The 288,358-nt window shown below is 33.4% G+C and overlaps 6 protein-coding genes and 1 long non-coding RNA gene across 10 annotated transcripts; 3 read left to right on the top strand and 4 right to left on the bottom strand.

The window, feature by feature from the left end:
* Window positions 1-41,594: 41,594 nt before the first annotated feature.
* Window positions 41,595-46,276, bottom strand: LOC114340342 (telomere length regulation protein TEL2 homolog). Its single transcript, XM_028291083.2, is given in 2 exon segments — window positions 41,595-45,680; window positions 45,682-46,276. Coding segments are annotated over 2 exon segments (648 nt in total). The 5' UTR covers window positions 46,185-46,276; the 3' UTR covers window positions 41,595-45,535.
* A 431-nt stretch (window positions 46,277-46,707) lies between these two features.
* LOC114340339 (telomere length regulation protein TEL2 homolog) lies at window positions 46,708-111,707 on the bottom strand. Of its 2 annotated transcripts, XM_028291079.2 has the most exons (6): window positions 111,528-111,707; window positions 111,211-111,412; window positions 102,332-102,605; window positions 54,565-54,915; window positions 51,360-51,863; window positions 46,708-49,527 (listed from the first exon to the last, which is right to left on the bottom strand). In XM_028291079.2, the coding sequence occupies exons 1-6, from the start codon at window positions 111,578-111,580 to the stop codon at window positions 46,775-46,777; spliced, it is 4,137 nt and encodes a 1,378-aa protein (XP_028146880.1). In that variant the 5' UTR covers window positions 111,581-111,707; the 3' UTR covers window positions 46,708-46,774. The 2 variants fall into 2 exon arrangements, with proteins under 2 accessions (XP_028146880.1, XP_028146881.1); XM_028291080.2 differs by lacking the exons at window positions 102,332-102,605; window positions 111,211-111,412; window positions 111,528-111,707 and adding an exon at window positions 64,549-64,689.
* LOC126880075 (uncharacterized) lies at window positions 72,357-77,169 on the top strand. The gene is made up of 6 exons (XM_050643738.1): window positions 72,357-73,323; window positions 73,430-73,764; window positions 73,824-74,042; window positions 74,142-74,401; window positions 74,810-75,091; window positions 76,869-77,169. The coding sequence occupies exons 2-6, from the start codon at window positions 73,436-73,438 to the stop codon at window positions 77,156-77,158; spliced, it is 1,380 nt and encodes a 459-aa protein (XP_050499695.1). The 5' UTR covers window positions 72,357-73,323; window positions 73,430-73,435; the 3' UTR covers window positions 77,159-77,169.
* LOC114340340 (uncharacterized) lies at window positions 77,227-85,425 on the bottom strand. The gene is made up of 2 exons (XM_028291081.2): window positions 81,659-85,425; window positions 77,227-81,599 (listed from the first exon to the last, which is right to left on the bottom strand). Exons 1-2 carry the CDS (start codon window positions 81,909-81,911, stop codon window positions 80,395-80,397), a joined length of 1,458 nt encoding a protein of 485 aa, XP_028146882.2. The 5' UTR covers window positions 81,912-85,425; the 3' UTR covers window positions 77,227-80,394.
* Window positions 111,708-134,419: 22,712 nt separating the features above from the next.
* Window positions 134,420-156,998, bottom strand: LOC114340344 (E3 ubiquitin-protein ligase Hakai). The gene is made up of 3 exons (XM_028291084.2): window positions 156,611-156,998; window positions 156,370-156,557; window positions 134,420-135,978 (listed from the first exon to the last, which is right to left on the bottom strand). Exons 1-3 carry the CDS (start codon window positions 156,819-156,821, stop codon window positions 135,274-135,276), a joined length of 1,104 nt encoding a protein of 367 aa, XP_028146885.1. The 5' UTR covers window positions 156,822-156,998; the 3' UTR covers window positions 134,420-135,273.
* Window positions 156,999-157,196: 198 nt separating this feature from the next.
* LOC126880077 (protein aurora borealis) lies at window positions 157,197-258,690 on the top strand. Of its 2 annotated transcripts, none has more exons than XM_050643741.1 (5): window positions 157,197-157,591; window positions 187,458-187,747; window positions 206,326-206,622; window positions 250,701-250,832; window positions 256,996-258,690. In XM_050643741.1, the coding sequence occupies exons 1-5, from the start codon at window positions 157,398-157,400 to the stop codon at window positions 257,388-257,390; spliced, it is 1,308 nt and encodes a 435-aa protein (XP_050499698.1). In that variant the 5' UTR covers window positions 157,197-157,397; the 3' UTR covers window positions 257,391-258,690. The 2 variants fall into 2 exon arrangements, with proteins under 2 accessions (XP_050499698.1, XP_050499699.1); XM_050643742.1 differs by lacking the exon at window positions 157,197-157,591 and adding an exon at window positions 169,206-169,701.
* On the top strand, window positions 161,717-169,185 carry LOC126880081 (uncharacterized). 2 transcript variants are annotated; one of them, XR_007696396.1, is made up of 3 exons: window positions 163,787-166,210; window positions 166,309-166,577; window positions 166,924-169,185. It is a non-coding gene; the product is annotated as an uncharacterized LOC126880081 (long non-coding RNA). The 2 variants fall into 2 exon arrangements; XR_007696397.1 differs by having other exon boundaries at window positions 161,717-166,577.
* Window positions 258,691-288,358: the final 29,668 nt, after the last annotated feature.

Here is a 288,358-nt window from a genome sequence, read left to right as displayed (position 1 = left end):
TTTTGGACCAGCACTTTTTAATTTGCGAATGGATACCTCAGTCTATTATTAGGGTGGCCATACGTCCCGGCTTGGCCGGGACAGTCCCGGTTTTGACCGCTTTTGAGGGCGTCCCGTCGGTTTCAGAAAATTCCCTAAAATGTCCCGGTTTCACGCAAAAATAAAAACATGTATATTTTTACTAACAAAGATAATAATTTATTAATAGTTTCATCGCAATTCATAAAAGCTTAAAAAAACTAGTACAGTTTTAAAAAGTGCATGAAAATGTATCGTGTATGTGCTACTTAATGCGTGTTTTGTTGCATCGGCTGTACTTCGCGATGAACGAGAAGCTTTTCTTGTTGACTGTACACTGTACCGTCAGGTGCGCCTACCGACATGCACATTCGACAGAAGTGCAGAATTCTCTCCCTAAAGGTCTAGTCGCCAGTGCGTGCATGAGTTTAGTGCCAGTTGTATTGTGTCTCTCTTCCTGTGAATACGGTCGCATGGCTGCTCAGTTTTAGCGTACTTGTGAAAGTGTCATCATTAATATTAATTGGTGTTTGTGTTGCGAATAATGTCACTCTCAAAAAAACAAAAACGGTTATGTGTTTTCAATGAAGATTTGGAGAGAGAATTTAAGTGTATTAAAACTGACATTTCTACCGCTGACAGATCAAAAGTACTATGCAAAACCTGTGGTGTCCATTTTTCTGTCGCTCATGGAGGAAGAAATGATATTACCCAACATACAAAAACGAAAAAACATAAAGATGCTGAGAAAGCTGTCAGCTCTTCTTCTAATTTACAGAATTTCATCTTAAAAAAGGACACCGATGATAAAATCTCTGCACAAGAAGGCATGTTCGCCTACCATGCAGTTGTTCATGGACACAGCTTTAGGACAAATGACTGTCTTTCCAAACTCATTAAAAAGGTTTATGAGCCAAAATATTCATCTGGAAAGACAAAAAGTGAGGCAATCGTATGTAATGTCTTGGCTCCATTATCCATTAACGAAGTGGACGAAGAATTGAGTACGTGTGGGTCTATTTCTCTCAGCATAGACGCATCAAACAAAAAGGCAGAAAAATGTTTTCCTGTACTTGTTCGTTATTTTTTGCCGTTATCCGGAGTCCACGTTAAAATGATTTCATTTTCTTCGCTTCCAAACGAACAATCTGATACCCAGAGCAAAATGCTTGAGGAACTAATAAAAAACAAAAACCTTAAGGAAAAATTAGTAGCTATGTGTGCTGACAACACTAATACAAATTTTGGTGGGGCCGCTAGAAAAGGGAAAAATAATTTGTGGCGACATCTTCAACATAGTTTAGGGAAAGAAATAATCGGAGTAGGATGTGGTGCCCACATAGTCCACAACTGCATTCAAACATCCGTAGATTGTCTGCCGTTTGATATTGAATGTTTCGCAGTTAAAGTATATAAATACTTCCACATTTATACTGTCAGAACTGAAGAACTGAAAGAATTTTGTGATTTCGCCAGGGTGGAATATTCAAAGTTATTAGAGCACGGAAACACTCGTTTTCTGTCTCTTGGCCCAGCTATTACACGGATTCTGAAGATATTTGAAGGCCTGAAGTCCTACTTTCTTTCTCAGGATAAATGCCCTTACTTTCTAAGCCAACTTTTTGAAAATCCATGTTTTAAGCCATGGCTGATGTTTGCGACATCCCAGATTTCAACTTTTGAAGACACAGTTTTGAAGATAGAGAAAGACAATATCTCCGCTACTGAAGTTGCTTGGCGCATAAACTCGCTCAAAAGTGTGTTGAAATCTAGAGCGGAAGAGGGATTTATTCCTACTAATGTAAAAACACTTATATTAAACTTACAGGAAGAAGGAGAACTAAATGTCCAGGACTTTACAGAAACAGTGAAAAAGTTTTACAAAACTTATTTGACTATTTAGAAAAATGGGAACTGAGCTTCGGAGGCGTACATAACTTGCAGTGGATTTTGCTACAAACAGTTCCGTCATGGAGTGATATCCAGACCAGCCTACCTAATTTTAATGTCACACAGATCAAGAAAATATCTGAGGATGAAGAAGAAGAAACCAGACTCTTTGACCAGTGGCAGTGTGTAAAGGAGATTGTGTCTGAAAACTTAACGGAATGGAACAGAGTGGACAAAACTAAAGTAAAAACTCCTGTTGAAGAGCGATGGAAGCAAATATTCGCAAGGCTTTATAGTAAGGATATTGCATACGATACTATTTTGAAAGTGGTCGAATTTGCTATGTGTTTGCCAGGAACTAGTGCTCCCGTAGAAAGAGTATTTTCCATCATGAACAACTTGTGGTCAAATGAGAAATCACGACTTCATATAACAACAATGAGTTCAATGTTGATGGTTCGAGTGAACTTTAAATACACCTGCGAATAATTTTACGAGATGCTCTTGAAAAACAAAGACGCATTGAGAAAAATAAGTAGTTCCCAAAAATAATTTTGGTATAAAAAAGAAAAAGAATCTGATGAACAGGCAGGACCCTCAAACTAAAAATAAGTTTAAAGTGGAAGTGGGCCATTTTTTGTTAGTATAAGAAGAAACACGAATTTGCTATGATTTATAAGTTTTTAACCTTGTAGGTAATAAATAAGAAGAAACATAATGTTAGTTTTGTTTCACAAACCAACCCATTTCCATGGATTAACTTCACCGGGGGACCTGCATGAGAAACGCCATTACATCCCATGAAATATTAACAGCAACTCTCAGACATCTTACAACAGAACGAAGCCTCAAGGATTTGAATTTCACAACCATAATACCCAAACGAGCGTTGTGCCAAGCAGTCCTGAAACTTGTGATGCAGTCTACTTGGTTTTAAATGAGAACTACTTAAAAGTTAGTATATAATTAGTGTTAAATATTTCCTTTGAAGATGTATTTGTTTATTGCTGCAGATAAAATAAAGATTACCATGATGATAGTCAACATTCGTCACGGATAGGCACATCAAGAAGAAAACATTTGAAAAAACATCGTTTTTGTATATGTACACACAACTTATAATATTAAAACAAAAATATGGCCATAATATATCGACAATGATTAATGATTTAATGCCAACTTATGTTGTCTCTTGCCCCACTGTGCGGCGCTGGGATTTGAACCCCCGACCTACCTCCATGAGAGTCAGACATCCTACCGTCGTAGCTACACCAACCCTTACAATATCAAGTAAATAAAGAAAATACTCTAGTTAGATTTGGTTTTTTACAAAAAAAAAAGATATAATTATCTTTTAGCAGATGTTCTCTATACTCTATATTACTAGTACAGTCATTGAAGCTTTTTAGCTCAGAAATTTTTTACTATAAACCGATTTACATGAAATTTTGGAATTAGGCTTTCCTACCCTTAACTTTAAAAGTGATATTGACCCGAACTCCGTTTTCACCCTGGGGGTGGTTGACACCCCTTTTCGGTGGTGGATTTTTTTTTTTTCAAAATAACCTCAGATATCGATAGAAGACCGAATTTTAAGTAAAAACTGTTGTATAAAGTTTTTTCAAAAACCCCATAGTTTTCAAGATATTGGCAATTGAAAATTCGGAAATTTCTCACGATTTTCAACAGTTTTTTGCAAATATCTCCAAAAATATGCATTTTAACGATAATATTATAATGAACCTGTAGCAGGTAAAAAAATGAATAAGTTGGATTTTTAAAGAGTGTTCTAAGTGCAATATTAAGCGAGATATTGAAGATCAAAGCCGTTTTTTATTTTGTGTGAAATTTAATCGATGATGCCATCTAGCCGAGAACGAATAAGTTTTATGCATGCTAATGAGAAAGGATTTAGAAAGTCTAGAATAAACTTTAATATAAAGAGTATGATGGATTTTAGCAGTTTCGCTACTTTGAAACACATATTTTTTGAAAAAATCACGATTTTTAGAAAAAAAAATTTCGAATTTAAAAAAACACCTTTTTTCATAATATCTCAAAAATAGTGAAAGATACGTAAAAAAGTGTAATAATAAAAAAATAGGTTTTCTTTTTGACAAAATTTTTTTTTTGTTTGTTTTTCCTATCACACAAAAATTGACGAAGATATGATTGGTTAAAGAGCGCGCGGTAGCGCAACCACAGTCTCTCTCGAGCCCTTTGACCCTTCACCGTTTCAAAATAAAAGGTTTTTCACTACATATTATAATAAAAAAAGTTGTAGGAATGATGTTGATTCTAGACGGAATACGATTAATTTTAATTTTGGTTTAAAATGCACTTACGAAATCCACTGATTTAAAAAAAAACATTAGATGTTTCTCGTTATTTCATTACAGCTCACTCATTTTACGTACAAAAGACTTTTAACAGTGCTCATTTTACAGCTTATCTTAGGCACTATGAAATCCTTTCTCATTAGCATGCATAAAACTTATTCGCTCTCCGCTAGATGGCATTGAATACATCGATTAAATTTCACACAAAATAAAAAACGGCTTTGATCTTCAATATCTCGCTTAATATTGCACTTAGAACACTCGTTAAAAATCCAAGTTATTCATTTTTTTACCTGCTACAAGTTCATTATAATATTATCGTTAAAATGCAGATTTTTGGAGATATTGGCAAAACACTGTTGAAAATCGTGAGAAAATTCCGAATTTTCAATTTCCAATAACTTAAAAGTATTGGGGTTTTGAAAAAACTTTATACAACATTTTTTGCTTAAAATTAGGTCTTCTATCGATATCTGAGGTTATTTTGAAAAAAAAATTCCACCACCGAAAAGGGGTGGCAACCATCCCCAGGGTGAAAATGGAGTTTGAGTCAATATCACTTTTGAAGTTAAGAGTAAGACAAGCCTAATTCCAAAATCTCATGTAAATCGGTTTATAGTAAAAAATTTCGGAGGTAAAAACCTATTTTACGCTTCAATGACTGCACTATACGTCTGTACGTTCAGGAAATCATTGATTTTTTTTTTCAGTTTCCAGAAAATTCATTTGGCATCGCATCTGGCTTTGAAAAGAGATGGCAGTTTCTCCACTGCTTGGGCGCAATGGATGGAAAACATATTCAGACTCTTCCTTCCAGGACCTGGCTTACACCTATAACGGAATAGTGGACGCGTCTCACTGTTCCATCTGCTCTTTTATCTCACTGTTCCATAAAAATTCGTTAATAAAAGACGTTTGAAAAAACTAATAAAATATATACAAAAATCGTTTGTTTTAATTAATTTTAATAACTTACCTTGTTTAAAAAAACTTCAATTTCCGTGAAAACATCAGCCGCGTAAATGGGTTGTTCTTATAAAATAGGAAGAATGTAGGTCACAACTACTTTTTGTTCTTATAAAAATTTCTTTTTCTTCCAATTTTTTTATCGGTAGACTTACCCTGTTTTAAAACCGTTATAATCCATATATTTTTTATAAGCTTCATTTTTTGCGTTTTTATCTTGTCCACGGAGCGTGAGTTTTCACGTTCGTCACATCTGTAGTGAATAATATTGAAAGTCTGTTTTTAAACAACATATTAGAAATAACAAAACGAATTGTAGATAAACGATTTGTTTTTATGTTCTATTATCTGTCCTAGATGTAAAATTAATTTAGTTGTTTCAGCTATTAATTTATATAGGTTTAAAGCTTGTCACGAAATATTTGTCATGTCCGTGGACCTTCTTAATAAATCTAAAAATTCGCGCACATATTAAATCACCACAAATGTTTACCAGATCGCGAGACAAGTATAAAACCAAACAAATTGTTAAACGCATCAGTGAAGTTATTTCAACAGGCATTTTGCGTATAAAGAGTGATTTGTTTGGTGAAATCTGCTTCGTTAAGACCTTTTGTCACATATGTGGACCCTTAAAAAAGTAAGTGTAATTTTAGATTTAGAACCACACTAACTAAAATATACAGGGTGTCCCAAAAGTAGTGGAACGGTCGAATATTTCGCGAACTAAACATCAGATCGAAAAACTGAAAAATACGTGTTCAATCATTTTCAAAAATCTATCCAATGACATCAAACACCAACCCCCACTACACCCCCTGGAGGTGGGGTGGAGGGTAACTTTAAAATCTCAAATGGAAACCCCTAGTTTTTCTTACAGATTTAGATTCGTTACGTAAAAGTAAGCAACTTTTATTCAAGACATTTTTTCGAACTGTGGATAGATGGCGCTATAATTGAGAAAAACGATTTATCCTGATACCATAGGTAAATTATAGAAACGGTCTAATATCTCGAGAAATACACTTCCAAATGAGAAACCAAAAAAACGTTTTTAATACTTTTCGAAAACCTATCGAATAACACTAAACATGACCCTCCAACCCACCCCCTGGAGGTGGGGTGGGGGGTAACTTTAAAATCTTAAATAGCAACCCCCACTTTTTATTACAGATTCGAATTCGTCATGAAAAACTAAGCAACACTTATTCAAAACATTTTTTAGAATTGTTGATAGATGGCGCTTTAATTGGAAAAATACGATTTATTAGCGCCATCTATCAGCAATTTTAAAAAATGTTTCGAATAAATGTAGCTTAATTTCTTATGACGAATTCGAATCTGCAATAAAAAGTGGGGGTTGCTATTTAAGATTTTAGATTTTCCACCCACCCCGTCTCCAGGGGGTGGGTTGGAGGGTCATTTTTGGTGTTTATCGATAGGTTTTCGAAAAATATTAAAAACCTGTTTTTTGGTTTCTCATTTGGAAGTGTATTTCTCGAGATATTAGACCGTTTCTATAATTTACCTATGGTATCAGGATAAATGGTTTTTCCTAATTATAGCGCCATCTATCCACAGTTCGAAAAAATGTCTTGGATAAAAGTTGCTTACTTTTACGTAAAGAATCCAAATCTGCAAGAAAAACTAGGGGTTTCCATTTGAGATTGTAAAGTTACCCCCCACCCCACCTCCAGGGGGTGTAGTGGGGGTTGGTGTTTGGTGTCATTGGATAGATTTTTAAAAATGATGGAACACGTATTTTTCAGTTTTTCGATGCGATGTTTAGTTCGCGAAATATTCGACCGTTCCACTACTTTTGGGACACCCTATATATTATATTCCACAGTCCAAATATTTTCTAATCTCAAAAATGTGATGTGTAGATTGTTAGTAACGTGTTTTTCGTCATCGTCTATGGATTCTTGTTTTCCACGGACGTGCTTTATTTTACAAGTAACATTATATTTGACTAAAACAAAATAAAAAAGGAAAATGAAAAAGACACTTTATGTTTCCTTTCGATTCAGAGGCGATGCACAATATTCAGACATCTGTTTCTGTCTTATGACTTCCTCAGTGGAGATGCGTGCACACCTCTGAAGCAAAACGAAACCAAACTGTCTATTTATGTGGAATAAATGTGGATAAATTATAAAAGTCAGAGATTAAGGATGTACCAGAAAGAAGTTCCAACGGGAAAAGTTTTCAGATTGAAATAATCATTTACTATTTTAATCAACCGTGTGATGGACGACCGAAGTTGTCGTTAACGTAAAGTTATCCTGTAGTTATGTTATAATCTTCGAATTGGTGTGATGTATCATATTTAACTTAACTATTTGCGTTATTTCTTGACAGTTCTTGAAATATCGGATATATCAACTGTCACTTTATAACGCGACGTTAAACCTCAAGTTATGAGATAACTCTGCAGTTATGTAAGGTTAGGTTCATCTTTTGACTTGTTTTTAGACAGAAATCAAGTGAATTTAGAAGCTAATAATTTAATAATTAAGAATAGAAGGGTAATACAATTTTAAAAATTATACAAAAATCAAATCGAGAGATATAAGTTGAAATTTTATTTTAAGTACCTACTGAGCTTTCTATCCAAAGTTGCCAGATGATATTTTATAAATCCCCCACTTAGAAACTGAAATTCCCTCAAATTGAAGTTCAAATACCCCAAATTTAAATTTTTGCCGCATTTTAATAAATCAGTAGTCAAATGAAGAGAACAGTAAACCAAAATTATATTACTTATCAACGAGGGCCCTGGAAATAATTCATAGTTCCTATCGTCTTCGATTATATGGGAGTATAATATACAGTTCTATGTACATTCGCAAATTTAATTTACCATGACCCCTTAAAATCCTCCATAATTTTCCTCCCCAAAAAATCCCATACAATTTCTGCTTAGAAAAATTTGAATAGACGCTTTCAAATTACCCCAAAATTCCTCAAATGTTTTTTCTAATATAACGTTGATGAAATAACTATCTCATAACTCTGACCAATACATCACACCGAATTTTACCTAAATAGTTATGGGCATCGTTATTCCTGAGAGTTATCTTAACTTTAACTCAAACGTTAAAGTTAACTTCGGTCATCCATCACACGGCTGAATAGTGAATTTTGTACCTGGGACTTTTCGCTTTGCTCCAAAAAAGAAAAGTTTTAACTTAGTTTATTGCTAACTTAATATAAAATTAAATAATGCACATTATAATATAAAATATTTTATGTAGGTACCCTACGTACCTAGATATCAGAAATAAAAATACTTTGTCAAATCCGTGGTCACATCATGTCCGTGGACTATACAAATTATTATTTTGAATTTACGGGAAAAATACTATTTAGGTAGCTTGGCCTCTAGCATTTCTTTAACATTTGGCTATATCTCAATCCAGTTACGAAAAAAAAAAACATATATAAGAGCATACAGTAGTGCGTCACCAATATAACTTCGGGATATAGTATCATACCTTTTTTCGTAAGGTCTGCGAAACTTTGGAAACAGTGCTTCGGGATTGTTTGATATAACTTGATTGTGACATTAACTCATAGGCGCTCTAAATGGAAGTAATAGAAAACAATTTTGTTATTAGTAAATAAATGTTTATAAAAATAAACCAAAATGGGTGAAAATTCTATGTTAACATAGGTATTTGCACGAAATAATAATAATAAATAATCATTTCGTTGTGAAGCTAAACATGAGCCGTCTTATTTTATTTAGTTCATAGAGCGCTAAAGGCACTCTAACTTTATATACTCGCATTAGAATTCGAAATATTTTTACGTAAAATATACTTACCTACTTACATATAACTAAAACTCACAATTAACAATAATCTATTTTTCAAATAGGCCAACAACTTACTTCTATTACACAAAAATACAATGCGTCCATAAAGTAACGCATAAATTCATTATTTCGTAAATCGGCAACTTTAAGGAAAAATCCCGAAACAGGTCGATTTTTATTTTTAAATTACGATTTTTTGGCATATATATCATACTAGTGACGTCATCCATCTGGGCGTGATGACGTAATCGATGATTTTTTAAAATGAGAATAGGGGTCATGTGATAGCTCATTTGAAAGAGTATTTAATTCTCTATTTACTAATATAAACATTAATATAATTATTTATACAGGGTGTCCAAAAAATGTATTTTTTTTAAATTAAATTAATTGGCACAAAAATATGAATGTATGTAATTTGTTTAATTCTAAATACATTTTACTGCTGTCAGAAACCATAAAAATGTTTTATTTAAAAAATAAACATTTATTTTCGCTTAAACGTAATGTTCAAATTTCCAAGAGGGTGGCAACTATAACATTGAATTTAAGCGAAAAGCAATATTTATTTGTCAAATAAACATGTTGTTTTCATGCTGTTTTCTGACAACAGTAAAACGAATTTTGAATTAAATAAGTTACATACATTCTTCTTTTTGTCTCAATTAATTTAATTAAATTTTTTTTTAACACCCTGTATAAATAATTATTTTAATGTTTATATTATTGAATAGAGAATTGAATACCCTTTCAAATGAGCTATGACATGACCACTATTCTAATTTAAAAAAATCATCGATTACGTCATCAAACCCAGATGGATGACGTCACTAGTATGATATATATGCCAAAAAATTGTAATTTAAAAACAAAAATCGACCTTTTTCGGGATTTTTCCTTAAAGTCACCGGTTTACGAAATAATAAATTTATGCGTTACTTTATGGACGCACTGTATAATAAATTAACTATAAATAAACACTACATACTTTCATTTGAAATAACAATAACGAATTCTTAAAATAATACACTACTACACGAACAGATATCGATAAAGATAACACAACAGATAAGAGAAAATCTGACGCAGGTTTGTCAAAATGACAGTGACAATTTCTCTATGTTGCCTAATTAGTTATTCGTTATATGTTCGATTTCTTGTTAAAAATAAACAATTTTACTAGGTCCAAAATGACACAAAATCTAGGCATGGAATAAAAAAGTTTATTTGAAGAAAGTGTATTTTTTGTTCTGCTTAATGGCGGTACAGGCTCGTTTTTTTAATATTGTATTTAATTACGGAGTAATTTCCACATACTAATATATTTCTCAAATTGGGCTCTGTACCGCCATTCTTTATTATATTACGAATATGTGTGCCAAATATCTCGAAAAAATATTCAAAATTACAGCCGCAATCTTGGACCGCGTTTGTTGCTACTTGTTGATCGCTACTGTAGCCTCTTAATGAATCTTAATTATTTTAAGATTTAGTCGTAAAATCTGCCAATTTATTAAGAATGACCCAGATAAGGTATACCTACTTACTACGACGCATTTATCGAATGACCAGCGACATAAAGAAATAAAATAATAAACATTTCTTGTTGAATCTCATCCGTTTTTTGTTTGCTTCACTTCAAGGTGGTTCTAGGCATGTTCCTTTAGTTCTACCGGATAATACCGAACGTAGTAAAGCTCTACCGAGTTTGTCTCAGTGTTCCGACCGTCTCAGTGTATCTACCCCCCCCCCCCTATTTTATTTAAATGCAGGAAAGTTGTTGTAGATCAATAAAAACTATTTATTTTCACAACAGTTTATTTTCCAAAGATCTACAATAAATAAATGAGCAGAATATATCGAAAAGTAACGTACGTTCACATTTAATTCTACACTATTATGACATTCAGTTACTGTTATACCTATAAGGCACATCGGCTTAAACAATTTCTATCTGCTGAATAAGACCAACAAATGAAAGAAAAAAAACTTGTTTAAAATAGTTTATTCTTTGTAAGAAAAATTTGAACAAATCATCAAATATTGCTCTTACTCTGTACTTAAAAAAACTTATGGTACGGAAGCATCTAGAACGGTTTTACATCAATTGGAATATATCGAATAAAATAAAAGGCATATCGACTCCCTTACCAAAACGTACATGTATTAGCTTTATGGTATATTCTAAGATGTAACGAGTCACTTATTCGTAGGTTTTAGTAAACTATAAAACAATATTTGTATTTCCTGCAGAGCAGTTTCCCTTCCACTAACTTCAAAGCCCTTAGTGACAAGCATACGACTAGATAAGCCATTATACTCTATTCATTAAACCAAATCCTATTGACAGTCTATTTGACTAAACGCATCGCCTTTGGGCTCTTTTCACATCAACATGACAGTCGTGTATACGCTATGAGCTCGTAGGTAGAGGGGATAATTAAAAATTCGCGAACGCCAGTAGTAATAAGTCTGTAAGCTTTTACTGGAAATTTGACATAAATGTCAACTTGATTAATTTAAAACATTGAAAATAAAAACATTAATAGGAAATAATATTAGTTGGTCAAAGCTGTGGTGTATATTTTTACCTTAAATATACTTACGTTTTAAATACTGAATTTAAGTTTTTTTTATATTTCGTAATATGTAATTATAAATTAATCTAAGCGCCATCTACACGATAATTGTGAAAGTATCCGAAGTAAGAAATTAATATTTCATTAATAGAACGTTAAAATGATTAGCAAAATGATTAAAAAATCGATTACAATTTAATTACTTTTTTGCGTTGTAAATATTAACCTATAACAATTAAATAATAAATTTAAAAATTACCGGTAAAAGTTGCATTAGTAATCCGCTAGGAGCGACACCAGCGAAGCTCAGAGCGTATACGATATCGTCTACGACAACGGCAGAAATTTGGCTCATTTCATACCAACACGACATTCATCCGTGAAGTGTCATTTGACAAGATATTGTTGTCGTATTTTCTTTTTATAGTAAGAAGTAATGTGGATCGCAGTGATTTGCTACTTTGGGTAGTGCTGAATAGAAGATTAAAAAGAAGGCAGAGAAGAAATAGGTTGCATTGGGTGCATCCGATAAAATTTATGTACTTTTTGATGATTTAAATCAAGATATTCCTATTTTTTACCTATTTAAAAAAAATGTTATTCTGACATATACAGTAGGGTGCATCGAAAAAGGCGAAAAAAAGCTTTTTTTGCGATGGAAAAGTAAACGAAAATGTAATAGCTCACAAAAGTTGCCTAACACACCATTTAGTATTTTAGTAAAATTGCGTTGAAATAAAAAAATATTTTCTGCCCCCCACGGCAACTAAAAATTAGAAAAAATACATTAATAGGCGAATTTCTTTTGTAAGGGAAATGTAATACCTTGTAGAACTTGAATAAATAAATTCGATTTAAATTGGAAAATATTTTCTAGTTTCACAATTCAATTAAAAAATTTACTAAGAAAAGTATACTAAAACATTTTTATAACAAAATAGCCTAACTTATCCGTCTCCCTGACGCCACCCAAGTTTTTTATACTAAAATGAATATAAAGCAAAGTACAAAATTAGGTATATAAATATTACAAAAAATATGGTAAAAGCATTCTATTCGAAGATGTCTTCCGATTTAGCATTAAAGTGAGGCATAGTTTTTCTGGAATCAATTCGAGTTTTTATAAATCCATCCCTCGAATACGCTCCACAAACTGCTAGAGAAGCTTGACACATGCTTCTACAAATTGTTTGTGGCAGTGATATTTCTCAATCTCAATGTTAAATGGGTCTAAGTTAGGATTCTTAATAAAATCTCGCAGATTTTCACTCGAAACTCTAGAGAATATAGGTGGTTCTGTAAGGTGATATTCTTGTTAGTTAATTAACTCAAAGTAGTCGTTTGAATAAAAATTTTTATAGGAGAAAGTTTGAAGACCCTCACGTTTTTTGATTTGGTCAGTGGCAAACTTCTATTGATGTCCAAGGGGTAGATCAATTGAATGTCGCAGACATACAAACCACTGAAGCGGTTTTTTAAGATGTCTATTAACAGCCGTATTACATCACCCAAAGGCTTTGGCCACACGGGCGATTTTTTACGGCCCCCATTGGTTTGACTACCTCCTCCACCAATTTTAGATGAAATGATTTCAATGAATGGTCTGGCCATTTTAGATGAAATTATTTCAGAATGAAATAATTTCATCTAAAATTGGTGGAGGAGGTCGTCAAACCAATGGACGCTGTAAAAAATTACGCAAAGCGTTAACGCAAGTATTTACGACTGTTTCTTCACATGCAATAGCTGGATTTGATACTTTCTGATATACCAGACAGCGGTAATATCCGAAATATTTGCACCCTGGCTCATGCACAAGTGTTATGCGTTCTTCCACGATCGATTGGCCATACAACTTTGTACTGTTTTTTACTTGAGCTAAAGTTTTGTCTTTGCGTCGGTAACTTTCTTCTTTTACCGTTGTTTTCTCTGATTATATTTGTTTTTGTTTTCCCTATCAATTGAGCTTATCACCATTTTTCTGGGACCTCTTTGATTTAATAGAAATTCGCGATCATCCAGAGGCACTTTTTGAGATTTGCTACAAAGACAATTAATCAGTGTGTCACATTTGCATGCTGCAAGATCGAAACGTGTAGTTTTACTTTTGTTCTTAAAACATTGAATTTTATTTTTGTGAAATTCACTGTTTTGCCTGTTCTTAAATGGTTTCATATATTTGTCATGATAGGCTTTTAAAAGCTGAATAATTCTTGTACGTTAAGTTATTGGAATTAAAGCCTTTTTCCATATTTCCTCCCAATTTACAATTTAATTGCAACCTGTTCGGCAATACCAGAAAACTCTGGCTCCTTGCTGAGTTTTTTATACTCTTGCAACCACAAAACTTCATCGCTTGTTTGTATTTCGGTAAAACATTTTCAGGTATATTTGGTGGTTGCCCAAAAATGGGGCGGTCCACAGCACATCTTGTTTTATTCCCCATGGTCCTGGTTTATCTACTTTAAAAATCTTTAATTTAAACAACAATAATAACAAAGTAAGGCATCGCACCAAACATAAGTGAAAATTACACACACGGACTCACGAAGCGGGACATTTCAAAGGGGTTGGGGAGACTGAAAAAACAAATAAAACTTTAAATATCGTTTAAATTTGTAATTGACAACATTTTAAGTTTTCTTTAATTATTGATCTTAGATCGAGTTTATAGCACATATTTTATTCCAAATATAAATTGAAATTTCCATAAAAATCAGATATTTAAAAAAATTGAAGGTCGTTGGGGGGCAGAAAAATACTAATATGCTGAAAAATAACAGTAGCAACTTTTTCACGCTATTAGATATAACATTTCCAACTTTTATTTTTTCGATGCACCCTAATATCCAGACTAAAAAGGTTATTAAAATTTCAATGTCGATATCACCCATTCAAATTCAAATCACTTGTGTACGCCGAACTAATAAAATAGTCGTCTACACAACCTGCCGGATTGATGTTAACAGCTCCACACCTCGCCTTGCCTACCATCTATCCGATGTCATTCGAACGACACGACAGTCGGATGAATGCAATGGGAAGTGTCGTCTTCCCTACGCGGTCTCACGGCATACTACGTCCGACTACGTCGTACTAATGTGAACAGCTCCGTATACTCTTCGCCCCTGATGTCGTTTAACGACATCGAATACACAACAGTCGTGTTGATGTGAAAAGAGCCTTATTAATTCATTTTTGTTACGTTTAGCCCAGTAAATGAACGTGAAATACGGTGATACCGTGTAATTTTCAGTGTCTCTGCCGAATTGCATGAAAATTTGGATTTAGGTTCTACTTACCCTCCACTTCAAAGTTGGACTTGTGCCGTTGGCTGCTTTTACTTGTGGGGTGAAAGTCGCCCTTCTCGGTGCGCCCTTAGAATTGACTAGTTCTAATCAACCTTTGTTCTATAGAGTTTTTTCACTAAGTCAATACTTCAACAAAAAACCACGTTTTCAGGCGGTTTTTCGCAAATAACTCAAAAAATAAGTATTTTATTAAAAAATTATTCTCAGCAAAAATGTAGCTTATAAAAAACGAAAAAGAATGGTGTATTCATGACAACTATAATAGACTCAGTAAAAACAAAGTTGTAACTTATGAAGAATTGTTCGTATTCGTCAAATTTCAAATCGAATAAAGTGTTACCTCTTTCTCCACACGGATATACTTCTTCGTTTTCAAGTACTCTACCTATAAGGAAAAGAAAACTTTGTAATATACCTTTATCAGACCATAGAGTTATATATTAGCATAGACAGAGTGTCATTCAGAGCGAAGTGACGACACCATCTTTTTTATTTGGATTAGTGCTGTTTCACTCTTACGCATAGTAAAGCTGCTACAGTTGTCCTCCTCTTCCGTGCCTATATTCACACTGAATGTCATCATAGATTTTCGATACAATGTGCTAGAAAGAGATGCAGCAAACCAGTCCATGAGATCTTGTCGTCAGGAAGCGCGGAAGGTAGGCTCCCTCTATGTAAATATATACCTCTATGTATCAGACGAGTCAGAGGAATGGGAAGCAAGTGGACGATCTTCAGATGATATCAACATGAGTCCAGGGATTATCGGAAAATGAAACTTTATTCCACTGCAGGTTGAAATCCGGAAATGGTTGCTTCAAACCATAAAGTTGACATTACAAGCTCTGCAGTTGGTAATTTAAGCTAAAGTTCCGAAGTAAGCACTCCAGAACACAAAGGTGGTGTTAAAAGGAATGAAATTCAATCATCACTGGAGTAACTCCATACGATACATCTCCACTACCTCAGACAATGAGTTCGTGAGACAAGATATTCGCAAGGATTAACTTTTTCACCTTCACACCAAATCATCTTTTGACGAAAAAAAAAAAACAAAAACACCAAAGTTAACTTCACAAGCAACTAGGAAAGCTGTAAGCAGAAACGTATTTAACAAAAGAAAATAAGAGATTTGATGATAATGACGTCGACGCCACCTGTATGTTTTGCTCTGAATTATTCAGTAAATGACAGGCGAAGGAGGATTGGATTAACTGCAATAAATGGTTCTTTATCGTGTGCGGATGTAACTGGAAAGCAGAAATTGTACATTTGCGATTTTTGTAAAAAGAAATGTTTTCACCTACTTTTGAAAAAATGTGAAAAAATTTGAATTATCCACGTCCGTCTGTCCGTAAACACAACTCCTTCGTCATTATACCAGGTAGTATGGTATAATGAGGTACAAATGAGGTGTCGAATGAAAGCTTATCATCCAAGGGTGGTACGAAAGATGAGAAATTTGACCTACTATGACTTCCGGTTTTAGAAACGCAACCGGAAATAGTTTTAAAGTAACTGGAATAGTATGTATAAGCAATGTATTATTCGACAGGCCTTAGCAAGACGAGAACAAATCATGACTGGTTCCGATCTCATGACTGTCTGTCCGTCCGTCCGCGAATATAATTCCACCGTTATTAATACAGATAGATTGGCAAATGAGGTGTGGAATGAAAGCTTATTATTAAATAAAGATGAGAAATTTGACCTCGGACTTCTAGTTTTAGAGGTGCAACCGAAATTACCGTTTTAAAGTCACCGACATAGTATCCGGTTAAAAAGGTCTAACCGGAAGTATTACAGTCGCAGAAATAGTGCACGTGACATATCAATCGAAACGTATTGAAAAGTCGAACTTGAATCTTTAGTTCCGATTTTGAAGTCAAATTATGATGGAAAGTTTAGTAAAAACGACTCAAAATTAGTGAAATCATATATCAATACCGACTTCCGGTTCTACTTTCGGTCACTTTGTGTGAAAACCTGGGACTTACGAAGTCCGATTACTTCTTTTATTAATTTATCTGTACAAAACGAGTATAGGCGTCATTTTATCTTATTGATGGGGTCATATAGATCTCTTATTTTTTGATTAAATTGTATTTAATTATTTAGTTTTTTGATACGGCCGATGAAACCGTAGTATTGCGGAAACGGAAGACCAACTAAAAATATTGACATTAACCTTCCCAAAACCAAAATCATGGTGTTCCACAAGAACCACCAAATTACACCCAACATGCAAATAAATGGTATCACACTTCAGGAGTTCCCAAAGCTTCATATTCCTGGACAGAGAGCTGAATAGTCAGCTAGACCACTCAAAAGAAATTAGAAGATGCCTTGAAATAGCAAGGTCTGGTTTGCTCTGCGTAAAATGCTCTGTACGCCTAAGTATCAGTCACAATAAGATTGAGAACACTAAAGTGTTATGTGTGGTCTCTATCACTATATGACTGTGAGACCTGGACATTAAAACAGTATGACGTCAACAAACTGAACTCATTCGAAATGTGGATGTACCGCCGAAGGCTAAGAGTAAGCTGGATAAGCAGAACTACGAATGAAGAAGTTCTGGAAATAATGAACACACGTCTTCATCTGGTCAATACAATCAACATTTGAAAGACGTCATATCTAGGACACATAATGCGCCGTAGGGAATATGAGCCGCTCCAGGTAATATTAGAAGGCAAAATCGAAGGTAAAAGGGGTATAGGAAGATAGAAAAAATCCTGGCTCCGAAACATCAGAGATTGGACCCACATAACAGGGAATGACTTAATTCATCAAGCCCAGAAGAGAGAGAAATTTGCCATATTAATCGCCAACCTCAATGGAGGAGGATTTCGTTTTTTGTTTTTAGTTTTAAAAAATGTTACAGGTACCATTTTGCCACACTCTCCCCTATATATGTTCTTGCCCAATTTTAAGGCTGTAGTCATATTTGTGACCTTGGCACAGAGACAGCTCTAGCCCATGTAGCGCCCGTGTGCAGTCGATGACATGGCGCCACTTGGTAGACGCGCAGTCAAAATGGAATAGTCGAATAGGTACCTACCTAGTACTAGTACATAGGCTATTAGAGGGTATTAGGTACGCTTGTAATGTAAACAAAGATCCAGATGCAAATAGCCCAATATTAAATGATGTCAGGAGCCAATAGGTATTCACGGCGTCAGAACAACCTACCCAAATCCAAATTGCCACCCGGCCGTTGGACGGACAGCCGGGCGGGCGGCAATCTATAAATCGCGCTTAAGTCATCATCATCATCTTGGTGCTACAGCCCTTAGAGGGCCTCGACCTTCTCAGGCTTTCTACGCCATTCTGTTCTGTCCCTTGCTTGCATTTTCCAGTTGCCGATTCCGATCTTCTCGGCATCTTGTGTTACCCCGTCCACCACCTCAGCTTTGGTCTTTGGTGATCGGGCTTAAGTGCCAATGTAATTTTTCATTAATCGTTTTAAAGCATATTTTATGTTGAAACAAAGTAAAGGACCCGCTCTTTGGCGCTCGGCGCCCGTGTGCACCGCACACCCTGCACAATAGGTAAAGCCGCCTCTTGACAACTAGTTGTTACTTGGTAAAAAAATCCGACATAAACACTTTTGTCGTTTCATTATGTCCAAATATGAACACAAACATATTAATAGAATGAGTTTACGCAGTTTTTTGTATTAAAAGTTTATTTGTACCTTTTAGTAGGGAAAGACGAATAATCTTTGAAATATAAACGAGTGACTAATAGAAATAAATATAGATACGTCAAAAAAATATAATCGATCAATTAAATCTAAAATTAATAACAATGTTAAAAATATTTAACTGTTTAAAATATATCCCAGCACCCAGCAATGAGCATTATTTAAAACTTTATACAAAATAATACAAAACATATGTGCAAAAATTATTTTAAAAACTTACTAACACAAAGCAAGATGAATTGGCTAATTAATCTCAGTGCAAGGAAAATTCAGGATGTCCCATACAAAACATAAACCGAATCAATCCAAATGACTTGAAAATTTTGCAATTTTCGTTTTTTTACTATTTTAAATAAAAGTACATAACTTCAAGAATACTCTCTGAAAATTTCAGATTTATTGGAGAAAAATTACCGGAAATAGAGCGTGTTGAATATCCCTAGCTTCGATTCGCTTCGCAGCAGCTTCACATCAGCGCGCTTGAGCGTAGGCGTAGTGACAAACGTTCAACAGCTGTTCCCCTTCTCTTTTGTAAATTACTACGCGATTCAAAAACATATTCCAGTATGCATCACTTGACGATTTGACAGAGCAAAAAGAAATTGAAAATAAAAGTTGTCAAAACTTTGAACGCGTTTTTCCCAAAACTGCACCAAAGGCGGTTGACATTGTAACTCAAAAACTATTTGGCCAATCCACTTGGAATTTTAGACATTTCCTGAGGTAACGCTGTCGAGATATTTTTTGTTTTGTGCTTATGTTTTTGTTTCACAATAATAAATATGTTGATTTTCGCCGTTTTTTTACGAACAATTTCGTTATTTTGACTTCTGAGTGATACCAAAAACACAAAAATCGTTAAAACTAAAAAACTCGACGTTACCTCAAAAAACTCATAAGCTAACAAAATCTTTTTATTTTTTATTTTACATGATCCAATGACGAGTTCCAATGTCCACCACAAAATTCACAATTCACATTCTACCATAGTTTAAAAAAAAAATCACAAAAATGTGCTTAAAATGTTGAAACCCCCATACAACCAATGCAAGGGTTCAGGCCATACCCCTCCCCTTAAATTAACGTAAGTTAATTTATTTGGCGTATTAAAACTTTATAAAAATCTCTTTTTCTCTTTTCTCCACCAGCACTCCACCTGACATAATGAATAGTGGAGTCACTGAAGGTGGATATGAGCTATTACCTCCGATTTCGTTGAACCACCATCGATTTGCATGAAAATTGCTGAGTGGTTAGAGGATATCCCAAGGAACAAAGGTGACATAGTGCCAACTTGCGCTTTTACCCTGGGGGTGGATGCCACCCTTTCTCGGGGTGAAAATTATTTTATTAAAAATAACCCCATAATTCGATAGATGGACAAATTTTAAGCAAAATTTGTTATATAAAGTTATTAAAATAAATCAAAACTTTTTTGAGTTATTAAAGATCAAAAATTTTAATTTTTCTTGAGAAAAATGCATTTTTTAACCAATTTTTCATCAATAACTCAAAAAGTGTAAGTTTTTACAAAAAAGTTATTATTATCAAAATTGAAGCCAATAAAAAATGAAATAAACCCCTTACTACAAAAACCTTTTTATGTTAACTAAAAGAGAGTTATAGGTAATTGAATGTATATTTTTTTCACCGAGTAAAAATTTCCAAGTATTCAAGCTGAAATAACGGGAAATTGATGCATTTTATAACATAAACTTATTAAAAATTTGTCAAAGTACTTAAAAATATCTATTAAATGAGCCCCGAACATGTTGATAGCATTAAAATTTATGCTCCAAAATTTTTTCAAAATTTATCTTTTAAAAATTTTTCCAAAAAATGTTATTGTTTTTTTTTAATAACTCCGTTCGTCTTTACGATATCAGGTTCACCTAAAAACTGTTTTAAAGTTAATTCTAAGTGCTATTTAAGCACGTTGAACCTAATCTTTTAAACCCCTTACTTTTTTAATAATAAAAGGTTAAATGACCCCGGTTGCATGGTTCCCACAGCAAAATTTACGATTTAAACGTTTCTATCTCGGTTATTTTTTACCCTATAGAAATAGTAAAACAGGTAAAATATTTTTGTCATAGAAAAAACTAAAATTTGGTTATATATAATTTTTTACGTATATTGAGTATTTTTGGAGTTATTATCAAAAGAATATGAGAATTACAATAATTTTAAAAATTATGATTTTTTTAAATTAATCTTTTTTTCAAAAATATGCATTCTAAACCGGTCAAAATTATCGAATACATTACTTATGCTAATATAAAGAAGTTCTTGTAAGGATTACTATAAATTTTAATTTTTGTGGAAATGGCGTATGTTTTATTTTTCACTTTATCCTAAAAAAATCGAAACGGTTCTTTTATTTTCATTATAACTTCCTTAATTTTGACGCTATTGCCTTGTTCTGAAGCTCATTTGATAGGTATTCCGAAGTACTTTGGTAAATATTTAGCAGGAATATTTTATACATTGCAACGTTTTCCCGATATTTAAGCTTGAATACTTAGATTTGAGTACTCGTCCAAAAAAATACACATTCAATTGCCAATAACTCACTTTGAACTAACATTAGTTTAGTTCTTTATGTGAGGAATGTATTCAATTTTTTATTATCTTCAATTTCAGTAATAATAACTTTTTTGTAAAAGCTTATAGTTTTTGATTTATACGTGAAAAACCGATTTAAAGCATGCATTTTTTACGAAAAAATAAAATCTTTGGTCTTTAATAACTCAAAAAGTGTTGATTTATTTTAATAACTTTATGTAACAAATTTTGCTTATAATTTGTCCCTGTATCGACTTATGGTATTATTTTTAATACAATAATTTTCACCCCCGAGAAGGGGTGGCATCCACCCCCAGGGTAAAAGCGCAAGTTGGCATCATGTCACCTTTGTTCCTTGAGGTATCCTCTAATTACTCACCAATTTTCATAAAAATCGATGGAGGTTCCACGAAATCGGAGGTTAAAACCTTCAGTGACTGCACTAGAAGCAGATATTCGATTCGCTAATTTGAGACACAACTGTCTACACTGCAATCACAATAAAAATGCTTCTTACATCTCCAAACAATTCATCATTTATAAAAATGTTCAATATTACAGAAATACTATATTATTTAAGCCCGGTCTTTTCACCTATCTCGTGCATACCTAGTATCAAATCTGTCAGATAAACTTCCCGATAACTAGTTATCCGGAGGTGAAAAGACCGGGCCTTAGATGAATATTTTAATATAAAAAATCATATTAAAACACGATTTTGACACCTTATTTCATTCACTCACACATGTTTAAGCTGCCAATTACCTAATAGATGGAAAATCTCAACTATTTATATGAACTGCATTTAAATCTGTTCCTTACATTTTTCAGATATGACACTCTCCTTCTTCCTAGACTCCTTGCTCCTTATCTTTCTCTGTATTATCAATCTTAATATTTCATATCGCTGTCCCCTCATTGCGTGTCCCAGATATTGTAGCTTTATTATTTTTATTGCGTTTATTATTTCGCATTCTTTGCCCATTTCTCACAGTACTTCCGTGTTCGTTTTCTTCTGTGTCCATCCTATTCTAAGTTTCCTTGTGTAACACATTTTAAATGACTGTAGCTTATTTATGTGTTCTTGTTTCCGTGTCCAGCTTTTAAGTCCGTATTGTAGCATCGAAACCACGTAACACCTCAGAGTTCTTACTTTCAGTTCTAATCTAAGGTCTTTATTGCAGATAATTGTTTTCATTTTTATAAACACATCTCTTGGTATTTCTATTCTGGCCTTTATTTCTGTTGTTTGATCATTATTTTACAACTTAAACCTTCTGCGAATAAATGTTATTTTTTTTCTTTTGCCTCCATTAAATATTAAATAATCCTTAAATATTTCCTATGAAACAAGTTAAAGAGTAAAGGTGAGAGTATACAGCCTTGTCTCACTACTCTTTTTATATTTATTTCATCCGATAGTTCCGAATTTTTAATACATAATACATATAATGATAAAAGTACTCTCAATAATTTGTGTAAATCATAAGAATTGAATTTAATAAAATCAAAAATTATCTTCTTCTCGAGTTCGTAAATACAAATAAACACCATGTGCACTTATTTATGACGTCATTAAACTGACGTTCGTCAATAATTGTTTTGATATTACTGTATACTGTTTATTCGTCTAAAATCCTTCAAACTCTTATTCATATCCTGTTAGATATCCTTTCATCTACATTACATAAAAAATTCTATTAAAAACACCATTCACTGTAACATTCTAATACACTTACCGGAAAATCTAAAAGAATATATCTCAAAATTGGTTTTTCCTAAATATATATTCTATATAACTGTTTGTTTTCATTTCATCTATTACCTAATATTTACAATCAGTACAATCGATTAGTACTACTTCCTTATCGTTTTTGGGACATCCTGTATCTTTGGATTCCATGCAAGGTTTATAAAAAGGTAACATAGCCAAACTGAATAGAAATAATCAAATAAATACGCTCTAGCAACCTAGTTGATATATTTGTAGACATTTTAATTTTTCCGAAGTTTCCCAGTACCTTATTTATAAACCTTTTAGATTTTACCTATACAGTACTGCATACAGCTAAACCCACACAAAATTTAATTTATATCTTTCAGCTACCTATAAAGTGTGTGTAATACTTTTAAAAAGAAAAACAAAGTGATCAATTTAAAAAATCCTTTTCGAATTCTGAAAAAAAACTGTATCAAGCAACGTAACAAATCAGTAATATTATTTGTAGCAATGCCATCGATGTGTAAGGCCTACAAGTTTCCACTTGTACCCGTAAAAACGTTCGGAAGTCAAAGAAGTGAATATAGAGTAACCGCCACGTTAGTAGACACACGGGCACACTGAGTTAATACCGTTCTGGATCCTTCACTTGTTGCACTATTTACTTTTATGCCAAGAAGTTAACAGTTTGATCCTACATAGAACAACTCCCTTGGCGCAAAAGAAGAAGTATTAAGTTAAAGGGTATTCGAGACGTCATTGAATAACCTAAAAATGTCTAGTGACGTTCAGAAAGCCAGAAAAAATATATAAACACATATAGAGTTGACAGGTGACATTGTTATTGTTGTCATGTGTTAAAGTTGTAATAGTTATTTTCCTAACAAGTGCAGAAAGTCATACTTTTCCGCACGCGATTGCAGTTTGCCGAACGACGCGAAGCGGAGTTCGGCAAGCAGTCGAGTGCGGAAAAGAGACTTTCTGCAAGAGTTAGGAACAATATTTTTTCTACGGGTCTTTAAAAAATGACCAAATCTTAATCAATTAATTTAATTAATGTGAAAATACATACACAAATTAATTCTTTGACAAGGTTTTCAAAACCAAACTTTCAGCATAATTGGTTAGCATGACGACGATCTTGGTTTCCATGACGACGATTCAAAACCACTGTTATTGTCTACTGATTTGACTTTCGAATATTATGTCAAAATAATTTTATTTCATCGAATTGTCGCGTTAATTTCATTAAAACATGAACACAATAAGATACATTTGAAATAAATTAGTAAATAATATCTAAATATTAGTTTATTGCATGTATTATAATTATTTTAAGGCCATATTAAAATATCTAAATTCAGTGCGGAAAAGTAAAACTTTCTAAACTAAAACGCGTGCGTGAAAGTAGACATTTTTGCACGCTCGTAGAAAAAAGTTATAAAATACATGACATTCATGACATGACGGTAGCATGACATGACAGACATGAAAGTCAGATGTGGGAAGGGGCCGGATTAGCCTAGTAATTGCATAGGTACTCGTGTGTCTACTAGAGTGGCGCTTATTGTATACAATTTAAAATAATATTGAACGCTATGCTTTCATATGAGACAGGCACGAAAGAGTGCTACAGTACGACAATTTCGTCGAGTTTTGCAACATTCGCAAGAAAGATTCAAAAGCACTCTGTAATTATAACTAAAAGTATCACACACATATCGATGGAATAACGTTAAATGCACAGCAACACAATATAGCTAATAATGTCGACGAAATGCGGATGATACCCTGAAATTTTATCGCCTTATTCGTTACAACTCACTTTAGGATTAATGTTTATTTAGAGACTGTTTCAAGTAAAACTGCAGTCTTAAATTTGATGCTTTCGAAAATTGGAATGTAATGTATTGCAATAAAATTTATCTTGTCTTTAACGATTTGTTTTTTAAATTTCAAATCAGTGGGTGTTGAAGAATAAACAACACAGTAATTATAGCAAAAAGGTATTATGCGTTGCGATTGAGAACCAGATTTAATACTTTGTCACTGTTACAAATTGTTGTAACAAATTCACATTTTGACGGAAAATATGATGTGAAATGTGAAATGCCATATCTGTTACAATCCGACAAGAGAGAGCTGGCGGGTGACCTTGCGCGAAAATACACAACGAGAAATACACAATACGAGAAGGCCACCCGCCAGCTCTCGCTTGTCGCATTGTGCATCTGATAAAATTTCACATCAGGTACACCTCATATTTCATCTAAAATATGTTTTACATCAAATTTAAACGTAGAACGTAAAATTTTATGTCAAATGTGACGTGAAAAATATGATTTTACGTGAAATTTGACTTGAACCTAGCATCATCGACTCTTCGGCCCTTTCTGTTATCACCAAAATGCCATTGTTAACCGTGAAACCGTACTAAACCTTTTTTAAATTGTAGTTAATTGAGCAAAATTCTTTTTAAATTGCAGTTTTCTGTATTTAGGTTCATTTGCAACAGAGACAGAGTAGCAGTTTGCGAAATAGCGGTGCGCCTTTACGTACAACCATATAAAAACGGGGGGAAGTTTGATTGCTATAGTTAGCTCAAAATAATTGGTTTATATGCCTTAATGACATCACTAACTTGCTCTATACTTGTGACTGTCAACTACCCATTGTAACAAAGTATTCGATAAAAAAAGAGGAAGAGTAAATGTCACTAGAGTCGTTAAATATTACAAGAGTAGGTGCCTATAGCGTTTACTTCTACGAAATTTAAATATATAACTCCTTGTGATATAGTAAATTTGTAGAACACTTTTGGTCTGAGCATTATCTACATGGTCCCATATCGATATGAGCCTTTATTCAAATAAATAAAATACATTGCTAACTTTAAAGGCTTTATAAATTTCTATCTTGTTCTATTTTCTTATGAAAAGAGAACACATGACAAAAACAACCATGAACAATTGGTCAATAGCCATGGTTTCAACAGCCATCAATAGCCGCAAATCCTTTAATGCAGACTCCAAATCTTTCATCATTTTTTCTGTATCAGTTGCAGTTTTTGCTAGACTGTTTTGCGATAAATCATCCGTCATGAGTGAGGATTGTCCATGTAGTTCCTCTATAACCATTTGGATTTCTGTATTTATAAATCTCTTACCTAAATAGTATGTATCATTCCATCGTTCGTGTTTTAGGCAAAGTCTTACATTATTGATCGAAGGACAGACGGACATTTTTGTTCATATATAGAAACGACAACATGGTCTAATGTTTACGTAAAGACATCTGATTTTGGTAAATGGTCTACTATTTTGAAATTTGACGGGTTGACATGGAACACATCAACGACCCCCCATTCTTGAACCTTTCACGTACTATGCAAGAAGTGTATCAAGAGGAAAAATTTTTTTCTTCTTCAGATGCAAATCCAGTAATGGATGTTAGCGATCACATTTTCCATTAACTCTCTGTTTCTTGCAATGTGTATCAGATATTGTATGTCGTTAATCCCTGTCCATTGCCTTATGTTTCGGAGCCATGACATTTTCTTGCGTCATATTTCTCTCTTGCCTTCAATTTTAGCCTCGATTATAAGTTGAAGGAACTGGTATTTTTCGTTTCGCATGTGACCCAGATACGCCGTTTTCCTTTTCTTGATGTTTTCGAAAAGTTGGCGTTCTTGGTTGATTCTTTTAAGGACATCTACATTTGTGACTTTCGCCGTCCATGGTATCTTTAGGATACGGCGATAAAGCCACATTTTGAAGGCTTCTAATCTGTTTATATCCCTAATTTGGGATCCTGTTTATATCCCTATAAAAAATTTTTACAAGATTAAAATTTCCATAATTTTTTAGGGGTCTTTAGAAAAAACAAAAATGTCAAAATCGTAAAATAGTTGTACTATTTTTAAGTAAATGGTTTACTATTATCTGATTTGAAATTATTTTGTGCACCAATCTGCCTACTGATTCAAACGATAAAGAATATAAATTATGTCGAAGCCAATCGATATATGTCAACAATAAAAAATAGCTTACTTATTGCACTTGTTTTTTCTTTGGTTTTTATTTCTTTCCATTGATTATAGGTAGTGCCACTTATGATGATGCTGTCGTCTTACAACTGGCCACTTACTGTAATGGTACATGGTTTTCGTGGTTTATAGACCACCATGGTGTGGAATTAGTTCTTTGATGTTTTGTCTGTCACTGGCAACGGACGTAACCTCCCGTCAGTTGTATCGCTTACAGTGAGCTACACGGGGAGAGAGTATATCTATCGCAGTTGCTTATGAAACGTCAGGGAAAATTAATACAGACCAAAACTTAGAAACTAATGTATCTACCATTAAAAACACCGACCTGACTTACACCTCTTCACCATTAATTTGTCAAAAGTTATGTCAGCCACAGATAACCTGCATGCAGTTGAGTACATGGTTCTCTACCCGTGCGTCATTAATACATGGGGAGATAAAACACATACTTTTTATCTAGCATCATTGTTTTCCACGCATGAAACTAAAGACAAACCAGCTACCGCCTGTTATTAAGTAAAGACATGTTATTTTTATGAACGCTCTAGACCCAGTACATCGAAAAGAGATAGGTACAAAAAAGACGTATTGGAGACGTCTTCAGATTTTAGGTGTAATTTATGGCGTTTCTTTTTTGTTTACTTGTGGCTGTCAGTTTGTTGGATTTTTTGATGTTTTTTGTCCTGTTTTTGCATTTAGAAGTTATTTCTATTATACAAACAGTTGTTTATACAATTAATTTTATATAATAGCTTGAAATTTTTATAGTAAGTGTATTTTATTTTGCTATTAATTTACATACAAAGTTAACCTCATTCACACAGTTAAAGAATGGTTTCGTTTAGGTTTTCGCAAAAGTGAAAGAAATGACAAAAGAAAATATATTTGTTATAAATTGTTTATTTATTTATTAATCACTAATGATATTTAAAGAATTTATTAAGCTACTTCAAATGTAGCTGTAAATCTTCACCAAAATTTTAAAACAAAGCTAACAATTTACATTATATTTATTTAATAACGTCAAATTATATATAATATAATCCGTGATCGGAGCAATAGCCACTCTCTGTCGCTTGCTGTTGCGTGGAGTAAATTTCCGACTTATTTCGTATACTTTAAATGATGACGCACGGGTAAAGAACCATGGACTCAATTGTAACATATTCCTAGGAACGGTTAAGAATGTAAATCCTTAAGAAACTTGAAATGACTATCTTTAATCGCTTATTCACAATGTTAAATAAAAAGTTGTCAATTTTCTGCTGATTTACACAACGTTTTTGCTTTTCCATAACTGCTACCCTTGTGGATATTTATAACTTTCAATTCATAAAATATATTGATAGTAATATTCCGAAAGCATCAAACCTAAAACCAACTACAATAACTTTTGATATCTTTATTTTATTCTTTTAAAGAATAGATATATTTAGTGGTAAACCTCAACTACCGTATTTATTTTAAATCTATGAAAATATTTCTGATTTTTGTTTGTGTTTATGTTTGTATATTGCCGTCTGAGATCATTGTATGGGTTTGCCAATATTCAAAACCTCAGTTATGAAGTGTCAATCATTTGAACGCAGCGAAGAATTGATTATTCTGTTGGGGTTGGTTGAAACCCTGCACGTTGTTAAAGTTCAATTGCGTACCGAAGCCCGGGGATACCACCCCCGCGTTCATTGGCCGAGGTTGGTTTATTGGAGAGGTTTGGTTGCTGGCCAATTGGTTCATACTTGGAGAAGGACCTGCAAAGAACAGTTCAGTTTTTATCCTAATACAACAATTACGTGCAAAAATTAAAAAAAAATACTTTATCGCACAGATAGTGCAGCCGATATGTGAAACAATTGTGCATTTAATGATAGAAGTATATAATTTGGACCACATATAAAGGTTCAAATTTAGATATGAGGCCATCTCAGATTTTGTCTTTTACAAAAATGGCGGGGATTCAAAATGGCGACTATATGTGAGTAATAGCACGATAACTTTTGAACGAGACTTCAGATTTTAACCCAATTTGGTATATCGGTTATTTTTTTGATGTATAAGATCGAGGTCTTGAACTGGAAGAATCGGTTTACCGTAAGTTGTGTTTTTCCTAGTTTTTATGTAAAAATATGTTGTTTTTTTTTCAATTCTTTCACCCTGTATGTATTAATTTTTCAAAAAGTTAATAGCGCCATTGAAAAGAGCTTAAAAATATTTTTTAGGAAATATTTTTAACTTTTTAGTTATGTTAATTGCCATTTAATAAATGCCAAACGTATCTTCACATGTACCTATGTATATGCGGCATATTCGTGCAAATATAAGAATTATTGTGCATTTAATGGTAGAAGCATATAATTAGGACCACATATACTACACATATAAAGGTTCAAATTTAAAAATTCACAAGGAAAAAGTTTTCCTGTACTTGGCTGTATACCATGTAATACAAAAAAACAGTAAAATCCTGTATAAAAGGTATATTTAAAAAACCCTCAAAAGGGCCACATCAATCACATAACTAGTTTTCGACTGGTTTACCAGTCATTATCAGTGCTTACGTGCAATGTACATGCTAACCACCAAGATAGTATTATACAAAAATATGTGGGTCAAAGCCCAGAAATAATAGTCCGTCAAGGAAACATTGGTGTGAAATGTTACCTTAAGCCTGGATGTTTAAAATATTTTCTAATTTGCCCTAGGTAACATCTGAGATGTAAATATGACTTGTTCACATGTTGGAAGTGAGACGGCAAGTAGTTTGTGAGACGAGGGTTTTTTAAATATACCTTTTATACAGGATTTTACTGTTTTTTTGTTCAAATTTAGATACGAGACCATCTCAGTTTTTGTTCCTTTTACAAAAATGGCGGGCATTCAAAATGGCGACTATACATATGTGACTAACAGCACGATAACTTTTGAACGAGATGTCAGATTTCAACCAAATTTGGTATATAGGTCCTTCTTTTGATAAATAATATCGAGGTCTTGAACCGGAAGAATCGGTTTACCAGAATTTGTGTTTTTACTGTTTTTTTTATGTAAAACTATGTTGTTTCTTTTTCAATTCTTTCACCCTGTATATATAATTTTTTCAAAAAGGTAATACCGCCATTGAAAAGAGTGTAAAAATATTTTTTAGGAAATATTTTGAACTTTTCAGTTGTGTTGATTAGCATTTAATAAATGCATAACGTATGTTCACATGTACCTATGGGCGGCAGATTCATTTTGAATGCCCGCCATTTTTGTAAAAAGTGAATCTGAGATGGCCTCATATCTAAATTTGAATCTTTGTATGTGTAGTATGCGTGGTCCAAATTATATGCTTCTACCATTAAATGCACAATAATTCTTATATTATTATTTGCACGAATCTGCCGCACATAGGTACCTACATGTGAAGATACGTTATGCATTTATTAAATGGTAATAAGAGTTCAAAATATTTCCTAAAAAATATTTTTACGCTCCTTTCAACGACGCACAGTGGTTCCAAATGCTGAAAACGTGGTCATGATGCGAAGAAGAAAGTCCCTATCTAGGGATTTCCATGTTTACAGTTGTTTTCTCTTACTATCGTAAAGTCGTAATACGCAGGTATAAAGATCAGACTAGATGTATTTTGGTTCACAGCTCAGGAACTGTGAACCATGTCCGAGGTTATTTTGGCCGGCAGAGAAAGTCTAAAAGAACGCGTATATTGAAAACGCTGTAAAATGTTTTGGGGTTTATCAATTTTATCGCTATACAGCAGATTCTTCTTTTTTAAGTATGCAGTAATGTAAGATGTAAGTTAACTTAAGTTTTAGTAACAATAAATGCCTTAAATCTGTTACTACATAAATAGTGAAAATATACTTAACCAAAATTTTGTAAAGGTACATTCAAAAAGTACAAAATTCTGCATAATTCTGCGAGTAATGTTTATTAGTCTTAAAACATATTGTAAGAAGATACAGAATCATTTTGGTTTAGCTGCCTATAACTGCCTATGCATTGCTGGCAGTTGTTTGAATAAAAAAGTGGAAAATGACGCATATTACATGATTCTGGCGATTGTGGAGTATGTATGGGCGGTTGTACATAAGTAATAGGTTCTGAATATTGTACTTCATAATCAAAATGTATTGGTAATCAGCAATTTAAAAAAATCCTTATAATATAAATTTTTAAACACATATGCATTTAAAATAAAATTTTCAAAATTCTTTCGGCTATATTGGATCCGCCATTTTGTTTTAATAAAAAGTAATGTTAGATTTGTAATCAACGACCTTAAATTACCAAATTTGACAAAAAAATTTGCGTTTTGATTGATACTTTCAATTTCTTTCCACCATGTTGGATCCGCCATTTTGTTTTTCATAAAAAATAATGTCAGATTAGTAATCAGCGATGTCAAAAACCCCTAAGAACGAAAGTAATTCCAAAATGTATAAACAATATACGCTTTTAAAGGTTCATGACCACGTTTTCGGCATTTGGAACCACTGTGCGACGGGATTACCTTTTTGAAAAATTAATATATACAGGGTGAAAGAATTGAAAAAATAAACAACATATTTTTACAAAAAAAATCAGGAAAACACAACTTCTGTTAAACCGATTCTTCCGGTTCAAGATCTCGATCTTATACATCAAAAAAAGAACCCATGTATTACCAAATTTGGTTGAAGTCGGACTTTTCCTTCAAAAGTTATTGTGCTATTAGTTTAGTCACATATGTATACTCGCCATTACCATCGCCATTTTGAATGCCCGCCTTTTTTTGTAAAAGGCAAAATCTGAGATGGCCTCATATCTAAATTTGAAGCTTTTTATGTGTCGTATATGTGGTCAAAATTATTTGCTTCTACCATTAAATGCACAATAATTCTTATAATATTTGCACGAATCTGCCGCACATAGGTATATGTGAAGATATGTTATGCTTTTATTACATGGTAACTAACATAACTAAAAAGTTCAAAATATTCCCTAAAAAATATTTTTACGCTCTTTTCAATGCCGGTATTACCTTTTTAAAAATTAATATATACAGGGTGAAAGAATTGAAAAAAAAACAACATATTTTTACATAAAAAATCAAGAAAAACACAACTTCTGGTAAACCGATTCTTCCGGTTCAAGACCTCGATCTTATACATAAAAAAAAAAGAACCCATATATACCAGCCTTGGTTGAAGTCGGACTTTTCGTTTAAAAGTGATCGTGCTATTAGTCACATGTATCATCACATCACCATTTTGAATGCTCGCCATTTTTGTAAAAGGTAAAATCTGAGATGGCCTCATATCTAATTTTGAACCTTTATATGTGTAGTATATGTGGTCCAAATTATATGCTTCTATCATTAAGTGCACAATTCTTATAATATTTGTACGAATCTGCCGCACTAAGAACTGAAACCAAATTATTTCGTTCATTTTACCTTTTGCGCATTTGATGGTATTTGTTAGCTTACTTAAAGGCAAAATTCTATACGTTGCACCTACATATACTATTGATCAGATGTCTCTTGCCACACACAAATAGTACTGAGTAGCTTTAATACTCTTCATTGTTATTACCCTGTGTGTACCATTTATTTTATAAAGAAACTAATTATCTTTTATTTGGTTTATTCTAGTTTTCACCTAATTATCATCATTACAACCCATAGTGGGTCTTCTAGGGCCTGTTCTAGGATCAGCTTCCATTCCTTCCTATCCTTCGCCTTGGTTTTCCAATTTAGTACTCTTAACACTCAGTTGTCTTTCACTTGCTTTAAATCGGGCTATGGAGCTGCCTCTTTTCCTCACTCCAGTCGGTCTTTATAAATGTGTTATAACTAATTACTATTCTAACTAATCTTGTCAAGTTTCATTAGCTCAATTTTCAATGTAAATAAAAAGGGATAAATTATGAATTAATATTATGAACCCACAAACTGGATTCACTCCAAAGTAAGATAAACCTAGGCACTGATCATTTATAACTCACCTAACAAAACTTGGTCTAAAACCCGACTCACGGGACCAGAGACGAATAACTAATAAAACTGAATCTGAAAATGAGGAATCTCAACAGAGGAAGAAATCCAGCAGAGGAAGAAGTCATCAAAGCAATACAAAAATTGAAAGAAAACAAAGCTCCTGGATCAAATGGCATACCTTCTGAACTTTTAAAACATGGCGCAAAAAATCTGACCTGTAATATAAGTGAATCGCTTATTTCAGTAACAACCTAAGTCACATTTGGACAGTTTACAGGAGACCAAAAAAACGTTTTTGTAAGTCCGGGACTAAGGAGGTTTCAGAAATATATGAATATTTTAAATCGTTATAAAATCAACTATGGTTACGGGACTTAGATGTACTCTGTATTAAATTTTGCGTAACCCACAGAAATACATAAAATATGTTAGTGTCATCATCAACCCGTACTCGTCCACTGCTGGACATAGGTCTCCCTCAGCTCTTTCCATCTTTCTCTGTTTTGTGCGGCTTGCATCCAGTTGCCGACAATACACTTCAGATCGTCAGCCCATCTGGTTGGTGGTCGTCCTCTGCTCCGTAGTGCTTCTTCTCGTGGCCTCCACTCGACAATACGTTTTGTCCATCGGTTGTCTGACAATCTGGCGACGTGTCCTGCCCAATTCCACTTGAACGACGCGATTCTTTCAACGGCGTCCGTTGTTTTTGTTCTACGACGTATTTCTTCGTTTGGGATTCGGTTCCTCAGGGAGACACCCAACATCTGGCGCTCCATAGCCCTCTGAGTTATGCGAATCTTGTTCACTACCTTTTTTGTGAGTGTTAATGTTTCCGCTCCATAAGTGAGTACAGGCAATACACACTGGTCAAAGATTTTCCTTTTCAGGCATATGGGTAAGTCCGATTTAAATACATAGCTCAGTTTGCCAAACGCTGTCCAGGCTAATCCTATGCGACGTGGGAGCTCGCACGTCTGGTTATCTCTTCCCAACCGAATTTCATGTCCCAAGTACTTATAAGATTCAGTCTGCTCAATATCCATGCCATCAACAACAATATTACGATTTAGCACCAGATTAGTCATTATTTGCGTCTTGTTGATATTAATCTTTAGTCCGACCTCTAAGGAAGCGTGATATAACTTGTTCAACATTATTATTGCATCATCATATATATTGATACCATATTCGTTCGGAACTGCCTTCTTAAAAGTGTGTTCTAAAAGGGTTGTGAACAGCTTTGGTGAGATGGTGTCTTCTTGCCGTACTCGCTGCATACCTAATTTATTAGTTTGTTGATCAGAGAGTCTTACGCTAGCCGTTGCATTGTGGTAGATATATTTTATCATGTTAGTGTAGCGATGGTCTATTCGGCATTCTGTCAATGCTTTTAACATTTTCTGCTGGTTTATGGTATCGAACGCTTTCTCGCAGTCCACGAATATCAGTGCCAATGGTTTGTTGTATTCGGCCGACTTCTATCAAGTTTTTCCTTGAGAAGGGGCTTTTCCTTGGTAAATGCATTCGGTGAAAAGTTTGGCCAAAACCTGTATAATTTTATTTCCACCTTATTTGATTGCCTCGATCACTACTCCGTCATCGCCAGAGGATTTACTTTTTTTTTCATTTCTGAAAGTGTCTTTTTAACTTCGTATGGTGTTACTTCTGGCATTAATTCTGATCCCTGGTTTGTGATTTTGGGCAGTTGTGTATGGGCATGTTAGTGTAATAAACTCAAAATCGCCAAAATGTGACTTAGGTTGTTTCTGAAATAAGCGATTCAAGTAGACTGGTAGACTGATTTGAAAGCAGTGAACTACCAGACGACTGGAACGTAAGTATAATTGTACCTATTCACAAGAAAGGAGACTAAACAGTTTGTGATAACTACAGAGGCACTGCCCTGCTAAACGCGACCTACAAAATAGTGGTCGCGTTTAGCAGGGCTAAACACTGTGGGTTTCGCAAAGAAAAGTCTACTATCCATCAATGTTCCTTCAATCCTTCCATCAATACTACCCAAGTTCCTTCTAAGACAAGCTTTGGAAAAAACATGAATATGGAATTGATACATTTGTTTGTTGATTTTAGATGTACGTATGACAGTGAAGACAGAAACGCACTAGACAAAGCCATGGTAGAATTTAATATCCCAATACATTTAGTGAGGTTGGTGAATCCGGAATAACAAGAGGGGCCATTATTAATATGAATGTACAAATAATAGCGTATGCATACGACATTGACATCATAGCAAGAAGAAAGGCGCACCTGGTTCAATCGTTCACGGCATTGAAAGTAGCAAAAGAATGGGGCTACACGTTAACACTAATAACTAAGAATATGAAGGCCACAAATAATAATCAAGTAGCAAAACCCGAAGATGTGACGGTTGGTACATATATACTTTCGGAGGAGTAAGAGAGTTCATATATTATCTAGGCTCATAAATTAACCAAAGTAATACAGTAACTGGAGACATTAACAGACATATCTAGCAAATAGAGCATAGGGAACATCCATAAACTACGTAGTAGAAAAGGGGGAGGGGGACTTTGCTTATTACGACGGTATCCGACACGGGGAGGAGGCAATGAGTACACATCCGACGTCGTTTTGATATATTTAAATTTGTACATATAGGTACCCTGTTTTAGAATTAAAAATAATTATATTAGATACTTTTATCGCATACTTTTAATTTCGTTTGTATCAATACCAGCCAATGATATTACTATTAGCACTTTTGTACAGAACAACAAACAATATAACATTGTTCTTTGTGTTTAAACAAACGCTTCTGTACAGAACAACGTCTGGAAGCAATAAATATTAAACTGTTAGTTCATTTATTTACCGAACACTCTATGTAGGGCAGTCAATGAGGGTATGTGGCTCCGAATTCTATCCTACTATATCGATTTAAAAGAAACAAAGTCTATCCTATGCCGATGTATGCTTTTGTCTTGGGGGCGGTTCCCACCCCTTCTCGGGGTGGAAAATTTTTTGCTTAAATAACTGTGGAAGTTGCTAGAGAACCTAATACTAAGCAAAAACTGTTCTATATTTTTTTTTCGAAAACTAAATACTTTTTGAGTTATTCCTGGTTGAAAATTGGCCATTTTCATTGAAACATAACACCTTTTCAAAAGGTTTTTTGCGTATACCTTAAAAACTATGCATCTAACTAAAAAAACTATATAAAACACTTTTGTAGCTTATAAAATAACAAAGAGATTCTTTCCTTTATGAATCTTCTAGTTATAACACAAAAAGAGATATGGTAAGTGAAAAAAACTTGTTTTCTTGGTGCATGCTCAAATCAGTGTATTTAACTTGAAATAACACAGAAACGGTCTATTTTAGGTGTATAATGCTACCAATAACTTTTGTTGTGCTTGAAAAGACCTTTAAAATAAGCAATATTAAATGTCGATTACATTCAAACTATGCGAGATAAACTGTAAAAAATTTGATGACTAACGTATTTTAAGGAAAAAATGAGAAGTATATTTAACCCCTCATTCACAAGAATTTAAATGCATCGTTTTCCTTCTACAATACATTTTACTATAGTGTTCTTTTTATGTTCAAAAAGTTAGGCGGGTTTAAAATGAATGGTTTTTGAAAAAAATAAGATCAAATTATTGAGCGTATTTTTAAATTTTCTTAAAAATCTTCCTTTTTCTCCATGTAACTCGAAAATGATTAGAGATGCGAAAAAAGATGCCATACAAAAATGAAGGTTTCTTCTAGATAAACATTTTGATTTTATTTTTTATAACAGTATCTCTTATCATTTTCAAGTTACATGGAGAAAAAGAAGATTTTTAAGAAAATTTAAATATGCGCTCTATAATTTGATCTTATTTTTTTTTCAAAAACCATTCATTTTAAACTCTCAACTTTTTGAACATAAAAATGACACTGTAGTAAAATGTATTGTAGAAGGAAAACGATGCATTTAAATTCTTGTGGGTGAGGGGTTAAATATACTTCTCAATTTTTTTTCTTAAAATTCGTTAGTCATCAATTTTTTGCAGCATATCTCGTTTAGTTTGAATGTAATCGACATCTGTTATTTCAAGTTGAATACACTGCTTTGATCATGCACCAAAAAAAAAACAAACTCTTTTTACCTACCATATCTCTTTTTGTGTTATAACTCGAAGATTGAAGAAGGAACGAATCTCTTTGTTTTTTTTATGAGCTACAAAAATGTTTTATATAATATGTTTTAGTTTTCATATATATATGTTTTTAGTTAGATGCATTGTTTTTAAGGTATTCGCAAAAAACCGTTTGAAAAGGTGTTATATTTCAATGAAAATGGCCAATTTTCAACCACGAACAACTCAAAAAGTATTGAGTTTCCGAAAACAAATTATAGAACAGTTTTTGCTTAGAATTGGGTTCTCTAGCAACTTCCGTAGTTGTTTAACCAAAAAATTTTCCACCCCCGAGAAGGGGTGGGAACCGCCCCCAAGAAAAAAGCACACATCGGCATAGGGTAGACTGAATAAGGAGACATTTTCAGGCTATTCCTAAAATTTCATTAAAATCCATGCAGTAGGATAGAATTCGGAGGTATTAACCTGTTCTTGTTCTTATTGACTGCCCTAATGTGAAAAAATTCTAAAGAACGAATAGAAATAAAATATTGTGTTCTATTTAGTTAGTGCATTGTATTTATACTTAATAAAAGAAATGTCATCGAAATCAAAACAAAATAAGTATCAAGATATGATGCAGTTAATAAAGCATACGGACTCCGATAAAAGTGGTGTATTTTGTCAAAATGGAGCTAATTAATTGTGCAGTGAAATTCGTAAATACAGTTTGAGAGTTAACTTTAAAAAATCCAGAAATAACATTAAAATAAAAAAACACTAAAGGGTGGTCACGAGTTGCAATGCGACGTCGACATGGGGGTCGACTGTAAATGATGCTTTACGACGGAAGGCGGTATTAAAAAGTCCAAAATTTTTATGACGTAGTTTATGGACGTTCCCGTACTATGGATTAAAGAAACTTTTAACATCAAACATAGTCAAAAAAGAAATAAAAATATTGATATACAAAACTCTAATCAAGCCCGTCCTCATTTACGCGTCAGAAACGTGGACGATAACAAAAAGTGATGAAGAACGGTTAGGCTGTTTTGAACGTAAAATCGCCAGATATGTTTATAAAGGCGTACAGGAAAACGGATTATGGCGTAGACGCTGTAAATTTGAGCTTTACTGCCTTTATAGTATTGGTAGATATATCAAAATAAACCGGCTGCGGTGGCTAGGCCACTTAGAGAGAATGAACGAGACGGAGCCGTCGAAACACATTTATAACCAAAAAATGGAAGGGGTGAGGAGAAGAGGCACGCCCAGAGCACGATTTAGGAACAATATGCGTATCGAGCGGGAGTCTCCACAGAAACGGCACTGTACCATCTTGTACAGAGGATGGAGTATGTTCTAGAAAACCAAGAGGTGATGTTGGGTGCATTTCTCGATATTGAGGGAGCATTTGATAACACCTCCTACGAAGCGATCACAAAGACGATCCGTCTAAAAGGAATATACGAAACAAGCTGCAGATGGATAGACTGCATGCTGAGGAGCCGTGTGATATATGCTACGTTGCTAGGGGATACAGTGTCAGCTCAGGTAGCCAGAGGCTGCTCACAGGGGGGGAGTCTTATCTCCTCTATTGTGGAATCTGGTCATGGATGGCCTGATAGCTAGACTCGACAACGGTAGGCATCACGTTCTGGGCTATGCGGATGACCTAGTCATCTTAGCCCACGGAAAATTTAATGGTACAGTCAGATATCGAATGCAACAGGCTCTGACCGTAGAGAATGGACTTCAAATGTAGGGCTTAACATCAGTCCTCTAAAGTCCAAAATCATGAAATTTACTAAAAGAAGGAATTCAGAGGAACTGGGTCCTCTAAGTCTAAATGGTGTACATTTAAATCTGGTGAGAGAAGTAAAGTATCTCGGGATAATATTAGACTCAAGACTTATTTGGAATCAGCAGATAGAAAGAATAACGAAGAGAGCGGTAACTACGTTAATGGTAGCCAGACGTACTCATGGAAAAATGTGGGGTTTGAGACCAGACATGGTATATTGGACTTATAACATGGTGGTAAAACCCACAATCACATATGCATCAGTGGTATGGTGGCCAAAAGTGCAGCAAAAATGTGCCATCATCAAATTAAGCAAGGTGCAAAGACTTGCTTGTCTCGGGATCACGGGGACTGTGAGAGGCACACCTACGGCAGCTATGGAGGCACTACTGGATCTCCCTCCTTTACATATAACAATATGATGGGAAGGCGAGAATGGGATATTATAGACTGCGAGAAAACCTGTGCAACGTACCAGTTAAATCAGGACAGTAGATTAACGAATGAAACTAATGATGCCAAATGGATGATGATTTCTGACCATATGGCATCAAGATACAAGCCTGAAGTACCTTTTCAAGTGGACATTTGCCCACGAGACAAATGGGACAGAGGAAACTCTCGACCCAGACTGTAGGGTTGCACCTGGTATACGGACGGGTCTAAAACTGCAGACGGTTCGGGCGCTGGAATATTCTGTAGTAGTGGAAATTTCAACATTTCTATTCCACTGGGAGAATATACCTCCGTATTTCAGGCAGAGGTTTTTGCAATCTTGCAGTGTGCAAGAGGGCATTCGAACCTGAGGGCATTCGAACTGTAGCGGGTTAACATATGCACAGATAGCCAAGCAGCTATTGGGGCTCTTATAAGCCCTAAGGTGAACTCTAGGCTGGTGTGGGAATGTCGACAAGAACTTGATAGACTGGCACAACATAACAGTGTTGTACATACTAGTATGGGTTCCAGGTCATCGATGCATATACGGCAATGAAAGAGCTGATGCACTTGCCAAGAGAGCATCAGCTACAAAATACCTAGGTCCAGAGCCGGCCGTGGGAGTGCCAAAAAGCACCGTCCGTGAACGAAAAAAAGCCTGGATCCGAAGCCAAAACAACTCACACTGGGAGAGTGTACCCGGTCAAACACATGGCAAGATGTATATCGGATGGACATGTGCTAGTAGGGCTGAGTTAATGCTGAAAACAAGCAGGAATCAGCTCAGAGTCATAACAGGTTTCCTCACTGGACATGCGCCAGTTAAGGGTCACCTGCATACAATGGGGCTATTTCATGGAGACTTACGCTGCAGACTCTGTAACAGAGAACCTGAAACAGTCAACCATATTTTGCATGACTGAGAGGCATTGGATCGGAGGCGGCAAACACTTTTCGGAGACATCGAAGTGACTCAAAATTTATATGGCACCCATCCACTAGACTTGTACAAGCTGGTACAGGGTTCCAGAATTCTGGAATGGGTTTCATAAACGAATGGAAGATATACAATAAGCATGTGGCTACAGTACAACCGGTTCACAACAGACGGCTTCCAAGAAAAAAAAACAAAAAACGGTTTAGGGACAAGGTGGAAGACGACTTACGAGTATTAAGAGTACGAAATTGGAAAACCAAGGCGAAGGATAGGAAGGAATAAAAGCTGATTCTGGAACAGACCAAGACCCACCATGAACCTGAAAATGAATGCCTCCAATTTTTTTACAGTAGATGTGTATTACATATTATATTTACCTGTTTTTGGTTTATTGGTTAGTAAATTGTCCAAGTCTATGTTGATATTACCGGAATTTTTCCACGTGCTACCGACTGGTAAATTTTTATTTATTGTCGGTTTGTCTGTATTGTTATTATTGGTTGTGGAAGACATTGGTTGGAGTGGTTGAATTGAAGTAGGAGTTAGCACAGAACCTGTAAAAATATAATTAATAAGCTACCAACTTTTTTTTATTTAGATACGACTATACAAATATTACCATCACTTTTATGATTTAAATATTATGTTTATATTCTTATTGTTCTTAATACATTAAGAACAATAAGAGCCAAAATAAAAATCAATTATAGAGTGGTGTATACAAACTGACATGTGATGACTGTCCAAAAACTTGTATCGGTCAAATTGGCAGAACCTTTGACAAACCCTTAGCAGAACACAAGAGGGCTTTTAATAATAGAAAAACAGATTCTACGTACGCACCTCACCTTCTAGATTCTAGATCATAATCATTCTTTAAATGAAGAGTTTCAAGTAGTAGACACAGTAAAATACATCACTCGAAAAATGCACTTTGCCGAAAAAGCTGTAGTGACATTAACTTAATAAATTTTGTATTGAAAACAAAAGTTTTCGGTCTTTTATTGTTAGGTAAAATGAAGAATTTCCATCAAGTAACAGTCGAATTCATTTAACTATTTATCTTTTGTTGCCATCTGTTTTCTTCGTTTCTTTTTTGCCAGACATTAATTTTTCTTTTAGAAACCCGCCTACCATTTTGACAAGGTGCCTTATTTTTTTTTATTTTTTTTTATTTTAGTTACAATTCTTCCTTGGTGCCTCTTCGTTAGTTCATTATTTGTTGGCTGTGATCTTGATGCTCTGTAACATCGAAATGTCACAAAAATAGTTTCAGAATCATATTAAATTTGTCATTATTTTATCTTTGAAGTATAAATATCGATTTATAATGTCTTTATTATTGTAAAGAAAAAATAAACTAATAAAAAAATGTTTATTGTCTACAAATACAAAAAAGTCATGAGAAACTTAACAAACTACTAGAACATCTACAAATACAAGTAAACTTATTTTTAAATCCTAATATCTAGTAAGAAACAATAAAATTACTATTTTCGTTTGTTAAAATTACATACAGGAAACTTTTTAGATTCTTAGAAATCTTGTAATAGATCATTATCATAATCATAACAGAGCATAACAATTTTATGATTGATTTTTGTTTATTTAGTTTGTCAATTGCTACCAGGATAAGGTCGTGAAACGACAAATGAAGCAAATTGCACTACAAGAAAAAGCGTACATCTTCAAAATCGTCGGAAAAAATCGAAACAGTTACAAAGATGAAAGTGAAGGCACTGAAAAAAATCGACAGGAACAAAATATGTTCACAGATGACGTAGGCTCCAGGGGAAGTTAATTAAGTATCAATGATTTAACAAGTAATAAATATAACACAACCGAAATCTTCTTCCATCAAGTGAGTTACAAATGAGGAAGAAAATAGGGCAGTTTGCTAAGTAAAAAAATGATCTAACTAAATCTTGAAGCATAACCTATTATTCAGATTAGGATCATTCTGACTCTAACCTTTTCCAAAATTTTAACAAATTTGTGTCTGAAAATGTTTTTGGTTACAGGAAGGGAGATAATTTGAACAGCTTTTAAAACTTTACCGCACTAAAAGAATTCTCTTATTATAGAAAAGGCATACTGAACTAAAGTGAGGCTACATTGAAAAACAAATTCATAATTTGTACGAAAAACAGATTTTTCTGTTTTATGGTAAGAGTTTTTCGTCTAGGTTAGGTATTGTTAGGCTAACTTAAATTCACAGAATACAAAGACTACGAAAAAAAATAAGTAAGTAATAAACAAACAAACATGAAAAATACGAAGAAATTGAGACACAATAGTCACAAGTACGATAGTTACAATGTATGTAGGAAAGTTAAAGAACTCAAAGGTGGACTAAGACGGAGACAAAAAGGAAATCTAATTGATTCTGACGGAAACGTCATCTTGGACAAACAGAGTAAAGTAACGTGGAAAGAATACCTAGAGAAATTGTTTGAAGCCAAAGAGATAACGCCTTTGAGCTAAAAGAAGAGGTAAATGATGGACCAAAAATAGCAAGAAGATTATTCTGAAAAAAGACAGCTAAAGGATGGTAAAGCAGCAGGTCTCGATAATATACAAGAAGAACTACTTAAATTAATGGACAACGAGTCAATATCAATAACCACAAAGATACTCAACACCATATACAACTCTGGAGAAATACCAACGGAATGGTTGAAGTTTGAGTTTATTGCAATTTCAAAAAAAATTAAAAACCAAAAAATGCGAAGAATACCTACGATAAGCCTTATTAAATATCTCCTAAAATTGTTATTTTATTATTCGAAATTATGTGAAATGAATCCAGATATGCCCTCCTACAAACTATCCTGCAAGGAAAAATATTTGTAGAGAGAAGTCCAGGAAGAGGAACAAATAGTTAAAGAATCTCAAAACCCGGTTAAACACAACTGTGCAGTCTTTTCGCGCAGTTCCATATAATAAGATAAAAATTGTCATGATAATCGCCAACATTCGTCACGATAAGGTGCATCAAGAAGAAGATAAAAAAAATGAACGGAAAGTTTTGAAAATAACGAATTAAATAAAGACCGTGGCGTTAATGGCTTGTAGCTAACCGATATAAACTGCTCGTCAAAAGTTAGGGATATACAGCGTGTCTACTTAAGTTGGAAACATATGGAAAACTTTTTTGTTATGCATTTTACGAAAAAAAAGTTATTCTTTATAAAAAGTTCTGCATGCTCCAAAACCTAAGATTCAATCATCAGATATCAAATTTTCTCAATATTGTACGAGGTATGTCAAAAAATATAAACTTCGTTCAAGAGTAAAGTACCTTTATTTCTCCCAATATCGAAAATTCTTATTATGAAAAGTTGTTTGGAAATATAAACTAAGATCAAATATGCAATTACATGGTTCTAATTTGTAAAAAAATATTTTCCAAATTTTTCTCAAATTTATTGATACTAACTTCGTTGTTATTTATTACACATACGATAACTCTTTTATTATTACTTTTACGAAAAAAAGGTATTATTTATAAAAAGCTCTGTATGTCCTAAGGCCGAAGATGCAACCATCAGATATCACATTTTATTAATTTTATACGAGGTATGTCAAAAAATATGAATTTCACTCAAGAGTAAAGTACCTTTATTTTTCACAATATTGAAAACGGTTATTAAAAAAGTTGTTTAGAATTAAAAACTATGTTTCGATATGCAATAACATCCTTCTAATTGAAATATTGTGAAATATAAAGGTACTATAATCTTGAGCGAATTTCATATTTTTTGACACACCTCGTATAAAATTAATAAAAGTTGATATATCATGATTGTGTCTTAGATTTTGGACCCTTCAAAGCTTTTTATGAAGTATAACTTTTTTTCATAAAATGAATAATAAACGAGTTATCATATTTGTAATAATTAAAAACGATGTTGGGTATCCATAACTTTGAGAAATTTTTTTTTTCCAATTAGAAGCATGTAATTGCATATTTGATCTTAGTTTTTAATTCCAAACAACTTTTTATCCTAAGAGTTTTCGATATTGAGAGAAATAAAGGTACTTTATCCTTGACCGAAATTCATATTTTTTGACATACCTCGTATAATATTGAGAAAATTTGATATCTGATGATTGAATCGTAGGTTTTCGGGCATGCAAAACTTTTTATAAAGAATAACTTTTTTTCGTAAAATTAATAATAAAAAAGTTTCCCATATGTTTCCAACTTAAGTAGACACGCTGTAGAAAATTCTGCTGAATTTTTATAGATTTTTTCGTGAACAGATTAATGGATTCCGCTAATTTTTTTATTATTTTAGACTTTTCTTTAGTATTTACACAGTTATGCAAAAGTTTACTCAAACTTTTTTTTATACTTATACCGGGTGGAAGAAAAGAAATGTTTTTCTTATGTTAAGTTTGAGACGCCCTGTAGGGAGGACGAGGTACAAATGGGAGTATAATATATCGAAATCGTATTGTAGTCTTATGTTTTGTGAACATTTTGTTTTTTGAATGTACCTGATATCTTTAGAAATAAAAAAAGGCGATTTTGTAATTTAACATGTGTTTTAACCGAAACAAAAGTTTGAGACACCTTGTAGGGAGAAAAAGGCACAAAGGTGAGTATACTTCGATATTTTGTTGTATTCTCATATTTTGTGAATATTTTATTTTTTTTTTAATTTCTCTGATATTTTTAATAACAAAGAAACTAGACGATATTACTCTTTAATATGTGTTTTAACTGACGACATGCGTCACATTACACATGTGAAACATAGAAAAACATATTAAAGAGTAATACCGTCTAGTTTCTTTGTTATTAAAGATATCAGAGCAATTAAAAAATAAAATATGCAAAAAATATGAGACAACATAATATCGGGGTATACTCACCTTTGTGCCTTTTTTCTCCCTACAAGGTGTCTCAAACTTTTGTTTCGGTTAAAACACATGTTAAATTACAAAACCGACTATTTTTTTGTTTCTAAAGATATCAGGGACATTCAAACAACAGCATGTTCACAAAACATAAGACTACAATATTATTCTGATTTATACTCACATTTGTACCTCGTTCTCCCTACAGAGTGTCTCAAACTTAACACAAGAAAAACATATTTTTTTCTTCCACCCGGTATAAGTACAAAAAATAAGTTTGAGTAAACCTTTGCACAACTGTGTAAATACTAAAGAAAAGGCTAAAATAAAAAAAAATAGCGGAATCCGTCTGTTCGCGAAAAAATCAACTATGAAAATCAGCAGAATTTTCTATATCCCTAACTTTTGACGAGCAGTTTAATATACAACAAACATACTAAACGGTCTCCTCGTTATCTGTGTCCACTTTAAGAACTCCTTCTATAAGAACGATCGTACAAGCTGCCAAATTCCGACATTCCGAATTGGGTTCCCCCTTAGCAATATTAGGACTTAACAGATCTGACAACCACAGACGAATCAAACAACTCGTTGATGAAATCTCTAACTAAAATACTCTGAGGAACGTTCATAACAGCAGAAGCGATGAGGCTCAAAACGGCCATGCGCACTTTGACCTCCTTATGGAACCTCAAAAACCAAGAAAAGTGAAAGATCTCTTTGGCCATACGAGGGGCTACGGGGCAATTTCGAGAAGCACACATTACTACAGCTAACGTTTCTATGAAGTGTATCAAAAACACAAAATCGCTGTCGGTTTGGGAATCTTGCGACATCTTGTTTTGTGTATAGCCGTATAAAAGAGGAAAGAAAAAATAGCCAGCTGCTTCAGTAAACTTATTTACCTGTTCCTTTTTGATAATTTTGCGCTTACTAAAGTATCTCGTTTTACTTTCTAATCGTTTCCTTATAATTTCTTTAACATTTTCTACGTCTTGCTTAATTTTTGATTTCTTTTTGGCTGGTTCTTCCTGAATTTTGATTTGTGACAGATTCCTCGCGGCTTGCCTCAAAACGTTCAACATGAACACTCTTCGAGAAATCGAGTACGTCCCTACTGCTTGCACAAATATTCAGCATAATATGAGGGGTAGACTGTTGTTATGGTGACAATACTTTGAAAGATTAATTCATCAAAATTCTCTAAATAGAATTTCGGTTCTAGAGATATTAATATTTCCAAAATTTCCAGACCTATACTGGTACTCAGGTAATTGAGTAGAAACTAGTTTTTCACATGCCTGCAGGCTCAAGTTAAAAGCTTCACCGTCTTCAGTCTCTAACAAACCTTCTCTCAGATCACTTAAATGTGTAGGATGGTTCTTTTTGTTAACCTTAACATCGTTCGACAAATCGTAGGGCTCTAAATCATCGTCAGAGTCCAATTGAAATTCTGTACTGTCGATAATCTTAATCCTAATGTCAGTTTTATATTTAGATATAGTAATTTCGTTTTTAGGCTCCAGATAAGGTAACAATTGTCATGATGATACGATTCGTCATAGATACGCGCATCACGAAGATTAAAAATGAACTGAAAGTTTTGAAAATCACGAATTAAATAAGAACCGTGGCGTGAATGGCTTGCATCTAACTGATTTATACAACAAACATACTAAACGGTCTCCTCGTTATCTGTGTCAACTTTAAGAACTCCTTCTATAAGAACGATCGTACAAGCTGCCAAATTCCGACATTCCGAATTCGGTTCCCCTTTAGCAACATTAGGACCTAACAGATCTGACAACCACAGACGGATTTCAAACAACTCGTTGATGAAATCTCTAACTAAAATACTCTGAGGAACGTTCATAACAGCAGAAGCGATGAGGCTCAAAACGGCCATACGCACTTTGACCTCCTTATGGAACCTCAAAAACCAAGAAAAGTGAAAGATCTCTTTGGCCATACGAGGGGCTACGGGGCAATTTCGAGAAGCACACATTACTACAGCTAAGGTTTCTATGAAGTATATCAAAAACACAAAATCGCTGTCGGTTTGGGAATCTTGCGACAACATCTTGTTTTGTGTATAGCCGTATAAAAGAGGAAAGAAAAAATACCCAGCTGCTTCAGTAAACTTATTTACCTGTTCCTTTTTGATAATTTTGTGCTTACTAAAGTATCTCGTTTTACTTTCTAATCGTTTCCTTATAATTTCTTCAGCATTCTCTACATCTTGCTTCATTTTGGATTTCTTTTTGGGTGGTTCTTCCTGAATTTTGATTTCTGACAGATTCCTCGCGGCTTGTCTCAACACATTCAACATGAACACTCTTCTAGAAATCGAATACGTCCCTACTTCTGCGTGAACCTGCTTGCACAAATATTCAGCATAATATGAAGGGTAGACTGTCGTTATGGTGACACTACTTTGAAAGACTAATTCATCAAAATTCTCTAAATAGAATTTCGGTTCTAGAGATATTAATATTTCCAAAATTTCCAGACCTATACTGGCATCATCATCAGGTAATTGAGCAGAAACTAGTTTTTCACATTCCTGCAGGCTCAAGGTGAAAGCTTCACCGTCTTCAGTCTCTAGTAAACCTTCTCTCAGATCCCTCAGGTATGCAGGAGGGTTCTTTTTGTTAACTTTAACATCGTTCGACAAATCGTAGGGCTCTAAGTCATCATCAGAGTCTAATTGAAAATCTGTACTGTCGATAATCTTAATCCTACTGTCAGTTTTATATTTAGATATAGTAATTTCGTTTTTAGGCTCTTCTAGTTTTGATTTATTTCGAAATCTTCGTTCTGGAGGGATATATTCTATTTCTTTATCTTCTTTATTTGATAATTGTTCTAGAAGATCATTCACAGTCTTTTCGAATTCGTTTTTTGTCTTAAAGTAACGTTGGATATCAGTGTCCCAAATGGATTGCAAATTGTTGACAATATTCTTGCTCTCTTCACTTAAACTATCATAATCGAACTTCAGCTCAGCTTCGGGATCAGTCTTGCTTTCTTTGGTTAAGAAATTTAGAGCAATCTCGCCTATTTTCATGCCGCAGGATCTGACAACTTCCACGTTAGATTCTAAGTGGATAGGTATCCCAGAAAACACCTTTTCCTTTATTTTGGACATTTCGTGCTCACTCAAACCTATATTTTGAATCGAATTTAGAAGATACACTATAAACTGAGCTATGAACACCTGTTGTTCAATACTAGTACGATTAACAGCTGACTTGTCCGCCCAAACTGTTATTAGGTCCAGTAATAGTTTTACTACAAGAAAATGATCACTGCTACTGATATATACAGTTAAATTTACAATCAAATTTTTGTATTCTTTCTGAAAATGAGTGAGCAGTGGTATTTTTGTACACAAAACAAATTTCCACGTTTCATTTTTGATTAAATCTTTACTAAGAATGTTCTTAATTAAATATTTTTCTGGATCTATATTTAGGAACAGCATTTTAGATAAAATGTATACAGCAGAACGATTTAGATTTTTAAAAATATTGTTCACTACGCGATGGTAAATGTGCGTTTTAGACGACTGTTTATTTGTTAATATCGCTATTACTTCTATAAATAACTTAATTCCGTCAGAGGTACAATTCTCATTAAAATCGATCACTACTTTACTCAAAAAGGTCGACATATTGTCAAAATTAATATTTTTTTCGGTTTGGGGTTCCCTGGTGATCATTTCTGAAATAAACTCCAAATTTTTCAAAAACGTCCATAGCAAGTAGTTGATATAGTTTTTAATAACAAAAAATCTGGGAGTGCGTCCCTCTAACGTGTTGGAAACTCTATTGGGCAGTGAAATCACAAGATTAACAAAATTTTTCCAGTTATCAAAATTCTCCTCTTTCCTGAAATTTTCTAAATCGAGTATTAAAGAATGCCGGAAAATAAAATCGAAAAAACCTTCAGAATCCAAAATTACCAACAGCAATTTAACAACAGCCTCCTTTTCCTTGATGGCTAATGATCTGGCAAATATTTTAAAGTTAAGATTAAAAAATCGATGGTCTTCAACTGACAACAAAGTTTTTATAGGCTCGTACAGCTTTCCGTCTCTAAATGGAAAATTTCTATCAAAGTAATTGATAAAGGCTTCCAAAAAGGCCACGTATGGAGCTTCAACACTTTCACTAAAAGCATCTGCGTCCACCTCTAACAATCTTTGCACCGTCAAAGGTCCAGGCAGTAGTTTGTGAATCTCTTCGATTTCTTGTAATACGCCATCTACTTGATCCTGGGTTGCCAATCTGGGATTTTCTTTTGAATTTGCAACAAAGCTGGATAGTCTGTGCACGAGTTCCTTTTCTATTTTGGTTTTTCTTGGTCTCTGAGAGCTAGCAATCAACTGTTTTTTGAACACTCCTTCGGTTTTCTTTTGCTCCGAATCTGCAACGGGAAATCTCAATGAGTTTCCCAAATATTAACCCGGAAAATTTTGTACAATATAAGAAAGAAAATGTCTTATTTAACGTAATTTGGTATAACATTTATATAATTGCAGTAGGCGCACAACTATTATTTATAAAGTGATGAGCGCGCTAATAACCGGCAAAATAATGCAAAAGATGGAAAACGTATAATATATTGTGAAGTAAAAAGAGATGAAATTAGTAAAGGTGGAAATTATCGATATAACAGTGACAGTAGAATTTTATAAAATACTCCTGTCACAGACGTCTAAAGGTGGGAAACTATGTAATGTAATGTAATGTTAATTCTGTGGCTTGGTACTAAAAGGGCAAATATCAATATTTTACTTTTTTGTACAGCTTTATTTAAAATTTAATATTGACAAAACAAAACGCAAAAAAATGACATTTGCCATTTTAACACCAAGTCACATAATGTGTTTTGTTTTGTCAATATTAAATTTTAAATAAAGCTGTACAAAAAAGTAAAATATTGATATTGGCCCTTTTAGCGCAAAGCCACAGAGTTTATACGTTTATATCGATAATTTCCACATCTACTAGTTTCATCTCTCTTTATTTCACAATGTATTATGTTTTCCATCTTTTGCATTATTTTGCCGGATATTAGCGCGCTCATCACTATATAACTATATCCACATAACTTATATTATACAAGGTGAGTCATGAGGAACTCTACATACTCCTTCCTCATAATATGGAGTTCGTATTGCATAATACGATATTACTCCTTCCTCATATTTTTATTCGTATTGTTTAATAATATTCAGGGCGAGTTATGAATTTTGACTGAAAATTCTATTCGTCATAACTTTTGAACGTTACGTTCGATGTGTCTCATATTTTAGTCAAACGGTATACTACCACCGCCTAATCAAGTGATTTATTCAAACTGGAAAAAGATCAGGTTCGGTTTTAAAAAAATTAGTTCGTTTTGTTCATAGAAAAATTTCACCCCATATATGATTTCTGAAAACTCATATTTGGGAGTTATGGTAACTGCAATACATTTTATTTTAATAGAATGTTGTCTAATTTGTACATTTTTTAGTGAATTGGTCAAAGTAAACCAGAGAAAGAAGTATTTTCGAAATTTTACGGTTGAACGGTAACACTGATAGTAGAAAAAATAGAAAGGACCTGAAGTATGATAAATTGATCTATAAAATCTAATAATGGTACATAGTGAGTTAGTGTAAGATTGGTAGTTTTTAGAAATTGAATAAGAATTAATATAGATTAATATTGGAAGATAAATTGAATAATTTGTTTGTATTTTTAAACTTTGGGAAATTTTTAAATGTTATGTATTATTTAGAATATTACAGTAAATATTACTCAGATGGTTAGTGTCGGTCTTATAATTTATAGGTTCGAAAGTTTTGTTAATGTGTACCATCTCAAGGAACAGTCGTTTTTTATAATGTTAATTTGTTCTATGATTTTTACACTGTTAAAATCAAATTTATGTCTTGTATTTAAGTGGTGTTAATGATTAGGATTTATAATTAGACTTTTTGCTGTGTACTTTCACTTGCAAATTAATACTTGGAGTTATACTTTCGCAGAGCAATAAAAAATACGTGTGTATCTTATTACAACTTTTAATAAACTATATTTTCGTCACAAAAAGTGTGACGAAATATTGAGATATAAAAAATAGAGTTTCATTTCCTAAAACCGAATTGCCGATATTCAAAACTAAAATTTAACACAGTACGGTCGAAAACATTTGTACAAAAATAATAAAACGATGGGTCTTTATTTAAATACATAAAAGTCTCTCACCTGCGCTCATAAAGTCGTTAGTGTTGTTTGCTAGCAATCCATAATTATTGTTACTCTGAACATTAATTGGAGTAGGTTCCATACTGAGAGATCCAAAGTCTAAATCGCCTAATAAATCACTATTGCTTTGTGGAGTGGACATCGGAGCTGGAGTTGGAGGCAAATTCGAAACGGGCGCAAAGGTACTAGCACCGAAATTGGAAGGAGGTCCTGCTAACAAATTTTGGGGAGGAGAGTTACCGAGGAGTAAATTAGAATTATTTAATGCGGGAGTTGAGTCCGGAGTGGTTCCCAGCAAATTTGGTATAGCAGAGTATTGTGATGCGTTTTGGCTTGGTGGTTTAGAGAAGGCGGAGCTGAAATCGGCGAAATTATCTTCTTTTTGGGGAGAATCCGTAGATCCTCCAAAAGCAGTCTCAAAATCTCCGAATTCAGACGATACCTTGACGTCGTTTGGTGGTTCGTTAGCTCTGGGGTCAAAGTCATCGTTTAGCAAGTTACTTCCTGCAAAAATACAAATACATATTTAAGATTAAAGTAAATAAATAAACTCAGTCCAGAAATTGAAATCGGGAGAGGTGTTAGGCAGGGATGTATTATGTCTCCATTACTATTATTTAATGTATCTAGTGAAGCCATGTTTGAGGAAGCATTACTACCTCAAAACGAAGGAATTATAACGGAAGATCTATTAACAACAAAAGATGTAGATGACACCGTGATTATGGCAAGCTCTGCTGAACAACTCAAATTACTACTAATCAAAACAAACAAGAATATGGACTAAAAATGAATACAAAAAAGACCAAATACATGATAATAACTAAGAAAACAAATATATAAACAAACATACATTTGGGAAATGTACCGTATAGAAATGGTTGATAAAGACAAATACCTAGGAACCTGGATTTCAGAAAATAAAGATCAAACACCAGAAATAAGGACCAGGTTAGAAATAGCGTTTGTAAAAATGAAAACAATTATCTGCAACAAAGACCTTAGATTAGAACTGAGAGTAAGAACTTGGAGATGCTACATGTTCTCGATACTGCAATTTGGACTTGAAAGCTGGGCTGGACATTGAAGCAAGAACACATAAATAAGCTACAGTCATTAGAAATGTGGGGTTACATAAGGATGCTCAGTATAGTATGGACACAGAAGAAAACGAACACAGAAGTATTGCGAGAAATGGGCAAAAAATACGAAATATTAAACACAATAAAAATAAGAATTGACTTTGAGCAGGCCTTTGATCGAGTAAAACATACTGAAATGATTGTCATTCCGCAGCAGGTGGGTATTGATAATAAAGACTTACGCATTATTAAAAATCTTTACTGGCACCAACGTGCAAACATCAATATTGGCCGGGACACTTCTGAAGAACTTCAAATACGAAGAGGAATAAGGCAGGGCTGCATTTTGTCCCCACTAATAGGTCTGGATCCCGCGTATGAAAAAAAAGTTGATTAATAGCAAACTGAAAATTTGTTAATAGCTTAAGGGTGTCTAGTCGGATAAACTTTGATATATGGGAACACTGGAACAGAGGCAGTTTTAATTGTGGAACAGGTTAAAAATTTGGAACGGCCAGACCACGAAAACGGCACATTTATTTTGTCCGACAGAACAGACTTAAACTCTCCGAACAGAGATTAAACTCTCATGAAAAAATCAGACTGTTATTTATCACCTGTCATAATTCCTGTCATTTGACATATTCTACATGTTCCACTCATTAAAACGTCCATTTGGTGATAAATAGCAGTCTGATTTTTGCATGAAAGTTTAATCTCTGTTCGGAGAGTTTAAGTCTGTTCTGTCGGACAAAATACATGTGCCGTTTTCGTGGTCTGACCGTTCCAAATTTTTAACCTGTCCACAATTAAAACTTCCCCTGTTCCAATGTTCCCATATATCAAAGTTTGTCCGACTAGACACCCTTAAGCTATTAACAAATTTTCAGCTTGCTATTAATCAACTTTTTTTTCATACGCGGAATCCAGACCTATAATATTTAACATCTATTCTGAGTTTGTTTTCAATGAAGCAGTGGATAATGTTCAATGAGGTGTCAAAATAAATGCCGTCAATATTAATAATTGGAGATACGCGGATGACACGGTGTTAATTCCAAGCAATTATGAAGAACTTCAACATCTGATTAATAGGATTACCACAACGTGTGATGAATATGGACTCAAGCTTAATACCGCAAAGACCAAGGTGATGGTTGTCAGTAAGACGCCAATACAACCGGAAGTGGTAACTGCTTATGGTGAACAACTGGAGAGAACTAACAGTATCACCTACCTTGGTTGTAAGCTAAGTGAGAACTAGAACATAAGCAAAGAAATTAGAATATGTATTGTGAAGGTTAGACCTGCATTCTTTAAGATAAAGAAACTCTTATGTGGAAACAATATTACTTTGAATCTGAAAATTAGATTAGTGAGATGTTATGTGTTCTTTTTGTACGGTGTCGAAGGTTGGACTTCAACGGATACACTTCTCAAGAAACTGGAAGCCTTTGAAATCTGGGTGTATCGGAGAATCCTACGAATAAGTTGGGTGGATAGAGTTCGTAACGATGTTGTTTTGAGTCGGATGGGAAAAGTCACGGAAGTCGTCAGAACAGTTAAAAATCAAAAACTTGAATATTTTGACCATATCATGCGACACTCAGAGAGATATAATATACTCCGTTTAAAAATATAAGACAAGGTAGACGGAAGAAGCGGGCCAGGTCGAAGAAGAATGCCATGGCTTAAAAACCTGAGAGAATGGTTTAACAGATCCTCTGCATCTCTTTTCCGAGCTGCCGTTAACAGAATTAGTATAGCCAATTTGATAGCCAACGCTCGATAATCGAGTACGGCACATGAAGAAGAAAAATAAGAAAGTTACAATATCTGGGACATGTAAGTAATGAGGGGACAGCGATATGAAATGCTAAGACTGATAATACAGGATAAGATAAGAGGAAAGAGAGTGTCATGGTTGAAGAATTTAAGAGACTGGTTTAAACGCAGTTCTATAGAACTCTTCAGAGCAGCGGTAGATAGAGTAAAGATAGTAATGATGATATCCAACCTTCGGTTGGGAGACGGCACTTAAAGAAGAAGATACCTTTTATAAAGGATTTTACTTAATTTTTTATATAAAGTACGTCTTTGAAGATTTAAAAACATAATTTTACCTGTTGGAGGTAGAGGACTCTGACTCGCATCTCTTCCGAAGTTAGCTGCAGCACCCAGATCGACCTTCTTTATCTGTTTGATCGTTTTCTTAGGTGAATTGTTCAAAGAAGTGTTAATATTAATATTGACGCGTTTGTCGACGTGCACCGGACTTTGTGATAGCTCCGTATCTTGATATTTTTTAATACTATTATTGTAACTATTATTTTTAGACTCCGAATCGCTGTCTTCTTTCTCGACATCGTAGTCTTCTTCGTACGATTTATCCCTGTAGCGGTTAGTTGAGTTGGACGTGTCGTCCCAATCTTCTGATTCTCTTGTGTAGGGTCGTTCGTCCCAGGTATCACGGCCTGCAAAAAAAGAAAGAAATTTAATACAATTTAGAAATGTTTTACATATAATATTTAACTCTAGATTACTTTAGAAAAAGTTAAAAAGGGAAGAGATGTGAAATAGTATGACGCAGAATTTAAAAAGCTGCTGAAGAGAACAAGCAAACTAAACTTAAACAACAACAAAGAAAGTTTGGAGTGCGCAAAAAAGTATGCATAGAATGCACCGCAGAGCTCAACTTTCGGCATTGCAATTTGTTTAATGCTTATTAAAATAATAAACGATTTTTTAAATTTCCCTTCATATTTTTTTATTAGGTCATTGTCAAATAAAAATATGTCAAAAATTTAAGTGATGGAGGTACTGCCGTAATTTTGTCAAATATATTTTTACAAAAACACATCAGGTAGTATTTTTCGCATAGTTTTGATCATAGCCTATTAAACGCTAAACCAGTGCTTCCCAAACTGTGCGCCGCGGCGCCCTGGGGCGCCGTGGCTCGACTACAGGGGCGCCGCGAAAGTTCTCTTCCAATATTAGACATAATCACATAATTACCTTCAAGTATTAATCATTAAACTAAAGTTGTTATGACAACTTTTTAACTTTTAAAATATACCTATATAAAAATGTTTCCCATGATAAACGAGTTCAGTTATTAGTAATTTTATTTGATGCCGACAATATATCCTCGATATTTTAAATTCCACGAAACAATTCTCTTACTACTTCGGACCGACAGGCAAATCACTGCCGGTCGGCAAATACAATCGTCTCTTTGCACGTGCACATTTTAAAACTATGAATTTTTACTTATCTAAATTTTAGTTAGTTGAATTTGTAGTTTCATAATGTTCGCATCGTTTCATTTATCAGTGTGAATATAAACAGGGTTGTTTCACCTACTTGTGTACAAAAGTTGCTGTAAAAATGGAAAAGTTTTTGAATTGAAATAAACAAGGTGGTTCTAAAAATAAAGTGGATGCACCACAAACTAGTGGTAGAGTCGTGAAGAAACGAAAATACCGTAAATATGGTGACAGCTATTTGGATTTTGGCTTTACATCAACAAACGTCAAAAATGAAGAAAGACCACAATGTGTATTGTACCTGAAACTTTTGGCTCCAGAATGCATGCTTCCAAGTAAGTTAAAACGCCACTTGGAAGCCAATCATCCAAACTTTGCTGACAAACCTCGTAGCTTTTTTACCAGGAAGTTAAATGATTTGAAGCAACAAAAAGGTAACTTTTCCAAGCATTTGTCGATACCTAAAAATGCTTTGCTGGCATCATACAAGGTTGCGTATAAAGTTGCAAAGTGTAAAAAGCCCCACACAATCGCAAAACAATTAACTCTACCGGCTGCTGTAGATTTGGTAAACATTATGATCGGAGAATCTGCGGGAAAACTTCTTTCAGCGGTGCCTTTATCTAACAACACCATCAGTCGCAGAATTCAGCGTATGGCGGAGGATCTTAATGATCAAATAATTGAAAAAATAAAAGAAAGTGAATTTGCGTTACAGTTGGATGAGGCAACAGATTCTAGTAAAGATGCACACTTGATTTGTTACATAAGGTTCTTGGATGATAATACCATTGTGGAGGATCTTCTGTTTTGTAAAAAAATCACTGCAAGTACAAAGCCACAAGACTTGTTCGAGATCCTGAATACATTTGTGGTTGAAAACAATTTGGAGTGGACAAAGTGCGTTGGTGTTTGCACTGATGGTGGTCGTTCAATGTCTGGCCGTTATGGAGGATTACAGGCGCTTGTTCGAAACAAAGCTCCGGATTCAGTATGGACCCATTGCATCATTCATAGAGAAGCGCTTGCATCAAAGAATCTGAGTCCTTCACTAAATTTGGTCTTAGAACGTGTGGTAAATGTGGTAAATTATATAAAAACTAGGCCGGTGAAAGCAAGGTTTTTCAAAAAAATGTGTGAGGATATGGGTGCAGAACACACGTCTCTGTTATACTACTGCCACTCACGATGGCTCTCTCGTGGTAATATTTTGTCTCGTACGTTCCAATTACGGCAAGAAATGTACATTTTGCTTGAAGAAGAAAAACACCAGTATGCCAAGTACTTTGTAGAAACGGATTTTTTGATTCAACTAGCATACTTATGTGATATCTTTAAAAAGTTAAATGCGTTGAATCTCTCCCTGCAAGGCCGCAACACGCACATTTTAAAATTGGCGGAGAAGATTTCAGCTTTCAGAAAAAAATTAGAAGTATGGAAGAGAAAAATTAATGATAATAATATCAATGATTGTTGTCCCTTGTTGCAGGAGTTTATTATCTCCAATGAAGTTAATATCTCTTGCAATATTAAATCTATTTTTGCGGATCACTTATCAGAGCTTATCAAATGGTTCGAAAAATACTTTCAAGCTGATAATATCGACCAGTTAGCATGGATTCAAGATCCATTTAGAGCGGAAGCTCCTTCTGAATTTACTTCTTTAGAAGAAGAAAATCCCATTGATTTGGCTTGCGACAATACGTTGAAGACAAAGTTTGGCTGCACGGAACTAACTGATTTTTGGATATCAGTAAAAGATGAATATCCGCTGCTGAGTGGTAAAGCTCTGCGCATCTTAATTCCATTTGCAACATCCTATTTGTGCGAAGCTGGGTTTTCGGCGGTCGCTGTAATAAAAAGTAAATACCGTGCGAAAATTAACGTGGAACAAGAAATGAGGGTAGCTGTGTCCAGTTTGATTCCGAGATTTGAAAAGTTGTGTAATGAACAAGAACAAGCTCATTTATCTCATTAATTACTGTAATTATTTTTTCAATAAATTGTTTGTGAATTTAAAGTATGTTTCATTATTATTAAATTAACCTAACCATATCAACTGCAACAGAAACCGTATTAACTACAGTTAAAATTAGACGTTAAATCAATATTTTGACTCAGGACGCCGCGGAAAAATTCTAGTTTATTAAGTGCGCCGCGAACTAAAAAGCTTTGGGAACCACTGCGCTAAACGTTGGTACTTTTCAGGACAAAAAATAAATAGTGGTCAAAAAAACGAGACGTCTCTGAGGCGGATACTTAACGGTTAATAAACGAAAAAAATGGCCAAACAAGGCTCTTCAATGACAATGATTAGGCCGGAACCCTTCTGCGGCGTTGAAAAGCAACAAGAACGGCTACAAAAAAAAAGAATGTGTGTGTACTTTGTACGCACGTAAGAAGTTATACTTCTATTATATGATTTCAACGAAATAAATATACTTTCAACAGGTTATTTGTATTTAAAGATTAAACTAATTTTTACTTACTACTTTCCAAAATTTTTACTAAAACAATACTAAAAATAAAAAAATAGTTAGATAACACACGGAATTGAACCAGGGACCTCTCGATCTCCGGTCGAACGCGCTACCACCGAGCTAAACTTCCTTTGCTTTGACAGCTTACAAGATTTCTCATACATATTGACAAATTTAATAAAAATACTTTAAAATTTAAAGTAAATATACAATATACTTACTATTATTATAAAATATTTTATTCCCGAGGAAGACAAATCCAAAGACAAAAATTATAATAATACATTTACTAAAAACACTAATATATTCTTTTAATGACTTATTTGCGCTGATACATACATAATTTGAAAGATTAGCAACGAACTACATACTGTCTGTCTGCGCATGCGCCGGGCAAGTATAAAATTTCACCCTCGATCGTAAAGAAGTATAACTTCAAAAAGTGGGTAGCTCACAAATCTCTGAAATGGTGGAGCAATTCACCAGTACAAAGACAGGCGAAACAGTAGTTCATTATAGAACATTTAAACAAAATTTAGGCACAGTACACCTAATAAGCAGAAACAGGAAAACAGTCACAGCTATAGTAGGTCCGCTAACAGGAGACTGTAAGCTGAATAAGCAGTTGAAGCTGATGGGAATGGCAGATGATGATCTATGCAGATTCTGTCACCTAGAGGAAGAAACAACAGAGCACATTTTATTTCAAAGACAAGTGACAACCTGTCAAATGTGCGGTTCTTTAAAAGAGCCAGGCTAGAGAGTGTAATCTACGATTCTTCTTCTTTGTCTATTTACGTGCCATCTCCGCTACGAAGGTTGGCAATCATCAATGCTATTCTAACTTTTGACACTATAGTCCGAAAGAGTTCAGTTGAGGTGCATTCAAACCACTCTCTGAGGTTTCTCAGCCAGGACATTCTTCTTCTACCTATGCTGCGCCTTCCTTCAATCTTTTCCTGCATTATTAATTTTAGGAATTCATATCTGTCACCACGTGTTATATGAACAGATATTGTAGTTTTCTTATTTTGATGGAATCCAGTATCTCCCTGCTGTTCTCTATTATTCTCTATTCTTTGGTTATTCTGTCTGTACATAAGATTCTCAGCATTCTTCGACATGTCCACATTTCAAATGCTTCCAATCTAGGATTAGATTAGAGTCGCCAGGGGGTCGCCGACTGAAAGAAACAGTTGAGGATCTTACACACAAAAAAACAATTTTAGTTGGAAGGATGTGCTTATTTATTTTTCAAAAGTTTATCAAATTGTGGTGCTATTTTTGAAACGTTAATAATCAAATCATTTTCTAATTGCAGTATATTTCTCTGTTTAGTTTTAATGTTTACCATTGGAGAAAATGCCAGTTCACACAAGTATACAGTAGCGAATTGTGTTTTCTTTTCATCTAAATACGTCGAAACTTTGCGAATAAAATTATTTTAAGCATGCCATCAGCACCTAAATCTAGAAAACATCCTTTCATTTTTGTGGTGACACCAGCCAGATCTATCGATTTGTCCAAAAAAGGTTTTAACATCCATCTACGCACATTATCAACTTTTGAGTGCAAGTCTGGAAAGTATGTCAAAAGTTGCTCTTGTAAATTATGCAAGCTCTGTATCATGCAGGGAATGTGAGCCGATACTGCAAAACTTTGGTCTGTTGCATTATCTTCAACAATCTTCTGAACACATGGAAAAGCCTCAAATATTTTGTTTTGCAGGGAAGTTGACCACAATCAAAATTTTTCGTGAAAAGCTTTTACTTTATCTTCAGCTGTTAAAATATTACCTTCTCTTCCTTGAAGGTTCTTATTCAAATTGTTAAGGCGACTAAAAAGATCTGCCAAAATGCTAATTTCAAGGGCCAATAGGGTCAGAAAAACGATAAGCATATTTAGATTTTGCACAGTGTAAAAACAATAACAATTCAGCTCTCAGTTCCAGAACTCTTGTCAATACCTTTCCTTTGGATAGCCACCTGACCTCTGTGTAATAAAGAAGATTTTGATGAAGCGAGCCCATATCTTCACAAACGATTCTGAATAGCCGGGTTTGCAAAGCTTTACCTTTGAGAGAATTCACAATTTTTATTACGTCCTTGCGCACGTCATTTAAATCGGAAGGTACTAACTTAGCAGCTAGAGCCTGTCGATAAAAAAACAGTATGTCCTGGATATGTTTGGCATTATCGATCTTATTTTGCAATGAGTTCTCTATTTTTGCCAGTAATAGCTTTAGCGCCATCGCTACAAATAGCGATACATTTTTTCAAATGAATATTGTAGTCACAAGTGTTTTCCAAAAACATATCGTACAAACACTCAGTATACTTGTATGCCAAAAATGTGCAATAACTACGTCTTAAAACCCACCAAATTGCATTTGCATATCTCAACCGGTTTTAAAGCAATAAATAAATCGTCAGTTTGTCAGAAAAATTTCAACACCCCCTATCTCGGAAACTACGCATTTGCGGACATAAGTTTATAAAGCAATCTAAAAACACCTTGTATTGATAAAAACATGTCTAGTTGTTAAAGCACCTAACTTTTTTATTATCCAACATAAGCGAATCAATCAAAAAACAAAATGTTGAGAAAGCAGGAGGCTATAGTTTGGTTTTAATTTCAGTATTCTACAAATGCTAGAATATTCCACAGGGTGATGCAAACTTTAAGAAAAAAACAGTTTGATGCGTACACCCGGTATAAAATAAAAATTTACCTGTTTAGCAACAATATTATTATAACGATATTGTCAAGGAATAAGGCTATAACATATTAAAAAAATCACTTAAATCGGACAACAGGTTTAGGAGATATAAGACATCAAAAATGACCCATTTTTAAGGTGGCCGGTTAATTTTGGCCCAGAGTGTACCAGGTAACATAGAAATCGGAACACTCATTATAAATTATTTTATTTTAATAAAATTTGGTGAGGAAAAACACTAAACGATAAGAATTTAAGCCATATCGTTTTTTTATTAATTTTTTTTTCTTCTAAATTTGCTAACCACAAAAATTTAGAACTTTTAAATTTAGTACCTCTTAAAATTTAGGGGTGTGCGGTTCTTTACACACATTATTAATAATTGATTTAACCCTGTAAGTTGTTTTAATCATAACAAAACTTTGATCGACTGTTTATGTTGCTACATACAATAGTTTGTTATTAAAGAATCTTTTACTACTAGACCGATAACTTTTAATTAAGATTCCCTCGTAAAGATATTGTATTTATGGAAAGACAAGTGCATATTTGTATACTAAATAAGTTTTAATCGACCATCCCTAACATAAACATGTCTTTGGTATTTTTGGTATTTCCTTGGACACGTTCATTTAGTGATTACTTTATTGATTACAGTCGGTGCTTAATATATCATAGGAAAAAAATTAAGGTTGATAAAGATTACTTATCGCAAACTAAAAATAACACGTTTCTAAAATATTTTTCTATTCCTCACGCCTGACTATATTTTTTAAGTGAGAGCACGCGATATCATAGAAAAACTATGAATATCAATCAAAAATTTAATGAATAGCATTATTTTTTGCTTGGACGTGAAAAACTACAATAATAACCAGAATGCACACCGAAAACAAAGATTCACTGCAAGAAAATATTAATTTTTTACGAAATCACACAAGTAATTTATTATTTTAACACGTTGAGTGCCAGCATAACACAAACAAAATGATCTCATACGCACTTATACTTTTTTTTTCATAAATAAATCTAAAAATATACTTAGCCGCAAAATATTTGCATCACCAAAAATTATGATTATTTTGCTAGTGAACGGATTAAGAATCATTCCAGATTTAGCCATACGGCTCACACTCCCTCTAAGGGGAAAATTGACTCATCCCAGATACCTACGGTATCAAAAGGATTGAGCTCTGGTGGGACTCTTTCCGTGTTATCGAGCCCTAGGTGACTTGGTATGCAGGTGTATCTCCCAAAAATTTTCGTACACATCTGGCCGTTGCGAGTAGTACTGCTTTCTGCATGGTCTTATAAAGATGTTCAATAAGACTCAGCTTTTTTATGCTTTCGAGGAGGGTCTTCGGAATGACTCAAGTAGTAGACATAATAATTGGTATCGTCTGGGTACTTTGTACTCTCCATTGTCTCCGTATTTGAATTTCCAGATCTCTGTACTTGGCGATCTTTTCAGTAAATTTAGTACGTAGATTATTGTTGTTAGGAATCGCCACATCAATGAGGGTTGTTTGTCTCGTTAATTTATTGACTAATACGAGATCTGGTCTATTATGCGCCACTGTTTGGTCTGTGAGCACAGTGCGGTCCCAGTATAGCTTGGAGTTGCCATCCTCAAGCATACTCTCAGGGACGTATTGATAATATGGGAGATGGTCGGTTTGGAGAAGTCCCAGCTTGGTAGCTATCTCCTAATGAAGGATTTTTCCCACTGCGTCATGCCGTTCCTTGTACTCAGTTGCAGCAAATGCCTGTCAGCCCCCTGTAAGATGTTGGATGGTTTCTTGGGCTTGACATCCATATCGGCATCTGTCGTTTTGAACATGAGGGTCTTTGATGATATATTTCAGGTAATTGCTGGTTGGTATAACCCTATCCTGAATGGCCAGTAATGAAGAATCATTATTATTATTTTACTATTTTGTACTGTATTATCGTTGATATTAATTTATCAATCAACGGTATTATTACATAGGAAATAATTTATTAAACACAACATTAAAATTAACAACCAAAGTGACAACAAACTGAATGAAATTGTAACATTAGCAGAAGAACATTAAGATTTTAGGTTGGGAAGATCATGTACTACAGAAATATATATAGGAAAATAACTTAAAATAATCTGCTAAGCAGACGACGCAATACTAATCTCTCAAAGTGAAGATGATTTACAACGTATGCTGCACCAATTTAGTATAACCGTTAGAAAATTTTTAACATGTTAATTTCCCAAAAAACAGGAGTTCCAGATAATAGAACAAGACATTGAATTTAAATATCTAGGTATCACGCTATCTAGCTATGGAAAGCTCGAAAGAAAAGTGGAAAATTAAGTGAATAAAGCAAACAGAGCCGCAGGTTGCCTGAATGAAACAATATGAAGAAATAAAAATATCGGAAAAGAAGTGAAAGGTAAAATTTACAAAACAGTTATGAGACCAATAATAACATACGCGGCAGAAATACAGAAAGCGCCAGAAGAATGCTAGAAACAGCAGAGATGAAAACCCTTCGAAAAATCGATGATAAGACCCTATGGGATAGAGCTAGAAGTGCAGATATCCGACGGAGATGCAAGGTGGACTATATTGATAACTGGATAGAAAAAAACAGGATAGTAGAATGGAACGACTACATAAGCCGAATGACAACAAATAGAGTAGTAAGGACGGCGAGAGATGGTTCCCCTACAGGAAGACGTTTAGTGGGAGACCACGAAAACGATGAAATGACAACTTACTAAAGGCACATTGGGCAACAGACTGAGTCATTTTTACACAAAAAGAAGAAGAATAAGAAGAAGAATATTAATTTAGGTGACAACGAATCTTCATTCAGAACACCCATAGTAATTAAGCTTAATTGGGAATAAAGGTTACCTATTTTTGATAAAAACTATGTTCATACTATATATAATCAATAATATAGTGTAAATATCATAGTTGCATTATTACAATGACAAATAAAATTGAAGTTTTCAATATGTATATGGGTTTTACAGCTTGTTGATTTCTACGGCTTCAAAAATATTGTCCCTACTAACTGTCAATGTTCGGAAGTGCATAAGTATGCCACGAAAAAATTGTTTTAAATGAAAAATTTTTATATCATACTTATGAATAAACAACAACCTCTTGTTATGTTCGGTATATACAAAAAGATGATACATTGTATTATTTAGAAAATTTCATTTTGTCTCTTACCTTCTAGTGCATTCTAGCAAGGAGAGAAAGAAGTAGTAGGATACGTTAATATTTAAACTAAGCGACCGTCTTTGTTGCTTTTAGTGCGATATCACTCTTTCTTTAATCATTCCACAAACAAAATGAATTGCGCCAAATAGTAAAACTATATGTTTTTATATAAAATAGGGAGTTAGTTTGATATATTCGTTCAGTATTTATTATAAGAAATCTAAAAAAAAGTATTGCTAGAAGAGGAAACTTCTTTTTTTAATATATAGCACGTCACCAACTAATCGGGACTAAAACAACGCTCAACCAGCACGTCACCAACTAATCTGGACTAAAACAACTCTCAACCACACAACATTTCTTAAAATTCAAAGACTAAAATATATAACATTAACTATTTTCAGAATATCAGTCACAACAATAGACTTACCACTCTTGTACTGTGCGTATGCAGAATGATAAAAAAACATTTTCACAAATTTGACGTAAAATACTCCATCCGTTACACTTTTATTTTTTAAATGATTGTAAAACTGTTATCCAACCGAAGCAAACAGAATTATCTTACGAGATAAAACGTAGGTATATAAAAACGTGTCACTTGTAGGTATATAAAAATGGTTAGAATGTTGTTTTCACCCATTTTGAAAAAATGTGAAAGCCTTGAATTATCCAAGTCCGTTTGTCCCAGAGACTTTGTAAACACAACTACTCCGGCATTAGACCAGATAGAATGACAAACGAAATACCGAATGAAAGCTTATAACCCAAGGATGGTATTAAAGGTGAGAAATTTGACCTAGGACTTCCGGTTTCAAGTTACAACCGGAAGTACTGTTTTAAAGTCTCCAAAATAGTACACGCGATATATTATTTGACGCGCCTTATCAAGACAATAATAAATATATACTTCCGGTTTCATGCCTGTCTGTCCGTCTGTCCGCGAATATAACTCATCCGTTATTAAAACAGATAGAATGATAAATGAGGGGTCGAATGAAAGCTTTAATCTCACACTTCCGGTTCTAGAGTTGTAACCGGAAGTACTGTTTTAAAGTCGTTGAAATAGTACAAGCAATATATGATTCTACGCGCCTTAGCAAGACGAAAACAAATGAAGAGTACAGGGGAAAAACAAGGAATGTCACTTTTTCATGAATTTTGGCTTTTCTCGCCATGTGGTAGCAACAACTGAGTACTATCGACTAGACTAGACTATGGATTCAGAACAATAACCAGAAATATCAGTCTATAGTATTTTTACTACAAAAACGTTATTACGTAGGTCAAAATTTTTGACGTAAGAGAACTGTCAAAACATTAGAATGTGACTTTTCGTTATTGTCATGTTTATAAAAATATGGCAATAATGAAAAGTCACATTCTAATGTTTTGACAGTTCTCTTACGTCAAAAATTTTGACCTACGTAATAACGTTTTTGTAGTAAAAATACTATATATAATTTTTTTAAGAATTTGTATCCAGGCGAAGGACCAGGATTGTCCGCACGCCACTGGACAAAAATAAGGAATGTTAGCAGTTTTTTGGTGCATTATTAAATTAATAACTTAATATAGATTAATATTATATTAAGATTATAGACCAATACTTGTTAGACTTCTGCTAAGAATCTCCTAAGTAGTTTTTAGATATCATAGGAATTAAACCTTTATTGGTGTTTATCTCAATATGTATAAAATGTGACATTCCTTGTTTTTCCGGTGTACTCTTCAAATATATACTTCCGGTTTTTGTATCACTTCCGGTTAAAAATGTATCACCGGAAGTGCCACATTATAGTCGCAGAAACAGTACATGTGATGACATCAATCATCGCGTATTGAAAAGTCGAGCTCAAATATTTAGTTCCGGTTTTGATAACATTTCTGGTTAAAAAGTTATGACAGAAGTTTTGGAAAAATGACTCAAAACTAGTGAAATTGTATATCAATCGACGAAAAGTTACGAAGAGTTCTAAAGGCGCGTTTTCACGGTACACTCTGGATGATCATCCCGGATGAATCATTAAAAGTGATTGCGACGATGAAAGTAATTATCGTTTACATGGATCACCAAGACTGAATTAGTCTGTTCACTTACAAATGGCGCCGACTGAAGTTGTACGTGCTGGAATTGGCATAATAAGTGAATGTCTTTTAAATGAACTTAGACATGTACTTGAAAAACAGAAGATTAGAAAAAAACGACGTTGGTGGGTAAGGCCGTAAATAAATCGACGCTACAAAATGGGGGGCGTCAACGTGTTTGTTAAAGGAATGGTCTACAGAAGATCAAGACATGTTAAAAAACATCTAAAACGTACAAACAACAACTACGCACTTTAAACGCGACAATAAACATCCACGTGGACTTGCTGCCGCCCTTTACTAGTCACTGCCAATGAATCACAGCAATAAAAGCATGTTTACATGGTTCACTTTGGATGAATCATCCGCGACGCATCCTCTAAAGTGAACAAAAGTAGAACTCGGTTCAACTTCGTTCAATATTCATTTTCAATGATCATTTTCGATGATTAATAGTTTACACGATTCATTTATTTTTCACTTTGGATGATTCATCCGGGATGATCATCCAAAGTGTACCGTGAAAACGCGCCTTTACAGGTCTACTTCCGGTCACTTTGGGTGAAAACATATGACTTACGAAATCCAATTGCTTGTTTTATTTAGGGATTAAAAAACAAAATTTAAAAAGCTGACTTTAACACCAAGGAAGATATATTACAAAGTAGTGATGTAACGAATATTCGTACTCGCATTCGCGAATATTCGCATATTTTTGAATATTCGCATTCGTATTCGCAAAATTTGTGCGAATGTTTTGCGAATATGAATATTAGAAAAAAAATGGATATAATATTAGGTTAATAAAATCAAAATATATTCACTTCTCATCATTTTTTATTAAGGAAAGGTAACTTAACTTCGTATACAAAATATGTAACTTAACTTAACTTCGTATGTAATCACAATCTAAGCCTTTACTTGGTGGTTTATTATTTGGTCTTTTTTATTAAGCGTTAAGATTCCTTAAGAATCAGATGTATTTACACTAGATGTCAATTAACTTCTCATTATACATTTAGAAAACATTACAAAAATAGAAACAAATTTATAAAAACTGAATATTCGCATTCGTATTCGCGAATGTTCAAAAAATGACATTCGTTACATCACTATTACAAAGCATTCATCCAAATTTTAGAAAAATAAAGTCGGTACATATTATACTCAATTGTGTAAATCTGTAAGAAAAAGATTATTATTACAACAAAACGGGGGCATTTTAAATATGTATTTATTATAATTTTCATATTTTTGAAAAATTAATTCTAGTTATTACGTCGGTTATTATTGTTATTTATAGGTTAATATTTGTTATATACAGTGTGTCCACGGTTGGGGTGCCCAAGAGAAGAAACTTTTTTATTTTCAATTTTAGCGAAAAATGTCATTCTTGATAAAAAGTTTTGCTTGTTCTAAAACCCCATAAAACGAAATAAAATTCAAGTTTTTCAAATCCTGCTTAATTTTGTAGCCAATTTTATGCAAATCCCTATAAATTTTTGCACTAAGTTCGAAATCGTAACAATAATCTAGTGTTGCCAAGCCACAATTTAGATTAGTAACTGTCAACTTGGATAAACAATTTGCGAATTGTCATTTTTCTGACAATGTTAAGCGTTCAATAAAAAATTTCATTATTAAAATTATTGGATTAACACTAAATATTTAATTAATAAATAATTGGATGATTCGAGGAGAACGACAAAGTCTGGCTTCATAATCCAGAAAAGCGAAAGGGTTGTTCTCCCAAGTTATTATTGTTACAATTTCGAACTTAAAACTTTAATTTTATTTCATTTTATGGGGTTTTAGAACAAGCAAAACTTTTTATCAAGAATGATATTTTTCGCTAAAATTGAAAATAAAAAAGTTTTTCCTCTTGGGCACCCCATCCGTGGACACACTGTATTTGTAAAATGAATTATGGTTAAGTTTATTTTTTGTTGTTGATAATTTGTTATTCCCATTTTTAATTTTATTAATCTTATTTGTGGTAAATAAAATAATATAATGTTACAATATGTTACTGTGTTTTGTTTCTGTGAAAAAGGGTATTTAACTTTATGTAAAATAAAAAATGTATTTGCACAGTAACACCAATAACTAAAAATACAAAAAATCCACGAGGAAAAAGTTTTCCTGTAGTTGGCTGTATACCATATACATATTACAAAAAACGACTAAAATCCTTTATAAAAGGTATTTTTGTTGAATTTGATGAACAAATACCTTTTATAAAGGATTTTAGTCGTTTATTTAGAATTATAAATTTTTATTTTAGAATTAAAAATTTAAATCGAAAAGTCAAAATATAGTGTGACCCATATAAAAAAAACATAATTTGGTATTATATTTCCTTAATGAGAACCCCTAAAATTTTTTTGTGCGACACTGAAACCTCCCATAGAAAAATATTTATTAAAACTTCCAATAAAACCTGTCGTTTGCGAGATTTTTCAGTAATCGCCGTGTATCTCGCTAATGTGAGGAGCTATTGATGATTTGTGCATGTTTGTTACGTTGATTTTGAAACAGCATTTGACAAAGTAAGACATGATTCCAAATTCTAAAGACAAAACGCATAGATAAAAGGGACTTGCGAATAATAACAAATCTTTCCTGGAATCAAAGAGCACAAATTGTAATAGATAACGAACATAGTCCAGAAATTGAAATCAGGAGAGGAGTTAGGCAGGGATGTATTATGTCTCCATCTTCATTACTATTTGTGAAGCCATTTTTGAAGAAGCATTACTATCTCAAAGTGAAGGAATAATAAAATTACTGCAAGATCTATTTACAACATAAGATATGCAGATGACACCGTGATTCTGCTGAACAGCTCCAATTACTACTAAACAAAATAAACAGTTTTTGTGAAAAAATATGGACTAAAAAAGACCAAATACATACATCATAATAACTATAAGAATACAACTATACAAACAAGCAATTATTTGGGAAATGTGCTGATAGAAAGGGTCGATAAATACAAATATGTACCTAATCTTTGTTTCACGTTAAGAATAGAACGTTACGCTTACGGATATCGTGTTGCCAAACCTTTCGCGCACGGGTGGATACTCGACTGCCGATATACAATTCATTCTAGTCAGTACGGCGTGGCATCGGCGCGCTTCTATCGTCCATAAGAAATACATGGGGCTACATCCGCAATGTTCTGTTCTTAACGTTGAAACGCTCTATAGGAACCAGAATTTCAGACAATAATAATGAAACAACAGAAATAAGGGCCAGGATAGAAATAGGAAGAAATGCGTTTGTAAAAATGAAAACGATTCTCTGCAACAAAGACCTTAGATTAGAACTGAGAGGAAGAGCTCTGAGATGCTAAGTGTTTTCGATACGGCAATATTGAAGCAAGAGCAGATAAATAAGCTACAGTCATTTGAAATGTGGTGTTACAGGAGGATGCTTAGAATAGAACGGACACAGAAGAAAACGAACACGAAAGTATTGAGAGAAATGGGTAAAACATACGAAATAATAAACACAATAAAAATAAGAAAGGGAGTATAGGAAGAAGGAGAGTATCATGGTTGAAGAATTTAAGGGGTTGGTTTAAATCCAGTTCGATATACAGAGAGCACGTAAAGGTTGGAATAAATTCATTTTCTCGAGAATGGACCATTTTGGAAAAAAATCCCGAAAGAGGTCAATTTTTATTTTTAAATTACGACTTTTTGTCATATATATCATACTAGTGACGTCACCCATCTGGGCGTGATGACGTCATCGATTATTTTTTTAAATGGGAATAGGGGTCGTGTGATAGCTCATTTGAAAGGTAATTTAATTCTCTATGCAGCAATATAAACGTTTACATAATTATTTATATAGAGTGTCCAAAAGAAATTGTCTTGAATTAAATTTATTGACATAAAAAGAAGGATGAATGTAATTTATTTAGTTCAAAATACATTTTACTGTTCTCAGAAAACAGAAAAAATGTTTATTTGGAAAATAATCATTCCTTTTCGCTTAAATCAAATGTTCAAACTGTTAAGAGGAAGGTGGGTGGCGGCTTTAATATTGAGTTTATGCAAAAAACAATATTTATTTGTCAAATAAACATTATTTCCTGTTTTTTCTGATAGCAGTAAAATGTATTTTAAGTTAAATATATTACACAAATTCTTCTTTTTGTCAATAAATTTAACTCAAAAAAATTTTTTTTGGACACTCTGTATAAATCATTAGTTAATGTTTATATTACTGAATAGAGAATTGAATTACCTTGCAAATAAGCTATCACACGACCCCTATTCTCATTTAAAAAAATTATAGATGACGTTATCACGTACAGATGGGTGACGTCACTAGTATGATACATATGTCAAAAAGTCGCAATTTGAAAATAAAAATTGACCTGTTTTGGTATTTTTTACCAAAATCGTCCATTCTCGAGAAAATGAATTTATTCCAACCTTTACGTGCTCACTGTATAGAACTCTTCACAGCAGCGGCAGGTAAAATAAAGATCGTGATGATGATATCCAACCTACGATTGGGAGACGGCACTTAAATAAGAAGGTTGATAATTTGATTAAGCAATAGTTACTTTAAGGAAAAAGGAAGTCATGCCATCTTAACTGCTTTTTTACTATCTCCTTTTCTATTTGAGACACTCTGTATATATATTTACTTTTGTAGAAAACGCTAATTTAATCGCAAACGTTGTTTCAATGACACTAAATTAGTGTAATAAATGTAAATAAGCGAAGTGAAACCGCTGTGGCGTCATGGTCGTTGTTTTATGTTGTTAAATTTATGTAACACATGTTTAACAGATTACTTAATCAGTGTAATGTGTCTGTCAAGAACGCGATGAACCGTTTTAGGAGTAAAACAGATGTGTATTAGTATTTGTTGTTAATTAATTCTAATAAAAGTTAGTGTTATCACTCTTTTTTAGTAGGCTTTAGCTTTAGAGTGATAACCACAATATAAAACATTATTTGGGTATATCAAATGTAACTTTTCAATGCCATGACTAGATAAAAACATTTCTATCTACATAACAGAATTTGGAAACGCAGGAAATACTATCAAAACCTTTTAAAAGGAACGGCGTCAGATTTTGTTCAATATATATGAGGGAGATAAAATCAGAATTGGCCTTTATTCATAACTTGTTATTGAATTATAAATACTGTAGGTACTGTATTAAATTAATAATGTAGTACTCTTAGATTTCTCCACACTTTTATGAAATTTGGTCCGCCGTATTGGATTCGCTATTTTGAGTTTTTCAACTTTGGCATCAAATTCGTAATCAGTGTAAAAAACTTTACATTACCTAAACTTACGTGCATAGAAATCGGCCCACTTAAAAATTTGGTGTCTCATATTTCCTAAACCTGTTGGCCGATTTAAGTGCTTTTTTGAACATGTTAGGTATAGCCTTATTCTTTAACAATACCACTGTAATAATATTGTTACTAAAGAGGTAAATTTTCATTGTATACCGGGTGTACCAATCAAACTGTGTTTTTTTCTCAGAGTTCGCATCACCCTGTGGAATATTCTAGCATTTATAAAATACTGAAATTAAAACCCAACTATAGCCTCAGGTTTTCTTAACACTCTGTTTTTTTTATTCATTCGTTTATGTTAAATAATAAAAAAGTTAGGTACTTTAACAACTACACACATGTTCTTCATCAATACACGGTGTTTCTAAATAAGTGCGACAAACTTTAAGGGATAATTCTGCATGAAAAAATAATGACAGTTGGCTTTATAAACGTATGTCCGCAAATGTTTCGTTTCCGAGATACGGGATGTTGAATTTTTCCTTACAAACTAACGATTTATTTTATTGCTTTAAAACCGGTTGAGATATGCCAATGAAATTTGGTGGGTTTTAAGACGTAGTTATTGCACATTTTTTGACATACAATTAAGAATTTAATATTCACTATTAGCGCGCATACGTGTAATAATACCGATCATATTAAAAAATTCTTAATTTTATATCAAAAAATCCGCAATAACTATCTCTTAAAACCTACCAAATTTCATTTGCATATCTCAACTGGTTTTAAAGCAATAAATAACTCGTCAGTTTGTAAGAAAAAATTCAACATCCCGTATCTCGGAAACGAAACATTTGCGGATATAAAGGTTTCTAAAGCCAACTGTCATTATTTTTTCATGCAGAATTACCCCTTAAAGATTGTCGCACTTATTTAAAAACACCGTGTATTGATGAAGAACATGTCTAGTTGTTAAAGTACCTAACTTTTTTATTACCCAACATAAACGAATGAATCAAAAAACATAATGTTAAGAAAACCTGAGGCTATAGTTGATTGGTACACCCGTTTGATTGGTACACCCGGTATACAATGAAAATTTACCTGTTTAGCAACAATATTATTCCAGTGGTATTTTTAAAGAATCAGGCTATAACATGTTTAAAAAATCACTTAAATCAGCCAACAGGCTTAGGAAATATATTGAGACATCAAAAATGACCGAATTTTTAAGTGGGCCGATTTCTATGCACGTTAGTTTATTTATGTCCAATTAATCCGAAATATATGAAATTTGGTCCGTCATATTGGATCGGCCATTTTGAATTTTTAAATTTTGACATCGAATTCGTAATCAGCAAGGATAAAAGCCTTATAGTACACATGCATGTCCAAATTAATATGTATTTAGACTTTTGGAGATGTTTTCGGCAATAGGCAACTGAAAATAAGATTGCAGCGCCAAAGTGAGCAATTCTAGAACTATAAATATTGACATGGTCGTTGGTGTTTTGCATGAGTTTTGTATTTATTGAATGTTAAAATAATTTTTAATAGTAATAATTCATTAGTAATAAGTTTAATACGTTAATAAGTTTTATAATAAGTTTAATAGTAATAAGTTTTTAATAGTAATAAGTTTAATAGTGATAAGTTTTCAATAATAATAAGTTTTAAAACCTAGTAGATATCCTTTGTTATATTAAATTTATTTTGTAATATTAGGACTTTTATCGTGAACGGCTGTAATTATTGTTTATTTATTTTATATCTTAGAAAGACAATACGTATATTTTTTTTCTCAATTCAGTGTAACCCTGTTCAAACAATTTGAGGTAAGGCTAGACTATAATAAAAATTTCGAATTATTGGTGCATGTTATAATTATTATGTTAATGATTAAATAAGCATTATTATACTACAAGATTCTAATATTTTTAGATCAAAATGGCAAGACTAAGGTTAGTTGAATATTTGGAGTATCTTGGGGGCACAAATACTTCTAGAAGTGTCTGTGAAGGCGAAGAAGTATTAAATGCTGGTCATGTAATTTTATGTGGAAAATCGAATTCTTCCACTTCCGATAAAATTCTGATATACGCTTTGTGTCTTCAAACTAGTGCACTTACTTCAGATCCACATAAAATTCGAGGAGAACTACTTCAATGTAATTCAGAGAAAGGCACCATCAAAATCAAGAGCATGTTTTGTTCCTGCAAAGCTGGAGCTAGTGGTAGATGTAAGCACATATCTGCTGTTTTGCTCAACTGTACAAGGTATATCATTTTACTATTATGTGCTATTAATTTTTTAATATACTCTTTTTTTGTTTTAGGGTAAATCTTGAAGAATTGGAAGTAATTTCCCAAACTGATGTGAAATGTGTTTGGTCAACACAGAAACATGTGACACAAGAAAAATACAAACCTGTTCCCATAAAAGATATGCCATGTTTCAAAAATAAAATTGAACAGTGTCACTTAGAATTGGATACCAATAAATTGCATAATTTTTTCACGGGCCAGTTACCTCAATCTGCACTTTCTAAACATAAGTAAGTTAATAGTATGTAATACCTACTTAGAATATTTTATACTATAATACCAGACGTTTTATGTGTGTAAAATTAAAACAAACTATTTCTTTTTTCAAGTATCGGAAGAAGAGAAGTTGCTGACATAATTGTGGACAAAAAAGTAGGATCTGACATAAATAATTATTATATCCAAGCAATTTTGGACAATGCTTGTCAGTCTATAGCAATGTTAGAAGCTTCCATCATTTCAATATGTAATGAAAATGATTGTTGTAAAGTGTTGTTTTCAAAACTTTTTAATATGACTTCTGATACCATCATCAATATAAATCAACAATCCAAAGAGTGGCATGAACAGAGAAAATACCGAGTAACAGGTAAAGTTGTATATCGATGCCTCGGAAGCCAATTGGTTTAAGTCAATAAATGTTTAGAATAGGATAATAATATGTTTATGAAAGTAGTTGCAGAAAATTAGCGAGTCATTAAAAATAAATAAACTGTCTTTATTATATAATAAAAGGTTGTTTCAAGCATCAGTCTCAAACGGTTTGAAACCATCAGCGAATACTGCGAATTGACTGTTTGCTAGAACAAACCTATAATAACTTATATTCATAAATACACACGAGGAAATTATAATATAATAATGTGTTACATCTCATAAGTCATTTTTAAGGAGAATGTGACTTACACTGTTCGACTTCTGAAGCATCCATATAATGTGTTATATACCGTACTTCTAATGCGTTATTGTACTTTTTGTATTAATATATTTTTTATAGGTTCCCGAATATATGAATTATATACATATTCGAAATCTGAGTGGGACAACAAAGCCACAAGATACTTTTATAGTAAAGGCTTCAGTAATAAGTTTACCAAACATGGTGTGAAATACGAAGGTGATGCTAAAGATGCCTTTGTTTCTCAAACATCCCTCCAAGTTGTGGATTGTGGAATGATTGTTTCACATTCTAATCCTTGGCTTGGCTATTCTCCAGATGGTGTGATCTTTGAGAACAACAGACCTGTTGCCCTACTTGAAGTGAAATGTTTATATCAAGGTAATGCTCATAAAAAATTATTATGAAATAAAGCATAAATATGGTGTTTTTTTCTTCTTGTGCTCCACAAATAGGCTATTGCACAGTTTATATGATGGAAAGTGAGATATTAGTAAAAGTGTTTTTTTTTATCTCTGTTGAATACACTCAGGTAATTGAGTCACCTAATTTTAAAATATATTATATGTGTGTGTGTTATCGATTTTCCTGACTGTTATCCATTAGCTGAACTTAGGTAACTATTTGGAGAGTATGGTAACAACAGAAGATGGAATGGAAGCTTAAGAATAATTTCGAAACTATAGAGGCATATCGCTTATTAGCACAGCTATAAAATTTTATCAATTATCTTGCTAAAGAGGCTCACTCCATATTCCGAAGATACTTTAGGCAACTACCAATGAGGCTTTCATGCTGGAAGCTCAAGGTACAGTAGGAAAAATGAAAGAATACCCATGAACGAACATATAAAACACGCTGTATTTTCCTATCACTGTGTCACACAAAAAATTGGCTAGCGCAAGTACATGTAATAATTATTGTTACATGCACTTGCTCTGGACAATTTTCTTTGTGACACAGTGACAGGAAAATATAGTGTGTTTTATATGTTCGTTCATGGGTATTCTTTCATTTTTCCGACTGTATATACTACATATACTATAAGAATAGCCCATTGAATTATTTGAAAATAGTACCTCGTGGTCCCAGTTATTTGATAGGAAGTGATAAAATAAAAAAATTGAATTTTTAGTCAAATGTATTTAGAAACTATACAATATATAATACAATGTATGACATACTTGTTAAAAAAATTATGCGGGAACCTCACTAAAACAATCTACAAAAACGTGGCTGATTTTCTCAATATAAGGCTTTATATACAAAAAACTAGTTTAATAACATTGGTCTGTAGTGTACATATATGAAAATATGGCTGGCAGGGAATGTGTTAAGTATTATAGGTACATTTCTCATACCATATTCATACAAACTTAACCTTCTAGGATGTTAGCCAGATCACTACACCTGTTATATGAGCCATTAAAAACCAGAGTGGTCTAAGTCAAGAATTTCATTTTACATTTATGTCAAGAATTTTATTCTGTTTAACAGTAATCTATTTTGCTAAAAAATTTGAAAAATATTAGTGCATCCACCCACTCACAGACGAAGCTACTGTAATATATCGATGTCTCAGAAGCCAATCTGTGCAAGTTAATAAATGTTAAAAATGAGATACTAAAACATTTGTGATAGTAGTTTCAGAAAAATAAGGAGTCATTAAAAATAAATACACAATCTCCATTTTTTATCATAATAAAACAAGGAAATTGTAATTATATTATATAATAATAATACAAACTGTAATATTTAATATGTGTTATATCTCATGAGTAATTTTTATGCAGAATATGACTTACACCATTTGACTTCTGAAGCATCCATATGTCAATATTATATATTAATCTCTCTCTTCAATCCTGACCCCCCGGAGGGAGTGTAGTGGTTGACGTGATGTCGTGTATTGTCCGTCTCCAAAGATCTCTGTCTCTGGTCATTTCTTTTAACTCATGCATATATTAATATATTATATAAAAATAATATACCGAGAGAGCACAGAAAATAAAATTAGCTTGGTCCACTCTGGTGTTCAACGGCTCATATAGAACCATACATCTACTTTGTAAGAAACTATTTTCATAAAAAATACCACTTTTAAAAATGTGGAATAATGTTCTTCAATTATAGAAATTTTAATAGCTATATTTTACAGGGGCTACTAAGAACATCAAGGAAGTGCTGTCTACAACAAAATTTATAGAGAAAATAGGTAACACATATGTTTTAAAAAGAAATCATAAATATTATGGACAAGTTCAACTAGGTATGGCATTACTGAACGTTCCTACCTGTTACTTTGGTTTATATGCTTCTTTTGATAAAAGTATGGAAATATTTAAAATAGAATTTAATTATACTTTCTCAAAACAAATGCTCACAGTGGTAAAGAAAATTTTTTTTGAAAATATGTTACATGTTGTTTGTAAATCTAATAAACTATAGTTAGGCTGAAAGATTTTTTTATTACCATTCCACATTACCCTTTAAATTTATACAGTTGCAACAAAGGATATCAAATATTTTATTTTTAGGAAAACAATAAAGTCACATATCCACAATTGTTTGTTAATTAATAATCAAACTGGATTTATACAAGCTCTTATTGAATAATTCAAATATATTTGTATAAAAATGATAATATTCAAAGGCAAATGTTTACCATCATTCCCTACTTAAAACTAAAACGCTACCTACTTATCCCATTTATTTACAACTTGACAAATAAATAATGAAAGGCAATGAAACTCATTTATCAGGATGTACTTCATTTGCTTTCATCAGTATAACATCAAGGAGAAACAAGAAAATAAAATGAAGAATGACTTAAAATAATACTGATACTAATATACAGTTCGTACAATATTGATATCGTTATGTGTTATTATCTACGTCAGAGATCTAAGTTGACATTGTTGCCCAATTACAAAAAATTCTTGAATTCATTTAAAATCAAATATATCACATAATTTATAATAAATGTAATAAAACAAATACTTAAAAGAATAAAAACAAATCTGAAGTGTCAATACCGCAACTGTCTAATAAAGAATGTTACCAATTTATGCCAAATCCACCACACATACCAGTTGAAGGGAGAAAGAACGTACTAGGTGGTTATAAGAGGTTTACACCATTCAATACCTACATCTGAAATAAAAGCTGAACTTGAAAAACAAGACCATAAAATAAAAAATGTTACAAATACTATGCACATCACATAGTAAGGAACCAGTTTCATAAAACTTCATTGACCTATAGCCTTACACCAAAAACACTCCTGCAAGATGCGCATTATGCAATGGTGAACACCTGGTAAATTATAAAGGAAGTACTGTCTATGGTGATTTAATTAAAATAAAATGCAAAAATAATGGAAATTAAATAGCTAATCAAAATCCAGCTGCTCCTGAATAGCTAATCAACACCTAGCAAGTCTAGGTTCCAGACCAACAATAAAATTTACAACATAATCCTTTTTCTTAGGCGTAAGCCCTAAACAACCAGACGAAAGACAAATGGTATTGAGTAACTTTCAGAGAAGCAACAATTTTTCTAGGATTTAAGAACTAAATTTTTCCAAAGATTTCTGAATTTAAGAACTAAATCAGAATATCATGATTCTAACCATGCTTACAACAGTAATAAATAAGTTGGCTAAATAATGGCATCCTCATTAAGAATTGCTGTATGGAATGCCAACGGATTAAAAAATCACTATCTAATTTTTACTGCAGACCTCCCACAAACCGACAATATTGCAACAGCTACATTTGCAGATGATACAGCAATAATAACCTCGGACATGGACCCGCTGAGAACATCTGAGAAGCTGCAATATCACCTGGATATCCTTTCTAGATTTGGATGAGAAACTGACATGTAAGACACAAAAAAGCAAAAAGAAGCCAACTTAATCTGAAAAGTAAAAATATATACTGGATACTCAATAGAAAGTCCAAACTATCACTTGAAAACAAACTGACCATCTACAAATATATACAAAAGCCAATTTGGACATATGGGATTGAGCTCTGGGGATGTACAAAGCCATCAAATATCAAAATATTAGTCATTTCAGTAAAAGACACTTCGTATGATATCTGGAGCACCTTAGTATGTAACAATTCTAATCATACATAGCGATCTAAAAACCCCATTAATAAAAGATGAAATCGTCGGCTTACTGCCAAAACCAACCAACTCCATTTTAAAAGTTTTGGGAAATCTACCTTTTAAACTTTAATTTGAAATTGAAAATCGACTGAATTTAAAAAAATTATTTAATAACTGAAAAATATTTTTGTCGTACCTTTCAATTATTAAATCATTATTTAAATTCAGATGATTTTTCATTTCAAATTAAAGTTTAAAGGTAGGTTTCTCAAAACTTTTAAAAATGGAGTTGGTTGGTTTTGGCAGTAAGCCGATGAAATATCATCTAGACTGAATAAATATAAAGAACAAACATCAGATCATGACAATTTGTTCATAAGAAACTTACTTGAGTAACTGTATGGAGAGCAATTGCTAAATGGTACCAGGTACATACATACTACAAACTATATTTACTTATTACTCTAAATGTTACAATGTTAGTGTGGAGCAGATTGTAAATTTGAAATTAAATAAAAAAAATTTATGCCAAAATGTTACCTTTGTTCGATTGCAGTTAGAGTATACTCCTAACAAGTATGCTTTATAAAAACACTTTATATTCCACTTATACAAATTAAATGAAACAAGTTAGGGTATGTTTCTTTAAATTTACATTAAAAGAAATCTTCCAATATTATTTCTACACATATATAATAAAATATGTCTAGTGGCTTTAATTCCAGTGTACTCGGCTAAACAATTCTAAATAGAAACAGACCTATTATTTAAACATTTCGTGTTGGTCTTATGTGACGTCACATGCTATGACATGGAGGAAGTGAACAGTATATTGTACGGAGTGTATGCTGATTTTTTTCATTACTATTAATTACAAATGTTATATTTACTAAATACAATTTCTCACTAAATTGTTAGTACATTAAAAAAGATTTTTAATTTATTTTTGATTAATGTACTAAGCTAACAGTAAAGAACTACACATTAAGTTGAAAATAAGGGCAAAACCAGAAAAACCACGCTGCAGTGCTACGCTGTGGATCCACAAAAGTAGTTTCCGATGATTTACCGTGGGTTCTTAGGTATATTGGAGAGTACACCCCAGACGAGCGACTGTGGCCAGCTACAGTCGCTCGTCTGGGGTGTAACATCCACTCTACATATAAGAACCCACAGTAAACCATCGGAAACTACTTTTGTGGATCCACAGCATAACACTGCAGCATGGTCCGTCTGGTTTTGCCCTAAAAGGAACAGTGTCCAGTGATGGATTATAAAAAAATTATGTCACAAAAGAATATTTTCATTTGATTTTACCAATATCACAAAACTTGAAAGTACTCTAGTTCAACAGTAAAACTTTAGGAAGTTATTTTTATTTAAACAAAAATTAAGTTTTTGATCTAAACACTGAAATACCTAACCTAACTACTTAAATATTTAACAAAAAACATAATAATAGTTATTTAATATCTACATACTAATAACTTGACGTTATTTGCTCAAATATGTAAAAATTTAATGCAAATAAAAATTATTCTATTCTATTCTAAAAAAAACATAACTTAATTCGTTAAATATCTACGGTCTGCTAATATTGAACTTGACAAATTTGTTATAGCACAGGCAATTGTAAAAATATCTTTAATGTTTTTTACTAGAGACCACTGTAGCTTACATCCTAAAATTTTAAAAATCTTAATACGTTGTTTAACACGTTCAATGTGTACTCGAGCAGCTGCTATTTTAGCATTTAGTAATGCCTCATCTGTACTAAACTGTTTTTTATTTTTTAAAAATGGTGGTCTGATTAATTCTATTTTGAATTGGTTACAAATATCATCTATTAAAAAGCCTTTATCGACCATAACAGCATCTTTTGAACTATCCAACTTTAAAATTATGTTGCTTTGTTCGAAAATAGTTTTATCAGAGGCTCTTCCACCATATGGTTCACTAACATATGTAATTAAACCTCCTGGGGAAATACCTGTCATAAATTTAACAGTGTTATTAGATTTATACTGAGAATAGAATCTAATTCGACAGCAAAGGCATTTTGGCTTTTGTATGAAAATTTCTGTACAATCTAATACCACTCTAACATTCTGAAAACTTTCAAAACATTCAGGCATGTTTTTCTGTATTTCAGTAGTATCTGTAAACCTTATTACTGAACTCAAGACTTTACTTAAAATGGGTAACATATCGTTAAAGTATTTGTTACACAATTCTTGTGAAATGCCAAATAAAAGCGATATTGTTACATAAGTTAGATCACACTTCAATTTTGTGAAAACTAAAAAGATACGTTGTTTAATACTTAAACGATGTGACCTCTGATCACTGTAAACTGAACATACTGCTTCCACTATTGTATCTAATAATTTGAAACTATTGAGGCCAGTAAAACTATTCAGAGCACTATCTGTTGTTATTAGATCACAGACAGTAGACACTTTAGGTGTATCCACTTGGACTTGAAAATCTTTAAATGACTTGGGTCCCTTATAATTGGGCTGACTCTGAAGAAGCTGTAATAGGCCATGTGCTGCTTCAATTTCATTTTCAGAGGTTTCTGCAGCAGGATTTATTTCTTCACAAACACATTCTACACCAGGATTTTCTTTATTGGAATTTCTTTGGTTTAATCGTTCTGTCCTGCTACTAGAACATTCAGCTTCTTCCTTTATTGCAGTTGATCCAATAGGAAGCCTTTTGGATGGCACGGCCGTCTTTTTTAAAAATCTTCTTTGTTTTGAACTAGAATCTGTAAAGGATTTATGTCTATAAACATAACCTAAAATGAAATGTGTAATTCGTACTTACCCCTATAAAAATAATCATCATCGGTAAAATGCAGTGAACATACTTTCATGTTTTTTGTTATGGGTTTACCAATTTTCAGCTTTAATTTCCAAGCTTCCTGTCTCTTCATTAACACTTTACTTCCCAATTTTCCTTCTATCCGCACAGGATATTTGTCCCCGGTTTGGGGGAAAGCGTGGAAAGTAACATCAGTGTTTTTCTTTTCCCAGGAGGAACATTGAGGAACGGAACAATACCGATTTGAACGACTCATAATTCTTATACTTTTAATACGTAAATATTTGTATACAAATACACAAACTCAAAGCAAAATGGACTAACAATGTCAATATTTCTAGTTACTCCTATGCTCACTAGGTAGCGTACCGCTTATTTTGATTTGCCTATTGGTCCTACTGTGCAACGTAGTGCTCACCAGCATTATGATTGAAATGTTCAGCATTATGAAAAAATTGTGAGCCAAAATGCTTCATTTCCTCAATCGACTATTGGGGCCGACCGACCGGCTCTGTCCCGTCATACAGCTGACCGACTATAATAACTTTTATTTATATTTAATTTAGAATGTGTGTACTTATTTTCAGCCTTAGTAAATGAATTTAATTACCTTCGTAGGAAAGCAACTTTGATACCCTCTCAGTAACCCGTGTTCTACGTTTCGCTTGACCGACCGCAGTATGTTTCTCTACACACTCACAGTAATCAACTGTGAAAAATCTAGCTTTAGCAAATTCAAAGAGATTTTTCAGCGATGCCTCTCCGTCTATAACAACTACAGGAACGAGACAAAGCCGGCCAAATGTGAGAGTTGTTTAGGTTTAGATAACTAAAAAATAGCAAACTGACGAGAAAAGAAAGCACAAGAAGATCCTATGAAAGTAATGAAAAACTTCATAGAACTGATGATTGTTACCGAAACATGAAACTACGAACCTGGGACGATTGAACCAAAAGACCAGAGAAGGACCTGTATAAACAACGTAGAACAGACGACAAATTTCACGGAAGTAGTCAACCGAAAAGAGTTGCGGAGGATGATAGAACCTGTCTAAACAAAAAAAATAGGAGACAGTAAAAAGGAAGATTTACTCACAGCATGTCTAAACCGATAAGAAGACAAACCAAAACCTCAACCCACTAGAATTGTAAATAAATCCAACAGAATGACAAACTAGAACAAAAAAGAGAGAAGGCAAAAGTCGCATAGGCTTTCTGAAAGATAGACCACCAAGTTTGTAAGAGAAATTCAGAGAATTCTGAAAAGTTATTCGCTGAAGACGGATCAATTTCAGTCTCTCGACGCCTTAAGCAGATATTAATTGCATATCTAACACATATTTTGGTTCTCTCGTTTGGAATGGAAAAATTGGAAAAGATTTATTACAAAGAATGTTTCTTCTTCTTTTCTAAACTCCTTTTACTTGCTAGGGTGTCAAATCTTTTGTTGTGTAGTGGTAAAATTTTATATTTTCATTTGTGCAACTCTTTCTTGGCCGTCTTTTCTTTCGTTTCTTTACTCTTTCAGTTTCTAATATTCCTTTTTGCCATGTTTTGTCTCCCATCCTCTGTATGTGTCTAATCTAAACCATTCCAATTGTTTTCTGGTTATTTGACTCATTATAGATTCTTGGTCTGATTGTTTTCTTATTTGATCATTTGTGATTCTGTCTTTATTCTTGTGTGTTATTGAATGTTAAAAAAAGAAATTAATCTGTTTTCGACAATACATATTCATTTTTATTGCCGGTTTCGAAACTTTTTCGACATCATGATATCATTACGTCTTAAAAAATTGAAATACTAGGAGGCATTGACATTTCTGAAGTTTACTTTAAAAGATTCTCATAAATGTCCACACAGCAACAACAGTGGTGGGAGCACGCAAAATAGAATTCTATTTTAGTGACGTCACGTTGCCTTGCAACCGTCGATTCTCCCATTATGAAATTCTATTTTGTGACGTCAACAAAATAGAATTCTATTTTACGTGCTCTGGGCTCTGAACCCATTGATAACATAACATAGATAATAAACGTAAAACAAAGGAATACAATAAATATAATGTTATACAGACGACGCAGTTATAATAGCGGAGAATTTAGATGAATTAAATATGAAAATATCGCAACAAAAATGTTAGTATTAGAAGAGCCAATAAGGTGCCAACTTGAGATAGTATGTAACCACATGGAGGAGCAGGTAATGAAATTTAAATATCGTGAATTTAAGTTATGAAGTGGTAACAATAATGAGGAAGCAGTGCGGAAATAAGAGAGTACTATGCTTGAACTACACAAAATATAAAAACCAACACCTGAAAATAGAAACAAAAACACACATATAGAAACTCATAATTCAGCCTTTCACGACGTCTGTACAACGCGAAAACAAGACCTGAAACTAATAATATAGATGCTATGAAAAATAGATAAGCTGGAAGCAGAAAATCCTAAGAATAAAATGAAAAACAATGAGTAACAGAACAACACCATGGAGTATACCTATATAGGCTGTAAGCAAGATGAAAAAAAACTGAAATAGAGACATTAACAAAATGGTAGAAAACAGATTAGGTAAAATAGCCCTGGACAAATCACCAACCGGAACAAAAGCATTTATTTATGACGAAAATAGATGAGTGTTCATCTATTTCTAGATAGTACCCTAAATGAAATGGTAATATCTCAACAGAAAAGAGACAACACTGAAAGAAAACAGACCATACATAAAAACAGAAAAACAGTTCCCATATAAAATATAAACAAACTTGACAAATCCTGTATATTTAACTATGGGTTGACGCAAATACTTTGTATTTCCTAAAAGATGTATGCTGTACTATTTATCTCTATTTATTAATACAGGAAACTATGTCTAAGAAGATGATGTTATTATTACGAGAAAACAGGATAGGCGTGACATTATAATTTAAAACTGATAACAAACGTATATAATAAATTAAGATTAATCAGAAAATTAGTTTTAGAAGTAAAATCGTAAACTTTAACGATAATTGCAGTCAAAACTACTTTTGTTATCGCCTTATGTTGTAAATGTTATGTTGTAAACCGCATTTAGTATAAACATTGTTTAATGATCATAAATATTTCTACGAATTTAAAGAAACAGTTAGAACGCATGTTTCCTATACCACATTTTGATACTCAATATTTGGGAAAAACACACAGGAAAAAATTATGCCATAAAAAAGGGATTTATGGTTTTCCGAAAATATTCTTCTTCATTCCAGGAATTTCTTTTTGTGACGCCACTGATGAAAGTGACGCTTTAAGAAGTGATTGTGGGAAATAAAACTTCTGTTATAGTCCATTCACTCACGGTAAAATATTGCAAAACCTCAAAATTTTAAACAACCACTTGGATTGAAATGATGTTTGGCATACCCATAGCTAACACGTCAAAGAAAAAAAGTGATATTGTGCCGATGTGCGCTTTTGCCCTGGGGATGAATTCTAAGCAACTTTTGTTGTATAGAGTTTTTTCACTAAGTCATTACTTCTCGAGTTATTTGCGAGTGGAGTGAATATGTTTATTTTTCAACAAAAAACCACATTTGTGGACGGTTTTTCACAAATAACTCAAAAGGTAAGTATTTTATCCAAAAATAATATGGCTTATAAAAAAGTGAAAAAACGGTGTATATATGAAGCCTGTAGACCTAGTACAAGCAGAGTTGTAGCCAATTAAAAGTAGGTTCTTATTCGTCAAATTCCAAATTGAATATTGCAACGTGAAATAACCACAAAATGGAGCACTTTTCAGGGAAAACTAATTACACAACTTTATTAAAGTATTAAAAAAACTTTATTTTTGTGTTTTAAAAAAGATTCTAACATTTTAAAAGTAAGAAGACGATGTTAAAGAAAAATTATATGAAGACCTAGAAGCTGCATACCATTCATGCCCAAAGAATGACATCAAAATTATTTATGGTGATCTCAACGCAAAGATAGAAAAAGAGCCACAATACCTACCAACGATAGGTAAGCACAGCCTCCATGAAGTATCCAATGACAATGGCATCAGACTAATAAATCTAGCAACTTCCCTTAACATGGGCATTGCCAGCACATGCTTCCAGCGAAAAAATATTCATAAGGGAACGTGGAGATCTCCAGATGGGGTTACAATAAACATGATCGATCATGTTATTATTGACTCTAGACATCACTCAGATGTAATAAACGTATGCAGCAGACGAGGGGCAAATGCAGACTCAGATCACTACCTAGTGGAAAGTAGAATAAGAGCCAGAATCTCAAACATTAAAAAAGAAAAGGGATCCAAAATTGAAAAATATGAAATAAAAAACTTGGCAGACAACAGCAAAAGGGCCAAATACAAAGAATATATAAAAGGAAGGCTAGAAAACAGACAAAAGCACGAGGATATAAACAGAGAATGGGAAGCATATAAAAACATCATATAAGACGCTGCCAAAGAGACCTTGGGTCTACAAAAAAAGGTCAAACCAACTGAAGGGAAGTGGTTTGATGAAGAGTGTCGTAACATAACAGAGAGAAAAATAATGCATATCAACGACTACAACAACGACATAGAACAAGACAGACAGAGGAGGAATATAGAATGCTAAGGAGGGAAGAGAAAAAAATACACGGCAGAAAGAAAAGAGAACATATAGAAAAAGAACTCCAAGAAATTGAAGAATTAAATAAACCAACAGAAACCAGAAAATTCTACCAAAAACTTAACAAAAGCAGAAAAGAATTTAAACCAAGAACAATGATGTACAGAGACAAAGAAGGAGATATTATAGTAACTCAACAGAGTGAAATACTGCAAAGATGGACTGAATTCTTCAAAGAGAAGTTTGGACAAAACGGAGATCCACTATACGATGGAATTATACTGGATCAAACGGATACCAGAGAAACAACCCCCCCCCCCCCCCTTCAGTAGCTGAAATACAAGAAGCAGTTACCAGACTGAAAAACAACAAGCCACCTGGATTGGACAACATTGGCGCAGAATTAATAAAAGAAGGCGGAGACTCCCTATTGAATGCGATACACGAACTTATAGTGAACATATGGAATAATAAACAACTGCCACAAGACTGGAATACCGGAGTAATCATTCCACTACATAAAAAGGGAGATCAGCTTCAATGTAACAACTACCGGGCAATAACGCTACTGACTGTGGCATATAAAATACTGTCAAATATTGGGTATGAGCGATTGAGACCATATGCGGAACAAATAGTTGGGGAATATCAATGTGGTTTCTGCAGGCAGAAGTCCACAATAGATCAGATCTTCGTTTTGAGACAAATCTTGGAAAAGACTAGTGAATTTAATATAGAAACACATCATCTCTTCATTTTCTAAACGAGAAAAACCAAATGCAAAATATACAAAACCCTGATAAAACCGGTCCTTATATATGGATCAGAGACATGGACACTGACGAAAAGCGATGAGAACTTATTAGGTACGTTTAAACGAAAAATCCTTAGACACATATATAAGGGGGTGAAAGAAAATGACGTATGGCGCAGAAGATATAATTTTGAACTATACGCAGCATACAACGAACCCGACGTCATAACATCCATAAAGATCGGATGTCTGCGCTGGATGGGCCATGTTGAACGAATGTTGGAGACCGAAACACCAAAACACATAATGAAGCAAACACCGGTAGGGAGAAGGTCAAAGGGAAGACCCAAACTTAGATACATGGAACAAGTGGAACAAGATCTGAAAACACTTGAGATTACCCACTGGAAGAACAAAGCAAGGAACAGAACAGAATGGCGGAAAATCCTAGAACAAACCAGGACCCAAAAAGGGTTGTCGAGCTATTGATGATGATGAGTTTATGCTTAAAATAATATTGGTCCCTTTTATTTTTTGGTAAAAATATATCATAAAAATCACCCCCTAATTAGCATCCCAAATGAAGTTAATGACGACCTGACATTGCATTAAAAATAATTAAGCTGACAAAGAAAATACATACAATATTGTAATATTTACTTGAAGATAAAGGCTGGCGTATGCCTGTTTGATTAAATTTATCCCAAGATGTAGATTATCTCCTGTACTGTATAAGTTTATCTCCATTCTTTTCAGAATGTTTGTTCTTAATTAGGTAAATCAAATTAAATGAAAAAACATCACCCTTGTAAAGTTGTCTGCAATCAATAAAATGCATCCCCAAGTAATGGATAGGGGACAGGGGAACTGGTCGGATAAGTGGGAAATAAAATAGCACCCATGAAATATAACAGACAAACAAGATTTGGCAACCCTGGCCTTTTGAGTCTCTGGAAGTAAGCTAACGAGGTTTTTATTCAACTAAGTTCATAGTACCAATAATGAAGATAGCGAAGGAATTTTATATAGGAAGTATCTAGGTGAGTGTTATCAAAAAATTGTTGATGATGGACAGAAATGACTGGTGAAATAGAATGGGGATGGTCGAGGCTCAACTAGGACTGTAGCACCACTGATAATGAGGGTGGTATCCTTTCATGCAGTATAAAATTGTCTTTATTTTATTTATTTATTTTAACCCCATTAAAAGTGTAATTATAAAGTAAATAATAATAATAACTAGCATCAACACAAAAAAGTAGTACACATAAGAAGATACAATGCAATAATACAAACAATCACAATATACCTAAAATATAAGATGTAACAAATATACCTAACATATAACACTAAATTTAACAGACGTATTAACAATAATGAAACAGACATTTTTGCAACAATGAACATCATAAAGCCAGAGATCTCTTCAGTTGATCCAATGAAATATTGAAAACATCGACATTACTAATATTCAATAATCCCATATACCTATCGACTGGGCTATGAAAACCATAGGATGTTCTGTGGTAAGAGACACTGAATGTTTTATGATAGCAAAGGGCTCGATTGGAAACATTAAAATCAATTTGGCGCAAGAGACTTGGACAATCAATTTGTGCGTTAATCAACTTATGCAGAAAGACCGCACCAGAGATGTCACGACGTAAACTGAGAGGAAATAGAGAGAGATGAGACTCTACAGTTGAGTAATCATGGTTAACTATAGTTAGATAAGATTTGAATGCGCAGTAACGTAAAAATTTATGTTGGATCCTCTCGACCGTATCGATATGGGGCCTGATTCTAATTCATTTCGACAGTCGCAATTTCATTTCGACACCGCCATGACAGCCGGCGATTCTTGGGGATATTAACCTTATCATGTTGAGACTGCTCAGAATTTGGGTTGGCGCTTCGGTTTCTTGGATTTTGTTGATAGTCTGGGAAAATTATCGAACAAATACCATTTTTGGGAAAAATTATTTACCAGCTATTTTATTGCTAAAATCGAATCTTAAGATTGCATATATTAGTAATATGGGGTATGACAAGTGCGCAGAAAGTGTGTTATTTTATTTATAAACAAATTAGCACTCCTAAATCTTCTTTTTTTTTCAATTAGTGGTCTGTAACTCCTATAATTTTTCCTTTGAGCCAAAAACACTCAAATAAAAATTCACCGTAATTTAGTTCTGCACAAAGTTATTTTTTTTCCGATTTCCTTCAACAAAAATTTTACTCAGAAAATCCGAGTTTTCCCAAAAAATCTGCCATTTTCAATTAAAATTTTAGGGAAGTACCTAATTATTTATCAATAATTAAATAATTGAAGACATGAAAGATTTATTATAGTAGATTATACAGAGGGGCTAAATTATGGAATAAATTCATTTCTTTAAAACGGACGATTTTGGAGCAAAATCCCGAAAGAGGTCGATTTTTATTTTTAAATTACAATTTTTTGGCATATATTTCATACTAGTGACGTCATCCATCTGAGCGTGATGACGTAATCGATAATTTTGTTAATGGGAATAGGGGTCGTGTGGTAGGTCATTTGAAAGGGCGTTTAATTCTCTATTCAGTAATATAAACATTAATATCATTAGGTATTTATACAGGGTTGCCAAAAATATTTTGAATTAAATTAATTGGCGCAAAAAGAAGAATGTATGTAATTTATTTAACTCAAAATACATTGTACTGCTGTCAGAAAATAGAAAAAAAGGTTTATTTCACAAATAAACATTTCTTTTCGCTTAAATTAAATCACAAACAGCCTCCCTCCTACCTATTGGCAGTTTGAACTTTTAATTTAAGCTAAAAGCAATGTTTATTTGCAAAATAAACATTTTTTTCTATTTTCTGACAGCAATAGAATGTATTTTGAGTTAAATAAATTACATGCATTCTTCTTCTTGCGTCAATTAATTTAATTCAAAATTTTTTTTGGCCTCCCTGTATAAATAATGATATTAATGTTTATAATACTGAATAGAGCATTGAACGCCTTTGTAAATGAGCTACAACACGAACCCATATTCCTATTTAAAAAAATAATTACGTCATCACGCTCGGATGGATGACGTCACTAGTTTGAAATATATGCCAAGAAATTTAATTTAAAAATAAAAATCGACCTGTTTCGGGATTTTTCTCTAAAATCGTCAATTTTAGAGAAAATGAATTTATTCCATAATTTAGCCCCTCTCTGTATATCAGGAGACCGACGACAATCTAACCAATAGTTTAGCAATAATTAAAATGTTAATTAAAAAATTTCGGTCGAAATAATAACCAGAAAGATTATGATACACCAGAATAACTATGATTTTCATATAAAAAAGCACTATACCTATTCAACGTACCTTACAGGATTGAAATTGGACCATTTGAGCGGTCTCAGGAATGTTATAAAGAAACAATTCTTTGGCTTATAAACAAATAGAACCCCTCAGAAAATATTAGATTAAATTAAATTAAGTTAACGCTGTTGAAAAGAGCACGGCTTCTGTGTCCTTTTCGAAGAAAAACAAATTGAATTGCGAGGAGTGATTCCAGGTATAACCGGTCAAATTTGACCGGCATTTGCGACAGAGTTATAAACAACAGGATTTTAATCTTTGAACCATTAGATACCTTTTAATTCCGGTCCTCTTTGTACATACAAATTTTCATATCTTCAAGACACTCATAACAAAAAAGATTTATGTCACTGTCACCAAATTATTTAATTATTGATAAATAATTACTTCCCTCAAATTTTAGTTGAAAATTAAAGATTTTGTTTGGAAAAGCCGAATTTTCCGAAGAAAATTTCCGTCGAAGGAAATTGGAATAAATTATCAATGTGCAGAATTAAATTACTGTCAATTTTTATGTGAGTGTTTTGGTTTAAAGTTAAAATTTTCGGAGTTATAGAGCAATAATAAAAAAAAAAGATTTCGGAGTGCTAATTTGTTTATAAACAAAATAACACACTTTCTGTGGACTTTGCACAGCTATATTACTAATATAGGAAATCTTAAGATTTGATTTCAGCATGTCCAGCAATAAAATAGCTGGTAATTAATTTTCCTTGTTTTTTACTAATTTTCCCAGATTATTACCTCACATCTTTCATTGAGTTGATGATTCATGTTGTGGACATTCTCAATTATTATATTTCTAATTTAATACTATTCTATCTAATTCCTCAAAACAAGCAAATTTCAATTAAACCCAGCTATATTATAATACCTTTTGATTTAGTTTTCCTTGCAAGAAATAAACAAAACACATCTAAACTAAACCTAACCTCGCTTTTGGCCATTCATTCATCTCCGTGTCAAATAATTTCGACAGTCGCCATATTGAAAGCGACTTGTTTTTGGTCGAAATTTGATTTAGAATCAGGGCCATGGTTTTGATAGTAAGGGGACCAAACTACCGAACAGTACTCCAACAAGGACCTAACAATTGAGCAATAAGCCAATCTCGTTGCTACCACAGAAAAACACTTACAATTTCTCATAACAAAACCTAGAAGCTTATATGCCTTTACAGAAATAGTAATAATTTGTTCTACAAAAGATAGTTTTTCATCCATAATGACACCTAAGTCTTTAATGGAAGAAACGCGATTGAGTGGTTGGTTACATATAGTATAACTCGTTTCAACCCTCCCAACCTTATGTGTAAAACTTAAGAAAGAGCACTTATTGGTATTTAAATTAAGTCTATTTTGAACACACCAGGCATGTAGACAGTTTAAATCCTCCTGTAGCAAATCTTGGTTCTATAACTCTCCAGAATTTTAAATCATCATCAAACATTAGACACTTACTATTACGAAAGCAGTCATGATGATCCCACACAATCAAAGGCCTTAGAGAAATCTGTGTATATTGCATCGATTTGCTTACGATCCTCGATCTGAGTAAGAAGGTCAGACTGATAACACACCAAATTTGTCACAGTGGACTTATTTTTGCAAAAACCATGTTGTGACTCAGAGAGTAAATTTCGACAAGACCAAGAAAGCTGCTTAGCTATAAGGCAGTCAAACAGCTTAGGAATAGCAGATTGGATGCAGATACCACGGTAATTTTCAACATTATCCTTCAGACCACTCTTAAATACAGGTACAATATAACTTTCATTCCAGGCCATCGGAAACGTCGAAGTTTCCAAGGATTTATTAAATAATAAAAATAATAGCACAATCGTACAAACACACTTTTTCAGCAGGAAATTTGGGACGTCATCTGGACCAGTAGTGAGCTTATTGGGAATCGAGCTAATACAATTAAAAATATCAGAAACAGAAATAGGATGTGTATGAATGCTTACATTTGAGTTTTTAATTCCGGAAATTGTAGGCAATTGAGAGTGATTGTTGTTAGGTATGTACACTGTCTGAAAGAAATTCATAAACAACTTGGCTATATCTAGACCATTACAAGCTGTATGTTCCTGGTAAAATAAGGAATTAGGTAAATGATGACCTGACCTTTTGTCATTAACATACTTCCAAAAGGATTTAGGATTATTAATTAGGTCTGACTCAATCCCTCTAATATAGTTGTTAAAAAAAATGTAATAATGAAAACCTGGTATGTAAAAAGGCTAAAGGATATTTATAAAGAAATAGAAGAATAATAAATATTCTGACACTAAATTGACAGAAATCTTGTTCCGGCAATTTTAAGATCTAATTTAATATTTTCTTACATATCTGTTAATTATTATCGTTTAAACTTGTTAATGTATTATTTGTTATTGTTAATTTAAAGATTAGAATGTTAAAGACTTATAAAACCGATTTTCTTTAAGGTATGTAAATATGTTTTTATAATTATTGTATACAAAACTAATAAATTTTGTTTCTTTAAGGAGAAAAAACGGTGTTTAGTCTATGTCCCGAGTTTCCAGAGTTTCTACATTATATATGTTTCAGATAAACGTTTACATTATAAACGATAAACGATAAGACGTGAAAACTTCATATACTCAGTGTCAGAATGATTTTTAAGATAAAGGAGGTGCGCATACCTGTCTGCCCCGATATGTCTTAACATATCGGGGAGACGATAAGGCAGGACATGTTGGTAAAGGGGATTAACATTGATAGGTATGACCCAAGATAGAATTGTGTGGAAAAATGCAATTAGGGAAGCCGACCCCGCATAGGGATAAGGCAAAGAGAATGATGATGATAAAATTGTCTTAACATGTTCCGTGCAGATGGTATATATGTAAGCCACATGATGCCTTTACCAATGTCGGATGGGCAAATGTATGCCATTGATTATCATCATCATCATCATTGGCTCGACAGCCCTTTCTGGGTCTTGGCCTGTTCCAGGATTCTTCTCCACTCTGATCTGTTTCATGCGTTTTTTCTCCAGTTTTTTATTTTTAAGGTTTTTATATCATTTTCTATTTGTTCTAAATATCTCAGCTTCGGTCTTCCTCTTGTTCTTTTTCCTACTGGCATCTGTTTGAATATTTTGTTTGGTATTTCGCCTTCTTCCATTCTTTCTACATGTCCCATCCAACGCAGCCGTCCTATTTTAATGAATGTTATGATATCTGGATCCTGGTATATTTCGTATAGTTCAAAGTTGTACCTTCTTCGCCAAATTCCATTTTCTTTTGTGCCCTTATATATGTGTCGCAAGATTTTTCTTTCAAAGGTGGCTAGCAATGTTTCCTCTCTTTTAGTGAGTGTCCAGGTTTCTGAGCCGTATGTGAGTACCGGTCTTATTAGGGTTTTGTATATTTGGCATTTTGTTTTCCCTGCGACGTTGCCTGATCTTAGTTGCCGAATTAAGCCATGATAACTTTTATTGGCAATAAATATTCGCCTCTTCACTTCCTCTGCTACGTTATTATCAGATGTGACTAGGGATCCCAAGTATGTAAAGTTTTTTACCCCCTCAATGTTGTATTCTCCTATTGTTATATTTTGTGGCTGCCTTATTTCTGCGTTTTTACTTACCTGCATGCAGGTAAGTATGCCATTGATTATACACATTTTTAATGTGTGCTTTTTTTTGTTCGTTCAGAGTATAAGTCTTAGGATCAGACATCCACACGCAATGTGTTAAGCTAAAACACATTTTAAAAATGTAAGTTGAATGCCTTACAAAACACTAGACACTAAAGGGAGTAAGGAAAAAAAATGGAAATATTTCAGAAATGTATTTGTTTATTTTGACTTACAGATTTAAAGAAAGAGTGGCCAAGAACCGAGACACGTGCAGTCCTTGAAAATAAGCAAATAACAATATTATTTTTTGGTTATTTGTCTGGTTTGCTTTCATATTGGTTTGATTATTTGTGGTCACAACCACAATTGTGGTTATGATCATCTTACATTTTTTTTATTCGCGGTGTGCAAGTACTTGGAAGGGAATTGAGAAACGATCGTGTGCGAATAGTGGAGAAATATTGCAACTTTCTTAAATAATTCATATTGTCAATTGAAATTGTCAAATTGACGTACATTTCATATCTATTGTCATTGAAGAAGAAAAATTATATGTTGCTCACAATATTGATATGATATGCAATTATTATATAAAAGTATAATTGTATTTTGCTTGCAGTACTGCATTTTAATTACTAATTTTATTTACTACATACAATTGTTTACGTTTTAATAACATAACCTGAATCTTATTTTTTCTTATTATTTTTTTGGACTATGGCCTTGACAATTATCCAGTAACCAGGACTAATATAATTGGCCAATATAATTAAAAGTGCGAATAAAGTTGCAGAGCGTAGAAATAGGTGTCGTTTTGCCGAACTTGCATGGTCCCAATATTTGGTGCAAGATAAGATACACTGCTGTCCAACAGTGTAGCAGTATTGAAATAATTATCCTAAAAGGGGTAGTTCCCTGGGTTGGCTGTATACCATATAGTTAAAAACTCTAACATGAAGTAAAACCACTTCCATGTAATAGGTATATTTAATAAAATTTTAAAAATCCCAATGGATTGAATAAAATAGGTTCATTCAGAACGTTTTCGGACCTATCAGTCCATCATCAGTGAATCCAAAATAGAATAAGTAATCCCACTATTAACGTTCTGAATGAACTTTACTACTTAACTACTTAACTAACAACTTAATTGGGATTTTTAAAATTGCATTAAATATACTTATTACATAGAAGTGGTTTTACTTCATGTTAGAGTTTTGAAATAATTATATTTCCCATCTTCTAGTAATCTTTGTATATCAGATGCAGTTCATCTTTTTAAGCCACATCATTTTATTTGCTAAGTAAATAAAATAAAACAAAACAGTAAAAGCCACTCATAATAAGATAATAATATTTGTTGTAAAATAATGTACATACTTGTTAACAATTAAAAGTGGTTATCATTTTATTATCAAACAGATATTTACCACAAATAAAAAATGATTAGATAATGTAATTTTTTATCCAATTTAATAATTCCCAAGAATGTGGCATTCTGTAGTATATTTTTATATACTAGGATTGTTCAATTGAAATGCATCTCTAATCCAGAAAAAACTTATCGGCAAACACTTCTATAAATAACTACCACAATATTTAACACTTTATGTGCAGATGGCAGACATGTGAGCCACATAGTGCCTCCACCAATGTGTGGACGGCTCGCATGTATGCGATTGGATATATGAGCTTCTTAGATAAAAATTAATTTTAGTTCAGAGTATAAGTCTTAACTCATTACATCCGCACGCAACATGTTAAGGCACATAATATGTCATTGTTTCACCAACCAATGCATACCCTGTTTAAAAGTTCTTGTGGCTGTAGGTTGAAAAATTCTTAAACAGTATTTTGTATTTCTTCGTCCATCTGAAAACTACCTTTTAACGCTATTCTCAGTGGCCCAAAGATGTAAAAATCATAGCATAGAACAATAAATCGGAACTATAGCATGGATACTCTAATATACTTTATTTCTTTCATTGTAGATTTCTTTTCACTTCTTGGTGACATCAAGATCAAGCATTGTCGTGTAGAAGAATGACGCCACATGAGAGCTTTTCTGGATGTTTTCGCCCTATTGCTTAATGAGCCGCTTCCTATTTCATTATGCAGGTCTTTGTTGATATGCACTCTAGGTTCTGTAAACTCTATGAGCAAGGCTCCTTCATGGATGAAAAAAACTGTTAACATGACTTTGCCTGTAGAACATTGAATTTGGATGGCCACACTCTTATTATATTTGGACAGATTATTAGCAACAAACGCCATTTTCAAGTCACAATACTCAAAATCGCAGTCAAATACAAATAATAGGAAAAAATCAGTGTGACGTTTACAACATAACTAACATTTCAGAACGTCAGTTTAGTGAATACCATAATTATTGTTTCCAAGGCTAACTTGACCAAAGATATGTTTCAATTGAACAAGCTTATACACGGTGTCCAGAAACTCTACCGACAAACGAAGACAGGAGATTCTTCAGATAATTTTCAGATAATTTAACCCAATTCACTTAGTCCTAAAATGCTTCCTAAAGGAGCTAGAGATCTTTGAAGACGGCGTCTTGTAATTAGTTTTTCTTAAATACCTCCAGAACGCTTCTATTTAGAAAAACAAAAATTGGCAAGCGTATTTATCTTCAGTAAGTCCTCCGATCGGTTCTCCGGGGAGGACAGTTTTGAGTTCACCACAAGATAATAAATTGAAGTGCAGAAAGAATATCAAGATTTGTACATGGAATGTCAAAACCTTATATAAAGCACGAAAAATCCACAATGCAATACAGGAGATGAAGAGAATGCATATTGAAATCATGGGAATAGCAGAAATGAGATGGCCAGATTCTGGGGAAATACAAGTGGAAAATCACAAGGTATACTACTCGGGAAAAAGTGATGGATCACATGAATATGGAGTCGGATTTATCGTATCACCCAAAGTTGCCAAATGCGTTACTAACTTTAAGCCAATATCAGAGAGAGTGATGTTACTACAAGTACAAGCCAACCCCGTCAATATAAATATTATCCAAGTTTATGCTCCCACTGCAGACAAAGAAGAGGAAGAAGCTATTGAGTTTTATGAGAATATCAACATAATTATACAGAAAATTTCACGACAGGAAGTTCTTATCATTATGGGAGGCTTTAATGCCAAGATTGGAGCTGGAGATAAGACGCAGTAAATCGGCGCACATGGACTTGGAGTCAGAAACGACAGAGGAGACCTCCTAGAAAAATTCGCAGAAGACTCAGAACTCGTTGTCACTAACACATTTTTCCAATTACCACCTCGAAAGCTGTACACATGGAAATCCCCTCAAGACAAACCCGGGAGAATTATTAGAAATCAAATAGATTACATTTTAGTAAACAAAAGATTCCGAAACAGCTTTACATCTGTCAAGACTTATCCTGGAGCAGACTTAAGAGACGGACCACGTTCCACTGGTGGGAGTATTTCGCGTCAAACTCAAAATAGTGCAGAAAAAGAAATCACAATCATACGACCTACGTATGCTAAAAGACCCTGACACGAAAATGAGGGTCCAAGCCACGTTAAACGAGCAAGTGACTGCAATTAGAGACGCATCGAACGAAGAACAAATGATCAAACAGATGACCGAAATAGTTCAAAATGTAAAGGATAGACACTTAAAGGCAGATAAATTAACCAAGAAGAAATAATGGATGACAGATGAGATCCTGAAACTAATGGACGAAAGAAGAAATGCCAAAAATGACCCCGACACATACAAAACAATCAATATATCAATAAGAAGGAACATTAGAGAAGCGAAAGAAAAAGAAGCAATGGAGAGATGCCAAGAAATTGAGATTCTACAATCAAAGTACGATAGTCACAATGTACATATGAAAGTTAAAGAACTCACAGGTGGACTAAGACGGAGACAGGGAGGAAATCTAACTGATTCTGACGGAAACATCATCTTAGATAAACAGAGTAAAATTATAACGTGGAAAGAATATCTAGAAAAACTGTTTGAAGACCAAAGAGATAACACCTTTGAGCTAGAAGAAGAGGTAAATGATGGACCAAGAATATTACAGCAGGAAGTTTATTCTGCCAAAACACAGCTAAAGGATGGCAAAGCAGCAGGTCCCGATAATATACAAGCAGAACTACTCAAACTGATGGACAACGAATCAATAGCAATAATCACAAAGATATTCAACAACATATACAACTCTGGACAAATACCAACAGAATGGCTGAAGTCTGAGTTTATTGCACTTCCAAAAAAACCAGGAGCCAAAAAGTGCGAAGAATACCGTACGATAAGCCTGATGAGTCATCTCCTAAAATTGTTCCTAAAGGTAATCCATACGAGAATTTACAAGCTATGTGAAAGTCAAATTTCGCCCAACCAGTTCGGGTTCATAAATGCTGTTGGTACGAGAGAGGCTTTGTTTTCAATACAAGTCTTATTCCAGAGATGCAGAGACGTAAACTGCGACGTATACGCATGTCTGGTTGATTACGAGAAGGCGTTTGATCGAGTACAACACGCCAAGATGATGCAAATACTAAAAGAAGCAGGAATTAACAACCAAGATCTGAAAATAATTAGAAACCTTTACTGGAATCAGACTGCAAACCTCAGAGTTGACGGTGAACTCACCGAATATGTCAAAATCATGCGTGGAGTGAGGCAAGGCTGCATTTTGTCCCCCCTAATTTTCAATCTTTACTCTGAAAGAATATTTATCGAAGCTTTGCACGAAACTGAAAAAGGTATTCTACTAAACGGGTACCGGCTAAATAATATCAGGTATGCAGATGACACCATAGTATTTGCGGACAACCTAGAAGACCTACAAGTACTCATGGACAAAATCAGGTATTACAATCAGCAGTATGGACTCAATATAAACGTAAAGAAAACAAAGCTTATGATCGTCAGCAAGAAAAAGATAACAGAAGGTCAACTCTATATCAACCAAACCCCTGTAGAAACAGTGAGGCACTACAACTACCTCGGCACCATAATAAATGAAGAATGGACCAATAACCAAGAAATAAGAGCGCGCATCGGAAAAGCTAGATCAATCTTCAACCGTATGGGGGCGTTTTCCAAGAGCCACAACCTTTCTGTTGGTATAAAAGTAAGAATGCTGAGATGTTACGTCTTCTCTGTCCTTTTTTATGGTGTTGAATCATGGACCTTGAACGAGGATATGTGCCGAAAGTTGGAAGCATTTGAGATGTGGCTATATCGGAGAATTCTTAAAATCCCATGAACTAATACTGTCACAAATGAAGAGGTTCTTAGAAGAATGAGGAAGAACCGAGAAATACTAACCACCATCAAATCTCGAAAGTTGGAATACTTTGGACACATTATGCGAAATGAATCCAGATATGCCCTCCTACAAGCCATCCTGCAAGGAAAAATATTTGGAAAGCGAGGTCCAGGAAGAAGAAGAACATCCTGGTTAAAAAACCTCAGAACCTGGTTCAATACAACATCTGTGCAGCTTTTCCGCGTTGCTGCAGATAAGGTGAAGATTGCCATGATGATCGCCAACATTCGTCACGGATAGGCACATCAAGAAGAAGATTTATCTTCAAGACATAAATCTAATCCATCCATTTCAAATTTCTAGTACCGATCATAGGTGTCCGTTTTGGGTAGGGCAACGGTTATTTTATCGCATAACTTTTTTATCTTTAACTTTTATGCATTTCTGATTCTGGATTATTAAATTGGGAAGTATTTTAGTACTAAAAGGTACTCTTGTTTTAAATCGGTAGGACACACCGTTTTCTAGAAAGATCGATTTGAAAACTTTTCGCTTTTTTAAAATTAAAAAAAAAAATTCAAAAAAAACTGTTTAGAAAGACGAAAACTGGTACATTTATTTATATTCCAGAGATAAATCGATTTCATTAATTGCGAATTTCTAATACTGGTCATAGGCGTCCGTTTTGGGTAGGTCAACAGTTATTTTATAGCACAACTTTTTGGTCTTGAATTTTTGAGCATTTTTGACACTAGATTATTAAATTATGAGGTATTCGAGTACTAAAAGTTACTCTTACTTTATGTTGGTAAAATACTTCATTTTTTGTTGAAAAGCTCTTTCAATTTTTTTTTCAAATTCCAAAAACGAAAAACTTTCAAATCGATTTTTCTAGAAAACCTACCGACCTAAATCAAGAGTACCTTTTAGTACTAGAATACCTCGCAATTTAATAATCCGGTATTAAAATGCATAAAAGTTAAGGACAAAAAAGTTATGCGATAAATACCCGTTGTTCCACCCAAAACGCACGCCTATGACCGGTACTAGAAATGTGCAATGGATGGAATCGATTCATCTCTGAAAAGTAAATATGCATACCAATTTTCGTTTTTCTCAATAGAAGCGTTCTGGAGGTATTTACGAAAAACTAATTTCATGACGCCATCTTCAAAGAGCTCTAGCTCCCTTAAGAAGCATTTTGGGACTAGGTGAATTGGGTTAAATTGTCTTAAAATTATCTGAGGAATCTCCTGTCTTCGTTTGTCGGTAGAGTTTCTGGACACCCTGTATAGAGTACTTTTAACAGCGAATTATACAGGGTGAGTGGGGAGGAATGTGCCAAACTTCAAGACTGTATAATATACGTAAAAATAATCAAAAATAACTCATAATATGTTGTTATTCGATTTTCATTTGTTTCTGAGATATGGGGTGTTAAAATTTTTCTTGCAAACTGACGATTTATTTATTGCTTTAAAACCGGTTGAGGTGTGCAAATGAAATTTGGTGGTTTTTAAGACATAGTTGTTGCGCATGTTTTGACACACAATTAAGAATTTTATATTCACCATTGGCGCGCGTACGAGTAATAGTCTGAATTTTTTAAAGAAAAAAAATAGTACGCCACTGAGATATTTCAAATTAAAAATTATTTTTAAATTGCCTGTTCAATTTCTGACAAACAATCTATCTTCATGTTTGTTCATACGATGCTTCGTTTTCATGCAAAAATAGTATATTGTGCAACAAGTGCAGAAAGGTACTAATTTCTCACGAGTTTGAAAAGTTGCGGTACGAGCGCAAGCGAGTGCCGCAATTCAAACGAGTGAGAAATTACCTTTCTGCACGTGTTTCACACTATACTTTTTCTACAAGCACAGTTTTTCCTAAAAATAAAAATCACAATTTCCAAACGACGATTAATTATAATAGGTACCTATGTGATAAATTTGAAACTGTATTTAATTAATACCTACTAATCAATTTAAATTCCTTATACCTAAATAAATTGCACAGAAATCAGTTAAAAAATTAATGCACTGCCTTAATTTGTTTAAATTTAAACAATTATTACACATTATTGACATTATATTTATGCAGTCACGGATTTACACAAAACCTACTTCATTCGACGTCTCTTGCACAGGTTGCTAAATCCTTATTGGTTATTTGATAATTATAAAATGTTTAATAAGAATAAAATTGTAAAATAAAACAGTTGTAACATCCATAATTTAGTTTCTATGCTATAGTTAAATATAATAATTGTCTTATAGGTTATATATTTGTCTAAAGTTTAACCACGGATGTAAACAGAATATAACGTTACTCAGAATGAGGTAGTCAACTGTGCCGAAAAGAACTTTGCGGCACAGAAACGTCACTTTTCTGCACACTAATGTCAAATATCTTATACTGTGAGAAAATATCAAGTTTGCTAACATAAAACCGTGCAGAAAAGTGCACTTTGAATAGTGGTTGTAGAAAAATAAAATATCTTAACGCTTACAACATATTCAGAATAAGTTTCTACAGTCATACAGAAACTTCGTCGAAAACTTTGTAAGCGTTAAGATGTTTTATTTTTTGCATAAAAATGAAACGTTGCATGAAAAAAGGGAAGATAGATTTTTTGTCAAAAATTGAACGAGGAATTCAAGAAAGATTTTTAATTTGAAATATTTCAGTGGCGTACCATTTTTATATTTAAAAATTACAGACTATTATCCGTATGCGCGCCAATGGTAAATATAAAATTCTTAATTATATGTCAAAACATGCACCACAACCGGTTTTAGAGCAATAAATAAATTGTCAGTTTGTAAGAAAAATTTAACACCATATCTCGGAAACAAATGAAAATCGAATAACAACATATGAGTTATTTTTGATTATTTTTATGTATATTATACAGTCTTGAAGTTTGGCACATTCCTCCCCACTCACCCTGTATAAAAATTGCAAACACAAGGGCATAAAGATAATAAGAATTGCAAATGAAATTATGAAATTACCTAATCACTTGTCTTCATTGAATATGTGATTAAAAATAAAAACTTACCACCAAATTTGTTTCCAAATGTATCCGAACTCATTCCAATAAACTTATCCTTATTCTTTTTGGCCTTTTTCCTTTCTTCTCTTAGGCGATCATCATCTTGTATAAAATCGATAAGTTCTTTTACTTTATGTCTAATGTTAACTCCTTGATCTTTTCCTATATCATCTATGAATGTGTAATTTTCCAAAGATCTAAGATCATAGATATGTTCTCTTGCTGATGTGACTACTCTTTCTGAACCATTTTTTATTAGGTAGTTTAGAACGAGTAATGACTGTAACAAATAATTAAGTTATTAAAAAGATGATTAACAACACCGTTTTGAGAATGTACTTAACACTCCAGTACATGTGTGGAATCAATATGTACTGAAATCAAACAGAGTCTATCTGGACAGAGACAGAAGAATTTGACGACATTAAAATCAAGTCTGGGGTTCGTCAGGGATGTATGTTGTATACTATCACCACTGCTGTTCAACATATTCGCGGTGTGCAAGTACTTGGAGGCGATACGAGAAACGATCGTGCGAGAATAGCGGAGAAATATTGTAACTTCCTTAAATAATTCATTGTCAATTGAAATTGTCAACTTGACGTATATTTCATATCTACTGTCAATGAAGAAGAAAAATTATATATTGCTCCACAATATTGATAAGATATGCAATTATTATATAAAGGTAAATGTAATTAATTGTATTTTGCTTGCATTACTGCATTTTAATAAATAATTTTATTTACTACATACAATTGTTTACGTTTTAATAACATAACCTGAATCTTATTTTTTCTTCCTATTATTTTTTTGGACTATGGCCTTGACAATTATCCAGCAACTAGGACCATATGATTGGCCAATATAATTAAAAGTGCGAATAAAAATGCAGAGCGAAGAAACCAGGTGTCGCTTTTCCGAACTTGCACGGTCCCAATACTCTGAGCAGACAATTCTGAAGACCTCCATGAGTTAATGAATAGAATCACAGAAGCAAGTCAGAGATATGGACTTTCACTAAATAAACACTAAGAAAACAAATCAGATAATCAGACTCATGAACTGAAAAGAAGAATCAGTCTTGGGTGGGCAGCATATAGAAAACTCAGAGAAACTTTTAAAAGTGAGCTGCCCACATGCCTTGACATACAGAGTAGAAATACTTACCTTAACAAAATCCTCGGCTAGTAAACTGAGAGTCACAGAGAAGAATGGAGCAGCCCATGTTAGAAATAACCGTGAGACAAAAAACGAAGAGATCAGGAGAAGAACCAAGATGACTGACGTCATTGAAACGATAGCCAGACTAAAATGGGGATGGGCAGGACACATAGCTAGAATGACAGATGGGTGATAGACAAAGAGGTTATTGGAATAGAGACCAAGGGAAGGCAAGAGAAGCATCGGTCAACCATCTATAAGAAGGACAGACAATAGACAATTTAAGAAGGCTAAATAAAAACTGGATGAGAGCAGTGCAAGATAGACTAGGATGGAAACAGAAGGAAGAGGTGGATTTTTGAAGCTGGATGATAATGAAGAAAACAAAATGTATGATGACCTCTAAAAAAGAGCAGCAATTTGGACAAAGCAGTGTGAAAGATCAACAAATAGAAAGAGTTAAAACATACACTACCTTGGTACTAACGTCAATGAAATTTGAGACCATTCTCTAGATATCAAATGTAAGATAGATAAAGGAAGATCTGCATTTCAAAAAATAGCTAAGCTATTCAAATGTCATGATTTATCAATGACCAATAAAAATCAGGTTACCATGTTATATCTTTCCTATAGTACTGTTGTACGGAATTGAGTCGTAGACTCTCACAGATGCCATCGGAAAGAAAATTGAGTTGATTAAAATGTGGCTTTATTATCGAATCCTGAAGATATCTTATACCAATCACATTACAATAATAAGGGTGTTTTGTTGAGAATGCAAAAAAAAGAGCTGTTAACCACAATAAAAACAGCCAAAATCAAATGCTTTGGTCACATCATGATGAACAGCGAGAGATACAGACTGCTGTAACTAATCTTACAGGGAAAAGTAGAAGGAAAACGAGGACCAGAAAGGAGAAGGATTTCCCAGCTGAAAAATCTATGTATGTGGTTCAACACTTCTTCTTCTTCTTTAGGTGCCGTGTCTGTATTCAGACGTTGGCCGTCATCATGTTTACAATTTCCTGAAATCTCTCTCTATCGGCTGCTGCGCGAAATAATTCTTCTACTGTGCAGCCACACCATTGTCTAATATTACGCAGCCATGAAAGTTTCTTTCGACCAATCCATCTCTTTCCCTCCACTTTTCCTTGTATTATAAGGCAAAGCAGATGGTATTTAGGTCCTCTAATTATATGGCCGAAGTATTCTGTTTTTCTCCTCTTTATGATGCTTATGAGCAGACGTTCCGAATTCATCATTTGAAGAACATCTTCATTGGAAGTGTGCGAAACCCACGATATCTTTAGGATTCGTCAATAGCACCACAATTCGAATGCTTCTATTTTGTTTAGCATTGTGGTTTTTAACGTCCATGTCTCACAACCATACAATAGGATAGACCACACATAACATTTCAGCACCTTCTTTCGAATATTCATCGACAGGTTTCTATTACATAAAACTGGTTTCCAGGTCATAAAAGCCTTCCGTGATATTTCGATCCTAGTTATTATCTCTTCATCAGAGTCACAATTTACATTTAACCAGCTGCCAAGGTACTTGAAATGATTTACCTGTTCTAACTCCTCTCCATCAAGAGAAAGCTGACCTTGATCTATATTAATCTTTCCAACTGCCATCCACTTTGTTTTTGAAATGTTGATTTTAAGGCCTCTCCGATAGCTTGCTTCACTGACTAGATTTAGTAGTGTCTGAAGATCTTGTAAATTTTCAGCAAGAATGGCTGTATCGTCAGCGTATCTAATATTGTTGATTACTTCTCCGCCTAGACTTACTCCCTCTTGTCTGTCATCCAAAGCCTCCCTAAAGATTTCTTCAGAGTACAGATTAAGTACTCCATGTAAAACAGTACTATTTGCAGATGACACTACTTTTATTTTTTCTGACAGAAATCGTTCTCTTTTAGAAACTAATTCTAGGAACATAAATTCAAATGCTCAATCATGGTTCGCAGCAAATAAACTTTTGACTAAATGACACCAAAACTCAAAATTTATTTATTTCAACTAATCCATTCGATGCTCATGTGGAAAAAAATACTGTAAAATTGCTGGGCATGACAATTGACAACACACTGACTTGGTATAACCATATTGACCATCTCAAAGGCAAACTTTCCAGTACTTTATTTTTACTTAGACAACTAAAACTTGTTACAAGTGTTGATACCTTAAGAACAATTTATTTTTCTCTCTTCCATTCGTTTTTAAGCTGTGGCGTTATTTTGTGGGGAAACTCTTGCAATGCACTAACAATATTTAAATTGCAAAAAAAAGCAATTAGAATAATTGCAAAAGTTGGTTACTTGGAATCTTGCAAACCATTATTTATTAAATATAAAATAATGCCCTTGCCAACACTATGGCTATACAATGTTCTCGTGGAAACACACAAAACTGCAGATACTTTAGTTAAACAGTCTGACTTGCATAATTACAGCACAAGAGGTGCAAATAATATCAGAACAGTCAAATATCGTTTGAGTAAATCACAAAAAAACTCAATTGATTTTAACATATATAATGTCCTACCTATAGATTTTAAAAACCTTACAATCAATAAATTTAAAGTCATTCTGAAAAAATATCTACTGAGATTTGCTTTTTACTCTGTTAGTGAATATTTCGATCATTTTAAAGCAGTATCATGGACATGAATATTACTCACTATGTTTTCCGATGTCATATTTTGTAAATGTGCGTGAATGTAATTATATTTCTATATGTTATATTGTATATATGTACACATTATCTCATGTATTTTATATATATCAAATTGACTTGCTACAATTCAAAATTTTTTTTTTGTTAACGTAGTCAATAAATTTTTGAATCTTTGAATCTTTGATTAAAAAGGGTGGGTGATAAAACACAACCTTGTCGTACTCCACGTTTTATCGGCAGTTTTTCAGTACGACTGTCTCCAATTTGGATAGAGGCTACTTGATTGTAATATAAGTATTTCAGCAGTCTTATATCGTAGTGGTCAAGTCTTGCTGCCTGCAGGCAATCGAAAAGTGTATCATGTTGTACTCGGTCGAATGCCTTCTCGAAGTCGATGAAACAAACATAAACGTTCTTTCGGACTTCACAACTTTTTTGTAATAGAACGCGCATACAAAATAGTGCTTCTCTAGTTCCTAGACCATTTCTAAATCCAAATTGCTTATTACCCATTCTAGTTTCGCACAGAAGGAATACTCGGTTTTGTATAATACGTAAAAGTATCTTAAGTGTGTGACTCATCAAACTGATTAGTCTAAAATCGCTGCATTTGGTGGGCCTGCTTTTCTTTGGTAATGTTATAAACTATAAACAGTGACTCCAACCAATCATCTGGTATTTTTCCTTCGTTGTAAATGTTGTTAAAGAAAGTAGTCAAGTAGGTAATGTTTTCCTCATCCAAAAGTTTAAGTAGCTCAACAGGGATTTGATCTGGTCCAGGTGCTTTATTGTTTTTGGCTTGTTGTATTGCTTTTATGACTTCTGACTTCAGTATTTTTTTTTTTTTTTTTTTTTTGGAGGTCGTCTGACATATGTCTCCGATGGCACTGCAGCCTCATGGGCTTATTGTGCCAACCATCCTACCTTTTATGTCACCCAATCCACAAGCTTGGTTCCACGTACCAAATTGTACATCCCTAGCATGGGTTGGGTGGCATATTCTGCTGGACTTAATTTTGGTTGTCCATAAATAGCCTGCCTTTTGTGATCCAAAGCCTCACACTCGTACAGTACATGATGTGCTGTTTCAGTTCCCCTATTGCACAGTCTGCAGTTAAGGTTCCCTTCGTACAGCCCAATTCTATTCAGGTGTCCTTTTAGGGCACAGTGACCCGTGAGAAGACCTGTAATTATGCGGAGCTGACTCCTATGTAATTTTATTAGTTCCTCAGCTCTCCGTTTTGAGGGTTCCCTTATTAAGGGCCTCCCGTGTCGCTGACCAGGTACGTTCCCCCAGTATTCTTTGTGTTTGTTTTTGACCCATTCCCTGACTTGTCCCCTAATTATTGTTTTAGGTACTCCTAGAGCAGGTTCTGGGCCAAAATATAAAGTTGATGAACCGTTCCTTGCCAGCTCATCTGCTTTCTCATTACCGTCTATCCCGGTGTGTCCTGGCACCCAGAATAGAGTTCAAGTGACTTCAGTATACTGGGACCTCTGTCTAATTGGTTGTCACAGGTAGTATTTGGAGTATGGTTCAACACAACAAACACAAATCTTTTTAGAGCAGCAGTGTGCAAAGTACAGACTGCCATGATGCTCTCCAATATCCGAGACAGATAGGCACTACAAGAAGAAGATGGTTGAGCCTGTTAGGCCTCACCCATATGGAAATACAATGTAATTTTATTTTGCCCATCGGGTTGAGGGTTAGTATTTAACCAGACAAGTGAAATTTTATTACTGTGATGAGTGATCACTATGTGATCACTCACAGTGACAAATAGCAATAAAAAGGATGAAGATGAAATATGCATATATGATAACTGACAAAAATGCAATGCAATTTATTTATTTATTTATACTGCACATTTACAGCAATGATGCCATTTATAAACACACAGTTCGTCAATACAAAGAAATAAGAACATACAATTTATACAATACAATAAAATAAATACACTTTAAAACAATAAATAAGGGTATACCCTATTCCACCAACATACGCCTGTTTTGGATTACTTCGACAACGAGTATTTTACTGTGCAAAATAAGAAGAACGAAAGTAAATTGCAAATTACATTGTTGTTTATTGGAGCCAATTATTAGCGCCATTTACTTTCGTACTTCTTATGTTGCACAGTAAAATATTCGTTGTCGAAATAATCCAAAACAGGCGTATGTTCGTGGAATGGCCCATATCACAGTTTATGTAACATAGTACTCTTTTTCATATTATATAGGTCAAGGTCTTCACTAAGATAAATCGTTCATTGCCATTAAGCAGTTTGCCATGGGGGAGTTTGCATATTCTGGAGTTATTTTAAATAAAGTGTGTCTACATCTAAGTCTTTGGTCTGGTACATTAAAATTTATAAATGAAAGAATCGTAGGAGAATCTATGATTTGATAAACTATATTAAATATGAAAGTGATTTGGGCATTTCTACGTCTTTCGCTCAATAACACAGTGTTAAAAAGCATTCTCTGCAAGTTATAGGAAACCTTAAAAGGATAAATCCCAAATTTCTTCAGATATTAGACCTCAAAAATTTCTTCTGAATCCTCTCTATCATATCACTATGTGATATGGTGGAGGGACTCCATATGGTACAACAATATTTGAGTTTTGACCTCACATATGCATTAAAAAGCTTAATTGTAGTGTCACAATAAAAGTATTTACTGTATCTTAGGATAAAGCCTAACTGTCTATAACAATCATTAGTTAGTTTGAGAAAGTGCTCATTAAAGGAGAATGTGCTCTAGTGAATAACACCCCTAGATCTCAGCTTTTTGTTAACCTTTCAAGTTTTACTTCATTAATAAAATAATCTGTTCTTATTATTTCTCGCTTTCTAGAAAAAGTCAATAGTTTACATTTTGATTCATTTAAGTTCAAATTATTATTTTTACAGAATGTGGATATACCTTGAACATCTTGTTGTAAATTAATAGTCATGTTCATTTTTTTTTTGTAAGAAATAATTTTAAATCGTCTGCAAATAGAAGAAACTTGGCAAATTTTATATAATCAGTGATGTCATTTATGAACATAAAAAAAAGTAAAGGCTCAAGGATGGAACCTTGCGGTACACCTGACCCAGTTATAAAACTGTCTGAGTAGCAGTTCCCAAATTTGACTACATTAGTACAGTCAGTAAGGTAAGATTCAAAGAATTTTATAAGTTTGTCAGAAAATGCATATGACCTCAGTTTTTTTAATAGTACTGAATGATTTACTCTATCAAAGGCTTTTGCTAAATCAGTAAAGCTAACATCAACTTGAGAATTAATTTATGGATGAAGCAATATAGTGACAATGACAAAATGAGCAATACAGGGTGATTGATTAGTAGGGTAAAGCTCAATAGCTCCGCTATAGTAATAGATAGCAATAAAAGTTAATAACAAAAATTTTAGCCACCTTTGAGCTTCACATTACAAAATTAGTTAGAATGTTACAGGGTGTTCGATAACACAGTGGCAGACCAAACTTATGTTTTTTTTTTTTAATGGAACACCCTATATTTTATTTTAAATTCGAAATCCTGTTAACTTCTCCATCACAAAAATATAAAGGTTTGTTATGTTATACAGGGTATTTACAAAGTTATAACCAATTTTATATGAAAATCGTAACAAGTTCAACTCTCTGTATAAATAAAAATAAGCAAAACAACAATGGTTTATTAATACCATATTTTTTAACGTATTGTCAAAAGTATTTTCAATTTTTAACTCATTATTTCTTTATTTGACTTTAATTCCCTATATTTTACGAATAAAAAATATATTCTGAAGTTGATGTTTAGTAAAATACCGTCTATTATGTGTAATTCCAAGTAGTTTTACGCTAATGACGTCAACTTTGCAAAGTAACAAGACACTTACTCAACATACACACTACACATGACACTAATACTCATGTTGTGACTGGCTGAATGACATAAAGTCCATGCCATAAAAAAAATTAAAAAAAAAAAAAAAAACTTCATTTTTTTGTCAAACGTGTAACAAAAAAAGGTTGGTCATCGGAAGGTTAATGACCACAACTTAGAAGAAGTAAAAAAGTTTAACTATCTAGGAGCAGTAATCACATATGACAATCACATAGAAAAAGAAATCTCAGCAACGATAGCTGCATGGAATCCCTATCATCATGATTAAGATCTAAGCTGCTAAAAAGAAAATCTAAATTAAGACACTGTACATGCCAATTACTCACCCAATTGTTACATATGGAAGTGAAACATGGACTCTACATCAGCTGGAAATAAATATGTTGCTGGTTTTTGAAAGGAAAGTTCTCAGAATGATATTTTTGGCCCTCGAAGAGATGAATTGACAAGAGAGTGGAGAAGGCGCCCCAAAGCTGAATTGGTGACTGTGTATTGTACTAACAACTGACAAAACATCATCAGATATACAAAAGCTAAGATTAGATGGGTAGGTCATGTGGTAAGAACAGAGGAAGAGAGAGTCTTAAAGAGTGTTTTTTGAGAGACAGTAGAAGATGATCAGTAGGCTGTCCCAGAAAAAAAGGAAGGATAATGAAGAATCGAAGTATCCTGAAATAGTAAAGGGTGCTTACAGAATTATTTACATATTTGAAATAACGATGTTAACCATTCTATTTTGTTTTAAAATTCGTGAAATCCAAATACTGAGAGAAAAATTTAATACCTTCTTTACACTTTTTAAATGATTGTTTAATTGCGGCTCACGAAAAATTTTAAATTTTGAAAAATGGCTCTGACTATCAAGGAGCATGGCCACTCCTGATCTATACACACAGCGCCCTTGACTCGACTACTGTGTATAAATTTTATACACAAAGCGCTTAAGGTGTTAAACACTATTTTTCTTAATAATCTTTTTGAAAACAATTTCAGGAGTGAAAATCAAAACATCAAATCTTTTTAGGTAATAAAGTAAGAAATTTGATAAGTTATTCAGGTTTAAGTAAACAATTACAGCATAATAGGGATGACACTTGTCTTGTAAAAAAAGTAAATAAGTGTTACAGACCTTGTATGTTCTCCTCCAATGTTGTTTGTTATCTTGAAGCATTCGTTTCCAAAGCATAGACATAACTTCTGGAAAATGTTCGTATGTGAAAGTGGAATGAGCTAATTCTTGCATTATTTGTCCTGTAGGTCCCCAAGGTTCTTCATTTGTGGCTTCTCGAACTTTCGCTTCCACTTCTGTATAGTTCATTACTACGTTCGTACTACAAAGAATAGATTTATGAGTTACACTTATCATAAAAATAAAAAGTGTAGTAGAAGAGAAATAAAACATTAAATCTAGGTAAAATATTGATAGCCATCTGCTTATTTACTTACACTTTATCAGCCAACTCGCGGACCTTCCACATACTCGGAAAGAAGTTCTCCATTTTGTTGCAATTAGTTTAAACAATGTTCCTAAAAAGTTTCAAAAAAAATACTTATTTTATCTAGAGTTTGCAAAAACGGTGACTTGGCCAGTCGTCGGCCATGATACAAATTTTGGCAGCTGGAAAGCGACGTGAAGTTAGCAATTAATCAAGTTAAACGAGTAGTTACAAAATGATCCGTATCATCATAGACGGATACACTTATTTTTTCATAAGGGATTGACATTAATATAAATATTGGCACATACAGTTGATATTATACGTTGGATCTTTGCACAGGTATGACATTATTCACGAATTATTTTTTAATTAGGGACACTAATTTAGTATTAACATTGTTTAAAAAAGAAACAGTTTCTTTTTTAAACAATGATATTAGTGATAATAATATTAAATATCTGCAACATCGCATGAAAACCTAAAACCTACTTATGATAGGGGAAACACAGAAGTATAAGACAATGTTTTCCCTCAACTGATAAAATAACGAAAATCAAAGATCATATGTATATATCAATGTTAATTTATGGTTGAAGATGAACATAGGTAAACGGTATTTTAAATATCTCCAACCATACTTTAACCAAAATCCATCACAAGACCTAGAAGAAATGATGATAAGTTTGTGAATAATATAGGTAAAGACATTGTAAAGATAAGCAAAAGGTAATGAATGTCATATTAAACGATATTAATGCCTGTCGTAGAGTATAAAGAAAGTTTGTCCTTATAATATACACAGAAGAGGTAAAAATAACAATTTTTGACATCCTTCTGCGTAGGTAGCTAAGCAATCCTGTGGAGTTTAGCCCTCTCCAGAATCTGTATGAGCCTCTGCGGTAGGGTGGTGCGAAAAAAGTCAAGTTGATAATTCCGTATCGCTATAGTGCGGAAAAGTTGCGATTGGTAATTACAAGAAAAACAAAAAAAGAATTATTCAAATCGGACTTTATCTTCCGATCCCGCAATGGACCTAAAGATTATGAAAAAAATGAAATTTTACCTTTTTTTCAAAAATTTGTATTTATCCTTCGTACGTTTTATTTATTGCTATAGTAAAACTTATTTACACTTTGCATGATTGAGTACTAAAAAAATTGTTTTACACATTTAACGGATATTTTCCGATCCCGCAAGGTCAATCAAAATCTATAAAAATTTGAAATTTTTGATGATTTTGAAAAATTAAAAAACATTTAGTTATCTGATTTTTTGTTACATTGTGACGCTCTTCGAAAGATCTCCAGATCTCAAAACGAGGGGGTGGTTGCACATCTAGCTCCACACGCACACTTCTCTCCAACCAACCAATGAGTGTGTGTTTTTTACATTATTTACATTATGTGCATTTCTTTTTCATCTGTTTGTGTCCAGCTTTCAAACACCAACTTTGCATTGTGATTTCTTGGTAAAATCTGGCAGCATGGACCTTGATTTAAGTGTTGTCCTGATGCATCCACCTCTTGATTGAGTCCCACATATATTAGCATTAGACGATGCTTCCGTGGCCAACTTTAGACACCGCACCGCTCATCAGCTGGCTTGAGGCAGGAATAGTTTTGTACATTCCAGTCTGACATGTCTCCCGATGTAGTACAAGGAGTTATATCTTCATTTGAAACTTTTCGAGGAAGTGGTGGAGAAGTTAGTTTTGCAACATTCCAGTCTATTATTTTAGTTTAGTCCTGTGCTTTAAAATTTCAAGTAGTAGGGATAAAGGAAACACATTAGACAGCTAGGGCCAAGGAGAGTGTTAAAAGCCAGACTGACTAAAGCCAAGGGCAAAAGTATTAGAAATTTCATCCCTCCTACTTTAAATTTTCAAACACAGGACTACACTGAAATAATAGACTGGAATGTTACAAAACTATCGTCTCCACCAGTTCTTCGAAGAGATTCAAATGAAGATATAACTTCTTGCATTACATCGGGAGACATGCCAGACTGGAATATACAAAACTATCCCTGCCACATGCAAGCTGACGAGCGGTGTCTAAAGTTGCTCAAGGAAGCATCGTCTAATGCTAATGTATGTGGGCCCCAATCAACAGATGGATTCATCAGGAAAACATTTAAATCAAGGTCCACGCTGCCAGATTTTACCAAGAAATCACAATCCAAAGTTAATGTTTAAGAGCTGGACACAAACAGATGAAAAAGAAATGAAAATATGTACATAATGTAAAAAACACACACTCATTGGTTGGTTGGAGAGAGGGGTGCATGTGGAGCTAGAACTGCAACCACCACCTTGTTTTGAGTTCTCGGTTGTTTAAATATTGTCATACAATACCAAGTCATACAAGTGAAGAGCTTCACAATGTAACAGAAAAATGAGATAACTAAATGTTTTTTAATTTATCAAAATCATCAAAAATTTCAAATTTTTATAGATTTTGATTGACCTTGCGGGATCGGAAGATATTCGTTAAATGCGTAAATCTATTTTTTTTATTACTCTACTATGCAAACTGTAAATAAATTTTCCTATAGCGATAAATAAAAAGTACACGAAGGATAAATAAAAATTTTTGTAGGTAAAATTTAATTTTTTTTCATAATCTTTAGGCCTGTTGCGGGATCGGAAGATAAAGTCCGATTTGAATAATTCTTTTTTTCTTTTTCTTGTAATTACCAATCACAACTTTTCCGCACTATAGCGATAAGGAATTATCAACTTGACTTTTTTCGCAATACCCTACTCTGCAGGTTTTGGACATGGCTTTAGAACCAAGTGATTATGATAGAAAACCAAGCGACCTACACATTTCCCATCCCTGCAAAAAAGTGTATATTTTTAAAAGTGCCTATTTGAATAAAACTTCAGCATAGGTCACTGCAATTTTGAGGTCATAAATAAGTTTTCCACCTACCTCTACCGAAAGTATACCTTTCCGGACCTGATTGTAGGGAGCAAAGTTGTACTTTTCCTCCCTAGGGAGGAAAATATTTTTCCTCCCTAGGGAGGAAAAGTAAAAGTGACGTCATGGTATTTCATTCATGAAATATAACTTATTGACGCCCTGTACAATATCTATTTTCTATTACGTAAGTATCTATACATTTTAACGTTTATTTAAAAACACTCTGTATTTTGCAGAATGGTAAAAAACAGTAAATTGTTATTCTGCTTTAACAATGTTTACATTAATAATTTGACTTATATTTGACAGTTGACAGTTATATTGTACCTAATTGTTCGTTTTAGTTCTAATAAATTTTGTTGGTTAGTTACATAAATAAATTAAGTAAAAATGAAAAAATGACTTGTTATTTGAGGAAGGTGGAAAAACCATATGTATAACATGGGAGTAAAGTGCCTTTTCCTCCCTTGAATGATTACTGCCCTCCGCTACGCGTCGGGCAGTAAACTTCATTCTCGGGAGGAAAATTAGCACTTTCCTCCCTTGTTATACAAATAGCTATTACCTAACTGGGTTCGCTCATAAAGTGCGATAATGACACATCTGAAAAAGTTAAACGAATGATAGGTAGGTACTACTAGCGAACAATGTTATTATGGACTAATAATCATCACGCAGCTTCAAAGGTCCACTGCTGAACATAGACCTCTTCCGCCTGTTTCAAAACCGCGTCTATCTTGCGCCGATATACCGGGTGTCCACTTATATTTTCCCCCATTTTAACTGCCTATAACTTCTAAACTGCTCAAGATAGAAATATGCGGTTTTCGCTGAAATGTTTTATTTTAGCAAAAGTTTTGTCTAAATGGACTGAATTTTTTATATCGCTTTCAAATACGAAAAGAAAAATGGCGGATTTTTGAAAAAAACGTTGCTGACTTTTTTTTAATAGAACACCCAGTATATTTTTTTGTAAATTTAAATAAAGATCATTCACCTATCCAGCGATATAAAGTTTTTCAAAATCGGTTGTCAAATCACTGAGTAATTAATTTTTAAAATGAGAGGTGCAACGTGGATATCACATACCTAAATAACATAACTAAGCAAATTGATATTATGTTATGTGATTTCCACATTGCATCTCTCATTTTAAAAATTAAATGCTCAGTCAATTGACCACCGATTTTAAAAAAAATTATATCGTTGGATAGGGAAATGATCGTTTTTTCAAGTTTTTAGGTAAATGACCATTTTTTATGTCGGTTTTAAATAAAAAATGGCGGATTTTTGTAAAAAAAAAAACGTTGTTGACTTTTTTCATTGAAACACCCAGTATATTTTTTTGTAGTTTGAAAAAACGGTCATTTACCTATCCAGCGATATTAAATTTTTTAAAATCGGTTGAAAATGACAGCAAATAATTTTTAAAATGAAAGATGCAATGTGGAAATCACATAACATTAATATTAGACTAAGAGCCGCTATAGGTGAAATTTCTTAATCATTTTAGGCACGATGGGACCCTATAACTTAAATAGTAGAACCTAAAAGAAAACGTTTGAACACTGTGCCGTCACTTTTCAGTGGCACATGCGTCGACAGTGGCGCATCAAACTTTCCACTTATGGACGGGATAAATAAATTAAAAGTTAACAGAACTTACTAATAGAATTAAATTTTTTTATTTTTTTAAGTTCTATGTGATTAACACATAGGATTCATCGTGATTTTAACCCACCACCCCCTTCCCCCTGCCCCCACCATCAAAAACTTCATTTTTCGTTTTTATTTATTTTTGGTGGGATGCAATCAATTTTAAAATTTCAAAAAATTCACACGCATAGTTGAGGCTTTTATAAAACATGTCTATTTTTTATAGACCCACAGGTAGAGTGTACATAACCTCAAAAAATTAAAAGAAATTTTTTTTTTTCAAAAAAGCGTATAACTTTTTTTGAGGAATAGCTGCCGGTCTAATTTTTTCTTAATCTTGTGTGTTTTATCAAACACTATATTTTAAATTTTTTTCAGATTTTTCCGTATGTCTCCCCACCTTCAAAAATCCGAAACACTGTTTTTTGGGGGGTTTTGGGGGATTTTCCCTATTTTATAGACTTCATAATATATCAAATCAATTTTGTTTTTATAGGTTATATGTAACTTGAAGTAACTGAGTTCTTTAGAATATTTAAAAATCAGAAAAACACGTTCAAACCCCCCAAAACCCCCTTAAAAACAGTTTTTTGGATTTTTGAAGGTGACCAACGTTACAGAAAAATCTGAAAAAAATTAGAAATATAGTGTTTGATAAAATACACAAGACTAAGAAAAAATTAGATCTGCAGTTATCCCCAAAAAAAAGTTATATACTTTTTTTCAAACAAAAAATTTTAAAATTTTTTTGAGGTTATGTACACTCAACCTACAGGTCTATAAAAAATAGATGTGTTTTATAAAACCCTTAACTATGCGTGTAAATTTTTTGAAATTTTAAAATTGATTGCATCCCACCAAAAAAAAATAAAATCGAAAAATAAAGTTTTTGATGGTGGGGCAGGGAGAAGGGGGTGGTGGGTTAAAATTACGATGAATCTTATGTCTTAATCACATAAAACTTAAAAAAATGAAAAAAATTAAATTCTGGTAATTAGGGAGGGTATTTTATAATTTATGTATCCCGTCCATAAGTGGAAAGTTTGATGCGCCACTGTAGATGCATGTGCCACTGAAAAGTGACGGCACAGTTTTCAAACGTTTTCTTTTAGGTTCTACTATTTAAGTTATAGGGTCCCATCGTGCCTAAAATGATTAAGAATTTTCACCTATTCGCGGTGTGCAAGTACTTGGAAAGGGAAACGAGCAACGACCGTGCGCGAGTCTCGGAGAAATATTGCAACTATCTTAAATAATTCATATTGTCAATTAAAATTGTCAAATTGACGTATATTTCATACCTTCTGTCATTGACGCAGAAAAATTATACAGGGTGGTGAATCGGAAAACGGGCCATAGGATACTCAATGTAAAATTCTAAACTGTTGAATTTCTGCTTCCCTAATTATGTTACATCAAAAGTCATGAGAAGTTATTTGTAGAGGATTGAAATCTGTATTAGAAACAGAAGTTACAATTGTTCTACGATTTAAACACATTCCAAAATTTTGAAAAATATAATGTATTTACCGCAGTAGGTATGTGTGGGCATGTTAGGCCACACGTTATTATTTAACTGACAGTGAGCACATTATTGACTGAAGAAGATATCTTTATTATTAATACTTCTCCTTAACTAAAGGTATCTTATCAACTTTATTGTGTTTTAAACAGTAATTGATAAAATAAATAAAAAAATTGACAGTTCAAATTGTTAATATAATAAATTTATTGTCAACAAATGCAACCTTATACACATTATGGTATTGCGTGTGGCCTAACTTTGGCGTATTACTCTGAAAAATGTATTATATTTTTACAAAATTTTGAATAATTATTGTTCGTAGAACAATATTAACAGTTGTTTTCAATACAGATTTCAATTCTCTACAAATAGTTTCTTATGACTTTTGATGTAAAATAATTAGGGAAGCAGGAATTCAACAGTTTAGAATTTTACATTGAGTTTCCTATGGCCCGCTTTCCAATTCACCACCCGGTATATTGCTCCACAATATTGATATGATATGCAATTATTATATAAAGGTAAATTTAATTAATTGTATTTTGCTTGCAGTACTGCATTTTAATAACTGATTTTATTTACTACATACAATTGTTTATGTTTGCTAAACATAACCTGCGTCTTATTTTTTCTTCTTATTATTTTTTTGGACTATGGTCTTGACAATTATCCAGCAACCAGGACTAATATAATTGGCCAATATAATTAAAAGTGCGAATAAAAGTACAGAGCGTAGAAATAGAGGTCGCTTTGCCGAACTTGCACGGTCCCAATAGCGGCTCTAAGGGCCGGTTGTTCGAACGCTAATCAACAATGATCACAATCAAATATTTAATTACTGTCACTACTGTCAATGTCAACTTTGGTTGGGTTGCTGAAAACATAATTGATTACAATTATGAGACTAGTTAATCAATTAACATAACAATTATTAACATATTCGATTAATAAATCTCATAATTATTGTAATTAATTATGTTTTCAGCAACCCAAACAAAGTTGACATTGACAGTTGGTGACAGTAATTAAATATTTGATAATGATCATTGTTGATTAGCGTTCGAACAACCGGCCCTAAGGGCCGGTTGTTCGAACGCTAATCAACAATGATCACTATCAAATATTTAATTACTGTCACATCTGTCAATGTCAACTTTGGTTGGGTAGCTGAAAACGTAATTGATTATAATTATGAGATTAGTTAATCAATTAACATAACAATTATTAACATAATTGATTAACTAATTTCATAATTGTAATCAATAATTATGTTTTCAGCAACCCAGCCAAAGTTGACATTGACAGTTGTGACAGTAATTAAATATTTGATAATGATCATTTTTGATTAGCGTTCGAACAACCGGCCCTTAGTCTATATAATTTTGCTTATAGTTATGTTATTTAGGTATGTGATATCCACGTTGCACCGCTCATTTTAAAAATTAATTACTCAGTGATTTTACAACCGATTTTGAAAAACTTTATATCGCTGGATAGGTGAATGACCTTTCTTTCAATTTACAAAAAATATACTGGGTGTTCCATTAAAAAAAGTCAACAACGTTTTTTTCAAAAATCCGCCATTTTTCTTTTCGTATTTGAAAGCGATATAAAAAATTCAATCCATTCAGACAAAACTTTTACTAAAATAAAACATTTCATCGAAAACCGCATATTTCTATCTTAAGCCGTTTAGAAGTTATACGCAGTTAAAATGGGGGAAAATATAAGTGGACACCCGGTATAATGGACGCAGAATAATAGGGCTTTCATTCAGAATCATTTGTTTCAAGCTTCTGTCATAATAATCTGTCGTATAATCCGTGTATTTTATACAACATGTATGTCAGAAGCTCAAAACAAATGACAATCGATGAAGAGTTCTATGGACTAAACAAGCAGCTAAAAAACAAAAATATATAAGCCAAAAATCAAACTACTTAACAATTTGTAGGTATAACACTCATCCTACCAGTGCTGATATATGGGTCAGAAATATGCGGAATGGGACGTTTCATCGCCGCCGGTTCATCGCCGCCGTTTCGATGCCGCCGGTTCATCGCCAGTCCATTTCATCGCCGGCCGTTTCATCGCCGGCCGTTTCATCGCCAGTTAATCAGTTGATCTTGTATTATGGGAGATGACACGACACGACGTTAAATTCAGTTCAAAACATATGACAAATAAATAGATAAAAAATATTATTATATTAATTTACTGTTCTATTTCTACTTCCCCTAAATTTGATACTAAACAGTATTAAATTTGTAGTGTTAAATTATATTTTATATTATAAAAGTTTAAAAGTCTATTAAAAGATTAAGTATGGCAACGGGAATGGTCATATCTCGCATTTCCTAGAATTCCTAATTAATACTAAAAATAAATAATAAATGTAACTGTCGAAAATTGGTCGAAAATTCGGAAATATATCAGTTAGCGATTGAACTGGCGATGAACCGGCGGCATCGAAACGGCCGGCGATGAATCGGCCGGCGATGAACTGGCGGCATCGAAACGGCCGGCGATGAACTGGCGGCATCGAAACGGCGGCGATGAAACGTCCTAGACCCAGAAATATGGACCATCTACAGAGGCAAATCGTCTGCCCGTCTTCGAAAGGAAGATCTTGTTATTCTTGATGTGCCCAGCCGTGACGAATGTCGGCGATCATCATGGAAATCTTTATCTTATCTGCAGCAGCGCGAAAAAGCTACACATATGTTGGGGTGAACCATATGCTGTGAGGTTCTTTGACCAGGAAGTTATTCTTCTTCCTGGACCTCGCTTTCCAAATATTTGTCCTTGCAGGATGGAAGACATATCTGGATTCATTTCTCATATTGTGTCCGAAGTATTGTAACTTTCGAGCTTTGATTTTGGTCAGTAGGTACCTATGGGTTCTTCTTCATTTTTCTGAGGACCTCGTCATTTGTGATTCAATCAGCCACGGGATTTTAAGTATTCTACGATATAGCCACATCTCAAATGTTTCTAATTTTCTACACATATCGTCTTTCAGGGTCCACGATTCAACACAATAAAAAAGGGCAAATAAGACGAAGCATTCTTACTTTTATACTAAGTGAGCGAGGTTGTAGCTATTGAAGAAGACCTCCATCCGGTTGAAGGTGGGGGAAATAGACTGGTTAAGGTCGAGGGCGGCTCAACTAGGACTGTAGCACCACTGATAATGATGCATTAATTATTGATGATGAGGCATTGATTTTGGATGTCTGAATCATCTATTTCATCAAAAGCATCTATCATCAAAAGCATTCGATAATGTAAAGCACGAAAAGATAATTGAAGTACTCCTTAAGATCGGGATCGACTATACAGAGACATTCGAACAATAGCGAGTCTCTATTGGGATCAAACAGCCAAAGTGAAACTAGGATCTACATTGACCAATAAAATTGAGATCAAGAAAGGAGTACGGCAGGGCTGTGTATCTTGTCTCCTAGTCTCTTTAATATATACTCAAAAGAAGTATTCAAGACAGAGCAGAAGAAAGCACAGAAGGCATAAAGATAAATGTAGAAATAATTAATAACATAAGGCATGCTGATGACACTATGATTCTAGCGAGTAGCGTGGAGGAACTGAGTTGCTCAAAATTGCACTACAATGAGTAAGATACAAAAAACAAGTGCACACTACGGACTCAAACAAAACATCACAGAAACCAAATGGATGTTAGTAAGGAAAACCCAACAACGACCAAAACAACTGATATTAGACAATCAAAGAATTGAACACGTGGATTCATACATCTACTTAGGAACAACAGTTAACTCAAGCTGGGATGAAGTGAAGGAAATACGTATAAGAATAGAAAAAGCAAGAGCGGCGTTCATTAGCATGAAGCAAATTTTCATATCTTATACCCTACTTCTCAAAATCCGACTTTGAAAACTCATGAAATTTTATATATTCCCGGTTTTGCTATATGGAATGGAGGCGTGGACAATGACCGCAACATTGATGAAAAAAGTAGAGGCCTTCGAAATGTGGGCTAACTGACGTATATTACGTGTATCTTAGACCAAACACGTGACCAACGAGGAAGTACTTCGCCAGATAGGTAAAGAGAGAGAGAGGTAAGAATAACTATAAAGACAAGAAAGCTGGAATACGTGGGTCATGTTATGAGGCACAATAAATATAGATTACATACTACAGCTAATCATCCAAGGGAAAACAGACAGCAGAAGGGGTCCAGGGAAGAGAAGACACTCGTGGCTCAAAAATCTTGCGACATGAAGAAGAAAATCATCTAACGTAAATAAGATTCTCATCTCGCGTTCTAATTTCATGTTCAAAGCCAGTGTATTTTCTTACAAAAATCTTTAAATTTTTTGCAGTTTTAAATTTTTCTCTTCTTAATTTAAATAAGTAGTCCTAAAAGCAGAATGAACAAATAGTCCAGAGAAATAAGGTTTTTGTCGGGACACTTGAGCAGCCAGGTTGCAAATGGGTTTTTTGGGTACTATATACCTAATACATTATAAATACAAAAATGCCCGTCACAGTTTTGACGAGAAATTTAGTTATTAACAAATAAGGGTCAAAAATGGCAGTTTTTTCGTTTAAATCGCTACAGGTAAAAATAGGGTAATTGTGTAAATTATTTAGAGTATTCGTATTTTAGTAGATCAGCCAAGGTTTAAAATGGCACTTTTTGAATTTTGGTCCGATCATTTTTAACTTCGGAAATTGCAATATAAGAGTAAAATTTCAAAAATAAAAAATGTGCTATAACTTTTGCGAAAATAGCCTTAAGACTTTCATATTGTACGAAAAGTTGAGTCAAACATTCCATATAATACACAAAAAATTTTAGGACGATTCGTCAATTAGCTTAAATTCTATTCAATTTGTTTATCGCAAAGAGCTTTTCTTATTGTTCAGAAAATAATAATGACATAGCAATTCTGTGGAAGCCACATGCAAGAAGAATAGTTATATTTTCAAAGCGTTGAAAAAATCATTAAAAAGTCGTTTTGATCATTCCGAAAAAAGTTTAGTAAAATAAAGTCATTTTTGGCTTATATACAATTTGAATAGCTTTGTTAATATTGACCATAGAGTAAATTTGCTTTAAGATTTCAAAAGCTGGTATTTTTACACGGATTTTTAGAAAAAAAAATTTTGGCCTAGGTTAATTAGGCTCAAAGTTAGCCACTTTTATTATTTAATTCGCAGTTACTTCTATATACATCAAATTCTCCTGTAACAGTGTTAGTTACCATACTACTCCGAAACGGCTTGGCCGATGTTTATGAAATTTTACGCGTATATCTTATAGGACGGAGAAAAGGTTTTAATCTATTTTTTATACCCATAAGTTATAAGGGGGGCTGCCCCCTGACATTTTTTTTTATTTTTTTCGACAAAATTATCTACCTTAATTTTATATTATGTAGAATTAAAAAATACATACAACCCTTAATTTTCACTCTTTTGTCACCAACTCCTATTTGTTAATAGCCATCTACATATTTACATCTATAAAATGCTCCTGTCACAGTGTTAAGTTTCCATACTCCTCCGAGACCGCTTGACCGATTTTTATGAAATTATATATTATATTCGGTAGGTCTTAGAATCGGTCGTAATCTATTTTTCATATCACTGAGTGACATAAGGGGAGTTCCCCCTAACATTTTGTAATGTTAGGTGGGGATGTGTGTACATAACGTACTCTATAAGACTACGAGTACATACAAATTAAAAAAATTATGATCAAAATCCATCAACAAGCTCCGGCAATATTAATCGTAGCATATTTTTGCAGAATCAGTTTCATTTTTTGAGTGCACGGATTTTATTAATTCCCCTCCACCGACCACGAATTAATTCCGTTCGGACGCCATTTTTAAAGCTTTATTAACCATTCTGTTGAAGTTCAACATTTACTCAAACTTTTACACATAAACTATATATCTTCAACTTCAAAATAGCTCAAGTGAGGTTGCTTAATTGTTATAAACAAAGTAGCCGTCAATTAAATAAAAAAAGTGGCTAACTTTGACCGTAATTAACCTAGGCAAAAAATTTTTCTTTGAAAATTCGTATAAAAATAAAAGTTTTTCAAATCCCATTGTAGTTTTAGCCTACAGTCAATATTAACAAAGTTATTCAAATTGTTTATAAGCCAAAAATAACTCTATTTGAGTCAAAAATGACTTTTCAATGATTTTTTTAAATGCTTTGAAAATATGACTATTCTTCTTTCACATTGTTTTCACAGAATTGCTATATCATTATTATTTTCTGAACAATAACATTGCGAAAAAAAAGGTCTTTGCGATAAACAAATTGAATAAAATTTAAACTAATTGACGAATCGTCTTAAAATTTTGTGTGCATTGTGTGGACTGTTTGACTCAACTTTTCATGCAATATGAAAGTATTAAATTCATTTTCGCAAAAATTATAGCAAATTTTTTATTTTCGAAATTTTAGTTTTATTTTGCAATATCCGAAGCAACAAATGATCGGACCAAAATTCAAAAAGCGCTATTTTAAACCTTGGCTCATCTGCTAAAATAAAAATATTATAAATAAGATATTTAATTACACTATTTTTACCTGTAGCGATTTAAACCAAAAAACTCCCATTTTTGACCCTTATTCGTTAATAACTAAATTTCTCGTCCAAACTGTGACGGGCATTTTTGTATTTATAATGTATTAGGTATATAGTACACAAAAACCCAGTGCCGGTTTAACCTAACTTAGGGCCCTGGGCGCTGAATATTTAGGGGCCCCCTTAATTGCTATTCGTTGTCAGATTTTTTTACAAGAAAACACATTCATGTATTTATACCCGTAAAATCCATACATAATTTTTAGCAAACAAGAAGAATAGCAAACGTAAAAAATATTCCAAAAAAGAATGCATTTAAAAATGTATAAAAAAAAAACAAAAAATTACACAAAACAACACATGACAAACAAAAAAATATATTCTAAAAAATACATGACAAAAATTAGATCACTTTTTTGCTTGACTGGGCATTAGCAATCTGTCAGATAATACTATCACAATTCAGTTGCTCCAGGTCTTCATTTTCTATCTTGACCCAAATTTGGCGTTAAACATATTTTTATTCTTTTTAAAGCCGAAAAAGACCGCTCGCCTGATGCATTAGAAGTTGGTATCGTGAAATAAACTTGCAGTAAAGGTAAAATATTGGGAAATGTTGCATTTACAATCTTTACATCCTGGATGACACCAAATTGTATAAAAATGTTTATTCAACTTTTGGCATAATGTTATCGAATGTGTAATTTCATTATGCAAGTTCTCTTTGGTTTCATCAATATATTTTTTATATTTCACATATAAAGTATTAATTGACGTCTTGACTGCTTCTTTATCTAGCGTAGAAAATCATCTAACATCTGATGTAACATCTTTGTAGCATATATCCTCGTGTTCGCAAAAATATATTTTTGGCTTCTAGTTCAATTTCGCTTGACATTATTTCTTACGTCTAAAACAAAACTCAAAATAGATGTCATTATTTCTACTCCAATTGACACGTTTAAGTCCACAGTTTCTTCACGTTCACGTATTGCTTTTGCATTAACTCGTTCCAAAGTTTTTGTCCAAATCAGTATCAATAGAGCTGTCTCAAAGATTTTATTCTGCAGTGTCTTGGCTTTATTTTTAATTGCTAATTTTTCTTCTTTGTTATTGCTTAACTGGAAAAAATAGGTTTGATGGATCCCTAGTTTTTAACTAAAGCATTTACAGCGTCAAAAGTTTCTACAAGCTTTGATTTCATTACTTCCAAGAATTCATTGCAAACTTGGTGAGACAGATATCTAACTGAACCTTTTCATTTATTCGCATTCCGTTGTAAATGCTCATTAAGTAATTTCCTTTATGATGACTCGTTAAATCCTCATTGCATCAACGGAAAGCTAGTCCTTGAGAAGCAAGTCATTTAGTAGTGACAACTCTTCTTAGGACGTTTATCCAATAGTCAGCTTCGCATTTTACTTGCTCTTTCAAGGCAGCGTCTATAACTCCAATCAATGATGATCTTGTTATTAATGTAACCATAGAGTTCAGATGAAATTTACTTTCTTCGTGAGATTTGAGCAAAATATTCAAATGTTTCCAGTGGGTCCATCCAAACTCAGTTAAACTATTTTTTCAAATGAAAATAATTTGCACGGGTAACAATAAACAGTAATAAATGATGGTTTTGCTTGTTTTCGATTCAATTTAACAATAAACAGCTTGAACACTTGCGTCGATATTAGCCAATCTCTCTTTTCTTTGCCTCCATTGGGGTTTCCTCTATAAAAGTTGCTTCTATTTAACCTTCTATAATAAGCTTTTTCTACATCTTCAAACATTTTTCAAAATGTTCTAAGCAATCACTTTTTTGTTTAAAAGTTCACAGTTTTTATAAAGTCATCAGTCTTAAAATAAGACCATTTCGAAAAGGCAGGTATTTCGTCGTCTTTTTTTTCTATTTTGGAAAATACATAGATTATTTAGAGGACTTTACTTTTTTATTAGTAAAAGGACGGGTCCTTACGGGCCCCTCCGGGGCCCGGGCCCCTGGGCGCCCGCCCCAAGCGCCCAGTGCATAAAACGGCACTGCAAAAACCCATTTGCAACCTGGCTGCTCATGTGTCCCGAACATGGTTTATTTTTGCCTTCTTTCCCTGGTGTAAAAGTTTGTTGGGTCATTGGAGATATCAAATTTAATTTTTCTTCACGAACAAGTTCAAATTCTGATTCTTTCGGGATGTAAATGGACTCTGGACTAAGTACGTTAATATTAATTGTTGTTTAATAATATAATTTCACCTTGTAAACGTCGACAGGTATTTTATTGTAAAATGTGTTAAAACAAATTGCAATGTCATGGTCATGACTTTTAAGGGTCAATGTCTTTTTTGAATAATTTAAAACAGCATGTACATAAACTCCTTAACTCATAATTTTCAAGTAAGTAATATATCGAAATTTTTATTCCAATCAGCGATTCGGGCATCTATGATTTAATTTATGTTATATTCTTTAAAGTAGGGGGCTTTTATATTTAGAAAATATTTATGAGTTTCGTTTATTGCTGTTAATATACAGGGTTTTTCATAAATATGGGACGAATTGAAATATTTTATGAAGTTTGAATGAAAATAATTACATATATCAGTAGACCAGGGCGGATCTGTGAAAAAACGTCTATTTTTTGGATGTGCGAGGTGGCATTCGGATTTTTGCAGATAAAGTTAGGTGTGACAGCTTCAACAATAATAATCGACTTATGCTCCTTCTCAAATATGCCCGGAACATTAATAAAAAAAATTAAAATATGTAAAAATTTCGAAAATCATCGATGTTTTTCTACTTTCTTTGCTTATAACTCTAAAACTATTCATTTTGGAAAAAAGTCGTGGGGAAATAAAATAAAGATAATTGAATCAGTACGCTAATGCTTGAAGAGTTTGCCATACAATTATCTCTCTAATTCGTTTAAAACCGTTTTGTCGCAAAACTCAAAAACTAAATGAAGGCGTCGTTTTCTCCTGAATACTTCGATGAGGTTGGGATGTTTAATTTTCTAAAATGTAAGCTAGTTAGAAAAAATCGATTTGCGGTAGTAAAATGTTATACATTTTTAATATTAATCAAGATTAAACAATGGCAATATTTGCCAATTGTTATTTATATTATATATTAAAAATGTCTTAAATTATTAACCTTTCTGCAAAATAGCAATAAATACAAGATAATGGGGCAAAATAAGCCTGTTTTTATTCAATGTTTTTCAACCATTTCGGTTGCACTTAGAACCTTCGTAATTCGCTTAGAAAATTCTTACAACATACTTAAATCGTCCACCAAATTTCATTAAAATCGACTTAATAGATTTTGCTTAATAATTTTGCAATCTAAATTTTTTTTAAAAAGTTAAAATTTTTTAAAGACTTTCTGAACAAAAAGTAGACAATTTAGAAGTTTACTGATTTTTTTACATATAAAGAGGCGCTGTACCTATCTAATAAGGGAAAGTGGGGGAATGGTGCGCGGCGGGTAATCGTGCGCTGCATTATATTTCAAATTCCGTGGAAGATTTATGGATCCAACCAGTCCTACATCTTTCGGCCGATCTGTTGAACAGTTGACGCCATTGTCTTCAGTCGATCGATGTACGTTGATTAAGCGAGATCCGATTATTGAAAATTGCAAGAATTCTTCTACTTTTTCTGTTTCAAAAATTAAGACGTTAAGTTCGTATGCTTTATTCAGTCGGTTTGAACTTATTATTGATTTAAATCATGTTGTTTTCCGTACATTTTGATGCATCTGTTGTTTCATATGGTTCGTCAGTTTTCTGTTTGTGATGATGTTTGCTGTTTCAGACATAAAGGGGTAATAGTGCGCAGGAGTGCGTACGATTCCCCCACAAACAATGAAATGGTAAATATTAACATTACCATTTTTAGCCATTTAGCCGTTTTCTGCATGAGTGCTGCAGGAAATTATATTCCCCTATGTTGATCTATCCTCGTAAAATAATGTCTCTAACACTAGTGAAAAATGGACTTCTTGATGCTTTATACAAATGTCCCCAAAACGGATGGACGCATACAGAACTTTTTTATGAGTGGATGTGTCATTTTGTAAGACATGCAAAGCAAATGATCCCATCATTTTAGTGCTGGATAACCACTCCAGCTATATGTCTATTGATGCATATAATTTTACTAAAAAACATGCATATGATATCCCTTTCACCACACATCTCAGATCATTTTCAGGATCATCATCTTCGGGCATGACTTTCTTTAGTCCTTTAAAGAATATCCATTATAGAGAATATGATCTCTCTCAGTCTAACAGGCCGTCAAAAATAACCGAAAGTGACGTCGCTGAGCTGTTAAATAAAGCATTTATGAAAGTAGCCATTATGGAGAAGACATGTCAGGATTTAGTGCATCTGGAATATGTCCGTTAGATTCCGATAAATTTAATGTGGATGATTTTGCTCCTACCAATCCAAAGGAAATTATAGTAAAAGTCGCTTTTCTACCAGGGGTTTCTACAACGCCTAAACAAAATACATTTACTGATGAGTTAATGTTAGATATTACAAATGTTCAGCCTTAGGAACCTAGATATAAGGAAAATTCATTTTTCGCTTTTGCTCCAATAATAGCAAAAACAGTTAAACCAGAAATTAATAGAAAATCTCGTAACAAGTAACAATCGGAAATCCTTACAAGCACGCCATTGAATACAAAATTGGAGGAAGACCAGGAAAAAAGACGATTAAGGGACGAGAACCTCAAGAGAAAGGAGCGACAGAAAGCAACAAGAAAGGTTTTTTCCAATATTAATTAGTGCGCACCATTCCCCAATCCGTGCGCATGATTACCCTCATGGATGGGCAATCGTGCGCAAAGGCATTTCTTTTCTTTTTTTAATATTATGCTCTTGCACTTTGTATTTCTCTAAAACTAATTTTACGTTTTCAAAGTAGAATAATTAGAGCTTACTTAAACGTCCTGGCCGTTATGATAGATTTAAAGAATTTACAGCAGAAGCGATTACTGCTTAAGTGCGCACCATTCCCCCACTTTCCCTTACACTTAACAGAAAGAATTATTTAAGCGGCCTCAGCACTGTTTTAAAGTTATAAACAATTTTTTGGCTTATAAACAAAGACAGTACAGGGAGGACGTGTTTGAGTTGGAATAAATTCATTTTTCGTTATTTATCAAATAAACATATTTTTCTGTTTTAGGACAACAGTAAAATGTATTTCAATTTAAATAAATTATATAGGACTTTCTTCTTTGTGTCTCAATTAATTAAAAAACAATTTTTTGGGCACCCTTTATAAAAAATTATGTTAATGTCTATATTAATGAATAGAGAATTGAATAACCTTTTTCGAAAAAGCTAGCACGCGACCCCTATTCTTATTTAAAAAAAAATTATCGATTACGTCATCACACCCAGAAGGATGACGTCACTAGTATGATATATATGTCAAAAAATTATAATTTAAATATAAAAATCGACCTGTTTCGGGATTTATCTCCAGAGTCGCCCATTCTCGAGAAAATGAATTTATTCCAACGCAAACGTCCTCACTTTATTTGTTTATATGCCAAAAAATTGTTTATAACTTTAAAACAGTGCCGAGGCCGCTTAAATAATCCGATTTTAATTCTGTAAAGTGTATTCTCTTGATATGTAAAAAAATTAGCAAACTTCTAAATGGTCTACTTTTTGTTCAGAAAGTTTTTAAAAAATTTAAACTTTTTTAAAAAAATTTAGATTGCAAAATTATGCAAAATCTATTATGTTGATTTTAATGAAATTTTGTGGACGGATTAAGTATGTTGTAAGAATTTTTTAAGCGAATTACGAAGGTTCTATGTGCAACCAAAGTGGTTGAAAAATATTGAATAAAAACAGGCTTATTTTGGCCTCTTATTTTGTATTTATTGCTATTTTTCAGAAAGGGTAATAATTTAAGACATTTTAAACCAGTCGTATATAATACAAAATTCAATTATCTTTCCACGAGGAATTTTCCTGTAGTTGGCTGTATACCATTTATTACAAAAAACCATACAATCCTTTATAAAAGGTATATTTGTTAAAATCCCTATACAGGGCTACATCACAGAACAGAACTAGTTTTCAATCGGTTGACCGATCATCATCAGTGTTTGCGTGAATCTCACTTGCTAACCACCAAAGTAAAAAATATTTGGGTAAAAGCCCTTTACAATTAATCCGTCATAGGCATAGGAACATAGAAATAAAGTGTGAAATTAAACATGGATGTTTAAAATATCCAATGTTTCATGCTCTAGGTACCACTGAGCTCGAATCTGACAAGTATCGCACTTGCTACCATAAAGTCATGGTGTGAACAAGTCAGATTCGAGCTCAATGGTACCTAGAGCATGAAACATTGGATATTTTAAACATCCATGTTTAATTTCACACTTTATTTCTATGTTCCTATGACGGATTAATTGTAAAGGGTTTTTACCCAAATATTTTTTACTTTGGTGGTTAGCATGTTAGATTCACGCAAACACTGATGATGATCGGTCAACCGATTGAAAAGTAGTTCTGTTCTGTGATGTAGCCCTGTATAGGGATTTTAACAAATATACCTTTTATAAAGGATTTTATGGTTTTTTCAATTATATCTTTACATATTTTATTGCCCGACGACTTTGTTCCAAAATGAATCGTTTTAAAGTTATAAGCAATGAAAGTAGAAAAAAATCGATGTTTTTCGAAATTTTTAAATATTTTAATTTTTTTATTAATGTTCCGGGCGTATTTGAGAAGGAGCATAAGTCAATTTAGACAAGGCGAAAACGGCGGGTTCGTTGGGAAAAATATTCCCATGAGATATTTTTGCATAATCACATTCGTGAGACATCCCAGAATAAGGTTCAAGAAGTCGCCCACGAGAAAAGTGGGCCAATTTTTTTTTAACAACTTTTTTTTTAATCAAATTGCAAAAATCAACTTTTGGCCCGGACTAATTTTTTTTGGGTTTTTTGGACCATTCTGGACAAAAAAGGTCTGTTATAATTTTTCTCTAAAGTTGATCTTTTTCGAGTTATAAGCAAGTTAAAATTTGAAAAACGCGAAAATGGCCATTTTTAAGGCTTAATAACTCGGTCAAAAATTATTATTTTGAAAGTCAGAAAGTGACTAAATCAAAGTTTAAAGTCGCCGTTACATGATCCTGAAGAAATCTCTGTCATTAATTTACTACTAAGCTGTTATTTTTAATTAATAACAATGAGTGGTTGTATCGTATTGACGCTGCTGTAAATGTGAGTGCAAGTAAGATGCACAATTGGACTGCTGGAATAGCTTCTCTCTCGCACTCAGCATTTACAGCCCCGCACACGTGCATGGCGCTTATTATTATTACTTAAAAATAACAGCTTAGTAATAAAATAATGACAAAAATTTCTTCAGGATCTTGTAGGGGGGGCTTCAAACTTTGATTTAGTCATATATTGACTTTCATATTAATAACTTTTAACCGAGTTATTAAGCCTTGAAAATCGACATTTTTCGTTTTTTTTTTCAATTTTAAATTGCTTATAAGTAGAAAACGATCAACTTTAGAGAAAAATTATAAGAGACCTTTTTTGTCCAAAATGGTCCAAAAAATTAAAGAAAAATTGTTCGGGCCAAAAATATTGATTCTTGCAATTTGATTAAAAAAAAATTGTTAAAAAAAATTGGCCCACTTTTCACTTGGGCGACTTCTTGAACCTTATTCTGGGATGTCTCACGAATGTGATTATGCAAAAAAATCTCATGGGAATATTTTTCCCTTCGAACCCGCCGTTTTCGCCTTGTCTAATTATAATTACTGAAGTTGTCACCTAATTTTATCTGCAAAAATCCGAATGCCACCTCTCACATACACCTCAAAACAGATCCGCCCTGGTCTACAAAACCTCCAAAGTCGATTAGTAATTTCAACCCCGATTTAAGATGTAGTTCATTGAAATGCTACAGTTTTTAGGCATTATCGTGAATTTTTGAGAGAAGGCAATTTTATTATTTTGATATGTTGGAAGGGCAAGTTGGATTAAGTTCAGTTTGTGGGGTCGCCACCCTTTTCCACAGACCGCCATCTTAGAAAAAGGGTTGCAAACGATGTTCGCACTCTATCTTGTAAACTAGCAACTACAGAAAGTAATTATTGTATTAGACAGTATTTGTAGCAAATTAAATTGGCTACAACTTTATTAAAGTTACTTTTATCGTAAAATGGAAAATAACCAAGTTATAAATAAAATAACAAACTAAAAATGTTTGAACCAATTTTCTTTTGAAGATTATAACTTTTTTTCCGGTTATGATCTCCCGTAGAGAATATTACCCTCAAACAAGTTTTTAACCAACTGTTGCTGTGGCCTCTAAGAGGTATGCAAAGTGTGTCAAACTTAATGTAACCAAAAAGATGAAATAGTTTTCAATCCTAATAGCAAAATTAATAATATTGAAAATATTAAAAACATTACTAAAATATTTTTAATTGAAAACTTATTGGTACACTTTCCTGGTGACACCTCCAAGGCTTCTACAATTTGCAAGCACATGGATGCTGCAGTGAAGACAAAGGGAAGGAATTCTACACTATGCAATTTACATCCCCCGTCTGCAGCTTGGTAAAGTTCCAACGGAAAATGCACCTGGTTACTCTACCTACGGAGTAATACGAATATAAAATAAAAATGTATAACATTTGTATTCAGTTGCAATGCGAAGGAAAAACAATCTTACTTTTCAATTAGAATACGGAGCGCAGTTCAGTCCTCTGAATCGCGATTTTCGGCTCTTATTGGAGCCTCATCGGAGAGAACGTAGGCACTGTTCTCCATATCCTAAATGACCAGCACCGAGAGCTTTTCCCACCCATTGCAACCGAAGTGAAGGTATTAGGTGACTAGCGTCATCTGGCAATTGAAAGATGAAATAGTTTTCAATCCTAATAGCAAAATTAATAATAATGAAAATATTAAAAACATTACTAAAAGATTTTTAAATTCCAGATGACGCTAGTCACCTAATACCTTCACCTCGGTTGCAATGGGTGGGAAAAGCTCTCGGTGCTGGTCATTTAGGATATGGAGAACAGTGCCTACGTTCTCTCCGATGAGGCTCCAATAAGAGCAGAAAATCGCGATTCAGAGGACTGGACTGCGCTCCGTATTCTAATTGAAAAGTAAGATTGTTTTGCCTTCGCATTGCAACTGAATAAAAATGGTATACATTTTTATTTTATAGTCGTATTACTCCGTAGAGTAACCAGTTGCATTTTGGAACTTTACCAAGCTGCAGCCGGGGGATGTGAATTGCATAGTGTAGAATTCCTTCCCTTTGTCTTCACTGCAGCATGCATGTGCTTGCAAATTGTAGAAGCCTTGGAGGTGTCACCAGGAAAGTGTACCAATAAGTTTTCAATTTAAAAATCTTTTAGTAATGTTTTTAATATTTTCAATGTTATTAATTTTGCTATTAGGATTGAAAACTATTTCATCTTTCAATTGCCAGATGACGCTAGTCACCTAATACCTTCACTTCGGTTGCAATGGGTGGGAAAAGCTCTCGGTGCTGGTCATTTAGGATATGGAGAACAGTGCCTACGTTCTCTCCCATGAGGCTCCAATAAGAGCCGAAAATCGCGATTCAGAGGACTGGACTGCGCTCCGTATTCTAATTGAAAAGTAAGATTGTTTTGTCTTCGCATTGCAACTGAATACAAATGGTATACATTTTTATTTTAATGTAACCAGATTATAAAATCTTTACACTCAATTTTCTCTTTTTCTTCACCCCTGTAACTTATTAAAATAAACATTATAGAAGTTTTCAGGGACTTTCGGTCCTCGGTAATAATGTAATCTTCCATTCTGCGTTTAAATTTTTCAAAAATATTTATTAGTTTTCTCAGTCAAACTTTATTGGAAGTTCTCATTTCTGGTTAATCAGTCAATGCTGTCTCGTCGGCATATCGGATACTTAAGTCGACGTTGCATTACATGATTTATCATGTGATTTGTCATATAATTTGGTCATGAAGTGAAATTTACATGTTTACACTGTGATTTGTCATATAATTGTGTCATAAGCATTGTGTTTTATCATAAGCTTTGTCATGCGGCTCGTCATGGGCAAAATCATAAACGATAAATCACGTGATAAATAATGTAGTGTAAAGTCGACGTTAAGCTATGTAAGTAAAAACACAGTTAAAAATGCTGAAATTTAATTTTTAATTAAAATTTAACAATATATTTATATTATAAATTAAAATAAATTTATTATAATTTCCATTGAAGCATACGCATACAGTTCTCTACAGTATATTCCATGAATATACGACTGTTTTGGATTATCGCGACAACAAATATTTTACTGTGCAACATAAAGCTGGCTACAGACTATGAATGATTCGTGATTCGTTGTACCTAGTTCGTAGAAATTCGCGAATAAAGCATACAGACTATGCGTAGTACTCGATTTGTAATGCGCGATGCCTGATTTATTCATTTATCGCATTCAAGAGGCGAAAATTTGTGACGGAGCGGTTCCGCAACTGTTAGAAATTCGTTCTCTGAATGTGGCACTACTTGCGGAACGTGTTACGGAACGGTCGCAATGCTAGTGAGCTCATTTTAATTTCGCTACCTCCGTCCAACGTATGCTACTTTTGTGAATTTGTCAATAGACTTGTTGAAAGATGGCGTCAAGTACCAATTATTAATTGGAAAATAGAGCAGACTGTAAACAATCCATGGTTTGTGACCATGATTACTTATGAAGTAAAAAATAATTTACTCGACCTAAGACCTTATACACTATTCGTGAACTGCCCGCGAATCGCGCATCACGAATAGTCTGTAGCGAGCTTAAAAAGTACGAAAGTATTATATAAATAATTATATTAATAATACATAATTATTAGAGCAATTTACTTTCGTACCTCTTGTGTTGTTGCACAGTAAAATATTCGTTGTTGCGATAATCCAAAACAGTCGTATATTCATGGAATATATTTTAAATTTAAACTCGCATCACTAATTAACATCATCATCATTTAAAACTATCTATAATATTGTTGATTATTAGTCCATTGTGGAGGGGCAGTGTTGTAATCGTACGGCTGTCGAGTCTGCACCTGCGCAGGCGGGGCGTACTGACCAACAGCGGTGGTTGTTCCAGTATACGCGGGATACGTTTGAGCTGGGCTGTAAGCCGGAGGTGCAGCATAATACTGGGCTTGCTGTTGTTGTTGTTGAGGGGGAGGAAGGTGCATCGGAGGCAAAGATTGGGAGTAACTTGCCGGTTGCTGATACTGGTTATAGTACGTCTGGGTTGTGGGGACACTTTCGTGGATTGTAGGAGCCGATTCTTGAATGGGCACAGTTATGAGGTTAGTCCGTACACCGGCAGACTGCATAGGAACAGTTCTAGATCTTACATTAGCTGGAACACCACCTCCTGATCTTGGATCGTTGGCAGTTTTAGTACGCACAGGTAAAGTTCTTTCGGGTTCAACTACTTCCATTGGTGGAGCATTTAACGATAAATTAGACACGTGTCGGTGGTTAATGTGTGCTTGTAGATCGCGTTGTGACAGATAAGTTCTACGACAACCACTTTGACCGTAACGTGTACCACCATGAGTACACATAAATACAGTCCCTAGTCCAGTTTGTTCCACTCTTGTAACTTTTTCTAAACATCGGGGACACTGTTTCTGTTCTTGTTTACCACATGCTAGACAGAAGATATGTTTGCAAGGAATCTGAAACAGAAAAAGAGATTTGTAGCTTCCTGCTGTATTTGACCTTTATAACTCTGTGAAGTGAGCAAAAATACAGTGTTTCTTTTGACAGTCACTGTAACCACAATCTCACAATTATTTTAGGCCCTACAGGGTAAAATAACAAATGTTATGCAAATTTATCCAATTTTTTTTCGCATATTTTTCTTTAGTAACAATTTAGGTTAAAAATGACCTATTTCTAAAATTTGCGTCCATAAGTTAAAACAATTATATTTTTCAAAATAAACGAAAAAAGAATCGGATAGTTTACAGAAAAACCTTAAAAAAGAGTAAACAGTAGCGCGTCATCAATATTTTTGTTCTTTGAAAGTTCTGCGAACTTTCAACAGTGAGGCAACAGTGCGTCGGTAATTCTACACTGACAGTGACATTATACTATCAAAAACAATAATTTTTATACTCATAGGCGCGCTAAATGTTGCCGAGTCAGTCGCGTTCGATTTCTTGTTATAAAAAATCGATTTTTAGTAGATCTAATGTGACACAAAATCTAGGCATGGGATAAAAAAGTTTATTTGAAGAAAGTGTATTTTTTGTTCTTTTTAATGGCGGTACAGGCTCCTTTTTGCAATATTTTATTTAGTTATAGAGTAATTTCCACATATTATGTACTAAAAGATTTCTCTGTAAATTGGGCTCTGTACCGCAATGCTTTATTATATTACGAATATGTGTGCCAAATATCTCGACAAAATATTCAAAATTACAGCCGCAATCTTGGACCGCGTTTTCCGCGCGCTACTGTTGCCTCTTAAAATCAGCTGGAGTAGCAGGGGGTTTTCAATATTCCTCATTTCAACAGGTAGGTATTATTAAAATCTACAAGGAAAAAGAATTTCTTGTAGTCGGCTGTATCCCATACATTACAAAAAATTATATACATTTCTTCAAGAAATTAACGTACCACCTTAAAAGTTGGATATTTTTAATGTCTCACATTTCCTAAACCTGTTGCCCGAAGTGATTTTTTTAATATGTTCATGTTATAGCCTTATTCTTTAACAATATCGCTGTAATAATATTGTTGTTAAAGAGGAAAATTGTCATTGTATACCAGGTGTAAGTACCAATCAAACTGTGATTTTTTTCTCAAAGTTCACGTCACCCTGTGGAATATTCTAGCATTTATAAAATACTGAAATTAGAACCCTACTATATAGCTTCATGTGTTCTTAACATTGTTTTTTATTCACTCGCTTATGTTGAATAAAAAAAAGGTTAGGTACTTTAACAACTAGCCTTGTTTTTCATCAATGCAGGGTGTTTTTAAATAGGTATGGAAAACTTTAAGTGGTAATTCGGCATAAAAAAAATAACGACAGTTTGCTTTATAAATGTATGTCCGCAAATGTTTCGTTTCCGAGATAGGGGGTGTTGAAATTTTTCTTACAAACTGACGATTTATTTATTGTTCTAAAACCGGTTGATATATGCAAATGCAATTTTGTGGGTTTTAAGAGGTAGTGATTGTGCAATCTTTGACATACAATTAAGAATTTTATGTTCACCATTGGCACACATAAGGGTCATACTACCAGTATGCGAGAAAATGGTTAATATTAAATTCCTAATTGTATATCAAAAATGCGCAATAACTACCTCTTAAAACCCACCAAATTTCATTTGCATATATCTTAACCGGTTTTAGAGCAATAAATAAATCGTCACTTTGTAAGAAAAATTTCGTCTCAGGAAATAAGCATTTGCGGAAATACTCCTTAAAGTTTGCCATACTTATTTAAGAACACCCTGTATTGACGAAAAACGAGGCTAGTTGTTAAAGTCGTCACTTTGTAAGAAAAATTTCGTACACTCGGTATACAATGACAATTTACCTGTCTAGCAACAATATTATCGTATATAATATCACAAGAGAGAAAATTTTGCCGGCAATATTTTCGACTGGTATGAAAGTTTGTTGCCTGGCAATTTTCGCGAATTAAATTTTGACTTAAATCATGAGACGTCAGTCGAGTGATTTTGTCAAAATTTCATAAGCGAAAATTACCAAAAGGCAACGAACTTGAATGAAACCAGGAGAAAATTTTGCCGGAGATAATTTTCTCTCGAATGATATTCGATAAGTCTATTTCACGAGACAATTAATGCACCGTATCAACGAAATATACAGTGCCGGCAAAAAAATCTTTACATTGCCAAATAAATCACCAAATTTGAAGACAATTTGCATGCGTTGTGTCTGCGCTTGGAGGGGAGGCTAGGGGAGGGGGATAGCGTACTTGCGACGGCAATTATCTGCAGTTTACGGACCGCTTGGCGTATTTAGGGTATTCTGCGCGTTTGCACTGTAAACGGTTGGCTTTGTGCGGGTAGTCAGTGTTAAACTTCGTCTCATTTACCGCGTAAAGTTTGAGATCGTCAAATTCTAAATTGAACTGACAAATATGGGTCGAAGAAACTCACAGAAGAGGAGAAGGTTCATGTTTTAACATCAGTGGAAAAATGAGACTCTGAAATTACCGTAGCACGTGATATTGGTGCTTCAAGAGGGGCTATTTATCAACTGAAACGTTCGGCTGCAACGTTTCAGTTGATAAATAGCCTCTCTTGAAGCACCAATATCACGTGCTACGGTTATTACAGAGTCCCCTTTCTCCAGTAATGTTAAAGCACGAACCTTCTCCTCTTTTGTGAGTTTCTTTCGACCCACATTTGTCAGTTCAATTTAAAATTTGACGATCTCAAACTTTACGCGGTAAATGAGACGAAGTTTAACACTGACTACGCGCACAAAGCCAACTGTTTACAGTACAAATGCGCAGAATACCCTAAATAAGCCAAGCGGTCCGTAAACTACAGATAATTTCCGTCGCAAGTACGCTATCCCCCCTCCCCTACCCTCTCCTCCAAGCGCAGAAAGAACGCATGCAAATTGTCTTCAAATTTGGTGATTTATTTGGCAATGTAAAGATTTTTTTTGCCGGCACTGTAATCTCTATTTATTTGTTATTACCATAAACTTTCGTGACGGATCTGTCATAATTTTGTTGCTGAGAAGGAGTTTTGTCAGTTAAAAACGATGGGTTGCTATGCCGTTTTATCAGTTAAAAACAGTCTAGTGAAATAGTCGTATATAATATCACAAGAGAGAAAATTTTGCCGGCAATATTTTCGACTGGTATGAAAGTTTGTTGCCTGGCAATTTTCGCGAATTAAATTTTGACTTAAATCACGAGACGCCAGTCGAGTGATTTTGTCAAAATTTCATAAGCGAAAATTACCAAAAGGCAACGAACTTGAATGAAACCAGGAGAAAATTTTGCCGGTAAATAATTTTCTCTCGAATGATATTCGACAAGACTATTTCACGAGACAATTAATGCACAATATCAACGAAATATAATCTTTATTTATTTGTTATTACCAGAAACTTTCGTGACAGATCTGTCATAATTTTGTCGCTGAGAAATCACGTCGTTAAGGAATTTTGTCAGTAGGAAACGATGCGTTGCTATGAAGTTTTATCAGTTAAAAACAGTCTATGGTTTGTTTTTTAACCAAGAGGAGTGATTCAAATTTACCGCGCTGTATTGCTTGTTTGTAATTGGTTCAAGCGCAGACAAGTTTACTCCACTGTTATAAAATTTTGACACTAATGACATTTATCAAATTTTGACACTAGTGACATTTCATAGGTTAATTAAGTTATATCGGCGATTTTTGTGTTTTCTGTGTTGTTCCTTTAATTTTTAGATTGTTAGTCTGCTTTTATATAAAAAGCAGTTGTTTTTTGAACTTTTTAGGGACGTATTAATTTAATATAATATTTATGGATTACCGTTGAGGGCCGACTAGATCAACCGAAAAAGAAGATGTATTTGGTTATTATTCTAATGACTTTCTTGGTTGTGAATCTGTCTTTTTAGTTTACTCCTGCTGGTTAAAAAATAAACTATAGTGAAATAGTCACAGCGATATCGCCAAAGAGTAAATACCTAACAAATTAAAAAAATCACTTAAATCGGACAACAGGTTTAGGAAATTCGAGACATCAAAAATGACCCATTTTGAGAAAAATGAATTTAAGTTTATGGCTTTCTGAAAAATCTATCTTATCATTTTGAAAATTTGATTTTTAGATACAGTATGTCCCTGTAAGTTGTATCCATATGGAAAACTTTTTTATTATTCATTTTACGAAAAAAAGTTATTCTTCATAAAAAGCTCTGCATGTTCCAAAACCTAAGATTCAACCATCAGATATAAAATTTTATGAATATTATACGAGGTATGTCAAAAAGTTTGAATTCCACTCAAGAGTAAAGTAGCTTTATTTTTCACAATATTGAAAATTGCTATTATGAAAAGTTGTTTGGAATTAAAAACTATATTCTAATATGCAATTACATCCTTCTAATTGAAAAAAAATTTTTTGAAAAATTATGGATAACTAACATTATTTTCAGTTATTTCAATTCTAATAACTCTTTTATTATTAATCTTACGAAAAAAAGTGATTCTTAATAAAAAGTTCTGCATGGTCTGAAACCTAAAATACAACCATCTTATGTCAAATTTTATCAATTTTATACAAGGTATGTCAAAAAATATGAATTTGGCTCAAGAGTAAAATACCTTTATTTTTCACAATATCGAAAATTGTTATTATGAATAGTTATTAAGAATTAAAAACCATGTTTCAGTATGTAATTACATCCTTCTAATTGAAATATTTTGAACTAAAAAGGTATTTTACTTTTGATCTAAAGGCTATAGCGGGATAAGATGGTCAAAATTGCACCAGGCTCGATTTAGTTTTGGGTTTAGCCATTCGAAAATATATAATTGAAAACTCACTCAGCCAAATTTTCAAGTCCCTAGGTGCACCGGGGGGTCCGCTATGGAAAAAAACGTGTTTTTTTGAAAATAATTTTTTTCTGACGCTGTATTGGTGCAAAAAATCTGAAAAAATTCATGATGGCGTATCTTAACAATACAAAGCTGCCTAATTTTTTTCAAAATTTTAGCATGAAAATTGAGCGCAGGAAAAATTTTTGAAATTAAAAAAAAATTTTTAGGTTATGTTGGAAATTTTTCGCCAACTTTAAAATTGTGTTTTTTTGTCAATGTTTTTCCGTTCTTTAAAATGGTGTAGGCATTATTATCATTTTCAACGTGGAAAGTGCATAAAAATCGAAAAAACTGTTTTTTTTCCGAATTTTTTAGTTTTTTTTTAACTTTTTGACTAACAACCTCAACAACATACATCTTAGTTAATTATTGTTTATATTTTATAATGTATTCTTACCTTTACAATAAAAATCGGCTATTAAAATATATATTTTTTTCTACAGCATGCTCAAAAACCCAAAAACCCCATTTTTTCGGGGTTGTTTTTAAGCTTTCGCTATACAGTGAGCACGTAAAGGTTGGAATAAATTCATTTTCTCGAGAATGGACGATTTTGGACAAAAATCCCAAAACAGGTCGATTTTCATTTTTAAATTACGACTTTTTGGCATATATATCATACTAGTGACGTCACCTATTTGGGCGTGATGACGTCATCAATGATTTTTTTAAATGAGAATAGTGGTCATGTGATAGCTCATTTGAAAGGTTATTCAATTCTCTATTCAGTAATATAAGCATTAACATAATTATTTATACAGGGTGTCGAAACAAAATTTTTTGAATTAAATTTATTGGCATAAAAAGAAGAATCTGTGAAATTTATTTAATTCAAAATACTGCTCTCAGAAATCAGAAAAAAATGTTTATTTGAAAAATAATCATTGCTTGCGCTTAAATTAAATGTTCAAACTGTCAAAAGGCAGGTGGGTGGCTGCTTTAATATTGACTTTAAGCAAAAAACAATATTTATTTGTCAAATAAACATTTTTCCTGTTTTCTGATAGCGGTAAAATGTATTTTAAATTAAATAAATTACACAAATTCGTCTTTTTATGTCAATACATTTAATTCAAAAAAAAAATTTTTGGGCACCCTGTATAAATAATTATGTTAATGTTTATACCACTGAGTAGATAATTGAATTACCTTTCAAATGAGCTATCACACGACCCCTATTCTTATTTAAAAAAATCATCGATGACGTCATCACGCCCAAATGGGTGACGTCACTAATATGATATATATGCCAAAAAGTCGCAATTTAAAAATAAAAATTGACCTGTTTCGGGATTTTTTTCCAAAATCGTCCATTCTCGAGAAAATGAATTTATTCCAACCTTTACGTGCTCACTGTATAACCTTTAAAGTCAGTGTCTAAATAAATGATAACGTACATTTTTACCTAGGATTAATTTTATCATACAGCATTCTCAAAAACACAAAAAAAATAATCTTTAAAAAATTAATTTTTGTAGCGTTTTCGATATTTTTTTAATTAATCTTTACAGCTAATCATGAGCAAGAAACCACGTTATATTTTTCAAAGGAAAAGTCAATTCATGTATTTACTTAACCTTTAACTACCCGCGCATCAAGTTATTACATAACTACACGCGTGGCGTACTTTATACGCCACAAGAAAATACACTTAAAAACTGCGGATTTGTTTATTTTTTTTTGAAAAAAATACACTTAATGGTTTGTTATAAATCTTATTCGGCATCAGTGAATACTTGGAGTTCCTTCTCAGTAAGCCAATTGGGATTTAGAACTGGAATCTGATTCCATGATAAATAAAAATACTAAAAAAAATTTTTTTGAAATATGATTTTTTACATAAAAAAAAGTATTGTTTATAAAGAAAAGTATATTTTGTGCCAAAATGACTAAAAAACAATTGAAAGATATACTTATATTACTACTTATATTACTATAATCGTGGCGTATATTGTCCACCACCGGAAACAACAAATAATAAACTGTAAATTACAATCTTCCCAGAACGCCGATTATAACGAAACTAAAACCAATTGTAAAGCACATTCCAGTGATAGATTAGAGAGATAAACAAGATCAAAAATTAAATTTTTAAATATATTTGCTGTAGAATTCTTATATCTGGCGTACAAAATACGCCAGCGCGTGTAGTTAAAGGTTAAACATAATCAATACTTACAATATCCAATATAAACTAGCTACATTAAAAATTAAAGAATAGTTACATTTTTTTAATCTTCATCACTATCTTCGTCAATTACAGGATCAAGGTCTGTTTCACTAAATATTTCAGAAAGAAATTTTGCTGGTCGAATTATTTCTGATTTATATCTAGCATTGCTTAAATAGTAAATTATAGCAGCAAGATGTGAGCATGAGCCAACAGTTCTTAACCCATTTGCACAATCGCACGAATGACGCAAAATTCCTTTGTAGCCAATAGAGTCCGGCTCATACTCGATATAGCATTTGTACATTTTTTTATTAATATGTCTGGACCTTATTAAAACCTTAATAATATTAGGTTTCATTCTGATGTATTCCAAACTAATTTCATTAAAATCATCCATTAACTCAGCTAGGTAACATACAGCTTGGCCTAACTGATACGTACCCGAAAAGAAAATTTTGAGATCTCTCTCTGTCATCTCTGGAAAATCGAGAATTTCTCTTGATGTTATCTTGGTTGTCGTTGTACTTCGTCTAGACCACCTTGCTGATTCAGCCTCTTTAGCCAATGTGTTATCTTCTTTACTGGAATTTAACATTCTTTGTATTATTAAATTTTTTAATTCTTCATCTTCATCGCTATATAATCTTTTTCCATAACGGTTATTAAGGAAACATGCAATCTTGCAATATGCTCCAGCTTTTGGTAACAATTTATTGTCGAGTTGTTGATGAAGAAGCTTATATTTTTTCCCAAGAATACCGTGGACAGCTTCTACTACCCATCTTAGCTTCGTAACGTAACGTGATTCATTGGCTTCAGCTGTGGATAAACTTGTTCTTTTTCCTTTTAATGCAGGCATCAGAACCTTGAAGCCAAGATCTTCTAAATAGGGTACGACGTCTCTAAAGCCCCTATCTAAAATACAAACATCCCCTTCTTTCATAATTGACCTTATCCCATTTGGGTCAGTCATAACTTTCTTCATGATACTTGCATCATTTTCTGTAGCCAAGAATGGACCGGGTAGATCTACAACAAATCCATCTGTAGTGCAGATGGTAAATGGCTTGCACAATGGTTTTTTCTTCTGCCCCGAATATGATTTTCTTTGGTACCAATTATTTCTACTTTTTTGGTGAGTTAAATAAGTACCATCGAAAACTAAAGGGAGTTGATCGTTCGTCAAATTAAATAACTTGATTGCATAAGCCGAAGTATGGTTACGGATTAAGTCTTCTCTCACAAGATTTTTTACTCCAAAATATTGTGGCAATACATCTCTCTGGAATGAATTGATGATTGACTCGAAAAATCAGACACTTTTATTTCATTATCTATTCCAAAAACTGATGAAATAAAATTATTGGATGATCCAGTTCTTAATTTAAATAAGCACACAACCAAAGCTTGCATAGCATCTCTTGAAGTTGAATTTCTCATCGAAATTAATAATTTCCGTAGATCTTCTAATTGGTCTCTATTAAAACCCGTAAAAGCGAATAACTGATTTTCAGTAAGGTCATTTGATTGAACTTTATCTAAGAATGTTGAAGAAGCTGAATTCGATAGTTCTGTTAAAAATAAACATATCTCATCAGTTGTTAAGGAACTGGAGTGACTGTGTACTTGTATCATATGTAAGTCGTCATCAAAAAATTTTTTTTTTATTAAGTGATGAACACAAACTCGATTTCCACTAGGAATAAAAATTTTTAATTTTTGGAAGCATTGCAGCCTGGCATCAATTGGTACTGAGGTTAAATTATCTTTTAGTTTACATACACAACAAACCATATGTGAAATAATTGTTCTATTTACTGGTAGTTCAACTGTAGGCTGCTTTTCTTTAGGTGGATTAACTACAACCTCAAAAATACTACCAGAACTTTGGGATGAAAACGGCGTGTCGGAACTTAAATGAGAAGATAAGGGTTGGCTCTCACTCGATTGACTGGCTGAAGATTGTGGTTCAGATACATTGGGCTTTGATCCAAAATAAACGCACCTTCTGCATACATCACAAAGCTTGGACCCAATTTCAGCATTAATATCTAATTGCTCTCGAACAGCCTCGGATTCTGATTCATTATTAATAATTTTTATGCGAGCAGCGGATTTGTTGATTATCCGGAAACATTTGCAGCATTGAGTGTTTGCATTAAAAGCAACAGAATCCATATTGAGTTACTGAAAAAAATAATAAATAAATAAATGACATTGTTTATAACGAATAGAGCTTTAAGCCTTAAGTATCTATTTATTTTACCCTAACATTCATTAATAACTCTGTACAAAAATAACACGTGTATGGACATATGTTAGGAACACATTAGGGCACATTATGTCAGAAGACATGCCAAGTCGCATGTAAATAGTGTTTCTATTAACCTATGAAATATCATGTGTCGTAACATTTTAATAATTATAGTTTTATTATTTATTTAATTATTATGATTAATATTTATATTTTCAAAGTGAAAAAAGATAATTATGGAAATTGAAATAGTTATAACCTTTTTAAATGATATTTTAAATACGTCCTACGCCTCTAAAAATTACTGAAAATTGTTTTTATAGGTACTGTTTTGCCAGGTAGTAACAGGTATAATACAAAATTGACAGTTACTGGACAACCAGGACTTATTTTTGCCAGAATGGAGACTTATTATTTCCTTATTACCTAAACATATATCATACTAGTGACGTCATCAATCTGGGCGAGATGACGTAATCGAGGTTTTTTTAAATTATAATAGAGGTCATGTGATAGCTCGTTTGAAAGGGTATTTAATTCTCTACTCAATAATATAAACATTACCATAATTATTTACACAGGGTGTCCAAAAAACTTTTTTTATTAAATTAATTTACACAAACAGATGAATTTATGTAATTTATTTAATTCAAAATACATCTTACTGCTGCCAGAAAACAGAAAACAATTTTATTTGAAAAATAAACATTGATTTTCGCTTAAACGAAATGTTCAAATTGCCTTTGAGGCAAGTGAATGGCAATTTTAACATTGAATTTAAGCAAAAAATCAAAAATGAATAACCATTTTCAATTTCGTTGCAAAACGAAAGTACAGCCGCATCATATTCTAGTCCAATCAGAGAGTGCAGCAAGCACCTGTACCGGTTTAGAAACTTATTAGTCTCTCATCAGGAGGCACATATGCTGCTCTCTCTGATCCAACCAAAACAACTTCCGGCGTGCAGTAACGGATTGCAACGAACGAAATGGCATAGATGCCCTAGTGACAACTGCTAGCAAAAGACTAAGTTTTCAATCCAATGGCATATAAAACAACATAATGTTATTCTACATCCCACCAGACTGAAAACAATGGGAACCTTCTCTGGTTATACCTCCGAGGCTTCTACAATTTACAAGCCATAACGGATGCTAAGACTAAGGAAGATGAGGGAATTTTACAATTTATAATTCACGTCCCATCTGCTCAGAGTGGTAAAGTTCCAACGAGAATGGTTTCCTTCGTAATCCAATCAGAGTAAACATGTAAATCGAAAATGAATAACCATTTTCAATTTCGTTGCAAAACGAAAATACAGCCTCATCATATTCTAGTCCACTCAGAGAATGCAGCAAGCACATCTACCGGTTTCGAAACTTATTAGTCTCTCATCACGAGGCACAAATGCTGCTCTTTCTTAAGCAAAAAACAATATTTATTTGTCAAATAAACATTTTTTTCCTGTTTCCTGATAACAGTAAAACGTATTTTGAGTTAAATGGATTACATACCTTTTTTTTCTCAATTAATTTAATTTAAAAAAAATGTTTTTTTGAACACCCTGTATAAAAAATTGTGTTAATATTTATTTAAGTGAATAGAGAATTGAATAACCTTTCAAATGAGCTATCACATGACCCCTATTCTCGTTTAAAAAAATAATTGATTACGTCATCACGCTCAGATGGATGACGTCACTAGTATGATATATATGCCAAAAAATCGTAATTTAAAAATAAAAATCTACTTGTTTCGGGATTTTTCGTTAAAGTCGCCGGTTTACGAAATACTGAATTTATGCGTTACTTTATGAACGCACTGTATATGTTGGAATTACATAGGTATATACAAAAACAATTGGCGTAATAAATTCTGGTGCTGACTTTTCTCAAGTTTCAGCATTAACTATTATTAACTCTGCATTAACTGAATAAACAATTTATATTTACAATTTAATTTAATTGTTGTGGACAGCTATAGTAGCAAATATTTATCGACTTCAGTAACAAGAGCAATAATACAAAATCGGTGATAAAATAAATGAATTTAAACTAAAAAATGTTCTCTAATCTAATATTGTATAGGTATATTTTTTTCTTTCAAAGGAACAATCCAAAAACTCAGAATATTAATATTAAAGAGGTATATAACTTACTTTGTTTCACAGGTGATCCACAGTCAAGAATACAGAAAAATGTAGCAAGAGAATTCAGCAGAACGCAGTGTAAAAAATGCAGTATCGGCTTTCGTAAACCTCCAGAAGATGATGTTTACCTTACTTTTAACCTGCGAAGACCAATAAAAGGGCGCAGTGCATAGGGTCGATGTCCTAGTAAAAAAAAAACAATTTGTTGTTTTACAATATAAAACTGTATTGGTTACTGTGGCCTGTTATTTTGGACATGAGATAATTCTGCAGTCAGAGTCAATATAAAAACAAAGACAGAAAGCCGTTAGGCATAAGTTACTACTAAAATAATAGAAGATAAAGATTGTTGCGCGTCACTAACACAAAACACAACGCCACTAACACTCGGTATTCGGTATGTATATAATTCAGAGCATACAGCGTTTTAAAGCATGCGCGCGTGCCCTTAGCAACAACTATATATTAACCCATTCGCTACCGAACAGGTGCTACCGCGGGATTTGTTTACCTCAGACAGGTAATCAACGGTCAGATGCCGTTCACGCAAAAGCGAGAGATATAACTTCAGTCAGGTCGTCAGGGGCCGTTTAACAGAATAAAACATCGTCCATCTCCTTCGATAGCAGCGAATGTGTTAATTTTAATTTTGTAATATCATAAGCACGTAGTAATTTTTTAATATGTACTTAATTAATTTATTAATCCCCTTAAATTTTATTATTTAAGTAATTCAAATAATTGAATATTTTATTTAAATAATAATTTCTCAATAACGTTTAATAAAAAGGTTTTTATTACTTATGCACATTAAGTAGTAATTTTTCTTTGACGGCAGGTACATACTTGATTTGGATTGACTTTTGAGTTTTTCCCAAAAACGTGACTATGAAGCGGATCCTTGCGGACGGCACCAAAGTAGCGACTTTTTTTAACCTAAGCACATTTTGAAAATCAGAACCACAACGAGCATTTTTATAACAGCTATTGTTTAATTTCCAAACAAAAGGAAACATTTTCTCTATCGATCACTACAAAAATTTTATTTTTCAAATGTTAAAAAATTAATTTATTGTTGTGCCTATGGTAGGGTAACATTAGTGGGACATTATTATATTTCAAATAATCGTGCAGACAAATAATTTTTAAGTACTAATTTTATTACATTCTATCGAGCACAACCAAAATTTTATTTCTTAAACGTTAAAAAAATTGTTGTTTGACAGATTTTTGAGGTTTTTAGTAAAAACGCCGGAAAATGGGGTTTTTGAGCATACTGTAGACAAAAAAATATTTTTAACAGCTGATTTTTATTGTAAAGGTAAGAATGCCTATAAAAATATAAACGACAATTAAGTTAGTTGTATGTTGTTGAGGTTGTTAGTCAAAAACTTGAGAAAATCTAAAAAATTCAGAAAAAAAAAGTTTTTTCGATTTTTATGCACTTTCCACGTTGAAAATGATAATAGTGCCTATGCCATTTTAAAGAACTGAAAAAAATTGACAAAAAAACATGATTTTAAAGTTTGATTTTAATGTTTCGACACCCTGTATAAATAATTATGTTAATGCTTATATTACTGAATAGAGAATTGAATAACCTTTCAAATGAGCTATCACGTGACCACTATTCTCATTTAAAAAAATCATTGATGACGTCATCACGCCCAAATAGGTGCGTCACTAGTATGATGTATATGCCAAAAAGTCGTAATTTAAAAATAAAAATCGACCTGTTTTGGGATTTTTGTCCAAAATCGCCCATTCTCGAGAAAATGAATTTATTCCAACCTTTACGTGCTCACTGTAGAGCGAAAGCTTAAAAACAACCCCGAAAAAATGGGGTTTTTGGGTTTTTGAGCATGCTGTAGAAAAAAATATATATTTTAATAGCCGATTTTTATTGTAAAGGTAAGAATACATTATAAAATATAAACAATAATTAACTAAGATGTATGTTGTTGAGGTTGTTAGTCAAAAAGTTAAAAAAACTAAAAAATTCAGAAAAAAAAACAGTTTTTTCGATTTTTATGCACTTTCCACGTTGAAAATGATAATAATGCCTATACCATTTTAAATAACGGAAAAACATTGACAAAAAAACACAATTTTAAAGTTGGCGAAAAATTTCCAACATAACCTAAAATTTTTTTTTAAATTTCAAAAATTTTTCCTGCGCTTAATTTTCATGCTAAAATTTTGAAAAAAATTAGGCAGCTTTGTATTGTTAAGATACGCCATCATGAATTTTTTCAGATTTTTTGCACCAATACAGCGTCAGCAAAAAATTATTTTCAAAAAAACACGTTTTTTTCCATAGCGGACCCCCCGGTGCACCTAGGGACTTGAAAATTTGGCTGAGTGAGTTTTCAGTTATATATTTTCGAATGGCTAAACCCAAAACTGAATCGAGCCTGGTGCAATTTTGACCATCTTATCCCGCTATAGCCTTTATCTTTTTTGACATACCTCGTATAAAATTGACATAAGATGGTTGTATTTTAGGTTTTAGAGTATTTTAGACCATGCAGAACTTTTTATTAAGAATCACTTTTTTCGTAATATTAATAATAAAAGAGTTATTAGAATTAAAATTACTGAAAATAATGTTACGTTATCCATAACTTTTCAAAAAAAAATTTTCAATTAGAAGGATGTAATTGCATATTAGAATATAGTTTTTCATTCCAAACAACTTTTCATAATAGCAATTTTCAATATTGTGAAAAATAAAGCTACTTTACTCTTGAGTGAAATTCAAACTTTTTGACATACCTCGTATAATATTTATAAAATTTTATATCTGATGGTTGAATCTTAGGTTTTGGACCATGCAGAGCTTTTTATGAAGAATAACTTTTTTTCGTAAAATTAATAATAAAAAAGTTTTCCATATGGATACAACTTACAGGGACATACTGTATATTCTTAAAAACGGTAAAGCGAATTTTGTTGTATTATTTAAAGATTTAAAATGATATTTTAGCTGATATAGACAAAAATAGCGCTTGGTCGCGTATTGCTGTTTTCATTACTAACATTTTAATAATTTGCGTGAGTCGTTTACTAACCAAAACTGTCGCTTGGGAGGTTTATGCAAATTAAAACATATATGTGGTTTATAGAGTACTTTTATTGTTTTATGACAAAACTACATTGTAAAACTAAACATAACAACAGTGTTGTTTCATAAAATGAAACAACAGATATGAAACTGTAGTCTGATATACAAACAAAAAATGCTATAAGACCTTACTAAAGTTCATCATCTTCAAGATCAAAATCAAGAGGTCCATTCAACCCATCTATATCATCTTCCATATTTGAATCACCAGTCAATTTTTTGTAAAACTCTTTGGCATCTTTTGGATAAGGCTAAGCAAAAATTTTAGATACTCAAGTTTTTTATCTGGTATTGGCTTCCCATTTGTACATAGCAACACAAGTTATTCTTTAAGATTTTGATAAAGTTCTGATGATGGTCTTCCGCGTTTCTTTTGCAGACTTATCTCACGAGCTTCTTCGTGGAATGAATATGTAACAAAAATTTTTTCGCAGCATTCTTTTCTGAGTTCAGTCTCTTTGAATTTAAGCCAATTAAATTTATTATTAAAGACATCCACTTTCCTATTGACGACTCTTTTTTCCAAATTACAAGTACCGAAAAAGTGTTCCTTCTTCATTTTGTGAACGATTAGAGGATTTTTTCAGCTCAAACTCATTACAGTTGTCTAGAGTTGATGAGATGAGAGATTTAGGAGTAATTTTTGATAAACAATTAAATGTTAAATCTCACCTGCGTGTTCTATCATCTAATGCTAACAGATCTCTAGGTTTTGTAAAATGGAATGCAAAAGTTTTTTCTGTATCCGTTCTTCGAGTTTTATATTGTTCAATAGTTTGATCATCCCTAGAGTATGCTTCCATTATTTGGTCTCCTTATTATGAGGTTGACAAAGTCTTAATTGAGAATATTCAAGTACGTTTTGCTCGATACGCTAGATTTAAATTGCAGATTCTCAATAATTTAACAACAATGATGTTCTTCAGCATTTGAATTTGTCACTTCTTGTAAATAGATGAATAAAACTAGAAATGCTTTTTATCTATACACTAATTAACGGCTTTGTTAACTGTCCTGAATTACTATCGGAAATCCGATTTAATACAACCAGTTACAACTTACGAAATCCTTCTTTATTCTATATTGAGGATCACCGTACTAATTATGGTAGAAATGATCCGATGACCAGAGCTCTTAGGCACTTTAACACTTATACTGTTGATCCATTCTTTAGTTCAACTTATTCTTTTAGGCAATTGTTAAATTGTGTTGATCATGTTTAGTTTGTTAACAGTGTTACATCATATTTTTAACACGTTTTATATTGTTTTTTTGTATATGTTAGAATTTAACTATGTCAACTATTTTATAATTCATTGTATTACTTATTTGAATAATGGTGAAACCGTTAATAAATAAATAATAATAACATTCATGTAGTCTACCGGTGAATACATTCTTTTTTGGAATTTTAAGGCACATTCAATGTCACCAAAATCGGGCAAAAAACGAAATCATTTGGCAAAAAACGTAAAGTAATTCTTTCCAGTAACGGATAAAGTAATTCTTTCCGGAAAATTAAATGTTTACATGCCTCCATGTCTCTAGCTTCCAACACATGTCTAAATAAACAAGAGCCAACTTCTTGAGCCCCTCAGCCTGCTTCGCTTTCTAACCACACATAACAATGGCCTTTATTATGTTTAGCTGTATGTATACCTAGATTATAAAGCCAAAGTTGGCGTTTGTAAAAAATTACTTTTCTAGGTATATGGGGAAGAGGCAGTGTTTTTTCCATATCAAAACACAATACCTACTTCAAGTTGTTCGTCAAATTTTGCACGCTTTCTGTCTGCATTTAAAGCTTGTCTTGCTTCTTCAGCGAAATCGATGTGGTTATACCTCTCACTTTTATATTTAACTTGTTCTTCTGTGGCGTTGTTGTTTATTAGAATTTCTAATTTGTCACAAAGGTTACAAGTGTCTTTTTTCAGTGGTTTTCTTTTGAAATTAAAATGACTCAATTAGTCGGGTATTGTCAAATATTTACACACACTAAGTCTTAGTCGATTTGGCGTTAAGCTAAAAGTAAAATATTTTCCAAAATACAGAATTCTAGGCTTTGGTGATTTTTTCCCAAATAGGTAACATCATTACGTGGTAGATGGTAGCATTATTTCAATAAACTTGAATTTGGCGCTTAGTCGAGTTATGCATAATGCGGTCCATTTATATCTGGACCTCCATTTATATCTAGACATCGGAGGTAAGCTACACAGTGTTGTTTTGAATAAGTTCCTTTAATACACTTATGTTATTAGTTGGATTATACAAATTGGTTATATATCATTAAAATATGGTCATATTGTCTTTTAACCAATTATGGGGTACCTATATCAGATATTTATTAACATCCTCTAAACTTTGTTGCAAACACACACTAAACATAGTTGCATGAAATGACATAGTGTAGTTTACCTCCGAGGTCCAGATATGTATTTATGTATATTTATATTAAAAAAGACCCTTTCAGGTTACATCACAGATTTCTTTTGGAATAACAATTTCATCATCAGTGCTACTTACAGGAAAAACCCTTTAGGTAAATGGTATGAAGTTGTTATAAAGTTAAATTTCTGTGTAAAATAATATGTGATGTTTGAACTTTTCCTTGATTTTACATCACAGCCACAGCAACATATGACTTTGCCACACTGTGGGTTGCTGGTCCTGAATTAAAACCTCACAATATGGACTCTAGATAGCAACTCAAATTTACACAAATCTAGATACAACTGTATACTTGTATGTGGATTTCCAGTAACTGCCACCAACATATTTATTTCATTTTCCTCTGTCACAGTAACTTTTGTTTGTTTGTGGGTGTTTTTCATACATAACTATAACAGCACAGTTAAACCAATCCTTTAATCATTCAAAGCTTGCTGTTATAGGTTATCGCCTCTCAGGAAAATGTTCATAATAAATCCTTACTGATAGTAACACATGTTTATTGCATTCCCCCCTATATCCATATCATATCTACGATCTCGTCAACAGTATTTAGTAAGTTTATACACAAACAATTATGGTGAACTTTAGTTTTAGACAATTCAGTAATTGCTTACTTAAAATTTGTATAAATTTAGATTAGAAACTTACTGAGATTATTTTTTAATGATTCTAATTTCCAATCGCATAGTAAGATTTTTCATCATCTGTTTAATTCTGTTCAATTAGATTATTATTATACTGGGAATATTCTACTGTACATTGTTATAGTGGGAAAAAATTCGAGATATTTTGTTTCTGTTTAATGAGTTTCCTAGTTTTGACAACTGTCACATTTAAAAAAATAAACCATAATAAACTTTAAGTTCTCCATCTAATAAATTATCACGGGAACAATACAAATCAGCAATTTTAAGCACCCAAGCAAAATAATTTTAACTAATATTTTATTGACATCTTCGTCTGAATATTTGCTAAACTGTGCTGTTCACTTTGACAAGTTGAAAAATATTAATTGCAATAAATGTCACTGAACGTTTATTTATGCTTGCATTTTCTATGTAAGTATTAAAAAATAATCTTAATGCTTTTTCTCATGAGGATCTTTCAGTGCGTCACAGTTTTTCGATTTTTTTCTAACGCATTAAATTGCATGTGACAGAAAAAAACGCACGTCAGTGATTACATTTCGTTGGTGACATTTATAACATTTATTCTAGTTGTCCATAGGTGGCGCTATAATCGAAAAAAAAATTCTTTACGAGTTATATAATATATCTACGAATATAATCTGTACAATTTATAAGACTATACAAATCAAAGAAAATACCGTTTTATAAATGCAATAAAACACAATTGATTTGATTTTATGCCAAATTGCAAATAAAATGTGACAACTGTCACATTTAACTAAAATGTCATGTCACTAAAATGTATATTATCACGGACTTACCTTTTTTTCTATCATTTGTGACGCACTGAAAAATGCTCATGAAAAGAAGCATACGAATATCACATGATAGTAAGAATAAATAAGGAAATAATACTAAAATTTGTTTCTCAAACTTGTTTCTAGGAAAATAGACTCTCCTGTCTATTGCCAGGAAACAAGTTTTTGAAAATTGTCGCATTATTTTCAATTTATTCTCACCCTCTTGTGATATTAATTTTGAAAATAATTACATATTTGTGTTTTGACTAACCCTGTATTCCATAAAAAGAAAATTAGCAATATCATTTTTCAAAATTTCCATAATCAATAAAAAATATGGCAGCAAATTATCAGTAGTAATTGCACCAGAGCTCTAAAATTATTGAATTTTTCCCGAGTGACACTTTGACAGTTTTAATTTCGTGAGCCAAAGGTGAGTGAAATTATGTCAAAGTGTCACGAGGGCAAAAATTCTATATTAATTTTAGAGTTCGAGTGCAATTTGTTGCGATTATTTCATGAATAAAACTGTTCAAAACCAAAATTTTATTGTAATTTATTTATGTAAGTACAAATTAGTACAATTAAACACAAAGTTTTTATAAATATTTGACGATTGAAAGTCATCACTTTTATAATTTTTAAAACATTAATTGTCATTAATGTCACTGGATGTATTTTTTCTAGCAACAAAGGGCATCTGACAAAATATACTTAACGACGGGCAATTATCAAAAATTATCGATTTAATTCAGATTTCTGTAGCTTTCTATTGTTCAGAATCTCCTATGAATGAAACAATCATTGTTATTGTGCTTCTTTTTAATTATACAGGGAGTTGAACTGATTACGATTTCCATAGAAAATTGGTTATAACTTTGTAAATACCCTGTATAACCTAAAAAACTTTATAATTTTGTTATGGGGAAGTGAATAACATTTTGATTATAAAATAAAATACAGATTGTTCCATTAAAAAACCATCTTTGGTCTGCCACTATGTTATCGATAGAACAACCTATAACATTCTAACTATTTTTGTAATGTGAACTTCAATGTTGCCGACAATTTTTGTTATTAACTTTTATTGCTATCTATAATTAATATCGGATCTACTGAGCTTTATCACACTTAGTCACATAATGCCTTTACCAATGTGCAGATGGCACATATGTATGCCATTGATTATACTCATTTTTAAGAGCACACAGTAGCGATCAACAAGTAGCAACAAACGCATTCCAAGATTGCGGCTCTAATTTTAAATATTTTGTCGAGATATTTGACACACATATTTGTAATATAATAAAGAATGGCGGTACAGAGCCCAATTTCGGAAATGTGTTAGTACGTGGAAATTACTCTATAACTAAATAAAATATTGCAAAAAAGAGCCTGTACTGCCATTAAGAAAGACAAAAAAATAAACTTTCTTCAAATAAACTTTTTTATCCCGTGCCTAGATTTTGTGTCACATTGGAACTTTCTAAAAATCAATTTCTTGGCCACATTTCACGCCTATGTGAATAAAAATTATTGTTGTTGATGTATAAACGTCACTGTCAGTGTCGAATTACCGACACACTGTTGCCTCACTTTTGAAAGTTCGCAGAACTTTCGCAATCTTGGACCGCATTTGTTGCTACCTGTTGATCGCTACTGTTTGCTCTTAATGTGTGTTATTTTCTTGTCCATTCAGAGTTTAAGTCTTAGAATCAGATGTCTGCATGCAATGTGTTAAATAAAAAAAAAATTAGAGTGACTGTCACTGAAACTTTGGTACACTTTTACTTCAATAAGTACTTCTGTTGTTGTTCCTATAAATGAACCACAGACAAACTTTCACTACACTTTGTATAAATCATTCTTATTAAAATACATTTAAATTCCTTACCATTCGTCCATAAATTAAGATAGGTTTCAAACATTTATCACAGCAATGAATTAATGGATTGAGCACTTTTTCTCCAATCAAATTCACTTTATGTGACCAGTCCAGGCGCAGCATAGGTTCTGGTGGACCTCTGTTGATGGTCGTAAAAGTCGGAGCTTCCAACTGTGAGATATCAGCCTCAAGATCAACTAAAACACAATTTACGTTAACTTAAAACACGACAACTGTTTAGGAAACATACTAGGTGGAGGAATATTTTCAGGAGCATCTTCTTGGGCTTGTATATCTTCGGGTACTTCTACTGGTGGGGCCTCGACTTCTTCATCACTTTCGATTACTTTAATGGCTTTCTTGCCTCGACCTCGGCCCCTTCCTCGTCCTCTGCCACGACCACGACCGCCCCGACCTCGTCCACGGCCCCTTTTGGGAGGTTCATCCATTTTCGATTTCATAAAATATTACTACCGTAACACGTGCACAATAAAGAATATGGCCGCGGCCAAGTTAAATCACAAGTACTGCTTTAAATTATCCAAAATTATTTTTACAATATTTTGAATAATAAAATAGTTTGATAGGTTAGGGTTTTTCACCTATAACCTTTGACGTTGACAGCTTACGTTTAGTTTACGTCAAACACGTCAAATTTGTTTTCAAACATAAGGAGCTTTTTCGCGGTTTTCCACAACGTCAACGAATGATCGTTGATATTTCACATCCGGTTTCTAGGGATTTACGTTTTTATTAACGGTTTTTGACGTTTATTGACAGTTAAAATTTCGCGCAAAAGTTACGAAACGGTCAGATTTGTTTTGAATTTGTGGTGGGATAGTCCGTCAAATGATCAACGGTTGGTTTAGTTCGTTGAGAATATATGTCTCATTTTTTTTATAATAAAAAACGTTTGTTTTTAATATTGTGATAAAATAATGTGTTATTAGATTTAGATAATCTATTAAATTTCTTATAGTAAAAGATTTAAAAGTAGGGTTGAATATATTTATTTACATATACCTAATTAGGTTGATATGGAATTTAAGTACATTAATGATAGAAATAAAACTCCTAACTCAAAATCCCGTGTGTTTTCAAGTACTAATAATAGCAACGATACTAGCTTTAAATTTTTGCCTAGTTATTCGACTCCACCCTCTAGGTATACGAAAATTGTAAATCCTTTTGAAAAACGGCTGATCGACAGGCTGCACCTTCCAACCTTTAGGTAAGACATATACCTTATTTTTAACATATAAATCAATCTAAAATAAATCTAAATTTCTTTTTCCTATTTTGATCTAACGGTTAAATCAATAAAAAAAATATGCAGATACATAAAAATTAACTGTAAATGGGTGAAATACTTTTGTAACTGTGAAAGATATCATCATGTGATAAAATTAAATATTTAATCATTAATTAACTTAACTGACTTACAGAACATTTTCAATACCTTTTACAGCAATGCTGAGAAATTTTAAAATGAATTACAAAATAATATCTATATCTATATAATTTATTCTGGTATTACTATTACATATTATCTGTAGAGAGAAAGCGATATTGAGGATTAAGGAATATAGCAATTTATGTAAAATCATAATAGATATATGACTAAAATCATCCACATGGACAGTGCCTAAAATATTGCACATTATCCCTTCTCTTTGGTGCTATTAATACCAGGCACGGTACACTCATTTGCAATACGTATATTACTGTAATATCAGAATTGTTATGTTAAAAGGTGGCAAAGGTATAGTTATATTTTTACTACAGTTATATTTAAAATATTTCACACATAGTCCACAATGTTACATCATAATAATCTCTGCTACAAATTTACTTGAAGTCTACAATGATCCCTACAATGTTATGAATCTTTTGGCATTGAATGATAACATGTTTTAGACTGTTGTTCTGAAGCTATTTCCTTGTGGCATTTTTATAATTACGTATTTTTTATGGGAAATAAGCCACAATTTTAATAAAAAATGAATTTATTAACGTTTCGAAGCCCAAATCGGGTTTCGTTGTCAAAACACAAAATACAATAGTATTTTGTGTTTTGACAACGAAACCCGATTTGGGCTTCGAAACGTTAATAAATTCATTTTTTATTAAAATTGTGGCTTATTTCCCATAAAAAATACGTAATGTTTTAGACTTTATGTTATTTTTCATATTTCAGTCTAAAATTAAGTTGTACTTAGAATAATTAAATTAGGCTTTTAACCAGTGGTTGAATTGGACTTACTCATGAACCAGAACGCATTTACTTTTCAATCCAGGGAAATAGGTCTGTACCGGAACATTGTAAGGAAAAGTTCGTTTAAGAAACGGAACATTGGATTCATGAACTGGAACAAAGTTCTGGTCCATTTTGACCACTATCAGTAACCTTAAATGTCTTTCCTGTTGCTTATATGGTTTCCTTTTGTTTATATTCTTATATTACCTTGGTCGACCAAGTATTTGTTTTAAAAAAATGCTTAGACCAAACCCCTGGTTGAGAAAAAACCCCTGTCCTAATCCCAAAATACTTGTTATGATTAATCTTCAAAAAAAATTTACATTGAAAAAAATGTTTTTTATAATTATAGGTAATTGGTTGGTAAGGCTGAGGGGTCAATCCATGCCAAGTGGTCCAATATAAATTAAGTTGGTTGCTTGACTATTTTTAATATTTTTTATTTTTCTACCCTTTAAACTTCAGTCTGTAGAGACTACAGAATTCCATTTATTTTATTTTTAAAAAATTTAGTTTGCTGATGACGGCCATTTTTGTTCAAGCGTATCGATCATTTTCACAGAAAACATGGCTTCGCTTTCTAGCCAATATTTTCACTAAGGTTTGTCCTAGAACAATAAATCAAAAACCAAACTTTTTAGAAAAGTATGCTCTAAAAAAACGGCCTATAGCATTATTTAATTTCAAACTACCCTTAAGGCCTTAAATGAACCTCAAAGTTTGAAAAGGTAAACTGATAAAATTCCATTTTCAGGATTTTTTTAACAGCATAAGGCAAGCCGATTATGGTTTGTTATTTTTTTCTGCAAAAGACATAAGTACATACTTTAAATAAAAAAAGTGAGCTTTGAGACTTGAGTAAATTTTTTCAAAAACAATCTCAAAAATGTAATTTTTTGAAAAATCTCAAAGTTTGACCTTTTATATCTCTGATGGGCACGGATGAAAAAATTTGAAATTCGGCTGAATGTTAGCCCCTAGCAAGTAGAATACGGAGTAAAAATTTGGAGTTGCAGACTTACCTCATATAGGAGTTACAGGCATGAAAAATGGTCAAAATTTGAGCGTTTGCGGGCAGGGTAATTAAAATTCAAATAAACTGTCTAATGAAATAAAAATTAATGTATTTTCACCAGATTTCGCAATGAATACAAATTTATACAGGGTGGGCCAAAGAAAAGAGTTCACCTTGATATTTGGCTTATATTTTTATCAAATATTTGGTATTTCAAGTTTGCTTACCGTGCTGTACGTCATAGTAGCTTTCTATAATAGTATATAGCATAGATGTATTAGCTGTTGAAGTGGTTATTTAGTGTCATTCTGAACTTGTAGCTCTAAAGTCGAAATGGGGTGTCATCATCTGGCACTTTAAGTTTTAATTTTTTTTTTGTATTTTTGATAAACAGGTCAAATTTACATTTTTTTAATGAAATAACTGATTTAAATTATTAATATAGACTTTATAGTAACTAAATCTTAATTTTTTTAGGTATTTTACTTCATTTCGTTTATTATGGCTTGGTACTTGCTAATTTGCTTATAACACCTTTTTCATTTTATTTTTTAACTTTTATAACATATTAGTGGCTAATAAGTCAATAAAACATGTATTTTTTTATATTCTTGTGTTACTCAACACATTATTTTGTTTTTTAAACAAGCAGATCACAGAAAATTTTTAAGGGGTGCTGTGAACATCCCACGTGGCAGTTGACGCCTTGCAAGCCACGTGGCAGGTGCCGGGTTAAGGGAATGCGGAAACAGGTCTATTTTTATTTTTAAATTACAATTTTTTTTTATATATTTCATACGTCTCCATGACGTGTCATCGTCAGTGACGTCATTCATCTGGGCGTGATGACGTAATCGATGATTTTTTTAATGGGAATAGGGGTCGTATGTTATCTCATTTGAAAGAGTGTTCAATTCTCTGTTCAGTAGTATAAACAATAATATAATTATTTATACAGGGAGGCCAAAAAATAATTTTTGAATTAAATTAATTTACACAAAAAGAAGAATGTATGTAATTTATTTAACTCAAAATACATTTTATTGCTGTCATAAAATAGAAAAAAATATTACTTGGCAAATAAACATTGCTCTTCGCTTAGATTAAATGTTCAAACTGTCAAGAGGTAGGTGGGAGGCTATTTGTGATTTAATTTAAGCAAAAAAAAAATGTTTATTTGTAAAATAAACATTTTTTCTATTTTCTGACAGCAGTAAAATGTATGTTTAGTTGCCACAAGACCCCTATTCCCATTAAAAAAAATCATCGATTACGTCATCACACTCTGATAGATGACGTCACGTAGTATGAAATGTATCCCAAAAAGTTGCAATATAATAAAAATAAAAATGGACTTATTTCGGCATTTCCTTAAAATCTAATAGGTAACTATTGCCAAATATCGAGATGGACTCTTTTCTTTGGCCCACCCTGTATAAATTTGCATTCATTGTGAAATCTGGTGAAAATACATTAATTTTTATTTCATTAGACAGTTTATTTGAATTTTAATTACCCTGTCCGCAAACGCACAAATTTTGACCATTTTGATTTTTGACCATTTTTTCAGGCCTGTAACTCCTATATGACGTAAGTCTGCAACCTTAAATTTTTACTTCTTATTCTACTTGCTAGGGGCTAACATTGAGCCAAATTTCAAATTTTTTCATCCGTGTCTATCAGAGATATAAGGGGTCAAACTTTGAAATTTTTCAAAAAATTACGTTTTTGAGATTTTTTTTTGAAAAAATTTACTCAAGTCTCAAAGCTCAAACTTTTTTTATTTAAAGTATGTAGGTACGTATGTCTTTTCCAGAAAAAAATTTACAAACCATTATCGGCTTGCCTTATGCTGTTAAAAAAATGCTGAAAATGGAATTTTATCAGTTTACCTTTTCAAACTTTGAGGTTCATTTAAGGCCTTAAGAGTAGTTTGAAATTAAATAATGCTACAGACAATTTTTTTAGAGCATACTTTTCTTAAAAGTTTGGTTTTTGATTTATTGTTCTAGGACAAACCTCAGTAAAAATATTGGCTAAAGAGCGAAGCCATGTTTTCCGTCAAAATGATTGACACGCTTTAACAAAAATGGCTGTCATCGGCAAACTAAATTTTTTTAAAATAAAATGAATACAATTTTGTACTCTCTATAGACTGAAGTTTAAAAGGTAGAAAAATAAAAAATGTTAAAAATAGTCAAGCAACCGCCTTTGGACCACTTGGCTTGGATTGACCATGAGATAACCTTACACAAAAAACTAAATAAGTACAAAAAGCTAGACTAAATACTTACCTACTTCGTTTCTGGCTGCATGCACTAATCCGAAAGCCAAAAAAGTTAAAACTTATGTACCTACACTTATTTCTTGATAATTTTTCTGAGATAGAATATCTCTCAGAGAAAATCCCAAATAACCTGAAATGATTACCTATAGTAAGTAAGGTATGCTTTATTGTCAAAAAATTTTACCAATTTGTGGACAAAGCTTATACAAAATAAAAAAATACAATAAAAAACAAAAAATAATAAAAAACTACAAACAAAACAAAAACAGAAACAGACACCAAGTAAATGGCGTGAGTTATACTACTTAATATAATTTTATAGTTATTAAGTACACATTAAAAAATTAAAAATTTTGCAAACAATATGTATACAACGTCAGAGCAAAAAGAAGGCGAACGAGGAAAAGGGAAAGAGAAAGTAAATCAAAAGTTCTGTGCCGCTGCAAATATGTATAAAAATACTCGAAAGTAATAATCCTGCAAGTCAATTTGCTGAATTCAAATCGTTTATAAAAAAGTCATTCACTGTATAAAAAGCTCTCTCCAGCAAATAAGCTTTCAAGGCCTTGCGAAAAGCGGGAAATGCTGCAATAGATTTGATGTTAGATGGCAGGTGATTGTACATTTTTCTCGAATTGTATAGTATAGAGCACTTAACCAGCTCAGACCGTGGGGTTGGCAGATAAAGATTATGCTCCACGTTTCTAAGGGAATAGTTGTGAGTGGGTCTCTCTGGACCTTCTGATGCATGTTTGCGGATTAAACAAACGGATTCAAAAACAAACAAAGAAGGAAGAGTTAATATTTTAAATTTTTTAAAGAATTCTTGGCAATGAACTCTGCTATTGAGTATCAGGGAGTAACGAAGAGCTCTCTTTTGTAGTTTAAAAATACGCTCAAATTGAGTCGCACAACACGTACCCCAAAATGGAAGGGCGTACCGAAGATGAGACTCAAAAAGGGCAGAATAAACGGTCCTAGATGTTGACAAATTCATTTCCGTAGCAACTGATCTTAGCGCAAAATAAGCAGAACTTAATTTTTTGTGTAAGGCATCAATGTGCAAGTTCCATTTTAGAGACTTATCCACAATTAGGGCTTACAATACCGAGCCAAAATCTCAATACCGGTAGGTATTTGGTATTTAAAATTTCAAATACCGGGATACCGGTATTAAAACCGGTATTATGAATAAAAAATATACACGTTATATTTATACTATCGTCAGTTGTTATATCGACTTGTTATTAAATAATATATGAAACCTATTATATTTTGTTTTGAAATGAGTAGATGTTGTTTATAACATTACATAGAGAGTAGGAATAGATAGATACAAAAAATGTGCAAATAGAAAAACTAAGTATATATTTGATTCTATGATAAATTTTGCATATAATAGGATAGTACTTTTACTTATTATTTGCTATTTTTGTAAATTAATTTAACTTTAAAATATATTAATACAAAAATTAACTTACTGTGACAAATATTTTATATGGATTACTCTGTATTTAGACCGCTATATATTTTCAATTATTATTAATAATTTAAAAAATGAGTGAGCCTAATTTATACACCACAATACACAAAAAAATGAAAAATAAATCTGAAAATGTAAAAAGAATTTTGATTAATAAATCTTACGGCTTATTTATAAAATAAAGTAGTCTAATTTTAAATATTTAAGAATTTTTATATAACTCATTTTATGTATTTGTATAGACAAAATTTAATAATTTGGTTGTAGAAGCTGATATAACCCTTCGCCTTAAATTATAACGACATTCACGCTTTTAGAAAGCGCTATACCTAACTTGTATGTGTAATAAAAGTGTTTAATAAATATTTTTTACAATGTAATTGGTTGTTTATCTTCAAAAATAATTTCTTGTAATAGCAAAAAATATTTTAGAAGAAAGTTTATTGTGCATCAATTCACTTTTTATAAATTAAGCTAATACCGAAATACCGGTATTTTTATTATAAATACCGGTATCGAATACCGGAAAAAATCGTCCGGGATCCCGGTATTCGGGATCCCGGAATCCCGGTATTGTAAGCCCTATCCACAATAAGCCCTAAGAACTTCACCGATTCAACTACCTCTAGACTCTAGACTGTTGTTATTAAGTACTAAAGGTTGCATCATACTGTTGTAAGGTAGGACTTTGGTTTTAGAAACGTTAAATAAGAGGAGATTCGAATCGCACCACAATTTAATGGTGACTAGGTCTGTAGCTATGGTATTGCGAAGATCCATAATATCTGTGTTACTCCAAGTAATACTAGTATCATCTGCAAAGAGACATATTTTACCTTTAATGTTCAGACTAGAGATGTCATTTATGTATATCAGAAACAATATAGGGCCTAGAACTGAACCCTGAGGTACCCCACATTCTAATGGCATGCAAGAAGATGTCTTCGTGTCAACCCTTACAAACTGACTTCTTTTATTAAGATATGATTTAAGCCATTTAAGAGCCTTTCCCCTAAATCCATAGTGCTGTAATTTGTCAGTCAAGATGTTATGGTTTACACAATCGAATGCTTTAGAGAAATCACAGAAAATTGTTGCTGTAGAGTGATGGTTGTTTAGACTGGAGTAAACATGATCGAAAAGGAAGAACATAGCATCATTCGTGCATTTTTCACTCAGGAATCCAAATTGATGTGGAGTAAGCAATTTGTATTTCAACAGAAAAGATAAGATTTTTTGTTTTTTTTACCAGACTTTCAATTATTTTCGACAACGTGGGCAGGAGTGCAATAGGGCGATAATTCGAAGCAAGATCTTTATCGCCTCCCTTGTGTATAGGAATAATTATCGCTGTCTTAAGGCAGCTTGCAAAAACCCCAGTTTCGAATGACCTGTTTATTAAGGTAGTAAGATGGTTTAAAGTGCAATCAGGTAGAGCAGAAAACATTTTAAGAGTGAGGCCATCAGTCCCAGATGACGATTTATTTTTAATGTCATTTATTGTAGAGCGTAGTTCACCTAATACTATGGGTGTAAAAAAGAAACTATGTATTTACATTCCTATGAGAAAGATATGAAATCGGATCCTGAGAAGGAGGCTACTTATATATACCTTATCTATGGAAGGAGGTATAGTATTTGTTAAATTTTTTGCCACATTTACAAAGTAATTGTTCAGGGTCTCAGGAGAAGTCGGGATTGTGGTGGGAGAAGAAGTCTTATCTCTCAGTTCATTTACGATAGACCACGTTTCCTTATCAACATTACCTGATTTAGCCAGCCTCGCATTGTAATAAATTTCCTTGGCGACCTTTATGGCTTTATGGTAAATTTTCTTGTAAAGCCTAACGTAATCATGGAAGGATATGTTGTCCGAGAATTTTTTTAGGTACGATAATGAGCGCATGTTCTTTGCAGATATACGTAGACCTCTAGTTGACCAGGGTTTACGATGTTTAGTTTTGATGGGCCTAAGAGGAAAGGATTCGTATGCCAGACCAGACAACAACTTTATGAATCTAGAAAACTCGATGTCGACATCAACAGAGCGGAAGTCCCAGTCAGTTGTTTGACATAGGTGTTTAAATGTTAGAAAATTTTGTTCTCCAAAGACACGGAACAATTTTCGTTGTGTGTTTTCACTACTATTTTTTGATTTTAACCAAAATGTAGTCAATACTGCTTCATGATCAGAGAAACCTGAGTTGAAAACAGTACAGTCAGTAGAATTTGGAGCTAAAGACGATATAACTCCATGGAAGCAATGGAAGCATTGCTTCCCTAGGTTTCCGTAGCAATACTGTACCAACTGAGTAAAACTGAGAAGAATATTTTTAACAAAAAATAATTTTTTAAACACGCGTAAGCAGCCTTTTAAGTTGCATATGCATACGAGAATATTCGCTAGTACGACCAGCGAGCAATAAGATAAGACAAACGTATTTACTCTATGTTTGTCATACCGTAAAATTTACTACAGTGAAATAATGTAAACGTATTTCGTATATCCAGCGCTGCAGATCTATCCTTCGTATTTCGATGATCGTATTTCTGCGTGGGTAGTCGGAGATTTCGGGATAATCTCTTTTCAGAGTTGCTTCTCATTAGGCAATCCAAACCACGTGACCTCTGGTTGGCACACAAACTAACAAAGAGGTTATGTTTGCATCTATTTTTCATTGTTTATCGTCGTATTTTGGATTCATTTGGATTTCGTTTCCTGTTTTTGTGAACTTTATAAACTTTACCACAATGCAAACTGATTATTTAAGGAAATTATTATTGGAAACTCCAGATGTTGCGAGAAAGGTAGGCGAAACAATTTTTTTTACTGTTCATTTTGCCCCGATATTTATCAATAATGATGAATTTTGCAAGCAATAACATTATTTCTTTTATTGTTCTAGATATTTATTGAAGCTGAAAATAATTGGGGATTTAGATCCATACGCAATTCAGTCAGAATTAGATTTTACAGTAAAGTGCAGTCCATCAAGTTACTATTATAGATATTTATACATATCTGGTGGAGTCTGATATGTCACAGTTGCTACTCTAAGCAGCAGATGAAAGCATACAAAAGCCTTCAGGCACATAAATATTTTACAGCTGGATTTGTTTTGAATGGAGTAAAAATTGTTAATGATTTCCTGATTTCCATATTATTGTCGGAAAGGTATGCCTTTATTTTATTTATTCACCATTAAGAAATATATGGATAACAGTATCAGTGTCTTTTGGATAAATTGGTTTTAAATATTAGATTTATTTACGTTTATATATCTGTATGAAACCAGACATATCATCGTCCTAATCTGTAAACTGCGAACTCCATAATTCTCTGAAAATGATTTATTACTGCCATATATTTGAATTACTGTCATGATTGTTCTAAAATTATATTATATGAATGTCTGATTTTAAATAAAATATTCTCAATCATTGTAAAGAACGCAAATACTCTAATAAAAATAAATTTTTGTAGTTGAAGAATTTCCAAAAAAATAAAATATTTTTTTTAGGTGACGCATTTCCAAAAATCCAATGCTAAACGACTAAATGCTTGGGTGGGGTGATAGCCAGTTCTGATGACATAGCAAATTCACATTGTATGCGTATGGCCGGTAATAGTGAAGTCTGCAGCCATATTGCAGCAATCCTATTTTTAGCTTAGTATGCTCAGGGCAAGACAGACGAAGAACCCAATGTATGTACATATGTTACAGCTACATGGTTTGGAGATAGCAACATATGCATTCTCTGATGAAAAACTAATGAGTTTTGAAACTGTTCGGTCAGAGTGCTTGTTGCGCTCACTAAACGAATTGAAATATAAGATGGCTTTGGCATTGTGTTGCAGCGATATGAAAATGGTTATTCATTTTTAATTATAATGTACTTCTTCATCATGAGTAATTATGTATTGGTCTTTTAAATGTGTATTTATTTTTGTAATTAGTATCAAGTTGTAATAATAATATTCATTTATCGTTTAAGGTATGACTATGTTTTGACTCTAAAATAAATGTTTTAAAAATCGAATCCTGCCTCTTTCTGTTAGTAACTACCCATGGATATCACAAATTGTGCTTACTGATAGGTTTGTTCGTAGAACGATCAGCAACTCTTGCCAACCATCAGACACATGTGCATTCGTAGTCTATGAATGCTAACTATTAACTGCACAACGCTAACTGTTAACTGCTCATGCATCTGATGGTTGGCAGCAGTTGCTAATCGTTTGTGTCGTACTATGAACAAACCTATTAGGTCTGGATCCCGTGTACCAAAAAAATTGATTAATAGCAAGCTGAACATTTGTTAATAGCTTAACGGTGTCCAGTTGGACAAACTTTGATGTATTGTGACACTGGAACAGGGGTAGTTTTAATTGTGAAACAGTTTGGAAACTCAGATTTGGAACATCAGATTACAAAAACATCCCATATATTTTGTCGGACAGAACATCCAATTGATCTGTTATCCTTTCATTAAATTCTCATGCAAAAATCAGACTGCTATTACTAACCAACATGATTCCTGTAGTTTGACATGGTCTTCGTGTTCTACTCATTAAAATGCCCAGTTGGTGATTTTTTCACCAGTCTGGTTTTTGCATGAGAGTTTAATGAATTGGTAGCAAATCAATTGGAAGTTTTATCTGACAAATTACATAAACATTTTCGTAGTTTGACGTTCCAAATTTTTAACCTGTTCCACAGTTAAAACTTCCAGTGTTCCCGTACATCAAAGTTTGTCGGACTAGACACCATTAAGCTATTAATAAATTTTCAGCTTGCTATTAATCAACTTTTTTTTGGTACGCGGGATCCAGGTCTATATGGAATAAATAAATAACAAAACAAATTCCCTGTCAAAACTGCATTTATTTTGAATAGAATGAAAAACAAAATAATATTGTTTTAACAAAATAGGGGATAAATGTTAAAATTTAGTACTATTAATAAAGTTTGTCACATTGGCCTAAAAATGAATGTCACTAGTTACGTTAGTGTCACATATAAATAATTGTAATAATATTAATAAAAACCATAATTCCTAGCATGAGTGCGTCCTGTTATTTGACAATTTAGTTAGGTGAGGAAACATAAATGAGTTTCTAATACGGCTTTTCATCGATTGTCATTTGTTTCGAGCTTCTGTCAGATGTTGTATAATCCGTGTATAATATTACTATACACGGATTATATGATAGAAGCTCAAAACAAATGACTGTGAATGAAAAGCCCTATAGAGGGAACACGAAAAAAAATAACATTATCCGATCAGCTCGACTTCCACAGTTCACTACTATACAGATTACAGGCATGTTCTCAGCACTTAAAATCACTACAAACGAAAAGTTTATAAAATAATCAATCTAATGAATGTCTTTAAATACTATATTAAGCTCAAAATCACGACAAAAAACAAATTAAAATTAACATTATTCTGATCAGTCGGACTTCCACAGTTCACTACTATACAAGTCACAGGCATGTTGTCAGCACTCAAAATCACCAAAAACGTAAAGTTTATAAAATAATTAATCTAATGAATGTCTTTAAATACTATATTAAGCTCAAAATCACGACAAAAAACAAATTAAAATTAACATTATTCTGATCAGTTGGACTTGCACAGTTCACTATTATACAAGTGACAGGCATGTTGTCAGCACTCAAAACCACCAAGAACGTAAAGTTTATAAAATAATTAATCTAATGAATGTCTTTAAATACTATATTAGCTCAAAATCAGGACAAAAAACAAATTAAAATTAACATTATGCCGATCAGTTGGACTTCCACAGTTCACTAATATACAAGTCACAGGCATGTTGTCAGCACTCAAAATCACCAAAAACGTAAAGTTTATAAAATAATTAATCTAATGAATGTCTTTAAATACTATACTACCTCAAAATCACGACAAAAAACAAATAAGAAAAATCAATAATTACATTGAGTTTAGGTTAAGAACAGTTTTGTGTGCCAACCAAAGATCACGTGATTTAACTTTGACAGGTCGATGGATTCCCTAATTGCCTGTGTTAAAATAAGCGGGGTTACGTACTGAGTAGGGAAGGTTAAGTTTCGACCATATTTACCGCTTATAAGCAGTCGTCTCAATTGCATACATTAAGATTTTTTGGAGATTTACACCTAAACGTTTAAGAATGGCTTCGTCGAGTGATGTTGTGGAAGCAGTTGTAGTGTGTAAATGTGTAGTATGTTTTTTATTAGATAAACGCTTTAGTTCGCTGAATTTTGGTGAAAAATGGAACATAATTAATAAAGGTATTATTTACATGGCATGAATAGGGAAAACGATGAATATTACAGCTTTCTTGGATCAATAGTTTTAATATTTAAATCAACTGAAGGGTACAGGGGAATAACGTTTATTTGGATTTATCTCAAGCATACTGCAAATTAAGATTTATTAACTTAGTATAAAGTCAATATAATATAATATACCTAAAGGGTAAGTAATTATTATTTTATTATTATTCTTTAAATTTTACTTTATTATAAGATTATAAGTTAATATCTTAACTTTCATTGTGCTCGAGATAAATTAAAATGAACTTTGGCCATTCTTCCCCTGTACCCTTCAACTGTTCTTATCTTTTATTTTGTTTTATTTTTATTATTAAAACAATCTGACCCTAGAATAATAATAAAAATTACTTTTATTATTAATATTAAAAATAATAAAATAATTGGTAAAACAAGCTGAGGTATTATTGCTTTCTTAATCAGGTCTTTTCTTAATCTTTAAAGGTAGGTCGAAGCCTGAAATGAAAAATCTCACTACCAAAATAAAAACTTGCATCAGACATTTTAATTCGGAAAAATCTTACGAACAGTACGAGTGGCTAACTGGTTGTGAATTTAGGAATAAACTGTATTGCTGGTCCTGTTTGCTATTTGTCAATGAAAATGGTGTTTGGAATCAGAGTGGTTTTGGCGATTTAAATAATTTTCATAAGGTAGTGAAACGACATGTTATGTCTAAAGCTCACTTGCAGGCCGTCATCAAAGAGAAAGTTTTTGGAAAAAATAGAATAGAACACACTTTGGATAATTCATTAAAAGTGAGTCATCAAAAACATAATGAATTAGTTGATAAAAATAGAGACATACTGAAAAGACTTATCGACGTTGTGTGTTTTTTATGTTTACATGAACTTGGTTTCAGAGGTCACGACGAAACCAGTACATCAGCAAATAGGGGCAATTACATGGATCTTGTTTCACTAATTTCTAAGTACGATCCTTGTTTAAAATCTCATTTAGAACAGTCTAGTGTGTTTCAAGGCACCTCAAATCGAATTCAGAATGATTTAGTTTCTGCTATTTCGACAGTAGTTTCAAATAAAATAATTGATGAAATTAAACAAACACGCTTCATTGCAATTATTTTAGATGAAACAACTGATGTTACTAATTTTAGCCAGCTCTCTGCAATGGTACGATTTGTTAGTGCAGGCGGAACTATACAGGAAAGATTTTTAGGATTTATAAACGTATCAGAAGATAGAACGGCAGACGCATTATATAAAATTGTTTGTGAACTCTTAAAATCCATTAATGGTAATGACAAGCTGATTGCTCAAAGTTATGACGGCGCTGCGGTTATGGCTGGACATTTGGGGGGTCTACAATTGAAAGTGCGAGAAACGTGTCCTAGTGCGATATTCATACACTGTTTTGCCCACAAACTAAACTTAGTTTTATCCCAATCGGTCATGCAGATCAAAGAATGCAAAGTTTTTTTTGCAACTTTAAGTGGAATGTCTGCTTTCTTTTCTAAATCCTCTAAACGCACTCAAGCTTTAGATACAATTGTACAGCGAAGATTACCAAAAGTTGCAGCGACGCGATGGAATTACAACGGTCGGCTAGTATTAACAGTCTTAGAACACCGTGATTCTTTGATTGAATTATTTGAGAGTGTTTTGGAGAATGGTGAAAAGTGGGATACAGAAACCATAAATAGTTCGAGAGGATTTTTGGCTAGTTTAAAAAATGATTTTAATTTTAATTTTTTAATCCTGGTTTTTTCTGAAATATTTCCGTTCTCAGATAATTTATTTAACATATTACAATGTAAGATAAACGATATTGGTTTCTGTATAAAAAAAATTAACGAATTTAAAGATGTCATTACCAAAAAGAGAGAGGAGTTTCAAAAATGCTGGAGTAATATGATGGCAAGAAGTTTTGAACCTAAAAGGAAACGTATACGCACTGATAATGTTGGGGATGATGAATCGTGCTATCGTCGACTGTACTATCAGATATTAGACCAAATATACCAACAAATGGATAATAGGTTTAAAAATTTTGATGACCTAGACTTTCTTGAGCTGTGCAATTTTAATGCATTTAAAAACACGAAGTTTCCTGAAAAACAACTAAAATCGTTGATACGTCTTTATGGACAATATTCTGACTTAATTTCATTACGTTCGGAACTAACAGCTTTATACGAAACTGAGGACATTGAGTCAAAAAATAATGTCAGTGAATTACTAATGTTTCTAAAAACAACTTCTTTGGACAAAGCGTATTCGGAGGTAGTGAAATTATGTGAGTTAGTACTGACCATTCCAGCTACTAGTGCCTCGGTAGAGCGTAGTTTTTCAACGCTAAAACGAATAAAGACGTACTTGCGAAACTCGACAGGACAAGATCGACTCTCAAATGTTTCCCTTTTGGCAATTGAAAGTAATTTGGTCAAAGAAATGACACAATATCCACGTTTTTACACTGACGTTATAGACGAGTTTGCGAAAAATGGCAGGAGAATTGAACTACATTATAAATAGGTGAGATTTACATTTTTTTATAAATTGCTTCCCTTCTTTCTAATTTCACCGCACGCCCCTGGACATAGTCAATGATACTAGAGCTAGTTTTAGTTATTCAGGTTGGGGAATTTACATGCATACCTATACCAAAGGAATCAAAGATAGAATGAAGAGATTCTTGAGCAGCACACACACTGGAGTAGTCAATATTTAGATCGCCACTTAGAATTAATTTACTTTTTGAAGGAATAGATTCTAGCAAGCTAAGTAGTTGTAAGAAAATCTGCACATCCGCATCGGGAGTTCTATAAATACAAATAATATAGAGGTCAGAAGATTTCTGATAAATTATGGAGAATTCAAAAACTTTTTCAATTAATAAATTATCAAATTTGGTCACTGCTGAAAAGGTCACTGGTCCAATTTGGTCACTGCTATATTAACACATTCGCTGACACACTTCAGATGTACACACGTCTTCTTATGGAGAAAGTGACTTCATATGCAGTTGTGTCCGTGAATGTGTTAACTTCAATTGGAAAATAAACCTAAGACATACTTAACTGTAAAGACTTGCTAGAGAAATTATGTAAAATGTTACATTATACTTTATAGATCTCTTTTGCATAGATGTTCTCCAAGAAGAAGCATCTAAGCTATTAGACTATTTATGACTATTTCAAAATTGCACGAACCTTCATAATATGCAAGCTTGAAAAAAAAAGAATCCCAAAACAAAACTGTTTTAATTTCATACTAAATTTGATACTTATATAGTATTAAAAACAACTGTTAAAAGACAAACAATACTCCTACTATTTTACTAATGGAAAGACTAGTTTGACTCTGTCTTACAATTGCACTGCAGACAATTACATATTTTCAGTAATCGTCCTGTAAGTACTTCTTACTAACTACACTTTTCAGAAAGTGGAGTGAAATCGATTTAAAGGAACAAATTATTTTTTAAATTCACCTGACTTGATAATATTGCAATTGTTTAATGCAACTTTACAAGAGTAAATAAAAACAGATATTTTATGCCATGTTTCGTAACTATGATTTATTAAATATTAGATTCATTTTTGTACTTAATGAGTTTTTCCAAGAACACAATAATTTATTGTATATTGTGAAGTCTCCATAAGTATCCCGAAGTAAAGACTTCAGGATTCAAAATGAAAGAAATAAGCAACAAAAAATACATTAAGGTACTATAGACCAGTAAGGATCTGCGAAAAAACGTCTATTTTTGGATGTGAGAGGTGGCATTCGGATTTTTGCAGATAAAGTTAGGTGACACCTTCAGTAATAATAATTGACTTATGCTCCTTCTCAAATATGCCCGGAACATTAATAAAAAAATTAAAATATTTAAAAATTTCGAAAAACATCGATTTTTTTCTGCTTTATTTGCTTATAACTTTAAAACGATTCGTTTTGGAACAAAGTCGTAGAGAAATAAAATAAAGATAATTGAATTTTGTATGATATACGACTGGTAAAAAATGTCTTAAGGTATTACCTTTTCTGCAATATAGCAATAAATACAAAATAAGGTGGCAAAATAAGTCTGTTGTTATTCAATATTTGTTAACCAATTTGGTGGCACTTAGAACCTTAGTAATTCGCTTAGGAAATTCTTTGTAACATACTTAAATTGTGTACCAAATTTCATTAAAATCGACCTAATAAATTTTGCATAATAAATTTGCAATCTAAATGCTTTTAAAAAAGTTCAAATTTTTTAAAATCTTTCTGAACAAAAAGTCGACCATTTAGAAGTTGGCTAATTTTTTAACATATAAAGAGGTGCTCTACCTATCTAATACACTTTACAGAATTAAAATTGGATTATTTAAGGGGCCTCAGCAATGTTTTAAATTTATAAACAATTTTTTGGCTTATAAACAAATGGCTTTGTTTAATAATAAAAAAATTAATTTTTAGCAAATCAAATAATTAAAACCGGTATAATTTGACTTAAACTTTCAAATGCTGTCGGCAGAATTGCTATTTTATTTTTTAATCAAACGTTATTCGCGTTCAAAAATTGCAATTTCTCGATTTTTTGAAAGTTCCACCGCGTTTATCTCGAAAACTATGCATCCTACGAAAAAACTTGTAAGAACATTTTTTGCGTAGAATTACCCAAGAAATACAAAAAAATGTTTTATTTTGCGAAAAATCGGTGTTATGTAATTCCTCAAGTTCTTTGTTTATAACAATCTTATCGACATCCGGATCAACTGTTACCCAAAAAATTCGTGTTCTACAGTCAAAATACATAAAAAATCTTGGGTAAGTCCATCTAAATAAAGGAGCCCGTAGCACCCCCTCCTAGCCACAGCACTAATTTGTTTATAAGCCAAAAATTGTTTATAACTTTAAAACATTGCTGAGGCTGCTTAAATAATCCGATTTCAATTCTGTAAAGTGCATTAGATAGGTGGAGTACTTCTTTATATGTAAAAAAATTGACAAATCTTTGTATGTTCTAGTTTTTGTTGTGCAAGATTTTAAAAAATTTTAATTTTTTAAAAAAGTTTAGATTGCAAAATTATTATGCAAAATCTAGTAAGTCAATTTTAATGAAATTTGGTGTACGGTTTTAGCACATTACAAAAATTTTCTAAGCGAATTAGGAAGGTTCCAAATGTAACCTAAGTGATGGAAAATCATTGAATAAGGACAGGCTTGTTTTGCCCCCTTATTTTAAATTTATTGCTATTTTGAAGGAAGGGTGATAAATTAGGACATTTTTAACCAATCGCATCTGATAAAAAATTTAATTATCTTTGTTTTATTCCTATACGACTTTATTCTAAAATGAATAGTTTTTAAGTTATAAGCAAAAAGAGTAGAAAAAAACGAAATTTTTTGAAATTTTTAAATATTTTATTTGTTTTATTAATGTTCCGGGTATATTTGAGAAGGAGCATAATTCAATTATTATTAACGAAGTTATCACTTAACTTTATCCGCAAAAATCTGAATGCCACCTCTCACATCCACCTAAAAACAGATCCTTACTGGTCTAACTAGTAAGTACACTTTAGAAGACCAACAATAAACATTTTTTTCAAGAATTTTTTTCTCAGAACCTTTATTAAAAATGAACATAAAACGTTTTACATATTAATATCTAATTCTTAGAGAGTACAAAAAATATATCTTTTTTTATTTATGCACGTACACTAGAGGGCGCAAAAGTCAAGGCCTCGAAAAATGATGGCGGACAGTTAATCTCAGGATTGGGATATCTGAAACAAAAAAATCGTATTGCATTTGAAACAGGAAGGTATCTTACGTGACAATTTACCACAATTTCACCAAAAAATAAAAAATAAATATTTTTTAACCATCAAAAAATTTAAGAAAAACGTACGATTTTTTCACAAAAATTTTTCAAATTTCCGTAAAATCTTTATTTTGCGGAATTTTTCACTAGTGGTGGTAAATTGTCACGTAGGAAACTTTCCTTTTTCAAATGCCGTACGACTTTTTTGTTTCAGATATCTCAATCCTGATATTAACTATCCGCCATCGGAACTACTTTTTTTCGAGGCCTCAACTTTGGCGCCCTCTACAATATTAGTGTACGTCCATAAATGAAAAAAGATATATTTTTGGTACTCTCTAAGAGGTAGATATTAATATGTAAAAAGTTGTATGTTCATTTTTAATAAAGTTTCTGAGAAAAAAAATCGTGAAAAAATGCTTATTTTTGGTCTTCTAAAGTGTACTAGTACCTTAAAGTATAAAATCTTAAAATCAAAACAGAGCTTATAAGGAAATTAAAACAGCGAATCTACACAATAAGGCAAAAAAATCTTGTAAATGCACTTTTAATTTCACTCATCTTCTTCACTCCTGCTGTCAGATATTTATAGCTGTGAAACTCGATCTATGTTTATGTTTACTAACATGTTGTTTGAAAGATCACTAAGTACCAATTCGGCTCTGAAGATTGTATAGCGAGCTCCACACTCTCGGCGACAAACACGTAGCCAAGGGAGGGGTCCATGGGGTCCGGACCCCTCCCAAAACTACCTCGGCTTTTGTACCAAGGCAGCAAGTTTATCCATAAGTTATTACTAACATTTTTGAAAAAGTGAACGTACCTTACCGTCTAACCTTACAAAAAATTTGAGTTGTATTTGGACCCCCCTCAAGAACATTTACTGGCTACGTGCCTGCTCGGCGAAGTTACTTCGCCAAAGTTGACCGAAATCCAAAGTACCTCTCTACACACTCGTTCTACTTCGCGAGAACACATTCAAGCGGTGCGATACCGACAAAGATCCCTTTGACTCGGACGCGCCAGACCGACAGAGAACGGAAGTAGAACGAAGCGAGGCAAGGTTGCAAGAAGTGGCCGTTTACACTCTCGTACTTGTTGAACTTTGGTCGACTTCGGCGAGAGTGTAGACGCCGTTTAAAGAAAAATTCACTAAGTACAATAATAAGTTTTTAATGAGTTTTACGTTGAAACCAAAATTCACAATAATGCCCTTAGTGAATTGTACCATAAATTATCTCAGCATTTAGAAGGCTTTAAGCATTTGTTAACTTTTCCATGACTGGGCAGTATTGAGTACAAATTGATGAAAATGTCAATATCTCAAAAAAGTGAATTTTAGTTTTACCTCAAATTGGACATAATGTGAGATTTCATAGTTTTTTTTGTAAATTGACTGCACTGAATGAGTGAATCAGCTTCATGAAATGTTTGTAAGACTTAGATATACTTCTTTCGGTAACATGGGAAACTTATTCATGTTTTAATAAATCTTGACTTGTTTAGATCAGTTATCAACATTTTCATTTTTCTCTGGTTCTTTTCCATTTTATATCGTTTTGCTTTTGTTATTGGCTTTTTAGTAGGTATTCACATTTCCAGTAAGATCAACTAAGTATCAACCTCTTAATTTTCTTGTAGTTCTTTTCCATTTTATCTTATTTTTGTTTTGTTGTTAGTTTTTTCAAGCTCCGTGAAGTTAGCCCGAAAAAGTCGGGAAAAAAAATGCGATTGATGCCATTCGTTTGTCCATTGATTGTCCACGTTTGTCCACCATTTTATTTCGTTAGTCCACCCATCAATTCTTTTTTATAAACAAAAATTTTTTTTCGGGCTAACTTCACAAATCCACAAATTTTCGAAAATTTAAAAAAACTCTTGCTATATTGTTTGTCCATCGTTTGTCCATGTTTGTCCACCACATAATTTTTTTTGTCCACCCTCTGAAACAACCCCCTGGTAATTGTAATTATTTTTTTATTTCTTAATTCGGGCTAACTTCACGTCCGTTTAAACGCGTATTTTAAAGTTAATTCGGGTGAAAAATCACAACTACCCGTTTGTCCACCCTTCGCAGCGTTTGTCCAGCCCCTTAAAGTGCGAAACAACCCCCTAGTTAATTGTACTTATTTTTTTATTTCTTTATTCGGGCTAACTTCACGTTCTCTTAAATGGGCATTTAAACGTTTATTCGGGTGCAGAATCACAACTGCCCGTTTGTCCACCCTTTCGCAGCGTTTGTCCAACCACTTAAAGTGCGAAACAACCCCCTCGTTAATTGTAATTATTTTTTTATTTCTTTATTCGGGCTAGCTTCACGTTCCCTTAAATGGGCATTTAAACGTTAATTCGGATGCAGAATCACAACTACCCGTTTGTCCACCCCTTCGGAGCGTTTGTCCAACCCATTAAAGTGCGAAACAACCCCCCTGTTAATTGTAATTATTTTTTTATTTCTTAATTCGGGCTAGCTTCACGTTATCTTAAATAAGCTTTTAAACGTTAATTCGGGTGCAGAATCACAACTACCCGTTTGTCCACACCTTCGCAGCGTTTGTCCAACCCCTTAAAGTGCGAAACAACCCCCTCGTTAATTGTAATTTTTTTTTATTTCTTTATTCGGGATAACTTCACACTCTCTTAAATGGGCATTTAAACGTTAATTCAGGTGCAGAATCACAACTACCCGTTTGTCCAAACCTTCGCAGCAAAAAAAATGTGATCGATGCCATTCGATTGTCCATTGATTGTCCATGTTTGTCCACCATGTTATTTCGTTAGTCCACTTATCAATTTTTTTTTATTAACAAAAATTTTTTTCGGGCTAACTTCACAAATTTACAAATTTTCTGAAATTTAAAAAAACTCTTGCTATATTGTTTGTCCATCGATTGTCCATGTTTGTCCACTACATAATTTTTTTTGTCCACCCTCTGAAACAACCCCCTGTTAATTGTAATTATTTTTTTATTTCTTAATTCGGGCTAACTTCACGTTCTCTTAAATGGGCATTTAAACGTTAATTTGGGTGCAGAATAACAACTAAGCGTTTGTCCACCCCTTTGCAGCGTTTGTCCAACCCCTTAAAGTGCGAAACAATCCTCCTGTTAATTGTAATTATTTTTTTATTTCATAATTCGGGCTAGCTTCGCGTTCTCTTAAATGGGCATTTAAACGTTAATTCGGGAGCAGAATCACAACTACCCGTTTGTCCACCCCTTCGCAGCGTTTGTCCAACCCCTTACAGTGCGAAACAACAACCCGGTTAATTACAATTATTTTTTTATTTCTTAATTCGGGCTAGCTCCACGTTCCCTTAAATGGGTATTTAAACGTTAATTCGGGTGCAGAATCACAACCACCCGTTTGTCCACTCCTTCGCAGCGTTTGTCCAACCCCTTAAAGTGCGAAACAACCCCCTCGTCAATTGTAATTATTTTTTTATTTCTTTATTCGGGCTAACTTCACGTTCTCTTAAATGGGCATTTAAACGTTAATTCGGGTGCAGAACCACAACTATCCGTTTGTCCATTCCTTCGCAACGTTTGTTCAACCCCTTAAAGTGCGAAACAACCCCCCTGTTAATTGTAATTATTTTTTTATTTCTTAATTCAGGCTAGCTTTTAAATGCCCATTTAAGGGAACATGAAGCTAGCCAGAATTAAGAAATAAAAAAATATTACAATTAACAGGGGGGTTCTTTCGCACTTTAAGGGGTTGGGCAAACGTTGCGAAGGGGTGGACAAACGGGTAGTTGTGATTCTTCACCCGAATTAACGTTTAAATACCTATTTTAGAGAATTTGAAGTTAGCCCGAATTAAGAATTAAAAAAATAATTAGGTTATACAATTAACGAGGGGGTTGTTTCGCACTTTAAGGGGTTGGACAAACGCTGGGAAGGGGTGGACAAACGGGTAGTTGTGATTCTGCACCCGAATTAACGTTTAAATGCCTATTTAAGAGAACGTGAAGTTAGCCCGAATAAAGAAATAAAAAAATAATTACAATTAACAGGGGGGTTGTTTCGCACTTTAAGGGGTTGGACAAACGCTGCGAAGGGGTGGACAAACGAGTAGTTGTGATTATGCACCCGAATTAACGTTTAAATGCCCATTTAAGAGAACGTGAAGTTAGCCCGAATAAAGAAATTAAAAAATAATTACAATTAACGAGGGGGTTGTTTCGCACTTTAAGGGGTTGGACAAACGCTGGGAAGGGGTGGACAAACGGGTAGTTGTGATTCTGCACCCGAGTTAACGTTTAAATGCCTATTTAAGAGAACGTGAAGTTAGCCCGAATAAAGAAATAAAAAAATAATTACAATTAACAGGGGGGTTGTTTCGCACTTTAAGGGGTTGGACAAACGCTGCGAAGGGGTGGACAAACGAGTAGTTGTGATTATGCACCCGAATTAACGTTTAAATGCCCATTTAAGAGAACGTGAAGTTAGCCCGAATAAGGAAATTAAAAAATAATTACAATTAACGAGGGGGTTGTTTCGCACTTTAAGGGGTTGGACAAACGCTGCGAAGGGGTGGACAAACGGGTAGTTGTGATTCTGCACCCGAATTAACGTTTAAATGCCTATTTAAGAGAACGTGAAGTTAGCCCGAATAAAGAAATAAAAAAATAATTACAATTAACAGGGGGGTTATTTCGCACTTTAAGGGGTTGGACAAACGCTGCGAAGGGGTGGACAAACGAGTAGTTGTGATTATGCACCCGAATTAACGTTTAAATGCCCATTTAAGAGAACGTGAAGTTAGCCCGAATAAAGAGATTAAAAAATAATTACAATTAACGAGGGGGTTGTTTCGCACTTTAAGGGGTTGGACAAACGCTGCGAAGGGGTGGACAAACGGGTAGTTGCGATTCTGCATCCGAATTAACGTTTAAATGCCCATTTAAGGGAACGTGAAGCTAGCCCGAATAAAGAAATTAAAAAATAATTACAATTAACGAGGGGGTTGTTTCGCACTTTAAGGGGTTGGACAAACGCTGCGAAGGGGTGGACAAACGGGTAGTTGTGATTCTGCACCCGAATTAACGTTTAAATACCTATTTTAGAGAATGTGAAGTTAGCCCGAATTAAGAATTAAAAAAATAATTAGGGTATACAATTAACGAGGGGGTTGTTTCGCACTTTAAGGGGCTGGACAAACGCTGCGAAGGGGTGGACAAACGGGTAGTTGTGATTCTGCACCCGAATTAACGTTTAAATGCCTATTTAAGAGAACGTGAAGTTAGCCCGAATAAAGAAATAAAAAAATAATTACAATTAACGGGGGGTTGTTTCGCACTTTAAAGGGTTGGACAAACGCTGCGAAGGGGTGAACAAACGAGTAGTTGTGATTATGCACCCGAATTAACGTTTAAATGCCCATTTAAGAGAACGTCAAGTTAGCCCGAATAAAGAAATTAAAAAATAATTACAATTAACGAGGGGGTTGTTTCGCACTTTAAGGGGTTGGACAAACGCTGGGAAGGGGTGGACAAACGGGTAGTTGTGATTCTGCACCCGAATTAACGTTTAAATGCCTATTTTAGAGAATTTGAAGTTAGCCCGAATTAAGAATTAAAAAAATAATTAGGTTATACAATTAACGAGGGGGTTCTTTCGCACTTTAAGGGGCTGGACAAACGCTGCGAAGGGGTGGACAAACGGGTAGTTGTGATTCTGCACCCGAATTAATGTTTAAATGCCTATTTAAGAGAACGTGAAGTTAGCCCGAATAAAGAAATAAAAAAATAATTACAATTAACAGGGGGGTTGTTTCGCACTTTAAGGGGTTGGACAAACGCTGCGAAGGGGTGGACAAACGAGTAGTTGTGATTATGCACCCGAATTAACGTTTAAATGCCCATTTAAGAGAACGTGAAGTTAGCCCGAATAAAGAAATTAAAAAATAATTACAATTAACGAGGGGGTTGTTTCGCACTTTAAGGGGTTGGACAAACGCTGGGAAGGGGTGGACAAACGGGTAGTTGTGATTCTGCACCCGAATTAACGTTAAAATGCCTATTTAAGAGAACGTGAAGTTAGCCCGAATAAAGAAATAAAAAAATAATTACAATTAACAGGGGGGTTGTTTCGCACTTTAAGGGGTTGGACAAACGCTGGGAAGGGGTGGACAAACGGGTAGTTGTGATTCTGCACCCGAATTAACGTTAAAATGCCTATTTAAGAGAACGTGAATTTAGCCCGAATAAAGAAATTAAAAAATAATTACAATTAACGAGGGGGTTGTTTCGCACTTTAAGGGGTTGGATAAACGCTGCGAAGGGGTGGACAAACGAGTAGTTGTGATTATGCACCCGAATTAACGTTTAAATGCCCATTTAAGAGAACGTGAAGTTAGCCCGAATAAAGAAATAAAAAAATAATTACAATTAACAGGGGGGTTGTTTCGCACTTTAAGGGGTTGGACAAACGCTGGGAAGGGGTGGACAAACGGGTAGTTGTGATTCTGCACCCGAATTAACGTTAAAATGCCTATTTAAGAGAACGTGAATTTAGCCCGAATAAAGAAATTAAAAAATAATTACAATTAACGAGGGGGTTGTTTCGCACTTTAAGGGGTTGGACAAACGCTGCGAAGGGGTGGACAAACGGGTAGTTGTGATTCTGCACCCGAATTAACGTTTAAATGCCTATTTAAGAGAACGTGAAGTTAGCCCGAATAAAGAAATAAAAAAATAATTACAATTAACAGGGGGGTTGTTTCGCACTTTAAGGGGTTGGACAAACGCTGCGAAGGGGTGGACAAACGAGTAGTTGTGATTATGCACCCGAATTAACGTTTAAATGCCCATTTAAGAGAACGTGAAGTTAGCCCGAATAAAGAAATTAAAAAATAATTACAATTAACGAGGGGGTTGTTTCGCACTTTAAGGGGTTGGACAAACGCTGGGAAGGGGTGGACAAACGGGTAGTTGTGATTCTGCACCCGAGTTAACGTTTAAATGCCTATTTAAGAGAACGTGAAGTTAGCCCGAATAAAGAAATAAAAAAATAATTACAATTAACAGGGGGGTTGTTTCGCACTTTAAGGGGTTGGACAAACGCTGCGAAGGGGTGGACAAACGAGTAGTTGTGATTATGCACCCGAATTAACGTTTAAATGCCCATTTAAGAGAACGTGAAGTTAGCCCGAATAAAGAAATTAAAAAATAATTACAATTAACGAGGGGGTTGTTTCGCACTTTAAGGGGTTGGACAAACGCTGCGAATGGGTGGACAAACGGGTAGTTGTGATTCTGCACCCGAATTAACGTTTAAATGCCTATTTAAGAGAACGTGAAGTTAGCCCGAATAAAGAAATAAAAAAATAATTACAATTAACAGGGGGGTTATTTCGCACTTTAAGGGGTTGGACAAACGCTGCGAAGGGGTGGACAAACGAGTAGTTGTGATTATGCACCCGAATTAACGTTTAAATGCCTATTTAAGAGAACGTGAAGTTAGCCCGAATAAAGAAATAAAAAAATAATTACAATTAACAGGGGGGTTATTTCGCACTTTAAGGGGTTGGACAAACGCTGCGAAGGGGTGGACAAACGAGTAGTTGTGATTATGCACCCGAATTAACGTTTAAATGCCCATTTAAGAGAACGTGAAGTTAGCCCGAATAAAGAGATTAAAAAATAATTACAATTAACGAGGGGGTTGTTTCGCACTTTAAGGGGTTGGACAAACGCTGCGAAGGGGTGGACAAACGGGTAGTTGTGATTCTGCACCCGAATTAACGTTTAAATACCTATTTTAGAGAATTTGAAGTTAGCCCGAATTAAGAATTAAAAAAATAATTAGGTTATACAATTAACGAGGGGGTTGTTTCGCACTTTAAGGGGCTGGACAAACGCTGCGAAGGGGTGGACAAACGGGTAGTTGTGATTCTTCACTTGAATTAACTTTACAATACACGTTTAAATGGACGTGAAGTTAGCCTGAATTAAGAAATAAAAAAATAATTACAATTAACAGGGGGGTTGTTTCTCACTTTAAGGGGTTGGACAAACGCTGCAAAGGGGTGGACAGACGCTTAGTTGTGATTCTGCACCCGAATTAACGTTTAAATGCCCATTTAAGAGAACGTGAAGTTAGCCCGAATTAAGAAATAAAAAAATAATTACAATTAACAGGGGGTTGTTTCAGAGGGTGGACAAAAAAAATTATGTGGTGGACAAACATGGACAAACGATGGACAAACAATATAGCAAGAGTTTTTTTTAAATTTTCGAAAATTTGTGGATTTGTGAAGTTAGCCCGAAAAAAAATTTTTGTTTATAAAAAAGAATTGATGGGTGGACTAACGAAATAAAATGGTGGACAAACGTGGACAATCAATGGACAAACGAATGGCATCAATCGCATTTTTTTTCCCGACTTTTTCGGGCTAAGTTCACGGACCTGTTTTTTCAGTGTCAGTGTTCATATTTGCAGTCAATGTTTTTAAATACTAGATATTCTAATCTAATCAACATTCAGCTTTACCTATTTATAAAAAATTAGGTATTATTTGTAAAACTTAGTGTAAACTATAACATACTATAACTCTAACGCGAGAATTTTACTGTCATCGTTGCATTTGGTTGTCTTTTTAAAGACAGATCACATGCTATGATTTTTTTGCGACGGATATTCTTGAGTTGGGATTGATTTCATGTAATCGAATGAACTATCTTTTAGTAAAGTCGTCCCAGGAACGCAACTCATAAATATTGGCGATATCATTTTAAAGCCTTCTACTTTAAAATGTATAATATACGTCTGAATTGCCAATATAAATGAGTCAGATTAAATAAATTATTAGAATTTTTTTACTTAGCAACAACATTTTTGTTTATTTTAATAGTATTTTGTATTTTGACAACGAAACCCGATTTGGGCTTCGAAACGTTAATAAATTCATTTTTTAGTAGATAAATTGTGGCTTATTTCCCATAGAAAATACTTAATAATTAGGATATTTTAGGTATATAAAATGGATGAAATGTACAGAAAAATTTTCTTACCGATTTAACTTAAAACAAATCTAATAATAGTAAACTGAAATATATTAAATAGTAAATTGAATAATTTTGCTTATAGCCTTATTTTGCTTATATCAGTAGATACAGTGCGTCCATAAAGTAACGCATAAATTCATTATTTCATAAACCGGCGACTTTAAAGAATAATCCCGAAACAGGTCGATTTTTTATTTTTAATTTCCGATTTTTTGGCATATACATCATACTAGTGACGTCATCCATCTGGGCGTGATGACGTAATAGTTGATTTTTTTAAATGAGAATAGGGGTCATGTGATAGCTCATTTGAAAGGGTATTCAATTCTCTATTCCCTAATATAAACATTAACATAATTATATATACAAGGTGTTCAAAAAAACATTTTTTTAATTAAAATAATTGAAACAAAAAGAAGAATGTATGTAATTTATCTAATTCAAAATACGTTTTAATGTTGTCAGAAAACAGGAAAAAAATGCTTATTTGACAAATAAATATTGTTTTTCGCTTAAATTCAGTGTTAAAGCTGCCACCCACTACCTCTTGCCAGTTTGAACATTTCGTTCAAGCTAAAATCAATGTTTATTTGTCAAATATTTTTTTTTTCTGTTTACTGATAGTAGGAAAACGCATTTTGAATTAAATAAATTACATACGTTCTTCTTTTTGTCTCAATTATTATAATTTAAAAAATATTTTTTGAACACCCTGTATAAATAATTATGTTAATGTTATGTAATAATTATGTACATTAGTGAATAGAGAATTGAATACCCTTTTAAATGAGCTATCACATGACCCCTATTCTCATTTAAAAAAATCATCGATTACGTCATCACGCCCAGATGGATGACGTCACTACTATGATATATATGCCAAAAAATCGGAAATTAAAAATAAAAATCGACCTGTTTTGGGATTTTTCTTTAAAGTTGCCGGTTTAAAAAATAATGAATTTATGCGTTACTTTATGGACGCACTGTATATCAGTGCATACTCTTTTCACATAGGTAATTCTTAAATAATCTTCTTTGAAAACAATTTCAAAATTTGGATCATTATGTAAACTGTCCTTACAATTTAAAACATCGAAAAGAAAGCTGAATATTTTGTTAGAAATGCCTTCAACTATTTTTTCTTTATGCATCATGAACTCTTCCCTACAAGAATTTAGTAAGATTTATGAACTGGTGATTCTTTTCTGAGCTCTTTCGTTATCAATATTATTGTTCTCGTTCAGTTTTCTTTTTTTTTTTAATCATTTAGAGCTGTTACTTGGTGTGAAATTTCTTCTCATGAAATTTCTCTTCTTGAAAATAAATTGAGATTTCTAGAAGGTCGTGAAGGAAAACTGCTAGATTCATTAGCCAACAATGAGAACTTCTTATTAGTCAATATGTTTGAATAATAATTTTGATTAGGACTATGAACTTTTTCAGCCTCCTGAAACTAGATATTTTTTGTTGCCATGATTTCCTTAATTTCACACTGTTTAATGTATTTTGAGCACTCTCTTAACAATGCTTGGTGCTGCTGGGAAAATACAACTATTGTTTATGACTTCTTTTGGTAAAGAAGATCCAAAGAATGTCATACAAACAAGTTGTCATGCTACTAGTTTAGCTTCATTTGTTTGTGTAATGACTCTTAAGCTTTAGTCATTTTATTTCTTTAATATTAGTACCTGGATTCTTGTGTGTGTGTGTGTGTGTGTGTGTGAAAAAATGGCTTGGATGCGAGTCCGTTAGCCACAGATTTTTATTTTGTTTTTACCTCAATTTATTAGTTTTGTTATATTTACACGTATTTCACTTAAATGATTATATTTGTTTCTTTCAAGTAGTTTATGAGTAATTTAAATATTTCCATTTTATGACAACTTAGTAGATATTCTATACTAATTGGAAAATGAACTTGTGTTTGTCGTAAATCTCTCGTTAATTTTGCATTCCAAGAAAATATGGTTTAAGGGCCGGTTGTTCGAACGCTAATCAACAATGATCACTATCAAATATTTAATTACTGTCACCAAAACTGTCAATGTCAACTTTTATTGGGTTGCTGAAAACATAATTGATTAAAATTATGAGATTAGTTAATCAATTAACATAACAATTATTAACATAATTGATTAAGTAATTTCATATTATGTTTTCAGGAACCCAAACAAAGTTGATATTGACAGTTGGTGACAGTAATTAAATATTTGATAATGATCATTGTTGATTAGCTTTCGAACAACCGGCCCTTAATCTATAATCGAAACATTATCACAAAAACAGACTGATGAATTAATTATTCCTAATTTGTGCAGATGTGCCTCATATTTCCCGTGTCGAGTTTTTAATCTGACGATAGTAGAAATATCTTGCTTTGGCAGGTTATATTTAAATATGTATTCAGGTGGCAGAGGAAGTTCTTGATGTAAAGAAAAATATAAATTTTTTGACATGCTTGTAATATTTTTCCATTCTTTTTTCCATATTTTATTTATTCTAACTTTGACGTCATTTATTGCATCTGTCGATAATATGTGAGTTAGTATCTCACCTTTTTTTATTGCATCTTTGGCCAACTCATCCACTTTTTCATTACCCAGTTTTTCATTACCTGGATTCTTAATTTTCCTAATAGATAAATTTTGCCGAATCCTTTATCATCTGAGCGAATTAAACCATGATGTTCCACTGTAAGACATACTCATAAATTAATCCTATAATATAAACACAGTATTTAACTTTGACTTTTGTCTTGCTGTATGAATGCACTGGAGACAATTAAGTAAGTTATTTTCATTAATGTCAGATTTCAATGTTTCATTCGTAGATTGACATCACCAAATGAGTGGGTCTTCCTAAACCTATAATTTTTTTGCTAAATAAAAATCAAATAAAGGTTCTAATAAATTCGTTCAAATTACAGCCCATCTGTATTTGCCACTGTATCAACCCCCAAGACTGAAGAAAAGTTTGTGTGGACTATAGACGACATTTCAAGTTTGAAACCCGCCGATATAGATGAAGCAACTATTAGCCAACACGTGTTCGAAGAAGACCCCCATATTGAATCTATGGCACAGCAAAAAATCGATGAATTCTTTAATGACAAGGTGATTGTTCCTAGCCCAATGGTCGAAGTTGTTAGAGTGCCACTAGTGACTGATAGTGCAGAAAACTTATTTAAGTTGACCGAACCTAAGGAATATTGTGATGGTTTGTGTTTTATTATTCCTTGATTAATTGAAATGTTTATTGTTATTACTACATTTAATAGGTCAGTAAATGAAGGTGAAACACGGCGATACCGTGTAATTTTCTGTGTCTCCACTGAACTGCATGAAAATTTTTGTTTAGGTTCCTCTTTGCCTCCACTTCACTTTTGGACTTGTGGTGCCGTTGGCTGCTTTTACTTGGGGGGTGAAAAAACATACGTTCAAAATAAGTCCAAAAATGGATAAACTGTCTAATTTTAAGCAACTTTTGTTCTATAAAGTTTTTCACAAAATCAATACTTATTTCCGAGTGAAAGTGTTCATTTTTCAACAAAATCACGTTTTCGAAAATAACTCAAAAGTAAGTATTTTATCGAAAAAATTCTTAAAAAAATGTAGCTTATAAAAAAATGAAAAGTTTTCACCTCCAATTTCGTTGAACTTCCATCGATTTTCATGAAAATTGGTAAGTAGTTAGAGTATACCTCAAGAAACAATAATGACATGGTGCCAACTTGCGCTTTTAGCCTGGGGGTGGATGTCACCCCTTCTTGTGGTTGAAAATTATTTTATTAAAAATAACCCCAAAAATCGATAGATGCACCAATTTTAAGCAACATTTATTATATATATCATAATGTGACGATGCAGGCTACTCAGGACCTGGCCTATTTTACCTTTAACGGAAACAAACTATTGATTTATGATGTTCGATCCTTTTCTGGTAAATTCGATTTTACCTGCTTTGCTATTGTGTAAATAACCCTTCGATTGTTATTCTAGAATAAGATGAATTCTTCCGTAATAATCTTTTTTATTCTGGAACATTGTAATAATGTATAAATAGGGGTTTTTGGAATTAGTAAGTCAGTTATCGACGTGTAATAATTATTTTATCCGAATCGAGTTGTTCGCCGTCTATTTTGAAATGTATTAGTTATCGGAATTATTATGTTTTAGTTAGTAAAATCATAAATTTGAGTTTGTAAATAAATTAGATGTGTTAGTTTGAGTTATTTGTAACTATTAAGTAAATTAAATAAGTGATGTAAATAAAATAATATGTCTTCCTTTATTTAAATTAAACTTAGTGCCTAAAATATAAATAATAAAATAGAAAAGTCAGTTTTATAACAGTGGTGTCAGAAGTGGGATATTAAAAAAAAAAGAAAATTAACATAAATTCGCGTAAATACAGTGTGGAATCTTTAAAAATAAATAAATATAAATTGTAATAAATAAAGTGTGTGGCCATGTCTTCACAGCATAAGCAGAAAATTACTGATCTGCTCGTTAAGGAGCTACGCAACGAGTTAGAAGAGAGAGACATGGACACTACTGGGAAAAAGGCTAATCTAGTCGAACGTCTAAAGAACGCTCTGCAAGATGAATGTCCAGAAACCTATTTGTTTGAAGACAAGCATGCTGCTTTGATTTCGAAAGTTTCGACGGAAATTACATCGTTAGAGAACAAAGTGTCTAGTGAAATCTCCCAAGTTTCGACAGACATTACATCGTTAGAGAACAAAGTTTCTAGTGAAATCTCCAAAGTTTCCTCGGATGTTTTGAAAGTTTCGACAGACATTAATCGCTAGAGAACAAAGTTTCGGCGGATATAACATCATTAGAACATAAAGTTTCTAGTGAGATGTTGAAAGTTTCGGGTGATATTTCATCCCTTGAAAGCAAGATGACTAACGAGATCTCTAAAGTCACTTCGGATTTTGACGACAAGATATCATCTCTAAAATCTACTTTTGAAGAAAAGATCAAAGAAATGGAAAAGAAAATGGAGGAAACGGAAAAAGTAGACAAAGGGATGGAACCCATCTTAACAGACGTTAAAGATGATGAAACCAAATACAAATTGGAGCCACGGCCGATAGTTGAAGGGAGTGTAAGTCATGCTCGTGTTAAGGTGCCAAATTTCGACGGAAAGTCATCATGGAACAACTATAAGAAACAGTTTGAAACAGTTTCAAGAGCGAACGGATGGTCTGAAAAAGACAGCTGTAAATCTGGTTATTGCTCTTCGAGGAGAGGCTTTGGATGTACTCCAGACCATAGCTGTAGAGGAGACGAATAATTTTGAACAACTTATGAAGAGACTAAACATGCGCTATGGGCACGAACATTTGGAGTATGTTTATCAGGCGCGGCTTAAAAACCGACGACAAAAGAAAGATGAAGCTCTTCAAGAATATGAGCTAGATATTGCCAGGCTAGTACGATTTGCTTATCCAACAGCTCCCGAAGACATGATGGAAATGTTGGCTGTTCAAACATTTATTGATGGTCTTCGTGATTTTGAAATGCAGAGAACACTGCGATTAGCTCCTCACAAGACGCTGGTCGATGTATTGTCCGCGGCCCTCGAGTTTGATCAGCTACGCAGGCCTCTGGTGAGTACAGTACAGTTCGAACTGTGAAAGAAGAAGAGGATGAAGACAAACTTGACCAGCTGGTAAATATGGTGAAAGGCATTACATCGAAGAAAACGAAGACCATAAATTGCTGCAGTTGTGGCGAAAATGGACACGCACGGAGTTTAAGTAAGAACGCAAATCAAGAAACTCGCCAGCAGGAAATAAGAGAACGGACAGACCCTAGGGGGGCAGCCTCGACTCAGAACTTCTCTAAAGACCATCTAATACTAATAGCTTCTTTGAAATGTCGTGAAGATAGTGTATATGTAGATGGAGAAATAAATGGTAAAAAGTATACATTGTTGGTGGATACCGGAGCGACCAGGACCATTATACGACCGTCAGTTATAAACAGCCGTAAGAAACTCTTACCAACCAGGTTGCGACTGCGGGCTGTCACAGGTGAAAATGCCAACATCCACGGAGAAATCCAGATACAATTAGGGATTGGAGCCGAAAAGTTCGTCCATACTGTCATAGTTGCAGACATCGAAAAATATGTTATATTAGGAATGGACGTAATGAATTTGCATGGATTTCAATTGGATTTTAAGAACAGGGTAATCAAAGTTGGCAACGGGAGGTATTTCTTCATCCACATGATGACAGCACTGTACTAGCAGCTATTAAAGAAGATACAGTTGTCCCTGCGAGGAGTGAAACGATCATCGTAGCGCGGCTACAGGGAATTGTAGAAGAAGGAACACCTGTTATGATGGAGCCATGGAACCACGACGAGGAGGTTGGCCGAGGAAACATAATTGGAAAGGAATTAGTTACTTCTGCGAAAGAAATTCCCGTAAGATTGACTAATGTCAATGACTACCCGGTGACTATCAAGAAGGAGACAAAAGTAGGAACTTGTGTACCCGTGACGTCCATAATCCGCCAGACGACAACATCAGATAATTCCAACGACAAGTTTGACCAAATGGTTGCAGTTGCAGGCCAGTCTCTAAACCAAGTGGAGAAAAGGAAATTAAGGGAATTTCTTCGGCAATATCGTGAGATATTCGTACCGAAAGGAGGAAAGATAGGAAGAACTACCGTTGTCAAACATAAAATTGACACTGGAAACGCTAGGTCAATTCGTCAAACAGCTCGACGACTACCACAGGCGAAGAGAGAGGAAGCTGAAAGGATTGTTCAAGAAATGAAGAAAGACGGGGTGATACAACCTTCTACGAGCCCATGGGTCTCTCCGGTGGTCCTGGTCAAGAAGAAAGATGGAACTACGAGGTTCTTTGTGGACTACCGTTTGTTGAACAACGTTACCAAGAAAGATAGTTATCCTCTGCCTCGGATCGACGACACGTTGGACACATTGGCTGGAAGTAAATTGTTTTCTACGTTGGACTTGAAGTCTGGATATTGGCAGGTAGAAATGGACTCAGTAGACAAGGAGAAGACGGCCTTCACTACAGGATCTGGATTATGGGAATTCAACGTTATGCCGTTTGGACTCTGTAATGCTCCTGCGACATTTGAGAGGCTTATGGAAAATGTGTTGGGAGGGGTATCTTGGAAAACGTGCCTGGTGTATTTAGACGACATAATCGTTTTGGGGGAGACGTTTGAAGACCACCTGAAGAATTTAGAAGACGTTTTTAATCGGCTTAAAGCTGCCCAGTTAATGTTAAACCCCAAGTAATTCCAGCTATTTCAAAGTGAAGTCAATTATTTAGGTCATATAGTCAGCAAAGAAGGAGTGGCCGTGAATAAAGGAAAAATTGATTCCGTTAAGGAATGGCCTGAACCAACTGATAAACATCAAGTGAGAAGTTTTCTGGGACTATGTACTTACTAACGGAGATTCATTAAGAAGTTTGCAGATATCGCTAAGCCATTAACGCGACTTACAGAGGAAGCAAGGGATTATTGCTGGGATGGAGACTGCCAAACGGCCTTTGAAACCTTGAAGAGGCATTTAATTACAGCGCCAATACTAGGGTATCCACTGCCAGAAGGAGAGTTCATCTTAGATACGGATGCAAGTAATGTGGGAATTGCAGGAGTGCTGTCTCAGATTCAAGGACAGGAACGAGTTCTGGGATATTTTAGTAAAGTGCTTTCAAAACCTGAACGAAATTACTGCGTCACGAGAAGAGAACTTCTAGCAGTAGTGAAATCAGTAGAACACTTCTATCAATACCTCTATGGAAGGAAGTTTCTAATCCGAACTGACCATGCCGCCCTTAAATGGTTAATGCAGTTTAAGAATCCAGAGGATCAGATAGCCAGATGGATTGAATGACTTCAAGAATATGAGCTCAAGATCGAGCATCGGGCCGGAGTTAGCCACAGGAACGCTGATTATCTATCTAGAAGGCCGTGCCCAGCAGAGTGTTCCCATTGCAACAAAACGGAGTCAAAGGAAGCAGCAGTACTAAGAACAACAGTGGTTAACGACGAGTGGACGCCTACCAAGATCAAGGAAGAACAAGAAAAAGATCCAGTTTTACAGAAGATTGGAAAATGGAAAGAAAAAAATCGTCGACCATGTTGGCAAGAATTATCAAGCCTAGGCTCAGTAGTTAAGACGTGTTGGGCACAGTGGGACTCATTTATCTTGGAAGACAGCTTGCTTAAACGAGGAATGGAAAATGATGATGGTTCAGCGATGAGAACACAGTTGGTGATTCCAAAGAGCAGAGTGGCCGAAGTACTTCGTCAGTTACACGACAGTCCATCAGGAAGGCATTTTGGTGTAAAGAAAACCCTTCAGAGAATTCGGGAACGATTTTATTGGATGAATATTTCCGACGATGTGAAGGACTGGTGTAAGAAATGTACTACCTGTGCTACAAGTAACGGACCCCACCGGAAAAGAAAGGCTCCTATGAGACAGTACAATGTTGGAAGTCCGTTTGAAAGAATAGCTTTGGATATTGCCGGGCCATTTCCAGAAAGTGAAAATGGAGGCAAATACATGTTGGTGGTAATGGATTACTTCACGAAATGGGTTGAGATCTACGCAATTCCAGACCAGAAGGCCGCCACTATTGCAGATGTGTTAATCAAAGACTGCATCAGCCGATATGGAGTGCCTCTAGAGATCCATAGTGACCAAGGAAGGAACTTTGAGAGCGATCTATTTCAGGGAATCTGTGATAAACTAGGCATGAAGAAGACAAGAACCACGGCCTATCACCCGCAATCGGATGGAATAGTGGAGCGTATGAATAAGACAGTCGGCAAGTATTTGACAAAGATGGTGTCTAATCATCAGCGAGACTGGGGCCAGTACCTTCCGTTCTTCGCAATGGCCTATAGATCTGCTATTAATGAATCAACGGGACAAACACCAGCAAAAGTCCTATTTGGACGCGAGATGCGTCTACCCTGTGATTTAGAGTTTGGATGTCGACCTGGAGAAGATGTGGCTGGTGAGGATTATGTGAACGAATTGCGAAGAAGGATGGACGATATACATGAGTTGGTCCGTTCCCATCTTCAGATCGCTAGCGACCGAATGAAGAAACGATACGATACCCAAGCCGAGAAGGGATGTTTCAAGGAGAACGACAAAGTCTGGCTTTATAATCCAAAGAAGCGAACAGGTTGTTCTCCCAAGTTGCAGCAGTTCTGGGAAGGTCCGTACCTCATTGTCAAGAAAATTAATGACGTTATCTACCGAATAAGCAAGATTCCTAGGGGAAAGCCGATGATAGTCCACCATAAACGGTTGGCGCCGTACGAGGGAGACCACGACGTAGATGAAGAAGTGAAAGTAAACCAAGTTCGAGAAATACCTGACCTCACGTTTGAGGAGTTCATGGGGGCCTATGGAGGTACCGGTAAATCGAGACTTGGTGTTACCACTGAAGAAAATCGAGATCTACTCGCACTTCCCGATGACTATTCACTGGCCCATACCATCCCGGCCAGTATCAAAGACGCACGAGGGGTGGCATCTGCCTTTCGAAGAAAGTTTGATCGAGTTGCAGAACTTCAATGCCAACTGCCAGCTCCTGGCAAAGCATTGAAACTTCAACATGCATCACGTTACCTATTCTTTCTGGTAACAAAAGACACTGCCCATGACCAACCTACCTACCAAGATGTATGGGATGCATTAATTCAATTGAGAGAGCACGTGTTGGAGTCCGACGTGCAAAAGTTAGCCATGCCAAAGTTAGAATGCCGCCAACTAGACTGGAGAGTTGTCCGCAATATGGTGAAAGAAATCTTTAAAGACACCGAAACCAAAACCACTTCTCTGTTGGCACTTTGATCTCAAGAAGTAATACCCGCAGTACGCAATTGATAATTCACCAGTGGTGGATGCGGGTTTTCCCTGTTAAAACCCGTATGTTTCTATGCGACTAGCAATGCGAGAGTGGGGCAAAAGCGACTAAGAACATTGCGCGGTCGCCATGCGCGACTACAGATTTTACTTACAATTTTTCGGCGAGTGGTTCTACTGTCAATCTTTATACTGTGACCGAGGTCCAGGTTTTAGTCTGTTGCAATCCGCATAGTTACTGGTGCGGACCGTCCGTTGCCACTTTTATACAACTGGGAGTTGTAAAAGAGGGTCAAGTTGCAGGTACCAGCATCCAGTTCGAGTCCCGGCAAGGAACCATCTTTTAAGGTGGAGGCAATGTGACGATGCAGGCTACTCACGACCTGGCCTATTTTATCTTTAACGTAAACAAACTATTGATTTATGATGTTCGATCCTTTTCTGGTAAATTCGATTTTACCTGCTTTGTTATTGTGTAAATAACCCTTCGATTGTTATTCTAGGATAAGATAAATTCTTCCGTAATAATCTTTCTTATTCTGGAACATTGTAATAATGTATAAATAGGGGTTTTTGGAATTAGTAAGTCAGTTATCGACGTGTAATAATTATTGTATCCGAATCGAGTTGTTCGCCGTCTATTTTGAAATGTATTATAGTCCAGGAACCATAGCTTTTCACCTCGCAATTTTTACAGAATGGATCGATTTGCTTGAAAATTTGAGAATAAGTAGTGGATACTCCAAGGATCAAAATCTATATAATGCCGAAAGGCGCTTTTACCATGAGGGTGGTTGCCACCCCATCTCGGGGTGGAAATTTTTTATTATAATTTTAACTGCAAAAGTTGATAAAAACATTCATTTTAAGCAAAAAATTCTATATACATTTTTTTGATAAAATTAATAGTGTTCGATTTATTCGCTATCGAAAGTGTTAGTTTTATATCGAAAAAATCAATGTTTTTCGGTATTATACTCATTTACTATTCACTCAATTTTTGCCGTAGAAAAAAAGTTTTGCAATCCAATTTCTTGGGAATTAAATAAGCTACAATTTTATATTTAAATATTTTTTCGTATCTCTGATGCTACTCTTTCTATTCTGAAGCAAAAGGCATTTTTTACCAAACTACAAAAATTCGTTATTCGCTTTTAACTACATTTTTTTAAAAACTAATCATTCTAAGCCAGTCAAACTTTTGGAATCTATGAATAATACATAAATAAAGAAGAATGAATAAGGCCGATGACTAAGAACACCGCTAACTTACATTATTATGCTTCCAATTAGATATCTCCTTTTTTTTTCAAAAAAATATATTGATTTTTTAACCGTAACTTTTTTATTTTTTATCCTAGAAAGTTTGTTAAAAAAGAATTTTGTAGGTTTTTACAGGACCTACAGGGCTATTAATATTATATCATTTTAAAATCCTCATTCGCAAAAAGAGGTGACTGAAAGGGTTGGTAAAGATGGTTTTTGCATGTTATTACAAGTTTTAATTTTCAATAGCTCACTCAATTTTTGCCGTAGAAAAAATTTTTGCAAACCAGGTTCTTGGGAATTAAATAAGCTACAATTTTATATTTAAATATTTTTTCGTATCTCTGATGCTAATTTTTCTATTCTGAAGAAATTGGCATTTTTTACCAAACTACAAAAATTCGTTATTCGCTTTTAATTCATTTTTTTTAAACTAATCATTCTAAGCCGGTCAAACCTCTGGAACCTATTAACAATACATAAATTAAGAAGACCAAATAAGGTTAATGACCAATTTTAATTAGGGTGGAGAGTAGGGGGAAGTTTACGATCAGTTTTTCGCTGAAAAAAAAAATAGGGACTGACATTCTTTTTACTATAAGTCACTTAATTTTTGAGCTAGGGACTATTTTTTTTATTTCTGGAGATAGATATTTTTAAATACTTTAAATTAGCTTGAACAAGTTATCCTCGAAAAATGCATAGTTTTCCCGTCTTTTGACTTTGAAACTACAATATTTAGCATTTTACGAAGAAGAGCTAACATATAATAAAGTATAGCTCGATTACTATTGGTTTTAAAGCAAATTATAAAAACGATTTTGTTTATTTTTTCAAAAGGTACATTTTTGTTAAGCAAACTTGTTTTGATAGAACGGAAACTTTTTGACTTATTAGCAGAAAACTGATTAAAAACAATGATTTTTTCGATTTAAACCAACACTTTCGATAGCGAATAAATCGAAAACTATTACTTTTATCAAAAAAATGTATAGAACGTTTTTTGCTTAGAATTAATGTGTTTACCAACTTTTGCTGTCAAAATAAAATAAAAAATTTCCACCCCCCGAGATGGGGTGGCAACCACCCCTATGGTAAAAGCGCCTTTCGGCCTCATATAGATTTTGATCCTTGGACTATCCACTACTTATTCTCAAATTTTCAAGCAAATCGATCCATTCTGTAAAAATTGCGAGGTTTTGTCCTATTTTAAGCTTCATTACTTGGACTATTAGTTATCGGAATTATTATGTTTCAGTTAGTAAAATCATAAATTTGAGTTTGTAAATAAATTAGATGTGTTAGTTTGAGTTATTTGTAACTATTAAGTAAATTAAATAAGTGATGTAAATAAAATAATATAAGTAAGTCTTCCTTTATTTAAATTAAACTTAGTGCCTAAAAATATAAATAATAAAATAGAAAAGTCAGTTTTATAACAATAAGTTACTGAATACGCAACATATTATAAGTTACTAAAATAAATCGATACTTTTTGAGTTATGGTAGGGGAGCCCAAGCGGGGATTTTTGCAGTTACTCGAGCGCGTCAGATTATCATATGGGGAGAAACGTGGTACCCTGCAGATGTACCTCTGCCATATATTGGCTCTCAACACAGGGGAATTCGTTTAGGGGGGCCCGAAAATAAAAATCTATCCTTAAAAATACTCGAAATTGTCAGATTAAGATAAGGTAAGTTAAGTACATGCAAAACAGTGTATATTTAAAAAATCTGACGATTTGAGCGGGGGGCGCGGGCAATTTCTACATTTTAGGACGACAAAAGTATCTCTGATAGTTTAAGTTACTACTGGTAGTAGAAAAGTTTTGTAGTTAGTATGGATTAGTAACAATAAACTACCTATAGCTGCAGCTAGCATCTTTTTTTAAAAAATAAATATAATAATAATTAAAAATATTAAATCTCTGAGGATTCTTCGTCTAAACACAAAACTTCTTCAGTAGTCAAAAATGTTGGTAGTCTTAACATACCAAGGAGAACTGAGTTGAATTTTTTTTTATTCGATTTTGGTTTTTTATACTATTTTGGTTTTCGATAAAATAATAAAAATAATAAAATAAATAAAAAATAAATTATTCGATTTTGGTTTTGGATAAAATAATAAAAATAATAAAATAAATAAATAAAAATAAATAAAAAAGTGTTTTAAACTACGCATTTATTAGATAATACAATTAAGTGTAGAATTATAAAAATAATAAAATAAATAAAAAATAAATTATTCGATTTTGGTTTTGGATAAAATAATAAAAATATTAAAATAAATAAAAAATAAATTATTCCATTTTGGTTTTGGATAAAATAATAAAAATAATAAAATAAATAAAAAATAAATTATTCGATTTTGGTTTTGGATAAAATAATAAACATAATAAAATAAATAGAAAATAAATAAATAAAAATAAATAAAAAAGTGTTTTAAACTACGCATTTATTAGATAATACAATTAAGTGTAGAATTATAAAAATGAAATTATTAAAAATATTAAATCTCTGAGGATTCTTCGTCTAAACACAAAACTTCTTCAGTAGTCAAAAATGTTGGTAGTCTTAACAAACCAAGGACAACTGAGTTGAATTTTTTTTTATTCGATTTTGGTTTTTTTCTGCGACTAGTTATAATGGGGTCAGAATATATCAACATCCAGTGAAAAATATCTTCGTTGGTTTCCTTCCTTGACGTTTTCCTAGAATGAAATTGACGAAATTTTTTGTAATCTTTATGACCTGCTTCTATAACGTCTTCGGTCAGTTGGCCCACTGGTAAGCTTAATGAGGTTATTATATCAGGTCCATGTAAAAGTAGTTTGTGGACAGTGGCGCTCATTTTATACCAACCATACAATCTAATAGCCATTTCAGCCGTATCATAACAATATTTCTTAAAAACTGTTTCATTAATGTAATGCCCACTAGACAGAGTGCTTAAGATATTGGAAAACCGCTCTATCAAATCTTTGTCTAAGCCCGTTATTTTGGATACCAAGAAAGGATTGTCAAAAAATTTTCGTGCTGTGTTCCCGTCATTGCTGTTCCCTCCTCCTTGTTTTGGTTGGTCGACAACAAGGCCCATTTCTTTATAAAAAAGATTGCTAATGTGTTGTCGTCTTTTCTTCACCTTTTCGTTGGCTTCATTGCCTCTCGCTTGCCACTCTTGGAGTTCCAATTTATAAGAAATATTTAAATATTCTAAACATCTCAAGTGTGCGTGAAGTACAGAAATACCAAATTTAAAAGTATCCACGTCACATGGTCTGGTTTTCAGGATCTCCAAGTCGTTAAGAATTTTAGGTGTGGCTTTACAAACATTGCAAGCTTGCGATGAAGACGTTTCTGTTAAAATATTTACCGTTTTTCCATCAAGCATCGTACATATCGCTATATGCTTAAATGACAATTCTTTGTTACCTAAGGTTATTTCTGTAGTGAGCAAGTTATCAATTTGAGCCTGGATACTGGTATATTCTGTTTTTGTATTTTCACTGCTTTCTTTCATTAGTTTGAAGCTAACTGGCCGGCAATATCTTGTAGACGATGGACTAGAATTTTTCCAAAAGATTTTTTTGTTATCGCCATCCCTCATAGATATTTCCAAAGATACTATGGTTGCTAAAATAATGTTTGAATCTGCGTATAGTGAATTGTTAGAAAAATTTTGTTTATAAATACTGTGCCCACCACTTCCGTCTAGGCCCCATTTATAGAAAACATCAATCACAAACCTCCTCGGAAATATTTTGCAGCAATACTTCAGATTGCACTTGTACTAGCCTTTGAATGGTTAGATTTAAAATATCTTGCAAAGGTACTGAAGCTTCTGTTTCTGTGATTTTAATATTTGATGGGTAACAACTTTTCTTAGCTTTTGTAAGTATTGGGTATGAGGGATAAATGTCTGCTCCTCTTTTCTTTGCTCCCCTTTGCATCGTTATGTAATCCTCTTTAGTAAGGCCTAAATCGACAACAAGTGCCAGAGCTTCATCGGGAGTGTATTGTTGCACTGTTGAAGTTGACTCACGCGCATATTTCATTTTTCTCAATCTTCTTGGTGTTGAAGTTGTAACTAACTTTACAACTTGCGCTGCGGTTCTTTTGCCTGATTTTATTAAGCTTGACTGTGCAGCCAAGCAAATCTCGCTTGAACTCATTTCAGAGACAAAGGGTTCAATTTGTCTTTGCTTACTGCGATCAGAGCTGCAATCGAAGAGTTTTCGTGGTCTTCCGCGTCTTCTGTTATCTGGAGGTGTCTGCTGTGACATACGTTGTATCGTCAAGTATCCATTAAGCCATACAATATTGTTCTTTTCAAAGCGGTCAAGCATGTATTTACAAGTTCGCCACTTGGATAAAAGTTTTGATACAAATAGTTTTATAGCAGTTGTTAGGGGAACACTTTCACTAACACTAAACTTTTCTACAATGTACTTTTGTAATCATTTAATGCACTGCAATGATGATAAATTGAAAAAATGATCTTTTTTTAACACAACAAATAGTTCTTTTTTACGAATTTTCTTTTCACGAGATCCAGGGTAATCACGACTACCTGCGAACAAAGAGATACTATTATTTATGGGGGACATGAGGGGAAGTGTTTCTACCTGCATTGGAATCACAAATATATGCAGATTCTTAGAAACAAAAAAAGTTAACGGTACCTACTAAACGGTACTTTTTGTATAAGCTAAAGTAAAGATTTAAATTTGAGTAAAATTCGACTACAGAACTCTCATTTATAAATTATTATTTTTACATATCTATCCTTTAATGTAATGTTTAAGCGCAATGCAACTACCTGCGAACAAAGAGATACTATTATTTATGGGGGCCATGAGGGGAAGTGTTTCTACCTGCATTGGAATCACAAATATATGCCGATTCTTAGAAACAAAAAAAGTTAACGGTACTTTTTGTATAAGCTAAAGTAAATATTTAAATTTGAGTAAAATTCGACTACAGAACTCTCATTTATAAATTATTATTTTTACATATCTATCCTTTAATGTTTAAGTGCAATAATTATATCATTTACAAGTACATACCTGACGCTTCAGCTTCCATGGTAAAAAGTTTGACACGGTCACTAGACAAAAATACAGGACAGCACCAACTACGTTGAAGATTCAAACGCAACTAAAGGTTGACTAAAGGCTGACGGGTAGTGCTGGCAGGTAGCTGACCCTCTGTTCATGCGCATGATCCCCTGATGCCCTTTTCAATAGAAACCCTTTCTTACGAATAGACTGATTATCAGAGAATAGATAAAAGTTACTTTGGCTTAGTTGTTATATTATTTGAAAATTGACTTTTGTCGTTCTAAAATGTGAAATTTGCCGTATGTGGGGCGTAAGGAAATTGGTGAGTCACAAAGTTTCACAAGAAAAAAGCGAATATTTCGCGAAATAAACGTCAGATCGAAAAACTAAAAACTGCACGTTCAATATTTTTCAAAAATCTATGAAAGATACCAAACATGACCCCTCACAGAGAGGGGTGGGGGGTAAATTTAAAATTTTAAATACAAATCCCGCAATATTTAACAAAATAAACATCACATCGAAAAACTGCAAAATACACTTATTTAATATTTTTGAAAAATATATTGAATGGTACCAAACGCGACCCCCCACGGAGGTGGGGTGGGGGGTTACTTTAAAATTTTAAATGGGAACCCTCATTTTTTATTGCAGATTTGGATTCAATTTGCAAAAAACAATTAATGGAAATGGAAAATTAAATTAAAAAATAGCAAGCGCCCGCTAAAATGGAAAATTTTACTTAACTTTTTTTGGTTTTAGGACCTAATAATCATAACCCAATAGGTCCCCAAAGCGCTCGAATGACTGCACATTTAGCATACTTTGCTCCCCTACCATTATTAAAGATCAAAAATGTTGATTTTTCGTGAAAATAAATGCATGTTTTAAAGCAGCTTTTCGTAGATAGCCCAAAAACCTTTTTACAAAAAAGTTATCATTGCCAAAATTGAAGGTAATAAAAAGTTGAATAAATTCCTTACTTGAAAAACCTTTTATAGTCGGTTCGCTAAACTCAGACACGACTGGCTAGTGATTTTAATAATTTTGCCAATTTGATAAAATTGCAAAAAAAAAGATAATTACTAAATAGTAAATAGTTAGTAATTTTGCCAATTTTGGCAAAATTGGCCAGAAACAAAAAAATTACCTACTAAAATCACTAGCCAGTTGTGTCTGAGTTTAGCGAACCGACTATAGTATTAATTCTCATTGAGATATAAGTACTTAATTAACTGAATAAATAACGGGAAAAAGATACATTTTATAAATTTTCAAAATACTAAACAATACTGTTCTGAAGCTATTTCCTTGTGGCATTTTTATAATTAACTATTTAAATGGAAAATAAGCCACAATTAAATTGAAAAAAATAATTTTTTTAACGTTTTGACGCCCAAATCGGGTGTCGTTGTCCAAATACAAAATACTACTAAATTAAACAAAAATGTTGTTGCTTAGTAAAAAATTCTTCTAATAATTTATTTAATCTGACTCATTTATATCGGCAATTCAGACATATATTATACTATATATATTATACATATATTTATAAAGTAGAAGACTTTAAAATGATATTGCCAATATTTATGAGTTGCGTTCCTGGGACGACTTTACTGATAGTTCATTGGATTACATGAAATCAACCCCAACTCAAGAATATCCGCCACAAAAAAATCATAGCATGTGATCTGTCTTTAAATGAGGTTTTTTCCTGGTTTTTCCTCGTGATTTACTATGGAATCTCTAACGCGAGAATTTTACTGTCACCGTTGCATTTGGTTGTCTTTTTAAAGACAGATCACATGCTATGATTTTTTTGTGGCGGATATTCTTGAGTTGGGGTTGATTTCATGTAATCGAATGAACTATCTTTCAGTAAAGTCGTCCCAGGAACGCAACTCATAAATATTGGCAATATCATTTTAAAGTCTTCTACTTTAAAATGTATAATATATGTCTGAATTGCCGATATAAATGAGTTAAATAAATTATTAGAAGAATTTTTTACTAAGCAACAACATTTTTGTTTAATTTAGTAGTATTTTGTATTTTGACAACGACACTTGATTTGGGCGTCGAAACGTTAATAAAATTATTTTTTTCAATTTCATTGTGGCTTATTTCCCATTTAAATAGTTAATTACTAAACAATACCTATCAAATGCGCTCGAGAAGAAGTTAACACCACCAAAAGTAAACCAGTTAGGATGAAAGTAAGAGGACCCTTTCGATTTTTTTAGGAAAAAGTGAAAAATGAAACATACGCTATTTCTACGACAATTAAAATTTATGGTAATCCCTATGATTTAATTATTTTAGCATAATGACCTCAAAAGTTTTGACCGGTTTAGAATGCATACTTTTGAAAAAAAAAAATGACAAAGTAATCAAAATTTTTCAAAGTTTCTTTTGATAATAACTATAAAAATATATATACCGATATATGTCAAAAATTATAGAGAACGAAAATTTAACTTTTTTCAACAGAGATTTTACTTTTTTTTTAATTTTCGTAGGATTAAAGATAACCGAGATAGAAACGTTTAAATTTTACTGTGACTTTACTTAACCGGGGCCTTTTAATCTTTTATCTTTAAAAAATAAGGGATTTAAAAGATTGAATTTAATACGATGTTGCAACCCTTGAAATTACCTTTCAAATGGTTTTCAGGCGAACTTGATATCACAAAAATTAACAGAGTTATTGTAAAAAAAACCAATAAGTTGTCATGACTTTTTCCCGAAAATTTCTTCATTTTTTGGTTATTTCACGTTGAAATATTCGATTTGGAATTTGACGAATAAGAACCTACTTTTCTTGAGCTACAATTCTGCTTCTACTACGTCTAGACACTTCATATATAATCGGTTTTCACTTTTTTATATAAGCTATATTATTGCAAAGAATATTTTTTTCGATAAATTACTTACTTTTTGAGTTATTTGCGAAAAGCCGTCTAAGAACGTGCTTTTTTTGGTGAAAAATAAACATATTCACTCTCAAATAACTCGAAAAGTATTGACTTAGTGAAAAACTCTATAGAACAAAGATTGTTTAAAATTGGTTAGTTTGTCTATTATTTTGAACGTAGGTATGTTTTTTCATCCCGAGAAATGTTGACTTTCACCCTCCAAGTAAAAGTAAGAAAGCCACCCTGTATTTAAGTCCAAAAGTGAAATAGAGGGTAAGAGGAATCTAAATCCAAATTTTCAAGCAAATCCGTCGTGAAGAGGAAAATGTCATTTAATGTGTACTGCACGGTTCCCGGGAAGGAGGGTTATCGTGGAAGGTCTTGTCACTGGGAATTTTTCGGCGTCTACTTATTTCTTAATGATTCTTTAGTCAAAATTCACCGAGAGCGAAATCGCAGCACGTTCTTTTTTTAACTGAGCGCGAAATGAATTTTTTCTGCACAAAGCTCTACTATTCCGTAAGTATTTTACATCGTTTGAAATTCACATTGTATTACCAATATTTCTTTCTTTCAAAAACTATCAAAAATAGTTTTGGGGACATTAATACATTAGCCAAAATTTTTTCAGATTTTTCTGACTACTCTAAGACCACTTTTTGAGGCTTTGAAAATGATTTTTTCACTATTTTTACCCTTTTAAACGCTTTTGAGATAGTGCTTTTTTCCGGGTGTAAGTATATAAATATACTTTATTCAATTTAATGATATTATTAGTATATATATAAACACAAAATACAAGCTTAAATTAGGCGCCAACTTGAAAAATATACTAATATACACTCACGGACAAAAATATTCCATATTTTGAAATTAGCGTGTGAAATAAAAAAAATTTGTGCTGCCCCCCAGTGTCATAGCTATTTCAGAATCCGATGTTTTAATGTTTCATATAAATGGTATAATCGGATTTAAATTTAATGTGGGCTATATGGTGGCCAATATAATTTTTTTTAAAATTCAATCTCATCAACGTAAGTATTCACTATTCTACCGACATTAAGACCTGCATCATGGTACACGAATTTGTTATCCAATATGGCTGGTGAATGGCAAAACATGATCTTCTAAAATGTTTTTAATGTGCATATCAGCTGTCATTCACCCAATCACCTCCACAAGTTCAGTATCTCCTTACCAACAAATACCACTCCATAGCACTGTGCCGCCACCACTAAAATTAACCCTCTTTATGAGGTTACATCTGGCATACCGGTCACCATATGGAAACAAGATTTACAAGACTTCGTCTACAGAAGAGTTGGTAAACAGTATGTCAATAATTGTAACATACAGAGCGTTAGTTTTGGTGGTGGCGACATAGTGCTACGGAGCGGTACTGCTTTGAAAGGACATACCGAACACGTGAAGGTGATTAGGCGAATGCCAACTGATATGTACATTGAAAACATTTTAGAAGATAATGTTTTGCCATTTGAAAGCCATATTGGATATGACATATTGGTGCTAATGCACTTCTTCTTGTCGCTAGTATAGTGAATACTTATCTTGATGAGATTCAATTTAAAAATTACACTGGCCAGTATATAGTCCAGATCAGATTTAAATCCGACTATAGCATTTATGTGATACTTTAAAAAATGACATTCGGAAAAAAATCCTACTCCTATGATACAGGGGGGCTAAAGATAGCAGCACAAAAAATTTCATTCCACATGCATATGCAATATTTTTGTCCGAGAATATATAAGTGGCATACGTATTTTTGCATTATAGATGTTATAGGTAGAAATTCGATAACATACATAATTATAATATATTATTTATTTATTATATAAATAAATATGCAGATATATGTTGACCGCAAAATATTTAAAAATTAGAGATATTAGATGTATAATAAATTGGCAAAGTGTTACAACATTTTTTGTACTAAAAAAGAAAACAATTTTTTTTTAATAATAATATTATTATGATATTATAATGCCTTTTAAATATGCGTTCATGGTATTTTAAACATGGTTATTGAATTTCTACCTGTAACACATGTAATGCAAAAATATGTCTCTCTTATATATTAGTTAATTTTTTATATTGGCGCATAATTTAAGCTTGTATTTTGTCTTTATAATACTAATAATATCATTAAGCTTAATAAAGGATATTTATATACTCACACCCGGAAAAAGAGCACTATCTGAAAGCGTTTAAAAGTGCCAAATAAGTGAAAAAATCATTTTCAAAGCCTCAAAAAGTGGCCTTAGAGTAGTCATAAAAATCTGAAAAAATTCAGGTTAATGTATTAATGTCCTCAAAACTACTTCAGATAGTTTTTGAAAGAAAAAATATTGATAATACAATGTGAATTTAAAACAATGTAAAATACTTACGGAATAGTAGAGTTTTGTACAGAAAAAATTCATTTCGCGCTCAGTTAAAAAAAGAACGTGCTGCGATTTCGCTCTCAGTGAATTTTGACTAAAGAATCATTAAGAAATAAGTAGACGCTGGAAAATTCCCAGTGACAAGACCTCCCACGATAACCCCCCTTCCCGGGAACCGTGACTGGCCTATAAATTGTTGTAAATTACGAATGTGCCGAGTCCTTAATAACTCTCTGATCAGCAGTTAATCTATTTTTGCAGGTGCGACACAGACTGCTCTCTCTCTACCTCCGGTGTTGCCACCACACATAGAAGAAATGCTTAAGCCATACCTTCTGCCCTCAGAAGCCCAACAAAAGACTGACGAAAACGATGTTCTTTATAAGAATCTTTTTAATTTCGACACAAATACTGGAAGTTGTACTGATAGAGAAGATTGCCACTCCATGTTATCCGGAAAAGGATTCTCTCCAGTAAATCCTCCGGTCCTCATGGATAGAAAACACTCACTGCCTTTTGAGATGCCATATTTAGCAGACTGTAGCCTGTCTCCTATAGGTATTATTTCTTCTATTCATTAATTTATACAGTATGATGCAAATAAAATTAATGTTGTTCTGAATGAATAAATTCGTTATTTCGTAAGCCGGCAATTTTAAGGAATAATCCTGAAATAGGTCGATTTTTATTATTAAATTATGATTTTCTGACATATATATCATACTAGTGACGTCATCCAATTGAGCGTGATGACGTAATCGATGATTTTTTTTAGTGAGAATAGGGGTCGTGTGATAGGTCATTTGAAAAGTTGTTCAATTCTCTATTCAGTAATACACTAAGCAGCAATATTAACGCACCACCTTAAAAATGGGACATTTTTGATGTCTCGAATTTCCTAAACCTATTGTCCGATTTGAGTGATTTTTTTAATATGTTATTGCCTTATTCTTTAATAATTTTCCTGTAATAATATTATTGCTAGACAAGTAAGTTACCATTATATACCAGATGTGCGATTCATACTGTGTTTTCTAAAAGTTCGGAACACCCTGTGAAATATTCTAGCGCTCATAAAATATTGAAATTAAAACACCATTGTAGCCATAGGCTTTCTTAACTTTTTGTTGTTTGATTCATTCGTTTATGTTCGATAATAAATAGACCAGGGCGCATCTGTAAAAATATTAGTACATTTGGACGTTGAGAGGTGACTCAAATTTTTTTGCAGAAATTGCTTGAAAATAACTCAAATAATAATATTTGAGTTATCCTCCCTCTCAAAAAGGTCCGGAACATTGTTTAAATAATCAAAATGTCAAAAAATGAAGGGAAAATTTAATTTTTTTCTTCGTTTTTTGATTATAACTTTAAAACTATTCATTTCCGAGAAAAGTTTTACTAACATAAAAGTTGCGTAATTAAATTTCCTACAATATAGAATTGGTTAAAAATTTAAAAAATAGTCACCCTTGCTGCAAAATAGCAATAATTGCGAAAAAACCATGCAAAAACAAGTATTCGCATTTTACGTTTTTAAACCATTTATTTTACACTTAGGACCTTCATATTTCACCCAGAAAAACTTTATGATACAATAAAATAAAACTGTAAATTTAATTAAGATAGGTTTAACAGATTTTGCAAAATAAATTTTGCAATCCAGCTTTCGCAAAAAAAATTCATTTTTTCAAAATGTTATAGGAATAAAAATAAAGCAAATAGCAAGTTGAATTTTTTTTGCATGTAGAAGTGAACTGTTGCAATTTGCAAAATTAAAATCGATTAACTACCACGGCGTCAGAAATTTTTTTAAATAAACATTAATTATTGGTGCTACGCGCAGGACAGCAGATAGTTTGCTCTCATTGGGCATTCCAGTGACCTTTGATAATGATTGATACATTTTAATTTTTATTACATTTCGATATAAATAAATAAATTTGTTTGTTGCAAAATAAAAACACAGACTTTATCCTTTGAAATAACACTTTTTATAGCAAAAATTTTCTTTGTTCATATATTTTAACTTGGAGAATAAAAGTTTATTATTTTTAAACATATGCAATTGTTTAAACAATATTTCACAAACAATAATAAATTTAGTTTGATTTTTGTGGAATTAAAATACATATTAAAATACAACAAAATATAGAGTAAGAAAATAATATATTGGATAAAGATTAGAAGAAATTTTGGTAGAAATTAACTTGTGTGAATCGAACACCGCTGTCCTACGCGTAGCACCAAAAATTAATGTTTTTTTAAAAAATTTCCTGACGCCGTGGTAATTAATCGATTTTACTTTTGCAAATTGCATATGAAAGGTACAGTACACTTCTATAAGCAAAAAAAAAATTCAACTTGCTATCTGCTTTATTTTCAGTCCTGCAACATTTAAAAAAAATGAATTTTTTTTGTGAAAGCTGGATTGCAAAATTTATTTTGCAAAATCTATTAAACCGATCTTAATTAAATTTATAGTGTTGTTTTACTATGTCATAAAGTTTTTCTGGGTAAAATATGAAGGTCCTAAGTTTAGCATAAATGGTTTAAAAACGTAAAATGCGAATACTTGTTTTTGTATGGTTTTTTTCGCAATTATTGCTAATTTGCAACAAGGGTGACTATTTTTAAAATTTTTAACCAATTCTATATTGTAGTAACTTTAATTACGCAACTTTTATGTTAATACAACTTTTCTCAGAAATGAACAATTTTAAAGTTATAATCAAAAAACCAATAAAAAAATCAAATTTTTCCTTCATATTTTGAAATTTTGATTATTTAAACAATGTTCCGGACCATTTTGAGTGGGAGGATAACTCAAATATTATTAGTTGAGTTATTTTCAAGCAATTTCCGCAAAAAAATTTGAGTCACCTCTCAACGTCCATCTCAAAACAGATCCGCCCTGGACTAAAAAGAGATATGTACATTTATATTACAAATGATGTTTGCTATTTGGTCTTTAACAATCTCATTCCAAATCTCGAGAGCTACTGTCTCTACTTCTTGTGTGGTTCTAGGAGATGGCAAACGCTGTCCCACAGCGTTTGGGACTACTCTACTGCCAATTATGTCCCACAAATGTTCGATTGGGTTTAGATCTGGACTATGCGGTGGCCAATTCAAAAGTCCGAAGATTTACCTGTTTTAAATATTCGGTTACAGCTCTTGCATTATCGTGCATTAGCAAAAAATTGTTACCAATATAAGGAGTCGATAGCATGGTAGCTAAGTCCTTCGCTATGTAAGGTCACTCCTTGAACATAGTGATATTGATTATAGTTACTTTCGAGTATTCGTTACAAATCGTTACTTTTGTATAAAGTAATCATTTACCGTATTCGTTACTTTGAATACTATGATTACTTTTGTATTTGAGTACCGGTAATCATACCGAGAATCGTATTTCTCAGTAGGTAGGTATTTTGTATAGGTATTCCGATATAACAACGACAACGACCTTCACCGATCTGTTTTTACTTGCTGAGATACGATTGGTAGAAAGTAACGAAATAATCAAAGTAGATACAATAGTCATTGCTTGCTCTGATACGAAGTAACGAAGTAATCAGAGTAATCAAAGTAGATGCAATAGTCGTTACTCGCTCTGATACGATTGGTACGAAGTAATCAGAGTAATCAAAGTAACGATTTGCCTCTTCGTATAGTAATCGTTACTTTCGGTATTCGTAAGTAACGAGTACTTTGTAACGAATAGATACTTTTTCAACATCTCTACTTGAACACACTCATCACGGGTCAAATTCCTTGGAGTGCGTTCCATTTTCACCAAACAACAAAAACAATTACGGACCTAATTGAAATTTTAAATAATAATAAATCTACTAATTTTCACAACACACCAGACACATTTTGACTGTTAACAGTTTTGAAATTTATCAAATTCTTAACTTCTCATAGCCTATTTTAGACGTGGTTTTAAACTAAGCAGAAAATGAGGATTTATTGACGAAAAACATGGCTAGTTGTTAAAGTACCTAACTTTTTTATTTTCCAATATAAGCAAATTAATCAAGAAACAAAATTTTAAGAAAACCTGAGGCTATAGTTAGGTTTTAATTTCAATATTTTATAAGTGCGAGAATATTCCACAGGGTGTTCCGAACTTTTAGAAAAAAACACAGTATGATAAGGATAAGGCTATAAAATTCGAGACATCAAAAATGCCTTATTTTTAAGGTGTTGCGTTAATTTTCCTGCTTAGTGTATAAACATTACCATAATTATTTATTCAGGGTTTCCAATTTATTTTTTAAATTATCTTAATTAACACAAACAGGAGAATGTATGTAATTTATTTAATTCAATTTTACATGCATTTTACTGCTGACTGCTGTCAGAAAAAAGAAAAAAATTTAACAAATAAACATTGCTTTTCACTTAAATGCTATGTTCAAACTGCCAAGAGGTAGGTGGGTGACAGCTTTAAAACTGAATTTAAGCGAAAAGTAATATTTATTTGTCAAATGAACCTTTTTTCTGTATTCTGATTTCTGTGTCAATTAATTTAATTTAAAAAATTGTGTGTACAAATGTAATTGTATAATTAATTATGTTAATGTTTATATTACTGAATAAAGAATTGAATAACATTTCAAATGATTCCTATTCTCATTTAGAAAAATCATTCATTACGTCATCACGTCCCGATAGATGACGTCACTAGTATGTAATTATGTCAAAAATCATAATTTAAAAATGAAAATCGACTTGTTTCAGGATTTTTCCTTAAAGTTGCCGACTTACGAAATAACGAATTTATTGCTTTCATTTGCACCACACTGTATGTGTTATTGTTACACTTTTAGCTTTTAGTGAAACTTGTGTCAATTCTAATTTAAAAGATGTTTTCTGTTTTCATAATTTTCCTATATTGCCTATCTGATCAACACATTTTGATCTTTGACTCTTTAACAAGAAACGCACCAAGCGCAATCAATCTCAAGCGTCGGCATCACCAACAGAAAAATCGCTAAAAACTATTAAGCAAGAAACCCATTATGAACGGCCGGCACGGCACAGCCCGGCCCGGCACAGGACAGTCCAAATTCATTTGTATAGTTTTAAATGTAACGTAACCCATTATGAGCGGCCGGCTCGGCCCGGCACAGGCCAGCACGCAAACGGAACGGCCAAAATTATCCGAGGAGAATAAAATCCGTTGAAGTCGAACGGCCTGAACGGCCAGTCGGCGCCAGTGCGTCATAATTGGTAATAAGCAGATATATTGTTGATTTTTTAATTGAAAGCGCGTTGTTTCTTTTGAAATAAAATAATATGGACGAACTTTTCATTGAGAGTGTCAGAGAATACCCATTTTTGTATGATGCATCGGACTCAAGTTATCATGATAGTAAGAAAAAGGACAATACATGGGTACAAATATCCGAAAATTTTGATCAATGGACAGGTACGTACATTATCTTTTAACCATGAATTCGTTTTTTTAACATGATGCATATTCTTTAAAATTGTGTAGTTTATGTCTTTTAAAAACGTTTATTTTACGATAGTTTTTAAAATATATGATCATTTTTCCGGTGCCGTGCCGGCCGTTACAAATGGGTTTTTGGACGTGCCGGGCTGTGCTGTGCCGGGCGTTCATAGTGGGTTTCTTGCTTTAAGGTATTGACAAAAATTGTAAAAAGTTTCGTGAAGTCTAATCAAAATTGTCTAAAAAGCTTTATAAAAGTGTAAAAATGTGGCAAAACGTCGAAGAAGCATTAAAAACGTCCCAGAATAACAAAAACTTACGTTTAGAGAGGTCCGCAATTCCTCTAAAAAGCGTCCAAAGTGTTATAAGTGTTAAAATGTGTTAAAGCTGCGAATATGCGTTGAAAAAGCGTCGGAACCCAGGGTTGGCAAAAGCCAAGGTTTTTTTTGAAAAACCCAAAAACAGGTTTTTTGGTTTAAACCAGGTTTATTTGGTTTAAACCAGGTTTATTTGATAAAAAGTATTATGTCTAAATAGGTACTTTAAAAATGATTAATAGTACATTATTTAACGAGCATGTAATGATGGCTATTACTCACGATGACGAAGTTTGCGACACGAGCCGTAGGCGAGAAAGCGAGCGTAGACGAGCCATGAACTCGGCTCGGCTATTGCCATAACTGGTTATAGATCATTTACTTGAGATTTAAATTATAATAATTTACAAAAATACCTAAATGCTGTTTACCCCTAATAGGTGATTGAATAATTGGTACTTTTACCAAATTCTTATGTATAGGGCTTTTCTTCGATTGTCATTTGTTTTGAGCTTCTGTCATATGTTGTATAATCGGTGTATAATATTAATATACACGGATTATACGACATATGACAGAAGCTCGAAACAAATGACTATGAATGAAAAGCTCTATTGTAAAAATACAACAAGAAATAATCTATCCAAGTTCTATTCGTTTCCGAAAAATTAAATGCATAAATTTGTACCTACTGTCAATGAATCTAATAAATAGGAAATGGCTATTATCGGCGGACGTATTTAATTCATAGAGTTTTATGTATATTTACATTTAACTATATTGGGTGTCCCAGAAAATAGTGCGTTCCTTAAGGTGATACAGTAGCGATCAACAGGTAGCCAAAACGCGTTCCAAGATTGCGGCTGTAATTTTGAATATTTTTTCGAGATATCTGGCACATGTATTTGTAATATAATAAAGAATGGCGGTACAGAGCCCAATTTGAAAAATTTATTAATATGTGGAAATTACTCTGTAATTAAATACAATATTAAAAAAACGAGCCTGTACCGCCATTAAGAAGAACAAAAAAATACACTTTCTTCAAATAAACTTTTTTATCAGATGCCTAGATTTTGTGTCATTTTGGAACTACTAATGAAATAAACAATTTTAGTAGTTCCAAAATGACACAAAATCTAGGCATCGGATAAAAAAGTTTATTTGAAGAAAGTGTATTTTTTTGTTCTTCTTAATGGCGGTACAGGCTCGTTTTTTTAATATTGTATTTAATTGTATTCAAAAATCTAAACATAGACAATCACAATTCAAAAATAGTTGCAGCATTAGAGCATTAGCTTTTAGTATTTACATTAAACCCTGTCTTTATCCTAAACAAACAAACAAATTCTTGTTTTGTTATTTTCAAAAATGGGGTGGCATAATTATTTTTTCTACAAGCTTTCTACTTTCGCGCACGCATTTTAGTTTAGAAAGTTTCACTTTTCCGCACGCGTGTTACTTTTCCGCACGCGGTTTTTACTTTGCCGAACTCCCGCTTCGTGTCGTTCGGCAAACTGCAGTCGCGTGCGGAAAAGAATGACTTTCTGCACTTGTTAGGAAAATAACTATTGCAGGTGTAACTGTCTGACATACATTTTTATGGTGTCAATAACCTAGATCACTAACAGTTCTTATTCAGTGATGCCAAATTTTTAAATTTTATGAAAATAAAAGTTTGCTTATATGGCGAACAATGTAATTTTTTTGGAAACGGTTAACTGTAGAAAGAAATGTTATAGGACTTTTTTGTTCTACATTGTGCATTATATCCATACCTTAAAGGAACGCACTATTTTCGGGGACACCCTGTATAATATAATAATACAACTATATATAACATGTTATAACATATTTAACACAATACAACTTAAAAAATAAACACAATATTAGTTATAAATTCCAATTATATAGAAATGTAACCATTAGCTCCCAGACTATAAACCATTGTTCATTGAACTACATGGAATCGCAAGCTCAGCAATTGCAACACAACGGGACAATGTACTCATTTTCAATTTTATTTTAAATTCATTCGATTATCATTCTCTGATCAATTCGTTTCATTTTGTAATTAAGAATTTTTATTATATAATTTTTGAAGTAGAAAACTTAATTGTAATATTTTAAAAATAAAATCTTTTTTAAAAGTCACATCGAGAGTGCGTAAATTTATCTGGCGCTGCGAACAGGATACAGATCGTACAAGAAACATAAGCAGTTTCCTTGGTCAACGAAGTTGTTAGACGAGAAATCCGAACCGGAAAAGAAAAGATTATGTGCAGGAAATCCCAACAGATCATCCTACTGTAAGTACATTTTCCTTTTCATTCCTATTTTTGATTTATGAGCACTTTCATTGATATTTCTGAAAACTCTGTTAATAATTTAAATACTTTGCTTGAAAATCTTACATTAAATACTGAAATTGATTCTAACGCCCGTATTAGCGCCGATACCGATTCTATTCAACAAATTCCTACTATTATTATCACAGAAGTTGAAATGCCGTTCTTAAATGCCGATATCACTAGCCTATGTGCTACGTTACCGGAATTCTCCACCGGAGACAATTTATCTACCTTTTTAAAATCGGTCGATAACTTAATTACATTCCTGGTAGGCCAACAGCTTACAGCTTCGCAAGAATTTATCTTAAACTCTAATATTATTGCTCGTATCAAAGGCGAACCGCGGGATTTTCTTAATTATTCAAACAAAACCGCTTGGGCTGAAGTCAGACCAGCTCTTTTAGCTAAATATGGAGACAGACGCTCCGAAGATATTTTAGTTACTCAACTTTCAACCACAGTTCAAAAAAATCACGAATCTTATGATCAATATCACCAGAGAATTACAAAAAATTTAAACGATTTATTACAGCATACAACTCTAAATGATAATGTTGAAACTGCTAATTTTAAGACTCCCTATTTTAAAAATATAGCTTTAAAAACATTTTGCACAGGTATTAATGAACCATATGCCGAATATTTGTCGCATTTTACAATAACTTCGCTTGAACAAGCGCTCCAAAAATGTATAGTTTATGACAACCACAAATCTCAACAGAAATATATGACCTATTTAAAGACGCAACAAAATAATAAACCATTTTCACCAAAACAGAAACCTGCTAATACAAATCAGACATTTTTTAATAATAACCCAAATCCTACAAGAAATGTTTTTCAACAAAACTCTAACTCTTATCCGAGACAACCAAACTTCAACTCTTATCAGAGACAACCAAACTTCTTCAACTCTAATCCGAGACAAAACTTTTCTCAAACCAATTCTAACTTAACATCAAGAAACAATGCCCATCAGAACACAAATTTTGCTACTAGGCCAAACGCCAATGCAACTCCTAATCCTAATTTTAATTCTTTTAGAAATAATCCACAAAATAATAACAATTTCAATAGACAAATCCGAAATCCCCAACCTGAAAGATATAACGCTACCCCAATGACCGAGGTACAAACTCTCGCCACAAGAAATGAACCCATGGATTTGGATGCGTCCACTATTAGACGTACGCATAATTTTAATATTAACGCAAACTCAGATGAAAATTTCGAATACACCCCTGACTATTTCGAAGTTAATGACGATGACTATCCCCAAGAATTAATTGAAGAAACTTCTCAGGATTTTCTCGAGGATCCTACAGACGAACATCCTCCACCAATATCGATCTAAGTAATCTCCAAACTAATCCCCGACTACCGTTCTTCTTCCTACCTGATTCAAACATTAAAGTACTAATCGACACTGGTGGCTCCCACACAGTCGTCTCACCAAAAGTTTTAAAATATTTTGACCCCTCACATATTTACGAAAAACCGTTCACACTGACATCCATGAAAACAACCCAAAGCTATTCACTAAACATAAAAACACCTTTACTACAAGTCTATAATATTTACGAACCCATAAATGCCCGAATCGCTGATTGGAGCGAAGATTTTGACATTCTTTTAGGAAACTCTGAGCTTGAACGTTTTAAAGCCGTAATTAATTATAAAACTAAAATACTAAACTTAACTACTCACAATGTCGAAATTAATTTCTATACTTTATACAATAAAATACCCGTTGACATACAACAAGGACAAGTCTTTATTCACGCCACAAAAATTGCAAATTTACAAATACCTAACTCAATCCACAATGTAAGTGACGGATTTTTAGAAAACATTACACTACAAAAACCTATGCAATTAGATACACTACACGTCGAAAATCTAGACAATTATGAAATTTCACCTCCCCCGACTGAATTTCACGAACCAGCAATAAGAACAGAACACCTAAACGAAGAAGAAAGAAGTAAAATCATAAAACTTTGTAAAAAATACAAAGATATTTTTTACGATGATTCAAAGAATTTAACTTTCACATCTGCTGTGAAACACGAAATAAAAACCAAGGACGAAACTCCCATTTACGTAAGAGGCTACAGACATCCAAAATCTATGCAAGAAGAGATCACTCGACAAGTAAACAAACTTTTGGACAACAAGATAATCCGCAACTCAATCTCGCCATTCTCAGCCCCAGTATGGATTGTTCCCAAGAAACCTGATGCCTCAGGAAAACGGAAATTCCGTATGGTGATCGATTATAGAAAACTTAATGAGAATACTATCGGAGATAAGTACCCCCTACCAAAAATTGATGAAATCCTTGACAATCTCGGAAAAGCTACATACTTCACTACCCTCGATCTCGCTCAAGGCTTCCACCAAATAGAAGTTCACCCAAACTCTATTCACAAAACAGCATTTTCAGTACCCCACGGCCACTTCGAATTTTTACGAATGCCTTTTGGACTAAAGAATAGTCCTGCCACTTTCGAAAGATTAATGGACAACATCCTAAGACCCTTCCTACACAAATTTTGCTTTGTTTATATGGATGACGTCATAGTCTTCTCCAAATCTCTACAAGATCACTTGGTCCACATCTCCACAATTTTTAATACATTTCGAGAAAACAATCTCAAGGTCCAACTAGATAAATCTGAATTTCTGACTAAAGAAGTTGCCTTCCTAGGTCACATAGTTACTCCCGAAGGTATAAAACCGAACCCCAGTAAGATCGAAGCTATCCAAAAATACCCTCTACCTAAGACTGTCAAAGAAATAAAATCCTTTTTAGGCCTTATTGGCTTCTACAGACGTTTTTGTAAAAACTTTGCAAAGATCACCTCTCCATTCACAAGATGCACACGAAAAAATGCAATCATTGATCCCACTAATCCAGAGTTCTTAGAGTGTTTTCAAAAATGTAAACAGTTACTAACCAACGCCCCGATTCTCCAATACCCTGACTTCTCTAAACCATTCGTATTAACTACAGATGCATCTAACATCGCTATTGGATCTGTTTTATCCCAGAATAATCAGCCAATCGCCTACTACTCTCGCACATTAAATACTGCAGAGCAGAACTACTCCACAATCGAAAAAGAATTGCTTGCCATGGTAGATTCTTGTAAACACTTCCGCCCATATCTTTATGGCCAAAATTTTATCATTGAAACCGATCACAACCCACTCGTTTGGATTAATAAAATCAAAGACCCTTGCTCAAGATTATCTCGCCAAAGAATTAAACTTGAGGAATTTCAATTTGAAGTCCGATACAAAAAAGGAAAAGAAAATCAAGTAGCCGACGCTCTCAGCCGAGTCCAAATAAACGCCTTAAGCACTAGTTCAAACTCTGCCGAACCACCGGATATTAATGACCAATTTGACGTCGATGAATTCTTAAACGACTTTGACAAAAACCAAAACCCAACAGACGAAAACACGCAACACACCTCTGCCGAAAATCCTATTACAGGAATAGAAATATCAGAAGAACCAATCAACTTGTCATCCAACCAAATTATATTTGAACCTAACTCTGACGAATACAAAATGACTTATAAGAAAATTTTTAACAAACACCGTCATACAGTAACTATTACCGATGATTGGAAAAACGAATTACCAGAAACCTTCCAACATTTACTTAGGCCCAACCAAAAATTTGCGATAAAAATACCGCACGAATTTCGACCTTTCATATGCAATTATTTCAAAGAAAAAATAAATTCCACAGTCAAAACAATATTTTGCAACAAACTATTACAAGACATCGAAGACGAAACACAACAGTTAGAATGTATCAAAAAATACCACACTGATAACCATAATGGAATAGTAGAAACTTACAAGCACCTGAGACATAAATTTTACTGGCCCTCTATGCAAACTACAATCTCAAACTTTATCAACTCTTGTGAAATATGCTTACAAAACAAGTACGAAAGACACCCTTACAAACCGCCACAATTAGGACCACTTTTGGGACAAAAACCGTTCCACATATTACACATAGACGTATTTCATTGTAACAAAAATCTTTATCTGACCATTATAGATTCATTCTCCAAGTACGCCCAATGTTATAAATTACCTGACAAAACGTCGATCTCTATTCTGAGTAAATTAAGACACTACTTCTCTCATCATAACTATCCCCAAAAAATAGTTTGCGACCCAGGCACAGAATTCAATTCTGCAGTCCTTAAAGAATTTTTAAACCTTCATAAAATAGAAATACATTTCACTACTGCCAACAACTCATCCTCTAATTCACCCGTAGAACGCTTCCACTCCACACTTATAGAAAAACTTCGCACCTTGCGTGCCCAAAACCCTAATGATTCACTAGATGACATTTTCACACATGCCGTTTTAATCTACAACCAATCTATTCACAGTGCTACCAACTATTCTCCTTTCTCAATCCTTTACGGTCCATACGCCGAAGAAATACATTTCGACTTCGACCTTCCAGTGTACGAAACGTACAACCAAAACCACAAAGACGAATTACAACCATTCATCCAGGAACTTTATAATAAACAAAAAGAAAAAAGACAAGACGCTTTAGACAAACATAACGAAAACGCCGAAGAGATACCCGAAGTCGATCTTTCACAACCTCTGTATGTATCTAAGAAAAAACACAAACCCAAATTACAAGCCCCTTACTCCATAATGCATCCCGACAAACAAGAAAAGACTAAAATAACCGGAAAAACAGATAAACAAAATAAAACTAGCACCCACCTTAAATTTGTAAAAAGAACTAGGAAACATGTAGACAAAAATATTTCAAACAAAATCTCCTTTCAGGATAACCCTGTCCCTGGGACATCCACTCAAAATACTGGAAGTTCCCAATAATGGATACTTCGCCGAAGATATTGGCAAATCTCACGAAATTTCTCACTACCACAGACACTTTCTTCACATTGACTTAGAAAAACTAGAAGAAATCCTAAACATTAGCCCAATGGACTATTTTAAAGACAAACTAAAAAGAGGACCACTTTCGACACTATACACTCAATACAAACATCTACAACAACAAGCACAAGATGACCTACACAAAATTACACGTAAAAGAACACAAAAAAAGAGGACTTTTTAACTTTCTAGGTACAGCCATAAAATACATTACAGGAAACCCAGACGACTCAGATCTAGACATTCTAAAAACCCATATTACCGCTATAGAAATGAAACAAAACGAGATAATAAAAACGCTTAATAATCAGATCTCGTATGGGCAAGCCAGCGATACGAGATTCGAAAAACTCTTAATAAATTTAAATAAAAATAATGCCTTGCTTACATCCACTATTAACAAGCTGTCAGCTGACCTCGACGGATATGTCGCACTACAGAACGAAATATTAAACCTTCAAAACATTTATGAATTTTTGATGAAATTAATCAGGACCATCTCCTTATCTCATCTAGATATCTCCAATATTGAATTGTTTACATTAAAGGAACTTGAAACTCTCAAATCAGATCTCTTAAAAATTTATCCCAGAAATTCTTTATTAGTAAATGATGAACACCCATATGAATTAGTTGAACTTTCCAAAACATTAGTTTGTGTCACACAGCGAACCATGCTCATAATAATCAAAATTCCTATCCTCTACGAACAATCCCACAACACACTTAAAATTTATCCTATTCCAAATGCAGACCATATTATGATTCTTCCACCAGCACATTATCATTCCAATAATAAATGGTTCGAGATATGCACGAGACAAGCTGAAAACATCATATGCACAAAACCAGTAAGGTCCCAATGTACGATACCAAATGTCAAGAATTGCACCAAAAGTATAGCCAAAGAAAATTTCTTCCAAGAAACCAACAATGCGATACTATTGGGAATAGTAGAACCAATAAATATTAGAGAACAAACCATTAAATCCAGCAGCATCCTTACCACAAATGAATCCATTACCATAGATGGCATCAAATTCAACAAAAAGTCAAATCAAGAAATCCACGTTCCCGATATCATACCCATGGAACTTATTGCAAACCACGAAATAATAATCGAAAAATTGAGAATCCCAGAAACGCATGGACAAATTCAACCTATCGAGATGACCGCTAATTTACCGCAGCTTTCCACTGGAGTCAGCATCACTGCACTAATAATCATCTTATTTGTGTCATTGATTCTAACAATATTCCTACTGAAGAAAAGAAAACGTATTTCCAAAATCCTTTTCGGACCTAAGCTAGATACAGCCCAAATCCAAATTTTAGAAGAACTAGTAGCAGAAGTATCAAGAACTTCGAGGACGAAGCAAAATCCTCCCGAGGGAGAAGAAATGTAACCATTAGCTCCCAGACTATAAACCATTGTTCATTGAACTACATGGAATCGCAAGCTCAGCAATTGCAACACAACGGGACAATGTACTCATTTTCAATTTTATTTTAAATTCATTCGATTATCATTCTCTGATCAATTCGTTTCATTTTGTAATTAAGAATTTTTATTATATAATTTTTGAAGTAGAAAACTTAATTGTAATATTTTAAAAATAAAATCTTTTTTAAAAGTCACATCGAGAGTGCGTAAATTTATCTATATACATACACCGTTCTTAGGCATTAACGCCCTTCGGTAGGGATCTATGGAGGAGTATCACCAAGCCGTAAGTCCTTATCCCTTGTCGTACCGCTCCTCCATAGGCCGATCAGACGCTAGTTAATTCTAGACCAAGCCGTAGACTCTATTGAGTTTTATACTACGGCGTTGGCCTTTTATTAATTTCATGACCTCGCTGAGGCTCGAACCAGCGATCGCAAATCGCAAATTTACTAAACTTGTCGATCGACTGCGCCTCAGCCAACTAGACCGACACAAAATTCCAATTAACACAAACAAAATATGCTAATGTCACTGTCACTAAAATAAATGATTAACATCAAAATTTTTAGTAAACAATGTATAAACGTAAAAAATATACTGACATTGTAACAGTTAAAATTCGCTTAAAAATTTTTCGAATTTAATTATTGATATAAATTTCAATAATTATTGTATTAAATAAACAAGTTTAAGTAATTTTATTTGCAGTTTATATACGATTAATATTAAAAGTGGCATGCGCCACTTGAATCTAACTTCAGCCCGTGAATAATGAACTATTACTCATTAAAGTAATGGGTGCTATTATCTATTAAAAAATAGCGAATAATGAGCATGTTATTAAACGGTCGGGTCGTAGAAAAATTATTTTATAACATAACAGTAATAAACAATGAAAACATTATTAAGACAATTTTTATTTTTATTTACACACACACACACACAAAATTAATATAACAAAATAACATCTTTAAACGTAATAATATTCAAATAACTAATTTCGAAAATACAAAAATAGAATTTATTTATCTTTAGTTTCTTCATTTGCGGCAGATGTATTAAAAACTTTAAATAAAAACATCAGTTTTTTAAGCCAGTTGGTTTAAACCAGTTTGTTAATTGGTGTGTTGGTTTTTTTAAGAAAAAAACAATTGGTTTAAACCAAGGTTTCAAGCATGTTGGTTTAAACCTGCCAACCCTGTTGGAACCTACGAAAATCCGTAATGAGCTTTGAATAGCCCAATCAAAATTGTTTAAAATATCATTAACCCATTCGCTGCCGATCACGCTCCAGCGAGTGATATGGTTACTTCAGTCAGGTGCGGTTGAACAGAATGGCTCCTAGCCGAGTTCCATCCTCTTCGATAGGCAGTGAATGGGTTAATAGAGTTAGGAAAATGTAAAAATTTGCTTAAGTGCCGAAGAAGTGCAATCCTATCAAACTTGGAAACATGTTGTGTTGTGGTACAGAGACAGACAAAATTAAAGGTAAGGCCATGTTTTAAATTAATTCTACTTTGCTTTTGAGCAGCTAAATAAAATTTATATAATATTTTCTAATCTTTTATATTGTGGTGGTGAATTTAGTGAGATCTGGTTTGATTGAAGTTTAGCATTTTAATATCTTTCATATTATAACCCTCTGTGGCTCAATGGTAAGAGATCCTACGTTTGGACGCAAAGGTTGTGAGTTCGGATCTGAGCTAGGTAGGACATTTTTCTTTAAATTAATAAATTAAAATAGTTTCCATCCTTGCGGTACTCACCTGAGGGATCACAGGCGTTCGGACTTAATAAGCGTTTCCTTGTAAAGACAATGAAGTCGACTTTACTAAGTAACAAGACATTTACTCAACACACACACACACACTACATATCACTCCCTGAGCAAATGATAATTATAATATAATTACTTACACTACCTATAAATAGGCCTGGATTCCGCGTACCAAAAAAAGTTGATTAATAGCAAGCTGAAAATTTGTTAATAGCTTAACGGTGTCTAGTCGGACAAATTTTGATGTATGGGAACACTGGAACAGGGAAGCTTTAATTGTGGAACAGGTTAAAAATTTGGAACGTCAGACTACTAAAACGTTCCATGCATTTTGTCGGACAGAACTTCCAATTGATTTGTTACCCTTTCATTAAACTCTCATGCAAAAATTAGACTGGTATTTGTCACCAACTGGGCAGTTTAATAAGTCCGACACGTAGAACATGTCAAATAACAGGAATTATGTTTGTGATAAATAGCGGTCCGATTTTTTGAAGGGTAACAAATCTTTTGGAAGTTCTGTCCGACAAAATACATGGGACGTTTCCATAGTCTGACGTTCCAAATTTTTAACCTGTTCTAAAATTAATACTTCCCCTGTTCCAGTGTTTCCATACATCAAAGTTTGTCCGATGGGGCTATTAACAAATTTTCAGCTTGCTATTAATCAATTTTTTTGGTATGCAGGATCCAGGCCTTCTACATAATATTATTTTAATCTTTGTACAGAACAAAATATATTTTTATCTAATATTATACTAAAATCACAAGACGGACATAGATAATTCAATGTTTTCACATTTTTTTAAAATGGGTGAAAACAATATTGATATCGGAAGGTTTACACGCATGTATCTAAGTAAAATGGTAAAAAACTCTAATTCTGCTTATCGAATCAATCTCACATATCAAACTCTGCATCCGAACATTCAGAATGTGCCCAAATTTCGCAACTTTACTAAAATCACAATAAAGATGCCGTAGAAATAATCAAACCAAGACACATTAAATGTTACGAGAAGCACTCCCGAATCATGATTTACAATGTATAAACTTTGTAAATCATGATTTGGGATTTACAATGTATTGTAAATCATGATTTGGGATTTACAATGTATTGTAAATCATGATTTGGAAGTGCTCCTCGTAACATTCAACGTGTCTTGGTTTGTTTATTTCTAGTGCATCTTTATTGTGAATGTAGAGGAACGTCGCCAATTATGGAATACCATTTTGTTTTGGGGATATAAAATAATACCTTTATAGAAATGAAAACAATTTAATGTTATGACACATCAGTCTGTGGCGTAATTGTCTTTTTACGCGGTTGACTCTACTATTTTATTGATTTATATCTTTAGGCACTAAGTTTAATTTAAATAAAGGAAGACTTACTTATATTATTTTATTTGCATCACTTATTTATTTTGATAATTACAAATAACACCAACTAACACATCTAATTTATTTACAACTCAAATTTATGATTTAATTAACTAAACATAATAACTTCGATAACTAATATATACATTTCATTAAATCCGATTTCGAATACAATTATATCACGCGTCGCGGCTCGTTCATTGACTGACTCCCTGCTGCTTAAAAATCATCCGCTTATATAGATACGGCTCTGCTTCGAGAACATTTGGAAGGCCTGAGGCACGTCTCCGCCTATCATCGGGAAACTTCTGGATTAGCGGAGACATTACTCGTCGATGACGTGTCGCTGTTGTTTGTTGACTGCTAGGGGCAGGACCGGCCTCAGTTAGAAATTCGTCACATTGCCCCCTACTTAAAAGATGGTTCCTCCTGGAACATTGTCAGGACTGGAACTGGATGCTGGTATCGGCAACTGGACCCTCTTTTACAACTCCCAGTTGTATAAAAGTGGCAGGGGACGGTCTTCTCTCCGCACCAGTAACTATGCGGATTGCAACAGACTAACACCTGGACCTCGGTGTCTTGGAAAATTTCTTCTACCATATTTCGGATAACTCTCCAGTCTAATTGGCTGCATTCTAACTTTGGCATGGCTAACTTTTGCACGTCGGACTCCAACACGTGCTCTCTCAATTGAATTAATGCATCCCATACATCTTGGTAGGTAGGTTGGTCACGGACAGTGTCTTTTGTTACCAGATAGAATAGGTAACGTGATGCATCTTGGAGTTTCAATGCTTTGCCAGGAGCTGGCAGTTGGCATTGAAGTTCTGCAACTCGACCAAACTTCCTTTGGAAGGCGGATGCCAACCCTCGTGCGTCTTTGATACTGGCCGGGATGGTATGGGCCAGCGAATAGTCATCGGGAAGTGCGAGAAGATCTCGCTTTTCTTCAGTGGTAACACCATGTCTTGCTTTACCGGTACCTCCGTAGGCACCCATGAACTCTTCAAAGGTAAGGTCAGGTATTCCTCGAATTTGGTTGACTTCCACTTCTTCATCTACGTTGTGGTTTCCCTCGTACGGCGTCAACCGGTTATGGTGGACTATCATCGGCTTTCCCCTAGGAATCTTGCTTATTCGGTAGATAACGTCATTGATTTTCTTGACAATGAGGTACGGACCTTCCCAGAACTGCTGCAACTTGGGAGAACAACCTGTTCGCTTCTTTGGATTATAAAGCCAGACTTTGTCGTGCTCCTTGAAACATCCCTTCTCGGCTTGGGTATCGTATCGTTTCTTCATTCGGTCGCTAGCGATCTGAAGATTAGAACGGACCAACTCATGTATATCGTCCATTCTTCTTCGTAATTCATTCACGTAATCCTCACCAGCAACATCTTCTCCAGGTCGACATCCAAACTCTAGATCACAGGGTAGACGCATCCCACGTCCAAATAGGACTTTTGTTGGTGTTTGCCCAGTTGATTCATTAACAGCAGATCTATAGGCCATTGCGAAGAACGGAAGGTACTGGTCCCAGTGTCGTTGATGATTGGACACCATCTTTGTCAAATACTTGCCGACTGTCCTATTCATACGCTCCACCATTCCATCCGATTGCGGGTGATAGGCCGTGGTTCTTGTCTTCTTCATGCCTAGTTTATCACAGATTCCTTGAAATAGATCGCTCTCAAAGTTCCTTCCATGGTCACTATGGATCTCCAGAGGTACTCCACATCGGCTGATGCAGTCTTTGATTAACACATCTGCAATAGTGGCGGCCTTCTGGTCTGGAATTGCGTAGATCTCCACCCACTTCGTGAAGTAATCCATTACCACCAACATGTATTTGCATCCATTGTCACTTTCTGGAAATGGCCCGGCAATATCCAAAGCTATTCTTTCAAACGGACTTCCAACATTGTACTGTCTCATAGGAGCCTTTCTTTTCCGGTAGGGCCCGTTACTTGTAGCACAGGTAGTACATTTCTTACACCAGTCCTTCACATCGTCGGAACTATTCATCCAATAAAATCGTTCCCGAATTCTCTGAAGGGTCTTCTTTACACCAAAATGCCCTCCTGATGAACTGTCGTGTAACTGACGAAGTACTTCGGCTACTCTGCTCTTTGGAATCACCAACTGTGTTCTCCTCACTGAACCATCATCATTTTCTATTACTCGTTTAAGCAAGCTGTCTTCCAAGATAAATGAGTCCCACTGGGCCCAATACGTCTTAACTACTGAGCTTAGGCTTGATATTTCTCGCCAAGATGGTCGACGATTTTCTTCTTTCCATTTTCGAATCTTCTGTAAAACTGGATCTTTTTCTTGTTCTTCCCTGATCTTAGTAGGCGTCCACTCGTCGTTGACCACTGTTGTTCTTAGTACTGCTGCTTCCTTTGACTCTGTTTTGTTGCAATGGGAACATTCTGCTGGACACGGTCTTCTAGACAGAGAGTCAGCGTTCCTGTGGCTAACTCCGGCCCAATGCTCGATCTTGAAATCATATTCTTGAAGTCGTTCAATCCACCTGGCTATCTGACCCTCTGGATTCTTAAACTGCATTAACCATTTAAGGGCGGCATGGTCGGTTCGGATTAGAAACTTCCTTCCGTAGAGGTATTGATAGAAGTGTTCCACTGATTTTACTACTGCTAGAAGTTCTCTTCTCGTGACGCAATAATTTCGTTCAGGTTTTGAAAGCACTTTACTAAAATATCCAAGGACTCGTTCCTGTCCTCCTTGGATCTGCGACAGCACTCCTCCAATTCCCACATTGCTTGCATCCGTATCCAAGATGAACTCTCCTTCTGGCAGTGGATACCCTAATATTGGCGCTGTAATTAAATGCCTCTTGCAAAGTTTCAAAGGCCGTTTGGCAGTCTCCATCCCAGCAATAATCCCTTGCTTCCTCTGTAAGTCGCGTTAATGGCTTAGCAATATCTGCAAACTTCTTAATGAATCTCCGGTAGTATGTACATAGTCCCAGAAAACTTCTCACTTGATGTTTATCAGTTGGTTCAGGCCATTCCTTAATGGAATCGATCTTTCCTTTATCCACGGCCACTCCTTCTTTGCTGACTATATGACCTAAATAATTGACTTTACTTTGAAATAACTGGCATTTCTTGGGATTTAACATTAACTGGGCAGCTTTAAGTCGATTAAAAACGTATTCTAAATTCTTCAGGTGGTCTAAAAACGTCTCTCCCAAAACGATTATGTCGTCTAAATACACCAGGCACGTTTTCCAAGATAACCCTCTCAACACATTTTCCATAAGCCTCTCAAATGTCGCAGGAGCGTTACAGAGTCCAAACGGCATAACGTTGAATTCCCATAATCCAGATCCTGTCGTAAAGGCCGTCTTCTCTTTGTCCACTGGATCCATTTCTACCTGCCAATATCCAGACTTTAGAAAACAATTTACTTCCAGCCAACGTGTCGTCGATCCGAGGCAGAGGATAACTATCTTTCTTGGTAACATTGTTCAACAAACGGTAGTCCACACAGAACCTCGTAGTTCCATCTTTCTTCTTGACCAGGACCACCGGAGAGACCCATGGGCTCGTAGAAGTTTCTATCACCCCGTCTTTCTTCATTTCTTGAACAATCCTTTCAGCTTCCTCTCTCTTCGCCTGTGGTAATCGTCGAGCGGTTTGACGAATTGGCCTAGCGGTACCAGTGTCAATTTTATGTTTGACAACTGTCGTTCTTCCTGTCTTTCCTCCTTTCGGTACGAATATGTCACGATATTGGCGAAGAAATTCCTTTAATTTCCTTTTCTCCACTTGATTTAGAGATTGGCCTGCAACTGCAACCATTTGGTCGAACTTGTCGTTGGAATTATCTGATGTTGTTGTCTGACGGATTATGGACGTCACGGGTACACAAGTTCCTACTTTTGTCTCCTTCTTGATGGTCACCGGGTAGTCATTGACATTAATCAATCTGACGGGAATTTCTTTAGCAGAAGTAACCAATTCCTTTCCAATTATGATTCCTCGGCCAACCTCCTCGTCGTGGTTCCATGGCTCCATCATAACAGGTGTTCCTTCTTCTACAATTCCCTGTAGCCGCGCTACGATGATCGTTTCACTCCTCGCAGGCACAACTGTATCTTCTTTAATGGCTGCTAGCACAGTGCTGTCATCATGTGGATGAAGAAATACCTCCTCGTTGCCAACTTTGATTACCCTGTTCTTAAAATCCAATTGAAATCCATGCAAATTCATTACGTCCATTCCTAATATAACATCTTCTTCGATGTCTGCAACTATGACAGTATGGACGAACTTTTCTGCTCCAATCCCTAATTGTATCTGGATTTCTCCGTGGATGTTGGCATTTTCACCTGTGGCAGTCCGCAGTCGCAACCTCGTTGGTAAGAGTTTCTCACGGCTGTTTAAAACTGACGGTCGCATAATGGTCCTGGTTGCTCCGGTATCCACCAACAATGTATACTTTTTACCATTTATTTCTCCATCCACATATACACTATCTTCACGACATTTCAAAGAAGCTATTAGTATGAGAGGGTCTTTGGAAAAGTTGCGGGTCGAAGCTGCCCCCCTAAGGCCGACCCGTTCTAGTTTTCCTGCTGGTGAGTCTCTTGATTGTTATTGTACCTAGGGTACTTACACGAATTCCGTACGTGTCCCATTTCCCCACAGTTCCAGCACCTTATGGTCTTCGTTTTCTTGGATGCAATGTCTTTCATCATATTAACAAGCTGGTCAAGTTTGTCCTCATCCTGTTCCTCTTTCACAGTCCTCACTTTACTGTACCCACCAGAGGCCTGGGTAGCTGATTCGTATTCAAGGGCGGCAGACAAGACATCGACCAGCGTCTTGTGACGAGCTAATCGCAGTGTTCTTTGCATTTCATGATCACGAAGGCCATCAATAAATGTTTGAACAGCCAACTATTCCATCATGTCTTCGGGAGCTGTTGGATATGCATATCGTACCAACCTGGCAATATCGACCTCGTATTCTTGAAGAGCTTCATCTTTCTTTTGTCTTCGATTTTTAAACTGCGACTGATAGACATGCTCTAAATGTTCGTGCCCGTATCGCATATTCAGTCTCTTTTTAAGCTGCTCGAAGTCATCTGTCTCCTCTACGGCTATGGTCTGGAGGACATCCAAAGCGTCGCCTCGAAGAGCAATAGTGAGGTTTACAGCTTTTTCTTTTTCGGACCATCCGTTCGCTCTGGCCGCAGATTCGAACTGTTTCATGTAGTTGTTCCATGATGACTTTCCGTCGAAATTTGGCACCTTAACACGAGCATGACCTACACTCCCTTCAACTATCGACCGTGGCTCCAATTTGTATTTGGTTTCATCATCTTTAATGTCTGTTAAGATGGGTTCCATCCCTTTGTCTGCTTTTTCCGTTTCCTCCATTTTCTTTTCTAATTCCTTGATCTTTTCCTCAAAAGTAGATTTTATGGACGATATCTTGTCGTCAAAATCCGAAGTGACTTTAGAGATCTTGTCAGTCATCTTGCTTTCAAGGGATGAAATATCACCCGAAACTTTCAAAATATCATTAGAAACTCTATGTTCTAACGATGTAATGTCTGTCGAGACTTTGTTCTCTAGCGATGTAATGTCTGTCGATACTTTCAAAACATCCGAGGAAACTTGGGAGATTTCACTAGAAACTTTGTTCTCTAACGATGTAATGTCTGTCGAAACTTTAGAAACATCGGAGGAAACTTGGGAGATTTCACTAGAAACTTTGTTCTCTAACAATGTAATGTCTGTCGAAACTTGGGAGATTTCACTAGAAACTTTGCTCTCTAACGATGTAATGTCTGTCGAAACCTTCGAAATCGACGAGATCACAGCAGCATGCTTGTCTTCAAACAAATAGGTTTCTGGATCTTTACCCTCTTCCTGAAGAGCGTTCTTTAGACGTTCGACCAGATCAGCCTTTTTCCCAGTAGAACTCAGATCCCTTTCTTCCAATTCAAGTCTCAGGTCTGCAATTTTTAGCTTACACAAGGTAGACATGATCACACACTTTATTTATTACGATTTATATTAATTTATTTTTAAAGGTTCCACACTGTATTTAAACCGAAAATTTACGTTGATATTTATTTCAAGTATCCTCACTTCTGCACCATTTGTGGCGTAATTGTCTTTTTACGCGGTTGACTCTACTATTTTATTTATTTATATCTTTAGGCACTAAGTTTAATTTAAATAAAGGAAGACTTACTTATATTATTTTATTTACATCACTTATTTATTTTGATAATTACAAATAACACCAACTAACACATCTAATTTATTTACAACTCAAATTTATGATTTAATTAACTAAACATAATAACTTCGATAACTAATATATACATTTCATTAAATCCGATTTCGAATACAATTATATCACGCGTCGCGGCTCGTTCATTGACTGACTCCCTGCTGCTTAAAAATCATCCGCTTATATAGATACGGCTCTGCTTCGAGAACATTTGGAAGGCCTGAGGCACGTCTCCGCCTATCATCGGGAAACTTCTGGATTAGCGGAGACATTAGAGCTGTGTAGTTCGTGAACGAACTAGTTCAAAAGATCGACTCTCATAACTGAACTAAAAGATTCAATCACAAATATTAAAAAGATCGAATCATATCGAACTAAACGTACTGACTGCAACTGCAACACACAAACACAAACACAACGGACAGAGCGAGAGAGGCAACGATGGAACGATGTCGATATTTTCGATTGTCGATCTCGATCTTTCAACGATTTCAATCCATCCCGCCAACCGCAAGCAAACGTTTGTCGAGGTCGAGCTGGATACATTATTTAAAGAAAAAGCGTCATAATTTAACCCCACGAGGAAGAGTAAGATGCAAATTCGGTTTACTGTTACTGAGTTTGATTATTTGATTTGATATTCGATGGATTTAGTTACGACCTACTAGCGAAATAGAAGTAAAGGTTGCGTTAAGTAAAGGCGCAGTCTCTCTTATGCGATTGTCGCATGCGTTCGACGCAAGCAGGAGTCGCAAGCAATTAACGCAGTGGTTGGGGTGGTCTCTCTTGTGCGTTTAGACGCATCGGATAAAACAGCTGATGAAAAGCGAGAATTTTAAAAATAATAGGTTAGATTATATATTATATAATAGCACCGATAACAGTAACATTGCTTCATAGTAATTTATAATAATATTGATATTTAATAATTTATAATTATAGTAATACTTAGTAATTAATAATAATAGGAATATTTAGTAATTTATAATAATAGTAATACTTAGTAATTAATAATATTCATTAGTCATTTATAATAATAGTAATATTTAGTAATTTATAATTAGTAGGTAGTAGTAATTAGTAGTAATAGTAGTAAGTAGTAATTAATTTAGTGATAATAATAATGGAGCATCTACAGAGACAGGTTTATCTTCACATATTAAAAGAGCAAGAATTGGAGGAGAACATTTTAAAAATGATGCTCTCAGATGAAGGTAAACCAAAAAAAGAGTAAAACTGATGAAATGTATGTGAATAGGGTTGAAGAAGTATACCAAACCAATTTAATAAGTAAATATATGGTTGATAATGAGACCAAGTTTCATAGTTTCTTTCGCGTGACGAAGAACCAGTTCCATTTCTTGTTATGTGTTATCAAGGAAGACATAACGTAATCTCCTACAAGAATGGTAAAAAGAGAGTGATAACACCAGAAGAAAAACTTGGTGTCACATTAATGGTTAGTACAAAATGTTTATTCTCTGTGCAATTATGAAAACAACAGCATTGCTTATTTATATCTGGAAATTACATATTATTAAAATATTAATTAACAAAGCTTCTTAACCTCGAACCTCGTTATCATAAGTTGATAAACAACAAACTTTTAAATTCTATGTCAAATTTTTTGTTGTTTTATGAAATGGACGCATGCAGTCACTGCAAAGCACTGCTATCATCACCAGTCGATGCAGCAGGCGCATGCGATTCCTCGCGTCGGACGCACAAGACAGACCGCTCGTATACAGTTTACATTTGAGGAGTGCACAGAACATCGCTTGCGACTGCTACTTGCATCAAACGCATGCGACAATCGCATAAGAGAGACTGCGCCTTAAGGGTTCTTTTTCTTTTTCATTTTATGAAAATGAGATGCATGGAGATGCGATGGAGGGTTAAAGAAAGAGATGCTGAATAATGTCCTATACTTTTCCATTAAATTTTTTAATAACCGTTATTTTATAAAACCGTTATATTGAAAGATTTATTTCGAGGAAAAACTGAAAACGTGAAAACCCAGACTTTTAGTAAACAGTAACAAAACAAATACAATTTTATAGGTTACTTTTTATTTTTTTATATTTACAAAAATATTTAATGTCATTTGTCAAAATAAACAATAAACGATTCCTGATTGATCTACTTTGAACTAATTTATATTTGATTCTCCCATCTTAAAGTATGTCGTACAATCATCAGTGAACTAAATGAACTAAACGAACTACTCTTTTGTACTATTCATTTTAATGACCGAGATCGAAATCCACGTAGTGAACTAAACTTCCCAGCTCTAGGAGACATTACTCGTCGATGACGTGTCGCTGTTGTTTGTTGACTGCTAGGGGCAGGACCGGCCTCAGTTAGAAATTCGTCACAAGTCATACATTTTATGTAGTAATTAAAAGCCTTCTATTAAATATCTTAATTAACAAAAAAAAAATCGAACAAAAATACAAAATCCCAAATTAGTAACCAAATATGGAATAGGTACCCATATATGGAATATAGGCCTAAACCAACATATCAATAACAAAAATAGACATAAACATCTGAGATCAAATAAATTTAAATAAGAAAAGTGTGAGAAATGAAAGAAGTAGCTTAATTCACTTGCAGACATCACAGATCCATGTATGAAACTCTGGACCAGCACAATCATAATGAGCCCACTTACACTTAATCCACTATTCCATCATTAGGCACCAACGACTGTCCATATATTTGGATTTGTACATTAGTTCAACTATAGTATCAACATTTCAAGTCGTAATGCTTTAATTACAGAAGGTCATAAAATATCAAAATAAAGGTACTATTGATATACGCAATAGCATAACAAGTCTGTATTCATGCATAATAACCAATAATACTCCTTGAATATATTTACCTTTGAAATTTTCTGCGAGACGATAAAACAAAACGCGCTTGTCAGACACGTATCGTTCGCGCATCTGACACAGAGGTCTGAATGAAGAGAGCGACTGAAATAGAGGATGGTCTTGTAGTGCGCTTCCAACTTATATTTTCGGAGAAATCTAGGAATTCCATATTAGGGCACTATTCCATATTTGGTTACTTTCCTCTAGTATAGGTACATCAAAATTTGATGATTTAATGAAGGTTTACCGATATTTTAGAATAAGCAAAAAAAAATTGACGAAGATATCGATTGCAACCCTTCGTTTTCACCAATTAATATGGTTATGACTTGAAAGAAAAAACGTTTGTTTGACCGCGAGTGTAAAGATTAGCTCAAAAAAACCATGTGACCAATTGTATGTCTCAAAAATCGTCAAAATTATAAAAAAACGTGGGGGAAAACATAAAAACTAGAAAGTTTTATCATCATCATCAATGGTGCTACAGCCCTATAAAAGAGCCTCGACCTTCCCAAGTCTATTACGCCAGTCAGTTCCAACTATTGCCAGTTTACGGCGCCTATTTTTTTACCATCCTCATCTACACCATCCTTTCATCTGAGTTTTAGCCTACCCCTATTTCTACTTCTCACAGGTTGTGACATAAGGATTCTTCTAGGAGGGTTGTTCTACTGTGATCTTGCTAGATGATCACAGAAGACTAAGATCCTGCCCATCTTAGTCTTCCTATTTTTATCAGAGATACTACATACGTCTTTACCACCAAATATATGTTTATATCTGTGGTATATCTCGTAGTTGTAGCTTGTAGCTCCTTTCGTCATCAAAGGTTTTCATCTGTTTTATGAAAAGTTTTATAAAAGCGCTAAAAAGTGCTAAAGCATCAAGCAATCATTATAAATGCGTTCAAAGGATCGAACACGCTTTTAATAGCTTCAAACTTAACGAAAAAGCCTTAAGCCGATGGTCTCCAATAGACGCTGTAGACTGCGTACAGCGTAACGCCGGCCGTAGGAAAATTGTTCATTTTCGTTACTTTTAATAAACTTTGAAGGACAAAAACGATCTTAAAACTAAAAATAGTTAAAAAAGAGTAATTCTAAAACAAATTCAAATTACGGGGTGAATTGTAGTGACCACCTACTTAGCCGGTGGTAACCAATAATAGACGCCGTAGGCTGGTTACAGCGTGTATTAGAGACAACCACCTAAGAGTTTTTAAGAAGGCGTCAAAATCGTGAAAAAAGGATCTTCCAAGCATTAAAAGCCACAAGAAACATCTCGCTTCTTCGTCACTGTTGACGCGTTTGAAATGTTTTTCCAATACTTTTACAACGCTGTAACACGTTTTAATGTGTTACCATTGTTTATCTACACACCATGGTCTAGTTATACAATGGTGTTACGTTACAGCATTGAAAGGAAACGTTAAATACGTTTCCTTAGTATTGATGAAAGTAAAAAAAAAATTAACTTGCTGTCTGCTTTATTTTCAGTCCTGTAACATTATGAAAAAATGAATTTTTTTTGCGAAAGCTGGATTGCAAAATTTATTTTGCAAAATCTATTAAACCGATCTTAAAGAAATTTACAGTATTGTTTTACTGTATCATAAAGTTTTTCTGGGTGAAATATAAAGGTCCTAATTGTAGCATAAATGGTTGAAAAACGTAAAATGCGAATACTTGTTTTTGTATGTTTTTTTCGCAATTATTGCTATTTTGCAACTAGGGTGACTATTTTTTAAATTCTTAACCAATTTTATATTGTAGAAAATTTAAATACGCAACTTTTATGTCAGTGCAACTTTTCTCGGAAGTGAATACTTTTAAAGTTATAATCAAAAAACGAAGAAAAAAATCGAATTTTTCCTTCAATTTTTGACATTTTGATTATTTAAACAATGTTCCGGACCTTTTTGAGAGGGAGGATAACTCAAATATTATTATTTGATTTATTTTCAAGCAATTTCTGCAAAAAAATTTGAGTCACCTCTCAACGTCCATCTCGAAACAGATCCGCCCTGGACTATAATTATTAAACTGAAATCATTTTCCATTTTCATAATGTAATATATTTCAATATTGGTGAATGAATGTGACAAATCAGGTTTTAAATAAACACCGAAACATTTTTATCACATGGAACACAAACTTTTCAATAATATTTGCGACGATGCCAAATCTATAGATCTGTTAAAATGGGCGAATACGTTCATCGGAGCGAGTAGTTAAAAATATCCTCGAGAATTAACATTGCCGGAACTATACGTTCAATTTCATTCGTTCGTGAGCGTGTACGCTCAGGGAACGATCATTCTCGAGAATTGACTCCTCGGAACGGTCACACAGGGAGTCAATTCTCGAGAACGATCGTTCCCTGAGCGTACACGTTCACGAACGAATGAAATTGAACGTATAGTTCCGGCAATGTTAATTCTCGAGGATATTTTTAACTACTCGCTCCGATGAACGTATTCGCCCATTTTAACAGATCTATAGATTTGGCAACGTGGTAAATATTATTGAAAATTTGTGTTCCATGTGATAAAACTGTTTCGGTGTTTATTTAAAACCTGATTTGTCACATTCATTCACCAATATTGAAATATATTACATTTATGAAAATGGAAAATGATTTCAGTTTAATAATTATAGTCCAGGGCGGATCTGTTTCGAGATGGACGTTGAGAGGTGACTCAAATTTTTTTGCAGAAATTGCTTGAAAATAAATCAAATAATAATATTTGAGTTATCCTGCCTCTCAAAAAGGTCCGGAACATTGTTTAAATAATCAAAATGTCAAAAATTGAAGGAAAAATTCGATTTTTTTCTTCGTTTTTTGATTATAACTTTAAAAGTATTCACTTCCGAGAAAAGTTGCACTGACATAAAAGTTGCGTATTTAAATTTTCTACAATATAAAATTGGTTAAGAATTTAAAAAATAGTCACCCTAGTTGCAAAATAGCAATAATTGCGAAAAAAACATACAAAAACAAGTATTCGCATTTTACGTTTTTCAACCATTTATGCTACAATTAGGACCTTTATATTTCACCCAGAAAAACTTTATGATACAGTAAAACAATACTGTAAATTTCTTTAAGATCGGTTTAATAGATTTTGCAAAATAAATTTTGCAATCCAGCTTTCGCAAAAAAAATTCATTTTTTCATAATGTTACAGGACTGAAAATAAAGCAGACAGCAAGTTAATTTTTTTTTACTTATAGAAGTATACTGTACCTTTCATATGCAATTTTCAAAATGTAAATCGATTAATTACCACGGCGTCAGAAAATTTTTGAAATAAACAATAATTTTTGGTGCTACGCGCAGGACAGCGGTGTTCGATTCACACAAGTTGATTTCCACCAAAATTTCTTCCAATCTTTATCTAATATATTATTTTCTTACTCTATATTTTGTTGTATTTTAATATTTTAATTCCACAAAAATCAAACTAATTTTATTATTGTTTGTGAAATATTGTTTAAACAACTGCATATGTTTAAAAATAATAAACTTTTATTATTTAAGTTAAAATATATGAACAAATAAAGTTTTTGCTAATAAAAGTGTTATTTCAAAGGATAGAGTATGTGTTTTTATTTTGCAATAAACAAATTTATTTATTTATATCGAAATGTAATAAAAATTAAAATGTATCAATCATTATCAAAGGTCATTGCAATGCTCAATCAGAGCAAACTATCCGCTGTCCTGCGGGTAGCACCAATAATTAATGTTTATTTAAAAAAATTCCTGACGCCGTGGTGTTAATCGATTTTAATTTTGCAAAATGGCGAATGAAAGGTACAGTACATTTCTATAAGCAAAAAAATTTTCAACTTGCTATCTGCTTTATTTTCAGTCCTGTAACATTTTGAAAAAATGAATATTTTTTACGAAAGCTGGATTGCAAAATTTATTTTGCAAAATCTATTTAACCGATCTTAATAAAATTTACAGTGTTATTTTATTATGTCATAAGGTTTTTCTGAGTCAAATATGAAGGTCGAAAGTATAGTATAAATGGTTGAAAAACGTAAAATGCGAATACTTGTTTTTGTATGGTTTTTTTCGCAATTATTGCTATTTTGCAACAAGGGTAACTATTTTTTAAATTTTTAACCAATTCTGTATTGTAGTTAATTTAATTACACAACTTTTATGTTAGTACAACTTTTCTCGGAAATGAATACTTTTAAAGTTATAATCAAAAAACCAAGAAAAAAATCGAATTTTTCTTTAATTTTTTGACATTTTGATTATTTAAACAATGTTCCGGACCTTTTTGAAAGGGAGGATAACTCAAATATTATTATTTGATTTATTTTCAAGCAATTTCTGCAAAAAAATTTGAGTCACCTCTCAACGTCCAAATGTACTAATATTTTTACAGATGCGCCCTGGTCTATTAGTAAAAGTCAGTAAATTTTCAATTTATTTCTTTAATAGTGAAAATAATTCATAATAATATAACAGTACCTACTAATTAAATCTTATTCTAATAATTCAGGGTCAATTCTCTGGTCATACCTTGTGGTATATTATAAATAAATTCTGACCTAATAGGTAAAATGACCTTAATCTTAAAAAAAGATTTCGTGGCACATTTTGGTAGGTGTATTGATTCCAAATAAGTTCATCATGTGTAGCGCCTGGATAACGTGTATTTACATTCATTATCTTATAATTACTACATATATCTAAAAATAACTTATTTACTGTACCAATCAATTTTTGAAAGAATGTAAAATTACCAGGAATCTAACCTAAATCTATCATAAAAATGTCTTTCGCGGCCACTAAAACTTTCTTCCACTAAAATTTCAGCTTCCCTCACAACACTCATCATATTTTCTAATATCAAATCTTCCACATTCATTTTCCCAAAATCTTATTTACAACAAAAAACAGAGTTGAGGTTAAGAAGAACGCCGTTACTATTATCGAACGTATGATGAAGACCACTCGTTGTCGAACGATCACTTTGAGCGATGATTTCGAACGAATCGTTCAAGATTCATTCCTCCAGAATTGCATTTTTTAGAAATGTTCGCTCATTACGTCACGAACGTATACGTTCAGCGAACGATCGTTCTCGAGAATTGACTCCGGCGGAGGCCGGCTTCGGCGGAGGCCGAGCAGAGGCGAAACCTGCCGAATGGTCCGATGCCGTTGGCGCCGTTGTGTATGATGGTAGTATTTTATGCACTGCAAGGTATTTACACGTCTATAATTTTGAAGAAACTCAAATTCCTATGCTTTATTAACTGCATCATATAAATCTTGATACTTATGTTGTTTTGACTTCAACGCCATGTCTTTCATAAGTATAGAAATATAATGTACCTACTAACTAAATAGAATATAATATGTTATTTCTATTCATTCTTTTAAGAATTGTTTCACACAGATTATTCAGTAAATAAATAAACAACAGTTTAATATTTATTGCTGCCAGACGTTCGGTACAAAAGTGCTATAATATGGTAACATTATGACTGTGACTGATAAAAAGGAAATATGAAACGCAATGAAAAGTATGCGATAAAAGTAATATAAATTCTTGTTTATTCTAAAATAGGATATACATAATTATATTCGTGAACCTTTTGTTTAAATTTAATTAAATTTAAATATACCAAATAATACCGCAAATAATAAAAATATACGACGTACACCGTCGAAATAAACAGTCCCCTTTTCCCCCTTAAGTCCCCTTCCCCCCTTTTCCAGTTTATGGATGTTCCCTTAGTACTAGATACATATATTTATCTATTAAAACTTCAAAGTTTGACTGATTACTTGAAAATGTGCCAATTTTATTGTACTTATACAGTGCGCTGGAATAAGTGTTACCCTCCATATTAACTTATTTATTTTCAGCACATAAGCAAAACGCTCGGACAGGTCGATTTTTAAAATAATCATAGTATATTATAGCGTCAATGTTTCGAACTTTACGCGATTCTTCTTCAGGTGACAGTCATAACTTTGATTTTTTAAATAGGAAAGTACATCATGTGACACCTCATTTAAAAACTTGAAATACTGATTACAAAAATGTATAATAATATATTTGAAATTAAAAATCATACTAAATTTTCTCTTCGTTTTCATCTCTGTAACTTATTAAAATAAACGTTGTAGAAGTTGTTAGGGACTTTCGGCCCTCGGTAATAATGCAATCTTTCATTCTGCGTTTAATTTTTTCAAAAATTCTTATGTTTTCATTGGACCTACATTTTGCCGAATTGGATTTCGTTTTTGTAATTCATTGCACGCTTAAGGCAATCATAACATCTTCAGAATCTGATGAACTATTAGAACTCATTTTTAAAATGACTGAAGTCTACATCACACTGTTGCTGACACGAAACTGCAGTCGTGGTGCGAAACTGCCGATGCCGAGGACGCCGAGGTGACCGAGTCAGTGCGCGGGTACACTTTGCCGATCGTACCGCTCCGAGCCGACCGCTCTGTGCCGATTCAGTGCGTGGCTTACAGACAACCACTTTTTGAAGTCAAAGCCAACCGCAAAAAGTCGCTGGTTTGTCGTTGGGTTTGTCGCTAGTATCGGCGTTTGCTGTGCGTTCTGATAGACTTCTTTTTGTAGTTAACAGTGGCGACAAAATATAGTCTGTTCAATCAGATTAATTATGAATTCGAAAGAAGAAAAATTGGCTTTTGTTCCTTCGAAAGCGCAGATAAAGAAGGGAACGTTTGAAACGGTTTCGCGTGAAAAGAGAATCGCTACAATTAAGGTCGATTCGCATTTTACGTAACATCAACGTCGCGTCACGGACCGACAACGTCCCGACACCGACCGACGACATCCCGTCAAAATATTCTCTAGTGTATTTTAAGCCAGGACGTTTCGTGACGGTACCGACATATGAGAACGTCCTGGCTTAAACTACACTACATAATATTTTGACGGGACGTTGCCGGTCCGTGACGGGACGTTAACGTTCCGTAAAATGCGAATCAACCTTTTTGAGAAGTCAGCCGTCGAGATCGGCGACATAAAGTTGTATTGCGAGAAAACGCCCGTGTAAAAAGAACATGCCGTCGGCTTAGGGACCCAAAAATGTACCTACATCTTTTTCCATTTTGAGATATCTACACCATTGAACTTACCTTATTGAGATTGGCGAATGGATTTAGTGTCCGCAGTCATATAAACCCAAATAAACAACAAATACCTTATTGAGTTCTTTTGAGTGACACAAAATTGTATTTCTCCGAACACCTTAAACCCCAGTAAGGCCGATGTCAGATTATGCGTTTTGACCGGATGCGTTTCCGCCGCAACCGGTGAAAACGCATAGTGTGACAGATCGGTCCGGTTGCGTTGGAAACGGATGCGTTTTGAGTCATCGGTACGCGCTTACAAACTGCACCAGACTAAACGCATAGTGTGACAGGTCGGTCCGGTTGCGTTGGAAACGGATGCGTTTTCACCGCATCCGGTCAAAACGCATAATGTGGCATCGGCCTAACTAGTTTTCGTAACTACATTTCTTAGCAATCTTTGAGTGTCACAGAAATGTAAGCGGTCTTACATTTTTGTGATACTATGTTTTGACTGATGATATTGAGTTACATTTTTATATTTTATTTTTTATTAATTAACGGGATAAACCCAATACATACAAAATACAATAAAGCAGAGCTTTCGTCCTAATAATGAAAATATAAAATTTAGATACATGTAAAACTACAACTAAGTATAAAACACAAACATAAAAAATAAAAGAATATAAAATATTGTTAAATGATGAAAACAACTGAATCCATTATAACAGTTAAATCTAATTAATTTTTTAATTCAAAATTCAAGACGCCCGAGTTCTTGTTTAATAGAGGAAACTGAAGAACCAAACAGATCTATTAGATGACTAAACTTGTTTCCATACCCATGCAGGGTCAATCTACTAATTGGTGCATATTGACCATAATTTGTAGCATGCCGTGGATTTCGTGTCAATCTAGCAGGTATATTAAAGTATACAAGACTTAACAATTCTTCGGAGTTAATGACACCAGAGATAATTTTGCAAAGATAACAAATATCCAACATGACTCTTCTGCGTTCAAGAGTTTGTAAAAAAAAAAAAAAAAAAAAAAAAAAAAAAAAAAAAAAAAAAAAAAAAAAAAAAAAAAATGGGAATATCTAAAAACCAGCATAATCAAAGCAGCTGAGGAAACTTGCGGGAAAGCAAAAATAGCAAACACTAACATGAGGAGAACAGAATGGTGGACGGAAGAAATACGAGAGAAAATAAAGAACAAAAAAGACAAATGGAAAAGATACCTAAGCACAAAACACCCGGAAGATTACGAAGCATATAAAGAAAAAAGGAAAGAGGTTAAAATAGCGGTGAAAGCAGGAAAGGAAAGGTCATGGGAGATATTTGGACAAAAAATGACAAAAAATTATAGGGAAAACCAAAAACTCTTCTACGGCGCATTAAAACAACTCAGACAAAAGAAAGAGCACACGATGCCGAATATAAAAGACAAGAATGGAAACGTACTAACAGAAGAAAAACAAATAATGGAAAGATGGAGAGAACATTTCAAAGAGCTAACTCATGTAGACAAGGACAACATAGGGGAGATACAAGAAAGGAATGAAGAACAACAAGTGGAATCCATAACAAGAGAGGAATTAGAGAAAGCAATAGAAAGAGTAAAACTGGGCAAAGCACCAGGCAAGGATCATATCACCCCGGAAATGATAAAATTCATGGGGACAGAGGGAATGGATAGCATGAAAGAACTAATGAATGATATCATAAATAGAGCAGAATTACCAAAGGACTGGAAGAAAGACATTATATTACCAATACACAAAAAGGGAGACAAGAGAAACTGTAATAATTACCGAGGTATCACCATATCAAGTATCCCTGGGAAGGTATTAGCAAGAATACTAGAGACAAGAATAAAAACACAAATAGACACAACTATGGAAGACACACAGTGTGGATTCAGGAAGGACAGAAGCACGCAAGACCTAATATTCACATTAAGACAAGTAAGTGAGAAGGTAATCAAGAAAAATAGAGAGATACATATGTGCTTCATTGACCTGGAAAAGGCGTTTGACAGAATCCGAAGAAAGGACGTTTGGAAGACACTAACAGAAAGGGGAGTCGACAGACACATAATAGAAGTAATAAAGGATATGTACAAAAATAATACAAATACAGTAAGAACCAATAACGAGGAATCCAGAGAATTTTCTACAAGTCAAGGCGTCAAACAGGGATGCGTGCTGAGTCCACTGCTATTCTCAGTGGTACTGGATGAAGCGATAAAGAAAGCCAAGAGAAGAATGAGAAAACTAACATTAGGATACTGGCAAATGAAACAGACTCAACTATCGGAGCTACTATTTGCAGATGACATGGTATTGATAGCAGAAAACAGAGAAGACTTACAGAACAATCTTGAAATCCTAGAAGAAGAACTATCAAACATAAATATGAAAATTAATACAGAGAAAACAAAAACAATGATAATTTCAAATACGAGGAAGACACACGCAATAGAATTAGACGGGAAACAACTAGAGCAAGTGGAATATTTTAAATACCTAGGAGTAATAATCGAATCAAATGGTAAACAAGACATGGAAATAAACGAGAGAATGGGACGAACAGGAAGCTTATTTAACACTATGAAAACAACATTTTTTGGGAAAAAAGGGATACCGGAAAAAGTAAAAACGGCAGTCGTTAAATCAGTAGTTAGACCAACAATCATGTATAGCAGCGAGACATGGACATTGACGGGGAGACAAAAATCCAGAGTCAATGCTATGGAAATGAGGTTCCTGAGGAAAATAGCAAACAGAAAAAGGACAGACAAAATACGAAACGAAACAATTAGACAAAACCTAAAACTAGAACCAATCAATGAAAAAATAGTAGAAGGACAACTTAGATGGTTCGGGCACGTGTGTAGAATGTCGAACGAGAGGCTAACAAAACGAGTGTTCGAAACGAGAGTGCAGGGGAAAAACAAAAGAGGGAGACCAAGAGTTATGTGGGTAGATGAAATCAGGAAAGAAGTCGAGAAGAAGGGATTGACATTGGAAAGTGCAAGAAACCTAGCGCAAGATCGGAAAGCATGGAGACTACAATGCCAAACTCAACTCCACCAGCCTTACACCTAAAGGTAGAAAGGCTTAGGACTAAGTAAGTAAAGTAATATTATACCTAAATCCCGAAATTCGTTCACACGTGTGACAGGAGTATTATTAATAAAATATTGATGGTGAATAGGCGAATGGGATCTAGCAAAAGTTATTAAAAAGCATTTATTAATATTAAGTTTCATATCATTTCTAACACACCACTCATAAAAATCATTTACTTGTGACTGAAGCTGAAAAATGTTATCCTCATTATTGACAGTATTATATATTTTAACATCATCAGCAAACATTAAAAGGTTAACTTCCTTAAAAATAGAGTGAACATCATTCAAGAACAAATTAAATAGAAGGGGGCCACAGTGGGAACCTTGCGGTACTCCAGATGTAGCTGTAAAAGCATTAGAAAGAAAACATCCTATTTTTACACTTAAACTTCGATTAGTCAGGTAAGTTTGCATCCAATCAAAGAGACTTCCAGAAATACCATATGCTGTAAGTTTCGCAAGTAAGATATTATGATTGACCTTATCGAATGCTTTAGAAAAGTCAGTATAGATGGAATCTACTTGTAACTTGTTTTCCAAAGCAATAACAATGTCACTCTGATAAAGAAGTAAATTAGTTATTGTAGATTTACCCTGTACAAAACCGTGTTGTTCATTCACCAGAATACTACTGAATTCACAAGTAAGCTGCTTAGTAACTAAATAATCTAATAATTTTGGAATTGCTGATAAGTTTGTAGTTTTCAACATTTGACTTTGAACCAGATTTAAATATAGGTTTTACGTAACTACGTTTCCAGCAATCAGGGAAAACCCCTTCTTGCAAAGATTTATTGAAGAGTATATACAATGGCTTAGATATAGTACAAACACATTGTTTTGATAGATAGTTAGGAATGCCATCAAGGCCAACATTTAGTTTAGGAGACAAATTGTGAATACTCTCAAAAATAGTATTAATGTTAAAAGAGCATGAACTCATGTTACCAGCACTTTCAAATTGATATTGTGGGGGGGGGGGGTAGTATTGTGGTCAGTGAACACTAGAAAAAAATTGGGCAAATAAATTCACAGCTTCTTCCCAGAACTACTTCGATCATTTCCTAAATATAAGTGGCATGGTACATCATAATTTTTCCTACGACTGTTTATATATTTCCAAAAAGTGTGTGAGTCACTATTAATTCTAAATTCAGAATCTCTAACATATAAATTATAACAATCTTTACTTAGTCTACTACATTCAGATCTTAAGTTATGAAAAATAATATCATCATAATTGTTGAACATCTTTTATGATACTCCTAATACCTTTTATGATATTTTTCTTTTCTATTATTAATCGTTTTAACTCCGGGCTAAACCAAACTGGAAATGTACTTGTCTTACATACTTTTTGCGGAACATAAGAATTTATTGCATTATTGATAATATCGTAAAATTTAGGCACAGCGTCCTCAATATTCAAAGCCTTTAGTGACTCCCAATTTATTTCCGACAAGAAAAAGTTCATACCAATGTAATCACCGTTTTTAAAATCATAATATGACTCTGCGCACTTTAAAGAATCACTGTTATTTATTATATTAACATCGAACATTACACCATTGTGGTTAAGGGAGTTAGGAAAAATTAAATCAGCAGCATTTACAACACTCAACTCGTTACAATTAGAAAATATTAAGTCTAAAATTACATTTCTACTATTGGACACAAAATTATTTTGAAAAAGGTTGTAGAAACTATAGCAATTAACCATATGTAAAGCTGGTGAATTTGGTGGATAGTTCGATAAACTAACTCCTAAATTATCGTTTGTCCACGTAACGTTCGGAAGATTAAAGTCCCCAGAAATAAAAACCTTAGAGTAGTTATTGTTCATTAATATAAAATCAAGGACATTACAATGATCTTCATATATTTCATGATCAGATCGTGGCGGTATGTACACAGAGCCAAAAATAACTTTTTCTATTCCAATATTAACTAGTACAAAAATTTGTTCAACTTTAGTATGAGGTATAGATAAAGCAAAACTGTTAAACTTTTTCTTAACGGCTATAAGGACACCACCACCTCTTCCCTTATCTTTAAAATGATCAAAATTATCACGATCTGCTCGAAAGATATTATAATCAGAATCCAAGCCCAATTCTGAATCAGAATAGCTATTTGTCAACCATGTTTCAACAAGTATAATAACATCATAACTCGAACACAATACACTTAGACTAAAATCTATCAACTTCGTACGCATGCCTCCCACATTATGAAAATAAACAGATAGCTTTGAATGATTTAAATTGGATTTATCCCTAAAGACTAGTTTTTTTTCTTTAATAGGTAAAATTTTAGGAACTCCATGCACATACTTGATAGTCAGATTTGTTTCACCAGCACTTTTTTTATTTCAAGTTCCTTTAAATAATTCCGCTGACTGATAGTAAGTTCGGAGCTTACTCTAATATTTAAAGGTAGTTGACTTCGGTTTTTTAGTACACGAATAACACTAGCAGAACTGTCCAGAATTGCTTTAATTGGTCGGGGCCTATTTCCTTGCTTTCCAACACGAAACAACTTTTTTATGGATACTTCAGTAAAACTTGAAAGTAATTCTTCAACTGTTTTTAAATCGTTGGCAGATTCGGAAACATTGAACAACATAAGGTTAATTTCACGTTTACGACGTTCACTATATTCACTTATAAAAGATTCATAATGATTACCAGTGTCAGTTGATTTCTCATGATCAGAATTTGAAACAATTAATTTGGAACTTTGAGTTTCTTTATCAGCTTCGGAAATTTCCATTCTTAGTGTCCTTTGCTCTAAAGATGTGATTTTGCAATTAAGGCTAGATGAGAAATTTTGGAGTTCAGATTCCAGATCATTAACTTTTTTTATAAGGGCAGGTATGTTTAAAGCATCCCTACATGAAGGGCAAAAGAAAGGCATTATTCTATTAGACATAACTACAACTCTTACTTCAGAAGCTGATAAGCCAGAGCAAGATTTACATATTACTCTTTTGCATAAGTCACATGGGCATCCAAACATCTCATTTTTGACTTCTTTATAATTACATGAAGTCTGACACTTATAACATATTCCAGCCATTTTCAAGTTTTAACAATTAGATCCTTTGCCGAATTCAAAGTACACTCCACCACTGGTCACCAAAACACATTAACTTTTTAAGTGGAAAAAAATCTCTTTTTATCATCAACTAATTACATTTTGGTATTAAATGCAATTTTACAACTAAACCATTTTTATTATTGTAACTTTATAATTTTCAATTAGATAAATCCTTAAGGATTATTTTGATGCAAAACTTCAGTATTTTTTCTTATTTAAAACCACTTAAAAATTGATAAATTCTAAGAGCACATTTACTGTCTATTTCAAAATAGTGTCATTTGCCAACTGGCATAAATTTTATTGCACTGAATGGTGGTTGCAGGTAGCAACAATGGATTTAATAATTTGTTTCGTATATTTGGCAGCGTGGTCTGTTGCGTTTCCAGCTCTGTTACAACTGTGAAGACGTAAAAAAGTGAATAAGTTGATAATTTCATCGGCTTAGGGACACAAAATTGTATCTCAGAAATGACTACTCTTCAGCAGAGCGTATCACAATCAATCAGGTGTGCAAAGTGATTAACACAATTAAAATTAATGTTTGAAAATGTTTTCAAAGTTGATGTTTATTTAAAAAAATAAATAAAAAACTGTTTATCGGTTCTATCAATATCTAAAGTAGATTACTTTTATTTTGTGATTTTAAATAAAGTTATAAAATGAATTATGATTATTACTTTTATTATTATTATTAGAAAATTGGGTAACCCTCAGTTGTAAAATTAGATTATAATACTATAGCAACAAAAAATTACAAATGAATAACTGATCCCAACAGTAAGTCTCTATAACAATAGACGTTTCATTTAGGGACACAAAAATGTATCTCCACCACTTTTTTATCTAAATGTTGTTATTTTGAGAACACAATTTATCCATTGTTGGGTATGATTGTATTACCTTAAAGTAAACATTTCTAAGATTAATAATTCGGAACAAAAAATTTGAGAATAAGCTACAAATCATTACAAAATGCAAATCACTTTTTAAAAACCTTAAATAAGCTCTGCTGAAAAGTAGTCATTTCTGAGATACAATTTTGTGTCCCTAAGCCGACGCACAGTGGTTCCAAATGCCGAAAACGTGGTCATGAACCTTTAAAAGCGTATATTGTTTATACATTTTGGAATTACTTTCGTTCTTAAGGGTTTTTGGTAGTCGCTGATTACGAATCTGGCATTATTTTTTCTGAAAAACAAAATGGCGGATCCAAGATGGCGGAAAGAAATTGAAAATATCAATCAAAAAGGAAAATTTTTTGTCAGCTTTGGTAGGTTAAGGTAGCTGATTACAAATCTAACATTACTTTTTTTTTAAACAAAATGGCGGATCCAATATGGCCGAAAGAAGTTCGAAAATTTAATTTTAGCCGCATTTTTGTTTAAAATGTTATACTATAAGGGACCTTTGAAGCTGCTGATTACCAATACATTTTCTTTATGAAGTACAATATTCAGAACCTATTACTTATGTATAACTGCCCATACATACTCAAAAATCGCCAGAATCATGTAATATGCGTCATTTCCCACTTTTGTATTCAAACAACTGCCAGCAATGCATAGGTCAAACCAAAGTGATTCTATATCTCCATACTATATATTTTAAGATTAATAAACATTAGTCGCAGAATTATGCAGAATTTTGTACTTTTGAAATGCATCTTTACAAATTGTTAATTATTTCAAGTATATTTTCACTATTTATGCATTAACAGATTTTAAGCATTTATTGTTAATAAATGTTAATTCAAATTATATTTTACATTACTACATACTTAAAAAAGAAGAATCTGCTTTACAGCGCTAAAATTGATAAACTAGAAAACGTTTTACAGCGTTTTCAATATACGAGTTCTTTTTCACTTTCTCTGCCGGCCAAAATAACCCCGGACATGGCCCACTTGTTCCTGAGTTGTGAACCAGAATACATCCAGCCTGATCCTTATACCTGCGTATTAGAACTCTACGATAGTATGAGAAAACAACTGTAAACATGAAAATCTCTAAATAGGGACTCCTTTTTTCGCCTCATGACCACGTTTTCAGCATTTGGAACCACTGTGCGACGATGCGTTTTGCATTGTTATTAAATGACAACGTCAAGTGGCGTCAGACAGCCATAAACGCTCGACTTTTTGCTGCCGACTTCGACTTCAAAAAATGGTTCGTTTGTAAGCGGCCTAAATAGTCCAGCCGGGATAGCATTTGACCTAGCGTTATGAGCTGCCCCAAATTTTATTTTTGTAATCTTTAGGGGGGATCAATAGTAGTATAGATTTAAAATCTCGACTGAATTCCACCGTTGCGTTAGCCGCCATCTTGATTTTAAACAAGAACCGTTTTTACTCAATATTTCCGCCATTTTTAACTTTCCGACAAAAAGTGTAGAAACTGAAATTGTTGAGAATGCGGTTTTCTATATTTTCGTTTATTATATTTTTTTTTTCGAGCGGTCGATATTTTCCGAGTTATGGGGAGAAGTAGTGACAGTTTTTTTGATAAAATCAATATATAAGGTAGTACGTTTGCGGTAAAGGTGCGAGTGTAAGACCTGATTGATTTTATAGCAATTGTTTTTGTCCAATATCTCACCCATTTTCAACTTTTCGACAAAAAGTGTAAGGACTGAAATTGTTGCAATTACGATTTCCTACAATTTTTCGAGAGAACCAGTGGCGGGTCTACGATGGGGGGATGGGAAAATTTCTCCCAACAGGGTCCAAAATTTAAAAAAAAAAATTGTTGAAATATTAAAATATATTAGCTGACAGAAAACTTAAAATATCGACAGACGAATTCAACCAATAAAACCCGCTAGTTAAAAAAATTAAGTGAACTTAATGCATATATATGTATATAAGATATTATTTATGTGTTTTATGTACTTGGCTATGTTTGGTTGGTGTGTCATTGAAAGTTTCAAACATTTTACAAAATATAATTCTCTTTATTTTTGTTTATGTGCAATTATGTCGTAAAGTTGATAATAATTAAGACAATTTAATAATTATGCTCAATTTTCACTATTTCCCCCTTTAACTCAGAGAATGTTGATCGCAGAAAAAAATTGTACAAAAGGAATTTTAGAAAATTGCATTTCCTACAACGTTTACAACGTTGTACAACGTTGTTGCTATTAAGCAACAACGGTTCTCCTTTAAAATAAATATGGCAGCTAATGCAACCGCGGAATTCAGTCGAGATTAAAGGCGATAAAGGATAGAATTATAACATTTGGGGCAGCTCGGAAACAAGATTCAATTCAATAATTATGCTCCCCCCACCACTTTTTACCATTTTTCCACTTAACTCGGAAAATATCAATCGCATGAAAAACATTGTTAAAACGAAATTGTAATAAATCATATTTGGAATAATTTTAGTTGAAAATGGCGTAAATATTGAACAAAAACAATTGCTATAATATCAATCAGGTCTTACGCTCGCGCCATTATCGCATACGTACTACCTTAAATATTAATTTTACCAAAAAAATTAAAGAGATCAAAATTGTGTAGAATTTAATTCTGTTTATTTTTGTATATGCTTCTTTTCATGAGCATTTTTCAGTGCGTCACAAATGATAGAAAAAAAGGTAAGTCCGTGATAATATACATTTTAGTGACATGATATTTTAGTTAAATCTGACAGTTGTCACATTTTATTTTCAATTTGGCATAAAAGAAAAACAATTATGTTTATTGCATTTATAAAATGGCATTTTATTTTATTGGTATAGTCTTATAAATTGTACAGATTATATTCGTAGATATATTATATAATTAGTAAATATTTTTTTTTTCGATTATAGCGCCATCTATTGACAGCTAGAATAAATGTTATAAATGTCACCGACGAAATGTAATCACCGACGTGCGTTTTTTTCTGTCACATGCAATTTAATGCGTTAGAAAGAAATCGAAAAACTGTGACGCACTGAAAGATCCTCATGAGAAAAATCATAGGAACGTTTTTGTCGTAAAACTAATAATAAACGAGATAATTCAATAATTATGCTCTGTCACTATTTTCCACCATAACTCGGAAAATATCGACCGCACGAAAAAATTATAATAATAAAAATGATAGAAAATCACATTTTCAACAATTTTGGTTGTTATAATTTTTGTCAAAAAGTTGAAAATGGCGGAGATATTACGGTTTTCGTTTAAAAGCAAGATAGCGGCTAACGCAACGGCGGAACTCAGTTGAAATTTTAAATTTACATTACTATTGACCCCCCCCCCCCCTAAAGATTAGATAAATAAAATTTGGGGCAGTTCCTAAAGCAAGGTTAGGCCTGTTATTCATCTAACCCGACTGGACTAAAAACTTTTTCTGTTGGCGGCGCGTACTATTCACTGAGATTGTTACGTTTCTTGTTTAGCGGTCAAGTTTTGCTAAAGTTGCTACCCATCTACTTGTAATATACTATTTTCTATAAATTTTTTTGTAGATACCAAGTCATCCGCTAGCCCTAGAGTACTAAGATCAGCGTGCAGACTGGACTTCTCCAGCAAGATGAGCCTGGACGCGAGCATGTTAGTACCAGACGTAAACAATATGACTAACAACAGTGTTTTGTTCGGTATGTATTTTGTAGTCGCAAAGGTGTTGATATAAACATGTTTGTTTTGTCTGCAGAAGAATCAATATTAATAATTGTAAAAAATTATTGATATTGTTTTCGTTTGGATGTGGCAATCAAGTATACATCTAAAATTGTCTACTCTTGATATAGACAATGCAAAAACGTGAGTTTTTGAATAACATACTTAAGTAGATACTATATTTTGAATGCTATACTTACTATCCTAGATGGTAGAAGTTTTTGTGTGCCAAATTTGATAATAACCCATTTTATTTTTGTGCTTTGTCCATGTGGTACTTTCCAATTTGTTGGAAGTGCGACGTTGAAATAGTTTTACCGGAATTTTTAGTCGAATATTTTTGTCATCATTGAGAATAAAATCGGTTTAAAAATGAATGAACATCTTCATTTAGTTGAAAATCGAAACCAAAGCAATCTTATATTTCAGTCCGTTCAGACAGCGCTAAAGCACCCTAACCGGTCTCAACACTTATTAGTTTATCATCAGCGGATGCATATGTGAACTCTGAACCAACAACCTGAATTAGGTACCTCTGAACCAACTAAAATAATTCAGGCTCACTACCCCGGATTGCAACTAACGAAATGGCTGGGGTGTCTAAGCGACATCTACTAGACACAAGTCAAAGTCCTAGTCTTCAATTAAGTTGAAAACGACTCGTTGAAACTTTACCGCGCTGAGCAGATGTGACGTGAATTGTAAATTGTAGAATTCCCTCATCTTCCTTAGTCTCAGCATCCGTATGGCTTGCAAATTGTAGAAGCCTCGGAGGTGTAACCAGAGAAGGTTCCCATTGTTTTCATTCTGGTGGGATATGTTATGTGCCATTAGAGTGAAAACTTAGTCTTTTGCTAGCAGTTGCCGCTAGGGCATCTATGCCATTTCGTTCGTTGCAATTCGGGACTGCACGCTGGGGTTTGTTTTGGTTGGATCAGGGAGAGCAGCATATGTGCCTCCTGATGAGAGACTAATAAGTTTCGAAACCGGTAGAGGTGCTTGCAGCACTCTCTGATTGGACTGGAATATGGTTCGGCTGTATTTTCGTTTTGCAACGAAATTGAAAATGGTTATTCATTTTTTATTTACATTTACTCTGTGTGGAGTATGAAGGGAACCAGTCTCGTTGGAACTTTACCGCGCTGAGCAGATGTGACGTGAATTGTAAATTGTAGAATTCCCTCATCTTCCTTAGTCTCAGCATCCGTATGGCTTGCAAATTGTAGAAGCCTCGGAGGTGTAACCAGAGAAGGTTCCCATTGTTTTCATTCTGGTGGGATATGTTATGTGCCATTAGAGTGAAAACTTATTCTTTTGCTAGCAGTTGCCGCTAGGGCATCTATGCCATTTCGTTCGTTGCAATTCGGGACTGCACGCTGGGGTTTGTTTTGGTTGGATCAGGGAGAGCAGCATATGTGCCTCCTGATGAGAGACTAATAAGTTTCGAAACCGGTAGAGGTGCTTGCAGCACTCTCTGATTGGACTGGAATATGGTTCGGCTGTATTTTCGTTTTGCAACGAAATTGAAAATGGTTATTCATTTTTTAAGTTGAAAACCTTATTGGACCATTTTTCAGGTTACACCTCCGTAGCTTCTAAAAATGTAAACCAAACGGATGCTGGAGCATGAAGATGAGAATTTACAATTGTAGAATTCCCTCATCTTCATGCTCCAGCATCCGTTTGGCTTGCATTTTTAGAAGCCACGGAGGTGTAACCAGACAAATGGTCCCAATAAGATTTTCAATCTAATATTATTTTATATTTTATTGGATTGAAGACTTTATAACTTCAGATTAAATCGGTTTACTTTACTTTTTAAAATGTTCAAATTATGGAAACAAATTATGTTCTCTACGAAAGATAACGTTGAAAAATGTCGAACATTATGTATAAAAACGTCACAAAACAAGTTGTTATAGAGCTTGTTTAAAGTCAACTCTCTAACAACTTGTTTTCGCAGATGACAAAAGAATTAGGTGCAAAAAATAGCAGGAAAGTAGCGACGATGATGATTGTAGGATGTGTGGTTAACGGACATTTATCTCGCATCAGGAAGGTTTCATTATGTTGAAAAAGCACTGATTTATATAGTCATGAGTGCGCTAATAACTGACAAATAACTTAAAAGACGGAAAACAATACGTTGTGAAATAAAAGAAATGAAACTAGTAGAGGTGGGAAATTATCAATAGAAACATAGATAATTTACATTGTATTGATAAAATAAAAATGTATACCATTTTTATTCAGTTGCAATGCGAAGCCAAAACTATCTTAAGGGGGGGGGTATAGTTAATTCTGCGTTTTTTTGCATAATTTTAAAACGGTTTCCCTTGAAAGTGGTAGGGTTAAATTAAATGGGTGAAAGGATATCTTAAAGAACAACACTTGAAGATTATTCAGTTAAATTTTTATTGAAAAATATTAAAAAATGAAGCAGTGGCGTCATTTTTAAGTAGATGATCCAAAAAAGAAGTTGATTTGCTGTGTTGTACACAATATCTTCGGACAGAGTTTTCATCCTAATAAAATATTTAAAAATATTTTCAAAAGATATTTAAATAAAATTCTTCGCTTCAGCATCTATCTGGCTTGCAATTTTTAGAAGGAATGGATGGAGGTGTTACCAGGAAAATGGACAAAATGGTCCAATAAGTTTTCAGTAGTAATTGCACAAGTAAAATTATTGAATTTTTCCCGAGTATCACTTTGGCAGTTTTAATTTCACGAGCCGAAGGCGAGTGAAATTATGTCAAAGTGTCACGAGGGCAAAAATTCTATATTAATTTTAGAGTTCGAGTGCAATTTGTTGCGATTATTTCATGAATAAAACTGTTCAAAACCAAAATTTTATTGTAATTTATATATGTAAGTACCAATTAGTGAAATTAAACACACAGTTGTTATAAATATGTATTTGACGGTTGAAAGTCATCACTTTTATAATTTTTAAAACATTTGTCATTAATGTCACTGAATGTATTTTTTCGTAGCAACGAAGGGCATCTAACGTAATATGGTTAACGACGGGAGATTATCAAAAATTGTCACCTTAATTTGCATGTCTGTAGCTTTTTATTGGTCAGAATCTCCTATGAATGAAATAATCAATTAAATATCTTGTAAAAATAGTTTTAAATATTTTTATTAGGATGAAAACTTTGACTTTCATTTAGCAGATGCAGCTAGGGACCTAATACTACCATCACGTCAGTTGCAATGCGGGGACTAATAGAGTCGAAAATTTAAACTTAAGGCAGAGATAAACTTAAGGTTGCTTAAAGCAACCTATGCATTATCGGCAGAGCCACTAACAAGTGGCGAAATCGTCGATAAGAGTGCTGGTTGCGCCCTCTGAACTAAGTAAAAATTAAGACAGTTTTGGCTTCGCATTGCAACTGAATAAAAATGTCATTTTTATTTTATATTAGTATTGCTCCTTTGGGTAACATAGGTCCATTTCCCGTTGGAATTTACCACGCTGAACTGACGGGGTAGTGAATTGCAAATTTTAGAATTTCCTCTTGTCTTCTTCGCTTCATCATCCATCTGGCTTGCAACTTTTAGAAGCCATGGAGGTGTTATCAAGAAAATGGTCCAATAAGTTTCCAATTACATCTTTTAAAAATATTTTTAAATTTTATTAGCGTGAAAACTACGACTATTATATTGATAGCAAATACTATAGACTATAATACGTACAACTCTTGTAATTTCCCATTAATTTTATGGCAGCAAACAAAATAGCGCCATCTAGTGGTATGAGTTTAACCACAAACTATGCATTTAAAAGAAAGTTATTTTTATACAATTAAATAAAAATACAAAAGTTGTGAGTTATTTTCTTTAATTTTATATCGTTACTTTTTAATTTCAATAATTTTTCCTTCTTACTATCGTTAATTTTATTTACGTACGCTTTTATTAAAACAGAATGTTTATCTATAAAAGTTTTGTGACATTTGTATAACACATACAATTTATAGGTACAGCCGGTTCCTAAAAAAACTGATACGACTCTTAGTAAGATTTGATCATGTTGAGCAGTGTATTTGATTGATCTGACATTATATTTATTATGACAGACAAATAATAAAATAAACAAACAATAAGCAACTGATTACATATTATGTTAATTCATAAATTGTACTAATTATTAAGGTCTAAATGTTTATATTATTTTGAATTCCTGTATTTTATAAAGAGTATATTATAAATGATAGTTTTTACATCAAATAGATCACATAATTATTGTAAACGTGGATTATACAACAAATTATACAACAAATACACAACAAACGTGGATTACGTTACGAGAGTACTGTCATTTGAATCGTAATATGATTTTTTTCGAATCATGAAAAAACTAATAAGTATTTTAGAAAAATTTAAACGCAGGATGAAAGATTACATTATTACCGAGGGCGGAAAGCCCCTTAGAATAAACAATCAGTTTCTATTGAATGAAATATTTGAAATTAAATATCACACTTCTCTTTTATTTTCAGCCCTGTAACTTATTAAAATAAATATTATAGAAGTTTTCAGGGACTTTCAGCCCTCGGTAATAATATAGTCTTTCATTCGGAGCTTAAATTTTTCATAAATATTTATTAGTTTTCTCAGGATTCGAAAAAATGAATACCTACAATTAAAATACATTGAGAATTTTGACATGCGTCACAATTTTGCATTAACTCAATGTAAAATTCTAAACTGTTGAATTCCAGCTTCCCTAATTATTTGACATCAAAAGACATTAGAAACTATTTGTAGAGTATTGAAAACAACTGTTAAAATTGGTCTACATAATTAAACATATTCCAAAATTTTGTAAAAATGTAATACATTTCAGTTTTCAGCCCAAACTTAGGCCACACACAATGCAATAATGTTCACATTTTTGAACTGTCAATATTTTTATTTTATCATCTATTGTTTAAAAACAATACAGTTGATAAGATACCCTCAGCTGAGGAGAAAGTATTCCTAATAATAAAGATTTATAATAAAGTCTAATAACCGTGGAACAGAATAAGCTATCTGACAAATTTTAAGATTTGGCAGTGACATTGACAGTATGTAAATATTTAGTATTTATCCTTCAAAATACACTGCTCAATTTTCTACAAAATACGCTTCAAGAGTCGTATCAGTTTTTTTTGGAACCAGGTGTACATACATTTTGGAGAGTTTCTTGTAAGTAACATTTTAACTTTAATTTATATCAACATTTTCAACACTCTCTTGGTAAGCTCCCTTTATAAGTTGCACCTAAATTTCACACTATAAGGTGTATTATTATTAAAACCCTTAGCCCTAATAATAGAAAATAAATTTTTTATAGTCTGTAAAAAGAAATTGCAACTAAACACACTCTAATCAGGGTGAATGGGAGCAATTTAATACATTTTTTAGTTTATTTTGTATAGGTATTTTCTGAGAATCAATTTTACCGAACCTGTTTTATAAGACATTGTGTGTAAAAATACAAACACAATTTACCAAGATTAGCTAGTTATCCAAAAATTAACAAAATTAAATGTGTATGTTTACATTGAGAAAACGTAGTTATCTACGCCAGCCGGCAGAGGCGCTAGTAGCAACGTGCTGCCACTTTTCTATCGGATGTATTATAGTCTATAGTATCACCTTTAGACGTATCGGAGGAGTACTGACCCAGACAGGCAAAGACCCATTTTGGGCTATGATGCCAAAAGAAGAAGATTCATGTACATATTATAGGATTGATATAAATATGATAATTGTGTACGAAAGTGCCGGAAGTGGTCAGGAGTCGTGGCTAAATGGAAAGATGAAACACAACACTAAAAATTAAGACAGTCACTTTAACTGAACATATTCCTGTAAATGCCAAACCATGTCATTTCACTTTTATTTTGTCATTAAGTTGTTACAACAAAATGGCTAAAGATTCGACATGTATCATTTTCTCCTTTTTTAATGAGATCAAAATAATTTCTATTGGAACCCCAAAACACTATAGTTACTTTTTCTACAATTTCGAATTTTGAACGACAGTATTTGATCAAAGTACATGAGTTTCTTATTATAAATAGTACTTAAAAAATACATCACTTACTGTAAAAATATTAATAAAAAATTAATCCTTTTTAGAATCTTCGCAAAATGCCTACCATCATCCCGAACAGTTACCCGAATCACCTGTGAACTGGGAAATGGAACACCGTCACATATCGTTCGTCTCGCCCAGTAGCAGTCCAGATTCCGACAAAATGGATATGTCCAATTCCAACACACCAAACACAGGGTTATTTACTAGTCAAAGAAAAAGACTCAGCGACAGCTTTAAAGAAGAAGACGAGTGCGACTTCGATAAGGAAATGGAAATGGTTCCTACCAAGGAAAACAGCACCAGGCTCGGTAGGAAGTTGTTCAAGAACGACTTAACCGACAATGGCTATCATACGGAAAGTATCAACTTGTATGACGAGTCTAGAATAAGTTCGCATATGTTCGCATCTACGCCTACGAAAACGCAAAAGATGTAGTTGAAAACGCTTCATGTAATTTCAATTTCAGATAGTGATACTAGAGTTGCTATAGACAAATATATAGACTGTCAACTTCTTCGCTCTTCTGGACCATGGTTTCGTCTATGGTTGTGTTATTGTTCGCTTCCTCGCTTCTATACTATTCTCGTACTACTACTTTTCGGTCTGCGTACTATGATATCTTAACATTTATCTATTCTATAAGCCATACCACACATTTTGGTGAACACATATTTTTTTATTACTTATTCTTGATAATTTAAAACGTTCGTTTGCATTATCTCAAACAAAAATGCTTGTTTAGTAGATCAACTGCTTCTACCAGCAGCGAAAATCGTTGACGAGGTAGTATATTGTGTATAGTCTGTCAGTTTCAGATACGTCGAGTTTTCGGTTCTGTTTTTTGAGTTATCTTTATCTTATTTTTGCGCCTTAGTTTTCTGTTTCTTTGGTTCACATCATAAACAGTATTGATTAGAGGAAAAGATATGCCTCGCTGAATTTCATTGCTGATTAATATGAGAGAATCTCGTAATGACATGATTCGATAAAAATAACGTAAGCAAGTTTTGATAATTAAAGAACAGCCTTCATGTTGAAGGTAATCCAGTACCATCACCGTTTTTGTTAAGACACTTTGGACGTTTTTCGATTTCAATAGCCTCCAGGCGAGATGGCATTATTAACGTTGAATGTTCGGATAACATAGATAGCAGCAAATATTTATTAAATAATTTAGGAAAACTGGTTTAGAGTTTATGATATTATTAAGATAAATCTAACAAAACTACGATTCTATCTACGGTGCGTTGTCATGTTGGAAGAACACTTTTTTTCTTCGTCACATTCGGTCGTTTTTTCTGCAATTCGGCATTGAATCGGGCTAATAATTCGGTATAGTAGAGCCCTGTGACCGTTTTGCCCTTTTCCAGGAAATCAATGTAGATCACACCTTCTGAATCCCAGAAAACGGTGGCCATCGCCTTTGCGGCCGACAGAACAGTCTTCGCCTCTTCGGAGCACGTTCGCGGATTGTCGTCCACTTTTTCGACTATTCCTTGGACTCTGGTGTGTATCTGTGGATCCATGTTACGTTGACGTTTATGAAACAACGTAGAAACTCATTCAGATTACGCTTGAACAGCGTCAAACACTGCTCTGAAGTAATTGGCACGGTTGAGCAAACGCGGCACCCATCGCATCAATAACTTTCTCATGCCCAAACTTTCATGCAGGATATGAGCCACGCAGTCTTTTGATATCTCTCTGTTCAGTCGACGGTTTGCTAATACGAGATCATTTTTTTTTTCACGGTATCCTCTGTGGTAGCCCTTTTCGGGGCACATGGGCGTGACTTATCCAATACCGACATGAGAACACGTTAAAACTCGTTAAACCGATTTTTGACGGTCGCTATCGAAGAAGATTCACCGTACACAGCATCCTTCTTCTTAAAGTGCCTATCCGTTCCGGATGTTGGCGATCATCATGGCTATCTTGACTTTGTTTACCGCAGCGCGGAACAGTTCAGTGGTAGTCGTGTTATACCACTTTCGTAAATTTTGAAGCCACGAAATGCGTCTTCTACCCGGTCCTCTTTTACCATTTACCTTCCCTTGGAGAAGGCCGTAACGTTCTTGATTTCTCATTACATGTCCTAGATATTCTAATTTTTTTGTTTTGATGGTTATGAGAATTTCACACTCTTTCCCCATTCTACGCAGGACTTCCACATTAGTAATTCGGTCAACCCAGAATATACGTAAGATGCGCCTGTAACACCACATTTCGAAAGCTTCGAGCCGATTCATAGTTGCAACAGTTAGTGTCCACGCTTCCATTCCGTAGAGCAGAACTGTGAATATGTAGCATTTCAACAGACGGTATTTCGTTTTTAATGATATATCTCGACTGTTGAAAATGGGTCTCATTCTAACGTATGCTGCTTTCGCTTTTATTATTCGCTGTTTAATTTCTGTCGAGTGGTCCCATTGGCTATTTAAATTCGTGCCAAGATATGTATATTGCTCAACTCTTTCGATATTTTGTTGGTTGATTGTAAGTTGAGCGTTTAGTATTGGTTTTTTACTAATTGTCATAAATTTGGTCTTCTTTATGTTTAGAGCTAGTCCGTATCTGCTGCTGACTTCTGTTATACGATTTGTTAATATCTGTAAATCATTCAGATTATCGGCAAAAACTATGGTGTCATCTGCATATCTAATGTTATTCAACCATTCACCATTTATTAATACTCCCTTCGCACAACCGTCTAAAGCTTCCTTAAATACCCATTCAGAGTAAATATTGAATAGTAGTGGAGATAAAATACAGCCCTGTCGTACTCCTCGTTCTATTGCAATTTTATCAGTCAACTGGTCTTCTATTTTGATTTTGGCCGTTTGATTGTAATAAATGTTTCTGATAATTCTCAGATATTTGTTGTCAATTCCAATTTCTTGCATTAGAGTTATTAATTTGTCATGTTTTACTCGGTCAAATGCTTTCTGGTAATCTATAAAGCATACGTATATATCACAGTTTACATCCCTGCATCTCTGAAATAGCACTTGTACAGCATAAAGGGCTTCCCGTGTTCCCAGAGCATCACGAAATCCGAATTGTGTTCTTGTTAGTTGTTCCTCGCACTTTGTATATATTCTTTTACAGCACAGCATCCAAGTGTTGTTTAATTTCGCTGTGCGATTTTCACACGCGGTCAAAACAAAACGAGTCCAATTTGGCTGAAATTTTGACATCTACGAGATGTATTACACGATAGTAGATGTCTCTTGCGATAGTGGCGTCATCGGACGGTGAAGCTAAGTACTCATCGGACTACCTACATATAAACGAGCAAATAGTTTCATAATAATGTTTATAATTATATCGGAAGGTTTCTAGTTGTTGTAACCATCGTTATAAAAAGTTCTTTTACTCTAGATAACTTGAAACCTGTACAAAGCGATTGTTGCTCAAAGAAAAATTTGGTTTATAGCAGTTAGTGCTGGTCACGTTGCCTTCTAGGATATTTTTTTGTATAGTAATTTATTATCATTACATTTTCTGTCAAATTTCCTTAAATCTGGGAAAATTCAGCCATTTCTGTACATGTAACTCAAGATCTAACAAATGAGTTTTTATGGAGCTTCCAACCGCATGTAGGCGTATTTTTTTCCTACATCTGAGAAAACTGTTTAGCGCGGACACCTCTCCCCACACCCTTATTGATGTTAAGACACAAGAGATGTTGACTCGTTATGAAGTACTTTTGGATATGGTGATTCAAGGGCTGAGATCAAGTTTTTGTTTTGTTTGTGAATCACATAAGTTTATCGCGAAACTGCTGCAAATTCCGAAATATTTTGTTACTATTGACGCTACCATAAATTGGTGTGTAATGTTTATTTAATAATGACATTTGCTCTCTAGACCACGTCAACAAGATTTTTTGATGCGTTCTCGATATTTTCTAGCACTTTTGATGCCTTTTTTGATGCTTTCCCTTCGCTTTTCAACACTTTTTCATCATTTATTTGACGCTTTCTTCTCACTTCTACAACTCTTCTTGGAAATTCTCTCGACGTTTGACAGTTGACAAGTGAAGTAACATGTCAAGCGTACATAAGACATGCGACGAAATATCTTGTGGGCGGAGTTTAGGGATCAAAGTTCTCTGAAATCTATACTCTCCCCACACCCTTACTGATGTTGAAACACAAGACTTAAGAGATGTTGACTCGTTATGAAGTACTTTTGGATATGGTGATTCAAGGGCTGAGATCAAGATTTTGTTTTATTTGTGAATCACATAAGTTTATCGCGAAACTGCTGCAAATTCTGAAATATTTTGTTACTATTGATGCTACCATAAATTGGTGTGTAATGTTTATTTAATAATGACATTTGCACTCTAGACCATGTCAACAAGATTTTTCGATGCGTTCTCGATATTTATTAGCACTTTTGATGCCTTTTTGAGGCTTTCCCGTCGCTTTTCAACACTTTTTCTATCATTTATTTGACGCTTTCTTCTCACTTCTACAACTCTTCTTGGAAATTCTCTCGACGCTTGACAGTTGACAAGTGAAGTAACATGTCAAGCTTAGATAAGACATGCGTAGATAAGACATGCGTAGATAAGACAAGCGTAGATAAGACGAAAAATCTTTTGGGCGGAGTTTAGGGATCAAAGTGCTCTGAAATCTACACTCCGTTTCAAACGTTAGAATCCGTATGGTTGTATATTGCAAGCGGGTTTGCCATTGTGTGAATCATCATAAATAAATCCTGCTTTAGTATTCCATAGCGGTTAACAGCGATAATCCTCTAAAAGTACCTGCCTAATACTACCTTTTACGGCCCCTTCAACGGCAACGTTGTCAAGAAAATTCTCTAGTTTGCATGGGGCTATCCTTGTACACTGCATCGCATGTTTGAAATACGCTGTAGAAAAATATGTCATTTATCTAGTAACATATTAAATATTGATTTTAACACTACTTCAAAATGTTTATAAATAACTATATCGATATAACTATATATGTTTTCATAAAAAAGTTTTTTTTAAGTCCTTTCTTTTCATACCAGTTTTTAAATGTAACATTTCCTAGAGGTTACAGTAATAACCTAAGTTTATTGTTGGATGTAATTAACGAAAAAATCCCTTTTGTATGCCAAAAAACTTACGCTAATACGTTTTGGTTCGATTTCTGGGCTCTTAACTCACTTTGAGACTGAAATATCGGTTTTACACCGCTCCTGAACCCCTTGTTTAAAGATATCGTGGTAGACAAAAATCTCATCCTTTGTGTTGAAACGTTGCATAAAATACCTTTTACCTTATCCAAAAAGCTCTAAATGTTGCTTAAAACGTCACATACAAATGTTTTTTTTTTCATTAGTAGCGAACGTGGCACACATTTTGCTATGGTTGCTAATTCGAATACACTTTATAAACCTCTCTCACGTGTATTGTCTTCAACACTTCCACGACCACCTTTAAATTCAGCAACTTATCATCTACTGTTCTAATTCAAGTTGAAGAATTCTTATACACCGTTTATAATCATTCATTTTGTTTGGTACTACACATTCCAAATGCATTGCACGGTATTTAATTTTTTCCATTGTAAAAACTACTATGAAACAGGAATGCGTTGACATATGAAATTTCAGATGAGTTCATCAAACAAGAGTACCAATTTTAGAAATATAAAACGACGTAGCTACCAGCGCCAACTATTATCCAAGAACAAAACAACCTTAGTTTCATAAATTACATTTGTATTATTCTTTTACAAAGCAATTAGAAACAGCAAAATTATTGTAATGCGGCGTATTCATTTCGCGAGGCTGTCGCGCGCGGCCTGGCTCGCGAGGCAAACTTTGGCATTTGCCTCGCGCGACGAACCCTAATTATTTTATTTTAAACCAACTTGGTTTATTATTTATGTAGGGTAGGTAATAAGTCTACTATAGTCGGTGCGCTAAACTCAGACACAACTGGCTAGTGATTTTAGTAGGTAATTTTTTTGTTTTTGGCCAATTTGGCCAAAATTGCTATTTAGTAATTTTTTTTTTTGCCAATTTTACCAAATTGGCAAAATTACTAAAATAACTAGCCAATTGTGTCTACTCACAATCTTGTTCGATTTTATTTATTTAAAGTGTAGAAGTAAAATTTGGGCGACCGGTTTCGATGTTTAAAATATACATCATCATCAGGCCCTTAAGAAGATATCAGTACATAGCATTAGCAAATTAGCTCCCTTCCTCCAGGCATTTTTTATATTAAAGAATTTTTGTGAGACCAACGAGACAACTAAAAAATTGTACACACAATTACTACTACACAAAACACTTACAAAATACTAAGTGTGTACAATTTTTTAGTTTGAGTTGTCTCGTTGGTCTCACAAAAATTATTTAATATAAAAACTGTCTGGAGGGAGGGGGCTAATTTGCTAATGCTATGTACTGATATCTTCTTAAGGGCCTGATGATGATGTATATTTAAAACATCGAAACCGGTCGCCCAAATTTTACTTCTACACTTTAAATAAATAAAATCGAACAAGATTGTGAGTAGTAGACTTATTACCTACCCTACATAAATAATATATGTGCTCACATCAGCAACCATTCCAATATTTTCAACTTGGTTTAATTCTGTCAAAGAAGGATGTGTTTGCTGTACTGCCTTTCTGTGATTTCTTCTATAATATTGTCTAGTCCTACAGTTAATTTTGTCTTTTATAAGCTCATAAATAAATTTAGCAGGTCCAATTATATTTATGTAGCTTTCGCTGAAGAATAGAATTATAGTTGTGTTTTTTTATACTTCGACTACTGTTGGTTATAGATCCGATTGGTCTCTTTAATTTTTTTCTATTCTGGCTAGCTTTTAATCAATTTCACTCCATTATTGTTATGCCAACTCAAGGGACTGGTTTCTTTTGTGGAATATGATCATACATAGAAGAAATTTGATTACCAGTTTTCTTAACTAATGTTCCTTTAAAATAGTTTTTTCAACAAATATTAGTTTGATTAATATCCTCAGATCTCAAATATTTAAAAAGGCATTTTCATTTGCCCTATATTTGTTATACTTACTTACTTAAGCCGTCCTCTTGTACCTTACGGTGTCGAGGTAAGTGGAGAAATCAGACGTCTCCATGCCTTTCGGTCAGTAGTTAGTCTTTCTGCTTCTCTCCGCCCAATATTTCTTTTTACGCAAGCTTTCCAATATTTGCGTTCCACGTTCTTGCTGACCTGCCTCTTCGTCGTTTTTTGTCAGATGCCGCTTTCCATACCCTCTTTACAGTTCTACCTTCACTAATTCTCGCCATATGTCCGAACCACGATAACTGATTCGTTTCAAGTCTGCCTAAGGTCCTTCCAACACCGCACCTTTCCCGTATGTCTTCATTTCTTATACGATCACGTCAGGTCACCCCGGATACCGCACGTAAATATCGCATTTCGCATGCTTGAATTTTACTACGGATGTTGTCGTTCACTGTCCACGTTTCACTACCGTAGAGTAGCACCGGCTCGTATACAGTTTGAAATACTTTCATTTTTGTTTTCAGGCTTACTTCTTTCTTCCTAATAAAACTTTTATTTAGTGCATAGTATAATTTTGTTGCACTCATTACCCTGCTGTTTATTTCTGGTTCTATATTTCCTTGCCCATTCATTGTTGATCCTAGATACTTGAAGTCCTCTACTTGTGTAATGGTCTCATTATTCAGCTTTACATTTATATTTTCTTGAGTTTTCGATATTACTAAAGCTTCTGTTTTTTCAATATTTATTTTCATCCCAAATTTCTTATTCCAAACATTCACATTAACTTGCAAGTCTTTTTCTGATTTTGCCACAATTACCAGGTCATCGGCATATACCAACTCTGACACGTAAACTTGTTGAAGTTTATACACCCCAACCCTAGATCTTTTTACCTTACCCCTGCATTCTTTTGCAATTTCGTCCATTAGAGTGATGAATAACAAAGGACTCAGAACACCAACTTGTCTTACACCTGTCCTTGTGTAGAATTCTAGAGATGAGCGATTGTTCGTTCTTACATTATTACGTGTACATTTATAATATACGGGGTGATTGATTAGTGGGGTAAAGCTCAATAGATCCGCTATAGTAAAAGACAGCAATAAAAGTTAATAACAAAAATTGTAGCCAATTTTGAGCTTCATATTACAAAATTAGTTAGAATGTTACAGGTTCTTCGATAACACAGTGGCATACCAAACTTATGTTTTTTTAAATGGAACACCCTATATTTTATTTTACATTTGAAATCCTGTTAACTTCTCCATCACAAAAATATAAAGGTTTGTTATGTTATACAGGGTATTCACAAAGTTATAACCAATTTTGTATGAAAATCGTACCAAGTTCAACTCCCTGTATAAATAAAAATAAACACAGCAGCAATGCTTTATTAATGCCATATTTTTTTTATTTATTATCAAAATTTTCAAGAATTATTGACATTGCTAATTCTCTTTATATCAAATACAGGGTGAGTCAAAACGCAAGTACATTATTTTCTCAGTAATGTTAAATGGAATACCCTGTATTTTATATCAATATTGAAAAGTAACATCACCGTACTTTAATTTTTATATAACATTCTCTATGTCCAAATTTATTAGTTTTCGGGATATTTTCATTTTTCAGAGCAAATTATTTTAGGTGTCTAAATTTATCTAAATTTTAAGTAAGCCATGACTGAATTGACAATTATTGACGATTACTCATTATCAATCCGGTAATCAATGTAACAATGTAGCAAATAAAATAAATAAAAATAATTTATTAGTAATACATTTTACAAAAAAAAAACACAACCACAACATGCAACATTTTTTAAACAATTAAAAACTACTTTTTTATGTAAATGTAACAAATAAAGATAGAAAATTAGTAATAAATTTTACAAAAAAACACACAATACAAAATACAACATTTTGTGAAGACAACTAAACCCTACTTTTGTATGTAAATGTAACAATGTAACAAATAAAGAACGAAAAATAATTTATCAGTAATAAATTTTGAAAAAAAAAACATGTTTGAAAGAATTAGGAGCTACTTTTAATATAATATTTAATATTTAATTACATAAGGTGTTCAAAATTACCTCCTAACACATTTATGCACGCCTAAAGACGATCATTGAATGAGATACTTACTCTACGAAGCATTTGTAAATTAACACATCGAAATACACTTTGTATTCTATTTTTCATTTCATCCCTTGTTGTTAGAGGTATTTTATAAACTTCATTATTAACGTAAACCCAAAAAAATCAGTCCAGTTTATTCAGTTCTGGTGATTTGGGTGGCCACGCTCCTGGTCCATTGAAAAATGAAAATATCTCGAAAACTAATAAATTTAGACATAGAAAATATTATCTAAAAATTAAAGTACTGTAATGGTACTTTTCAATAGTGATATAAAATACAGGGTGTTTCATTTAAAATTACTGAGACAATAATGTACTTGCGTTTTGACTCACCCTGTATTTGATATAAAGAAAATTAGCAATATCAATCATTCTTTAAAATTTTGACAATACGTAAAAAATATGGCGTTAATAAACCATTGCTGTTTTGCATATTTTTGTTTATACATAGGGTTGCACTTGTTACGATTTTCATATAAAATTGGTTATAACTTTGTAAGTACCGTGTATAACATAACAAACCTTCTTATTTTTGTGATAGAGAAGTTAGCATGATTTTGAATTTAAAATAAAATATAGGGTGTTTCATTTAAAAAAAACCTAAGTTTGGTCTGCCACTGTATTATCGAACACCCTGTAACATTCTAACTAATTTTTTAATGTGAAGCTCAAAGGTGGCTAAAATTTTTGTTATTAACTTTTATTGCTATCTATTACTATAGCGGATCTATTGAGCTTTACCAAACTAATCAATCACCCTGTATATACTCTTTATTGCTTGGATTAACTTCGGTTTCACATTTCTACGGTTTAATATTTCCCAGATCTTGTTACGTGGCGCCCGATCAAATGCTTTCCCCGAGTCCACAAAACAGAGAAACAACTTACTGTTATGCTCTAACTAGGGCTTTTTCTGATAACTGTCTCACCGTGAATATAAGATCGGTTGTACCTCACCCTCGCCTAAAGCCGCATTGGCTGTCATCCAGTGTGGCCTCGATATTTCCTCGCAGCTTTTTCTCCAGTATATAGTACTATATTTGTTATATTGCATGTTAAAAGTAAAATTCTCCTGGCTTATAAACAAATAAACTTACAAAAGCTTTTATCCATCCTGTAATTTTGACATATTTTATGTTATTCTTATTGACCAGGAACCTAGATTTCGGTCTTCTCCACACCAGGTTTGCCTAAACTTCTATACAACTGAAACGCCTGCTCTACAATCGGTGTTCTTTTACTTCATGCTGTATATCTACTGAGTCATTTGGGGCTTTAAAATCGACGAATGCGGGGTGGGATGGACCTCGAATTCGGTAGGTTTTCACAAGAATCTGTCTCGCTATAAAGATTTGGTGGGTGGTTCAATTATTAGGTTCAAACCGTGTAAACTATTAAAGTGCAAAGTAACCATAAGTCCACTAAATCATTTTTCCCGTTTGATAAGAGCAAACACTCGAACGAGTGTAAACCTGGAAAGTAGCGTTGTGAAAAAGTTTTGAACAGATAAATAGTCACATAAAACGAAAGCTGAAAAGAACAATTAAACAAAGCACGTTTGATTGTGGGTTATTAAGTAACTCCACTCAGTATTCTTATATGTATACAGAGTGAGTCTGTAATTTGGAATAAATTCAATATCTCAAATACTAATCGATTTTTTGAAAAATGCTCAGACCCGTCGATTAGTATTTCAAATTGTCCTTTTTGACATACAATAATAATGTATACAGGATGTCCAAACTTAGAGATATGACGTCATCGTTGATTTTCTTAAATGGCAACACTGTCATTTTGATAGCATAACTGCAAAATATCAAATTTTTATTCTCTACCATTTACAATATAATAAAAAATAACAAAGTTATGTCTGTAATTTGGAATAAATTCAATAATTCAAATACTAATTTTTGTTTTTTTGAAAAATGCTCAGATGCGTTGATTAGTATTTCAAATTGTCATTTTTGACATACAATAATAATATATACTGGGTGTCCCAATTTAGAGATGACGTCATCGTTGATTTTCTTAAATGGCAACACTGTCATTTTGATAGCTATTTTGATAGGGTGTGTAAAGTTATACATAACTACAAAATATCAAAATTTTATTCTCTACCATTTACAAGATAATAAAAAATAATAAAAAGTTATGTCTGTAATTTGGAATAAATTCAATAATTCAAATACTACAGTGAAACCCCGATTATCCGTGCTCCTCGGGACCGGACGTGGCACGGATAATTGAAAAGTACGTATATACAAACATATCTACCTATGTACCATAAAAAGAACTGAAAAAATAAATCTTTTATTATGATTCTCCCTCTCGGCGTATAGAGTTTCCGTCGAGTGATTTACGGTGACGCTATTTTGATAAAACCTCAAAAATTCAATTAAAGTAGTAGAAAATCATAGCACGTAGAAATCATAGTAGTAGCAATGACATAACACTGTCATTTTGATAGCTATTTTGATAGGGTGTGTAAAGTTATACATAACTGCAAAATTTCAAAATTTTATTCCCTACCATTTACAAGATAATAAAAAATAACAGAGTTATGAAAAACAAGTAATCGAATAATAGTTAAATTTAATTATTTCAATTAAGCAAATGCTCATAATGTTGCCCATTGGCTATTTGACAATAATTGATTGCAACATTATGAGGATTTGCTTAATTGAAATAATTAAATTCAATTATTATTTGATTACTTCATGGGCGTATAAATAAAGATTTATAGGTCTTTATTTATAGGTCCATGGGTTACTTGTTTTTCATAACTTTGTTATTTTTTATTATCTTGTAAATGGTAGGGAATAAAAATTTGAAATTTTGTAGTTATGTATAACTTTACACACCCTATCAAAATGACAGTGTTGCCGTTTAAGAAAATCAACGATGACGTCATATCTCTAAATTGGGATACCCTGTATACATTCTTATTGTATGTCAAAAATGACAATTTGAAATACTAATCGACGGGTCTGAGCATTTTTCAAAAAAAAAAACAATTACAGTAGAACCCCGATTATCCCTGTGCCGATTATCCGTGCTATGATTTTCTACTACTTTAATTGAATTTTTGAGGTTTTATCAAAATAGCGTCACCGTAAATCACTCGACGGAAACTCTATACGCCGAGAGGGAGAATCATAATGAAAGATTTATTTTTTCAGCTCTTTTTATGGTACATAGGTAGATATGTTTGTATATACGTACATATGTATTATATATAGGGTGTCCCAAAAGTAGCGGAACGGTCGAATATTTCGCGAACTAAACATCGGATCAAAAAACTGAAAAATACGTGTTCCATCATATTCAAAAATCTATATAAAGACACCAAACACCATTCCCCACTACACCCCCTGGAGGTGGGGTGGGGGGTAACTTTAAAATCTCAAATGGAAATTCCCAGTTTTTCTTGCAAATTTGGATTCGTTACGTAAAAGTAGGCAACTTTTATTAAAGGCATTTTTTCGAACTGTGGATAGATGGCGCTATAATTGGGAAAACGATTTATCCTGATACCATAGGTAAATTATAGAAACGGTCTATCTCACGAAATACACTTCCAAATAAGAAACCAAAAAACAGATTTTTAATCTTTTTCGAAAACCTATCGAATGACACCAAACATGACCCTCCAACCCACCCCATGGAGGTGGGGTGGGGGGTAACTTTAAAATCTTAAATAGCAACCCCCACTTTTTATTGCAGATTCGGATTCGCCATAAATAATTAAGCAACATTTATTCGAAACATTTTTTAAAATTTCTGATAGATGGCGCTAATAAATCGTATTTTTCCAATTAAAGCGCCATCTATTAACAATTCTAAAAAATGTTTCGAATAAATGTTGCTTAATTTTTCGTGACGGATCCGAATCTGTAATAAAAAGTGGAGGTTGCTATTTAAGATTTTAAAGTTACCCCCCACCCCACCCCCAGGGGGTGGGTTGGAGGGTCACGTTTGGTGTTATTCGAAAGGTTTTCAAAAAAGATTAAAAATCTGTTTTTTAGTTTCTCATTTGGAAGTGTATTTCGTGAGATATTAGACCGTTTCTATAATTTACCTATGGTATCAGGATAAATCGTTTTTCCCAATTATAGCGCCATCTATCCACAGTTCGAAAAAATGTCTTGAATAAAAGTTGCTTAGTTTTACGTAACGAATTAAAATCTGCAAGAAAAACTGAGGGTTTCCATTTAAGATTTTAAAGTTACCCCCCACCCCACCACCAGGGGGTGTAGTGGGGGTTGGTGTTTGGTGTCATTGGATAGATTGTTGAAAATTATTGAAAACGTATTTTTCAGTTTTTTGCTCCGATATTTAGTTCGCGAAATATTCGACCGTTCCACTACTTTTGGGACACCTTGTATAAGAAATACATGTTCGGATTATCCGTGCTTTTCAATTATCCGTGCCACGTCCGGTCCCGAGGAGCACGGATAATCGGGGTTTCACTGTAGTATTTGAATTATTGAATTTATTCCAAATTACAGACATAACTTTGTTATTTTTTATTAACTTAAAATTTTATATTTTGCAGTTATGTATAACTTTACACACCCTATCAAAATAGCTTTCAAAATGACAGTGTTGCCATTTAAGAAAATCAACGATGACGTCATATCTCTAAATTGGGACACCCTGTATACATTATTATTGTATGTCAAAAATGACAATTTGAAATACTAATCGACGGGTCTGAGCAATTTCCAAAAAAACAATTAGTATTTGAAATATTGAATTTATTCCAAATTACAGACTCACTCTGTATAATGAATCTTCCATCAAAACCGCCCTTACTAATTCTTGTTAATGCTACTACACGTTGGTTTATAACGTTCTCCGCCGTTTTCTGACTTTCACTCACCACTTCGTCCGGTTGTTCCATTCCATAGGTAGTCTTCTATGTTCATCTCTCTCGGCTCTTTGTTTTCGCTCCAACTTTTTCTCGGCCTACTTCGTTTTCTCTTTCCTTCTGGTTGTCATTTTAGTAATTCCTTTGGTATTCTTTGTTCATCAATTCATCCTTATTCATCAATTCTTTGTATGTCTGAACTAGATAAATTGTTTTGTTGATAAGTCACCTGTGACTGTTCGTTTGATTCCCATTATTTATGTAGTGCGTTGGTTGGTAATCCTTCTCTTATAGATCTTCCTGCTACTCTTCTCCAATAATCCATTTCCGTTACTCTCAGCGTTGTCAGTGTTCTTTCTTTCAGTGGCAATACCTCGCAGCTGTATGCAGTGATACTTTTCACTATAGTCTCATTTATCCTCTTTTTACTTTGTTTTCTGATGGATTGGTCCCATAAAATACTGTGTAACATTGTGATGGCGTTTCTACCTGCCGTATTTCTTTCTCTCATACCTATAATGTCTTACAATGTTCTATCGTGCAAAATATTGATGCCTATAATGTCTTACAATGTTCCATCGTGCAAAATATTGATAAATACCTAGATATTTGTAGGAGTAGCAGTTCTTTATCGTGGTTATGTCCTCTAATAAGAGATATTTTTGTTGTCCTCCAATGCATAAATATTCAGTTTTCTTCTTACTGACTTCTAAACCCCATATATTATACTCTTCAATTAATTTTCGGGCCATAGATTTTAAATCGTCATAACCTTGAGATTTTATTATTTGATCGTCTGCAAAGTTGAGCATATATACCATATGTTGATGATATACCTGTTGATGAGTGGTATCTCCATTGTTCCTACATTTTTGTTTCTTTTTCTTCTTCTTCAGGTGCCATCTCCGCTACGGAGATTGGCAAACATCATAGCTTTTTTAATTTTAATTTTTAAATTTTTTTTCATTTTTAAATTTTTTTTTATTTTTTTTTCATTTTTAATTTTTTTTTTATTTAACGGTATCGTAGGCTTTCTGGAGGTCGACGAACAGCATATGAATTTCTTGATTCTGTTCCACCTTTTTTTCTTTATCTCAGTTAAAGAGAAAATGTGGTCAATGGTGGATCAACCCGTATGAAATCCTGCTTAGTGCAATTCATCTTAAAAGGTACAAATTTGTTTCTAGTGGTTCACACTACACGTTCACTGCCGTTATATTTTTAAATATTCTGACGCCGGTAATCATTTTTTTAGTCAAACAAGACAGCTGAATACTTAATCGGCACTGTAAACTGCAAGCGGAAGTCGCCATAGTGGCATAATATACTAAAATAAGAATCAGAAGCACCAAGGATAGTATAGTTTAATTATACATAGATAGTGAACGTGTTTGTATGTATATGTCGTAGGCAATCGGCGAAACACGTCATTCCGTGAAAGCCTAGTCATTACACGTATTACCGGCAAACGCTGTATTACAATCATTATTACTTTGTTTGACTGAAATTATGCGCCATTTCAGGGACTGCCGTCTACTGTTTAGGCAAACGGTGAAACCGCCCGAATGATTGAACGTTACAGCGTTTGACGGTTGTATGTTTAGTCAATTCAGTTGTCGAATTAAGATTTTATTACATATCTCATTGCAAATGTTTATTATTATATAAATATTATATAAATATGGTTATCCACAAGGGTTTATTTTATGAAAAAGTAAACCAATATTATCAAGTGAACAAAGACGCCAAAAAGCCGTGGAATTATGATAAAATGAATGAGGTAAGAACGACTTAAACTTAACCTTAAATATAAAAAATTCGCGGCCGTTAATTCGTATACATTACCTTATAAAATTCATATAGCTTTCATAAAATACACCCTTGTGGATATTCATATTTATATAATAATAAACACTTGCAATGAGATATGTGATAAAATCTTAATTCGACGACTGAATTGACTACAACATAAAAAACCGTCAGACGCTGTAACGTTCAATAATTCGGAAGGTGTCACCGTTTGCCTAAACCGTAGACGACAGTCCCTGAAATGGCGCATAATTTCAGTCAAACAAAGTAATAATGATTGAAATACAGCGTTTGCCGGCAATACGTGTAATGACTAGTCTTTTCACGGAATGACGAGTTACATTGATTGCCTACGACATATATACGCAAATAAAAAAACAGGCGGAACTAAGAACGATAGACTAGGCTAACATTATTTGTTGTAGGGAGCATTCATCACAGATCACTTGACACTACTCACTTTGTCATTGTACGTCTGAAGTCACTACGTTACTGTAGTTGTTTTTTTTTTAGCTTGCATATATGCTTTTCGAATTTATTTATCCAGGCTTATACTGCTTATTCTCAGATTTGCGATTTGGAACATTTTTATTGCCCGTGGACAAGAGACTATAGTTGAACTTATACTGGGACTGAAGTTTCACGACAAATGAATCCCAAAACGTGCAATATCAACGTTCAAACTTAGTACAAACACAACCATAGAAAGTAATGCAAAATCATTTAAATTATAGTTTCTTTACCACAAAAATATGCAACACTACTTACTATTCGAATGTTTTGGCAACATTGTGGGGTTCTGACGTCAGAAATCTTGAATGACGTAAGCGTTTTTTTGTAGTAAAAAAACTATTATAATGTTTAAAACTCATGATGCTCTTATAAACGAACTTTTTTGTTTTATATCCAAAAAACGATTGCTTGACTTTTATTATTTGTTAATTTAATTTTCTATTGTGAACGCCTATAATTTATATACATGTATAGTTCAACGTTAATATTTTGACAGCTTTCGAATCCAAATTACGCTTCTTTACGATTTGTGACATGTGTCAAACTGTTTGACGTACAAGTGTCAAATTTATATTGAAACTGATAACATTTTTGACTATTGTGACAGGTGTCAAAATATTTAACATAAAGCCAAATTCGAATTAAAGAAATTTACTTTTGTTTTCTTTGACGATTATCGTGACAGGTGTCAAAATATTTGACATATAAACGTCAAATTTTAATTAGAGCCATTTACGTTGGTTTTTCTTTGATGATTAACGTGACAGGTGTCAAAATGTTTGACACATAAACATCAAATTTGAATTAAAGATATTTTCGTTCGCTTTTCTTGCTTAATATTGTGATATATGTCAAATTATTAAAACGTTAAACTTGAATTAAAGATATTTACGTTTGTTTTTGAATATTTTTTGGCATATGTCAAAATATTTGACATATAAACATTAACCTTATGTGTCAAAATGACTTATAATCGTTTTTGCTAATATTTTAAGACTGTTTTAAAAGCATGGCATGTTTAGATAGTCTTTTTTTGTTTGAAACATCGTAAAATTTAGTGTTAAATAATAAAGGAGTCTTTTTACTTGCAAAGAAAGAGGAGAAAGGAGAAAATTCTTACTCACGAGGTTTTCGTCGTAATTGTTTTATTCTTTCTTTTCGGTTACTTTCATAAACATGTTCTCTAATTTTTGTCATTACAATACATAATTAGTTATACACATAGGTACACAAGTAATATTGTTTTATTATAAATCAGGTTTACATTGAATAATCCGCTGTATTTTTGCCTTACCTAGTTGATTTCTTTTTGAAATACATATTACCATTTTGTTGATCAGTGAATTAACACGTTCACTGCCAATGCATATTGGACTATGAAAACTAGTGGCGGGTGCTAGTCTGCAGATATATCTAAATAGTAGAGAACGCTAACTAAAACTTAGTACCTAGTAATAAACACCGTGTAGAAACATAATTGTATTAATTCTGGCAAAACGATCCCGATAACTCCAGGCGAAAATATCTGTTTCTTCGAAGTTCGCCATAAAAGATATAATTTGTTTTTTCCTGTTTCAATGCCAAGTTTAAGATTTCTTATGAAAAAAATATTACAAAAAAAAACAAAATATAAAAATGTAAATGTTTTAGACTTCCTTTTATATTTTATACTGCATTTTTAAGAATGTTCATTCATTTATAACCATACATATTTTTTGTGTATAATCATGTACTATTTATGTATTATTGTGTATCCACGTATTGTGGACATTTAATATATCGTCGATTTCACACAAAAAGTACTTGTCAACACTTTATGAATTGAGTTGTAAGGATGCCTAGGCTTATATTTTTTTTGGGTTAGTTGCCCTTCTGTATTTTTGTGTCATTTTGGTTTCATATCTCCATTTATTTATGGTTAGTTCGTCTCCTTCATTCTCCTTCTGCTACCTTTGTACCTCAGAGAATTTCCCTTTCCCAGATTTCCCTCGTTCTTTCCACTTTCTAGTTCATGATCAATGTTTGGCATGCGTAAAGTACTGTTGATTGATTTAATCTTTAATATATTCTGATTTTTTGCTATCCTGGATACATTGTTTGCATTCATTTATCCCACTGCACTACTACTCTTCATATTCAGTCATTAGGATTTTCTCTCTTATATTCCCTGTCTTTTCTGCAGCTGTTAGTACTCCTATATTCTCAAATTGCTCTAAATTTTCAAATTTGTGTTGCCTGCCACGATTTCTTAGTACATATTATTCATTTATTTTCTTCTGTTGTTTTCCCCTCTCAACCCCATGTGGTTTTTTACTTAGTCTCTTAGGTAAACCGCACATTGGGACGCAGATGACACAGACGACGCAGTGCAGAGCAGGTCAGAAAATATACGTGTCACGCAGTGTGAGCGCATATTATTTGAAAGCAGTCCTCTCGAAAATTTTGAGGTGCGATGGTGCGAATAGCAAATAGATTATTTGAACATAGAAAGAGAATATTATAATTTAAATAATGGCGTTGTTTCTGGACAGTTCCGAGTCAGAGTCAGATGCAGAATTTGAAGAAACAGTTTTATTATACAACATGTCAAGAGGAAAAAATAATTTTGGAGAAGCAACTATATAAAAAGGAGAAATACTCATGGGGAATTTGCACTATCGTCCGAATTCTCTGAGCCTGTTATTTAAATTATTTTCCGTTAAGCAGAAAACAATTTTCCATAATTCCATAATTCATCCTTCAATTTTGCTTTTAAATAATTATTATTGGAATCGTTGGTATCGTAAAGAATTGTATGGCTTCTAACCAATTCAATTAATTGTTCATACATTTCGAATATAACCACACAAAATTTTACTAGAAACTAGCTCGGCACGTGGCACAGGAATCTGTGTCCGCACTACTGCGCTGGCAGGTTTACTTAGACACAGTTCTGTGCTGCCCTGCTCTGCGTTTTAATTCGCGCGGGGTAATTTGATTGTACGGAAAACAGAAACCTGTTGTCCTACTCTGCGTCTCAATGTGCGGCGGGCCTTACTCTCCCCTCTTCTTAATTCCCACTTTCCAGTGGTTAGGTCTGTCGCTTCTATCATGTCTGTTTGAAGATGCCTACATCACCCATCTGGATTGATTTAGAGGTACCCAATTCTTCTTCTTGTGGTGATGTCTCCTTTAGTGGAGGTTAGCGACTACACTGACAAAACTGTCTCTGTCCAATGTGGCTCTAAACAAAGATGTTGAATCAAAGCGGGTCCAGTCTTTGATGTTTTTAAACCATGAGATCTGGCGCCTACCGAAACCCCGTTTTCATTCATTTTTCCCCTGGATGATCAGTTGCGCGAGGCAGTACTTTTCATTTCTCATTATGCGTCATACGCACCGGTTCACATTAAGAACGGAACATTGCTTAAATAGGCCAATGTATTTCTTATGGATGATAGAAGGACGCCGATGCCACGCCGTACTGATTATAATGAATCGTATATCGGCAGTCGAGTAGCCACCCGTGTCCGAGAAGTTTGGCAACACTGATCTCCTTAAGTTCAATGTTCCGTTCTTAACGGGAAACAAAATTTAGGTAGCTAACTTTTCTAACTTTGATGTAACCAATACCAAACCAAGGAAACCAACAACTGCATGCAAATTCATTAGAACGTTTTATTTTTACCATTTATGGATTTTTTGTGTGAATTCGACGATGTATTATCGATAAATTTCACTGCCGTAGATATTTTTAGTAATATCAAAATCGATATTTTTTTTAAATTATATTTTTGTTATGCTCGTAATACAATATTTCGTTGATTAAACGTTTGTAATTTAACATCTATTGATGAACAACTTGAACTGATTTTCGTAAGGTTTTAGATATATTTATTATATATTGAATAATGTGCAATTTATAATAAAGTAATATAAGTTTTCTTTTTCTTTCATTTTTTAAAAGTCCCACGATGGTTTGAAAAGACAAAATAGGCAACTGAAAAAAACCATAGTAAATCAAGGTTCTGAACTAATGCCAGACATCGAGCTTGGTGAAATCAGACAAGCAATGGATAAGATGAAAGACATTAGAAAGAAGTAGCGAGTTTTTGTAATTACCTAACGTAACGTATCTCCCTACGTAAAGCACTAACGTACCGTAAGAATGATGAACGTTAATAGGTAGTTTTTGTAACTGCCTAACGTAACGTAAAGTCATTTTTAAATTCCGTTGACATTAAAAAAATAAAACAATGTTTACACAATATAGATACAATTAATAAACAAATATAAAAAAAAGGTAAAGGTGAATGATGAAATTGTATGGTTTTAATGGCTTCTATTTAAATATAAACATATTATTTTTCCTTAGTTTTAAATTTTTTATTTTTGATTATACCTACTTTTTAGTTGTAAATTAATGCACCTACATCAGAATTCCAGAAATAGTTTGTTCATATTTATTTGAAAATTTTATTTAAATTAGGTTATTTGTTTATCTAGTTATTGTCGTGATCACTGTATTTCTTAAATACAAGATTTGTTTGTTTTGCTTTATTAATAGACAACTTAAAAAACAATCAAATTTTAAATTATGATGTTCCAATTTCCAATAACAAACAGAATAATTTTACTCAAATAGACTAAATGAATATATTAACCTTAAATGTTTATACACGGGCAATCCTCTGATACTCTGATGAAATGTTGATTTGGTAGGTAATCGGGTAAGATCCGCTTGTGCATTCGGTAACTTTCGTCTCGATAGGGATGCGTCTGAACGTACGTATCAGAGCGTTACCTTAGGTAATACGTATCGAGATACGGGAGTTCAACCATTACTGCGCAAGCGTATATGTCAAAAAGATGCGTTACGTTTACGTATTTGTGTGCACAAAAACTGCCTAGTGAGTTTTTGTGCAGCCAAATACGTATACGTAACGTACCTTTGTGACATATGCGCATTAATGGTTGAACTCCCGTATCTCGATACGTATTACCTAAGTGCCTAAACCTAAAGTAACGCTCTGATACGTACGTTAGGACGCATGGGACGCATCCCTATCGACACGAAAGTTACCGAATGCACAAGAGGATCTTGCCCGATTACCTACCAAAACCAAATCAACATTTCATCAGCGGACCGCCCGTGTATTGTATAAACATTTAAGGTTATATTTGAGTAAAATTATTCTTTGTTTGTTATTGGAAATTGGAACTTCATAATAGATTTAAAATTTGATTGTTTTTTAAGTTTTCTATTAATAAAGCAAAACATACAAATATTGTATTTAAGAAATACTTCCTACTATCATCCGAATTCTTCATCTTTCCTACTATCCAACGCAATGGAAATTTGCTGAAATTATCATGATCGCCAAACCTGGAAAGCCACCAACAGAAGCTGCCTCTTACAGACCTATAAGCCTGCTGCCTATACTCTCAAAAATATTTGAGCGACTACTGCAAAGTAGAATAAATAGTATAACCTCCATAAATAATTTAATACCAAATCATCAATTTGGCTTTAGGGAAAGACACACCACAACTCAGCAATGCCATAGGATAGTAAATTTAATCAGAGACGGTTTAGAAAACAAGAACATTTGCACTGCAGCATTTCTAGATATTCAGCAAGCCTTTGATAAGGTTTGGCACCAAGGGCTGTTATACAAATTAAAAACAAACATGCCGAGTCAGATTTACTTACTTCTAAAATCATACCTTTACGACAGACATTTCGATGTCAAAATGGAAAAAGATAACAGAAGCTACCAACTCATAAGGGCAGGAGTACCCCAAGGCAGTGTTTTGGGACCATTTTTGTACTTATTATACACCGCTGATATACCAACTACCAACGAAACAACTATCGCCACGTTTGCCGATGATACAGCAATAATTGCGCTTGACCATGATCCAGTAGTGGTCTCTAACAAGCTACAAACACATTTAGATCGATTACAAAACTGGCTCCAAAAATGGAAAATCAAAGTCAACCACGAAAAATCGGCTCACATAACATTTACGAACAGACATGTAAATTGTCCACATGTTACAATAAACCACCAAGTTATCCCAGTGAAGGCTGAAGTCAAATATTTAGGTATTCACCTTGATCAGAAACTAACATGGAAAGCGCACATTAAAGCTAAAAAACAACAACTCCAAATAAAAACCAGACAAATGAATTGGCTTCTTGGTAGAAGATCACAATTATCCATAGAAAACAAACTGGCAATATACAAAATAATACTAAAACCTATATGGACCTACGGGATTGAACTATGGGGATGTACGAAACCATCAAACACCAAAATTCTGCAGACATACCAATCAAAAACTTTAAGAATCATTGCAAATGCACCCTGGTATATTTCAAACCAAACATTACATGAGGACTTAAAAATACCATTCATAAAGGATGTAATAGTACTGCATGCAACCAAACATAGAAAAAGAAGTATCAATCACAACAACGAGCTGATTTCCACGCTTTCCAATCATCAATTACCAGTTAGGAGACTCAAGAGACAGTGGCCAGAAGACTTGTGTGAGTGACATTTGTGTTAGTGAATACAGTGGTGAATAAGGTGAACGGGCACTGGCCGGCAACACCTACAAAACATTACATAATTATCAGTTTTACTTAATACTCTTTTGTACAGAGTAGATTTGTAGCAGTACAGAGAACAAATGACCTAATTTCAGTAAAATTTTCAAATAAATATGAACAAACTATTTACATTTTACTGGGATTCTAATGTAGGTACAATAATTTACAACTAAAAAGTAGGTATAAACAAAAATAAAAAATTTAAAACTAAGGAAAAATAATATTTTTATATTTAAATAGAAGCAATTAAAACCATAAAATTTCATCATTCACATTTATCTTTTTTTACATTTGTATATTAATTATACAGGGTGTAACCAAAATACAGGCCATAAATTTAATCACATATTCTGGGACCAAAAATAGTTTGATTGAACCTAACTTACCTTAGTACAAATGTGCATATAAAAAAAGTTACAACCCTTTGAAGTTACAAAATGGAAATCGATTTTTTCCAATATATCGAAAACTATTAAAGATTTTTTATTGAAAATGGACATATGGAATTCTTATGACAGTGGCATCTTAAGAAAAAATTATAGTGAAATTTGGACACCCTATAAAAATTGTATGGGGGTTTAGTTTCTCTAAACCCTCCCAAACTTTTGTGTACGTTCCAATTAAATTATTATTGTAGTACCATTACTTAAACACAATAGTTTTAAAACTTTTTTGGCTCTTGGTACTTTTTCGAAAAGTCAGTTTTTATCGAGATATTTTGAATATTTGTCAAATCCTCCACATATTTGTATGTGGTTAAGTACGATTATGGAGACTTGGTAATAATATGAAAAATTATGTATGATTTACATTTTTCGGTATATTTCGAACCGTATTAAAAAAGAAGCCATATCTAGATAAAAGGTGCCTTCTCGAAAAAAAAAAATACAAAGAGGCAAAAAAGTTTTAAAAATATTGTGTTTAACTAATGGTGTCGCAGTAATAGTTTAATTGGAGCGTACACAAACATTTGGGGGGTTTAAAGGAACAAAACCCCCATACAATTTTTATGTAAACATATTAAAAAAGAAGCCGCAACTCGATAAAAACTGCCTTATCGAAAAATACTAAGATCCAAAAAAGTTTTAAAAATATTGAGTTTAAATAATGGTACCACAATAATAATTTAATTGGAACGTACAGAAAAGTTTGGGGGGGTTTAAGGGAACAAAACCCCCATAAAATTTTTATGGGGAGCACAAATTTCACTATAATTTTTCTTTAAGATGCTCCTGCCATAAGAATGCCACATATCCATTTTCAATAAAAAATCTCTAATAGTTTTCGATATATTCGAAAAAATCGATTTACATTTTGTAACTTCAAAGGGCTATAACTTTTTTTTTGTGCATATTTGTACTAAGGTAAATTAGGTTCATTCGAACTATTTTTGGTCCCAGAATATGTGATTTAATTTATGACCTGTATTTTTGTTACACACAATAGTTTTAAATATAGTATATTGTGTGAACATTGTTTTATTTTTTTTAATGTCAACGGAATTTAAAAATGACTACGTTACGTATTATTTTGTATTTTGACGGCGACACCCGACTTGGGCGTCGAAACGTTGATAAAATCATTTTTAGGTAAAATTGTGGCTTATTTCCCATTTGAATATACTTGGTTACGTTACGTTAGGCAGGTACAAAAACTCCCTAATAAATCCCGGCAGATGATAGGTCTGCACTCATTAGATCGAATCGGTCGGCAACGGAGCGGACCGCTGCAGCTAGGAATTAAATGTTCAGCCCGGAATTAAATGTACTGCCCGCTCAGTCAGTGTATTTACAAATTTCAGAGAAGATGGATCCAAAAATTATTATTGTTGAGTTTGTTGTGCGCGTAAAGGAATAACAAAATAAGCTTTCAAAAAGGAAGCGTAATAATGGGTGCATGAAATTTGTAAAAAACGACACACAAAAAGTGAATTTGCTACTTTATTTCCTGATTTAAATCAATAACTAATATACTGTGGTAAGAAGCCATAACTTGATATGTCGACATTTTTGCAAAATTGAGTTATTAATAGGTGAGATCTACAAGATGGTGTACCTTGATAGGTCGAGTTCCTAATAATAACGCCTAATAAAATAAGATAAAAGGTATGCCCAAACCAGATATTATGTCAAAAGTTAACATTACAGAAGAGGTAATATCTTGATATGTTGATTTATCTAATTCTTTTACTTTATAAAAATCAGCTAATTTATAGTTTTCAAAGAAAGCATATAATGGTTTCCGACAGTAACGTTGAATTCAGCATTATATTCTATTTACGTCTGGTTACATTAAAAAATATACATACAACTCTTGGACCACCCTCGTCCATATTTTTCGATTCGTTTCGTTGTCATAGCGCTAACTATTCACTCCTTATCGAATCGCTATACTCTAAGGCAGTGGTCGGCAAACTTTTAATCCAAAGAGCCCAATATGAACATTACAACAATTTAAAAAAAAATTGGGAGCCAAATCTGCTTGTTCAGCAAACTTTTATTACGCTAAATAAAACTAAAGGGTCTAATAGTCAGTCGGTTAAGATAGTGAAAAATGCTCCCAGCGATATTCCAAAAATAAAAGAACCACATGTTGTACATCAAAAAGTATTCGACCTTTCGACATATCTTCGTTTCTAATCATCGTAGAAACTTCTATTTTCTTTCGTTTTGTAGGGTACAACACTGTATTTTTTACAAAATGTTTGGCGCAAAATCCATTTTTTTTAAATGTTGATATTTAGAACCGAAAAGGGAAAGAACAACAAACGTGAGCTTTTCTAGCTGATCATAAGAATCAGCAATATTATTTCAAGCGTTGAAAATGATCATATCTTCCTTCTCCAGGTCATTCAAAGCAGACCACATCTTGTGTTGTGAATATTTTTTCTTCTCCAATATTTCCAATTCAACACAAAGACGTTCGCATTTAGAGCGCCGTACCTCCTTGTTTTTTAAATCCAGAATTGTATTTCAAAGCTATTAATGCCAATTTCAAAAGGAGAAAATTTCAACTTAGTTGTTGTAGCATTAAGAGAATTTTTGACAAATGCTAAAGTTTGTAAGTTTGATAAAAGCTAATTTATTAGAAAAGGATGTAATGTTATTCCTACCAATTTTTTAAAGGAACACGTTATGGCGCTTTCCGTGGATATTTGTGCCAGAGCCGCACCTAAGGAGCCAAAGAGCCACATGCGGCTCCGGAGCCGCACTTTGCCGACCACTGCTCTAATACCCCAGGCTGTGGGTGAAAAATAGGTCGATTTCAGGATATAATTCAGGAATTTTTGAAACCTATCAGGTGTTGTAAAGGACGATGCCAGGAATAACTTCTACTAAAATGTATTTGCGATTTTCATTTGTTAAATTTGCAATTTTTATTGATTTTTAATTTTGTAGCTTAGGATATTGATTTTAGAAAAAAACTTTTTAATAGAAAGTTGTAGTAAATTAAAAAACCTACAATTTCAGCTATGGTATGTTTAATTTTGTTAATTGGTTATTGCAAAAGAGCCTGCGAAAGGTCCAAAATGGCCATTTTTTACAATTGCATTATTTATTGTACAAATAATTTTTTTTATTTTTTAAAGCTTTAAAATGAAGATCTTTCAATTCAAAACGTAAAAAAATTGTAAAACCAGATTAACGAATTTGTTGCTTAGATATTATAAATTGTTTATCCCAAGAGGTCAAATGTCGAAGGCTATAACTTTTTGAAAAAAAATCGTATAGAGTTGGTGAAACATCTAGTTTCCTTCTAAAGAGTTATACTTTCATATTCTGATGTAAATAAATGCGTAAAACATTTTTAAACCTCTAATTTTTGGGTTTGAAAATAAGGGGGCAAATTTCGTTATAAACATTTAGAGCTGAAGCGGCCCTGTACATCCTATGAGTTTTTAACTTACAGATTATTGTTGCTGAAGATGAAACAAAGATTTATAAAAAAATAAAAAATTTCTACGACCAACTGAAGCCGAGATAATTTTTGGGTTTGAAAATAAGGGGGCAAATTTCGTTATAAACATTTAGAGCTGAAGCGGCGCTGTACATCCTATGAGTTTCTAATTTACAGATTATTGTTGCTGAAGACAAAACGAAGATTTATAAAAAAATAAAAATTTTCTACAACCAACTGAAGCCGAGATAATTGTTTTTTTTTCTTAAGTCGTAGTGCCTTTATTTATAACAATTAAGAAATTATTTTACAGTAATTGACTAAAGAATGACTTATATTATCTTAAAATAAAAATTATTATAAAATATAATTACATTTAATTATTAAAAATTATTTTTAAAATCGGTGCTTTTGCGAGCGGCCGAATTTTGCAAATCGCCCGGCTTGCTTCAAATCCGCGCGGTCGGAAAATTTTTACGTAACTTGTATTAAATTTTGACAGAAAATAATTTAATAATATTACCATTATAATATACAGTCTATTTACCACTGTATTTGTTTTTCTTGATAAACTTTTATATGTGAAATTTCATTTCTGAAGAAATAATATTACAAAGATGATACATATATATGAAATAAATAACTATATTTTTAATTTTTTCATTGTTATATAAATATAATAATAATAATGTTACTTCTTACTATAATATACCTACAATATAAAACTTTTTCTTCTTGTAGTGACTATTCTTTTTGGATTTCACATATAAAAGTTTATCAAGAAAAACAAATACAGTGGTAAATAGACTGTATATTATAATGGTAATATTATTAAATTGTTTTCTGTCAAAATTTAATACAAGTTACGTAAAAAATTTCCGAGCGCGCGGATTTGAAGCGAGCCGGGCGATTTGCAAAATTCGGCCGCTTGCAAAAGCACCGATTTTAAAAATAATTTTTAATAATTAAATGTAATTATATTTTATAATAATTTTTATTATAAGATAATATAAGTCTTTCTTTAGTCAATGACTGTAAAATAATTTCTTAATTGTTATAAATGAGGGCACTATGATTTAAGAAAAAAAAACAATTATCTCGGCTTCAGTTGGTTGTAGAAAATTTAAATTTTTTATAAATCTTCGTTTCGTCTTTAGCAACAATAATCTGTAAGTTAGAAACTCATAGGATATACAGGGCCGCTTTAGCTCTAAATGTTTATAACGAAATTTGCCCCCTTATTTTCAAACCCAAAAATTATCTCGGCTTCAGTTGGTCGTAGAAATTTTTTATTTTTTAATAAATCTTCGTTTCATCTTCAGCAACAATAATATGTAAGTTAAAAACTTATAGGATGTACAGGGCCGCTTCAGCTCTAAATGTTTATAACAAAATTTGCCCCCCTTATTTTCAAATCCAAAAATTAGAGGTTTAAAAATGTTTTACGCATTTATTTACATCAGAATATGAAAATATAACTCTTTAGAAGGAGATTGGATGTTTCACCAACTTTCTACGATTTTTTTTCAAAAAGTTATAGCCTTCGACATTTGACCTCTTGGGATAAACAATTGATAATATATAAGCAACAAATTCGTTAATCTGGCCTTACAATTATTTTTATGTTTGGAATTGAAAGATATTCATTTTAAAGCTTTAAAAAATAAAAAAAAAATTATTTGTACAATAAATAATGCAATTGTAAAAAACGACCATTTTGGACCTTTCGCAGGCTGTTTTGCAATAACCAATTAACAAAATTAAACATACCATAGCTCAAATTGTAGGTTTTTTAATTTACTACAACTTTCTATTAAAAAGTTTTTCTCTGAAATCAATATCCTAAGCTACAAAATTAAAAATCAATAAAAATTGCAAATTTAACAAAAGAAAATCGCAATTAAAAAAAAGCGCACAATATTTTTGGTTACATTTTAGTAGAAGTTATTCCTGGCATCGTCCTTTACAACAGCTGATAGGTTTCAAAAATTCCTGAATTATATCACGTTTTTTCACCCACAGCCTGGGGTATAAGGCAAAATTGTTCTCTTCCGACATGTCGACGCGTTTCGTTGTGGTCCGTTTTCGTAAAGTAGGTATGCGCTGAGTAATTTGAATATATGAAGATTTAATTTGCCGATCGTCGAGTTCCATTCTGTTGCGTGTTGGTCCGGACAAGTGAGCGCGTACGACAATACGTGAATTTCAATTATGTCTCTTCTTATTCTTCCTCTTTATAAGCAATTCTGCTTGTTCATTAGCGGATAGATACCCCAATGGAAGGTTGTCACTTCACCTTTTGCGCGGTCGACCAATACTTCTACCGATTGGTGATTTAGTTTTTATTATTAAGACCACACATGTCCCCACATTCTGCTCATGAGGTTATTCCATACTTTTTTTCTATTTAATGTTCATTCGGTTATACAAAGTATGTTGCATTGTCTTCTAATGTTTTCACTCCTTTTTCGATATCTCAGCGTATTTCCTATAATTCTTCTCAGTATCTCATCTCTGCCGTTTCCAGTAGTCTTTGTGTTGTGGCTGTATCGGGTCTTGTTTCTGATGCATATGTCATTATTGGTCTTACACTGGCTTTATAAATTCTTGACTTCATCTCAGCGTTAATATGTCGGTTTCGCCGTATAGCGTTATTGAGACATCCTGCCAGTCTATTTGCTTTTTGTACTTGATTTCTCACTTCTTTGTCCAGGTCTCCGTAGCTTTACAATGTAATTCCAAGGTATTTTATTTCCATTACTTGTTCAATACTGATACCATAATAATCGAGGAAATGAAGCTGGAAAAATGGCAAAACCTCGCATTTTTTTCCTCCAGCATCGATTTATACAAAAATTTCGGATTAGGCTCATTTGTACGCTTTTGGTTTTTTAAGGGTGAAAACCACCCCTAATTGTAAAAAATTATAAAATAACATTTTAAACTTTAATATTGTCAACATTTGCTTCTTATTAGTTACATAATGATTGTTTTGTGTTTTAAGATATATCACAATATTTCAACCCTTAAAACCACCCTTGTTGAACTTATATACGAAAAGTATACTTATCCTAAAAGAATAATTTCGGTTTGCATCAATTTACATAAAAATTTGGGGTTAGGATCATCTTACCCTGTACTTCATATTCGATATCATGCTCAAGGGCGTTGATTATTTTTAGGGGTGTAAACTACCCTTATTGTCAAAAATTATATAAATACATTGTTAACTTTAATATAGGTAAAATTTGGTTTTGACTGGTTAAATAATTATTGTTTTATGCTTTAGGATATAATATCATAATATATCAACCCTTAAAAACCATCCTTAATAACATTGCAATTTTTATAAGTAGACAATTTAATAGATCTATACAGAAAAAAAGTAGAATTAAAGAATTAAAAAACATTTATTTACACAAAAATACGAATTTACAAATATATAAAAATACACATACAAATAGTTTTTTAGTCATCCAGTATACGAACCGGCTCTGTGGTATTATATAGGTACATTGAAAATGCTCTATAAGGGGACTATTCGAATTTTTGGAAAAAAAAAATTAGTTTTATAAACATAGCTCCTTCATTTTTGGCGATAAAAAGTTTTTTCAATAACAGTTTTGTAGGATTTTTGAAGAGTAATAAGACTGTGTAAATTAAGTTCCGTAAGATCCCTTAATCTTTAATTGGGGTGGGTTTAAAGGGCTCGAATAAGGGGATGTTTGCTCGTAAATAGATGTTTTAAACAGCTATATCTCGCTAACTGTTCATTGCAATGAAAATCTATGCATAAAGAAATTTTAGCTATTAAAAAAGATACAATTTAGTAATCTATCATTTTTTTCGCATCTCCAGTATTTTCAGAGATATTTTGAAGGAAATAATAAAAAATGCAAAATTGCAAAAAATCAATTTTTGTTTAAACTCCAATTTTTTTAAAATTAGGCATTTTAAATAGGTCAATCTTCTTGGGTGTATTGATAATATAAATATAAAAGGAATTACAGAAAGGCGAAGACCAATTTTTAGTTACAAGGGTAGTTAGGGGGTTGTTTTCACTGTTTTTTTCGTAGAGAAAAACAGGTACCGACTTTTTTTTGATCATAAGTTGCTCAATTTTTATGCTGGAAACTTTTTATTATTTTTTTTGAAAGACCTTATTGTATTCTTGAAAAAACATTATGTAAGTTTTCCTGAAAAAATGCAAAGTTTTCCCGTTATTTGGCTTTGATTATTTCAAATTATGCATTTGACGAAAAAGGCTAACTTTAACATGCCCTATCTCAGTTTGTATTGGTCGTAAAAATATTATAGAAAAACAGTTTCGTTTGTGTTACGAGAAGATACAATTTTGATATCTACAGTTTTTTTGATTAAATGCATATTTTTCGAGTTATTCTCAAAAAACCCTCTAAAAAAGTCGATTTTTCCGTCGAAAAACTATTACTTTCAACCACGAATAACTCGAAAAATATTAGTTTTACGAAGAAAATGTAAAAAACATTTTTTCATAAAATTACTTTCTACATCGATTTACATGGTTAAAACGTAATAAAAA

This window comes from Diabrotica virgifera, chromosome 2 (assembly GCF_917563875.1).
Source record: "Diabrotica virgifera virgifera chromosome 2, PGI_DIABVI_V3a".
NCBI lineage: Eukaryota > Metazoa > Arthropoda > Insecta > Coleoptera > Chrysomelidae > Diabrotica > Diabrotica virgifera.
This window is presented reverse-complemented; position numbering and strand designations above follow the sequence as displayed.

Bases quoted from the DNA above. Each gene is read 5' to 3' on its own strand.
- LOC126880075 (XM_050643738.1), top strand. From the start codon at position 73,436: ATGGCAAGACTAAGGTTAGTTGAATATTTGGAGTATCTTGGGGGCACA. The intron at 74,402-74,809 runs GTAAAGTTGTAT...TATTTTTTATAG, and splicing joins GAGAAAATACCGAGTAACAG to GTTCCCGAATATATGAATTA. The intron at 75,092-76,868 runs GTAATGCTCATA...TATATTTTACAG, and splicing joins AGTGAAATGTTTATATCAAG to GGGCTACTAAGAACATCAAG.
- LOC114340340 (XM_028291081.2), bottom strand. From the start codon at position 81,911: ATGAGTCGTTCAAATCGGTATTGTTCCGTTCCTCAATGTTCCTCCTGG. The intron at 81,600-81,658 runs GTAAGTACGAAT...AATCCTTTACAG, and splicing joins TGATGATTATTTTTATAGGG to ATTCTAGTTCAAAACAAAGA.
- LOC114340339 (XM_028291079.2), bottom strand. From the start codon at position 111,580: ATGGAGAACTTCTTTCCGAGTATGTGGAAGGTCCGCGAGTTGGCTGAT. The intron at 111,413-111,527 runs GTAAGTAAATAA...TATTCTTTGTAG, and splicing joins CGCGAGTTGGCTGATAAAGT to TACGAACGTAGTAATGAACT. The intron at 49,528-51,359 runs GTGAGAGACTTT...TTCCCGTTGCAG, and splicing joins TAACGACTTTATGAGCGCAG to ATTCGGAGCAAAAGAAAACC.
- LOC114340344 (XM_028291084.2), bottom strand. From the start codon at position 156,821: ATGAAATCGAAAATGGATGAACCTCCCAAAAGGGGCCGTGGACGAGGT. The intron at 156,558-156,610 runs GTATGTTTCCTA...ATTGTGTTTTAG, and splicing joins TGAAAATATTCCTCCACCTA to TTGATCTTGAGGCTGATATC. The intron at 135,979-156,369 runs GTAAGGAATTTA...TTTCTGTTTCAG, and splicing joins TCTTAATTTATGGACGAATG to ATTCCTTGCAAACATATCTT.
- LOC126880077 (XM_050643741.1), top strand. From the start codon at position 157,398: ATGGAATTTAAGTACATTAATGATAGAAATAAAACTCCTAACTCAAAA. The intron at 157,592-187,457 runs GTAAGACATATA...TTCAAATTACAG, and splicing joins CTGCACCTTCCAACCTTTAG to CCCATCTGTATTTGCCACTG. The intron at 187,748-206,325 runs GTTTGTGTTTTA...CTATTTTTGCAG, and splicing joins ACCTAAGGAATATTGTGATG to GTGCGACACAGACTGCTCTC.